General features: G+C 39.6%; 1 protein-coding gene and 2 pseudogenes across 3 annotated transcripts; 1 reads left to right on the top strand and 2 right to left on the bottom strand.

The window, feature by feature from the left end:
• Positions 1 to 55,864: 55,864 nt before the first annotated feature.
• On the bottom strand, positions 55,865 to 228,894 carry BRWD3 (bromodomain and WD repeat domain containing 3). Its single transcript, XM_080653837.1, has 41 exons — positions 228,670 to 228,894; positions 228,485 to 228,543; positions 228,264 to 228,293; positions 227,787 to 227,846; positions 196,496 to 196,646; positions 194,340 to 194,438; positions 165,423 to 165,583; positions 163,208 to 163,429; positions 153,958 to 154,058; positions 153,372 to 153,442; positions 151,904 to 152,004; positions 150,531 to 150,571; positions 136,915 to 137,019; positions 135,664 to 135,817; positions 131,177 to 131,311; positions 129,016 to 129,144; positions 127,909 to 128,134; positions 123,751 to 123,918; positions 122,045 to 122,225; positions 118,464 to 118,557; positions 115,064 to 115,213; positions 113,723 to 113,799; positions 112,974 to 113,142; positions 111,038 to 111,151; positions 108,986 to 109,093; positions 98,643 to 98,767; positions 97,580 to 97,662; positions 95,911 to 96,022; positions 94,897 to 94,958; positions 94,639 to 94,794; positions 93,869 to 93,989; positions 92,544 to 92,669; positions 92,379 to 92,457; positions 71,982 to 72,038; positions 70,422 to 70,562; positions 68,279 to 68,353; positions 66,955 to 67,107; positions 64,308 to 64,471; positions 63,845 to 63,942; positions 63,076 to 63,234; positions 55,865 to 57,490 (listed from the first exon to the last, which is right to left on the bottom strand). Exons 1-41 carry the CDS (start codon positions 228,698 to 228,700, stop codon positions 56,736 to 56,738), a joined length of 5,403 nt encoding a protein of 1,800 aa, XP_080509963.1. The 5' UTR covers positions 228,701 to 228,894; the 3' UTR covers positions 55,865 to 56,735.
• Positions 209,115 to 209,839, top strand: LOC308239425 (large ribosomal subunit protein uL30-like; annotated as a pseudogene). The gene has a single exon. The product of its transcript is annotated as a large ribosomal subunit protein uL30-like (transcript).
• Positions 228,895 to 268,262: 39,368 nt separating the features above from the next.
• LOC308239860 (mitochondrial import receptor subunit TOM22 homolog) lies at positions 268,263 to 268,691 on the bottom strand (annotated as a pseudogene). Its single transcript has one exon. The product of its transcript is annotated as a mitochondrial import receptor subunit TOM22 homolog (transcript).
• Positions 268,692 to 288,358: the final 19,667 nt, after the last annotated feature.

Below are 288,358 nucleotides of genomic sequence, written 5' to 3'. Positions count from 1 at the left end.
ATTCCTCCTTTTCTTTTGTATGGGGGCTGTTTCTCTGTCTCCCCATTTTCACTCCTCTCAGGGTGTCTGGTTATGTGGCTCACTCTCTACCACTTTGACCAAAAGGCACAAAATGCAACTCAACAAGACACAACACAGAGGGAACAAAACACAAATGTATTCATGATACCAATAACCCCAAATAAAGGTGACCACCAGAGAAAAGAGTAGTAGGGTAGATAAAAGAGCACAAAAATGATATTGTGAAATGGAAAATCAGTAAGTTAGAAAAGAAAAAGAATAAAACAGAAGGTGAAAGAAAAAAATATATACATATACAGGGAGAAAACTCCACAAAACCAACAACTAAACCAAAAAAATGCAAATAACAAACCCCCAGAAAAAAAAGGAGGGGAGCTGAATCTGAAGAGTCAGAGCTTATTTCCAGAAGGTAAAATAAAGGAATTAAATCAATGGTGGAATGGCCATGATTCAGTATAAAGGAGGTAGGACAAGAATGAGTGTATAGGAAGGGAAATAAAAAACAAAATACTCAATTTAAGAAAATTATAATAAACAAATAATAGTAATTAAAATATATATATTCAAAAGCATATATATATACATATATATATATATATATATATATATATATATATGTATGTATAATTTCCCCTTTCTTTAATCTATCTATATATTCATCTATTTTTTGGAGAAGGAGAATAGAGTAAGCAGCAGATAGGCCTGAGTTTGGTGAGTGAAACTAATTAAGCTATTAGTAGAAGAAGAGAACAAGTGAGGAGAGGAAAAACAAAAACATAAAATAAAAAACAAAAACACAAACAATCAAACAACAAAAAAAAGAATTGGCTAGGGAAGAAAGAGAAAAGAGAAGGTTGCATGGACTTGGAGCAGGGGAGAGGAAATTAGATATATGAGTAAGCAAACAGAGACTACTATAATAATAATGCATCAATAAAGCAGATAAAAAAAGATCAATTTTTAGCATGTAATATACAGAAAAGAGAGAGTAAAACTAAATCAGGAACAGGAGAAGAGAAACAAGATGAAAAAGAGAGAACAGGAGAATAGAAACAGGATGAAAAAGTGGGGAAGAAAGCATTGTTATAAAGGAAAAAATGAGACAAAGTAATGATAAAAATTAAACCAAAAAAAGCAAGGTTAAACAAATAATAATAAATAAAAATAATGAAAATAAAATAAAGAAAAAAATTAGTTTCTTAAGTAAAAGATTTTTTAAAAAGTGAATTAGTGAAGTTCATTCGCTTCAGCTGAGTATTTAATGTATCATGGGTCTGATCTAAGGTGCCTCTCCACTGTTCTGTCTGCCACATCTCAGCTTCCTGCTAGATAGTCAGCACAGTGTTAAAGTTCCCAGCGATCCACTGCTCCTCTGTGTCAGATGCCATAGCCTTGGTGTCAGCCAGGCGGGACTACTCTCCCTGCTTTGTTTTTCTGTCTGTTTTCAGTCATATTTACACAAGTGTTTATTTCCGACACGGCCTCTAGGTGGTGGTGTTTCTGCATTAGTTTCCAGGACCAAATGGCCCCTCAACCCAGTCCTCGAGGGCTCCCTGGGGGTATTTCAAATATTTGTTTCCTTGCCAAGCTCAAGGCTGGGTGATGCTGCGCTGCTAGAAGGGGCCTGGTCTTCACGAGGAAAATGTCTGTCCAGGGTTGGAGGGAACTGACTGTCCCAGAGCTGGCTTCCTGATCGCCTCTCCCTATTTTGTTCTCCAGATTCCCCTGCAACACAGCCACAGTGAGTGTTTGTAATGGAAAGATCCTGGGTTTAGCAAGTAAAAGCAAGGAAATTATAAAGACAGAGCAATGGCACCGCTGCATGCTTCTCTCCCCCAGGCACTGCACAGCTGGTGCAGAACTTCAGGCTGCCTTTCTAGGTGCAGCCTTCACAGCTGTGGGCTTAGATCTAGAGTCCCCTGCTGCCAGCAGCCCTGTAGACCCCCTTCCACAGTGGAGTGCTCCACCCAAGGGATGCAGTGTTGGTTCAGTGCAGTCCCAGCTGCATGCATTTCTTCCTCCAGCCCAGATCCCAGATCCCACTGGTTTCCCGGCTACCTCTGACCTCTCTGGCCATGGATTGTCTCTCCAGCTGTGTTTAATTCGCCAATTCCAGGTGGATGTTATTCGATTCAGCTGTTTCTTCTATCTGCTCTATGAGAAGGTGCCTGACCCATCTGCCTATTCAACCGCCATTTTGTCTCCCCTGGACAAACTCCTTAGGTGCCCATGGCTGGGGAGGCTGGATTCTTGGTGTTTGTGGGTTCACAGCCGAGGCAGCTGGTCCCTGACCGGTGTGGCTGTAGGGTCCCGTGTGGTGTCTGAAGTCTCCCCGGGTGGAGGTGAGAGTAGGCTTCCAGTCACAGCCGCTCTCCCCTTCAAGATGGTGTGGTCTGTGTGGCAGAGCCAGCCACCCTGGGAGAGATTTCAGTGGTAGTAGGGGCTGCCCAGCTAGGGGAGACTGGTCTGCCAGGCCCCAACAATTCTGCATAATATAGCTGTCCCTCACTCACACACACCCCACACATCCATGCACTCCCCTTTCGCTCTCTCACTCACTCACTTACATTCTCTTCCTCACTGCTGTCCTATTGGCCACCATGTTGGATCTCTGTAAGTTGTTTTTTAAAGTTATTGATGGAATTATTTGAGGCACAAAAGATTTAAATTTTTCTGATATCCAATTGATTTATTTTGTTTTTATTGTTTGTTTTTTGCTGTCAAATCTAAAACACACACACACACACACACACACACACACACACACACACACACACACAGAAAGAAACATTGCCTAATCCAAGGTCTTGAAGATTTATACCTAGGTTTTTTTCTAAGAATTTACTAGTTTATCTCTTATATTTAGGTTGTTGTTCCATTTTGAGTTAATTTTTGTGTATAGTGTCAGGTAGTTGTTTAAATTTATTCTTTTGCATGTGTGTATCCATTTTGCCCAGCACTAATTTTTTAAAAACCCACACACAAACCTATTTTTTTCTCCACTCAATTGCCTTGGAATCCTTGTTGAAAATCAATTGGTTATAAATGCAAGGATTTATTTCTAGATTCTGAGTTTTATATAATTGATCTATATGCTTACTTTTATGAGAATACTCCATTGTCTTGGTTAATGATTTTTGTATTGAATTTTGAACTTTTAATCTGTGAGTATCCCAACTTTCTTATTCACTTTCAAGATCATTTTGGCTATTCTGAGTCTGTATAAATTTTAGGAGCAGCTTTGCAATTTCTTAGAAGCTAGCAAATATTTTTGATAGTGATTTTGATTAATCTGTTATCAATTTGAGGAGTATTGCCATCTAATCAACCTTATGTCTTCTAATACTTTAACATGCCATGCCTTTCTAATTATTTAGTCCTTCTATAATTATTTAGACAATGTTTTGTAGTTTGAATAGTATCAGTTTGCATTTCTTTTGTTAAACTTATTCTAAGTAGTCTTTTTTAATGATATTGTTAGTAACATTGTTTCCTTTTCTTTTTTTGGTTTGTTCATTACTACCATATAGAAACACAAGTGATTTTTGCATATTGATCTTGTGTCCTGCAACATTGTTGTTATCATTTATTAGTCTAATACTTTTTAGTGGATTCTATAGCATTTTCTACATAGTAGATTATGTCATCTGTGTTTCCATTCAGATTCATTTTATTTCATTCCCTTGCCTAATTGCCCTGGCTAAAATGTTCAGCATATAGTTAAATAGAAATTATCTGAGTTGACGTCCTTATTTTGTTCTTAAACTAAGGCAGAAATCATTCATTGTTTTATCATTAAGTATAATTTAAACTAGATTTTTCACAGAGGTCCTTAATCATATTGAGGAAATTTCCTTTATTCTATTGTTTTTATCATGATGGGGTATTGAATTGGCAAATGCTTTTTCTATAGCGATTGATATTATAATGTAGTTTTGTCATTTATGTATTGATATGGTGTATTACATTATGTGGTTTATTACATATACAGATGTATAACCAAACTTGCTTCCTGAATTAGGTTTGCTAGTATTTTGTTGAGGTTATTGGCAAGTATATTTATAAGATATATTGGTTTGTAGTTTTAGTTTTTGTAACATCCTTTGTCTGGGTATCAGGGTAAAACTGGCTTCACAAAATGAGTTGAAATGTATTTCCTCCTTTCTATTTTTGAAAGAATTTGGGTAATATTAATATTAATTATTCTTTAAACATTTTTTAGAATTTACCAGTGAAGCATCTGGGCCAATGATTTACTTTGTTTGTAGGTTTTATATTTCTTATAAAATCTCCTTACTTCTTATAGATTTATTTACACTTTCTATGTGTCTTTGTAGATACCATTCACCTCATCTAAAGTATCTAAATTTTTGGCATAAAATTATTCATAATGGTTCCTTATAATCCTTTTTATTTCTGTAAGCTTAGTAATAATTTCCTCTCTTTTATACCTGATTTTATTAATTAGTGTCTTATCTTTTTTATTCTGGTAAGTCTAGCAAAATGTTTTGTCAATTTTGTTGACCTTCATAAGAATCACATCTTCATTTTGTCAATTTTATTTTTTATAATATCTACTAGAGGCCCGGTGCATGAAATTCATGCACTGGGGGAGAGGGGATCTCTCAGCCTGGCTTTCGCCCTCTAGCAGTCCAAGAGCCCTTGGGTGATGTCCACCTGCCGGCTTAGGCCCGCCCTCCGCGGGGATAGGGCCTAAGCCGGCATTTGGACATTCCTCTCGCAGTCTGGGACCCCTCCCTCCTTAACGCCCACCTGCTAGCTGCTCTTTACTGCTTGGCTCACTTCTCCTTACTGCTGCCGTGGAGGTGGGAGAGGCTCCCACCACCACCACTGCGCTCAACAGCTGTGAGCCTGGCTTCTGGCTGACCAGCGCTCCCCCTGTGGGAGCGCACTGACCACCAGGGGGCAGCTCTTACACTGAGCATCTGCCCCCTGGTGGTCAGTGTGCATCACAGCAACTGGTCATTCCACCATTCAGTCAATTTGCCTATTAGGCTTTTTTTATATAGGATTTTATTAATTTCCTCTCTAATCCTTATTATTTCCTCCTTACTTCTTGCTTTGAACTTAGTTTGCTCTTCTTTTAACAGTGTTTTAAGGTGGAACATTAGATTATGTCTTTGATATCTTCTTTTTATGGCATTGAAATTCATATAACATAAAACTCACAAGTTAAAATATTTTAAAGTTTAAAATTCAGAGACTTCCAGACCTACACAATCATCTCCATTAATTCCAGAACAATTTTATCACTCAAAAAAAAACAACCCTGTATGGATCACTCTACACACATTTTCTCTCCCCTCAGTGTTGACTACTTGCTTTCTGTCTCTATGAATTTTACTACTAGTATTCTGGACACTTTATATAAATGGAATCATATTTGGCTTTTTTGGGTTGGGCTGCTTTTACTTAGTATAATGTTTTCAGAGTTCATCCATTTTATGTACACATCCATATACAATACTTCAATTATTTTTATTGCCAAATGATATACATTGTGTGTATATAATTACATTTTGCTTATCCATTCTTTAGCTGATGGATATTTGTGTTGTTTTGACATTTTAGCTATTGTGAATAATGCTATTTGTCAAAGTACCTACTCCTGAATCCTCCATACTCTCCCAGACCCTGCTGCACCAATTGTGGGAGTCCTTACTCTTTGATCCTGCTTGACTATGCCAACTGTCAGATGCACAGTTCCTCTGTCAGGAACTGGACCTTTATGGACGCTGGATAGTAGATGGAGAAGATATGAACAGTCGTAGGCATAGAGGAAATTCTTTATTGCAGACCATGTAGACATTGCTAACAAGGAGCCATCAGACAAAGAAGTTCTTCAAAGTAGCTTACAAAGTAGTCCAGCAAACATAGAAGCCATTGCACACACAGTACCCCAACCAAGCAGCTGTGCACAAGCAGGTCAACAACACATCTTTATACCAACTTAGACAAAAGAGGCTCCTTGACAAATAGTGACAAAAATATTTGGGTTACAGAAAGGCACACCTGCACATTGTGTACAGTACAACCGCTGTGTCCTTGCTTTTGCACCTGCATATGATAAATTGGCCTTGAACATCCAGCATAATCTGGACAGGGCCCCCACACTCAGATTGGCCTTGAACATCTAGTGTACTTTGATTAGGGTTCCCTCACTATTAAAAATCACTTCCAAGTTTTTTATTGAACACCCGTTTTTACTTCTTGGTATATATGTAGAAGTTGAATTGCTGGGTTACATGGTAATATGTATAAATTTCTTAGGAAACATTGAAATATTTTTTACATATGTCACCCTTTTTCCCATGACCACCTCTAGCCCACCCCACCCCACCAACAATAAAGATTTAAAATAAATAAATAAAATTGTAAAAAAATAGTTTTTGCAGTGGCTGCAACATTTTACATTTTAAATAACAATATAGGAATGTTTCAATTTCTTCACATCCTTGTACACCCTTGTTTTCTTTCATTTTAATTTAATTTTCCAGGTTTATTGACACATAACATTTTGTAATCTTAAAGTGTAAAATGTGATGATTTCATATTCATATAAATTGCAAAATGATCACCACAAGAAGGTTAGTTAATACCCATAACCTCATATAAAAACCTTTCTTTCATGTGAGGTGAGAACTTTTAAGATCTACACTCTTGGCAATTTTAAGTATGCCATCAGTATTGTTACCTATAGTCACCGTATTGTATATTAGGTCTTATAACTGGAAGTTTGTGCCCTTTGACTACCTTTACATATTTCGTCCACATCCCCACCCTGCCCCTGGCAACCATCAATCTACTCTCTGTTTCTATGAGTTCTATTTTTCTTTTAAGATTCCACATGTAAGTGAGATCATATAGTATTGTCTTCCTCTGACTTATTTCACTTAGCATAACCCTCCTACCCCAGTTTTATATATTTTGTCACAAATGGCAGGGTTTCTTTCACTTTTATTAAAGAAATTTGTGCATAGGTAGAGTCCCTAGGCCTGACCAATGATTAGGGCCGATCGGTGCCTTCCGGCTGCCAGCCAGGGCCTTCCGTCCCCAACTGCCAGCTGCTGGACGGGGCCTTCCTTTGTTCCACGCCACCCCCTGGTGGTCAGCACATGTCATAGCAAGCAATCAAACTCCAGGCTCCCAGTCAAACTCCCGAGGGGACACTTTGCATATTAGCCTTTTATATATATAGGTAATATTTCCTTATATAGCACATTTATATATATCTTTATCCATTCATCTGATGATGGGCACTTAGGTTGATTTTATATCTTGTCTATTGTGTAAAATGCTGCAATAGACATGGGAGTGTAGATATCTTTTTCATATCTTGATTTCAATTTTTGGATATATACCCAATAGTGGGATAACCTGAAAAGATGACAGGGGCGGGGCTGCTGCCATCTTTTCAGGTTAATTTGCATACTCACTCCTGATTGGCTGGTGGGTGTAGCAAAGGTACAGTCAATTTGCATCTTTCTCTTTTATTAGTGTAGATGGTTTGCAAATATTTTCTCTTGTTCTGTAGGTTACCTTTTTATTTTGTTGATAACTTCTTTTGCTGTGCAGAAGCTACTTAGTATGATATGGTCCAATTTGTTTACTTTTTGCTTTTGTTGCCTGTGCTTTAGCTTTCTGGTCCAAAAATCACTGACCAGACCAATATCAAGGAGCTTTTTCCCTATGTTTTTTTAAAGAAGGTTTAATGTTTCAGGTCTTACATTGAAGTGTTTAATAGATTTTCAGTTAATTGTGAATGATGTAAGTTAGGGGAACAGTTTCATTCTTTTGTGTGTGAATGCAGTTTTCCAAAGACCATTAATTGAACACAATGCCCTTTCTTCATTGAGTTTTATTGCTTCCCTTGGCAATTACTGGTTGCATATATATTCGTGGATTTATTTATTGGTTCTCAGTATGTTCCATTGATCTATGTGCCTGTTTTTATGTCAGTACCATACAGTTTTGAGTATCATAGTTTTGTAGTATACTTGGAAACCAGAAAGTGTGATGCCTCCAGCTTTCCTCTTTTCTCTCAAGATTGCTTTGGCTATTTGAGGTCTTTTGTGCTTCAACACAAATTTTATGGATGTTTTTTGTATTTCTGTAAAAAATGTCAGTGGCATTTTTATAGGGATTGCAATGAATCTATAGATGGATTTGGGGAGTATGGACATTATAACAATACTAGAGGCCTGGTGCATGAAATTTGTGCACTGGGGGGTGTCCCTCAGCCCAGCCTGAACCCTCTTCAATCTGGGACCCCTCAGGGGATGTCCCTGTGGGATCAGGCCTAAACTGGCAGTTGAACATCCCTCTCACAAGCTGGGACTGTTGACTCCTAACCACTCACCTGCCTGCCAGCCTGATTGCCCCCTAACAGCTCCCCTGCCAGCCTTATTAATGCCTAACTGCTCCCCTGCCAGCCTGATCACCCCCAACTGCCCACCCCTGCTGGCCTGATCACCCCCAACTACCCTCCCCTGCTGGCCCAATGGCCCCCAACTGCCCACCCCTGACAGCCCAATGGCCCCCAACTGCCCTCCTCTGCCAGCCTGGTCACCCCCAGCTGTCCTCCCCTGCAGGCCTGGTCCTCCCCAATTCCCCTCCCCTGCCTGTCTGGTCTTCCCCAATTGCTCTCCCCTGCTGGCCTGTTCGCCCCCAACTGCCCTCCCCTCATGGCCTGATTGCCCACAACTGCCCTCCCCTGCTCGCCATCTTGTGGTGGCCATCTTGTGATGACATGGGTGCAGCCATCTTGTGGTAGCCATCTTGTGATGGTGTGGAGGCGGCCATCTTGTGATGACATGAGGGCACGAGGGCACGAGGGCCACCTAGGCTTTTATTAATGTAGATTAATTCTTCCAATTCTTAAACATAAGATATCTTTCTATCTGTGTCTCCTTTAATTTCATTTATCAAAGTCTTGTAAAAAATTATTATTTTATTGTTCTATTACTGTTGCATTCAATACATATTCATTTTAGGTGCATAGAATAGTGATTAGATATTTATATAACTTATGGAGTGAACCTCTAATAAGCCTAGTACCCACCTGTCACTATAAATATTTGTTATAATATTACTGACTATATTTCCTATGCTGTCCTTACATCCTAGTGACTATTTTGTAACTAACAATTTGTACTTCTTAATTCCTTCACTTTTTTCACCCAGCCCCCCAATCCCCATCTCATCTGGCAACCAACAAACAATTTGTTCTCTGTATTTATGAGTCAGTTTCTGTTTTGTTTGTTTATATTGTTTTTCAGATTCTATATATAAATGAAATTATATTGTATTTGTCTTTGTCTGACATATTTTACTTAGTTGATAGCATCTAGGTAGATCCATGCTGTCTCAAATGGTACGATTTTATTCATTTTATGGCTGAGTATATTACACTGTATATATGTACTGACTCTTCTTTTTTTTAAGTTTTATTACTGAAAGTATTTCATAGATCCCCTTTTCCCCCATTGACCACTTCCACCCCACTCGCACACCCTCCCCAGATCTTCCCCTCACTATTGTTTGTACATGGGCTTTGCAAATATGTATATAAGTTCTTTGGTTAATGTTTACCTGCCTTCCCTTTGAAAAATGACAATCTGTTGCATGTTTCAATGTCTCAGGATCTGATTTGTTCATCAGCTTATTTTCTTCATTAAATTCCATATAAAAGTGAGATCATGTGATACACTTTCTCCAACTGGCTTATACTCTCCAGGCCCTCCATGCTTTCTCAAATGGTAACATACCTTTCTTTTTTAGAGTTGCATAATATTCCATTGTGTAAATGTATCGTAGTCTTTTTTATCCATTCATCTACTGATGGTCACTTGGGCTGTTTCCAGATCTTCACTATTGTAAATAATGCTGCTATAAACATAGGGGTACATATATTCTTTCTGACTGGTGTTTCAGGCCTCTCAGGATATATTCCTAGAAGTGGGATCATTGCATCAAATGGCAGTTCCATTTTTAATTTTTTGAGGAAACTCTACACTGTTCCATAGTGGTTGTACCAGTCTGCATTCCCACCAGCTCCTTTTTCTCTACAGCATTGCCAGCACTTGTTGATTTCTTTATGGTAGTCATTCTGGCAGGTGAGTGGTGGTACCTCATTGTCCTTTCAATTTTCATTTCTCTGATAATTGGTGATGTTGAACAGTTTTTCATGTCACTTGGCCTTCTGTATGTCTTCTGAAAAGTATCTATTTGGGTTCTCTGTCCATTTTTTAATTGGGTTGTTTGTCTTCTTTTCATTGAGTTGTATGAGTACTTCATAAATTTTGGATATTAACCCCTTATCAGATGTATAATTGGCAACAATGTTCTCCCATGCAGAAGGTTCCCTTTTCAATTTGATGCTGGTTTCTTTTGCTGTGCAGAAGTGTTTTAGTTTGAAGTAGCCCATTTGCTTATTTTGTCCTTTGTTTCTCTTGCCCCATGAGATGTATCTGTGAAAATTCTGCTACATGAGATGGATGATATTTTGCTCCCTATGATTTCTTCTAGAATGTTTATGGTTTCATGATTTACATTTAAGTCCTTTACCATTTTGAGTTTATTCTTGTGTATGGTGTAAGTTGGTTGTCTGGTTTCATTTTTTTTTTTGCATGCATCTGTCCAATTTTCCCACCACCATTTATTGAAGAGACTGTCTTCACTCCATTGAATGCTCTTGCCTCAATATTAATTGAGCATAAGTACTTGTGTCCATTTCTGGGTTCTCTGTTTTGTTCCATTGATCTATCTATATATTCTTGTATCAGTACCAGCTTCTTTTGATTACAGTGGCTTTGTAGTATAACTTGATATCCAGTGTTGTGCTCTCTCCCATTTTTTAATTCTTTCTCAAGATTGCTGCAGCTATTCGAGGTCTTTTTTGTTTCCCTATGAATTTTGGGAGCATTTGCTCTAGATCTGTGAAATAAGCCTTCACTGTTTTAACAGGGATTTCATGGAATCTATACATTGCTTTGGGTAGTATGGACATTTGAATGATGTTAATTCTATCAATCCATAAACATGGTATATTCTTCCACTTGTTTATATCTTCTCTCATCTCTTTTCTCAACATCCTGTAGTTTTCCAAGTACAAGTCTTTTACCTCCTCCGTTTAGTTATTTTAATTTTTTGTTGCAATGGTAAGTGGGATTGATTTTTTAGTTTCTCTTTCTGAGAGATCATTATTGGTGTATAAAAATGTCATCAATTTCTGGGTGTTAATTTCATATCCTGCTACATTGGCAAATTTGTTTATTAACTGTAGTAGTTTTTTTGGAGACTTTAGGGTTTTCTATGTAAAATATCATGTAATCTGTGAATAATGTCAGCTTTACTTCCTTCTTTCCAATTTGGATGCCTTTTATGTTTTCTTCTTGTCTGACCTCTATGGCTAGCACTTCCAGTACTGTGTTGAATAAGAGTGGTGAAAGTGGACATCACTGCCTTGTTCCTGTTCTTAGAGGGAATGCTTTTAGTTTCTGCCCATTAGTCTGATATTGGCTATAGGTTTTCCATATATGGCCTTTATTGTGTTAAGATATGATCCCTTTATTTCCATTTTGCTGAGAGTTTTTATCAAAAATAGGTGTAACATTTTATTGAATGCTTTTTCTGGTATATTGATATGATCATGTGGTTTTTGTATTTCAATTTCTTTATGTGATGTATCACATTGATTTACAAATAGTGTACCAGCCTTGCATCCCTGGAATAAATCCCACTTGGTCCTGGTGTATGATCTTTTAATATATTGCTGGATCTGATTTGCTAATATTTTGTTGAGGATTTTAGCCTCTATGTTCATCAGGGACATTAAACTATAATTCTCTTTCTTTGTATTTTCTTTATCTGATGTTGGGAGTAGGATAATGCTGACCTCATAAAAAGACCTTAGAATGGATCATCCCTCTTGGATTTCTCAGAGTATCTTATGGAGAATAGGTATTAGTTTGTCCTTGAATGTTTGGTCAAACTCCCCTGTGAAGCTGCCTGGACCTGTGATTTTGTTATTGGGAGATTTTGATTACTGCTTCTATTTTATCAGTTGTTATTGGCCTATTTAGGTTTTCTGGCTGTTCCTAATTGAGTTTTAGAAGATTGCATTTTTCTAGGAATTTGTCCATTTTGTTCAGATTGTTCAGCTTGCTGGCCTAAACTTGTTCATAGTATTTTCTTTCTTATCATCCACTGTATGTCTGCAGTGTCAGTTGTTACTTCAACTCCTGTGTTTCTGATTTTATTTATTTGGGTCCTCTCTCATTGTTTCTTGATAAGTCTGGAGAATGGTTCATCAATCTTGTTTATGTTTTCAAAGAACCAGCTCTTGGATTTATTGATCCCTTGTATCTTTTTTTTTTTCATTTACATGTCATTTATTTTGACTCTGATCTTTATTATTTCATTCCTTCTACTTACTCTGGATTTTTTTGTTGTTCTCTTTCTAATTCTTTTATTATAGTGTTAAGATGGTTTATTAGAACATTTTCATATTTCTTGAGTTAAGCCTGTAATGCTATGAACTTCCCTCTCAGAACTCCTTTTGCTGTGTCTCATCGATTTTGATTTGTTATATGTTGAGTTTTGTTTGTTTGCAGGAAGTTTTTTATTTGTTTTTATTTTATATGTATACTATTCATTCTTGGTGTATAAAAATGTCATCAATTTCTGGGTGTTAATTTCATATAATAGTATGTTAATAACATACTATTTTGTGTACAAGTGTTTTAATGCTTTTGAGTGTTTTTATTGCAGTTGATTTCTATTTTCATGCAATTGTGATCTGAGAAGGTGATTGATATGATTTCAATCCTCTTGACATTGTAGAGACTTACTTTGGATCATAATATGTGGTCTCTCTTTATTTTTTTATTTTTTTAATTAATTTCTTTATTGATTAAGGTATCACATATTTGTCCTCATCCCCCCATTCCCATCCCAAACCCCTCCCCACGCATGCCCCCACCCCCCTGTTGTCCATGACCGCTTATACGCATGCATACAAGTCCTTTGGTTGATCTCTCCCCCTTACCCCCACCCTCCCGTACCTTCCCTCTGAGGTTTGACAGTCTCATCGAAGCTTCCTTGTCTCCAGGTCTGTTTTTGTTCATCAGTTTATGTTGTTCATTATTTCCCCTAGATGAGAGAGATCATATGATACTAGAAATACACTTATAAGAACCGAAAATGAGACAAGCAATAATGGTTATGCTGGGAGGCAAATGAATCAGTCTGTAGTGAGTTTCTTTCTGGGCCAACAGTTCTTTTGAGTCCCAATTTCAATGTCAAACAGTTCCTTATGTGTACATGTCAGCGATGATATTTCAGTTCTGGATGGTGGACAAATGGTGGTAATGCAGGTCCGACCCTCTCTGGTTTGGTCCTGGGCAACCTGCTGTGACGCACAGCTGCTGACTGCTAGTATGGCGAGGTGTTGTCAGTGTCTTCCATCTCTGGACTGTTTCTCTTCTGTCTTCATGGCTGGAGCAGTCCTGTCAATTCCTCTCTGTTGCAGGAATCCACATGGTCTTGGAGGTGTTTTCTGAAAATATACAAACATATTCTCGACCAAAAGTTAATAAAGGAATCTTTTCTATAAATTTGACTTGGGATCTTTTTTCATTTTTTGCCCAAACAATTTTTCTTTGGCTTGTTTAGACACCATGTGTGTTTTTCATGGGTGTCTTGCTGTTAGCATTACAAATGAAAGTTAATTTTCTAAAGTAAAAATTTTCTAGATGTAATTTACTTACGGGATATTTTTCCTTACATGATATTCTTCTACTATCCCTACTTTTTTGATTTAAATATTAGGAGGCTTTTGTAAATTTTATAATGTAGTCTTGATAGCTCTTGAATTTTAATTTTTTGCACTAAAATATGACTGCTTTAGGTTCATTACATGTTATGCAATTTTACCATAAGATGAACTACCAATAAAAAATTTAGTTAACACTTTAGGAACAGCTTTTTGTCCAGTACCATTAATTTTTCTAGAATATTCTCTTATTTCACTTAGCCAATTTAAATTAGTCTGAGAACTTGATTACTATTTTACTGTCAAATTTAATACTCTAACAACAATCTTATTTTACCCTGTAAATATTAGTGGAAAGGATTATTTACCTTCTTGAGTAGGCCCTGAGCATTCCTGGTGCTAGGTTGGATTTAGATATCAAAAACCCACTTCCCCACACTCTGGGTACAAGACAACTCAAACAAGTCTTATTGCAGTGAGAGGGCAGCTGCTGTCGGCCATCTCTGTCTGTTACCTGGGTCCCGATTTGTGCTGGGCATGGGAAGTGAAGCAGCCATGGGGGCAGGATACCTCCTTCAGAAGGGGTGAGGGTTCAGGCCCCTGCAAAGTTGGGGGGGTGAGGGTCTGTGCCCCACCGCTGTTGACCCCCAAGTTCTCTCCTGATGGCCCATCTGTGACTGTGCCTGTCTTAGGTTGTTCCTTCCCTGAGGAATCTTACCCGTCTCTGGCTAACCAGCCATCCTCTGGGGCCAAGCAGGGTGATGTGAAGTTCAGTTCTGTCTCCTTGGTAGCCTATGCCCCCGTGGCCTCCACACCCAGCACCTGCCTTGGGATCCCCTCGCCTGCTGGCAGGGCCCCGGCACTAGTAACATATCTTGGGGAACCCAGGTTTCTTCTCCAGGGAGGACCCAGCTCACCCCACTGGGCGAGAGACAGATCCGTGGTACCAGCCAACACGAGGCTTCAATCTCAGCATGAACAGAAAGCACAGGCAACAGCTGTGGGCAATTGGATTGTGAGAAGAGGGTCCCTCTTGGCCAAAAGGGCAAGAGGGGCCAATATAGAATGCTCAGGTGCCTTCCCAGGGGGCCCTCTACACAGTGGAAGGGATTAAATCCTTCCATGTCCTTTTTAAATTGCTGCAAGACATTCAAAGAATTAGTTTGTAAGTTTGTTTAGGATAATTGTACATTATGCTGTTGTAATTCTAAAATATCAAGAGATGTGTTACCTTTGTCTCCAAGCACCAAAAAGATGATTTTTTATTGATTTCCAAGGGTGCGAGGTACTATTATAGGTAATGGGGTTAGTACAAATCTGGGAAAAATTATAATGACATTGTAGAATAATATCATTTAAGGATATTCTTTGCTTTAGGCCATGGCAATTCCATTTCAAACTGGTTGTCAATTTCTTTTTGTATAGACAAGGTCTTAGTTACATTTTCTGCACCTCTCCCAGGAGCAAGTAGTGATAGTCCCTTCCTTTGGTGTCCACGCAAGCCAGAAGCCTCTCCTTAATTTTACACACAAAGGAGCAGTGGTTTGATTTTGTGTCATACAAAAGGGAAGCTGGGTGGCGACCCCTGTGTAATTATTCATCCTTGCCCCACACATGGTCCTCCTGTATGACCAAGGTGTTTGGAATAATTGGTGACTACATTAGGCGGGGGATCAGCCCATGTAAGTGCTCTTATCCATGAAGGTTCAGGAACATAAGTCCAAAATACTTCCCCATTATCCCCAGGTAATATTACCGTACAGCTGATGACTGCTAGCATGGCAAGAAAGACGTTCTCAGACGTTCTTGGGGTTCAGATTACCTAACAATTTCTTTTCTATTTTTTTTAATTTTTTTATTATTTTTATTATTTTTTTTTACATATGTGTCCTGATCCCCCCATTACCCCCCACCCTCCACTCATGCCCCACCCCCCTGTTGTCTACGTCCATTGATTAGGCTCATATGCATGTACACAAGTCCCTTGGTTGATCTCTCCCCCTTACTCCCACCGACCCCCTCCTTCCCTGAGGTTTGAGGTTCTGATCAACGTTTCTCAGTCTCTGGATCTGTTCTTGTTCATCAGTCTATGCCGTTGATTATATTCCACAAATGAGTGAGATCATGTGATATTTATCTTTCTCTGCCTGGCTTATTTCCCTTAGCATAATGCTCTCCATCTCCATCCATGTTGTTGCAAGTGGTAGGAACTCTTTCTTTTTTATTGCAGCGTAGTATTCCATTGTGTAGATGTACCACAGTTTTTTAATCCACTCATCTGCTGATGGGCACTTAGGCTGTTTCCAAACCTTAGCTATGGTGAATTGTGCTGCTATGAACATAGGGGTGCATATATCCTTTCTGATTAGTGTTTCTAGTTTCTTGGGATATATTCCTAGAAGTGGGATCACTAGCTCAAATGGGAGTTCCATTTTTAGTTTTTTGAGGAAACTCCATACTGTTCTCCACAGTGGCTGCCCCAGTCTGTATTCCCACCAGCAGTGCAAAAGAGTTCCTTTTTCTCGGCATCCTCGCCAACACTTGTCGTTTATTGATTTGTTGATGATAGCCATTCTGAGAGGTGTAAGATGATACCGCATTGTTGTTTTGATTTGCATCTCTCTGATGATTAGTGAGTTTGAGCAGGTTTTCATATGTCTCTTGGCCTTCCTTCTGTCTTCTTTCAAAAGTGTCTATTTAGATCAGTTGCCCATTTTTTGATTGGGTTGTTTATCTTCTTTTTGTTAAGTTGTATGAGTTCTCTGTAAATGTTGGAGATGAAACCCTTATCATTCATATCATTGGCAAATATGTTCTCCAATGCAGTGGGCTTTCTTCTTGTTTTATTGATGGTTTCCTTTGCTGTGCAAAAGATTTTTATTTTGATGTAGTCCCATTTGTTTATTTTCTCTTTAGTTTCCATTTCCCTGGGAGCAGTATCAGTAAAGAAGTTCCTTCAGCATATGTCTGAGATTTTGCTGCCTGTGGATTCCTCTAGTATTTTTATGGTTTCCCGTCTTATATTTAAGTCCTTTATCCATTTTGAGTTTATTTTTGTGTATGGCGTAAATTGGTGATCTCATTTCATTTTTTTGCATGTATCTGTCCAATTTTCCCAACACCATTTGTTGAAGAGACTGTCTTGACTCCATTGTATGTTCATGCCTCCTTTGTCAAATATTAATTGGGCATAGTGGTTTGGGTCGATTTCTGGGTTCCCTATTCTATTCCATTGATCTATATGTCTGTTCTTGTGCCAGTACCAGGCTGTTTTAAGAACAGTGGCTTTGTAATACAGCTTGATATCCGGTATTGAGATCCCCACTACTTTGTTCTTCTTTCTCAGGATTGCTGTGGCTATTCGGGCTCTTTTTTTTATTCCAGATGAATTTTTTTAAGGTTTGTTCTAGGTCTGTGAAATATCCCGTTGGTATTTTAATGGGAAGTGCATTGAATCTATAGATTGCTTTGGTAGTATGGACATTTTAATGATGTTGTTTCTACCAATCCATGAACATGGTATGTTCTTCCATCTGTTTATGTCTTCCTCTATCTTTTTTTTTTTCAGTGTCGTGTAGTTTTCTGCATATAGGTCTTTTATCTCCTTAGTTAAGTTTATTCCTAGGTATCTTACTTTTTTTGGTGTGATGGTAAATGGGATTGCTTTTTTAGTCTCTCTTTCTGTAAGTTCATTATTGGTGTATAGAAATGCCATAGATTTCTTGGCGTTAACTTTGTATCCTGCTACATTGCCGAATTCATTTATTAAGTCTGTTAGTTTTTTGATGGGTCTTTAGGGTTTTCTATGTACAGTATCATGTCATCTGTGAATAAGGACAGTTTTACTTCTTCTTTTCCAATTTGGATGCCTTTTATTTCTTCTTCTTGTCTGATAGCAATGGTTACTACTTCCAGCACTATGTCGAACAGGAGTGGTGAGAGTGGGTATCCCTGTCTTGTTCCTGTTCTTAGCAGAAACGGTTTTAGCTTTTGGCCATTGAGTATGATGTTGGCTGTGGGTTTGTCATATATGGCTTTTATTATGTTGAGGTATGATCCTTCTAGTCCCACCTTGCTGAGAGTTTTTATCAAGAAAGGGTGTTGGATTTTGTCAAATGCTTTTTCTGCATCAATTGATATGACTATGTGATTTTTATCTCTCAATTTGTTTATGTGATGTATCATGTTTATTGATTTGTGAATATTGTACCATCCTTGCATCCCTGGGATAAATCCTTCTTGGTCATGGTGTATGATCTTTCTGATGTACTGCTGGATTCGATTTACTAGAATTTTGTTGAGGATTTTGGCATCTATGTTCATGAGGGATATTGGCCTGTAATTCTCTTTCATTGAGTTATCTTTATCTGGTTTTGGTATTAGGGTGATGCTGGCTTCATAGAAGGAGCTTGAAAGTGTTTCTTCCTCTTGAATTTTCTGTAATAGTCTGAGGAGGATAGGTTTTAGTTCTTCCTTGAATGTTTGGTAAAACTCCCCCTGGTAAGCTGTCTGGCCACGGGATTTTGTTTGCTGGAAGCTTTTTGATGACTGCTTCAATTTCTTCCATACTTATCAGCCTATTGAGATTTTTAGAATCTTCGTGAGTGTGTTTTGGAAGCTTGTATTTTTCTAGGAATGTGTCCATTTCCTCCAGGTCGTGTAGTTTGTTAGAATAGAGTTGTTCATAGTATTTTTTAACAATCCTTTGTATTTCTGTGGGGTCTGTTGTTATTTCACCTCTTTTATTTCTGATTTTGTTTATTTGGGTCCTCTCTCTTTGCCTCTTGGTGAGCCTGGCTAGAGGTTCATCAATCTTGTTTATCCTTTCAAAGAACCAGCTCTTGTTTTCCTTGATCTTTTGTATTGTTTTTTTGGTCTCTAAGTCATTCATTTCTTCTCTGATCTTTAATATTTCCTTCCTTCTGCTCACTGTGGGCTTTTCTTGTTGCTCTCTTTCTAATTCTTTGAGTTGTTGAGTTAGATGATTTATTACCATTTTTTCTTGTTTTTTGAGGTAGGCCTGTAGAGCTATGGACTTCCCTCTCAGGACTGCTTTCATTGTGTCCCATTGGATTTGCAATGTTGTATTTTTATTGTCATTAGTCTCCATGATGTTTTTAATTCCTTCTTTGATCTCATTGATAACCCAATCATTGTTTAGTAGCATGCTATTCAGCTTCCAAGTGTTTGAATTTTTTGGAATATTTTTATTGTAGTTTATTTCTAATATTATACCATTGTGGTCTTAGAAAACGCTTCATATGATTTCAATCTTTTTTAAATTGGGGAGACTTTGCTTGTGACCCAATATGTGGTCTATTTTTGAAAATGTCCCATGTGCACTTGAGAAAAACATATATTCCATGGCTTTGGGGTGAAATGCTCTGAAGATGTCAATTAGGTCCATCTGATCTAGTGTGTCATTTAGAATTGCTGCTTCTTTGCTGATTTTTTGTCTAGAGGATTTATCCATTGATGTCAGTGGTGTATTAAAGTCTCCTACTATGATGGTATCTTTGTCGATCTCTCCCTTGATATCTTCCAGGAGATTTTTTTATGTTTTTGGGTGCTCCTGCATTGGTTGCATATATGTTTACCGGAGTTATATCTTCTTGTTGAATTGTTCCCTTTAGTATTATGTAGTGGCCTTCCTTATCTCTTATTATGGCCTTTACTTTGAGGTCTATTTTATCAGATATAAGTATCGCAACCCCAGCTTTTTTCTCATTTCCATTTGCCTGAAAAATGTTTTTCCATTCCTTCACTCTCAGTCTGTGTGAATCCTTTGTTCTGAGGTGGGTCTCTTGCAGACAGCAAATATATGGGCCATGTTTTCTTATCCATTCAGCTACCTTATGTCTTTTGATTGGTGCATTTAATCCATCTACATTTAATGTTATTATTGACAAGTACATGTTTGTTGTCATATTTTTCCTTAGTGTTTTTGTTTCTTTTTGCCTTTCTCTTTCTTCTTTTTACAGCAGTCCCTTTAGCATTTCTTGCATTGCTAGCTTGGTAGTGATAAACTCTCTTAGCCATTTTTTATCTGTGAAGCTCCTGATTCCACCTTCAATTTTGAATGATAGCCTTGCCGGGTATAGTAATCTTGGATTCAGTCCCTTGCTTTGCATCACTTTGTATATTTCATTCCATTCCCTTCTGGCCTGGTGTGTTTCTGTTGAAAAATCAGTTGATATTCTGATAGGAGACCCCTGTAAGTAACTTTCTGTCTCTCTCTGGCAGCCTTTAGGATTCTTACTTTGTCGTACATGTTCGCCCATCTAATTATGATGTGTCTTGGTGTCAGTCTTTTGGGGTTCAACTTGTTTGGGACTCTATGCACTTCTTGGACTTGCATAGTTTTTTTCTTGCCAATATCAGGGAAGTTTTCTGTCATTATTTCTTCAAACAGGTTTTCTATTCCTTGCTTCTCTTCCTCTCCTTCTGGTATCCCTATTAAGCAAATGTTGTTTCATTTTGTGTTGTCCCAAAGCTCCCTTAGGCTCTCCTCTTGCTTTTTAAGTCTCCTTTCCAGTTGCTGCTGTGTTTGTGTGTTTTTTCCTACCTTGTCTTCTAATTTGCTGATGCGGTCCTCAGTCTCTTCTAGTCTACTGTTTAGGCCTTCCATTGTGTTCTGTATTGCAGCTATGTCATTTTTCATCTCCGCTTGGTTTCTTTTCATGTTGGTGACATTCTCATTCAGCTCCTTATAGTTCTCATTGTGTTGTGTGTATTTGTCTTTGAGTTGTGTGTATTTGTCATCTATCCATTTAAACATCTTTATAACCATTACTCTGAATTCTATCTCTGATAAGTTGCTAGCCTCGAATTCATTTAACTCCCTTTCTGGTGGTTCCTCTTTTTCTTTCCATTGGGGATTGCTTTTTTGTCTTCCCATGTTTTCCTGTAATGTTTTAATTGTAGATCCAATTGCTTTTCTACCCAGGTTCTTTTGGGGATGGTGCTACTGGCATAATCAATCAGTTCTCCTGGGCTTGTTAATCTAGTGTAGCTCCCTACTGGAGCTATTTGGGTTCCCTTGATGTAGGCCTGCGAGCTTGAGAGGCACAACTGTGGTGTCTAGAAGTCAGCCGTGTGGAGGGGAGTGTCCCAATTTTTGCTGTCTTGCACCCTTAATTGAAATCACACGTGCCCAGCAGGGACTCACAGTGGCACCCAGGAACCGTCTATTGGGGTAATGGGGCTCAGAGGGCCTGCTCTCTGGAAAGGCGTGACTGTGTTGCCCAGAGTTCTGCAGTATTGGGGTGGGCAGACCCAGCTTTTGTTCTTCCACTTGTGGTGCATAGGCACTTACTCCCAGTGGCGGCTTACAGGAGCACTGGCGGTATGTTTGCCAGCGAGGCACACTGAAGGACTCTGAAGGTCCCTGGTAGTGTAGCTGCAAAATTGAGGCGCCTGTGGGCTGGTATCCAGGATGAGTGAATTCAAAACTTCTACTGCTGGGGGGGAATGTGCCCCTGCTTGTTCAAGATTGCACCCAGGGAGAGCTCACAGTGGCTTCCACTAGCACCCTGTGGGTAGACGGGCTCAAGGTGCCTGCCTGTTGGAACTTCACCTCTGTGGAGGTGCGCTTGCCGGGCGCAGAGTTCTGATGCACTCTGTGGGGTCCTGGCACCTTGGTTGAGCCGCTGCGGTGAATGTGGGCAGTTATCCAGGAAGAGGGAATTCAGAATTTCTACTGAGGGGTTGTTCACCCTTGTCTGTGCAGAATCACACACTTAGCGGCTCTCAGCGGCTCCCAAGCACTGCCTAAGGAGTGGAGTTCCCTGTGCGGCTGGAAACACGCAAATCTGGCTGGAAATGCGTGAATCCGGATACTCGCAAATCTGGAGTTCTGCCACTGGGGAGGGGGAGGCTGCACTTATTGCTGCAGAGCAGTGCTCTTTTAGAGGTGGAGGTGCCAGGGTCCGCGGGTCTGCAGCTGGGGTAGCAGGATTTTGGCTGGAGTGGCTGCTGGGTCGCGGGGCAGTTCCGAGGCCTGTCTGGTTGGTGGAGCTGATGAGTTCCTAAAAAAGGCCGTTCTCCCCTTCAAGATGGCATGGCCTCCGTGCTGGATTCCCGCTGTCCGGGGAGTGCCCGCAACAGTGGTAGTCTCTCCTTGTCAAGGATAGCCTGTCTGCCAGCCCCTGCTGCTCCTGCAAGATTTAACTTTCCCTCACTCACTCACACACACCCCACGCACATCCACACACTCTCCTTTCATACCCTCACTCACTCACTTCCTCTCCCTCGCCTCCATCCTGCCAGCCGCCATCTTTTTTCTCATGAAGGAAATTTTTCCATTTGCAATAACATAGATGAGTCTGGGGGACATTATGGTAAGTGAAATATAAGTCAGAGAGAGAAAGACAACTATTGTATGACCTCACTTATATGTGAAATCTTAAAAAGTTGAACTCCTAGAAACAAAGAATAGAATGGTGGTTGCCAGGGGCAGAAGAGTACTAGAAATGAGGAGATGCTGAGCAAAAAGTATAAGCCTTCAGTTATAAGATGAATAAGTTCTAAAGATTTAATGTACAGCATGGTGACTACAGTTAAGGATGCTGCATAACATACTTGAAATTTGCTAAGAGAGTAGATCTTAAGCGTTCTCAACACACACACACACACACACACACACACACATATATATATCCTGCCATCCTGGGGGTGCCCGCAGTGGTGGTAGTCTCTCTTTGTCAAGGAGAGCCTGTCTGCCCTGTGGTCTCTCTTTAAGTCTGTCCCATGTGCACTTTAGAAGAATGTATAGAGGATATAGAAGATGGCTGCTGACGGGAAGGCAGACTGCAAGATATCGTGTGAGTGAGAGAATGAAAGGAGAGTTTGTGGTCACACGGGGAGTGTATATTTGTGGGTGAGGGACAGCTATACTCCAAGGGACTGTTGGGGATTGCCGGACCAGGTTTCCCTGACCAGGCAGCCTCCACTGCTGCTGAAATCTCTCCTGGAGCAACCACCTCTGACACGGAGACCGCACCATCTTGAAGGGGAGAGTGGCTATTATCAACACCCAGGGAACAGCTGCGAACCCAGGAACACTGGAGCTCAAGCAGCATGAATACACGGACTCAGATGAGCTCTGCACCATCTCACGGAAGGGTCAGATTTCGCCTAGGAAAAGGTGAGGTCTGTGATCCAGGCAGGAGAGAGAAGCGTGCACAATGGGAGCTAGAGGTGCCAGGAAAATCTGCGCCCCACAAAATCCATGGCTGTTGGGGCTAGCGTGATCCGCGAATGTGGAACGGGATTTGCAGGGCTACTAACAGAAGGGAACTCTAAAATGCAACCCATAGCTGGATTGGGTGCAAAAAGGCAGCCTAAAAAATTTAACAGTGTGCCGGCTGCTTAGTGCCAGGGGAAAAAAAAAAGACTGCTCAGACTTGCGCGCAGCGCCAGAGGGTAAAAGTCGTGAGTTTGCTCACTTACTCTGGCTCTTTTTTCTCTTTAAATCCTTGCTTTTTATGACTAAGCCCAGTACATAGGATCACCCAATTGGGGACATTCTCAGAGACTGCAGGAGAAAGTTGTTTTCATGGAAACTGAGGATCAGAGCCAGGAGTAATGATGAAACAACCAGCTCTGGGGCAGTCCATACTCCCAAACCAGTATTAAGTGCAACAGGGAAAACAAAATCTAAATACTGGCTAGAGAGGACTTATAGTCCCAAAGGTCAATCCAGAAACACTGCCAGCCAGGGGTTGAATCACAAATTGACTCTTGTGTAAACAAAAATAAAGGCATCTAAGAAACAAAGAAATATTGCCTGCTGGAAAATCAGGACAGTGGTTTACAACACTGGGGAGCAGCGGAACTCGGGGAACTACAATACTGTCTGACTGCCGGACAGGAAACAGTCATACCAAACAGAACAGTAGAGGAAGTGAATGACCTTCACTACTGCACATTTTTATTTTTTCAACTTTTACTTAAGACACTAAATTTTTTATCTTTTTCCTCACTTGATTTTACCTTTTTAATTATTATATTTTTATTTTTTAATCAGTATTATTAGTACTACTATTTTACCTTTTTTTAAAGAGTCATTTTATTTTTTATTTATTTTATTTTGGGATTAATGTTCTGCCTTTTATTTTAATTTTTCCCTTAGCATCATTTTACTCTATCTCAGCTTTACCTTCATGCCAACACTGTCTTCCTCACTTTTCCCCTTTTGTTGTCTTGTTTCTCTTACCCTATTCCTGCTTTATATTTTCCCTATTCCTTCTTTTTATGCCCTGTTAAAAATTAATTCTATTTATATATATAATTCCTGATCCCCTGCTCTAAGTCCATACACACATCTCTCTTCTCTTTCTTCACTATCCAATTTTTTTTCTCTCTACTCTTTTTTGTCTATCTGTTTTTTGTTGTTTTTATTGTTTTTTTGTTCTAGGTTTTTTTGTTTTATTTTGTTTTGTTTTGTCTTGCTTTCTCTCTGTCATACTGTTGTTTGCTTGATAGTTGATTAGATTGGTAATTGTGCTTATTGGTGAGATTGTTACCCTTTTTTGTTTTTGTTTGTTTTTGGCTTCTGTTTTTCCTCTTCTTGCTTGTTATTAGTTGTTGTTTGTAATTTGCGTTCATCTCTGGGTGTTTGTTGTTTGCATTTTTGGGATTAGTGGTTGTTCTGTTGGAGTTTTCTCCCCATATAAATAGTTTACCCCCACTCTTTTTTATTCTCTTTCTTTTCTCTCTTACTTTCTTTCCTTTCACAATATCATTTTTGCACTCCTTTTTTTCTTATCTCCTAATTCTCTTTTCTCTAGTGGACACGTTTATTTGGAATTATTAGCATTGTGAATACATTGGTGTTCAGTGCCTTGTGCATTGTGTTTTGTTGTGTTGTATTTTGTGCCTTTAAATCAACACAGGAGAGAGAGAACTACATAACCAGATTACTGGAGAAGACAGATCATGAGGAGACAAAGAAACAGCCTGTATATGAAAGAAAAGGAGGCATCACCAGAAAAGGAAGGAAACGAAATGGAGGCAAGCAATATGTCAGAGAAAGAATTCAGAGAAATGGTCATAAGGTTGCAGAAAAGAATGGAAAACAAATACAACAATATGTGTAAGAACCAAGAGGAAATGAAGAACAATAAAGAAGAAATGAAAAATGACATCGCTGCTATAAAGAACTCAATAGAAAGCATCAACAGTAGAATAGAGGGAGCAGAGGACCACATCAGTGAACTAGAGGACAAGGTAGAAAAAAAATACCCAAGCAGAGCAATATCTAGTAAAAAGACTTAAAAAACAAGAGGAGAGCCTAAGGGAACACCAGGACAACATGAAATGAAACAACATCTGCATAATAGGGGTGCCAGAAGGAGAGGAAACTGAGCAAGGAATAGAAAACATGTTTGAAGAAATAATGACAGAAAACTTCCCTGATATAGGGAAGAAAAAACCCACACAAATCCAAGAAGCTCACAGAGTCCTAAATAAAATGAACCCCAAAAGACCGACACCAAGGCACATTATAATTAAATTGGCAAACACCAACAACAAAGTAAGAATCTTAAAAGCAGCCAGAGAGAGACAGAAAGTTACCTACAATGGATCCCCCATCAGACTAACGACTGATTTCACAACAGAAACACGTCAGGCCAGAAGGGAATGGAATGAAATATACAAAGTCATACAAAGGAAGGGTCTGAATCCAAGAATACTGTACCCAGCAAAGCTATCAATCAAAATTGAGGGTGAAATCAGGAGCTTCACAGACAAAAAAGGACTAAGGGATTTTATTACCATCAAACCAGCAATGCAAGAAATGCTAAAGGGTCTGCTGTAAAAAGAAGAAATAGGAAGCAAAGAAGGAACACAGGAGTGAAGAATAAAAATGGTGAAAAACAAGTACCAATCAATAATAACATTAAATGTAAATGGATTAAATTTCCCAATTAAAAGACATAGGGTAGCTCAGTAGATAAGAAAACATGAACCATATATCTGCTTTCTACAGTAAACCCACCTCAGAAAAAAAGACGCACACAGACTGATTTTGAACGGATGGAAAAAGGTTTGACAGGCGAATGGAAATGAAAAAAAAAAGCTGGGGTAGCAATACTTATATCTGACAAATTATATCTCAAAGTGAAGGACATAACAAGAGACAAGGAAGGCCACTTCATAATACTGAAAGGAGAAATCCAACAAGAAGAAATAACACTGATAATCATATATGTACCCAATACAGGAGCACCCAAATACATCAAAAAACTTCAGGAGGATATCAAAAGAGAGATTGACAGCAATAGAGTCATAATAGGGGACTTTAATACCCTACTATCACCATTGGACAAATCCTCTAAAGAAAAAATCAGCAAAGAAATATCAATCCTAAATGACTCACTAGGTCAGATGGAATTAATTGACATCTTCAGAACATTTCACCCCAAAGCCACAGAATACACATTCTTCTCAAGTGCACATGGGTCATTTTCAAAGATAGGCCATATATTGGGTCACAGGCAAAGTCTCTTCAAATTCAAGAAGATAGAAATCATATTAAGGATGCCTGACCCTGGGACACAAGCCACTTTGCACCGCCATGCGTGAAAGTGGCCACAGGGCAGGAACATGCAGTGGATGTTTCCACCCTTCCCCCGGCAGCTCAGTCATTCCAGGACCCTGGCTGCTCCAGGCCTATGCACAGGCCTACAGGCTCAGAGTGGCCTGGCTCCTGAGGACGCCTGTCCCTGGGACCCAGGCCACTTGGTGCTGGTGTGCATGCAAGTGGCCATCCCACCCGTGGCTGCTTGGCGCCTGTGTATGCAAATTAACCCACCATCTTTGTTGGTTTAATTTGCATACTCACTCCTGATTGGCTGGTGGGTGTCACGAAGTGATGGTCAATTTGTATCTTTCTCTTTTATTAGATAGTAAAAATGATGATGATGATGATGGTGGTGATGACAAAAATAAGCTACTTGGATATAAAAGGGGCAGAGAAATTTTCTGGAAGGAAAAAAGGGGAGAATGAAAAATAAGATTAGAGAGTAGTAATAGAAAAATAGTAAAGAAAAAAAGGCAAGAAGAGAGGAAAGAAAGAAAAAGTGCAATGATATCAAGAAAAGAGATAAAGGTAGAGCCAGTGAAAGAATGAAAAAGCAAAAGTGGAAAAAAGAGAAAATATATAGAATGCAGAAGGAGGCTAGTAAGTGAAATGGAATAAAACAAGAAATGTAAGGAATAAACAATAATTTTAATAATAATATCATACAGTAAAGCAAAGAATATCAAGAAAATATTGAAAATAGAACAAAAAATAGCTATCAGAGCAAAAATAAAACCTAAGAAAGAACAAAAACAAAACAACAACAACAACCAAACACACACACACACACTCCAGCCAATGGAAGTTCATCCTGGCAGCGTATGATGTCTGAGGCTCATTGTTTTTTATGGTGATTTCAGGGCTCCTTTGAGGTACTTTTGTGTCAGCCAATGTCAGGAGCTGTCCACTTTTGGCTCTTAGTTTCCTTTTGTAGCTGGCTAGTCTTAGTTATTATGCAGATCCCCTCCACCTATCACCTAGTTCATCTCCCTGTGGATGCCTGGATTTTCTCCAGTGTCTTCTGAAAAGAGTCTTTGTTAATGCATATTTTTATTGTTAATTGTGTTACATATGTCTTCTGTTCCCTGCCCCTTTTACCCCTCTCCTCCCAGTCCCTAAGCATCCCAAGTCTTCACCACCCTATTGCCCATGTCTATGAGCTATGCATATAGGCATATAAGTTTTTTGGTTTATCTCTTCTCACCCCTCACCCCCTTATCACGGTATATCAGTCTGTTCCATAACTCCATGCTTTGGGTCTTATTTTATTGTTCAATTCACTTTGTATTAGATTCCACAACTAAGTGAAATCATGTGATATTTGTCTTTCTCATATTTGGCTTATTTCAGTTCACATAATATTCTCCAGGTCCATCCATGAAGAGAGTCTTTAGGGGCAGATGCAGGCTAGTGTAGTTTGGATATTTTGCCAACTGACAGTCACTAAGGGGAAATTAATCTCTGCTTCAAAGCCAACTTCTCAGTCTCTACCATATCCACCAACTCTAATTCTCCCTAAAATGTCCTGATGCAGGTTCATATTGGATGCAACCTAAAGCCCTTTCTGTATGGGCAGTTTCAGCTGGCCTGTGCTCAATGGGATTGATCAAAAGAGACTCCTGGAAAGATTAAAAATAGTGGCAGAAGAGTTGGATGCTGCATGGACATGCTCCTAGGATCAAGCTGAAATTACAACTGAAATATGGAAAAGATTCCTGCACAATTAATGGAAAACTGACACAAGAGAACCCTGATACCCAAGGACAGAAAGTGGAGACCACATAGAGACTGGTAGGAGGGGCAGAAGCGTGAAAGGGCTGGCCGGGCACCCACAGATGGCAACTGAAGTCCTGGAGAGATATCTCAGCTGTGGGGAAGGGTGCCATTGAGAACTCTAGGATCTAATCTCCAAGCAGGGCTCCCCAGAAGAGAGCACCAAACCGAGGAGGGTACCCACATAACATCTAGCTGTGAAAAGCAGTGGGGTGCTGTCTGCCAGGGAGTGGCAGCTGAAAGTTGAGGCAACCTCTTGAAGAGCCAATGCACAAAAATTCCCTGTGGAGCCACCCAACTTGTGCTCTGGCAGAGGGAGGGTGAAGTGGACTAGAGCTGTGAGAACAGAACCCAGGACTGGGGACTCAGGGGATAGAGCTCTGAAGGCAAACACCCCCAACTTACCTGGGCTGAATCACTCCTCATGCAGTAGAGGACATCTTTCCCACATAGACATCTGCCTTGCCTGGGGGAAAGACAGTCGACACACCCCATTGGAAAACACCTTGCCCTGAGGCCACTTAAGAGATTAAAAAATAACAATTAGCCTCCAGGCAGAAACAACTGCCCCGCCCTGATGAAAAAATACACTCCCACACCTCAGGATGATTGGGGGCAATTCAAGTTGGAATCATATTAGTCTGTAGAAAGAGGCGGTCACTGGAGGCTTTGAGTCTTTGCCTGATCCAATTTGTCAGAAACAGCCTTTAACACTGTCCTGCATTAGAGATTGAAAGGTGTAGAGGATCTACCTAACACATAGTCACAAAAATGAACAGACAACCAAAATGAGGAAACAAAGAAACAACCCCCAAATGAAAGAACTAGAGAATTATCCAGAAGAAGAGATAAATGTAGCAGCTGTAAGAAATATATCTGAAACAGAGTTCAGAGTAATGATGGTAAAAATGCTCAACAGTATGAAAATAGATATAGTAACTATGAAAAAATAACAGTCTGAGATAAAGAATGACATAACACAAATAAAGAATACATTGGAAGGAATACACAGCAGTTTAGGGGAAACTAAGGATCGAATCAGTGAATTAGAAGACAGAGTTGAAAATATCACTCAGAGAACCAAAAAGAAAAAAACAATTAAAAAACAGGAGGACAGCTTAAGGGAACTGTGGGACAATGTGAAACATAACAATATTAGAATAGTAGGTGTGCCAGAAGAGCCAGAAAAGGAGAAAAGAATAGAGAAGGTGTTTGAAGAAATAATGGTAGAAAACTTACCTAACCTGCTAAAGAAAAAAGGCACACCAGTTCAGGAGGCACAGAGAACCCCAAACAAGAATAACCCAAACAGACCCATGCCCAGAAACATCATATTTAAAATGCCAAAAATTAAAGACATAGAGAATCTGAAAGGCAGCAAGAGAAAAGAAAACTGTTTCCTACAAAGGAGTTGCCACAAGATTGACACCTGATTTCTCAACAGAAACTCTAAAGGCCAGAAAGGAATGGCATGAAGTACTCAAGGTAATGGAATGCAAGGATCTGAGACCAAGATGACCTATCCAGCAAGGCTATCATTCAAAATAGACATTCAAATAAAGAGCTTCACAGACAAAAAAAAAAAATGGCTAAAGGAGTTCATCACCACCAAGCCAGCATTACAAGAAATGCTAAAGAGATTGCTGTAAGGGATTTCTGAGAAGAAGAAACACAGAGAGAAACCTAGCCATACAGAATTAAAATAGCTATAAATAAGTACCTCTTAATAATTAGCCTAAACGTAAATGAATTAAATGGTCCAATCAAAAGGCAGAAGATAGCTGAATGGATACGAAAATATGAAAATATGACCCAACTATATGCTTTCTACAAGAGACCCACCTCAGAACAAAAGACACACACAGAATGAAAGTAAAGGGATGGAAAAAATTTTTCTGTGAAAATGGAAAAGAAAAAAAAAAAGCTGGAGTAGCCATACTCATATCCAACAAAATAGACTTCAAAATGAAGGCCATCAAAAGAGAAAACAAAGGTCACTACATGATACTGAAGGGATCAAATCAACAAGAATATATAACCTTAGTAAACATGTATGCATCCATTAAAGGGGCAACTAAGTATATAAAAACACTTCTAGAGGACATTAACAGAGAGATCGACAACAATACAGTCACAGTAGAGGACTTTAACACCTCTCTGACTTCACTGGACAGAACTTCTAGACAAAAACGTAACAAGGAAACAGTGACACTAAAGGACACACTGGATCAGATGGATTTAATTGACATTTATAGAACATTTCACTGCTAAGCAACAGAATAAACATTCTTCTCAGGTGCACCTGGATAATCCAAAAAGATAGACCACATGTTAGGACAAAAAACAAGTCTCTACAAGTTCAAGAAGATTGAAATCATATTAAGCATCTTCTCAGATCAATGTGGAATGAAATTAGAAATCAACTACAGTAGAAACACCCCAAAACATTCAAATACATGGAGGCTAAATAGCATGTTATTAAACAACGAATGGGTTACCAACAAGATCAAGAAAGAAATAAAAAAACTTCCTAAAGACAAATGAAAATGAACACACAACAACCCAAAAAATCTAGGACACAGTAAATGCAGTCCTGAGAGGGATATTCATAGCACTGAAGTCATACCTAAAAAAAAAAAAAAAACAAGAAAAATAAGCAATAAACTATTTAACCCTACAACTTAAAGAACTAGAAAGAGAACAACAATAGAAGCCCAGAGTAAGTAAAAGGAAGGAGATAATAGATTAGAGCAGAAATAAATAACATAGAGACTAAAAAAAAAATACAAAAAAAATCAATGAAACCAAGAGCTGGTTCTTTGAAAGGATAAACAAAATTGATAAACCATTAGCCAGACTCATCAAGACAGAGAGAGAGAGGGGACTCAAATAATTAAAAGCAGAAACAAAAGTGGAGAAGTAACCACAGACACCACAGAAATACAAAAGATTGTAAGAAAATACTATGAAAAACTATATGTTAACAAGCTGAACAATGTGGATGAAATAGACAAATTCCTAGAAAAATACAATCTCCCAAAACTGAATCAGGAATAATTTAAAAAACTGAATAGGCCAATAACAACCAATGAAATAGAAGTAGTAATCAAAAACCTCCCTCCAAACAAAAGCCCAGGTCTGGAGGAGAAACTAAGATGGCGGCACAGGTAAACACCTGAACTGCTACCTCGCACAACAACTTCAAAACTACAACTAAAAGACAAAACGGACATCATCCAGAACCACAGGAAAGCTGACTGAGTGGAAATTCTACAACAAGAAGGGAAGAGAAAAGCACACTGAGACTCAGAGGAGGTGTGGAAGTAAAGGCAAAGGTACAGAGGCATGTGTGCAGAGAGGGCTGGCAACCAAGTATGCGGCTGTCTTTTTCAAGCAGGAGGGAGACACAAGCTCCAAAGTGCTGGGAACTCCAGTTCCAGGAGAGACTCTGGGGACCCAGAATCATATGGAGAGAAACTGGACTGTCTAGCAGCGGATGGAACTTGAGGGTGACTTTCTCTCAGAGGTGCTTGCAGTGACTACCAAGAGACACTGAGAACTGGGGGTCTCTTAGGGCAGGGCTGACGGGAAGCCATTGCTGTTTGCTCCGCCCAGAGACTCCACCCCACCCCAGCTGTTCACAGAGGCATTTGCATATGAATGGCCTGGTCCTTTGAAATATAAACTTACCTAACAAACTGCAGCTGAGTCAGTGAGACCCAGAACATCCAAAAGAAGGCCCAAGGCCCCACAGCAGCTGGCATTGCTTCACATCTAGGACTCATCTGGGCACCTCCACAACCCAAACAAAGAAGAGGAATCTGCACATCTCTCCATAGCTCCTGCTGGGTGGCCTCAGGCAGAGGCTAAATTAGCACCTCCTTGGAGATCCAAGAGCCAGTGTACCCAGTGGTCAGAATAGAACCATCCAGATTACAACTCCTCAGATCCATAAGGGACACACTCAGGGGGCAGACTCAGTGAGCACCAAAGCCCCACTGAAGCAAGTCTTGCCTCATAAGGGTGTTTCCAGCACAGAAGTTCTTCCATCATAGACACAGCTGATCCTCACAGCCAATTGGCCTGGAGGTCAATTCTTCCCAGTGATACCAACAATAATCAAGGCTTAACTACAACAAGACTGTGCACACAGCCCATAAAGAGGTGCACCAAGAGTGTCCACCTCAGGTAACTGGGGAGGCTGAGCCACTGGGCCCTATAGGACACCTAGCACACAAAGCCACTCTATCAACTCAGGGAAGCAGCCAAAATGTGGAGACAAAGAAACAAATCACAAATAAAAGAATGGGAGGAAAGCAAACTACTGGATATAGAGTTCAAAACAATGGTTATACGGTTTTTCAAGAATTTTCTAGAAACCGCTGATAAATTTAGTGAGAGACTCAAGGATATGAATAAGGACCAACTAGAAATTAAGCATACACTGACTGAACTTAAAAATAACATACAGAGATCCAACAGCAGACTAGAGGATCACAAGAATCAAGACAAAGATTTGAAATACAAAGAAGCAAAAAAAACCCAACTGGAAAAGCAAAAGAAAAAAGAATCCAAAAATATGAGGACAGTGTAAGGAGCCTCTGGGACAACTTCAAGTGTACCAACATCAGAATTATGGGGGTATCAGAAGAAGAGAGACAGAGAGCAAGATACTGAAAACCTATTTGAAAAAATAATGACAGAAAACTTCCCCCACCTGGTGAAAGAAATAGATTTACAAGTCCAGGAAGCACAGAGAACCCTAAACAAAAGGAATCCAAAGAGGAACACACCAAGACACATCATAATTAAAATGCCAAGAGCAAAAGACAAAGAGAGAATATTAAAAGCAGCAAGAGAAAAACAGTTAGTTACCTACAAGGGAACACCCATACGATTGTCAGCTGTTTTCTCAACAGAAACTATGCAGGCCAGAAGGGAGTGGCAAGAAATATTCAAAGTGATGAAAAGCAAGAACCTACAACCAAGATTACTCTACCCAGCAAAGCTATCATTCAGAACTGAAGGGCAGATAAAGAGCTTCACAGATAAGAAAAAGCTAAAGGAGTTCATCACCACCAAACCAGTATTATATGAAATGCTGAAAGGTATTCTTTAAGAAGAGGAAGAAGAAGAAAAAGGTAAAGATAAAAATTATGAACAACAAATACATATCTATCAACAAGTGAATCTAAAAATCAAGTGAATAAAAAATCTGATGCACAGAATAATCTGGTGAATATAATAGAATCAGGGGCATAGAAAGGGAGTGTACTGACAATCCTTCGGGGGAAAGGGGTGTGGGGGGTGCGGGAAGAGACTGGACAAAAATCGTACACCTATGGATGAGGACAGTTGGGCGGGTAAGGGCAGAGGGTTGGGTGGGAACCAGGTGGAGGGGAGCTATGGGGGAAAAAGAGGAACAATTGTAATAATCTGAACAATAAAGATTTATTTAAACAAACAAACAAATAAATAAATAAAATAAAGTAGGAAAAAAAATAGCCCAGACCTGGATGGCTTCACAGGGGAGTTTTTCCAAACATTAAAAGAAGAACTAATATCTATACTCCTCAAACTATTTCAGAAAATTCAAGAAGAAGGAACAATTCCAAACTCCTTTTATGAGGCCTGCATTATCCTAATTCCAAAGCAGATAAAGACAATACAAAGAAAGATAATTACATGCCAATATCCCTGATGAACATAGATGCTAAAATCCTCAACAAAATATTAGCAAATCAGATCCATAAATATATTAAAAAGATCATACACAATTATCAAGTGAGATTTATTCCAGGGATGCAAGGCTGGTACAATATTCACAAATGAATAAATGTGATACATCACATAAAGAAATTGAAAGATAAAAATCACATGATCATATCAATAGACACAGAAAAAGCATTCGACTAAGTCCAACACCCATGTTTGATAAAAACTCTCAGCAAAGTTAGAATAGAGGGAGCATATCACAACATGATAAAGGCCATATATGACAAACCTACAGCCAACATCATACTCAATGGGCAAACACTAAAACCATTTCCCCAAATAACAGGAGCAATACAGAGATGCCCACTTTCACCACTACTGTTTGACATAGTACTGGAAATGCTAGCCATAGCAATCAGACAAGAAGAAGAAATAAAAGGCATCCAAATTGGAAAAGAAGACCAAAAATTGTAATTATTCGCAGATGACATAATGTACATAGAAAAACCCAACGACTCCATCAAAAAACTACTAGATTTAATAAATGAATTTGGCAATTTAGCAGGATACAAAATTAACACCCAGAAATCTATGGTTTGTTTATACACCAATAATGAACTCACAGAAAGAGAAACTGAAAAAAACAATCCCATTTACCATTGTACCAAAAAAAAAAAAAATAAGATACCTAGGAATAAATTTAACTAAGGAGGTAAAAGACCTGTACTTAGAAAACTATAGGATGTTGAAAAAAGAGATAGAGGAAGACAAACAAATGGAAGAATATACTGTGTACATGGATTGGAATAATCAACATCATTAAAATGGCCATACTACCCAAAGCAATCTATAGATTCAATGCAATCCCCATTCAGATACCAAAAAAATATTTCACAGACCTAGAACAAAAATCTCCAAAAATTCATATTTAATAAAAAAAAATACTCCAAATAGCTGCAGCAATCCTTAGAAAGAAGAATAAAGTAGGAGGGATCTCAATACCAGATTTCAAGCTGTATTACAAAGCCACTGTTCTCAAAATTGCCTGGTACTGGCACAAGAATAGACATATAGACCAATGGAACAAAAGAACCCAGAAATCAACCCAAGCGATTATGTTCAATATTTGACAAAAGAGGCAAGAGCATACAATGGAGTCAAGATAGTCTTTTCAATAAATGGTCTTCATAAAATTGGACAGATACGTGCAAAAAAAATGAAACTAGATCACCAACTTACACCATACACAAAAATAAACTCAAAATGGATAAAGGACTTAAACTTAAGACAGAGAACCATAAAAATCTTAGAAGAATTCATAGGCAGCAAAATTGAAGACATATGTTGTAGCAATATCTTTACTGATACAGCTCCTAGGGCAATGTAAACTAAAGGCAAAATAAACAAATGGGAGTGCATCAAAATAAAAAGCTGCTGCACAGCAAAAGAAACCATCAACAAAACAACAAGAAAGCCCACTGCATGGGAGAACATATTTGCCAATGTTATCTCTGATAAGTGTTAATCTCCAAAATTTACAGGGAACTCTTACTACTTAACAAAAGGAAGATAAGCAATCCAATAAAAAAAAATGGGCAAGGAACCTAAATAGACAGTTTTCTAAAGAGAACATACAGAAGGCCAAGAGATATATGAACAAATGCTCAAAGTCGCTAATCATCCAAGAGATGCAAATCAAAACAGCAATGAGGTACCATCTCACACCTGTCAGAATGGCTACCATCAACAAATCAATGAACAGCAAGTGCTGGAGAGGATGCAGAGAAAAAGGAACCCTCTTGCACTGCTGGTGGGAATGCAGACTGGTGCAGCCACTATCTAAAACAGTATGAAGTTTCCTCAAAAAATTAAAAATGGAACTTCCACTTGACCCAGTATTCCTACTTCTTGGAATATATCCAAGGGAAACAGAAACAGCAATCAGAAAGGATATAGGCACCCCTATGTTCATAGCAGCACAATTTACAATATCTAAGATTTGGAAACAGCCTAACTGCCCATCAGCAGATGAGTGGATTAAAAAACAGTGGTACTATACAATGGAATACTACACTGCTGTAAAAAAGAAGGAACTTTTACCATTTACAACAGCATAGATAGACCTGGAGAGCATTATGCTAAGCAAAATAAGCCAGTTGGAGATAGATAAATATCACATGATCTCACTCATTTGTGGAATATAAACTGATGAACAAAAATAGAGCCAGAGAGGGAAAATTCTAGAATATAATAGAAGCAATCTTGTTATTTGCAGATTTTTAGTATTTCCTGCAACTTTTGTGATATCATACTATGTTAGTACAGTTTTGGTAATAGTATTATACTTAAAATTCTTTTATTCTTGACATATTAATGTTCATTGCATGTAATATTATATGTAAGATAATTTTTATTGAATAATTGGTATTTATTGCATGTAACATTATTATATTTAATTTGTTTTTCTTGAAATAAAAAAAAACCTGAAAAAACAATAAAATGTTTACTTAAAAAAAAAAAAAAGACATTCCTGTGAGCACATTGCCTGGTCCCAAACAACAATTCCTGGGAGTCTTACTCTTGGAATATTCTCTTCTGAGCCATTCTACTTTCCCACACAGAACTGCCCAGCATGTCTATCTGGGGCTTCAGAGAGCTGATCCAACCCCTTTCCTGTTGGGGGAGGTGTTCCTAGCCTGCAGGACAGTTACATGTGTTCCACCTCTCCTTTCCCATTTCTGGTTTGTTGAACTCACAGGGTACTCACTTCAGCCTCTCCACAACACAGAAACAAAGCCCAGCTCTCACTGGTCTGACTCCCTAATATATGCCTTCCCAGTGGATAACTTGGGGTGCTGTCCAAAAATTTAAAAAGACATAGAGAACCAAACCAGCAGAAAACTTGCTTTGTAAGGATCCAGAGTCCTTGTGCCTCCAGTCCAAACAGGAGGGATTACAAAATCAGTCCCACACAGATATCCTGCATATCTTATTTCAGTAAAGCTGGGGCTGAGGTTCCAGAACATAGGCAGCAAACTCTCTTCAGTGCAGATCAGAAATCCTGCCCCCTCTCTGCCCTTCCAACAGCTCCAGTCTCTCTCAGTGCAGATCAGAACCCCTCACCCCTCTGCCCTTCCAACAACTCTAGTCTCTCTCTGGTGGCAAGAGGACCCTCTTTCCCTTCCTGGTGCCACACAATTTAGATGCTCTCTGTGGCTCTTTACAGTGCCTTACAGGAAAGCAGAGGGTCCCTTTCTATTCTGGAACCACACATCGAGGCACAGCCTTTCTAGCCATCAGCTCTCAGAGTGAATCTCTCCTGCCAGGGCTGCTGCCATTAGGTTCGTTCTTTCACCACCTCAAAGGCAGACTGTTCCCCTGGATCCCTCTGACTGACATTGTATGGGCTTTCCTTTCTTTCTCCACTGCTCAGGGTTTGAGATCCTTGGGTTTGGATGCCAATCCACACTCCCAAGTGTTAGGGTTGCCAATGGAAGAATGCACGAGGCCAAAGTGGTATGGGGTTAAAAATTTAATAGATTATCTGGTACACAGGGAGCACATGCAGGGGTGCTCACTCATCGGTACTCTTCTTCTGGGATGCGAGTAAGGCGGAGTCTGGTGGGTCCAATCTGGTGGCTGTAATACTTAGGGGACTCCAGTTCACACGATGGTGATGTTCTGGGGACGGGTTTTAATCTGGAAAGGTGGAACCAAGGGGTATGCCCCGATGGTTTAGCTGCAGGTGGGATAGTTAGGAATATCTGATAGGGCCTTACCATTGGGGCTGTAAATTATTTAATGGATGGATTTCCTTTGGGAGGACCCAGTCCTCACCTGTAGAGGAGTACATGGGATGTCTCCTGTAAAAGGTCGAGGTAGGGAAGACCTGATCAGCATATTCTCTCAGTAATTGTTAGATGAGATTTAAATTGGGGACATAGTATCCTTGAGAGATCTCTGTGGAAGAAAAGTTTCCTAATAAGAAGGGTCTTTCATACATGAGTTCAAAGGGACTAAGGAAGAAGGGTGCATGGGGTGTTGCCTTGATGTGCATAAGGAGTAGAGGTAGGAGAGTAGTTTAAGGTTCTTTAGTTTTGAAAGTTAATTTAGTTAGGTGAGATTTAATTAAGGAATTTGTCTTTTCTACCTTGTGAAGGTTGGGGCTGAGGGGGGGAGTTTAAGTTCCACTGGATGTTCAGAATGGAGGAGATCTCTTGAATCATTTGAGATATGAAAGCAGGTCCATTATCTGATTGTAATGAGGTGGGTCAGATGTAGTTGGGAATGGCTTCTACACAGTCTGAGAAGGTATCTACGAGGGTTAAGAGATATTTGATTCTTTTAATAGGGGCATGTGAGTGAATTCAATTTGCCAGTCTTGTCCAGGGATTTGTCCCCTAGCCTGATGAGTGGGGAAAGAAGGAGGTCTAACCTGTTCTTCTGTAGATACTGAGCAAGTAACAAGTAGAACAGGTTTTGGTGATATCTTGCAGTAGGAAGGCTAGGCTAGGACATGTGATGAGGGGTTTTAGGAGTTGTAAATGTATCCTATATGTAGGGAATTGTGAATAGCCCATTAGATATCACAGGCCTGTCCCTGGGGAAGGATATATTTTCCCTGCAATTTTAACCATGGATCTTCCTGAGTGGCCCCAAGAGATAATAAGTACTGAAGTTCCTCTGGAGTGTATTATGGTGTATAGCTAAGAGTTGGGGAGATGGAGGCTTCTTCTGAGCTGCTGTCTTGGCCTCTTGGTCTGCTTTGTTATTTTCCTGTCTTACGGGATCATTCCTGACTCGGTGTCTTTTGCAGTGTATGACTTTTAAGAAGGCTAGAAAAGGGGAGAGAGGTTCCTAAACAACAAGCAGGAAGACCTGTTAAAGCATTCAATGATGTGTCAAGGACTGTGAATGAGCAGTGGAAGCAAAGTCCAGGCTCAGATATAAGGACATAAGCAACAGGAGAGAGCCTGTGTGGGGCTGATTTAGCTTACTAGGAAAGAAGGGGTCCCTTCATACATCAGGAGTGATCAGGTCCTGACTCACTGGAGAACACAAACCTTCTACCCATTCACAAATAACCAGCTTTGGTCAAAAATTAAACAACCAGCATTTCTTAGATTGACATTTATCAACAGACTTTAAACACATTCTTACTTTCAAGAAAATATACATTCAACAAAGTACAAGAGAACTTTTGTAATAAAAACTAAGAGCAGAAGAATTAAAACTTGTCTAGCAGTCAACTTTACAGAGTTTTATGCTATTTGAAAACATTTAGATGTTTACCATTTAACCCAGCAATGCTCCAAAGCTTTTACGTTACTAATTAAGTATATGAGTCTGGGGAAAAGGTGAGGGAGAGGGTAGGAGGGCGTAGGCTCAGCAGCCTGTTTTAGGACTGCAGTTTCCAGGCCTCTAGCCATCTGGATTTAAAACTGCCACATTTTGGAGACAGAGGATGGCTGCCGATGGGAAGGCAGACTGCAAGATAGTGTGTGAGTGAGAAAACAAAGGGAGAGTGTGTGGTCGCACGGGGAGTGTGTGTTGGAGAGAGAGAACTACATAACCAGACACCCAGAGAAGAGAGATGATGGGGAGAAAAAGAAACAGCCCACATAAGAAAGAAAACCAGGCATCACCAGAAAAGGAAGTAAACGAAATGGAGGCAAGCAACCTGTCAGAGAAAGAATTCAGAGAAATGGTCATAAGGTGGATGAAAAGAGTGGAAGACAAATTCGACAATATGTGTAAGAATCAAGAGGAAATGAAGAAGAACCAAGAAGAAATGAAAATGGCATCGCTGCTGTAAAGAACTCAATGGAAAGCATCAAGAGTAGACTAGAAGAAGAAGAGGACCACATCAGAGAGCTAGAAGACAAGGTAGGAAAAAATACCCAAGTAGAGCAGCTTCTGGAAAAAAAAATTAAAAGTAAGAGAGCCTAAGGGAACTTTGGGACAACACAAAACAAAAAAAATCCACATAAGAAGGATGCCAGAAGGAGAGGAAGCTGAGCAAGGAATAGAAAACCTCTTTGAAGAAATAATTACAGAAAACTTCCCTGATATAGGGAAGAAAAAACCCACACAAATCCAAGAAGCTCACAGAGTCCCAAGCAAAATGAACCCCAAAAGACTGACACCAAGGCACATTATAATTAAATTGGCAAACACCAACGATAAAGTAAGAATCTTAAAAGCGGCCAGAGAGAGACAGAAAGTTACATACAAAGGAACCCCCATCAGACTAGCAACTGATTTCTCAACAGAAACTCATCAGGCCAGAAGGGAATGGAATGAAATATACAAAGTCATGCAAAGGAAGGGTCTGAATCCAAGAATACTGTACCCAGCAAGGCTGTCAATCAAAATTGAAGGTGAAATCAGGAGCTTCACAGACAAAAAAGGACTAAGGGAATTTATTACCACAAAACCAGTAATGCAAGAAATGCTAAAGTGTCTGCTGTAAAAAAAAAAAAAAAGAAAGAAATAGGAAGCGAAGAAGGAACACAGGTGTAAAGAATAGGAATGGCGACAAATAAGTACCTATCAATAATAACTTTAAATGTAAACGGATTAAATGCCCCAATCAAAAGACATAGGGTAATGGATTGGAAAAGAAAACATGACCCATATATCTGCTGTCTACAAGAAACCCACCTCAGAAAAAAAGACTCGCACAGACTGATTTTGAATGGATGGAAAGGTTTTGCAGGCGAATGGAAATGAAAAAAAAAGCTGGGGTAGCAATACTTATATCTGACAAATTAGATCTCAGTGAAGGACATAACAAGAGATAAGGAGGGCCACTTCGTAATACTAAAGGGAGCAATCCAACAAGAAGAAATAACTGGTAACCATATATGCACCCAATACAGGAGCACCCAAATACATAAAAAAACTCCTGGAGAATACCAAGGGAGAGATCGAAAGCAATACAATCATAGTAGGAGACTTCAATACCCCACTATCACCATTGGACAAATCCTCTAAACAAAATATCAGCAAAGAAACATCAATCCTAAATAACTCATTAGACCACATGGAATCAATTGACATTTTCAGAACATTTCACCCCAAAGCCACAGAATACACATTCTTCTCAAGTGCACATGGGACATTTTCAAAGATAGGCCATATATTGGGTCACAGGCAAAGTGTCTTCAAATTCAAGAAGATAGAAATCATATCAAGCATCTTCTCAGATCACAATGGCATAAAACTGGAAATCAACTACAATAAAAACAATCCAAAAAAATCAAACACATGGAAACTAAATAGCATGCTACTAAAGAATGACTGGGTTACCAGAGCCATCAAAGAAGAAATACAAAGCATCATGGCAACAAACGACAATGAAAACACAACAATCCAAAATCTATGGGACACAATGAAAGCAGTCTTGAGAGGGAAGTCCATAGCTCTACAAGCTTACTGCAAAAAACAAGAAACAACGTTAATAAATTACCTAACCCTACAACTCAAAGAGTTAGAAAGAGAGCAACAAGAAAAGCCCAGCGTAAGCAGAAGGAAGGAAATAATAAAGATCAGAGTGGAGATAAAAGACATGGAGACAAAAAAAAAAAAATACAAAAGATCAACAAAACCAAGGGCTGGTTCTTTGAAAGGATAAACAAGATTGATGAACCTCTAGCCAAGCTCACCAAGAAGCAAAGAGAGAGGACCCAAATAAACAAAATCAGAAATGAAAGAGGAGAAATAACAACAGACCCCACAGAAATATAAAGGATTGTAAAAAAATACTATGAACTACTCTGTTCCAACAAACTGGACAACCTGGAGGAAATGGACATATTCCTAGAAAAATACAACCTTCCAAAACTCAATCAGGAAGAATCTAAATTTCTCAATAGGCCAATAACTATGAAAGAAATTGAAGCAGTCATCAAAAAGCTTCCAGCAAACAAAAGCCCGAGGCCAGATGGTTTCACAGTGGAGTTTTACCAAACATTTAAGGAAGAACAAAAACATATCCTCCTCAGATTATTCCAAAGAATTCAAGAGGAACGAACACTTCCAAACTCATTCTATGAAGCCAGCATCACCCTCATACGAAAACCAGATAAATACAACACAATGAAAGAGAATTACAGGCCAATATCCCTCATGAACATAGATGCCAAAATCCTCAACAAAATTCTAGCAAATCAGATCTAGCTGTACATCAGAAAGATCATAAACCATGACCAAGTAGGATGTATCCCAGGGATGCAAGGATGGTACAATATCCACAAATCAATAAACTTGATACATCACATAAACAAATTGAGAGCTAAAAACCACAGTCATATCAACCGATGCAGAAAAAGCATTTGACAAAATCCAACACTCATTTTTGATAAAAACTCTCAGCAAGGTGGGAATAGAAGGATCATACCTCAACATAATAAAAGCCATATATGACAAACCCATAGCCAACATCATACTCAATGGGCAAAAACCAAAATCATTTCCCCTAAGAACAGGAACAAGACAGGGATGCCCACTCTCACCACTCCTGTTCGACATAGTACTGGAAGTATTAGCCATTGTGATTAGACAAGAAGAAGAAATAAAAGGCATTTAAATTGGAAAAAAAGAAGTAAAACTGTCCCTATTCGCAGATGACATGATAATGTACATAAAAAACCCTAAAGATTCCATCAAAAAACTAACAGACTTAATAAACGAATTTGGCAATGTAGCAGGATACAAAATTAACGCCAAGAAATCTATGGCATTTCTGTACACCAATAGTGAAATTATAGAGAGACTAAAAAAGCAATCCCATTTACCATCGCACCAAAAAAAGTAAGATAGCTAGGAATAAATCTAACCAAGGAGGTAAAAGACCTATACGCAGAAAACTACAGGACACTGAAAAAAGAGGTAGAGGAAAACATAAATAGATGGAAGAACATACCATGTTCATGGATTGGTAGAATTAACATCATCAAATTGTCCATACTACCCAAAGCAATCTATGGATTCAAGGTACTCCCCATTAAAATACCAACGGCATATTTCACAGATCTACAAAAAACTCTCCAAAAATTCATCTGGAATAAAAATGACCCTGAATAGCCACAGCAATCTGAGAAAGGAGAACAAAGTAGGTAGGATCTCAATACCAGATTTCAAGCTGTATTACAAGGGCACTGTTCTCAAAACAGCCTTGTACTGGCACAAGAACAGACATATAGACCAATGGGATAGAATAGAGAACCCAGATATTGACCCAAAGCACTATGCTCAATTAATATTGTACAAAGGAGGCATGAACGTACAATGGAGTCAAGACAGTCTCTTCAATAAATGGTGTTGGGAAAATTGGACAGATCCATTTTAAAAAATGAAACTAGCTGAAACCGGTTTGGCTCAGTGGATAGAGCGTCGGCCTGCGGACTGAAAGGTCCCGGGTTCGATTCCGGTCAAGGGCATGTACCTTGGTTGCGGGCACATCCTCAGTGGGAGGTGTGCAGGAGGCAGCTGATCGGTGTTACTCTCCCATCGATGTTTCTAGCTCTCTATCCCTCTCCCTTCCTCTCTGTAAAATATCAATAAAATATATTTTAAAAAAAATGAAACTAGACCACCAACTTACACCATACATAAAAATAAACTCAAAATGGATAAAGGACTTAAACATAAGACAGGAAACCATAAAAATACTAGAGGAATCTACAGGCAGCGAAATCTCAGACATATGCTGAAGCAATTTCTTCACCAATACCACTCCTGGGGCAATAGAAACTAAAGGAAAAAATAAACAAATGGGACTACATCAAAATAAAAAGCTTTTGCACAGCAAAAGAAACCATCAACAAAACAACAAGAAAGCCCACTGTATGGGAGAACATATTTGCAGATGTTACCACTGATAAAGTTTTAATCTCCAACATTTACAGGGAACTCACACAACTCAATAAAAGGAAGATAAATGATCCAATAAAAAAACAGGCAACTGACCTAAATAGATACTTTTTGAAGGAAGACAGAAGGAAGACCAAGAGACATATGAAAACATGCTCAAAGTCACTAATTATCCAAGAGATGCAAATCAAAATGACAATGCAGTACCATCTTACACCTGTCAGAATGGCAATCATCAACAAATCAACAAATGACAAGTGCTGGCGAGGATGCGGAGAAAAAGGAACCCTCGTGCACTGCTGGTGGGAATGCAGATTGGTGTAGCCACTGTGGAGAACAGTATGGAGTTTCCTCAAAAAACTAAAAATGGAATTCCTATTTGACCCAGTAATCCCACTTCTAGGAATATATCCCAAGAACCTAGAAACACTAATCAGAAAGGATATGTGCACCCCTATGTTCATAGCAGCACAATTAACCATAGCTAAGATTTGGAAACAGCCTAAATGCCCATCAGCAGCTGAGTGGATTAGAAAACTATGGTACATCTACACAATGGAATACTACACTGCTATAAAAAAGAAGGAATTCTTACCATTTGCAGCAGCATGGATGGAACTGGAGAACATTATGCTAAGTGAAATAAGCCAGGCCACGAAAGAAAAATACCACATGGTCTCACTCATTTATGGAAAATAAAGAACATTATAACTTGATGAACAAAAAGATAGATACAGAGGTGTAGGGAGTGGTTATAGGGTTAAGCCTCGAACTGACCTGCTGGCAAAGCCACAAACAAGTACTAGCTTAGAGGGCACAGCCCTCTTAGCACAATTAAGCTTGACCTCATGATGCTCCCTAGATCTTTCCTGGGTAGCTAATGGGCTGTGAGAGGTGTAGCAAGTGCTGCCAATACAAGTGAAACTCACAAGAACATTGTAACTATGGTGACCACTACCTTGTTTACCTCTGACTATAAAATAAATCATCAGCTTGCAGTCTGGATCTGTTCTGTGGCCTCAGCCAGGCACAGAAGATCCACCTAGACCCAGCGTATTCTCTTTGTCTGTCTTTTCTTCATCCTTCGCTGGCCCTCCCTCAGGCTCGCCGAACCCGTGGCTGTGCTGGTGCGGCACACAGAGGCAGTAAAGCACCGAACAGACTGTCAAATTACAGCGGGAAGGCTGGGGAGTGTTGGGGAGGGGAGTAAGAGATCAACCGAAGGACTTGTATACATGCATATAAGCACAACCAATGGACACAAGACACAGGGGGGTGGGATGAGGGCATGCGACAAGGGGTAGGGGAGGCTGGGGGAAAGTCAATGGGGAAAAATAGTAAATATATGTAGCACTATGTGTAATACTTTAAACAATAAAATAAAATATTAAAAAAGATAGAGGGTAGATGAATGGATAATAAATCATGACATATATATATATATATATATATATATATATATATATATATATGCTGTCTACAAGAAACTCACATCACAACAAAATACACAGAATGAAAGTGAAGGGATGAAAAATGAAAATAAAGAAAGATGGGGTATCAATACTAATATCTGAAACAGTAGACTTCAAATAGAAGGCCATAACAAGAGACAATGAAGGCCAGTTCATAATACTAAAGGGATCAGTACAACAAGAGGATATAACTCTGGTAAACATATATGCACCCAAAATAAGAGCACACAAATATATATATATATATATATATATATATATATATATATATATATATATACACACACACACACACACACCATGTTTCCCAGAAAATAAAACATCTTCCGAAAATAAGACCTACTTACAGGTTTCCTTCTGAGTGAAATATAAGGCATCCCCTGAAAATAAGTCCCCAAGGCTCTGTCTCAGAATGAAAATTAATTTACCATAAACTGGTCGCTAGGGCCGCCCCGACTGGCATCTAGCAACCAGTGACGTTATGCGGAGTCCTGACGTCACTGCTGTGTGGAGGCGGAGCAGAGGTCGGAGTGAGCGGTGAGCGCGGGGCGGGAGAGAGGAGGAGACTTTTGCAGATGCGTGTAGAAGAACAGGAGGATTAGAGCAGACGGGACGCGGCGAAGGTGGTGAGTGCTGGTCTGTCTCTGGTGACACTACCTGATGCTCGCGGCCGCCTTCATGATGACTGAAGGTTCTCAGTCAGTGGCAGACCCTGCTCCAGCCCAGATCCAGGCCCCAGCAAGCCCAGTGACAGTCCCCAGGTAGGCCCCAGGGGGTAAATGTCTGATAAAGGGGTAGGGGGGATGTCTGGTGAAGGTGTTCAGTGGCACAGGGGTGGGGGGAGGGGGATCACTTAAAATGACACAGGAGGATCAGAGGGGCAATCAAAATGACACAGGAGGATCAGAGGGGACAATCAAAATGACACAGGAGGATCAGAGGGGACAATCAAAATGACACAGGAGAATCAAAAGGGGTTACTAAAATGGTAATCCCCCCTCTGATTCTCCTGTGCCATTTTGACTCCCCCCTCTGATCCCCCCTGTGTCATTTTGAGTGAGCCCCCTCCCCCCACCTTGATACCCCAATTCCTTTTTTTTTACCCCTAGAAATGAGCACAAAAAGAAAAAGCTACTCCGTGGAGTACAGAAAGGAATCATGGAAGACTCTTGGGGCCAAAATCTTACTGCTTTCTGCAAAGAGAAGATGTTGAGTATCCGATTGGTCCGAAAATGGCAAGCAGAGTATGGTAACCTCATTGAACAAGTGGACAAGGGAAATGCTAAAAAGCACAAGTGTGGATCAGGTCGGCAACCATTATTTTCCGAGCTGGAAGACCTGATCTGTGAATGGGTTGTTGACAGGAGAGCAAAGGCTTTGGTTGTGAATAGGGCTCAGATTCAAGAATTTGCCCTTGCAATGGCACCACAGTTTGACATAGCCCCCGAAGACTTCAAAGCATCACAACACTGGCTGGATAATTTCCTTCAGCGAAGTGAACTGTCTTTAAGAAGATCTACAACATTGTTTAGGTTGGAAGATACTCAAGTTATTAAGCGAGCACTTGCATTCAAGTCCTTTATTGATGATGCTGACTTCTCTAAATACAATCTTTCCAACATGATTGCTATGGATGAAACTGCAGTGTTTATGGGCCAATCATCTCAAACAACAATTGAACAGCGGGGTGCCTCCTTAGTGTACATTCCCTCCACTGCTTACGAAAGTGCACATGTTTCCTGTATTTTGGCAATTCGTCTGGATGGCATTAAAATCCCACCTTTAATCATTTCTAAGGGCAAGAAGGAAAAGATTGAACGTGTTTTGGGCATTTTTTTTCTTGAAACTGAAAAAGCCTGGGCCACACAAGCAGTTATAAGGAAGTGGGTCGATTTAATGCTGCCGCTTGTTATGCGAGGGAGCCAAAGAGGTCTGCTAGTCTGGGATGCAGCCAGCACTCACCGCGCTAAAGACATGAAGACATTTCTTCACGAAAGAAAAATAGATCAGATAATGATTTCTGCAGGAATGACGGCCTATCTCCAGACTCTTGATATTGCAATAAACAAGCCATTCAAAGACAATTTGCGCATGGAAATTAATGACTACATTGAAAATAGAATGGAGAGAAATCAGCGTGGAAACTTTGTGAAACCTAAACTGCAAGAAGTTGTGACTTGGGTGAAGAATTCATGGGAGAAAATCACTGACAGTTGCATTGCAAATGCACTGCGAGCAGGCTACCTTGACAAGAAGTACTCATTTAAAGACAGTGCTATTGCTAAACATGAGAGATTTGGTCCACTGATTCTGAAAGAAATGGAGTCACAAGAAATTCACCAGGAAATTCAGGAATTGGATTGTTATGATGATGTTCCAGAAGATGATGACATGATTGTCATTGAATAAATGAGTAAATTCTTGATACTGTAGGATTCACAGTTTGTCTGGTTTGTGTTGACAACTACCGTACTACCATACCGTATACAGGTAATAAATTTCCTTGATTTTCATTTAACAATAAATGTGCACCGTATTCTTCTTCATGGAAAAATAAGACATCCCCTGAAAATAAGACCTAGCGTTTTTTGGGGGCAAAAATTAATATAAGACACTGTCTTATTTTCGGGGAAACATGGTATTAGAGCAGTGTTCAGAAGAGCCTTTTTTATATATATATACAGTAGGTCCTCGGGTTACGTCAAAGATCCATTCCTACTGTGTGACATAACACCATAAGTCGGAAACCACCGACATAAGCACCTACGTCACTCACATGGAGCACATACACAGCAGTAATGAAGTGAAACAGTAAAAAAAATTTAAAAGATAACAATTCCTGACCTTTACTTGTGGTTGGATGGAGGCCCAGTGCTCGAATTTGTGCATGGCTGGGGTCCCTCAGCCTGGCCAGTGATTGGGACCAATTGGGACTGTCTCCCACCCCAATCGGGGCTCAGGGCCGATTGGGGCAGGCTGGACGGGGGGGAGGGACCATGGAAGATTGGCTGGCCAGCCCTCCCCCATTGGCCCTGACTGGGGCAGCCAGTTGGGGGGAGGTGCCGCCCCATCAGGGATGATTGGGGTGGGCAGACCAGGGAAGGGCCTGAGGGAGGTTGACCAGCCAGCCCACCCCGGTCGGGGCCAATGGGGGCAGGCCTGGGGGGAGGGGCCACGCAAGGTTGGCGGGTTGGCCAGGGGGAGGGGCTGCAGGCCAGCCAGGGGGAGGTGCCGTGGGAGGTTCCTGGCTCAAAAGTTACCTCTCACCTTACTTCTTTCCCTCTTCACTTACATTGACTTAAAGCAACATTTATAATGTAACTAAGCCTCTGTGGGCAATCTATATACAGTAGGCCCTCGGGTTATGTCGGAGATCCATTCCTACTGCGTGACATAACACCGTAAGTCAGAACCCACCGACATAAGCACCTACATCACTCACATGGAGCACATACACAGCAATAATGAAGTGAAACAGTAAAAAAAATTTAAAAGATAACAATTCCTGACCTTTACTTGTGGTAAATAAATAATAAAAAACATAAAGCACATATGTACATACGTCGAAATGATGAAACCTTTTTTTTAATTATAAATAAATGTGAGATGTTGATGTAACCACATGCCTGGGTTGCAGACTCCATCCCCCGTGGGGGCTGTGCAGGAAGCAGCTGATTGGTGTTTCTCTCTCATCCATGCTTCTTTCTTTCTCTCCCTCTCCCTTCCTCTCTTTCTAAAATCAATTTTTTAAAAATTTACGAAATAATGAACGGGTATTAGCTTCAAAAAGTTGCTTTTTAAAAGTCTCCAATATCAAATTTAATGGTTAATAATTAATAACTTAGTTAAAATTATCTATTAAATATTTGTAATCTGCTATCCAGAGGTAACTTTATTAAGGGAATTGCCACAGCTGGCAAAGGAAAAACATACTAAAGTTACAAAGAAAGAAAAGAAAAAGAAAAAAATTTTCCTTAAAACTTTGGGAGGACATTAACATCATAAAAAGTTCATTTTATTTTAATATTATATTTGGTTTTCCAGTAATATGTAACATAAAAAATCTTTTAAGTATTTATATAAAGGTCCTAAGATAGCAACTATAAGTTTATGGTATTAAATATTCCAAGAAAACCAACTCAAAGGCTCAATATATTCGTTTCAATTTATTTTGTTTATGCTTGGAAAGTAGCTGTAAATTGTCAGGGATGTGTAATTGACAGAGTATTTGTTCTTGCCATTCTCAGCTAGGAAAAAAAAAAGGTTCTTCTGAACACTGCTCTAATATCTGTTACAAAATTTATTTACTTATTCTATTCAAAAATCTTAGCAAATGAAGTCAGAAAACATCAAAGCCTGCCAAGAAAGAATTTTAATGTACATTTTTATATCTTTAAAGAGGGCTATGTTTAATCAATCATACAACTAAATGCACATACCAAACAACAGATCCCCACTTCAACATCCAAATATTGTGAAAATGTGGGCTACTTTCACTGCCAGAGGATATGTCAGAAGACAAAGGTAATTTTTTTTCTAAATACCTTATTTTTTGGTCCTAAATATACAAAACAGACAATGTATATATAAAACATGCTGGGAGTCCAGTCTTTGGCCAACTTACTTACCTTCAACTGAGTGAAGTTCTTGCCATTGGAAGAAAATTCTGGGTAATTTACAGGTGCATAAAATAGGATGAATGTTCCTATTAGGGCTTTCAGTTCCTGGCTCAAAAGTTACCTCTCACCTTACTTCTTTCCCTCCTCACTTACATTGATTTAAAGCAACATTTATAATGTAACTAAGCCTCTGTGGGCAATCTATATACAGTAGGTCCTCGGGTTATGTTGGAGATCCGTTCCTACGGCGTGACATAACACTGTAAGTCGGAACCCACCGACATAAGCACCTACGTCACTCACATGGAGCACATACACAGCAGTAATGAAGTGAAACAGTAAAAAAAATTTAAAAGATAACAATTCCTGACCTTTACTTGTGGTAAATAAATAATAAAAAACATAAAGCACATATGTACATACATCGAAATGATGGAACCTTTTTTTTTAAATTATAAATAAATGTGAGATGTTGATGTAACCATGAAACGACGTAGGTTGAGTCCAACGTAACCTGAGGACTGCCTGTATATGAAAGCCTAAGCGACCATCTGACTGGTAGCTATGATGCACACTGACCACCAGGGCGCAGAAACTCAACACAGGAGCTGCCGAGCTGCAGTGACTTGGCAGCTGCGGTTCTCTGGTGACGCACCTAGAACCAGAGAGGAGGGAGCCTGATTCCGGGGTGCATCACCTGAGAACTGCCCTCTCACAATCTGGGACCCCTCGGGGGATGTCAGAGATCCCCGCAGGCCAGGCTGAGGGACCCCACTGGGCCTCTAGCCCATTGCAGAGGTCATGGGTCTGGCCTTTACAGAACCTTTTCGGCTCAATTAGCTAAATGATGAGATGTGCAGGACCTACTGGCTGCGGCCCCGACATCCCTGGCCCATCCACTTAATATCAATTTCCAGTGGAGGCAGAGAATTTTCCTGCTACCACTCTCGGCTGGGAAACCGGCCACGTCTTCTGGCTTCCCTTCTTCCCGGTGGACAATAGCACCAGCGGGCAACCTCTGGGGAGGGAAGAAGGCGAAGGAGCAGCTCAGGTGGGAAGAAGGAGGTTCCCACCACCACAGGACTCCGCCTGGACGGAAGGGCCTGGGCGGGAGCCTGACATTGAGCAGGGTCCTGCCCTAGGCCGACTAGATTCCAGGCTAAGTAAATCCTGTTTGCTAAATAATTGCATTTTGCAGCTAAATGCCCACAAGTCGCCAAACTTAGGGTAAAGTGAGATGAAAGAAGTGAGATAGATAAAGTGACATAATATTGGGAGAAGAGAGGAGGGAGCCTGATTCCAGGGTGCAACACCTGAGAACCACCATCTCACAATCCGAAACCCCTCAGGGGATGATGGAGAGCCAGTTTTGGCCCGATTCCCACAGGCCAGGCCAAGGGACCCGTGCACCGGGCCTCTAGTTATACTATAAATAAAAATGCGAGGGATACATAGCTCAGCTATTAAAACTTATAAGCTGTAAAGACATTATAAATCTATTCATTTCAAAAAGCTCTACAAAATGTTGATTCAAGCTTTAATGCACCAAGCAACCCACATTTAAAAAATGTTAATATATTTATTACCTAAAAGTGACCCAGAATATCTGTAATGACAAAAGCAAAAAAAGACTAATTTTTCTTTGATAGTAGGAAGTACCTAGTTCCTCAGATTAAAAATAATAAAATACTACATGACAAAGAAACAAGAAAGGACCCAAGAGCTACATGTTATAATCTCTGAAGCTGGAAAATGAAAAGGTAACTCCATATTTCTTTCTTCTTGTTAATTTATCTCTAGTACCTAAGGCACAAAGCAGCAAGACTGCAACTGATTCCAAACAACTTGGAATTTTATTGTAAACATCCCATAAAGAATGGCAACAAATTAGTTCAGTATTTTTTGTCTTTGAAGATAATTGCTTATAATGACTTACAACTGCCAAACAAAACATCTCTTATAAACCAAGCCAGGCTAGTTTACCTTTCTTTACTGAATTTCATTTAATGGACATTTTGCCCACATACATCACATCAACTATTAACTGAGTGATTTTCCATCTTAAAACTTATGTATACTAAGAACAAACATAAGGTACAGCTTTGTTAATACTTTGTAAAGGATTACAAAAGACAAGGATGATAAGTTACAGGGCAAAGAAATAAATTACTGATTGCCATCACCACAGTATTGTTTAAAGAACTAACATTTGTAGTACTGCCTAATGTGCATCTGGTGACATATGTAAAAAACACATTTCCCAACTGGGTTTCTGAATATTTTTTGTATGTGAACTTAAAAATTACCAATGGCGACTTTAATATGTATCAATAGTTTTATTTTTTAGAAAATACTTATCATGCTTTTATATGTCAAAGTCTGATACTCTAGACTTAATTAAGATAAGAATAATAAATGGGTATACATATAAATAAACAAACACACCGTAAGTCTAAACTGTAGGGCCTTTCTACTGTACTTCTCCCACCAATGAATCATAAATTACCAGTCTTTTTGAAGTGTGCTAAATTAGGTAAAATCTTCATTGCAGAAAGAGAAATGAGGATAAAAGTAAGCAAGAGAGGAATGGTGAAAAAGGAAATAATAAAGGGTAAGGCTACAAGAAATTGAGGGCAATCCGCATTCCACAAAATAAAGCACATTGAAAAAAATTAAAATTTATATTAGAATTTAATCATAACTTGGTAAACTTGGTAATTAAAATTTGGTAAAGAAACTTCACTAAGAGGTGAAAAGCAAAAAAGCATGAAAATATTTTCATACTAATTTTTAAAACAAGCCTTAAAAGTGATCTTAGAATATTCTATTTTCAACAGAAGATTCACATAGCCTCATGTACAACAAAAATGTTGGGGATAGGGATAATATTTAAAACAATGAACTTTAAAATGTCAAAAGTTTTGTTCCTTTCCCCCTGAACTAAAAGGCTGGACATCAAAATATACTAAAAAGTACACAGGATTTAAGTCTCCTTTTTGTGAATGTGAAAATTCGAACTTTAAAGATAAGTACCAGTTGGTAAATGTGCATAAAATAATTTCCAAGATATATGTGCATTTAATATAAGATGTTTAATTTATTACTATCATAAACATACAAATTTTTAAAAATGCTCAAAAAAGTTTTTATCAGAAAGTGAGAAGTGGCATTCACATCTTTCTCTTTAAATCACTGTTATTGTCTGATGACAACCTATAGGATAACAAAAAACAAACAAAAAAAAACAGCAAAAAAGATTAATCACTCAAATTTATTTCAAATTATTGGGAAGCTGAGTTAACTATCTGAGCACACAGTTGTATGAATGAGATTTATGAATTTTACTATGGGAGAAACAATGTGCTATATGGAATAATTCTAGTACAAGCCTGATCTCTGGTAAGGGAAACCAACAAACAAGAAACAAATGAAAGGGCAAATTAAAAGAAAATATAGGACACGTGTATAGAACAAAACCTAGATTGTTTATCTAGAAGGTATAACGAAATGAGTGATTATGTAGTATATATATATATATATATACATATATATATATACACATATATATGTATATATATATATATATATATATATATATGTGTATACACACACACACACAAGCTAACTGCTTTACAACAGGCAAAGAATTGGTAGACAGTGATATTATTTTTTATGTCTGAGATAAATTGTGCCAAGTTGGACAAAATCTACATACATATGCACATGCATGCGCACGCGCGCGTACACACACATACACACACACATGAACAATTTTAGTCACTAGGCTAACAGGCTAGTGAATATTTTAGAGAGCATCCGAATCTGGAAGAGATACACACAGCAAGCCATAGAAAGCACACACAATTCGGTTTTCATAAACATATACTATGCTAAGATCTTAAAGCTGAGAATTAACATTATTAGCATTCATGAGAAATATTACAGTTCACTGACTACTAATACCTAGCATAAGATTAGGCTTATACATCTATCTGAATATTCTCATGAACCTAAATATAACAGTGGTTTTTTTTCTTAGCAATGCATTTAAGATTTAGGCTTTTCTTCAACCTTCTTAGCTCATTTCCTACTTGCTTTGCTATGACTGAACACAGATCTTTATTTAGGTTTAAAGGGCCTCTAAAAAATTAAAGCGATAATATAGTCAATGTGATACAAATTACATCACATTCAGGGAGGCAGTGCTACAAAATCAGCAAAGTATAAATTGGGGGGGGGGGGAAAGTCCAGATATAAAAGTAAAAATACATCTTCCAAACTTTTATTTTCACAATTATTAAAATAATTTACATGCAAACAGAAATTATCTGTTTGTTTTGTAATAAATGATTATGCTCGTCTAACACACCCTGGTGACTAACTCTTTAAATCTTAATAACTGAAACCAACATTACAGCAAAATGCTGTCACTAGTATTTTCACAGTATTTCACTACATATAAAATATGCTTAAAATGTCTTTAGCCTTGTTTTTCTAAATACCTAAACCTAGAAAATCTTGACTTTGGGGGATTAATGTGGCATTTTTATTTTTCAAATAAATTATAAATAAAGCTTCAGAGAGCTAAAATCATAGATGGCATTCTTCTACATTTCAAGAGGTCAGCTCTTCATAGAAGAATGTCAACAAAGGATTTCACACTAAAACGATACACATGATATTCATTTGGGTATATCCATGAATTTAAGTAACTGTTACTTTGATTAGGGTAGGCCAAAGTATTATTGATTCCAGGAAAACACAGGCACAAATTTAGCCTAAATGCCCAAGAGATGAAAAACTAAAAAAACATATCTTAGCAAAAATCAAATGTAGAGTTTCAAATGTGAACATTTTTTAATCTATACTATAGTTAAAAGTGTCAGTTGAGTTACAACCAGAAGTAGTTTTGGTTTAGTGAAAAAATGACTACAAAAAAAAAATAAGCTTGATCTGCTCTCCAGTAACAGAATTTAATGCCATTAACAATTCACAAGAATACTTTCTTAAAGCCTGAACAATTCTACTGCAAGTGAAAGTTGCTTAAATATGTTAGTCCAAGAATAACCCCCACCTGACCCAACCAAAAAAGCAAAGTTATGTGTGTACTCCCTTCCTCTGCACTTAAGGATTTTTCAGATGCATGAAATGATTGAAAGCATGAAACAAACACATTAGCTTAAATATCCTGGGATTACTAGGTGTACATTATGAAGTTTCTTTTATCCCACAAATCTGTTCTAAGTGCAACAAATCTGCTGTTACAAAAAAAGAGATCAATATATTCCCTTCCACCTCAAAAATCTAAGTATCTAACAAATTTGCAAACTCTCAAATTTACGGAATAAAAATGACCTTGGAACTCAAGCTCACTTACGGAACTATGTGCACTCTGTTGCTGTAAACAAGACCATAAGGGTTGAAATAATTTTTTCACCTCTAAAATAACGCAGAATATCAGTATGCAGTGCAATGAGGTTCTTTTCTGAAAGATTATAACAAAAGAACCTTTTGGAATGGTATGAGCAGAACCTATGTATATTGATTCAAAATATTAGTTAGCCAAAACATTCCAACTCAAACTAGGTGTTTTCTTATATTTTGAAATTCAAATGAAAACCATTCTCTCACAGCTGTTAAATAGTAAGTGGCAGCAAATATATATATATATATATATATATATATATATATATGTATATATATATATATATATATATATATATATATAAAATCAGTCGCCCAAGTCTACTTACATAAATATGTTCTAAGAAAAGTCTAATATAGAGCATACTATACTTATACAAGTTTGTTAATTACAACCATTAATTTGAGAGCCGATATGATTAACAACCTCTCAGCTTATAACTTATATTTATTTTCACCAAGCTTGTTCTATTTCTCCTTAGTCAATGAATAACTGTATCTATTTTTCCTTAATGTTTCCAGTAGTTGTAGTTAATAGAGGTAGCTGAGCTACTATTCAAAGAAGTTATTTTCTTTTGTGGATGAGGATTGTTCAAATGTTTAAGGTATCCTTTAAGCTACACAAGTTCTATTAATGCAACAAAATATAATAGGAAAAAGAAAATGGATGCAAGAAACTTTTGCATTTGGCACCTTGTCTAGATTGATACCTCAAGTATTCTTTTTTAATAAAGTTAATGCACACATCAGAACACACCACAAAGATTTGCTACATATTTACAAGGCACCAACCCTTTCTCACCTTTAACACGAATTAAGCAAATCAATGAAAAGCATATCAAGATCCCCCCACCCCCCAAAAAAAACTGTAGTATAAATATATACTTCAGTTCAGTACAATTATTGAAAGTTTGGCCTGGGAAGAGTAAAATAATCCAGATCGTTCTTACAATATAGAAACTGTAAACATTTAATAGCTGCCTTTAGGATTGGTGTATTGTGCAAAAGGTATTATTACTGGGTACAGGAATCAAAATGGCAAAAACAAACTATATAAAACTCTGTAAGAAGCTGCTATACTTCTGTGATACAAAAGCAAAAGAGGGATATTCTACTGAGATAAAAATGTCATGCTACTCTTAAGAAGCTGAACGCTCCTTTAATGTAGTAAATCTGTAGTGTGTCTGTGGTGTGTGTGTGTGTGTGTGTGTGTGTGTGTGTGTGTGTGTGTGTGCAGAATTTTTTAAAATTTAAGGCCTAATGAATAAGGCTTGTTTGAACAAATTAAGTGTGGAGATCAAAAGTCTTGAAACAAATGTGTACTGGCATAATGGAAAAGCACCAATGTGAAAGGAAGCATAAGTCCCCACACAACTTGCTTTGTAGATATCCTGGTAAATTCCCTGCAGTAGAAGGCCATTGATTTTTTTAAATTATTCTAAATTTCTTAACTGTTAATAATTCCATCCCATGAGATGGCTAACCCTGGCTTTTTCTGTCATTTTACGCACTCTGCCTGATCTGGATGTACCAAGATTCAGAGGATCTTCAGTGGACACAAAATTGTCATTATCAGAATCATCATTATATAAAACAGTCCTCCTGCCTTGGTTTCTTGTTTTAATTCGAGGCAGTCTACTGAAACGTCCTGAAAACATGGTATCGAATTCGTCATCAGCAATACGTGCACGTTTGGCTCTGGTGGCTCCTCTAGAAGCACCTCTTCCCCCTCTCCCTCTCCCTCTCCCTCTGGTACTACCTCCACCTCTTCCTCGACCCCCTCGTCCCCTGCCTCCTCTTCCTCTGCCTCCTCTACTCCATCTCCCCCATCTCCCCCATCTGCCCCTTCCTCCTGTGCCTCTTGTTTTCCAGTTTCTTTTTCCATTGGCATATTGCTTTCTGAGTTTTCTTTTAGGCCTGGTTTGTACAAACTTGCTATAGTCATGGTCTCCATCTACATAATCTTGATCTGTTCTGGAAGTTGATTCAGAATCAGAATCAGAACCGCAGGTACTTTCAGAACTTAAACTGGATCCTAACTCTCCACTCTCTGAGGAGGATAAATGTGATTTCTCTTTTGATTCTTTCTTCTCTTTGTCTTCTCTTCCCATGCTTTCATCTTCTTCCGATGCACTAAGTAGTTTTCTCTTGATTCCTGTCCGGGGCTCTCTGCCATCACCATTTGTAACGGGTCCATCAAGGGAGTGATCTAAATCAAGATGAATGATTATTTAAAGTTAAGCTTTGACATTAGTAAGATGGTTATTTAGGTTCAAAAGTAACATAAGCAATCTATAAAAAATATTTATACCAAAAGATGGATGAGGTAAAAGCATAGAGAGTGTTGGAGTATGAATTTAAATCTGTTAGAAATGAAGAAGATAATAAAGTTCTGATTTTGTCTGATTGCTTTTTTGAGGGGGGGAATGTGGAAGGATAAGGTAGCTAGGCAGAAATTTTAAGGGCTTGAACTCTAAAAAGAATTATCTGGAAACGTGTATCAGAATAATTTCATTCATTCACTGAATAAACAATTACTGATTATCTACTATGGTCCAGGCATTGCTTAGAGCTTGAAATGTGGAAATTATGACAAAGTCCTTGCTCTTTGAATTTATATTTTAGTAGGGAAAACTTGCTAGACAATGAAATGAACAATTAAATAACAAAATTTTAATTAATAATACATGTTATAAATAAAAGAAGGTAAAAATAGACTGTGAATGTAATGTTTGAGGGATATTTTATATAGGAAAGACTTTTCTGCAGAGGTAATATCTATGAAAAGAACTGAATGAAGTTAGATCTGGGGAAAGAACATTCCATCAGAGGATACAGAAACTCAGTATAACTAGAGTGGAAGAGAAAAAAAAAAAGATTAGTAGGAGATGACTGCCAGTGAAGAGTTTTATAGTTGAAAAATGACAGGATCTGATTTATACTTTTAAAAGAGTGCCGTGGGCCCTGACCAGTATGACTCAGTTGGTTGGAGCATCATCATGTACACTGAAAGGTGGCAAGTTTGATTCCTGGTCAGGCACGTACCCAGGTTGTGGATTCATTCCCCGGTCAGGGTGCATGCAGGAGGCAATGAATATCTCTCTCTCCTCTCTCTCTCTCTCTCTCTCTTCCTCTCTCTGAATCAATAAAAAGATATCCTCAGATGAGGATTTAAAAAATAAATAAAAGAGTACTATGGTTGCTGTATAGAGAACGGATTATAGAAGGGGATGATTGGAAGCAGAAATCAGCTGGTAGTCCATTTCAATAGTGAAGGAAACACATGATGAGGGATGTAATAATAGAGGTGCTGAAAAATGATTGGATTTGGAATATTTCCTTCTAGCGGTGCCACGAGAACAAACCTTTATTTTTATTTATTTATTTTTTTAAAAATGTGTTTTATTGATTTTTTACAGAGTGGAAGGGAGAGGGAGAGAGAGTTAGAAACATTGATGAGAGAGAAACATCAATCAGCTTCCTCCTGTACATGCCCTTAACCAGAATTGAACCTGGGACCCTTGAGTCCGCAGGTGGACGCTCTATCCACTGAGCCAAACCGGTTAGGGCAAACCTTTATTTTTAAATTTCCAACTGAGGAGAATACATGATGGTTTGGATGTCAGGTGTTAAGCAAAGAATGAAGGTCAACTACTAGGTTTTATAGCCTGCAAGTGGGTAAATGTTAGAGATGTTTTGCTAAGTTGGGGAACACTAAAGGAGGAATAGGTTTAGGCAAACTAGTGAAGAAATAAAGATTCCAGTTTTAAATACTACCAGAGGCCCAAGTAAATACGTTAAAAAAGAAAAAAAGCAGGTGGATATACCAGTCTAGAGGCTCAGGGGAGACTCAGAGCTAGAAATATAATTTTGGAAATTTTCAGTAAAGATGACATTTACTGTCAAGAGAACTGAGAGAGCTCATTAAGAAAGCAAGTAAAGCAAGATGGTGGAAGACTAAGACGGGATATTTCAACATATAAAGATAAAGAATAGGCAAAGATAATTGGGAATAACCAGTAAAGTAGGAAGAAAACAGAAGAGTATACTGGAAACAGTGGAAAAAGAAAAGCCTAGAGTTGGATGGCAACCAAAGTTACAAGATTATTCTAATTGTCTTGGTGTTATGGACTAAATTACATTACCCCCCCCCAAATTACGTATATTGAAGCCCTAACCCCCAATGTGACTTTATTTGGAGATAGAGCCTTTAAGGAAGTTTTAATTAAAGTGAAATCAGAAGGGTGGACCCTAATGAATTAGGACTAGTGTCCTTATAAAAAGAACAGACACCAATGTTCATTCTCTCTCCCCCTGTCTGTGGATGCACAGAGAAAAAGCCACATAAGGACACAGCAAGAAGGTGGCCATTAGCAAGCCAGGAAGAGACCCCATACCAGACACCAACCCTGCTGGCATCTTGATCTTGGACTTTGAGGCCTCAGAACTGTGAGAAATAAATGTCTCTTTTAAGTATTTGAAAAGGTACTTAACATTGCCAATCGTCAGGAAAACGCAAATCAAAACCATAAAGAGATATCACCTCACATCTGTTACAGTGGCTAGTATCAAAAAAATGAAAGAAAACAAGTGTTGGCAAGGATGTGGCAAAAAGGGAACCCTTGCACATACTTGGTGAGAATGTCAATTAGTACGGCCATTATGAAAATCAGTATGGAGGTCCCTCAAAAAATTAAGAAGAGAACTACCATATAACCCAGCAATTCCGCTTCTTTGTATGTATCAAAAGAAACTTAAATCAGGATCTTGAAGAAATCTGTACCTCCTTGTTCATTGCAGAATTATTCATAAAAGCCAAGATATGGAAATTATATATATAATGAGTTATTCAGCCTTAAAAAAAAGAAGAAAATCCTGGCATTTGTGATAAGGATGAAGTTGGAAGAGATTATGCTAACTAAGCAAAATAAGCAAGACACAAAGAAAGAATTATTGTATGATATTATTATATGGTAATCTAAAAATACAGTCATGTGCTCTATAACAATGTTTTGATCAATGACAGACAGCATATATGATGGTGGTGGTCCCATAAGATTGTAATGGAGCTGAAAAATTGCCTATTGATGTCATAGCCATGGTAATGACATCATGCAACACATTTGTGGTTATGCTGGTGTAAAGAAACCTGCTGCACTGCCAGTCATATCAAAGTATACAATTATATACAGTACATAATACTTGATAATGACAATAAATGACTATGTCACTGGTTTATGTATTTACTATACTATGATTTTTATTGTTATTTTATAGTGTACTCTTTTTACTTAAAAAAGTTTGCTGTAAAGCATATGCCATATTAACCCAGCAGTAAGCAGCCTCATATATCTCATGTTCACTGTGTCTCTAGATTGCATCATTATCTTGTGTTTGATTTAATCTTGTGTTGTTTTATACAATAGCATGCTGTACAGGCTTGTAGCCTATGCCATATAGCCTAGATGTGTAGTAGGCTATACTATCTAGGTTTGTAAACTCTATGATGTGCACATGACAAGATCAGCTAAAGATGTGTTCTCATAACATATCCCTGCAGTTAAGTTCATAGAAACTGAGAGTAAGATGGTAGTTGCCATGGGCTGGAGGAGGGGTAATGGGAGGTGTTGGTCAAAGGGAACTAACATTCAGTTATTCAGGATGAATAAGTTCTAGATATGTACAGTATGGTGACTATAGTGAACAATACTGTACTGCATATTTGAAATCTAGGAGGATAGGTCTTAAATTTTCTCAACAAACAGACACAATAATCATGTAGAGGTGAGATGTTAATTAGTTTGATTGTGGTAACCATTTCACAGTGTATGCGTATATTAAAACATCAAGTTGTACACTTTGAATATGTACTTTTTTATGTCAATGATAGCTCAATGAAGCGGCTAAAAATAAATAACTGTTGTTTAAGACATCTAGTCTGTGGTGTCTTGTGTGACAGCCCAAGCTGACTAAAATACTAGGTGATAGCAATAGAAACTATAGATAAGAGATTTAAATGGTATTAAAGAATTGTAGAATTCACAAAACTCAGCAACTGACTGTATATGAGGAGTAAAAGAGTCAAAGAAAACTGTAAAATTTTAAATTGGATGACTAGGAAGATGGTGGTACCATCAACTAAAATAGTGAGTATAGAAATACAAGCAAGCTTGAGAATGATGAATGATAAGCACCCGATGGAAATTTTTTAGGATGCACTTGGAAACGAGACTGGTAGAATAGAGATGTTAGAGTTAGATATTAATTTGGAGAGTCATCAGCATAAAGATAATTGATGTAGCAATTAGATTCCTTTATTTGTAGAAGACAAAAAAGAAAGAAAAACAAACAAAAAGAAATAGAGACTATATTAATACAGGAGAAACAGGGATATAAGAGAAGCAGTACTATAGAAGCCAGGCAGTAGAGTTACTAGAGGGTAGTCAACAGCATGCAATGATATAGATAGATCAAGGAGATAGGACTATGAAAAGGATACTGGTCAGTGAAGACAACTTTTATAGAGTGGTGGGGGCAGAAGCCAGACTATAAAGGGTAAATAAATATTTAGATGGAAAGAAAATAGAGGCAGGAAGTATAAGCTACACTTTCCAAAAGTCTGAAAATGAAGAAAAGGGCACAATGTGAGGTGGCATAAGTATGCAGCTGGAACAAAAGAGAAAGTAAAGATAAAAACTGGGGAAAATAAATGCAATAACTATCTTCAAATAATCAGATATATAACAATATTTCTCATGCAACTAATATAAAATATATCTTTAGAAAGTATTTTTGAGTCATTTGATACTTCAATAACAATGGATAAGTTACTTGATCTTTCAATAAAATGTATATAAAATAAAAATATAGACTCATAAAGATATTTCTAAAAACATAGCAAATATTCTTCACAAACTTCAAATAGATGAACACATTAGAAGTTTCACTGAACATGTTCAAGGTCCATAACATAGGGCTAAGTATAAGAAGAAAGTCTATATAACAACAACATTCAGCTATTTATAAATGATGTCCCCTGACATGGTGCAAAAAAAAATTGCACATGATAATGAATTATTGGGTCAGTGATTTCTTTTTAATTAGTAAAATTTTTTCTACAAATAAAAGTTATATGGAAGCTCATTACATGAATAATAATAAGTTGCTCTGGTTGAATGGAGAAGGCTATTCTGAAAATTCCTGAAGTAGCTCTATGGATTACTGAAAAAAATAGGCAGAACAGAGTCTGAAAACCACTGAATTATTGAGACAACAGGTTCTGAGGGAAGAGAATATCTTAGTTATATGTAACTAGAAAACCAGAATAAGGTGGTAGATATAGATGTTGACTAAAAGAAGGCTCATTGGTCAACAAAACCCTTTTTAAAAAACTGGGATAGGCTTTTAAAAAATGAGCCTTATTTTAAGGTGATTTTGGACTATTTTTGCCATTTTTATTAATATGGTTTAATATACAAATAATCCTAAATGTGTCTAACATTCTGGTTTTTATGTGCTTGGAAAAGGAGCTCTTCATTCAGTTGTTCCTCCCTATTCATTTTATATTTTATTTTAAAAGACTAAAACATGTTTGGAAGTTTTGGAAATCCGCTAAGAGGCTTTTCCTAATTGTGAATATGAAACCCTGTCTGAGTCAAATTCGACAATATTAAAATACTCACTAACTATAAGGACATGCTAATTTTTACAACCTAAATACACCAGCTTTTAAACAATTCATCTGTTATTATAAAGGAACAAAGAATAAATACCATGTCCATATTTATTTCCTACCTTGTTTAATTGGCAAAACTCGATTACGAAATGATTTGGCTTTCCCTGGATCATGGCTATTTCCACTTCGGCTATATCCACTGAAGCTTGACGAAGAAAATGGTCCATCCACCTCATCATCAAGTAAATATAGTGAAAGCCCTTCAGCAGCATCTGAAACTTACATTTAAAAAGACTGTAATGTTAACATAATTACCATGTTTTCAAAAAAGGCTGTTTTTAAAACTTTATTTCACTCACTCTAATAACTTGTGCATTGTTTGGAAAAAATATGAATATTTTGAGAAAAAATGTTTTATCACATCATTAAGCTTTCAAGGATGGAATAACAGAAAAACTTGTCCAAGGAAAAAATATCAGAGAATTGCACACACAAAATATTTAGTTCAAGTTGTTAAAGATGTTGTCTAAGGAAAACACTTCCTCACATAATGAATCCTTAATTCTTACATTGGCAAATATATTGTAGACAGTACTCTGAGATATAATAGATGTTAAAAATCATAAAATTACAGACTTTTAAAGCTAAGAAACTTAAAAATTCATCTAGTCTTAACACCTTCATTTAAAATATGAAGACACTTAATCTTATGGCCTAATGTCTAACCTAAGATTACACAGCTAGAGAAAGAATTGGAAATAAAACACAATTTTTCCATACCGAAATTCATTGCTCTTTGTACTACTAGTATAAATCATGCTGCCTTTTTTATATCATTAATATCAGTATTAAACTGAAATATATAACACCAACACTAAAGGCATTTACCAGGAGACGAGAAAGGAGAGCTGGTCCTTGCATAAGACACTGAGGTATTCTGGTCATTTTTAGGCTGCAACTTCATTTGTTTCTGTTTCCCTTTTGGACTACAAGTAAAAATATGTAACAGTGAAAAAAATTTCTATTAGCATCATATTACGATAAGACAGTATAATACAAAATGCTTAGGTGACCAAAAAAGAAATGACCAATAATTTAAGTTAAATGCTTCAAACTGGTAATATAACGAAGTTAAATTTAAAGCATTAAAAAAATAAAAAGGTTTTGGTATAACAAAATCCACATGAACATAGCTTTGGGTTACCAACTCCATGTTTACACAGGTTCAAGATTTCTTTAAAAAATCTCTTGGATCTTGGGATCCCTACAAACTATTCAATAAACTTTAAGAAATGAGGTAATAGACACAAAATGCTTTGAAAATGTAAAATACTACATCACTGCAATATACCTAGGAGCTCTGCTACTTGATAATGAACTGCTGCTGCTTCTCAGACGTTTTCTGTACCGTGGCCTTCTCCTCTTCTGACTCTGGATTGTTGACTTATATTCAGAGATGATATTTTTAATATGACTTTCAAATAAGGCAGATAACCTCAGTGTCATGCTATAGATCTGAAAAAGTAGAAATTAGTCTTGTTTTAGCAACTACTTCAATTATATAAAAAATAAAATGTATAAACATGCCTGAGCCATTATCAGCATCATCCTTTCATATAAAATATATGTGTTATTCCATACACTTGAAAAATTCTTCCTGAAGAATTAAAACAAGATACCATTTTTAACCAAAAATTAATAAAGGTTTTTAAAAGATAACAACCAATGTTGGGAAGGGTAGAAAAAAAGATTCCTATACATTGCCAATGGGTTTTTATTAACAGGAACAATTCTGAAGGACAATTTGTAATAGGTATAAAAAATCTTTAAAAATATACATATTCTTTGGCTAATAACTTCACTTCTGGGAATTTATTCTAATAAAATATAAGAGAATTACACACACAAAATAATTATGTTAAAGTATGTTAAATATGTTAGCCACAACTTTATTCATGTAAAGTGAAAAACTAGAAACAACCTAAATCTCTAGCACTAGGATGCTTGTGAAATAACATAAAACCACCATATAATAAAATACCATGGAGACATTAAAACTTCTGTTTTCAAAGAGTAATAATGACATGGGAAAAGGTTCATAATATATGTTTAAAAAAGTTTCAAAATATAAAATCTGTTTTAAAGGATATATAAACATATGCGACTATAATAAGTGTAGGAAATAAAATCAAATGTGAAAAAATTATGCCTGCAGAAATTGGTGAAAATTCATTTTATATGAGGTGAAAGTAGGCAAGTTATATACCTATTGTGGAACTTATTTAAAACTTAATAATATACCAGTGATTACAAAACACAAAAATTATTATTAGTACTGTTTTGTTCTCAAGATATTTAATTTCTGACAAAACATAGAAGTACTAAATGTGAGTATGGCCAAAACCGGTTTGGCTCAGTGGATAGAGCGTCAGCCTGTGGACTGAAAGGTCCCAGGTTCGATTCCGGTCAAGGGCATGTAACTTGGTTGCGGGCACATCCCCAGTAGGAGGTGTGCAAGAGGCAGCTGATCGATGTTTCTCTCTCATCGATGTTTCTGACTATCTATCCCTCTTCCTTCCTCTCTGTAAAAAATCAATAAAATATATTTAAAAAATAAATAAATAAATAAATAAATAAATGTGAGTATGAATACACAGTTGTAACTTCCCAATTTGGTTCACTATCCTACCTAATAAAAGAGTTATTGGCAAATTGACCATCACTCCAACACACAAGATGGCTGCCCCCATGTGGACACAAGATGGCCAGCAGGGGAGGGCAGTTGGGGGTGATCAAGCCTGCAGGGGAGGGCAGTTAGGGGTGACCAGGCCAGCAGAGGAGGTAAGTTGGGGACAACAAGGCCTGCAGGGAAGGGCAGTTGTGGGGGGACCCAGGCCTGCAGGGGAGGGCAGTTAGGGGTGACCAGGCCTGCAGGGGAGGGCAGTTGGGTGGTACCAGGCCTGCAGGGAAGGGAAGTTGGGGGGGACCCAGGCCTGCAGGGGAGGGCAGTTAGGGGTGACCAGGCCTGCAGGGGAGGGCAGTTAGGGGCAAACAAGCTGGCAGGGGAGCAGTTAGGCATCAATCAGGCTGGCAGGGGAGTGGTTAGGGGGTGATCAGGCTGGCAGGCAGAAGTGGTTAGGGGCAATCAGGAAGGCAGGCAGGCGAGCAGTTGGGAGCCAGCAGTCCTGGATTGTGAGAGGGATGTCTGACTGCCCGTTTAGGTAGGATCGGGCCTAAACGGGCAGTCGGACATCCCTCGAGGGGTCCCAGATTGGAGAGGGTGCAGGCTGGGCTGAGGGACAACCCCCACCTCGTGCATGAATTTCGTGCACCGGGCCTCTAGTTTGTTATAATAAAGAGAATATAAATATTCGGAGCTAATCCAAATATATAAATTAATACTGTTAACTGCTCTTATTTATAAAGTTATTTATTGGACATATTAAAGGGTACTTAATTACTAGCTCTCCTTGACCTCTCTCTGGCAGATATAAAATATTAATAAAAAACAAAGATGAGCCGAAACCAGTTTGGCTCAGTGGATAGAGCGTCAGCCTGCAGTATGAAAGGTCCCAGGTTCGATTCCAGTCAAGAGCATGTACCTTGGTTGCGGGCACGTCCCCAGTAGGGGGTGTGCAGGAGGCAGCTGATCGATGTTTCTCTCTCATCAATGTTTCTAACTCTCTATCCCTCTCCCTTCCTCTCTGTAAAAAATCAATAAAATATTTTTAAAAACAAAAACAAAACAAAACAAAAACAACAAAGATGAGGCAGGTAGGAGAAAGAAAGAGGTGCTTAATTCCAGAATGACTGCTAAATGTGTCTTTATGCATGCCTAATAAACTGTCAGGAAACACTGAGAATCAAACTTTAGTAGGGATGTCAGAATTGTGGTATATACTTTTTTAGCAACTTTAAAACTGGTGAAAGAAAAAGCTGCATGCTATATATAATTTGATGCTTAGAGGATCAATCCACCTAATATAGGTTTTACATACCCTTGATTTTTTATTAGAGGTATAAGTTTTGGAGTTGCTGAATATTTGGCGAACATCCTTATAAAATTCCAGAGGACTACCATAGTTTCCTGCTTCCAGAGTTTCTTTCACAGTGCTGAAGTCCATAGGATTGTCTATAACACCTTGATAATCCTACAAAGAAAGTGTTATTAAATACATAGGCAGAGTAACAATGGGACTAAGATTTGCATCACCAAGTCACCATGAAATAAACAGACTGTTTTTCAATCTGCTGCCACCCCTCAACCAGGATACATTTAACTGAACTCTTTTGTTGGCTCAGAAAAACAGCAGGGGGGTATGGGAGGGTCTTAGCACTCCCTCTGCAATCCATAACCATATGACTCTCTCTAGAACCAGAAAAGAAAATCCATAGCCACTGGTTTCATCCCTACAGAGTCCACAATATAAAATTTTATTTCTTCCTTAAAGGCTGAAATAACCCCAATTCCCTGGCAAACTGCTCAATGAAAGTAGAAGATGGGATAATTCTCATATAATTAAACAGTTCCATGTCACAAATTAGCTACATATTTCCAAGACATTCCCAGCTATGAGGACATTCTAAGATGTCATTAGTTGAAAGTCAAAGTCAAATTGGCCTCTCTCTCCTATCATTCTGATTTCAATAAATGTGATGATTCTGCTTCATCTAAGGCAGTGGTTCTCAACCTTTCTAATGCCGCGACCCTTTAATACAGTTCCTCATGTTGTGGTGACCCCCAACCATAAAATTATTTTTGTTGTTACTTCATAACTGTAATTTTGCTACTGTTATGAATCGTAATGTAAATATCTGTGTTTTCCGATGGTCTTAGGCGACCCTGCTAGCGGTTCTCAACACAATTGCTCTTAATATGTCTTTTTAAAAATGTTTGCTTAAATCATAAAAATCAAAAGTACTACAACACAGCATGGCTTATGGATATAAAGATTTTAACAGAATAAAAACTTTGGAACTTTGTGTAGTATGATGAATTCCAGTGGGAATAATCAGCTGCAATACAGACATAATTATATTGTGCAGTTGATTTCTACTATGTTACAGTAGCTTTAGATCTATAGAAACAAGTAAACATCTACCACCTATACAGATGGTATACAAAGATCCCTCCTGAGAACATGTGCTGATTTAAAAGAAAAATAAACTACTAAAAAAGAAATCAAGGATAAAAAGGGAGTGAGCAGAGTTGGAAAATAACTTTGCAAATTATAAAAGTTTTATTTACAGTATGGAGATTTTAAAAAGTAAAACTACATAAAAATAACCAGTATGTATCTTTTAAGAGATTACTAGGCCTACCTCAGAAAGAGATGGATCTTGCTGTCTTTCCAGAACTATTGACCCTGAGGGTTCTCCCTCTTGCTCTTGATGGCCCTATTAGGGTAAAGAACATATATTGTGTTTCTAGACCACCACAACAAAATATCAAGAATTGGAATACAATTATTATTTAAAGTTCAAAGATCCATAAATAGGAAGAATGTTTTTACTGATTGTACTTTAAGATGAAGGAAGTTTACATTCATCACTCTCCTCTACTATGAAAACACAATACTAATTTATTCTACCCAAACTCCCTACAAAAGAACAAACAAGCTTTATGAAACATAGTCTTGTTTATTATTGGAATAATTTTTCCCAATTTAAACCTGTGTAAGTAGAGACTACTGATGTTTACTAATTTCAGAGGATGGTCTGATGTATTTCTGAAATACTGCTATACCTTTTCTCTGAATATGTTAAAATAAGATTTACTATTAATACTAAAAGGTTATTCAATATATAGATAACACTATTAGAAAAGAAATCCTACAATTGAAGTTCTCATGCTTATATCTTTGATGAAAAGTAATACAGTATGTTGCTTACCTAAGTGAAATACTGGATAACATATTTAAATTATTAACATAAATTAAGCATAAATTTACATTATTAACATTTAAGGCTGACACATGTAACCAAGGGTCTGCAGTGTGTAGAGTGTATTATAAGTTAGTAAAACATATTAAACAAATATCCAAAATAAAAGCAGGATATTGAAAAGATATTTTTTTATTTTTTTAATTAAATTTATTGAGGTGACATTGGTTAATTATATGTGTCAAGTGTAAAATTCTATAATACATCACTGGCAAAGATATTTAGATTAAAATTGGGTTTACGAATGTGTAATCTATATATATAAAACCTTAATATGCAAACAGACCAAATGGCGGAACAACGAAACAACAGAACAACTGGTCGTTATGACATGCGCTGACCACCAGGAGGTGCGCGTGACACATGGCAGGCATCATCAGCAGGCAACAGAGCACAGAACATGGCGGGCGTCGGCCACAGCAGGATAGTAGAACAGGTGAGCAGGGGCGCCAGACCAAGGTGGGGAACTGGTTGCTGTCATCAGGGTGAGCCTCTGGTGGTTACCAAAAATTGTTTGCTCCCGCGCACCGTGGTCCCACCCTGCGCTTGCACCTGCTGCTGGCACTGGCCCCAATTGCTCAGCACTGTCAGCAGATGTGAGCAGCGGCTGCCAGCCCCAATTGCCCCTCAGGGCATCTCCACCTCCCCCTGCTCCTGAGGGGTGATCGGGGCTGGCAGCTGCCTCTTGCACCTGCTGCCGGCGCCAGCCCCACTCACACCCACTGCCAGCTCTGGCCCCACTAGCACCCACTGCTGGCCCCACTAGCACCTGCAGCCAATGCTGGAGCCACCGCTCGCACCCACTGCCAGCACCTGGCACCAGTCCTGACTGCCCCTGTGGGCTTCTCCACCTACCCCTGCTCCTGAGGGGTGATCGGGGCATCAGCCGCCACTCACACCTGCTGATGGCACCAAGCAATTGGAGCCAGCCCCGCTCATACCCACTGCTGGCGCTGGCCCCAATTGCTCCGTACAGTCAGCAGGTACAAGCAGGGCTAGCGCCGTTGGCAGAGAGGGGACCAGGGGCTGCGGTGGGAGGAGCTGGGTGGGGGAGTGGAGGATTTGCCAAGACCTACCCCTGTGCCCACTGTAGCCTCATGCCCCACAGTTCCTTTCAAGGTGTATGAATTCGTGCACTGGGCCCCTAGTTTACATATAAAGTACATGACAGATATTTTAACAAGTCATGACTAATCACACCACCCACATTCACAATTCAAAGATATACAAAGAAGGAAGAGGAAGGAAGGAAGGAAGGAAGGAAGGAAGGAAGGAAGGAAGGAAGGAAGGAAGGAAGGAAGGAAAGAAGGAAGGAAGGAAGGAAAGAAGGAAGGAAGGAAGGAAGGGAGGGAAGGAAGGGAGAGAGGGAGGGAGAAAGGGAGGAAGGAAGGAAGGAAAAAAGGAAGGGAAGCAAGCAAGGAGGGAGAAAGAAGGTAGGAAGGTGAAAAGTGGCTCTTAACTAGATCTTAGCAGACATTTATGGGAAATTACATATTGGCAACTATTTAAACTGCACACTTACTGGGTAAGAAAGATGATCAGCTGGCTGTCGAAATGGCTCTGAGTCTTCACGTTCATAAATGAGGCTCAACAGTTCTTTGCACTGTTTTCTCCAAGCATCAGGATTACACTTTAAGTACTGTTTTCTGCCTCGGCATTTGACCTGTAGATTTTAATAGAATTATATCTAAAAGCTCGTTTCTTCACTCTTCATTGATTTTCTCCTGTTTTTTTTTTAAATGTTAATATGTCAATGTAAGATAGAACAGCTAAACTACTTAAAATTAATTGAAGTTCTTGTGCTTATATCTTTGATAACAAGTAAGTCTAAGTTTAGATTAGACATAATTTTCCCTGGAAAAATATAAACAAATAAAAAGTAGATATTATATTCATTAAAATAGCAAGAATTCTATTATTGTGAATTTTCATTTTAAGAAAATCTGTACCTCAAATAAACACAGGGGAAAACATTATTTTTCTTCCACAAGGCCAAAAAAATTTAATACTTGCTATTAGTTAAGTGTACCTGACTATGGCATCATAATCCCATAATCTCAAAATAACACTTCTCAATATATATATATATATATATATATATAATTTATGGTCATGATAAATGCTGGCCTTTACCAATTGATGCCTTCTTTATATTATCTTTTTAGCATTTCAAAGAAAATTTCCCCCTCATGTAGAACAAATATTGAATTACTGTAGAGGAAAAGTATGCAGTACAGAGTTAACATAACAGACCTGAAGCTGCTTTCATTAGTATGACTTGCTTACAAGTTTGGCCCATGACTGGCATCTGGGAACTTGGCACTTGAACTGTTTTCAAAATAATAAATGTGGTCTGCTCTATCTACATTATACAAACAATGTGATCTGTGTTGAACACCTGGTTTCTGAGACTTTTCCTGGTTTCTGGGATTCTGGAATCTTGGCATATACTAGTCAGATGGTGCCTATACAACCAGCTCTCAATAAATTATTTAGGGACTGATTCTTTAATCAGACACACACTGCTACATTTCCATTGCTGGGGAAAAGAGTATGCTCTGTGTGGCCCCTTAAATGAGGGAGAGAGCACAAAAAACCCTGAACATGGGTTTTTCTAGACTTTGCCTATGTCTTTTCCACTGTGATCCAGCTATCTATCCTTAATGAGTCACTGCAATAAAACTCAGCAATGAGTAACAACTATACACTGAGTGGCCAGATTATTATGATCTCTGAATGCATAATAATCTGGCCACTCAGTGTATATCCTATAATAAAAGGCTAATATGCAAATTGTCCCCTCAGCCAGGAGTTCAACCAGCAGGAATGCTGGCCAACCTCCCATGTCCCTTCCCCCTGGCCAGGCTGGCCGTACCCCACCCATGCACGAATTCATGCACCGGGCCTCTAATATATACTGAGTGGCCAGATTATTATGCATTCATAGACCATAATAATCTGGCCACTCAGTGTATATACTGAGTACTTTGAGTGTTTCTAGAAAGTTTTCAAACACATGGAGTTGGCCTTAGGGATCCCTCACACAAGAAACATGAAAATTTCTTATCATTTATTCACTCACCCTTCTGCCAGATGAAGTACCAGGGCCATCTGAATCTAAATCAACCATTTCTGTATCCTAAAATTAAAAAGGGAAGAGAGAGAGAGATGTTAAGTTACATTCAAAATATTATAAATTAGATGAACACTTAGAAAGAAATAAATATAATCATAATTAACTCCCTCATTGAAGCAGGAAGCAGAACAAAGGCTGGAGGAACATAGACTCCAAATACTGACTATGTGCTGTATATAAGCTGAAAAATACACTAGAAGAGTAAGCAGGGTTTTTCTTTAAATCAGAATATGAAATAAGGAAAAAATATAGTGATTGGTATCTGAACTTGTACCTAAATGTTAGTATCTAAACAAAACTTACTCTATATGATATGCTAAATTAATATACTATAACCATGAATTACTCATGATTAGTCTTTTGATATTTCAAGAAATATATTTGCTACCTACAGGGAAAATATGAATGTGCATTAAAACCTAAGATTCAGTTCAGTATCCTTCTGAGGGGTAATTTATTAGTACACAGAGGCAAGGCCCACACACCACCGGTGATGTTAAACTACATAGGTAATGCCTAGGAGGAAAAAAATAGCTAATGAGCTACTGGTACTCTCATCCTATATAATAAAGAGGTAATATGCAAATTGACCATCAATCGAACACACAAGATGGCGCACCCATGTGGCCAGATGGCCGCTCCCATGTGGACACAAGATGGCTGCCACAAGATGGCCGGCAGGGGAGGGCAGTTTTGGGCGATCATGCCAGCAGGGGAGGGCAGTTGGGAGGGACCAGGCCTGCAGGGGAGGGCAGTTGCGGGGGAACAGGTCTGCAGGGGAGGGCAGTTAGGGGCAACCAGGCCTACAGGGGAGGGCAGTCAGGGAAGACTGGGCCTGCAGAGGAGGGCAGTTTGGGGCAACCAGGCCTGCAAGGCAGGACAGTTGGGGGGAACCAGGCCTGCAGGGCAGGACAGTTGGGGGCGACCAGGCCTGCAGGGGAGGGAAGTTGGGGGTGACCAGGCCTGCAGGGGAGGGCAGTTGGGGGGGACCAGGTCAGCAGGGGAGGGCAATTAAGGGCAACCAGGCTGGCAAGGGAGGGAAGTTAGGGGTGATTGAGCCAGCAGGGGACGGCAGTTGTGGGGAACCAGGCCTGCAGGGGAGGGCAGTTGGGGGGGACCAGGCCTGCAGGGGAAGGTAGTTGGGGGCGACCAGGCTGGCAAGGGAGGGAAGTTGGGGGGGATCAGGCCTGCAAGATAGGGCAGTTGGCGGGGACCAGGCCTGCAGGGGAGGGCAGTTGAGGGGGACCAGGCCAGCTGGGGAGGACAGTTAGGGGTGACCAGGCTGGCAAGGGAGGGAAGTTGGGGGGGACCAGGCTGCAGGGGAGGGCAGTTAGGGGCAATCGGGCCGGCAGGGGAGCAGTTAGGCATTGATCAGGCTGGCAGGGGATTGGTTAAGGGGTGATCAGGCTGGCAGGCAGAAGTGGTTAGGGGCAATCAGGCAGGCAGGCAGGCGAGCGGTTTGGAGCCAGCAGTCCTGGATTGTGAGAGGGATCCCAGAGGGTACAGACTAGGCAAGGGGTGGGCAAACTTTTTGACTCGAGGGCCACAATGGGTTCTTAAACTGGACCGGAGGGCCGGAACAAAAGCATGGATGGAGTGTTTGTGTGAACTAATATAAATTCAAAGTAAAGGAGGGAGGGGAGAGCAAGAGAACTGGATAGAACAGCTGGATCCGGCCTGCAGGCCGCAGTTTGCCCACGGCTGGACTAGGCTGAGGGACACACACACACCCGTGTATGAATTTCATGCACCGAGCCTCTAGTCTAATAAATAAAGTTGCTGAATTACATGTTACCTTTAATTTTCTATCATAACCCAAGGAGTGTCACTCTGAGAGCAATATTCATTCATGAAAAAAGAAAGCACCCTCTCAAAAAAATAGGTATAGAGGAAATGAGCCTCAATATAGTAAAGGCCATATATGACAAACCCTTAGCTAACATCATGGTCAACAGTGAAAAGCTAAAAGCTTTTCCTCTAAGATCAGAAACATGATAAAGATGCCCACTCTAGCCGCTTTTATTTAACACTAGAGGTCCGGTGCATGAATTTGTGCACGATCAGGGCCGGCCGGCTGTGGGAGATTGCCTGTGGGAGCACACTGACCACCAGGGGGCAGCTCCTGCATTGAGTGTCTGCCCCTGGTGGTCAGTGTGTGTCATAGCAACTGGTCGTTCGGTCGTTTGTTCGCTTAGGCTTTTACTGGTATATATAAAGATAGTACTGGAAGTCCTAGCTAGAGCGAGTAGGCCAAAAAAGCAAAGGCATCCAAATCAGAAAGAAAAAAGTAAAACTGTCTCTATTAGCAGATGATATATCCTATATAATAAAGAGCTAATATGCTAATTAGACCGAATAGCAGAACGACCTTCCGGACAAAGCGGGGCTATGAGGGCCGAGGCAGCTGGGGCTGCAAGGCCCGAGCCCCTTGCACAAATTTTGTGCATTGGGCCTCTAGTTACATATATAAGCCCTAAAGACTATACCAAGAAATTATTAGAACTAATAAAATTAGTTAAGTTGAAGGATTCAAAATAATACAAAGTTGTGTTTCTAGACAATAACAGTGAAATTAAGAAAAAAATCCCATCTAAAATTTCATGAAAAACAATAAAATACCTAAAAACGTTGAAACAAAGATTGTATACTAAAATGTATAAAATACTGATAAAAGAAATTGAAAAAGATGCAAGTAAATGGAAAGGTACTTTGCTCATAGATTATATGTAATAATACTGTTAAAATGTCCATACTACCCAAAAGAATCTATAGATCCAATGCAGCCCCTATCGAATTATAATGGCATTTTTCACAGAAATAGGAAAAAGAAACCACTTCTAAAATATATATGGAATCACCATAAAAGACTCCTAATAGCTAAAGGAATCTTGAGACAAACAAAGGTGTAGGCATCATACTTCCTGATTTCAAAGTATATTGCAAATCTATAGTAATCAAAACAGTATGGTACTGGCAAAAGAAAAATAGATACACAGAAGAGAGTGCACAGAAATAAGCCCATGCATATATAGTGAATTAACTTACAACAAAGGGAGAAAGAATGTACAATGGGGAAAGAATAGTTTTTTCAATAAATTATGCTGAGAAAATGAGATATCCATATGCAAAAAAAAAATAAAAAATGAAACTAGACCCCTCTCTTACAACATACATAAAACTCAGCTCAAAATAAAATAAAAACTTTAATGTAAGACATAAAACTCCCAAAAGCACAGGTGGTAAGCTCCTTGACAAAGGTCTTGGAAATTATTTTTAGTATTTGACAAAAATCAAAAGGCAACCATGGCAAAGTAAGGAAAAGGCAACCAAAGCAAAAATAAGTGGGGCAACATCAAACTAAAAAGCTTTTCTACACAGCAAAGGAAACCATCAACAAAATAAAGAGTTTCCAACATGGCTGCAGAGTAGGTGGAAGATACACTCACCTGCTCCTAGTGTCAAACTGGATTTACAGCTAAATAGAGCAATCAACCTGAATGACCCAACCTGAATGACCAACTGAAGACCGGTTGAACTGAAATATAATAACCAAGGATTTACAAAAGAAGCCATCTAGAGGCTGGTAAGGGTGGAGATGCTGAAATGGTTGGCCCCTGCACTCAGGTGCGGTGTCTAAGAAGCTGGAGGGATATCTCAGGCTGCAAAACTCTCTCTCTCCAGGAGCATGGGTTCTGAACCCAATGCAGAGATCCCCAAACCAGAGCAACAGAGAAGGGAAGAGGAGCCCAAACAGCATCTGGTGTTGAAAATCACGGGAGATTCAGACTATCTGGGAGAGAAGGGAGTCTGCTAGAGACCCAGGAGCTGTTTTCCCAGGGTGGAACACTCCTATTGTTATAGCACCAGCCTGGGAGTGCACTGCCTGGTCCTTCAACTGCTGGTGATGCCACTCGGGTCCTGCAGAGAGGTCTATTGGTAGCACCCAGCAAGGACACTTAGTGTGCTCTTTTTCTATGGAAACTCTTGGCAGAGACTCAGTGATTAAACTGTGTAGCTTTGTAAAGGGAACCGCCATTCTTCCCCACCTCAAGGACACAACCAGCCACGCCTCACCCGCTGAATCACTTGGCCTGCCCTGCTCTGTTGAGTTCAATTGCATAGGGGGATCAGCGTGCCACACAGAGTTGGGACATTCAAGCACATCTCCCAGGGAAGCTTTTGTCCAGGAATCAGACGGGTGGGTGCTGGGTTGTGGGGCTACATCATAAAGGGGCACCTAATAATCCCTACGAGCTTAGCCTGAGCTACCCCTGGAAGAGGAAGAAGTGCCAGTACCCCTTCTAAACACTATTTGGATCTGATCTTCCAAGTATTGCTGGCACACCCCTGATGAGTTCCCATGGCGGCGGCAGGGGGGGTGGTGGTAGGAAGGGCTACTTGCACCTGGGACATTTGAAGTATGTCTCCTTCAGAGGCTACTGCCTGGGACCAGGATGGATTGCTTGGCCACATCCTGCAGACTCAGCGAGCACCAGCCTCAAAGGGAAACACTTTTGATCTGCCCTGCAGCACCAGTGGCTCTGACTGACTGAGCTTGCTCCTCAAGGGGGGATGGCTGGATGCACCAAACCTGAACCTGCAGTGTGCTCCTCCTGTGGGAGCTAGAATTGGAGACTCTGGCAGAGACTCAGTGGTATGGCCCCAGAGTAGGTGCCACTTTCCCCTCATTGAATGCCTAACTGCACAGCCCCAAGTAGGGGACCCACTAGTTCCTTCTTCTGGACCCAGGGAGCCTGGCCTTACTGAACTCACGAGCTGTGGCAGTATATGTGGGTTGCGGCCAGCCTTGGTCCAGTCTACAGTCTATAGGCTCTGGAGAAATACCAGGTAACCTTAGGGGGAGGCAGAGGAGCTGACAGGTGAAGGCTGACATCAAGGAGTCATGTACATGTTATAGATCTGCCCCCAGTTTTAAACTGGAGGAATCAGACCCTTTTACACAGATTACCCCCTCCTAGGCACACTCAGTCTCAACAGATGCAGTCACAAACAATGAATACTGTTGTAGCTCCAGACAGATAGCATAAACCAGTTACACACAATGACTGACATTGACCTCTACCTGAACCCTGCCCAAGTGGACCCAGAATCAATAAGTGGTGGGCTTCAGACAACATTTGAGTTCGATCCAACTAGCTAAGCAAGCAACACACCCAAAAGGGGATTCCAATGGACACCAGACAATGCTGAGAACAACTCTGCCATAAGGAATAGCCCTTGCACAGTGCATCATACACAGTTATTGTGGAGTTAACCCTGCCTGAAGGGTTAACTCCACCCACAAAAAGGCCAATGGAATTGAAAAGTCAACAAGAACAGGAGGGTGCATATAACCCAAAAGAAATATTCCTGGAGCAAAGAGAAAATAAAGTTATAGAAGATTGTACAATTCAGTTCAAGTCAACTATATCCTAAAGCCATCATAACAAGTTTGGGAGTCATAGCAGATCTACCTAATACACAGAGACAAAATGGAAAAGACAAAGAAAAATCCCCCAAATGAAAGAACAAGAGAAATCCCCAGAAAAAAATTAAATGAAATGGGAGCAACCAAGATACCAGATGCAGAGATTAAACTAATGATTATAAAGATGCTCAAGGATCTTAGGGGAAGAATAGGAGATAATCTAAGTGAGAAATTGAACAAAGAAATTGTAAGCATTAAAAAGGACATAGAAGCCATAAAAAAAAAAAAACAGTCAGAAAAAAGGAATAAAATATCTGAAATAAAGAATATATACATACACACAAAAAAAAATAAACAAAAAAGAGTCAACAGCAGGTTAGATGAAGCAAAAAATTAAATCAGCAATTTGAAAGTCAAGGGAACAGAAAACACAAGCAGAGAAAAAAGGAGAGAGAGAGAGAGAGAGAGAGAGAGAGAGAGAGAGAGAGAGAGAGAGAGAGAGAGAAAGAAAAAATGATTTAAAAAATGAGAAAAGTCTAAGAGACCTTTGGGACATCAAGCGTCTCTGGGACATCAAGTATAACAACTTTCACATGATAGGAGTACCAGGAGAAGAGAGAGAACAAGAAATCGAGAAGTTGTTTGAGGAAATAAAAAGGGAAAACTTTCCTAGTCTGGTGAAGGAAAAAGACACACAAGCCCAGAAAACACACAGAGTCACAAAAAGATGAACAAAAAGAGGTCCACATGAACACATCATAATTAAAATGGCAAAGGTTAAAGACAAAGCAAGAGAATTTTAAAAGCAGCAAGACAAAAACATTTACCCACAAAGAAAATCCCATAATACTGCCAGTTGATTTTTCAACAAAAACATTTCAAGCAAGAAGATATTGGCATAATATATTCAAAGTGATGAAAAGCAAGGTCTTACAATCAAGATTACTTCATATAGCAAGGGTGTCATTTAAAATTGAAGGAGAAATAAAGAGCTTCCCAGATAAGAAAAATCTAAAGGAGTTCAATACTACCAAACCAGCTCTACCAAAAATATTAAAGGGTTTTCTTTAAAAGGAAAGTAAAAAAAAAAAAAAAGAGAGAAACATGTATAAAGAATAAAATGGCAATAAATAAGTATCTAATAATGTAACTTTAAATGTAAATGGATTAAATGCTCCAATCAAAAGACATAGTGTAGCTGAATAAATAAGAAAATATGACCCATACATTTGCTTTCTATAAGAGACTCACCTCAGAACAAAAGATACACAGACTGAAAGTGAAGGGATGGAGGAAAATATTCCACGTAAATGAAAATGAAAAAAAGGCTAGGGTAGCAGTACTTATACAAGTCAAAATAGACTTAAAAACAAAAGCCATAACAAGAAACAAAGAAAGTGATGACATAACACTATTGGGATTGATCAAACAAGAGGATATAACCCTTGTAAACATATAAGTACCCAAAATAGGAGTTAAATATAAAGAAAATCTTGGTAGGCCAACCTCCTGTGGTCCCTCCCCCGGGATGGCCGGCCTTGATTTTCCCAATAGGTACTGGGTGAGCCAGCCCCGATTGGCCCCAATTGCTGGCCAGGCCGAGGGACCCCACCCATGCACAAATTCATGCACTGGGCCTCTAGTCAATTATATAAATACTGAAATACATTCAAACACAAGAAGGCTGAATAACATGATATTAACAATGAATGAATTAACAATGAGATCAAGGAAGACATCAAAAGTCACCTGGAAACAAATAATGATAAACACACAGCAAACCAAAATCTATGAAACACAGCAAAAGCAGAATGGAGAGGAAACTTCATGGCATTACAGGCCTTCCCCAGAAGCAAGAAAAATCTCAAACTATCTAAACTTTACCTAAAAAAACTAGGAAAAAACAACAACAAACAAAGCACAGAGAAAGTGGAAATAAGGAAATAATAAAAGTTACAGAGTGGAAATAAATGACAGAGACTAAAAGAAAAAACAACAAGATAAAAACTGAATAAAACCAGGAGGTGTTGTTTTAAAAATATAAAAAAGATTGACAAATCTTTAATGAGATTTATCAAGAAGAAAAGAAGAGGATTAAAAATGAGGGCAGGCATTAATAATAAATGAGAAGAGATTAAAAATGACAGCAGAGTAAGTGGATGCTGCATGGACATGCTACCAGGAACAAACTGGAATTACAACTGAAATACAGAAAAACTTCCTGAATAATGAACCAAAGGGCTGGCCCAGCACCCACAGACAGCAACTGAAGTACCAGAAACATATCTCAGGTGTGGGGGTTGCCACTGAGCAATCTGGTACCTAATCCCCAAGTTGGTCCCCTGAGCAGAGAGAACCACATAACATCTGGCTGGGGTGCAGTCAGCCACACTCTTAAAGGGCCAATGCACAAAATTCCCTGTGGAGCCACCTACCTTGTGTTCCGGCAGAGGGAGGGTGAAATGGACTGGAACTGTGAGGGCAGAAGCCAGGACAGAGGACTCAGGGAATAGAGCTCAGAAGGCAGACACCTCAAGTTTCCTGGGCTGAGTCATTACCTCATGCAGCAGAGGACATCTTTCCCATATACACAACTACATTGCCTGGGGGGAAGACAGTTGACACACCCTGTTTGAAAACACCTTGCCCTGAGGCCACTTAAGAGATTAAAAATAACAATTAGCCTCTAGGAAGTAGTGACTGCCCAACCCTGTTGGAAAAAAATATCTCCCCACACCTGAGTACAATTGCCTGGGGGGGAGGGGCAATTCAAGTCGGAATCCTATTAGTCTTGTAGGCAGAGGCGGTCTCTGGAGGCTTTGAGTCTTTGCCTGATCTAATTAGTCAGAAAAAGCCTTTAACTCTATTCAGCACTAGAGATTAAAAGGTGTAGAGGATCTACCCAATAGTCACAAACCCAAACAGAAAGCCAAAATGAGGAGACAAAGACGCAACCGCCAAATGAAAGAACTAGAGAATTCTCTAGAAGAGGAGGTAAATGAAGCAGAGATAAGAAATTTATCTGAAACAGAGTTCAGAGTAATGAGGGTAAAGATGCTCAACAGCATGAAAAAATATATAGTAACTATGAAAAAATAACAGTCTGAAATAAAGAGTGACATAACACAAATAAAGAACACATTGGAAGGAACACACAGCAGATTAGGGGAAGCTGAGGATCGAATCAGCGAATTAGAAGACAAGAGTTGAAAATATTACTCAATCAGAAGACCAAAAAAAAAAAAAATTAAAAAACATGAGGACAGCTTAAGGGAGCTGTGGGACAATGTGAAATGTAACAATATTAGAATAGCAGGTGTGCCAGAAGAGGGAGAAATGGAGAAAGGCATAGAGAAGTTACTTGAAGAAATAATGGCAGAAAACTTCCCTAACCTGGTAAAGGAAAAAGTCACACAAGTTCAGGAGGCACAGAGAACCTCAAACAAGAAGAATCCAAACAGGCCCACACCCAGACACACCATAATTAAAATATCCAAAATTAAAAACAAAGAATATTAAAGGCAGCATGAAAAAAGAAAACTGTTACCTACAAAAGAGCTCCCATAAGGCTGACACCTGATTTCTCATCAGAACCTCTACAGGCCAGAGGGAATGGCATGAAGTACTCAAGGTAATGGAAAGCAAGGATCTGAGACCAAGATTACTATATCCAGCAAGGCTATCATTCAAAATAGACAGTCAAATAAAGAGCTTCCCAGACCAAAAAAAAAAAGTCTAAAGGAGTATATCACCACCAAGCCAGCATTACAAGAAATGCTAAAGGGATTGCTGTAATGAGAAGAAACAGAGAGAGAAAACTAGCCATATAGAATTATAATGGCTATAAATAAGTACCTATCAGTAATAAGCCTAAATGTAAATGGACTAAATGTTGCAAATAAAAGCCGTAGGGTAGCTGAATGGGTACAAAAACATGACCCAACTATATGCTGTCTACAACAGACCCACCTCAAAACAACAGACACACACAGAATAAGAGTGAAGGGATGGAAAAAAATTTTTCACGCAAATGGAAAACAAAAAAAAAGCTGGAGTAGCAATACTAATATCTGACAAAATAGACTTTACAATGAAGGTCATCACAAGAGACAACACAAGTCACTACATGATGCTAAAGGGATCAATTCAACAAGAGGATATAACCATGGTAAACATATATGAACCCAAAATAGAAGCACCTAAATATATACAAAAACTTCTAGAGGACTTTAATGAAGAGATAGTCAATAATACAGTCATAGAAGGGGACTCTAGCACTCCTCTGACTTCGCGGGATAGATCTTCCAGACAAAAACTTAACAAGGAAACAGAGATTCTAAAGGACACACTGGATCAGATGGATTTAATTGACATTTATAGGACATTTCACCCCAATGCAGCAGAAGATACATTATTCTCAAGTACACATGGATCATTCACAAAAATAGACCACATGTTAGGACACAAATCAAGTTCAAGAAGACTGAAATCATATCAAGTATATTCTCAGATGACTGTGGAATGAAACTAGCAATCAACTACAGTAAAAACACCAAAAAACATGGAGGCTAAATAGCATGTTATCTACACTAATAAAAGAGAAAGATGCAAATTGCAAATTCACCATAACCCCGTGACTCCCACCAACCAATCAGGAGTGAGTATGCAAATTAACCCAACAAAGATGGCGGGTTAAGTTGCATACAAAGGTGCAAAGTGAAGACTGAAGGCTCCAGCCTGAGCGAAGACTGAAGACTGAAGAGGCTTGGCTTCTCCACTGTGGCTGGAGTGAAGGCCTGGGTCCTGGGTGCCAGAGGAAAACCAGTGCCGCCAGCCAGGGGAAGGAAGGCCTATTGCATGAATCTTCGTGCAACGTGCCTCTAGTTAAACAATAAGGGTTACCAATGAGATCAAGAAAGAAATCAAAAAATTCCCGGAAACAAATGAAAATAAACACACAACAACCCCAAATCTCTGGAACACAGCAAAAGCAGTCCTGAGAGGGAAGTTCATAGCATTATAGGCATACCTCAAAAAACAAGAAAAATCAGCACTAAACTGTTTAACCCTACAACTTAAAGAATGAGAAAGAGAACAACAATAGAAGCCCAGGGTAGGTAGAAAGAAGGAAACAATAAAGATTAGAGCAGAAATAAATACTATAACCTAATATATATATATATATATATATATATATATATATATATATATATATATATATATAAAACATCAATGAAACCAAGAGCTGGTTCTTTGAAAAGATAAACAAAATTGATAAAACATTAGCCAGACTCATCAAGAAACAAAGAGAGAGGACCCAAATAAAATCAGAAACGAAAGTGGAAAAGTAACCATGGACACCACAGAAATACAAAGGATTGTAAGAAAATACTATGAACAACTATATGCCAACAAGCTAGACAATGTGGATGAAATAGACAAATTCCTAGAAAAATACTATCTCCCAAATCTGAATCAGGAAGAATCAAAAACCTGAATAGGCCAATAACAACTGATGAAATAGAAGCAGTAAACTCCCACCAAACAAAAGCCCAGGTCTGGACAGCTTCAGAGGAAGTTTTACCACAAATTCAAAGAAAAACTAACAACTATACTCCTCAAAGTATTTCAGAAAATCCCAGAGGAAGGAACACTTCCAAACTCTTTTTATGAGGCCAGCATTATCCTAATTCTAAAAACCTATAAATAAGGAGAATTACAGTCCAATATCACTGATGAACATAGATGCTAAAATCCTTAACAAGCCCTGACCAGTTTGGCTCAGTGGATAGAGCATCGGTCTGTGGACTGAAAGGTCCCAGGTTCGATTCTGGTCAAGGGCATGTACCTGGGTTGCAGGCACTTCCCCAGTAGGAGGTGTGAAGGAGGCAGCTGATCGATGTTTCTCTCTCATCAATGTTTCTAACTCTCTATCCCTCTCCCTTCCTCTCTGTAAAAAAATCAATAAAAAAAAAATATTAAAATAAATAAATAAATAAATAAAATCCTCAACAAAATATTAGCAAATCGAATCCGGTAATATATTAAAAAGATCATATACCATGATCAAGTGGGATTTTTTCCAGTGATGCAAGGCTGGTACAATATTCACAAATCAATAAACATGATACATCACATAAACAAATTGAAAGACAAAAATCACATGATCATATCAATAGACACTGAAAAAGCATTCAACAAAACACAACACCCATTTTTGATAAAAACTCTCAGCAAAGTGGGAAAAGAGGGAACATATCTCAACATGATAAAGGCCATATATAACAACCTACAGCCAACATTATACTCAACAGGCAAAAACTAAAACCATTTCCCCTAAGAACAGGAATAAGAAAGGAATGCCCATGTTCATCATTCCTGTTCGATATAGAACTGGAAGTGCTGGCCATAGCGATCAGACAAGAAGAAGAAATAAAAGGCATCCAAACTGGAAAAGAAGAAGTAAAACTGTCATTATTTGCAGATGACATGGTATTGTACATAGAAAACCCCAAAGACTCCATCAAAAAACTACTACACTTAATAAATGAATTTGGCAATGTTGCAGGACACAAAATTAACACCCAGAAATCTATGGTTTTTATATACATCAATAATGAACTCACAGAAAGAGAAACTAAAAAAAACCCCAAAAACCAACAATCCCCATTTACCATTGGAACAAAAAAAAATAAGATACCTAGGAAAAAACTTAATTAACTAAGGAGGCAAAAGACCTATACTTGGAAAACTACAGGATGTTGAAAAGAGATAGAGGAAGACATAAACAAATGGAAGAATATACTGTGTTCATGGATTGGTAAATCAACATCATTAAAATGTCCATACTACCCAAAGCAATCTATAGATTCAATGCAATCCCCATTCAGATACCAAAAAAATATTTCACAGACCTAGAACAAACTCTCCAAAAATTCATCTGGAATGAAAAAATACTCTGAATAGCCACAGCAATCCTGAGGAAGAAGAACAATGTTGGAGGGATCACAATACCAGATATCAAGCTATATTATAAAGCCACTGTTCTCAAAACTGCCAGGTACTGGCACAAGAACAGACATATAGACCAATGGAACAGAACAGAAAACCCAGAAGTCGACCCAAGCCATTATGCTCAATTAATATTTGAAAAAGGAGGCAAGAGCATACAATGGTGTCAAAATAGTCTCTTCAATAAATGGTGCTGGGAAAATTGGACGGATACATGTCAAAAAATGAAGCTAGACAACCTACTTACACCATACACAAGAATAAACTTAAACACATAAAAGACTTGAATGTAAGACCAAAAACTATAAAAATCCTTGAAGGAAGCATAGGCAGTGAAATCTCAGACATCTCTCATACCAATATCTTTGCCAATATATCTCCTTGGGCAAGGGAAACAAAGGAAAAACACAACAACAAATGGGACTACATCAAAATGAAAAGCTTTCACAAAGCAAAAGAAACCACCAACAAAATGAAAAAGGAACCCACCGAATGGGAAAGCATATTGACAATGATACATCTGATAAGGGGTCAATCTCCAAAATATATATAGAACTTATACAATTCAACACCAGGAAAACAAAAAATCCAATCTAAAATGGGCAAAGGACCTAAATAGACACTTCTCCTAAGAGGACACACCGATAGCCAAGAGACGTTATGAAAAAATGTTCAACTTTACTAATCATCAGAGAGATGCAAATTAAGACCACAATGAGATATCACCTCACCGCTGTAGAGTGGCTATCATCAATAAATCAAGAAGCAACAAGTGCTGACAAGGATGTACAGAAAAGGGAACCCTCATGCACTGTTGGTGGGAATGCAGACTGGTGCAGCCACTATGGAAACAGTATGGAGTTTCCTCAAAAAATTAAACACCAAACTGCATTTTGGCTCAGAGATCCTAATCCTGGGAATATATCTGGAAAAATATGCAGCACCAACTCGAAAGAATATATGCACCCCTATAATTCACAGCATCATTATTTGGAATTAGCAAAGATCTGGAAACAGCCCAAGTGTCTATCAGTAGAAGAGTGGATAAAAAAGCAGTGATACATTTATTTACACAATGGAATACTACTCAGCTGTAAGAAAGAAGAAATATTTAACCTTTGCAACACCATGGAGGGACCTAGAGAGCATTATGCTAAGTGAAATAAGCCAGTCAGAAAAAGACAGGTACATATGATCTCACTTATACGTGGAATCTAAATGAACACAATACACTGATGAACAAAATAGAAACAGGCATGTATATGTGGAACAGACTAACTGCTGTCAGAGGCAAGGGGTGTTGGGGGGCTGTGTGGAAGAAGGTGAAGGGATTAAGCAAAAAAAACATATATAACACATAGATGCAGATGACAGTGTGATGACAGAGGGAAAGGAGAGGGGGATACAAATGGGGGGAGAAGGGGTGACAAAGAAACTTTGTGGCAATGGGCGCATGATGTAGTGTGCAGATGATGTGTTATAGAATTGTACACTTGGATACTGTATGATTTTGTTAACCAATGTCACCCCAATCAATTCAATTAAAAATAATTTATTTTTAAAAATTAAAAGGCAATCTATTTGAAAGGGACAAAATATTTGCAAATCATGTATCTGATAAATTGTTAATATCCAAAAATGTACTTTAAAAACTCAATAGCCCAAAAAAATACCCAAAACAATACAATTAAATTTTTCCAAAGAAGACATGCAAATTGTCACCAGGTCCATGAAAAGATGGTAAGCCTCACTAATCACCAGGGAAATGCAAATCAAAACCACAATGAGGTATCACATCATGCCTCTTAGAACCGTGGTCGGCAAACTGTGGTTCGCGAGCCACATGCGGCTCTTTGGCCCCTTGAGTGTGGCTCTTCCACAAAATACCACGGCCTGGGCAAGTCTATTTTGAAGAAGTGGTGTTAGAAGAAGTTTAAGTTTAAAAAATTTGGCTCTCAAAAGAAATTTCAATCGTTGTACTGTTGATATTTGGCTCTGTTGTCTAATGAGTTTGCCGACCACTGTCTTAGAACATCTAGCATCAAAAATTAAGAGATAACAAGTGTTCCAGAGCATGTGGAGAGGAGAAAAACCTTATGCCATGTTGGCACAGCTGTTACGGAAAACAGTATGGAGGTGCCTCAAAAAATTAAAGAAACAACTACCATATGATCTAGTAACCTCACTTTTGAGTAAATATCTAGAAAGGAAATGAACACAAAATATCCAAGAGATAAAACTGCACTCCCATATTCACTTCAGCATTATTCACAATAGCCAACATATGAAAACAATCCAAGTATTTGTAAACAGATAAATGAATAAAGAAAGTGCGATAGCAAAAGGATTGATACATCAACAGGATATAACTGGGGGGGATGAGCACAAATATGTGATACCTTAATCAATAAAGAAATTTTTAAAAAAAAGAGGATATAACTGGGTAAACATATATGCACCCAATACAGGATCATACAAATCTATAAAAAAACTTCTGGAGGATTTTAAGAAGCAGATCGACAGCAATACAATCATAGTAGGGACTTTAACACCCATTTGACATCACTGGATAGATCTAGTAAAAAACTAAACAAGAAAACAGTGACCCTAAATGATACAGTCGATCAAATGGATTTAATTGACATTTACAGAACATTCCACCCGAAAGCTACAGAATATACATTCGTCTCAAGTGCACATGGATCATTCTCAGATAGATAACAGGATAGGACATAAAACAAGTCTCTATAAATTCAAGACGATTAAAATCATACCAAGCATCTTTTCAGATCACAATGGCATGAAACTAGAAATCAAGTACAATAAAAACAACCCAAAACATTCAAACACATGGAGAGTAAATAGCATTAAAAAATGAATGGGTTACCAATGAGATCAAGAAAGAAATAAAAAACTTCCTGGAAACAAATGAAAATGAACACACAACAACCCCAAATCACAGTGAAAGCAGTCTTGAGAGGGAAATGCATAGCACCACAGGCCTACCTCAGGAAATAAGAAAAACTTCTAATATATTATCTAACCCTATAACATAAAGAGTTAGATAGAGAACAAGAGAAGTCTAGAGTAAATAGGACAGAAATTAAAGATCAGAGTAAAAATAAATAGTCTAGAGAGCTGCACAGGGGAGTTTTATCAAATATTCAAAGAATTAATACCTATCCTCCTTGCATTATTCCAAAAAAATCAAGAGGACAGAACACTACCAAGTTCTTTCCACAAGGCCAGCATTATCCTAATTCTCAAACCACTTAAAGACACCACAAAGAAAGAGAATTACAGGCCAATATTCCTGATGAACATAGATGCCAAAATTGTAAACAAAATATTAGCAAATCAGATCCAGCAATATATTTAAAAGATCTTACACCATGACCAAGTGGGATCTATTCTGGGGATACAAGGCTGGTACAATATTTGCAAATCAATAAATGTTATACATCACATAAACAAATTGAAAGACAAAAATCACATCACCATATCAATAGATGCAGAAAAAGCATTTGACAAAATCCAACACGCATTTTTAATGAAAACTCTCAGCAAAGTAGGAATAGAAGAGTCTGACCTTAACATAATAAAGGCCATATATGACAAACCTACAGCCAACATCATTTCCCCTAAGAACAGGCGCAAGACAGGGATGCCCTCTTTCACCACTTTTATTCAACATAGTGCTGGAAGTGCTAGCCACAATAATCAAAGGAGAAAAAAAAAAGTAAAAGGCATCCAAATTGGAAAGGAGGATGTAAAATAGTCATTATTTGCAGATGACATGATATAGAACATAGAAAACCCTAATGATTCCACCAAAAAACTACTAGAGTTAATAAATGAATTTGGCAATGTAGCAGGATACAAAATTAACACAGAGAAATTGATGGCAATTTTATACACCAATAATGAACTCTCAGAAAGAGAAACAAACAAAAAATCCCATTTACCATTGCAACAACAAAAAAATTAAGATACTTAGGAATAAACTTAACTAAGGAGGTAAAAGACCTGTACTAGGAAATCTACAGGATGTTGAAAAAAGAAATAGATGAAGATATAAACAAATGGAAGAATATACTGTGTTCATGGATTGGTAGAATTAATATCATTAAAATGTCCATACTACCCAAAGACATATATAGATTCAATGCAATTTCTATCAAGATGCCAAGAGCATATTTCACAGATCTGGAAGAAACACTCCAAAAATTTATATGGAAACAAAAAAGACCCCAAATAGCTGCAGCAATCTTGAGAAAGAACCAAGTTGGAGGGATCATAATAATGGATATCAAGCTACACTACAAAGCCACTGTAATAAAAACAGCCTGGTACTGGCACAAGAACAGGCATATAGATCATTGGAACAGAACAGAGAACCCAGAAATCAACTCAAGACATTAACTCCAATTAATATTTGACATAGGAGGCAAGAGCATACAATGGAGTAAAGATAGTCTCTTCAATAAATGGTATTGAGGTAATAGGACAAGTTATGAAAAAAAAACAAACACAAAACTGGATCACCAACTTACACCATACACAAGAATAAACTCAAAATGGATAAAAGACTTAAATGTAACTTGTGAAATCATAACAATCCTAGAAGAAAACATAGGAAGCAAAATATCAGACATCTCAGGGAGAATTTTCACACTTTGCCTATGGTAAGAAAAACAAACAAACAAAATAAGAAAATGGGATTACATAAAAATAAAAAACTTCTGCACAGCAAAAGAAATCAGAATCAAAATGAAAAGGGAACCAACTGTAGAGGAGAACATATTTGCCAATGATACATTTGATAAGGGGCTAATTTCCAAAATACATAAAGAACTCATACTAAACAAAAGGAAGACAAATAATCCAATTAGAAAATGGGCAAAGGATCTAAATAGACACTTCTCCAAAGGGGACACACAGATGGCCAAGAGACATATGAAAAAATGTTCAAAGTCACTAATCATCAGAGAGATGCAAATTAAAACTACAATGAGTTATCACCTCACACCTGTCACACCATCAATGAATCAACAAGCAAGAAGAACTGTTGAGGATGTGGAGAAAATGGAACCCTAGTGCATTGCTGGTGGGAATGGAGATTGGTGCAGCCACAGTGGAAAAGATTATGGAGTTTCCTCAAACACTTAAAAGTGGAACTGCCATATGACCCAGTGATCCCACTTCTAGGAATATATCCTAAGAAATCCAAAACACCAATCATAAAGATTATATGCACCCCTATGTTCATAGCAGCACAATTTGCAATAGCTAAGATCTGGAAACAGCCCAAGTGCTTATCACTAGAAGAGTGGATAAAAAAGAAGTGGTACATTTACACCATGGAATACTATGCAGAGATAAAAAGAAAGGGTCTTTTATTCTTTGTGACAGCAAAGAAGGCCCTTGAGAGTATTATGCTAAGTGTAATAAGCCAGTCAGAGAAAGACAAGTATCACATGATCTCACTTATATGTGGAATCTAATGAGCAAAATAAATTGATGAACAAAAAAGATCCAGATATTGAAGCATGCAACAAACTGTTGTATTTCAGAGGGAAGGACAAGGTTTGGGAAGAGATTAACCAATGAACTTATATGCTATCCCATGGACAGACAATAGTGTGGGGAATGCCTGGAGAGGGGACGGAAGCAGGGTGGATGGGGTCAATGTGGGGGAAACAAAGGGACAGCCACAATACTTTCACAATAAAGATAAATTAAAATAAATAAAGATAAAACAATAATAAAAGCATCACTGTGGTCTGTGTTCTATTGTTTATGACAGAAAAATAAAAGAAATGCAAACTTAAAAAAAGAAAGTGTGATTGATATGTGTTATGCACACACACCAAATGGAATATAATTCAGCTTTGAGAAAAAAGGTAATCTTGCCATTGTGACAACATGAATGGACCTCGAGGGCATTATGCTAAGTAAAGTAAGCATGACAGAGAAAGACAAATAGTGCCAAGGGTTGGGTAGCAGGGGAAACAGGGAGAGGTTGGTAAAAGGGTACAAACTTACAGCTATAAGATGAATAAGGTCTAAGGATCTAAAAAAAAACATGGTGACTATATTAATAACACTGCATTGTATAATTAAAATTTGCTAAGAAAGTAGAACTTAAATGTTCTCATCAAAAAAGATAAAGTTGTTGACTTATATTCTACTTTTATTTTCTATTTTAACCAAGTAGTGGTTACTCTGTGGAGAAATTCTTGCTACATGAAACCCTGAGTCAAAATGCACTTATATATAATGTGAAGTCAGGTAGCATGCTACCTCCACCTTAATTCTTTTTCTCAGGATTGCTTTGATTATTCGAGGTCTTTTGTGGTTCCAAACAAATTTGATAATTTCTCGCTCTATTTCTTTAAAAAATGACAATGGGATTCTGATGAGGATTGAATTAAATCTGTATATTGCTTTGGATAATATGGCCATTTTAATTATGTTAATTCTGCTAATCCATGAACACGGGATATTTTTCTTATCTTTTTCAATCTCTTTTAATAATGCTTTGTAATTTTCAGTTTGCAGGTCTTTTACATTCTTCATTAAAAGTTCATTCCTAGGTATTTTTTCTTTTGGTTGCAATTGCAAATAATTTTTCATTTCTTTTCCTGAGGTTTTCCTGTTAATATACAGGAAGGCAATGGATTTTTGTACATTAATTTTATATGCTGCAACTTTACTGTATTTGTATATTGTTTCTAATAGTTTTTGGTGGAGTCTTTAGGGTTTACATATTTAGACTCGTGGTGCCTGCAAAAAGGGGGTCCTAATATATGGTGACAGAAGATTGGACTTCGGGTGGAGGGCACAGGGTACAATATACAAATCTTATAACATAGAAACCCATACCTGAAACCTATTTGTTCATGTTGACCAATGTCACCCCAATACATTTAATAAAAAATAATAATAGTAATAAAAATGCACTTATGTGAAAGGCCAGAGAAAATATCAGGAATCAGAATGATAAATTTTTCATTAGTTTTAGGAGGATAACACCTAATTCACATATTCAAGTTTCTATTCTGTAAATAACATTTAACTCTAATAATACAATATTTTATAGTCAGATACATTTTCATTAAAGATTAAAAAACAATGCCAATTTACCATTGTGAAGATTAAGAGTAGAGACACTATAAATAGGTGACATATCTCTGTACAATAGCCACTCAACAGAATTTAGAAAATTTGAGTCACTCATTCATGGGATGAATTGTCTTCCACTAAAGATTTTTGAATTATCACTCTCCATTATTGTTTCAGCCTTTTATCTTAGTTTTTGTTTCTATCATAGTGTCCAGTCACAAATGTCTTTATGTACATTAGGGATACAGCTGGCTGGGGAAATCAGAAGTGAGGGTTTGCTGGCAATACTAATTTTATTTAATTAAGAAAAACTGGTTTGTTTGCAAATTTCTATAAAAGAAATCAACTAGCAATTTCATGAAACTACTAAAAATGTAGATTTTTGACAACTAAAATTTTAAAATATGTTAATATTTTACATATCTGTGTAGAAAATGAATCCCTATTAAAATTTCCCTCAATTAATCATTCATTTAAAATATTTAGTGCTTTGTCCTGTTTTAAAAGGCTCTAATATGAAGTCTTGATTTCTCATACTGAAACCCACTGAGTCAATAGGATGACTGGACACCTACTTGTCTCCTACTGAATACTGTAATAGTACTACATTTTTGGTATATGCCATCTAAATACAGGTTAAATAGTTTAATATAAAAAGATATAAGTGTTTAGCCAACTTGTAGAAATTAGCTTCATTGCTTATAATACCTACTTGTAATACTTACTGTACTTCAAATAACAGAAAAGGAATACATGCCCACTATTGCTGCAATTCTTACCTCCTCTGCATCAGTACTGTTTAGTTCTTCTGCTTTAATTTTATTATAAGTATCCAGTATATCAGTACAGCTCTGGTCCCTAAGAAATATGATAAGTCAAAATATATTTCAATAAATTTTACAAAATAAGAAGTCAGTTCCTATGGAAATAAAGCTACTTCTTACCCAATAAATCGAAGTAAGACATCAGTTACAATTTTGGCTGCTTTTACTATAGGACTGTCTGGCTCATTGAAAGTCCTGGCATTATGTTCAATGTAGCGAACCTCCCACATTAATGCTGATATTCTCCTATGAAATAAAAAATACCTTCTGTGACACCTGAAACTAATATAAAATAATACTGAATGAAAACTGTAATTGAAATTTTTTTTAATTTAAAAAATACCTTTAGTTATTCTAGGAATATACAGCATAGAACAACTAGGTAACTAATCATTATATGTCAAAGGTGTTACAATATATAGGGTGTTCCAAAAAATGTATACACACACTTTGAAGAGTTATAAAGGCAGTGTTTACTAAAAAACATTTCATTTCTAAAAGTGAGCTATTAGCTGTTAAAGTATGTATACATTTTTGGGGATAGTAACTCATATGTGTGATAGATGTGCACTAGTAAATGTATACAGTTACAGTATTTGAAGCACAAGCAATAATTTAGAACTACTGGACTGCATATTAAAACTTGGAAAAGAACTGACCCAGGGCATAATTGATAAATAGTGATTTGACCAAATACAAATAAATAAAAACAAACTGTTGAGATAAAGTTAAAAGGATGTTTAGTTTTCAAGGGAAGAGAAGAGAAAGGAAAAAGCAGGTTATAGAAAAGAATAGATTTTTATCTAGTTATTTTTATAATATATATTATTGAATGAAATTATATGTAATGTTATAAAATACACCCAACTGGTTATAACCAGTTCATGGAATAATGGTGGTTAAGACACAGTGGAGTCTCAGGTAAGAGCTGTACCAAAAGTGGCCCTCACCTTGCTTTCCCATAATCACTCCACTCCGAACTAAAACCAAAGGAGAGAAAAAAAAAAAACACCTGGCTCTTTTTCTGTACACATTTCAGGCATAATAATTAAACCTAATTAACTGCTGTTTAATTCCTCAACAGGGGATTTACACACATGCTCAAAGTCTCTGTAGCACCTTAACAATGATAATTCTACAAACCACTTAATCTGCCTTAAATAAACTAAAGTTAACTAGTTTTTATTTCACATGTGATTTGTATTACTCATAATTTTCTCCCTGTACTTATTCCCTTCAAACCCCTTTTTACACTGGAAGACTGAGAATCTACGGAATAAAGGAAAATTAGTACTCTAAATTTTTAGAAGAAATTTTGCACTGGCTCTTTTGAATAATTATTTATACAACAAAAACACAGATCTTCGTGCATCATTATACAAAAAGAAAAGCAAAAGACATAAAGCTATGACATTTATAGTAAATGATGATAAAACTAAACAGACCTGTAAAAGCGATTTTCAAGTCTTCGCCTGATGGTGTTGAGGTCAGTTGGATATGCAACTACAGTACAATACAAGGGATAGGCACTGAGATCCACTGGAACAGCAAAAGGGCTGGCAAAATCTACAATATTATCCAAATCAAGAAAGGTAGTTATAAAGAACATTAACATTTCATGTTAACAAACAAAACCCACATAAATAAGAAGGGAGACAATACACCACATAATAAAATGTTGATGATTCAATTATGCAAATATTAGACAAATACTGTTATGATGTTATTATTTTTATTTGGGCATAGTATCTAAAACTCATGCATAATAGAGCAGTTCAAATCAGTTGAAATGAGACAAAATTAAAGGAGGACTGTGTTTAATTTCACATTTTTCTGGAAAAATGCCAAATGTCTCAAGTGATATGTTTTAGAAAATATAACTAGTTATGCCAGTAAAATATATTACTCACACATTATCTTTATCAAAGAACCCAAAGTCAGGCTCATGAAATAGCTAGAGAGCCAAATGACTCTTGAAAATACTAGTAAAAGACACCTTTTACCTGCCTTCACTATTATAAGCCACCAGAGAACTGAAAAAGTTTGTCATTACTTGGGCCAAACATATAAAAATGTTATTAAAACTAGAATCACTGTGCCTCTTGAGTTAAAATTGTCTAGTGAAAAAAATGCATGTCCTTGAGCAAAAGTTAAAATTCTGCTGGTTTTCCTTGTTCCTTCCCATCCTCCTAATATTCTTTCACATTCATCATACCGAGAGAAAGAAGGTGGTTGATGCCCTGAATAACCCGTTCACATTCCTCATCTCTGGAATGAGCTCCCCACTCTCCTTCCTGTGGTTTGTATAGCAAAGCAGTCAGTTCCTCCTGGGACACAGGAACACCAGCACCAACTTCATCTGGAAAGGCAGCTATGTATAAAAGGAAAAACCAGAAATGATTAGTTTCCAATATAATGATATTGTCATTTTTCTTTTAGAAGAATTATAATTCATTTTTAAAAGCATATTTACTTCCTTCTGGAATTGGCTCCATATCCCAGGGGCTCATCTTTTCTCTTTCATTATTGTCCCAGCTATTAAAAAATAACAAGACACAATTCAATTTTACATGATTCTTTTATATACTAGCATAATTTATATATTGGGGATGAAATTTGGAAAAGGGCAATACAATTTTCCTTAAAGTACAACTTTGCTTACATATAGATAATAATAAACCTCTAATAGAGAAAACATGATCTACCAATATGAAACTTAGAAAGCAGTAAGTTTATTCTTAGTTTTACTTAGCTTTCTTTTTTATTCCAATCAAGGACATATTCAATGTTAAGCCAGCATACAGAATAAAAAGTTATCTTTGGAAAATTCCTTTCAGGTTAAAAAGGTGATTCAATAAATCACTAATTTCTGTGAGATAATCTACATTATCCTAACAGCTTAAGTATTATAACATCTCCAAAATTTTATTATTCCCCTTTGATATGCAATATGGAGACAAAGATTAATATTCACAGAATAAACATTTTCTATCATATTTGACAAAAAACTTTATTAGGAATATTATAATTAGGAATATATCATGAAGAACTAAAGTAAATGTTGTAGACAAAAACCACATCCAAACATAATACAGTCATTTCTGTCTAGAATTCACACTATCAAATAAAAGTCTAGGTACTAATATTCATTGCTATATTCCAGCTGCAACAATTATTTTAAACACTGAATTAATTTCAGTATTCTTCATAAAATAATAAAAAATCCTGTCTAAAATACAATTACTTACAAGAAAATCTGGACATAAGGGAGATAGAAGTAAGCTTTCAGTTTCTGCTCTGTTTTAGCAGTAACATTCACCTGTTTTATTATCAGATTCTATAGGCATTATGATTATTTTCTTACAGTTATAGGTCTTGTAAGATTAGTTAAGTCAGGTAAAATGACATTATTCCTGGTAAGGTTTATACAAAGTCCATATAGCACTTCAGTATTATATAGGGCATAAAAGACCATAACTGTACTTACTGAACACTGTAACACTGGAAAGAACTATCAGGATACTCTGGTTGAAAAGGCTGCTGACTCTCCACAGTCCCAAACCACCAGGCATCATCTATTATACTGCGGAATCTATCACCTGCAATGTTTTTAGAAATTCTTACAATGGTGCTCTTGAGAATAAAGCTCTGTTCCCACTCTAAATTTATATTTTTAAGGTTTTTTTATTAAAACCCTCACCCAAAAATTTTTAAAATTGATTTTAGAAGTCGGGCGAGAGGGAGAGGGAGAGGGAGAGGGAGAGGGAGAGGGAGAGGGAGAGGAGAGAGAGAGAGAGAGAGAGAGAGAGAGAGAGAGAGAGAGAGAGAGAGAGAGATGAAAGAGAAACATCAATTGGTTGCCTCCTGTAAGCGCCCTGATCAGGGATCAAACCCACAACGTGGGTATGTACCCTAATGGGGAATCAAACCTGCCACCTTTTGTGCACAGGATGACACTCTAACCAACTGGGCCACACTGGCTAAATTGTGATATTTTGTTGAACCCAGAAATAGCATCGTAACTACCGTTGTTAAAGGTTTCAATCTGAGTTTTGCAAATAAGTGAATTTTACATTTTACCTTCTTCAAGGATTTTGATTTCCAGATACTAGCTATCTTTTTAAAATAAATCACATATTTCCATGTTGTCTCAAATAAATGCCACCATATATAATTTAACTTTTATCAATCACCTGAAATCATCATTAGGCACTCTACTTCTTGCATTGTACCTATGTTACACCATTTGTTTCTTCTCTTTTTTGCTTTTTGCCTTTAAAATCACTTGATACTAGTCTTCTGTTCTAAATGGCTAAGGATTACAAAACCATATCATTGTAGAAAAAAAGTTCCTTCCAAATAAAAGATAACTTAAACGTACTAACAGCAAACATTTGCATAGTTGTTTACTTTGCGTCTGGTACCATTTTAAGTGCTTTCTATATATTAACTAATTTACTGCTCACATCAATCTCATAGGTGTGGTGTCATGTGATTCCTATTTTAAAGATAATGGAATTGAGGCACAGAGAGATTAAAAACTTGCCCAAGATCAAAAGCTAATGAGGGGGAGGGAAGGAAGTAGAAGGCAAGAGAGGGAGAAAAGGGAGGGGTTGAAAGAGAGATAGAAGGAGCAAGCTGTGGTGGGAGGAAGAGAGAAAGAAAGAAAACCACAATCAGTAATGTTCTGTTTAAGAGCCCAAATATTAAGTACTCTATTTTAGGACAACTAACATTTGATAATTTTCTTTTTAATTCAGATTTGTATTCTAACAGATTAGAAAACTGCAGAAGGCTTAGAGGTTATATGATACTAGAGGCCCGATGCACAAAATTCGTCCAAGAGTAGGCCTTCCTTCCCCCAGTTGCTGGCACTGGCTTCCCTCTGGCACTCAGGACCCAGGCTTCCCTCACAGCCCTGGCTTCATCCGGAAGGTCATCTGGTCTAATTAGCATATTACGCTTTTATTATTATAGATATGCAATGTGCATAAAATCACTAAACATAATTGAGAAAATATCTTTAATTTAATTTTCCTAATTTGGCTAACAGGTTTTTCCAGCTTACATGTTAAACTAGTTTCTTTCTGTTAAATTGGAATTAAAGTTACTTTACCTCAAACTTAATAGTCATTAAGTGAGAATTCTATACTTACCGATCTGCCAGTTCCTTTCTTTGGCTTCATTATAAAACTGATGTAGCACAAGGAAGTCAATGACATCTGGCATATCATGATACCTGTACAAAAATTAAATCACCTATGAACCAATATACAGATATAATAGTATATGTTACTTACTAACTATCCACGGATATATGTTTAAAGTGTAGCCATTAAGCAAAATGTTGTAAACCTCAAGGTCCCTACAAAAGTCTTGACTTAAACTCCATCTGCTTTGCTTTGTTTGCAAGCACCCTGCCTATTGCTGTATCACTTCAATGATATAAAGATGTCAAAGAAGGTTATTAAAGTTTCATATAAGTTATTTTCACTAAGGACTTTTTAAGAAAAGTATGGCCATGGCCAGGGTGGCTCTGCAGAATGTCAGCCTGCACACTAAAGGGTCTCGGGTTCGGTGGGAGGCAACTAATCAATGTGTCTCTCTCATATTGATATTTCTCTCTCCCCCGCCCTCCCTTCCACTCTCTCTAAAAATCAATGGAAAAAATATACTTGAGTGAGGGTTAACACACACAAAATATAAATTGATGTTATTTTGTCTCCTTAGATTTCAAAATTAACTTTAAGAAATGTGCCATTGACTAATTATTCCTATTTTTAACAGAAATAAAAGCAACTAGGGTGTTTCAAGTATACTGCTAGGTACTTATAAAAGGTTTTTCTTTTATTCCTCACAAATATCCTGAGGAAGATATTAACATTTCCATTTTATAAATAAAGGCATGAATTGAGAGAAGTAACTTACTCATGAAAATATATACATTATGTTAAAATATACATTTGCTATATATATATATATATATATATATATATATACACACACACACATATATATACACTCTTTAATAGCCATTATATATATAGCTGTTTAAGTAAAAACATAAACCAAGAATTAAACATTAAACCTTGTTCTTTAAAACTCCAAGCCTATAGTGCTGTAGTGTTTTCTCTCATATCAAGTCTTGTACTCTGCAGAATACAAAATAGGGATCAACAAACACACAACACACACACACAAATACACAGAGCTACTCACTTAATGGAAAAAGACTCTCCAGTCATTTTGCCTGAAATGGGGTCCAGAAATGCAAGCTTCAAGCAGCATAGTGTAGGTGGTCCAACCTCATACTTGATTCCTACAATCTTAACAAACTCTTGTTCCTATTTATGAGAATACCAATAAACTATTACTTTAAATATAAATACCTTTCTAACATTTACATATTATTTGATCATTATTGGAACAATTTAAAAATTATCTGAATAACCAACAAATACTCTTGACCCTTATTAACAGGTTATAGTTTAGTGCACGGCTCTAAACCAAGGATAAGCAGCAGAATTCCCTTGGGAAACTTTAAAATTCATGTTCCTAAATCCTAGCCCTATAGAATAGAAGAATTCAGTAGGTCTAGGGTACAACTCAGTCATACATATTTAAAGAAAAGAACTTCTCAGGGAACTATGATACTCTGCCTAGTTAAGAATAACACATCTGGCAGAAATACAGTATGTAAATAATGCAGGTGGACATGTACGTGTATGTCTGGGGAAATGAGATACATTTCTTAACACCTACAATATCATTTTACAGTACCACTCTTATAGATTGGTTATCAGTCACTCTTAAAAGATGACAAAACTGAGCCTCATGGGTACAGTGATTTGCTTGCCAGTTCTACATTATTAAACAGCAGAGCTAGGACTGAAATTCAGGTCTTATTCCAAAGCCTAGGCTTTTGCACCACACATATGCTAACTCCTATAATTTCCTAGAACCACAGGGTTAGAATCTAAAATAAGAAATCAGTTTTATTCATGCCCCTGATTCTAAAACAACCAACCAAACAAAAATTCAACTTTCATCTGATTCAGAATAGATGGTAGCATCCCTATCTCCCAAGAGATGATTATGTAAAGCTTACTTGATAAGATACTTTAGCATCTCACAAACTTAATGCAATTTTTACAAGTATTTAAATCTTTACTTCAGTAAATGTACACATTTGTATCCTTCCTGCTAAGCATCCTCACACATAAATCCTTCACTTACCTGGAAAAACATTGTAAAATTGCTCTTTTAACTCCTTTTTCAAGTAAAAAAAAAAAAAAAAAACCCAAAATAACAAAACACATGTATATAAACCTATGCAGAAATGATGGTGTATATATCCCTATGCCTGTTTGTGTGTATGTATGTATGTATAAATAAATGAACATGTACTTATAGGTAGAAAACACTTCTCTAAAAAGATACATACCTATTTTACTCAATACAATGAAGCTACATAGGTACTATATGAAGAGAAACAATCCATAAAGCACCACAAAGTTCTGAGCTTCTTGGGATTTGTGATATTTACTATATCCTAAAGCCGCCAGAACTTCCAGGGTGTTTATAGTCCACACACGTAGTCAGTTTATAGAGCCTCTAGAATGTACAAAATTTTGAGGAAAATATCCATACGAGGGAACTACTACTTTGCTCCTATTATAGAATGGTATATACTGAAGGACCTAAAGCTTGAAGGAAATAAGGTGAAATAATCAAGATAATAGGTGGCATACAAATTTTGGGAAACAAAATCTAAACCATAACACTCAGCTTTATAAGAGTACTAGAGGCCCAGTGAAGAAAATCCATGCACTGGGGAGGGGGGGGGGGTTGAGCGGGGGGCCTCAGCCCGGGCTGCACCCTCTCGCAGTCCAGGAGACCTCAGGGGATGTCTGACGGACGGCTTAGGCCCACTCCCCATGGGCCACTGTGCTTGCCAGCTGTGAGCCCGGCTTCTGTCTGAGCGGTGCTCCCCCTGTGTGAGCACACTGACCAACAGAGGACAGCTCCTGGGTGGCCAGTGCGTGTCACAGTGAGCAGTCGTTCCGCCATCAGGCGGAAACCGGCTGTCCAACATCCCCCAAGGGGTCCTGGATTGCGAGAGGGTGCAGGCCAGGCTGAGGGACCCCACTGGTGCACAATTGGGGCCAGGGAGGGACACGGGAGGTTGGCCAGCCGAGAAGGGACTGCGGGAGGGCTCCATGGCATGTCTGGCCCGTCTCGCTCAGTTCCAATTGGCCAGACCCCAACAGCAAACTAACATACCGGTCGAAGTGTCTACCCCGTGGTGGTCAGTGCACATCATAGTGAGCAATTGAGCAGCCTCAGCATATCATTAGCATATTATGCTTTGATTGGTTGAATGGCTGACCGGACGACTGGACACTTAGCATATTAGATTTTTTTTAATTTATTAAGGTTATTACATGTGTATATATCTTCCAATTGCCCGCCCCACCCCACTCCCATACATGCTATCACCCCCCAGTGTCTTGCGTCCATTGGTTATTCTTATATGCATGCATACAAGTCCTTCGGTTGATCTCTTATCTCCCCCAACCCTCCCCAACCTTCCTGCTGTAATTTGACAGTCTGTTTGATGCTTTACTGCCTCTGTATCTATCTTTTTGTTCATCAGTTTATAATGTTCTTTATTATCCATAAATGAGTGAGATCATGTGGTATTTTTCTTTCATTGACTGGCTTATTTCACTTAGCATAAAGCTCTCCATTTCCATCCAGGCTGCTGCAAATGGTAAGAATTCCTTCTTTTTTATAGCAGCATAGAATTCCATTGTGTAGATGTACCATAGTTTTCTGATCCAGTCATCTGCTGACGGGCACCAAGGCTGTTTCCAAATCTTAGCTATTGTAAATTGAGCTGCTATGAACATAGGGGTGCATATATCCTTTCTGATTGGTGTTTCTAGTTTCTTAGGATATATTCCTAGAAGTGGGATTACTGGGTCAAATGGAAGATCCATTTTTAGTTTTTTGAGGAAACTCCATACTGTTCTCCACAGTGGCTGCATGAGTCTGCATTCCCACCAGCAGTGCACAAGTGTTCCTTTTTCTCCGCATCCTCACCAGCACTTGTCGTTTGTTTATTTGTTGAAGACTGCCATTCTGACAGGTGTGAAGTGGTACCGCATTATCATTTTGATTTGCATCTCTCAGAAAATTAGTGACTTTGAGCATGTTTTCATATGGCTCTTGGTCTTCCTTCTGCCTTCTTTAGAAAAGTATCGATGTAGGTCCGTTGCCCATTTTTTATAAGGTCGTTTATATTCCTTTTATTGAGCTGTATGAGTTCCCTGTAAATATTGAAGATTAAACATTTATCAGTGATAACATTTGCAAATATGCTCTCCCATACAGTGGGCTTTCTTGTTTTGTTGATGGTTTCTTTTGCTATGCAAAAGCTTTTTGTTTTGATGTAGTCCCATTTGTTTATTTTCTCTTTAGTTTCCATTGCCCTAGGAGTGATATCAGTGAAGAAATTGCTTTGGCATATATCTGAGATTTCTCTGCCTGGGGATTCTTCTAGTATTTTTATGGTTTCCTGTCTTATGTTTAAGTCCTATATCCATTTTGAGTTTATTTTTGTATATGGTGTAAGTTGCTGGTCTAGTTTCATTTTTTGCATGTATCTGTCCAATTTTCCCAAAACCATTTATTGAAGAGACTGTCTTGACTCCATTGTATGTTCATGCCTCCTTTGTCAAATATTAATTTAGCATAGTGGTTTGGGTCAATATCTGGGTTCTCTATTCTATTCCATTGGTATATATGCCTGTTCTTGTGCCAGTACCAGGCTGTTTTGAGAACAGTGGCTTTGTAATACAGCTTGATATCGGGAATTGAGATCCCCCCTACTTTGTTGTTCTTTCTCAGGATTGCTGCAGCTATTCGGGTCCTTTTTTTATTCCAGGTGAATTTTTGGAGAGTTCTTTCGAGGTCTGTGAAATATGCTGTTGGTATTTAAATGGGGAGTGCACTGAATCTATAAATTGCTTTGGGTAGTATGGAATTTTAATGATGTTGATTCTCCCAATCCATGAACACAATATGCTCTTCCATCTATTTATGTCTTCCACTATCTCTTTTTTCAAAGTTCTGTAGTTTTCTGTGTAGACGTCTTTTACCTCCTTAGTTAAGTTTATTCCTAGGTATCTTAATTTTTTTGGTGCGATGGTAAATGGGATTGCTTTCTTAGTCCCTTTTTCTGTAAGTTCATTATTGGTGTATAGAAATGCCATAGATTTCTTGGCATTGATTTTGTATCCTGCTACATTGCCGAATTCATTTATGAAGTCTAATAATTTTTTGATGGAGTCTTTAGGGTTTTCTATGTAAAGTATCATGTCATCTGCGAATAAGGACAGTTTTACTTCTTCTTTTCCAATTTGGATGCCTTTTACTTCTTGTTCTTGTCTAATCGCAATGGCTAGTACTTCCAGTACTATGTTGAACAGGAGTGGTGAAAGCGGGCATCCCTGTCTTGTTCCTGTTCTTAGGGGGAATGGTTTTAGCTTTTGCCCATTGAGTATGATGTTGGCTGTGGGTTTGTCATATATGGCTTTTATTATGTTGAGGTATGATCCTTCTATTCCCACCTTGCTGAAAATTTTTATCAAAAATGGGTGTTGGATTTTGTCAAATGCTTTTTCTTCATCAATTGATATGACTATGTGGTTTTTATCTCTCAATAGGTTTATGTGATGTATCACGTATATTGATTTGTGGATACTGTACCATCCTTGCATTCCTGGGATAAATCCTACTTGGTCATGGTGTATGATCTTTCTGATGTACTGCTGGATCTGATTTGCTAGAATTTTGTTGAGGATTTTGGCATCTATGTTCATGAGGGATATTGGCCTGTAATTCTCTTTCACTGTTTTGTCTTTATCTGGTTTTGGTATGAGGGTGATGCTGGCTTCATAGAATGAGCTTGGAAGTGTTCCTTTTCTTGAATTTTTTGGAATAGTCTGAGGAGGATATGTTTTAGTTCTTCCTTGAATGTTTGGTAAAACTACCCTGTGAAGCCGTCTGGCCCCGGGCTTTTGTTTGCTGGAAGCTTTTTGATGAGTGCTTCAATTTCTTCCATAGTTATTGCCCTATTGACATGTTTAGATTCTTCCTGATTGAGTTTTGGAAGGTTGTATTTTTCTTTTTTTTATTTATTTTTATTTTTTTAAAAAAAATATACTTTATTGATTTTTTTACAGAGAGGAAGGAAGAGGGATAGATAGTCAGAAACATCGATGAGAGAGAAACATCGATCAGCTGCCTCCTGCACACCTCCTACTGGGGATGTGCCCGCAACCAAGTTACATGCCCTTGACCGGAATCGAACCTGGGACCTTTCAGTCCGCAGGCCGATGCTCTATCCACTGAGCCAAACCGGTTTTGGCAGGAAGGTTGTATTTTTCTAGGAATATGTCCATTTCATCCAGGTTGTCCAGTTTGTTGGAATAGAGTTGTTCAAAATATTTTTCAACAATCCTTTGTATTTCTGTGGGGTCTGTTGTTATTTCTACTATTTCATTTCTGATGTTGTTTATTTGGGTCCTCTCTCTTTGCTTCTTGGTAAGCCTGGCGAGAGATTCTTCAATCTTGTTTATCCTTTCAAAGAACCAACTCTTGGTTTTGTTGATCTTTTGTATTGTTTCTTTGGTCTCTATGTTGTTTATCTTCCCTCTGATCTTTATTATTTCCTTCCTTCTGCTTTCACTGCGCTTTTCCTATTGCTCTCATTCTCTTTGAGTTGTAGAGTTAGATAATTTATTACCATTGTTTCTTGTTTTTTACAGTAGGCTTGTAGAGCTAAGAACTTCCCTCTCAAGACTGCTTTCGCTGTGTCCCATAGATTTTGGATTGTTGTGTTTTCATTGTCATTTGTTGCCATGATGTTTTTTATTTCTTTTTTGATCTCTCTGGTAACCCAGTCATTATTTAATAGCATGCTATTTAGTCTCCAAGTGTTTGATTTTTTGGATTATTTTATTGTAGTTGATTTCCAGTTTTATGCCATTGTCATCTGAGAAGATGCTTGATATTTCTATCTTCTTGAATTTGAAGAGACTTTGCCTGTGTCCTAATACGTGGTCTATCTTTGAAAATGTTCCATGTGCACTGGAGAAGAATGTATATTCTGTAGCTTTGGGGTGAAATGTTCCAAAGATGTCAATTAAGTCCATCTGATCTAGTGTGTCATTTAGGATTGCTGTTTCTTTGCTGATTTTTTGTTTAGTTGATTTGTCCAGTGGTGTCAGTGGGGTATTAAAGTCCCCTACTATGACTGTATTACTATCAATCTTTCCCTTGATATCTTCCAGAAGTTGTTTTATGTATTTGGTTGCTCCTGTATTAGGTGCACACATGTTTACCAGAGTTATATCTTCTTGATGAATTGCTCCCTTTAGTATTATGTAGTGGCCTTCCTTATCTCTTGTTATGGCCTTTACTTTGAGGTCTATTTTATCAGATATAAGTATCGCAACCCCAGTTTTTTTCTCATTTCCATTTGCCTGAAAAATGTTTTTCCATCCCTTCACTCTCAGTCTGTGTGAATCCTTTGTTTTGAGGTGGGTCTCTTGCAGACAACAAATATATGGGTCCTATTTTCTTATCCACTCAGCTACCCTATGTCTTTTGATTGGTGCATTTAATCCATTTACGTTTAATGTTATTATTGACAAGTACATGTTTGTTGTCATATTTTTCCTTAATGTTTGTGTTTCTTCTTGCCTTTCACTTTCTTCTTTTTACAGCAGTCCCTTCAGCATTTCTTGCATTGCTGGCTTGGTAGTGATAAAATCTCTTAGTCCTTTTTTGTCTGTGAAGCTCCTGATTCCACTTTCAATTTTGAATGATAGCCTTGCTGGGTATTGTATTCTTGGGTTCAGTTCCTTGCTTTGCATTACTTTGTAAATTTCATTCCATTCCCTTCTGGCCTGGTGTGTTTCTGTTGAGAAATCTGTTGATATTCTAATAGGAGAACCCTTGTAGACAACTTTCTGTCTCTCTCTGGCAGCCTTTAAGATTCTTACTTTGTCATTGGTGTTCACCAATCTAATTATGATGTGTGTTAGTGTCGATCTTTTAGGGTTCATCTTATTTGGGACTCTATGTGCTTCTTGGACTTGCATGGTTTTTTTCTTGCCAATATCAGGGAAGTTTTCTGTCATTATTTCTTCAAACACGTTTTCTATTCCTTGCTTCTCTTCCTCTCCTTCTGGTACCCCTATTATGTGAATATTGTTTCATTTTGCGTTGTCCCAAAGCTCCCTTGGGCTCTCCTCTTGCTTTTTAAGTCTTCTTTCCAGTTGCTGCTGTGTTTGTGTGTTTTTTCCTACCTTGTCTCCTAATTCACTGATGCGGTCCTCAGCCTCTTCTAGTCTACTGTTTAAGCCTTCCATTGTGTTCTTTATTCCAGCTATGTCATTCTTCATCTCCTCTTGGTTCCTTTTCATGTTGGCGACATTCTCATTCAGCTCCTTATAATTCTCATTGAGTTGTGTGTATTTGTCATCCAGCTGTTTAAACATCCTTATAACCATTACTCTGAATTCTTTCTCTGATAAGCTGCTAGCCTCAATTTCATTTAACTCCCTTTCTGGTGATTCCTCTTTTTCTTTCCTTTGGGGATTGCTTTTTTGTCTTTCTATGTTTTCCTGTAATGTTTTATTTGTAGATCCAATTGGTTTGCTACCCAGGTTCTTTTGGGGATGATGCTACTGGTGTAATCTCTCAGTTCTCCTGAGCTTGGTAATCTAGTGTAGCTCTCTACTTGAGCTATTTGGGTTCGCTTGATGTAGGACTGTGAGCTTGTGAGCTACAACTGTGGTGTCTAGAAGTCAGCAGCCGTGGAGTGGAGTGTCTCAATTTTTGCTGTCTTGTACCCTTAATTGAAATCATGCGTGCCCAGTGGGGACTCACAGTGGCACCCAGGAATCATCTGTTGGGGTGATGGGGCTCAAGGGGCCTGCACTCTGGAAAGGCGTGACTGTGGTGTCCAGAGTTCTGTAGTTGTGGGGTGGGCAGACTCAGCTTTTGCTGTTGCACCTGTGGTGGATAGACGCTCACTCCCAGTGGCGGCTCACAGGGGCACCCGTGGTGGTACGTTTGTCTGTGAGACACTAAAGCACTCTCAAGGGCCCTGGCAGTGCAGCCGCGTAATTGAGACGCCTGTGGGCAGGTATCCAGAATTATTGAATTCAGAATTTCTACTGCCGGGGGGGAGTGCGCCCCTGTTTGTCCAAGATCACACCCATGGAGAGCTCACAGTGGCTCCCACGAGCACCCTTTGGTTAGATGGGTTCAGGGTGCCTGCCTGTTGGAAATTTGCATCTGTGGAGGTGCGTTTGCTGGCTGAGCTCAGACGCACTCTGAGGGGTCCTGGCACTGAAGTTGAGCAGCTGGGGTGAATGTGGGCAGTTATTCAGGAAGAGGGAATTCAGATTTTCTACTGTGGGGCAGTGCGCCCTTGGCTGTGCAGAATCACACCCAGCAGAGTCTCACAGCTGCTCCCCCAGTGCACTGTGGGTAGATGGGCTCAGGGGTTCTGCTCCTTGGAAATGCGCGCGAATTGAGGTGCCTTTGCCTGCACAGAGCTCTGGCGCACTCTGAGGCGCCCTGGCACTGGACTTGCACAGCTGGGGTGTCCATGGGCAGTTATTCAGGAAGAGGGAATTCAGGATTTCTACTGCGGGGCAGCGCGCCCTTGTCTGTGCAGAATCACACCCAGCAGAGTCTCACAGCTGCTCCTCCGAGCACGCTGTGGATAGATGGGCTCAGGGGGCCTGCCTGTTGGAAATGCGCGCCTGTGGAGGTGCCTTTGCCGGCACAGAGCTCTGATGCATTCTGAGGGGCCCTAGCAATGAAATTGCACAGCTGGGGTATCCGTGGGTAGTTATTCAGGAAGAGGGAGTTCAGAATTTCTACTGTAGGGCTGCGCGCCCTTGTCTGTACAAAATCACACCAGCGGGGGCTCCAAGTGACTCCCAGGCAATGCCTATGGAGTGGTGTGCCCTGGATGTCTGCGCGCGCTGGAAACGCATGAATATTTTGTCCGGAGTTCTGCTGCTGGGGAGGAGGAGGTTGCACTTACTGCTGCAGAGCGATGCACCTTTGGAGGTGGAGGTCCCAGGGTCCGTGGGTCTGCGGGTGGGGCAGCAGGATTTTGGCTGGAGTGGTTGCTGGTTTGCAGGGCAGTTCCAAGGCCTGTCTCGTTGGTGGAGCTGATGAGTTCCTTAAAAAGGTCATTCTCCCCTTCAAGATGGCGTGGGCTCCGTGCCGAAGTCCCATAGTCCGGGGAGTGCCCACAGCGGTGGTAGTCTCTCCTTGTCTAAGAGAGCCTGGTCTGCCAGCCCTGCTGCTCCTACGGGGCTTTAACTGTCCCTTACTCACTCACACACACACACCACACATCCACACACTCTCCTTTCATACTCTCACTCACTCACTTCCTCTCCCTCACTTCAATCCTGCCAGCCACCATCTTCTCAACCAGCATATTAGACTTTTATTGTATAGGAATAGAGGCCCAGTGCACGAAATTCGTGCACTGGGAGGGGGGTGTCTCTCAGCCCAGCCTGCACCCTCTCCAATCTGGGACCCCTGGGAGGATGTCTGGCTGCCAGTTTAGGCCCAATCCCACAGGCAGTCGAACATCCCTCTCACAATCCGGGACTGTTGGCTCCCAACCGCTCGCCTGCCTGCCTGCCTGATTGCCCCTTACAGCTTCTGGCTGCCAACCTGATCACCCCCTAACCACTCTCTTGCAGGTCTGGTCGCCCCCAACTGCCCTCCCCTGCAGGCCTGGTCGTCCCCAAATGCCCTCCCCTGTAGCCTGGTCGCCCCCAACTGCCCTCCCCTGCAGTCCTGGTCCCCCCCAACTGCCCTCCCCTGCAGTCCTGGTCCCCCCTAACTGCCCTCCCCTGCCGGCCTGGTTGCCCCCAACTGCCCTCCCCTGCTGGCCTGATCTCCCACAACTGCCCTCCCCTGCCAGCCTTCTTGTGGCGGCCATCTTTTGATCACATGGGGGCAGCCATCTTGTGTGAGGGTGTGATGGTCAATTTCCATATTACCTCTTTATTACATAGGATGGTAATTATCTCAGACACACAATCAACAGTAAGATATGCATAAAATTGAGAAAAAGCCTACAGGCAAGTAAGGCAGTCCTTGGGTTATGTCGGACTCGATGTACATCAGTTTTGTGGTTATGTTGCCATCTCCCATTTATTTGTAAAAAAAAAAAAAAGTTCCGTCATTTCGACATATGTACTTTATGTTTTTTATTATTTATTTACCACAAGTAAAGGTCAGGAATTGTTATCTTTCCTTTAAATTTTTTTTACTGTTTCACTTCATTACTGCTGTATATGTGCTCCATGTGACTGATGTAGGTGCTTATGTAGGTGGATTCCGACTTATAGCGAACCATAGGAACGGATGTCCTATGTAACCCAAGGATCTACTGTACTTTAATTCCAAAGCTACTTCAATTTCATAGCTAATGAATTTGGCAAACTTACCCTGAGATCCATTTTATTCCATGGTTGTTTTTGTAAATTAACGCTGTATATTTTTGATTTCCTTACAGCTCGCACATAAGCTTCATGTCCTTGCCTAAAATAGATAAGCTAAAACAAAGAACATGACATATTAAACAGCAGTGTCCTATTTAACAACTCTATACATTATAACATATATTCCTAAAAATGTCCTCTTCTGTTTACACAAACATAATTATAATTTTGAAAAATATGTACAATAAATGTACCTGTCACCATCAAATAATGTTCAGAGTACTCATGCCCATGTAGCCCAAGTACTGCATAATAAAAACTGCACACTCAGTCCCTTTCTCCCAGCAGCTTCATAAATTTCTGAAGAAACAGACTTGACAAATGTACATAAAACCCCTATCTTATTTTTAAATATTTAATATATATTCATATTTTATTTAAAATTTTAAAGTATTATACTGTACTTCAAATTGTAACAATCTAAGTTTTAACATTTTAATAGTCAGCCTACGTTTGAGAGAGAGAGAGAGCTGTGCTACTAAATAGCAATTTCCAGAATTTTTTTCATTTTTCTTTTACAAGAATCAACATCAGAACTGGCATTTTATGGAAGGAAAATGAATCCAAGTGCTTGGTAAGACCCTTCACATCCTAAGATAGCATTCACTATGATATTCTGATTCATTAAATAAGTTTCTTTCCCATAATAATTTTAAGGAGGTGGTAAAATAGAACATAAAACAATCATACTATGATTTTTCTAAACTACACTGACACACTCTACCAATCAAAAATGTTTAAGTCAGAATTTCTAACAGCTAAAAATGTAAGTAGAAAACTAAAATGATTTAAATATTAATACATAAAGATAACTATAGGGGTTATAAAAGGGGTAAAAAGTCAATATTAAGTACATTTTCCAGATATCCTTTATTATGTATTTATTTTTATACTCAACAAATAGCAGTAGTCTCATAAGATTATAGTGTGTACAGATCCTTATCTTGTTCTATAAAGTCCTCTAAATTATCCCTCTTAAGCCTCCATAAGGCAGGCAATAAATATAAGAAATCATGACTTTGGAAATGCCCCCCCAAAAGCTCTTTAGGTTTTTTTGTGTTGTTTTTTTTTTTTAATGCAGCATTCAACAAAGTACATTATACTAAAATAACCACACAAGCAAGCATTGCTCAAAAATCTAAGTTACAAGATACACTTATGAAAAATACATTTCAATAATATCAAGATAATCAGCAAGCAATTGTTTATTCATAAAACTATTTGATAGCTATCTCTGGTACACATATCAATAATAGGCAATCATAGGAAGATTTAGTGAAATTTTTATTGATCGCAAGACTTTTAGAAACATATGTAAGGTTTTGCTCCTTCTTTTATTACAATGAAAACATTACATTCCTAATATTAGTCTTAAATTGAAAACTGTGTGTAAGCATTTAATCACTCAAAAATGATTAGTCAATATCAGACTATACAAACCAGCTAGAGCTCATATATTACAATGTTACCATAATTTTCATAAGAAAATGAAAAAACCATTTTCATCATATAGAATTTAACTCAATTTTTGATGACCAAACCATAACTATGGCTATATTATTCAATCATAGGCTTGGCAAGAAGGCCTTGTTTGTGAAGTGACATCCCCCTAATCATCAAAATGGAGTTAATTATTCTCTAGTATAATTTCTATCAGTTAGAGCATGGGCTTCTTTAAAAAAGAAAAACAATACTAGAATTTGAATTAGGACTAAAAATTCCACTATAATTATGCTAAGTGGCAATTAAGATAAAAATAAAGATAATTATTTTCATGATGTCAGAAGTCAATCAATTTATCTTAATGTTCACATGTCCTACAAAGGATACAAAGATTAAGATTCAGTCACTGTCCACAAGAAATGTATAATTGAACAGAGCAACTAAGACAGTGTATACATAACTATAATAGAATTGAAAATATAAATGCCCTAAGACTGATTACAGTGAGTGTTCTAGAGGTCGTAAAATAAAAGGGTTATAACAGGTAACAATTACCTCATCTCCCATTTGTGGGACAAATGGAGATCTTCGTGGAATAGTATCCAAGATCCACTGAGGGGCAAACCATTCTTCATTGGGCTCCCCTGCCATAGAAACCAGCCCTCCTTTCTAAAATATAGTTCACAAATATATAAGCAATAAATGTAGAACAGCAGTACAAAAAGTACAAGTAGAGAATGTTAAAAACATTAGTTGATAACAAAAACTAAAATATACAAATTTTAAACATTTTCCTTTACTAATTAATCATGCATAACTTATATGCCTATAAAATAATTGAGTTCTTAATATGTTGCTAAATTTTGTCTGAAAAAAAAATGAGACACTATATAGCAGTGGTTGGCAAACTGTGGCTCGTGAGCTGCAGTTTGCCGCTCCGTTGACTAATGAGTTTGCCGACCACTGGGATAGGGGCTTAATTACAAGAACAACAACAGCCTGTAATTATTGGAATCGAGAATCTAGGTTAGTGTTCGGCAAACCGCGGCTCGCGAGCTGCATGTGGCTCGCAAGCCACAGTTTGCCAACCACTGCTATATAGTATCTAAAAACCAAATTTTACAAGTCTCTAGAATACCACATGAATTCAAATATAAGTCACAATAACATTTTACCAATAAAATGGTTATAATAAAAAAGCTAATTCTATCTACTAAAGGAACAGGCTATAAAATGTGTACATTTTAAATTAATGTTAAAAGAACTACATGGATTAAGTTTATATATCATTCAAATGAAATTATAATGGGAAAGAGAAACCATCATTGAGGTAAAATCCTTCCTATATAATAAAAAGCTAATATGCAAATTGACTGAACAGCAGAATAACTGATCACTATGATGCACACTGACCACCAGGGGTCAGATGTTCAATGCAGGAGCTTCCCCCTGGTGGTCAGTGCGCTCCCACAGGGGTAGCGCTGCTCAGCCAGAAGCCGGGCTCACAGCTGGTGAGTGCAGTGGCGGTGGAAGGATCCTCCCCCGCCTCCACGGCAGTTGGACATCACCCAAGGGCTTCCCAGACTGTGAGAGAGCACAGGCCCAGCTGAGGGACCCTCCCCCGCCCCCCACAGTGCACAAATTTTGTGTACCAGGCCTCAAGTAAAACTATATAAAAAAATTGAAGAGCCCTGGCCACTGTAGCTCAGTTGGTTGGGTATCTTCCTGTGCCAGTTAGATTCCTGGTAAGGGCACATGTCTGGGTTGCAGCTTCAATCCCTTGTAGAGAATATAGGAGGCAGCCGATGGATGTTTCTTTCTCTCTCTCTCCTTTTCCCTTCCTCTCTCTCTAAGAATCAATTAAAAGTCTTTAAAATATTGAAGAGCCTTCTAAAACGTATGACACCTTTTCATTTCACAAGTCAAAAATGTATAGAAAAAACAATGACTGGTGCCATGGCAAGAATAACACCTTTAGCCTGGCCAGTGTGGCTCAGTGATTGAGTGTCGACCTGTGAGCCAGGAAGTCATGGTTTGATTCCCGATCAGGGCACATGCTAGGGTTGTGGGTCAATACCCAGTGTGGGGTGTGCAGGAGGCAGCAGATCAATGATTCTCTCTCATCATGATGCTTCTATCTCTCTTTCCCTCTCCCTTCCTCTCTGAAATCAATAAAAATATATTTAAAAAAAGAATAACACCTTTACACTATAGTGGCTTATTATTTAAAACTTTATTACATTTTAACAAACAATTGTGTATGTTTTAATTTAATAACAATTAAAATAATAATGAGGATATTTTAGGCCTCTACTATTGATAACAGAAAAATTTCAAAAATTCTTTCTATTTTAAACTCATTTAAAATCATTTTTCTTAGTTAGTTTCTCAGGTGGAATATTTTCTTTAGAGAAAAGTCAGGTGTTAATGTTAAATAGTCCAATACTAAAGGTAAAAAAACCACACAATAAAACCCTGTAAACTTACAAACCTTCTTTCTAGTCTGTTTAGGTTTCTTTTGCCTCTCTTCTAGTGACTTCAAATTCTCCTCTTCAGAGCTGCTGCATATTTTCCGTGTTGCTTGTCTAGTTTGTCTTTTTGGAGGTTGCAAATTTATTCCAGCATCTGCTGTCCAGTCAGAATATTCACTTGATGAATCACTGTAAGTAAATCAAAATTATGAATAAGCCTAGGGAAAAACAGGTTTGCCTCAGAATTGAAAGATAATCATTTTATAATCATACAGCATTATAAATGGCATAGTTTGATTCTATTCTAACCGTAGAGGGGGAAAAAAGCATATTAGTATAGAATTTTGATTGTAGTACCCAAGTGATTTTAGTGAAATGCTTCTTGTATAAAGTATAATGCTTAGTTTCCCATAACAGAATTGAAAATTAAAGTCCAAATCACAAAAACTGCTTTAAATAAAGATGCTTCTTTTTGCTAGAAATAGTTAAAAATAGTTGTTTTAAAACTGAAATAAATACATAGAGCCTGCCATGATGTAGAATCTTGGATTTACAAAGGACCTTATTTTTCAGATGAGGGACCCAAAGCTCAAAAAGATATTGGCAGAGCCAGAATAAAACTGCAGATCTCTGGCCTTCCAGGCCAGTACTGTACTCTTTCTACTATAAAATGATATTTTAACTCTAATCTTACCAAATTCCTATAAGAATATAATTACACGTTGAAATCACCAAATAATTTTGACCAAATCAAAACCATTAAAACTACCTGGAAGAACTTTCACTTTGCCATTCAATGACAGGATCTTCTACAGAAGCATCACTTGTGCCAACTGTTTCATCCTCCTGAAACAAAGAGCCAGCAATTGAGATATATGATTTTTACATAGCATATTGTTAATTAGCACACACTATTTGTTTTATAACAATTTCTGTATCCCCCAAAATGTTCTAGTTAAAATGTACATAACCAAAGTAGAGGGAATAGATAACCCATGTGTACACAATCTCCAGTTTAGATAACTCACTGCCTATCTTGTTTTATCTATATCCTCAACAACTGCCTCATATCCCAGAAATTATTTTAAACTGAATCTGGACAAAAAAGCATTTTAACTATAAATATTTATTAAGCTAGGGATTCTTTGCCCTAACCGGTTTGGCTCAGTGGATAGAGCATCGGCCTGTGGACTGAAAGGTCCCAGGTTCGATTCCGGTCAAGGGCATGTACCTTGGTTGTGGGCACATCCCCAGTGGGAGGTGTGCAGGAGGCAGCTGATTGATGTTTCTCTCTCATCGATGTTTCTAGCTTTCTGTCCCTCTCCCTTCCTCTCTGTAAAAAAATCAATAAAATATATATTTTTTAAAATAGAGGGATTCTTTTTAAAAACACAAGCACAATACTATTATAGCATTAAAAGGTAACATCAATTACTTTATATGGTCATCTTTTCAGATCACGATTTTCATGGGTGGGAACGAGAGGGACATCATTGATAACAGTGAAAAAGTTATAAGTGAGAGAAGAATGAGGTACCATACATTGCCAATTCATAATTAAACCTTCATTATTTCCTTAATAACTACAGTTAAGAGCATAAAAAGGGAAGGACTGGAGAAGAGAACAGTATGAAGACAAGAATTACTATACTCTATTCCATGAATAAGGTAGGTTTGAGAAAAATCATCACTCACTAATGTTCATAATCAGTGAAGTCAACAATAAGAGGATATGTGTACATTCAGCTGATTATAGAGTCAACCAGTTCTGGGACTGTATAACTAGTATTCACTGTTTATATTCCACTTCTTTCCATTTCTAGGCAGATTTCATGTCACCTTTTTCTCATTTTCCCAAAGCCAAACTTTTACTTGCATGTTTGATACCCTCAACCAAGACAGTATCTTAGGTATAAGTCAGAAGAGATAGCTAAAAGAATTTAATATAATCTTCAAATTCACTATTAAATGCCTTATTAATAATTCTCTTATAAGAAAATCATTAAAATAATTTTGTGTTAAAGAAGTGACCCTTCAAAGTAAACCCAAAGTGATGATACTAACTAGAAAACAAAAAATTACATTGAGTAAGTAATATCAGATATCTAACCTCTGAGGAGCTGTCTGAATCTTCCTGTACACCTGAACTTTGACACAGTGCTTGCGAATTATGCTCAATGTTGGACCGTGTTTGGTAAGTATGCTGACGCTTACGTTGTGTCCTTCGTAGAGACCTTCCACAACTAGGCTGGTAGTCATTCTGTAAAACAGAAGTAAAACACACTTTTTAAAAATGGAAGTCTCAGTGAACATACATTAGCAGACATATAAAATTCAAAAAAATTGGGTGGGGGTGGTGTGAGAATAAAGGTAAGGGATAGAAATAAATCCCCTAAAAGAAAATCTAAGACCTAACTATATATATAATCCATCTCCATTAATATTAATTGCTTTCCTATTTTGAAAACTTTGTGAACAAACTAAAAACAGTGCTTAAAGTCTCGGCTGCAAAAATTTACCCAATCAGAATTTACATTTCATTATATTATTCACAATTTATTACAGGATTACACAAGGTATCTATGCCATAGCTAACCTATCTAAGAAAAGAGAAACATGCAAATTGACCATCACTCCGCTATGCCCCCCAGCCAATCAGAGCGAGTATGCAAATTAACCCAACTAAGATGGCGGCGGCCATGGAGCTGGAGCAAGCAGGAGGCTTGGGTTGCCCCCGGAGATGGAGGAAGCCAAGCTTCCCGCCCGCCCTGGCCTCCGCTCAAGGCTACAAAGTTTCAATTACAGAAGATAAATAGATCCCAACAAAGATGGCGACGGACACAGAGCTGGAGCGAGCAGGAGGCTTGGGTTCCCCCCGGCAATGGAGGAAGCCAAGCTTCCTGCCTGCCCTGGCCTGCCTTGGCCTCCACTCAAGGTGGGGCTGGGAGCTTGGGTTGTCTGGGGCAACCCAGGCTACCAGCCGGCCCTGGCCTCTGCTCAAGGCTACAAAGTTTCAATTATAGAAGACAAATAAATTCCAGATACCTGCTTTCAGCCCGCCCTAGCCTCCACTTGGGTTGCCGGGGGGCATGGCCGGCCTGCAAACCACCACAGGTCCCTCACCCAGGCCGCCCCACACCCCAAGGGAACCCCCACCCTGATCCGGGACATCCTTCAGGGCAAACCAGCTGGCCCCCACCCCTGCACCAGGCCTCTATCCTATCTAATAAAAGAGTAATACACAAATTGACTGTCACTCCAACACACAAGATGGCTGCCCCCATGTAGACACAAGATGACCGCCACAAGATGGCCAGCAGGGGAGTGCAGCTGGGAGGGACCAGGCTTGCAAGGGAGGGCAGTTGGGGGTGATCAAGCCTGCAGGGGAGGGCAGTTTGGGGGGACCCAGGCCTGCAGGGGAGGGCAGTTGGGGGGAACACTAGGCCTGCAGGGGAGGGCAGTTGGGGGGGACCAGGCCTGCAGGGGAGGGCAGTTGGGGGGGACCAGGCTGGCAGGGGAGGGCAGTTAGGGGTGACCAGGCCAGCAGGGGAGGGCAGTTAGGGGCAATTGGGCTGGCAGGGGAGCAGTTAGGCATTAATCCTACCGGGATCGGGCCTTAACGGGCAGTCGGACATCCTTCAAAGGGTCCCAGATTGGAGATGGTGCAGGCTGGGCTGAGGGACACACACCCCCATGCATGAATTTCGTGCACGGGGCCTCTAGTGTATATATAGTTTTAATATAATATGTACTGCTTTATTTCTATAAAAACTACATTTAGTAAACAGTTCAAAATAAAGAATTAATTTTTAACAGCCAAAATGTAAAGTGAAAACTATTTTATTCTAACCTTTACAAATATAAAATACTAGAGGCCCGTTGCATGAATATTCATGCAATAGGCCTTCCATCCCCTGGCTGCCAGCACCGGTTTTCCTCTGGCACCCAGGACTCAGGCCTTCGCTCCGGCTGCAGCAGAGAAGCCAAGCCTCTTCAGTCTTCAGTTGTCTTCAGTCTTTGCTCAGGCAGGAGCCTTCAGTCTTTGCTCCATGCCTGCATATGCAAATTAACCCGCCATCATTGTTGGGTTAATTTGCATACTCACTCCTGATTGACTGATGGGTGTTGTGGAGGTATGGTCAATTTGCATATTTCTCTTTTATTAGTGTAGATTACTGATATACCATGTCAAAGCTACAACCCTACTGTCATCCGGAGTAAATAAGTTTAAAAGTCTTATCGGTATAAAAGAGCCAGTTTCTTACATTTAAGTATTTCTCATTTTCTATAAATAAAAATGTTTTTTAGTCCCAACTACACTATCTATTAGTATCAGACAAGTCTGATGTTTGACAAATCAGCTTAGTAAGAAAAAAGAATATAAATCATAGATATGAGTCCTTCCAAATCTCTAAGAAAATAATCTTATCAGAGAACATTAAATAAGCTAACAAAATCTCAAGAGAAATGAAGAAATTGTGCAGCAAAATGATCTAAGACTATTTAGAGATATTCTTTTAAAAAATGTTTTTATTGATTTTAGATTGAGAGAAGAAGGGAGAGGGAGAGAGAAACATCAATTGGCTACCTCCTGCATGCCCCCTATTGGAGATCAAGCCCCAACCAGGAATCAAACCGGTGACCTCCAGGTGCATGGGATGATGCTCAACCAACTAAGCCAGAGCTAGAGATAACCTTATAATAGTTAAATAAAACCATGTTTATCAATACGGAAAAAATAACACATTTAAAATTCACTGTCCATTGATTAGATTTCTTTAATAAAATTAGAATCATCCTAGACTTCCAGAAGCTACAATACTCTTTAGGAGTTATGGTTACATCCAGGAAGAAAACTGTTCTTCCTTATGTCACTAGTTTGTTAGCCTCAGAGTTCTAGTAAGGAGCTTACCATATACCTAATAGAGTTCAGGAATCCTACCCCCTGTTTTGCAGTTTTTACTGAGAATATGAATATTCCCAATGCATAGATCATATTTTACTACTGTGTGATTAGGTAGCCCAAGAGTATGCGTAGGGCAGGAGTTAGCAAACTTTTCTGTAAAGGCCCAGAGTGTAAATTTTTTTGGCTTTGCAGGTCATATGATTTCTGTTGCAACTACTCGAATTTGTATAGTGTGAAAACAGCTATAGACAATATACAGTGTAAAAGAATAAGTGTGGCTGGGTTCCAATAAAACTTTAACAAGAATAGGCAGTAGAGCAGATTTAGCCCATGGACTAAATACCATACAAAAATGGTATTTTAATACAAATAGCCTATACCTACAATGATTATATGTCCTAGATTTTGGGGCATAGTCTTGACTTTGTGTAACTTTATCCTTATTAATAACCATATATCTCAATTTGGGGTTCAAAAATTGGGTTCCCTATATACAGACACCTATCAAAACAGTCCCTTAATACATAACTGAATCTTTCAAAAACCTGGTATCTGCAAATATATGCAAATAGTGTGTCCCAAAGTATTGTCAAACTAAACTCACACTTTGGGTAGCATAAGATGGTTTTTTCTTCTTTTCAACTGTATAGAGACTGATTTCTATGTCACCTTTCGCAGTTCTACATTCTTCCTGAACCCTGATAAAAAAAAAAAAAATCAAAGGTCAAAGTAACAGAAAATCATCAAAAAGCAAACCGATGGTTTAAAAGTCAGATAAAAATACTTCAAAATGTTAATTTTGCTATTTTAACCATTTTTACATGTACAATTCAGTAGTATTAACAAAATTTACAATGTTCTGTAATCATCACCACTATTTCCAAATCTTTTTCATCACTCCAAATCTAAACTTTGTAACCATTAAGTAATAACTCTCTATTTTTCCTTTCAACTGCCTGTTAAACTCTAATGTACTTTATGTATATACAAATTTGCCTATTCTAGGTATTTCATATAAGTTGAATAATATTATATTTGTCCTGTTATGTCTGGCTTATTTCACTTAGCTTAATGTCTTCAATGTTGTAGCAGGATATCAGAACTCCATTCCTTTTTTATGGCTGAATAATATTCCACTGTGTGTATGTATTATATTTTGCTTATCCATTCATCTGTTAATAGACACTTTAGTTATTTCTACCGTTCAGTTATTGGGAATAAATGCTGCTAAGAACACTGGCATATGGTATCTATTTCAGGCCCTGCTTTCAATTCTTATTTTAACATTTTGAGCAAAGAATATTTCAAACTGCTCTATTGCCAGAGGGTGGCATTCAGTTCATAAATTAGCTATGTCTCCTTTTTTTCTTATTACTACTGAAGAAAGAAAAGGCAGTATCAATTTAATTTTCCCACTTTTTGGCTGAGCTGCTGAAAGGCTTGGTTAGGAAGCTAACATGATTAAAATAAATTTTATATGTTCTCTATCACTGTCCTTTCTCTTTTATAAATCTATTTCCAGTTGCTGTGGATTATTTGGAGTTGATATTATAGCAAATGTTAGGGTTCACATAAAGCAGGGGTGGGGTACGTCTGGCCCCCGAAATCATTTGGTCTGGCTCTGCCAAGGCATTTGGGGTGAGTTAACTAAATGTTCGACCAAATATAGTAGACTAATTTTTAAGTAGATAATTTTGTATGGCCCTTGAATGATGTTATAAATATCCAAATGACTGTTGGCAAAAAAAGGGTTCTCCATCCCTGACATAAAGGATAGAGATACTTTTTTGAAAAATTTTTATGCAGCCCAGCCGGTATGGCTCAGAGGTTGAGCCACCAGGAGGTCATGGTTTGATTCCCAGTCGGGGCACATGCCCTTGTTGCAGGTTCGATCCCCAGTAGGGGGCATGCAGGAGGCAGCCAATCCATGATTCTCATCATTGATGTTTCTCTCTTCCTCACCCTTCCTCTCTGAAATCAATAAAAATATATTTAAAAAAAATTCTTTTGCAAATCGGTGAAGCCACTGGAGAAAACAGTTTGAAGTTTCCTCAAACAAACAAACAAATAAACAAACAAACAAACAAACAAACAAACAAATAAATAAATAAATGGAACTGCCTTTGACCCAGGGTTTCTACTTCTAGGAATATACCCTAAGAAGCCTGAAACACCAATCAGAAAGAATATATGCACCCCTATGTTCATAGCAGCCTTATTTACAATAGCTAAGATTTGGAAACAGCCCAAGTGCCCATCAGTAGATGAGTGGATAAAAAAAGCTGTGGTACGTTTACACAATGGGATGTTACTCAGCTGTAAAAAAGAAGGAAATCTTACCTTTGGCGATAATATGGATAGACTTGGAAAGTATTATGCTAAGTGAAATAAGCCAGTCAGAGAAAGACAAGTACCATAGGATTTCACTTGCATGTGGAATTCTAATGAATATAAAGGATAGAGATTCTAAGTTTAAAATTTATCCTAACAAAATCCTTTCATACTCCAAGTACGTTCACTTAAACATTTCAATAGCACTGGAATCTACTATTTATCTATATTGCACTCCCAAACTGCTCCATTTGATAGCCTTCTAAGAACCACTGTTGAAGTTTAGATTCATATATCAGTGACATACTAGGTGTACCAATTAGTAATGCGGATTTTGTAATAAAAGAAAACACGATAATTTTAAGAGAAACATTGAAAGTGCTTTATTCAAAGTAATGTCCATCGCTAGCTACACATTTCCCCCATCTTTCAGGTAATTTGTGGATACCATCCCAATAGAACTTTTCTTGTTTTGAGGCAAACCATTCAGAGACCCAATTTTCCACTTCTTCCTATGTTTTGAAGTGCTGCTCAGAAAGTGCGTGTGCCATAGATCGGAACAAGTGGTAACCTGGAGGAGCAAGGTCTGGTGAATAAGGCAGGTGGGTTAATACTTCCCAGGCAAGATCTTTTAATGTGTCTCTAATTGGTTTTGAAGTGTGTGATGGTGCATCATCATGAAGCAAAATTACTTTGCCTTGTCTTCTGGCCCATTCTGGTCGTTTTAGGATCAAAGCGTGGTTCAAATTGATTACTTGTTGTCTGTAGTGATCAGTATTAACGGTTTCACCTGGTTTTAGAAGTTCATAATACACTACACCTTCCTGATCCCACCAAATGCAGAGCAGTGTCTTCTTTCCAAAGCGATTTGACCTTGCAGTTGATGATGGGATTCTCAAAATAAATCCACTTTTCATCACCAGTCACAAATTTGATGCAAAAAAGACTTTCTTTCGTGCCACTGAAGCAACATTTTACTGATGACTTTTTGGTTTTTCATTTGTCTTTCATTCAGTTGATGTGGCACCCATTTTCCTTCCTTTAAAATCTTTTCCATTGCTTGTAAACGATCGGAAATTGTTTGCTGAGCAATTTAATCTTTCTGCAAGTTGTTTTTGAGTTTGACATGCATCTTCATCCAATAATGCTTGTAATGGTTGGTCTTCAAACTTTTTCAGTTAACCTGGACGTTCTTTGTCTTTCACATTGAAATCATCACTTTTAAAGCATTTAAACCAGTGTTCAAGAGTATCTTGAGATGGAGCATGTTCATCATAAGCTTCTCGAAGCTTTCAGCAGCACTTTTCTTCAAAAAAAGTAATGAATTAAAACTTCCCGCAAATGCTCTTTTTTGGCACAAAATTCGACATTTTTAAGCGTAAAAATATCTATGATTTTAACATCTTCAATAAATTTGACATATGAAGTTTTGAAGCTTGCTGTCAATACAACAAAACAGCATACATATCAAATCACATATATATCAACATATGGGTAAACTCCATCTATTGAAAAAAATCCGCATTATTAACCACCACACCTAGTATTTATCCACATAGCCTCATGTTTTTTACTTTATATTATCTGTATTCTTATCTTCTAATCTACACTAAAAACATACGGAAGACAAAGATCTTAATTTTCATTTTTCAATATTTAACACAAAGCTAAGAAAATTGAAGATAATCATTAAATTGTTATGGAATGAACTAACTGAAATAAAGTGAAAAAACTAATGCACAACTTAGTGGATTTAAAAAATACTTTAGTTATTAGACTAACAGAGAATATTTTGATTTACTTACAAAAAACAAATCTCTCAATTTTCTTATGAATGTTACCTTATTGACTCACCTACTAACCCCATGATTTAGTTCATTTACCACCACTCTTCTGCTCCATGCCATGAGATCTCGTTCAGTGGCCATCTGGCTACGAAGAGCATTATTATGCATTTGTCGGACACCTTCAATTTGACCATTACGTCGGAGCCCAATATTTGGAGAAGATATGTCCATATTTGGACTTCTCAGAGCTAAAACAAAAACAAAGAAAGATACCCCTTTCTGAGCAAAGGCACCAAACTTTTCCAGATCAGAGTTCTAAATAAAATAGGAAATTCAAAGTAATAGTATTGGACAACATTAAATTCCCTTGGTTCTACATTTTCTATACATCCCCTTGATGGCTTTTATTAGCATTATGAATGAAACCAGCACTAAATAAATGTTAAAGTTTCCATAGCCCTTTCAATTTTTTTCAAAATACTTTTATATCTCTCATCTACTAACTGCTCAGTAAATACAAAAAAAAGTATATTTATAGCATGACTCAGTAGATTCACAAATGTCTATTAGTGCTAGCTCAGAAAGCAGCTTTTTAAATTTAAATTCTATCTTTATTTAGACCATCAAGAGGACTCGGAATAAAGCTTCAACAAGGCTTTCAAAATTAGTAAGAGAAAAAGTATAAATTGGAAAATAATTTAATATTCAAAATTTCATTTTCAAAATTGATAAGCAATAAAAAAGGGAAAAAGTAGTGAAAATTATATTTTTCTTTTTAATCCTCTAGAAAGGTCCCTATTAATTTATTTTTGTTGTATTTGCAAATAAACCAAAAAATGGAAACTGAAAGTCAATTTAGAATAAGCACCAGAGAACACTCAAAACAAAGGAATATTGCAAATAGAACTAGACAGGATCCCTTTGACTAATGGCATTTTAAATCTGTTCAAAGAAACCTAATACACTTTCCCTCTTATTAGCAGTTTCAGTTACCCAGGGTTAACTGAGGCCTGAAAATACTAAATAGAAAATTCCACAAATAAATAACTCATAAGTTTTGAATTGCACTCCATTCTGCATAGTGTGGTGAAATCTTGAACTGTCCCACTCTGTCCCCATGGGAGAGGAATCATCACTTTGTCCACAGTATCCATATTGTATATGGTCCCTACCAGTCACTTAGTTTTCAGTTATGAGGGAGCTTAGTTATCAGAGAGAGAGAGAGAGAGAGAGAGAGAGAGAGATATCACAATCATGTTACTTTTATTATGCTATATTGTTATAATTATTCTATTTTATTATTAGCTATTGTTATTAATATCTTACTGTGCCTAATTTATGAATTAAAATTTATCATAGGTAGTACATATAGGGTTTGGTACTATCTGCAGTTTCAGGCATCCACTGGGGATCCTGAAACCTATCCTATGCAGATAAAGGGGGGGAGGGAAATGAGGTCACATACCCAGGTAGCAGGTTTGATACCTGGTAGGGGCGTATACAGGAGGCAACCGATCAATATTTGTCAATCACATCTCTCTCTCTCTCTCTCATTCCTTTCTCTCTAAAAAGATCAATAATAAAAGCACATTTTAAAAAATTAAAAATAAGTATCTGGTACAAAAAAATAAAAAAAACACAACCACCCCTCTCCCAAATGTTGTTTTTATTTATAAACCTAAAATGTTTCTCACATGCAATTACTGTATATAAGTAAAATAATTAAAACACATTTAGCGTACCTTTTACACACACACACACACACACACTTACCACCATTAGCAGAATATGATCTATTAACTGGAAAATGTGGAGCATCTCCTTCGTTAATTAGTCTCAGATCTTGTTCTCTCTGTAGCTCCCTGATTATTCCATCAAGAATGCTCTCATCTTGGTCATTGGTTTGTTGCCCAATTACCTGTTCTACCACCTCACCATCACCTTAATGAGACCAAAGATAAAAGGCCACTAAGTTACTTATGTTTTAGTATACCCTAAAGAGAGTAAAAAAAAAAACTTTAATATATAAATTTCTAGATTAAGAAAAAGAATGAAAATGAAAACAAAGCATATATCAAACAAAATACTTTTAAAAGAACTTTAAAAAAAATTTTTGGCATGTCAGCTTGACTTAACCAATATCCCAAAATTAGACATTATGAGGGCTTTCTTATCTTAAAAATAATTATTAAATTTATTAATTTAAAGATGAATTCTTTCTTGTTTGCCCTAAAAGTTGTAAGTAGAGGTTTGAGTAAGGTTTTAAAAAGTTCAAACACAGATAACGAAAACATTTTGCATCTTACTTTCATGAGAATTTCCTTTCTAAAAGAAACCAAATGATGCTTGCCACTTTCAAATGTTCTCTTTTGATAATATCTCAATATATTGATGATTAGAAAAAATATTCTTATGATACACTGAAATTCAATGATTACTTCTGAATAAAAACTTTATTTCTATGATCTTTTTCTTTCTCAAGTACATCTTAGACCAGTTTTTCATCTTATCCTCTAGTCAGATTAAATGGTATCTAATAGAGTAGCCAAGTGATCAGGTCTTACAGGAAATCATGTGTGATGAATTACAAATTTTTTATTCAGATGTTTTAATTTTATCTCCTACTTAATATTCATGTTTTTCCAACCCTTGTTTAAAAATTGCATATAATCAAAGTAATCATCAATACATGGTAACACCTTTTCATTGCTTTATAAATTTTTACAATAAAGATCATTAAAAATGTGCAACATTTCACTCTATAAAGGTCAAGTCTAAATTTCCTAGTAAAAAGTCATTTGCAAGTCAATAATTCACTAGGTCATACCTACATATAACAAAGATATGAAGGCATTCAGGTGTGGGGGTGGTGTGGAAGAGGCAGTATACACAAGGGAAATATGCTAACCAGAAGAGCTGCTTTGATAGAGAAAAGTTTATTTCAATGTCTTATTCTACTATCCTCCCATTATGCATCACCACTGTTTCAATATCCCCCAAAATTGTTTATTATGTAAGCACTTACAATCCCCTCTTCCCAACACAATATTTTTTTGCTTTTCAAACATGAGGATAGGTAAATAGCTACTTCCCAGCTTTTGGTTTTGAAATTTACTCTTCCTAGATCCATTAACTATGGACTCTCAAATTAAAATACCAATACTATGAGCAGTGGAATTTCACCTATCATAAAAGCTTGACACATTAAAGTTAGCACAGGCAATCATTACTAGAAGTTAATGATATAAACAACATGATCACACATATGTTCAGGACATTAAGAAAGCAGGTCATTCTCTGCTTGAGCATATTCTTGTTTGCCCTAATCCATTTATCCGAGTTCAGGTGAAATAAGCAATGTTAAAGTACTTTCGAGCAAGGTAAAAGTACTATGCAACTGAAACTCAATAAAGCTAAAATCCTATATAATAAAGAGCTAATATGCAAATGGTTGTCATGTCATCACACAGTAACTGCTCAGACACTCAACACTGGGGAGAGAGGAATGGCGACCAGCCAGGCACAAATGAGCTCGTGAGAGAGGCATAGGGACAACCACGCTGTGGCCCAGGAGAGGGACAAACCACACGTCCCATGGTCCTGGGCGCCAGTAGCTGGGGCTGCAGCCTGGGAGAGGGACAAGCCTCCCGCCCTGCAGTCCTGGGTGCAAGCAGCTGGGGCTGCAGCCCAGGAGAGGGACAAGCTGCCCGCCCCACGGTCCTGGGCGCCAGCGGCTGTGCCTGTGCCTGCAGCCTGGGCACCAGTGGCTGGGGCTGAGGCCCGGGAGAGGGACAAGCCGCCTGCCCCGCGGTCCTGGGCGCCAGCGCCTATGGCTCAGGAGAGGGACAAGCCACTCACCCTGCAGTCCCAGGCGCCAGTGGCTGCGCCTATGGCCCGGGAGAGGGACAAGCTGCCCACCCCGTGGTCCCAGGCGCCAGCACCTGTGGCCTAGGAGATGGACAAGCTGCCCGCCCTGCAGTCCCAGGTGCCAACGGCCGCAGCTGGGGCTGCAGCCCAGTAGAGGGACAAGCCTCCCACCCCATGGTCCTGGGTGCGAGCGGCTGCGCCTGTGCCTGCGGCCCGGGAGAGGGATAAGCCGCATGCCCCGTGGTCCCCATAGTCCTGGGCACCAGCAGCCTGGGAGAGGGACAAGCCACCCGCCCCACGGTCCTGGGAGCCAATGGCTGCACCTGCACCTGCGACCCAGGAGAGGGACAGAGGGACACGCCGCCTGCCCCACGGTACCGAACACCCGCTCTGCGGTCCCGGGTGCCAGCACCTGCGGCTGTGGCCTGGAAAATGGACAAGCCACCTGCCCCACAGTACCAGGCGCCAGTGCCTGCGGCTGTAGCCCGGTCGAAGCTGCCTGCCCACGGTCCCCTGCAGCTGCATCCGGCCCAGGTAAAGCGGGCCCAGGTCCTGGATGCCTGCAACCGGCCAGAGGAGGGAATCCTGGGTCCTGGGTGCGGGGCGAGACAGAGGCAGTTGGCGGTGATCAGGCCAGCAGGGAAGCAGTTAGAGGCGATCAGGCCAGTAGGGGAGCAGTTAGAGGCGATCAGGCAGGCAGAGGTGGTTAGGGGCGATCAGACAGGCAGAGGTGGTTAAGGGTGATCAGGCAGGCAGGCAGAAGGGTTAGGGGTTATCAGGGAGGCGAGCAGTTAGGAGCCAGTGGTCCCGGATTGTGAGAGGCAGTGATTGTGAGAGGCAGTTGGACATCCCCCGAGGGGTCCTGGATTGGAGAGGGTACAGGCTGGGCTGAGGGACACCCCCCATGCATAAATTTCATGCACCGGGCCTCTAGTCCTATCTAATAAAGAGGGAATATGCTAACTGACCCTCACAAAGATGGCGGCGCCCACTGCCAAAAGATGGTGGTGCTAGTTCCCTCAGCCCCACTGGGGTGGCAGGTGCACGACAAGGCCTCCAGAGTCCCCCAGTCCCCTCAGTCCCCCAAGCCGCTCAGGGCCAGCCTGAGGCGCAGGCAAGCCTCAGATGGCAGCTACCCAGCCGCCCAGGGCCGCCCGAGGTTCAGGTAACCAGGGCCAGCTGAGGCTTGCGCTGTCAGCAGTGGCAGCAACATAAGTGTGATGGGGACTTTGCCTTCCCCTGATCGCTGGGTCGCCTCTTATCCCTGAGGGCTCCCAGACTGTGAGAGGGGGCAGGCCAGGCTGAGGGACCCCCCTCCAGTGCATGAATTCTCATGCATCAGGCCTCTAGTCCTATCTAATAGAAGAGTAATATGCAAATTGACCATCACTCCAACACACAAGATGGTCGCCCCCATGTGGACACAAGATGGCCAGCAGGGGAGGGCAGTTGGGAGGGACCAGGCCTGCAAGGGAGGGCAGTTGGGGGGGACCAGGCCTGCAGGGTAGGGTGGTTGGGGGGACCAGGTGTGCAGGGTAGGGCAGTTGGGGGGAACCAGGTCTGCAGAGGTGGGCAGTTGGGGGGGACCAGGCCTGCAGGGGAGGGCAGTTGGGGAGGACCAGACCTGCAGGGGAGGGCAGTTAGGGACAATCGCGCTGGCAGGGGAGCAGCTGGGCGTCAATCAAGCTGGCAGGAGAGTGGTTAGGGGGTGATCAGGCCTGCAGGCAGAAGCAGTTAGGGGCAATCAGGAAGGCAGGCAGGCGAGTGGTTGGGAGACAACAGTCTTTGATTGTGAGGGGGATGTCCGACTGCCCGTTTAGGCCCAATCCCACCAGGATTCGGCCTAAACGGGTAGTCGGACATCCCTCAAGGGGTACCAGATTGGAGAGGGTGCAGGCTTGGCTGAGGGACACACACACCCTCTTTGCACAAATTTCGTGCACCGGGCCTCTAGTATATTATAATCTGCCACAGAGTTTCATAGGAGGCATATATCATAGAGAGAACAGCAGCAAGTATAACATTTTGCAAAATGTTTTAAATTTAATTTTAGAGATAACATACCATTAGCCACATATCCCAGCTGTGGTATAAGTTGTTCGTCTTTACAATTTTCCCGTCCTGGTACCAGCCTTTGGAATTTTGTAGGATGAGGATTTCCATCAACATCCACCAAGAATGGGGGAGGCATGAGGTGAGGAGCTTGCTGGGTTTGTTCATCTAATACATAGTTGTTGGCATCACGGATAAGAGGTCGATAATCCGTGTGGAAGAACATCTGGTCTGGAATCTTTATAACAGATGCTTAGTATTTATGTGCACAGGAAATTTACAGATATAAGCACTTATTTTCACTCCTAGAGCACATGCATTTTTCAAATCAGACAATTTTTGCATTCTCTTACTTGTATATTCCTTTATTGCCATATGTTTCCTATAGTTCGTAGAAGTGATTCACCTAGATTGTAATCCCATATTTTCTCCACAAAATCCTGCAATCTGTATTACTTTCTGGGCCTATATCATATTTCTCTTATTAGTATAAGAAGAAGTAAAGCAAAAACACAGTATATAAAATTAGGTATTTTTATTTAAGTTGTAAAAAACATGTAAACCTTTATGACTATTTTTCTTACTTATTTTTATTCAAATAAGGATGGAGGGCAATATAAACAGTGAGGCAGGTAGATATCAATTTCCTAAAGACACTAAAATGTGATACAAGTATTGAGCTGAACTCAGTGATTCTGAATTATCTTCCAACTCCAAGATTCTAAAGTCTATTTCAAATTCACAGCTAATAAAATATAAGGAACAAGATCAATAATAAAGTAGCTAAGCAAGAAAATAAATGTTTAATCACCAGATGTTTATCCCCAATTTATGAGAAGTACAGGATGCAATCTTATACAGTTGTCCTCACCTATTATACCCAAAAGGTAGTACAGAGAATATGTTCTAAGTAACAGGATTTTCTAATTAATTTTTATATCTACATCACCCTGTATATATCTTAATCACTATTAAGTCTTATGTTTTACCAAGAAAGGTAACTTAGTTATTTTATATCTATTAACACACAATGACGCTTATTAACTGAAGACTTCATAGAAAATTTATAAATGATACAATACAAAGCTGAAGTCTTCAACAAAAATCAAATATACTAACCTTTTCGTAGTATTTACTGCATCCAAAACCAAAAAGCAGCAAATGCCCATGAGAATCTGTGCAGGCAAAATGGTTTCCATCTGGTGAAAATTTACAATCAAACACTGCACCATGGCCTTGGCCTTCAATCTGAAATTTAGAGGAGTAATTTTAAATCATCTTAAGAGGTAATTTTCAAATAATAAGTAGGAAATAGCTTCTGCTTGCTAATACTGAATTCTGTGATGCATCAACATTCCAATGTACTCTCTGGCTTCTGTAGCTAGAATCCTAAAGGAAACAGTAAGCTCTAAAAGAAATTAGGGAGAATAAAAATACAATGTGTGGTATCAAATATGATTAGCAATGCCATATTTCAAACAGTACTAAGTGAGTGACTGAGGGGACTAAAAACATCTAAACATAACCAAATTGACAAAGGTGATATCTCAGCAAAGTTAAAATATTACCTTTACCTCTTAAATTGTAATGCAAGTAAGTCTTAAAATAACCATCCTAAAATTAAAGCACACAAATCAACCTACACTATTAAAAGAGAAACATGCAAATTAACCATCACTCTGCTACACCCATAAGCCACACCTACCAGCCAATCAGGAGCAAGTATGCAAATTAACCCAACCAAGATGGCGGCCAGCCACGGAGCTGGAGCAAGCAGGAGGCTTGGGTTGCCTTGGCAGTGGAGGAAGCCAAGCTTCCCGCCTGCACTGGCAGGCCCTGGCCTCTGCTCAAGGCTACAAAGTTTCAATTATAGAAGATAAATAAATCCCAACAAAAATGGCAGTGGCCACGGAGCTGGAGCTGAGCAGGAGGCTTGGGTTGCCCCCGGTGAGGGAGGAAGCCAAGCTTCCTGCCTGCCCTGGCCTCCGCTCAAGGCTAAAAAGTTTCAATTATAGAAGATAAATAAATCCTAGATACTTGCTTCCAGCTGATCCTGGCCTTCGCTCAAGGAGGTGCTAAAAAAAAAAAAAGAACAAGAAAAAAAGGAGGGGCTGGTCGCTGGGGGTGATCAGGCCAGGAAGGGATGGCAGGGGCCATTGGGGGTAAGCAGAACAGCAGGGGGGCCAGTTGGGGGTGAGCAGGCCACCAGTGGGGGTCAGTTGGAGGTGATCAGGACAGAGGAGGGGGGGCAGTTTGGAGTGAGCAGGCCAGCAGGGGGGCAGTTGGGGGGTGAGCAGACCAGTGGGGAGGAATGGTGGGGGAAGCAGGCCAGCGGGGGGGGGGGGCAGTTGGGGGTGAGCAGGCTGGCGGGCGGGCATTTGGGGCAAGCAGGCCGGCAGCAGGGGGCAGTTGTGGGAGAGCAGGCCGGCAGGCAGAGTGGTTAGGGGCAATCAGGCAGGCAGACAGGTGAGCAGCTGGAGCCAGCAGTCCCGGATTGTGAGAGGGATGTCTGACTGCTGGTTTAGGCCCTACCCCTGTAAACCTGCAGTAGGACATCCTTCGAGGGGTCCCAGATTGGAGAGGGTGCAGGCCGGGCTGAGGAACACCCCCCCAACCCGTGCACGAATTTCATGCACTGGGCCACTAGTTTTATTAATAAAAGACAGATGCTATTATCAATGCCCTGGGTTTGTTTAAAGCCTATAAAAGGGAGCTCAAAGGGTAACAATTCAGAAATGTTTAGGTACAATACTTCTTCAGAGAAGGGCACTGAATATGTAGGATATGAGAACACCACAGGAAGGTGTTCGTTCTACTGGGAGAAGAGACAGCTCACCAGCTTTTCACATGATTTGTGCAAAATATATATATTAAGAGAATTCATATCTCCAATGCTACATTTGCCAAACAACTCCCTGAATACTAACTAAGCCATATGCATATAAAATATAGTCAACTGTTGTGATTAATAAATTAGGATTATAGCTTAAGCATTAACCTTTTTGTGAGTTTGGTTAGTGTCAGCTCCAAAAAATCATTATATCTGAGTTTCGAGAGTTTAGGGCTGGGGACCAGAATTTGGTAAATGCAAACAGCATGAAAACAGAGTCACCCTGAAAGGTATAATTCTCTACTGGCCTTACACTTAGGTCTTGAATGATTCTCTGTGAATTTAAACACAGGTCACATGAGGTTCTTTGGCACTAAATATACTTTAATTACCAAGTTGTCATAAAAGAGAAAACTGTTGTAATATGAAATAAGCACAATTTTTTCTTACCATGTTAAAATAATTCCGAATTTTGGTCCCCCGGTCAAGGTCCCAAATGAAAATGTTCCCATCATGGCCCGCTGAAAGTATGATCCTTTGATCAAATGGATGTGCTTCTAAAACAAATACTTCATCATCATGTCCCTGTGATAAAATCAATATTAAATATGAACAGCAACCCTAAGCATCTGGTTTATTTGGTCAAAAGATCTCCAGAGTATGCTATCAATCTGATTCAGATTAATTCATCCCCATCAATTTAGCAGCATTTACTACATGGACACAACAATGAATACTTAGGTAGAGATTTCCTTGTATGTTTTAGTGCTGATTTCATAAAGTATTCAATAGACAGAAGACCTGAAAAATTATTTAATACATAGTTCAAAAACAGTTACAGCTCATTAACCAGGGCCTTGAAGTGGAATTAGTATTTCTAGGACTCTGCTATTTAAAAGGCCATAGAAAATGTAACAAACAGAATCATTCATTAATACTCAGTTATGCCACAGTGATAACACACAAACCTTCATTGTTCTTCATTGACTCCTACAGTATACCCAAAGTCATTTTTATCTCCAATCCAATCTATTCTGTCGCCAGACTTCTATGGTATTTTTCAAAAGCAATAATTCACATTAGTATCTTTGCTTTTAAACCCTTTAATGATTCCCAAATAGTCTTTGGGGAGATCTCACAAGACCTTGAATGGTCTGGCCTCTATCCATTTCTTCATTTCTGTCTAGTGACACTCTATTTCTGCTTTCTGTGCTCCAGCCAAAAATTGGCTTTCTTTCAACTCCCTTCTACCTCAGGACGTTTGTACATGCTTTTCCCTACTGCTGTAAGGACCTTCGAACCACTTCACATATGTAATTTATCAAGTATTTATTGATCTCCTACCATGTTGAGAAAGGAAGTACACAAGAAAAATATCAGGAAGTGGTAAACACTATGATTAAAATAAAGCAAGAGGAGGCCAATGCAGATTGTTTGTTCAGGGAAGGCCTTGTCAAGGAGGTGACATTTAGGCTAAGACCTGGGTAATTTCTATCTACCTTTTAAATCTTAACTCAAACTTCACTTCCTCAGGAAACTTGCTCTGAACCTCCCAGATCAGGTTTTGTCAACTTATTAGAAACTTGAATTTTATTTTGCACTTCTCTTTCTTAGCATTTATTTGATTTTTTCTCCTAATAGGCTATAAACTCATTTATTACTAACACCTAACTCAGTGGTTGGCACATAGGAGATGCTCAGTAAGTATTTGCTGAATGGAAGAACTTTATACTCCACTAAGACCCTGATTAAAAATTGTTAACACAGAAAATATAAGCTCTTTACAAAAACTAAGTAAATTTGACTGTTATAAGGAATGAAAGTAATCTGTTCTAAAATTTCTTCAGTAAAATTCACAGAAAACAGATAACCTGAGTCAGCCCATGGTAAGAGTACAACTAAACAGAACTCTAAATTAAGGTACTTATCAAGACAGAATTTTACATGGATGTATAAAATCAATGGCTATAACATGGCCTTTGAAATTTAAAGATAAAGACTTGTGCTGTCTAATAATGTAGTTTTAGCCACATGTGGCTATTAAGCATTTGCAATGTGGCTAGTCTGAACTGAGATATTCTCTAAGTGTAAAACACACAGTTAATTCAAAGATTTAGTGTGGAAAAAAAAATGCAAATGTCGGAAGCCGCCCATTGTCCTCTGATTGAGACACTGGTAGCTGAAGCAACTTCCACCTGTCAATCTTATGTATATCCTTGCTGATTGGCTATTACTGGCTATGGGTGGATCCCAAACCTTAATAAAAGGGATTGCAAGGCCAGAGCAAGGAGTAGTCATCCCCCTAGAGATGGGCTGCTGCCTGGCCCCCAATATCGCCAAATTAATATTTTTCTAGTCCCTTTCATTTGTGTGCGGCCTCCTCCAGAACCCGAACCCTGAACCTGAACCCTGAACCATGCGGGACATGAAAGGGGTTCCCGCATGCAAAATATTTCATTAAGCCCAGCTGGCGTTGTTCTATGGTTAGTGCTGACCTATGAACCAGGGAGGTCATGGTTCGATTCCTGGTTTGGGGCATGTGCCCAGGTTGCGGACTTGATCCCCAATGTGGGGTGTGCAGGAGGCAGCTAATCAATGATTCTCTCTCATCATTGATGTTTCTATCTCTCTCTCCCTCTCCCTTCCTCTCTGAAACCAATAAAAATATATTAAAAAATACACATTTCATTAATAATTTTATATTACTTATATGTTGCAATGCTACTAGTTTGGATATACTAGGTTAAATAAAATCCTATATAATAAAAGGCTAATATGCAAATCGACCTAACAGTGGAATGACCAGTCGCTATGATGTGCACTGACCACCAGGGGACAGATGGGACAGATGCTCAACACAGGAACTGCCTGCTGGTGGTCAGTGCGTTCCCACAGGGGGAGCACTGCTCAGCCACAAGCCCTGAGCCAGGCTCACTGCCAGTGAGCCCAGTGGCAGTGGTGGGAGACTCTCCCACCTCTGCGGCAGCGCTAAAGCCATCAGTCGGACATCCCCCGAGGACTCCTGGACTGTGAGAGGGCGCAGGTCAGGCTGAGGGATTCCCCCACCACCACCCCGACTACACGAATTTTGTGCACTGGGCCTCTAGTATATTATTAAAATTAATTTCACCTGCTGCACTTTACCTTTTTATTGTGTGCTGCTAGAAAAATTAATATTACATGTGTGGCTCATTACATTTCTATTAGAGTGTGCCAACAGAGACAAACATTTCCTAATAAAGAATCAAGCAAGCAGCCTGGCTAATGTGGCTCAGTGGTTGAGCATCAACCCATGAACCAGGAGGTCACAGTTCAATTCCTGTACAGGACATGTGCCTGGGTTGCCGGCTTGATCCCTGGCATGCAGGAGGCAGCTGATCAATGGTTCTCTCTTATCACTGATTTTTCTATCCCTCTCTCCCTCTCTGTTCCTCTCTCTGAAATCAACAAAAAACATATTTAAAAAATAATCAAGCAAACAGTAAAAGATTTTCCATACATATTAATAGAAACTTATATTAGGGAACAGAGAAAGCCAGAATGAGATAAGCATTGACTTATAGATACAAGGAAGAAATTCCACTAAACAGTGTTAAGGTTTTATTTAGGAAAGAGAACTTAGGTGGTATATGAAAGATAAACTGGAAATCCACCCCAAATTAAACAAATCTTTAGAAAGCTAATAGGCATTAGATAAGATTATCTCAAAAAGGATTCAATAAGGATTGAACCATGGTATGCTGTAAAGTCAACATTCATGAGAATTGGTTTCTAGTCTCTATCACTTACTACTTTATTTACCAGCAATTTTAAACCTTTTTCATCTCATAAAAAACTAATTACTAAAATTTGGTGGGACACTAAAAAAGACATTATATTTTTTGCTGATCTGACAAAAAAAATAGATATAATTTCGATTCATTCACACTGTATGGCTATTGTTGTGTTGTCATTTTTTAATTTGACAATCTAAGGGAAAAGAGGTCAGTGACCCGGACTAAATAATCAGGTTTTGAAAATTCTTGTGGCACAACCGCGTGCTGCAGCACACAGGTTGAAAATCACCAGTATAAACCATAGGGCAAACACTTGGCCCTTCCCCTTAAAATACTTACGAATCAATAATTGATTTAACTTGATGTCAACTTGAACTATCATAAACTGTCAAGCATCAAGCACACCCATGTAATTTCAGTTATTAATCCTATCAACTTTCAAAATACTAGTATTACAGCCTTTTACTATGACAAATACTTTTTTTTTTTTTTTTTAAAGAAAAAGGAGCCCTAGCCAATTGGCTCAGTTGGCCTGTGGGTTTGATTCCAGTCAAGAGCACATACTTTGGTTGCAGGTTCAATCCCAGCCAAGGTCAGGGCCCCGTGAAGGAGGCAACCAATTAAAGTGTCTGTCTAAAATCGATGTTTCTCTCTCTGTGTGTCTCCCTCTCCCTTCCACTCTCTAAAATTCAATGGGAAAAAATATCTTTGGACGAGGATTAACAAAGAAAAAAGAAAGAGGAAAAGACACCTTTTTCTCCAACTTCCTCTTACTTCCATTTCTTACATAAACTAATCCATGAAGGTAGAATATATAAGATATCCTTGTCAAAATAAAGTTAGTTCTACCCCTAAAATAGTAACAACAAAAAGTCCCAACACATGCAAGAAACAAAATAACTTATATATCCTTGGCTGCATACAATAACATAACAGATAAATAAATACCAGACCTGGAAAGGATCTTGAAAATTTTCATAACTGCTTTGAGCAGGTATACCATATGTCATCACTATTTTGCAGATATGTAAACATAGGTACCTCACATAATTACTTCTCTAAGGGATAGTAAGTCATAGAAAGTAAACTGGAACATAAATTTCCTGTCTTCTAGAATGCCCTTTTTGACCATTTTAATTATTCTAAAAATAGAATACTTACGGATAATGTATGAAGAAGTTGCCCTGTAACTGAATTCCATACTTTCAAAAGGAAATTGTTCACTGCAGTAATAATTGTGGTGTCATAGCGATCCCAGGCTACCATAGTCACCTTAAGTTTAGTGACCTTGTCTTCCCCAGAAGGCAAGTTATTCCTAAACAAAATAATTTGCAGTATTCATACATTGTAAATTTTCTAAAAAAGTGCAACTAACATAGTAAATTATATCAAAAAATATCTCCAGGAGTATGCAAATTTTTGGATATAAATTATAAAACATACATTTAAGTACTGATGAAATAAAATAAAAATACCTACATAGGCCAATATCAGTAACTTATTTTAGGGAGGAAAAAAAGGACACAAGTGGCAAAAATTTTGCATGTAGTTACACAAGAACAACAACAAAAAAAGCAAAATTAAAAAGAAATCTACAAACACCTTAAAAAATAAAATACTTGATACTAGAAAATATAAAGAAAACATATATGAACACTTTATTCTCTTAAATATTAAATTTTGTGAAATTAATAGATCATAAACAAGAGCAGTAAGAGATTTTGTAACTTTTGGTTTAATTGAATATGACCTTATCAGTAGCTGGCTATGACTACAAATTCAGTTCTATACTGTTATAAATGGAAATATAAATAATTTCAGTCATACACTACAGAGGTAAATATATATCTTTCAATCAATAGTGAATATAAGGAAAAAGATTCTGATTAAGTATACTTATAATGTTGCGTAGGAATGCTAACAATAAGAAAAATTCTAAAGGTATCCTTAGTAAGTTAAGGAAATAAATATATGATGACATACAATAGGGATAATCTCAAATTGTATACATACTTTAACAGCTGATAGATGTAGATTCACTTACATTTAGAAAATGAAATGTATTTTTATAAACACTGTCCTAAACACACATTTTTGGGGGGATACCCTGTATATGACCTATAGAAAACTAAGGCAAAGAATGATTCCATGGGCATTAGTAGAGCACAGTGATCACAAGAGTCCAGGATTTTAAATGAGTCAGTAATATTTCTATCATCCAATATGTCAATCAAAAGCAAAAGGCAATTTATTTAGAAACAAAGTACAGATGCAAATTTCACACCTACCAAATAACTCTAAACTACTTACTAATCTAAAAAGATATTTTACTTTCATTATTTAAGTATAATTCAATAATGTAAGATACTATGCCTTCTGAAAACTAATGTAATATCTCACATCCAAACTTACCCAGTCATTTTAGTAGCCATATCTAGCACTATACTCTTCCATTCTTGTTGCTGATATTGCCAAATTCTTGCTGTTCCATCTCTGCTACCACTAACAAATCTTAAACTGCAAAGAAACAGTAAAAATACCCTTATTACTTTCCTCCAAAAAGGAAATCACTTTTTTGCTAATCATAAAATACTTTCATCCACATATACTACTGGGGAGAACAAAAATGGTGTACTTTAGAAAATAAGTTGGTAGTTCCTCAAAAGGATAAAGAAGTTACTGCATGAACTAGCAAGTCTACCACCAGGTATATATCCAAAGGAAATGAAAACAGCCCAAATATTTATGGCATTATTCATAACAGGCCAAGAAGTGGCACCAACCCAAATGTCCATCAACTGATAAATGGATAAATTGCGGTATATCCATACATTCAAATAATCCTATCCAATAAAAGAGTAATATGCAAATTAACCATCACTCCGCTACACCCACAAGCCATGCCCACAAGCCACACACACAAGCCACACACACAAGCCACGCCCACAAGCCAATCAGGAGCGAATATGCAAATAAACCAAACCAAGATGACTACGGCCACAGAGAGCAGGAGGGAGGCTTGGGTTTCCCCGGCAATGGAGGAAGCCAAGCTTTCCGCCTGCCCTTGCCGGCCTAGGCCTCCACTCAAGGCTACAAAGTTTCAATGATAGAAGACACATAAATCCAAACAGAAATGGTGGCAGCCACAGAGCTGGAAAGAGCAGGAGGCTAGGGTTGCCCCCAGCGATGGAGGAAGCCAAGCTTTCCGCACACCCTGGCCAACCTAGGCCTCCACTTAAGGATACAAAGTTTCAATTATAGAAGATATATAAATCCCAAAAGAAATGGCTGCTGCCACGGAGCAAGCAGAAAGCTTGGCTCCGCTCCAGGCTACAAAGTTTCAATTGTACAAGATAAATAAACGCCAGATACCAGGGCCTCCGCTTGGGTAACTGGGGGGTGTGTCCAGCCTGCAAACCACCACAGGACCCTTGCCCAGGCCGCCCCATGCCTCAAGGGAACCCCCACCCTGATCCGGGACACCCTTCAAGGCAAACCAGCTGGCCCCCACCCATGCAGCAGGCCTCTATCCTATCTAATAAAAGAGTAATATGCAGATTGACCATCACTCCAACACACAAGATGGCTGCCCCCATGTGGTCAAAGATCATGCCCCCTTGTGGACACAAGATGGCCACAACAAGATGGCCAGCAGGGGAGGGCAGTTGGGAGGGACCAGGCCTGCAAGGGAGGGCAGTTGTGGGTGATCAGGCCAGCAGGGGAGGGCAGTTAGGAGGGACCAGGCCTGCAAGGGAGGGCAGTTGGGGGTGATCAAGCCTGCAGGGGAGAGCAGTTAGGGGTGACCAAGCCGGCAGAGGAGGGAAGTTGGGGGCGACCAGGCCTGCAGGGAAAGGCAGTTGGGAGGGACCCAGGCCTGCAGGGGAGAGCAGTTGGGGGGACCAGGCCTGCAAGGGAGGGCACTTAGGGGTGACCAGGCCTGCAGGGGAGGGCAGTTAGGGGAAAACAGGCTGGCAAGGGAGCAGTTAGGTATCAATCAGGCTAGCATGGGAGTGGTTAGGGGGCGATCAGTCTGGCAGGCAGAAGCGGTTAGGGGCAATCAGGAAGGCAGGCAGGTGAGCAGTTGGGAGCCAGCAGTCCTGGATAGTGAGAGGGATGTCCGACTGCCCATTTCAGGGCAGTCGGACATCCCTCAAGGGGTCCCAGATTGGAGAGGGTGCAGGCTGGGCTGAGGGACACCTCCCCCTCATGCACGAATTTCGTGCACCGGGCCTCTAGTATTCATCAATAAAAAGGAAAGAAATAATGATAAATGCTGCAACATGGATGAATATTGAAAACATTATGCTAAGTGAAAGAAGTCAGTCACAAAAGATTCCACTTATGAAATGTCCAGAATGGGCAAATCTAGAGACAAAAAGTAAATAATGGTTGACGAGAGCTGAGAGTGGGGGTGTAAAAGGATTGTAGATTGAGAGCTAAAATGTATATTTCTTTTTGAGGCGATTAAAATGTTCTAAACTTGATTGTGTTGAATGTTGCACAATTCTATGAATATACTAAAAACCATTGAATTTTATGTTATGTGGATTATATCTCAATATAACTGTTATAAAAATACACTCATTCAGCAATAATTCCATCACTGTTCATACGTTTCTATTCTTTAAGTACTTTATAAAAGACATACATATGTACTTATATATCCCACCCAAAGGAAATAGAATTACACTATATATAATGTTTTATAATGGTTTTTCCTAACATAAGTATACTTTATAGAAATACTTCTACATGTACAAATATAAAACGGACAAATTTTTAAAAATATTTTTTTATTGATTTTAGAGAGGAAGGGAGAGGAAGATAGAAACATCAATAATGAGAGAGAGCCCTAACTGGTTTGGCTCAGTGGATAGAGCATTGGCCTGCGGACTGAAGGGTCCCGGGTTCGATTCCGGTCAAGGGCATGTACCTTGGTTGTGGGCACATACCCAGTGGGGAGTGTTGCAGGAGGCAGCTGATCGATGTTTCTCTCTCATTGATGTTTCTAACTCTCTATCCCTCTCCCTTCCTCTCTGTAAAAAATCAATAAAATATGTTTAAAAAAAAATAATGAGAGAATCACTGATCTGCTGCCTTCTGAACGTCCCTTACTGGGGATCAAACCCACAGCCTGGGCATGCCCCAATGAGGAATCAAACCATGACCTCCTCGTTCATAGGTCAACACTCAACCACTGAGCCACGCCAGCTAGGCAAAACTAACATCATTTTTAAGGTGTTCATCTATAAGGATGTATCAAAATGTATTTAATCAATCCCCTAATGATGAATATTTATACTACTTCCAGCCTTCACGATCATAAATAATGTGATGAATCTCAATATACATCTTTGTACAACCACAGATTATATATATATATATATATATATATATATATATATATATATATATATATATATCTTTGCAGGGTCAAAGGATAGACACATTTTTTAAGCTTTTGAAACATACTGGCAAATTACTTCCAAAGTTTTTAATAATTTATAATCTCATGAGAAATTATGGGAGAGTAGACATTTTCTCGAAACCCTTGGCTATTTTGGGTGTTATCATTCTTCATTATCTTGTCATTCTTAAAGAAAAATATTGTTAATATTTTTCTAAATTGCATTTCTTTGATCATTAGTAAAATTGTACATCTTTTTATGTATTTATTGATCATGTAACTAATTAAGAGAGTTTCTCCTAAAGACTATAAGATTAGATTCCCGGAAATATTCTTTGAAAGTTTTGAGGAGGGGGCACTTTTTTTTCAGATGGAATTGCTGAGGGGATAGTCTATAAATCTAGAATTGTTAGCAGACTTCTAGCCACCCTAACCAGAGAACTTATCAGCAATGGAAATAACAGAGAGAAATAGAACTAAGAGGTGAAAGATTACTAAGGAGGTCCAAGGACAGAAGATAAGCCTTACAGCCATATAGGACTAAGCTTTTCAGAGACATATACAAAGAGATAGTGCTAAGGAGGACAAAATGGCGGTGAAATAGTCGGACATGTACTGAGCCTTTTCCCGGAGCACATGGAATGAGCAGCTGAAATGGATAACATCCACCCCGAATTGGAGACTCTGCCGGTGAGACAATGTGCAGCCAGGAAGGGTAGAGGACCCGTGGAGAAAGCCAGGGCACTGCGACCACATGAGCAACAGACACGTGAGCAGCCTGCTCCTGTCCAAGGAACAGCAGCCCTGCGAGCAGCCCACCCCAGGCTAAAGAGCAGCAGCTTCACGTGGCCCGCCCCTGTCCAAGGAGCAGCAGCTGTGTGAGGGGCCGATCACTGTCTGAGAAGCAGGAGCTGCAGGAGGAGCCTGCATACGACTGAGGAGCGCATTCCGCCCCCATCCAAGGAGCAGCAGCTGTGTGAGCAGCCCGCCCCCGTCCAAGGAGCAGCAGCTCTGCAAGCAGCTTGCCCCCATCTGAGAAGCAGCAGCTGTGTGAGCAGCCTGCCCACATTCAAGGAGAGAAGCTACCCTAGCAGCCCTCCCCAGTTCGAGTAGCAGCAGCCACATGGGAAGACTGCCCACATCCAAAGAGCGGCAGCCCATCACAGCCCACACCGGTCCAAGGAGAACCAGCCACACGCAGCCAGCACACATCTGATGAGCAGCAGCCAGATGTGCATCCCGCCCCGTCCGAGGAGCAACAGCCACACATGCAGTTCACTCCTGCCCGAGGAGGAGCAGCCGCGCAAGCAACCTGCCCCTATCCAAGAAGCAGCAGCCTCATGAGCAGCTGGCCCCATCTGAAGAGCAGCAGCTGCATGTAGCCAGCCTCCATCCAAGGAGCAGCGGCCATGTGAACAGTCCACCCCCGTCCCAGGAGCAGCAAACAAGACAGCAGACTGTCCCTGTCCAAGGAACAGCATCCACGCCCAGTCTTCCCACATCTGAGGAGCAGCAGCTTCACGATCAGCCCATCGCTCTTCGAGGAGCAGCAGCTCTGGGAGCCGCATTCCCCCACCAGCCAGAGGAACCACCACCGCTGCGAACAGCACCCACTAGAGAAGCCATTGCCAACTGAGTAGCCGCTGTTGCCGCGACTACCCAAGGAGCAACTGCAGCACAAGGAACCACTGCCACCCAAGGAGCAGCCCCTGCACAACTGGACATCTATATCAGTCGATGAAATAAAAAATGGGTAGACAAAGAAACTCCCAAAGGAAAGAAAAGAAGGAATGGTCAGGGAAGCAGCTAAGTGAAATAGAGGCATGCAATATGTCAGAAAAATAATTCAGAATAAGAGCCATACAGTTCATAAACCAGATGGAGGAAAAAATCAACAACTTATGTACAAATCAAAAAGAAATGAAGAGCGATATAGCTGCATTAAAAGAAAACATGGAAAGTTTCAACAGTAGACTATAAGAAGCAGAGGACTGAATTAGCAAATTATAAGACAGGGAAGCAAAACACACCCAAACTGAACTCCAATTGGAGAAAACAATTAAAAGATGGGAGGAGAGCCTAACTAAGTTATGGGACAACATGAAACGAAGCAACATACGAATAATAGGGGTGCCAGAAAAACAGGAAGAGGAACAAGGGTTAGAAAACCTATTTTAAGAAATAATGTCAGAAAACTTCCCTAATGTGGGGAATAAAAAAGTCACCCAAACATAGAGAGTCCCAAACAAGATGAACCCAAAAAAGACCCACACCAAGATAATCATAATTATGATGGAAATGTTAAGGACAAAGAGAGAATCTTAAGGGCAGCAAAAGAGAGACACAAAGTTACATACAAGGGATCTCCCATTAGATTATCAAATGAATTCTGAACAGAAACACATCAGGCCAGAAAAGAATAGAAGAAAATTTACAAAGTGATGCAAAGCAAGGGACTGGATCCAAGAATACTCTATTCAGCAAAGGCTATCATTCAAAATTGAAGGGGAAATAAGGAGCTTCACAGACAAAAAAAGGCTAAGGGAGTTTATCACTACCAAGCCAGCAATGCAAGAAACGCTAAAGGGACTTCTGAAAAAATAAGAAATAAAAAGGTAAGAAGGAACACAGGCACAAAAAAAATAAAAAAGGCTACAAACAAGTACCTTTCATTAATAACTTTAAACATAAATGGACTAAATGCTCCAATCAAAAGACATCAAGTGGCTGAATGGATAAAAAAACATAACCCAGATATATGCTGTCTACAAGACCCTTACCTCAGAACAAGGGACTCACACAGACTGAAAGTGAAGGGATGGAAAAATATCTTTCAGCAAATGGGAATGAAAAAAAAAAAAAGCTGGGGTGGCAATACTTATATCTGACAAAATAGACCTCAAAGTGAAGGCCATAACAAGAGATAAGAAAGGCCACTTCAAAATACTAAAAGGGATCGAGACAAGAGGATATAACCCTGATAAACATATATGCGCCCAATATAGGAGCACCCAAATACATAAAAGAAATCCTGGAAGATATCAAGGGAGATATCAACAACAACACAATCATAGTAGGGGACTTTAATACACGACTTACATCACTGGATAAATCCTCTAGAACAGTGGTCAACAAACTGCGGCTCGCGAACCACAGCGCGCGAGCCACAGTTTACTGCTCTGTTGACTAATGAGTTTGCCAACCACTGCTCTAAACAAAAAATCAGCAAAGAAAAAGCAATCCTAAATGACTCACTAAAGCAGAGGGACATAATTGACATCTTCAGGACATTTCACCCCAAAGCCACGGAATACACGTTTTTCACAAGTGCACATGGGACATTTGCAAAAATATACCACATATTGGGTCACAGGCCAAGTCTACCCAAATTCAAGAAGATTTAAATTATATCAAGCATCTTCTCAGACCACAATGGCAAATATTAAAAATAAACTACAATAAAAACAATCCAAAAAATTCAAACATTAGTAGCCGAATAGCATGCTATTAAACAATAATTGGGTTACCAAAGAGATCAAAGAAGACATTAAAAACACCCTGGAAACTAATGACAATAAAAACACAAAAATCCAAAATCTATGGGACACAATGAAAGCATTCCTGAGAGGGAAGTTTATAGCTCTACAGGCTTACCTCACAAAAACGAGAAAAAATGGTAGTAAATCAACTAACTCTACAACTCAAAGAATTAGAAAGAGAGCAACAAGAAAAGCCTAGAGTGAGCAGAAAGCAGGAGATAATAAAGATCAGAGCAGAAATGAATGACATAGAGCCCCCCCCCCCAAAAAAAAACAATACAAAACCAAGAGCTGGTTCTTTGAAAGTATAAACAAGATTGATGAACCTCTAGCCAGGCTCACCAAGAAGCAAAGAAATAGGACCCAAATAAACGAAATCATAAATGAAAGAGGCAAAATAACAACAGACCCCACAGAAATACAAAGGATTGTTAAAAAATACTATGAAAAAATTTATTCCAACAAACTGGACAACATGGAGTAAATGGACTTATTCCTAGAAAAATATAACCTTCCAAAACTAAATCAGGAATATTGTAAAAATCTCAATAGGCCAATAACTATGGAAGAAAATAAAGTAGTCATAAAAAGCTTCCAGCAAACAAAAGCCAGGGGCCAGACGGCTTCACAGGGGACTTTTACCAAATATTCAAGAAAGAACTAAACCCTATCCTCCTCAGACTATTCCAAAAAATTCAAGAAAAGGGACACTTCCAAGATCATTCTATGAAGTCAGCATCACCCTAATACCAAAACCAGATAAAGATAACACAATGAAAGAGAATTAGAGGCCAGTATCCCTCATGAACACAGATGCCAAAATCCTCAACAAAATTCTAGCAAATCGAGTCCAGCATTACATTAGAAAGATCATACACAATGACCAAATGGGATTTATTCTGGGGATGCAAGGATGGTACAATATCCGCAAATCAATAAATGTGATACATCACATAAACAAATTGAGAGATAAAAATCACATAGTCATATCAATTGATGCAGAAAAAAACATTAGACAAAAATCTAACACCCTTTCTTGATAAAAACTCTCAGCAAGGTGGGAATAGAAGGATCATACCTCAACATAATAAAAGCCATATATGACAAACCCACAACCAACATCATACTCAATAGGCAAAAACTAAAACCATTTAACCTAAGAACAGGAACAAGACAGGGATGCCCACTCTCACCACTCCTATTAGACATAGTACTGGAAGTACTAGCAATTGCAATTAGACAAGAAGAAGAAATAAAAGGCATCCAAATTGAAAAAGAAGAAGTAAAACTGTCCTTATTTGCAGATGACATGATACTGTACATAAAAAAACCCGAAAGACTCCATCAAAAAACTAACAGACTTAATAAATGAATTCGGCAATGTAGCAGGATACAAAATTAATGCCAAGAAATCTATGGCATTTCTATATACCAATAGTGAACTTACAGAAAGAGAGACTAAAAAAGCAATCCCATTTACAATCGCACCAAAAAAATGAAGATACCTAGGAATAGGGGGGCTGTAAGAGATCAACTGAAGGACTTGTACGCATGCATATAAGCATAACCAATGGATAAAAGACACTGTGGGGGGGCAGGTAAAGGCATGTATTGGGGGGAAGGGGAGGCTGGGGGGAGGTCAATGGGGGAAAAAAAAGAGACATATGTACTACTATTTGTAATACTTCAAACAATTAAAAAAAAAAGAGGAAAAAAAAAAAGATACCTAGGAATAAACTTAACCAAGGAGGTAAAAGACCTATATGCGGAAAACTACAGGACACTAAAAAAGAGATAGAGGAAGACGTAAACAGATGGAAGAACATACCAGGTTCATGGATTGGTAGAATCAACATCATTAAAATGTCCATACTACCCAAAGCAATCTAGAGATTCAATGCACTCCCCATTAAAATACCAATGGCATATTTCACAGACCTTGAAAGGACTCTCCAAAAATTCATCTGGAAAAAAAAAAGACCCTGAATAGCCATAGCAATCCTGAGAAACAAGTACAGAGTAGGTGAGATCTCAATACCAGATTTCAAGCTGTATTACAAAGGCACTGTTCTCAAAACAGCCTGGTACTGGCACAAGAATAGACATATAGACCAATGGAATAGAATAGAGAATCCAGATATTGACCCAAACCACTATACGCAATTAATATTTGACAAAGGAGGCATGAACATACAATGGAATCAAGACAGTCTATTCAATAAATGGTGTTGGGAAAATTGGACAGATATATGCAAAAAAAAATGAAACTAGACCACCAACTTACACCATACACAAAAATAAACTCAAAATGGATACAGGACTTAAACATAAGATGGGAAACCATAAAAATACTAGAGGAATCCACAGGCAGGGAAATCTCAGACATATGCCGAGAGAACTTCTTCACTGATACTGAATTCGGTAATGTAGCAGGATACAAAATTAACGCCAAGAAATCTATGGCATTTCTATACACCAATAGTGAACTTACAGAAAGAGAGACTAAAAAAGCAATCCCATTTACCATCGCACCAAAAAAATGAAGATACCTAGGAATAGGGGTATACTATGCTGCCATAAAAAAAGAAGGAATTATTACCATTTGTAGGCACCTGGATGGAATTTGAGAACATTATGCTAAGTGAAATAAGCCAGTCAATGAAAGAAAAATACCACATGATCTCACTCATTTGTGGATAATAAAAAACATTATAAACTGATGAACAAAAAGATAGATACAGAGGCAGTAAAGCATCAAACAGACTGTCAAATTACAGCGGGACGGTTAGGGAGAGGTGGGGGAAATAAGAGATCAACCGAAGGACTTATATGCATGCATAAAAGAGTAACCAATGGATGCAAAACATTGGGGGGTGAGGGTATGTATGGGAGTGGGGTGGGGGTGGGGGCAATGGTAAGATATGTACACATATAATACCTTAATAAAAATATATATAAAAGAAAAAAATGGACTTAATAAATGAATTTGGCAATATAATAAGATACAAAATTAACGCCAAGAAATCTACGGCATTTCTATACACCAATAGTGAACTTACAGAAAGAAAGACTGAAAACGCAATCCCATTTACCATCGCACCAAAAAAATTAAGATACCTAGGAATAAACTTAACTAAGGAGGTAAAAGACCTATATGCGGAAAACTACAGGACAATGAAAAAAGAGATAGAGGAAGATGTAAACAGATGGAAGAACCTACCATGTTCATGGATTGGGAGAATCAACATAACTAAAATGTACATACTACACATAGCAATCTATAGATTCAATGCGCTCTGCATTAAAATACCAATGGGATATTTCACAGACCTAAAACGACCTCTCCAAAAATTCATCTGGAATAAAAAAACACCCTGAATAGCTGCAGCAATCCTGAGAAAGAACAACAAAGTAGATGGAATCTCAATACCATATATCAGGCTGTATTACAAAGCCACTGTTCTCAAAACAACCTGGTACTGGCACAAGAACAGACTTATAGATCAATAAAATAGAATAGAGAACCCAGAAATCGACCTAAACTACTATGGTCAATTAATATTTGACAAAGGAGGCATGAACATACAATGGAGTCAAGACAGTGTCTTCAATAAATGGTGTTGGGAAAATAGGACAGATACATGCAAAAAAAATAAAACAAGACCACCAACTTAAACCATACAAAATAAAATTTCAAAATGGATAAAGGACTTAAACAGAAGACGGGAAACCATAAAAATATTAGAGGAATCCACAGGCAGCAAAATCTCAGACATATGCCAAAGCAATTTCTTCATTGATTCCGCTCCTAGGGCAATGGAAACTAAAGAAGAAATAAACAAATGGGACTACATCAAAATAAAAAGCTTTTGCTCAGCAAAAGAAACCACCAACAAAACAACAAGAAAGCCCACTGCATAGGAGAATATATTTGCCAATGTTATCTCCAATAAGGGTTTAATCTCCAACATTTACAGGGAACTCATACAACTTAACAAAAGGAAGATATACAACCCAATCAAAAATGGGCAATGGACCTAAATAGATACTTTTCGAAAGAAGATAGAAGGAAGGCCAAGTGGCATATGAAAACATGCTCAAAGTCACCAATTATCTGAGAGATGCAAATCAAAATGACAATGTGGTACCATCTCACACCTGTCAGAATGGCTATCATCAACAAATCAACAACGCCAAGTGCTGGCGTGGACGCAGAGAAAAAGGAACCCTTGTGCACTGCTGGTGGGAATGCAGACTCATGCAGCCACTGTGGAGAACAGTATGGAGTTTCCTCAAAAAACTAATATTGGAACTCCCATTTGACCCAGTGATCCCACTTCTAGGAATATATCCCAAGAATCCAGAAACACCAATCAGAAAGGATATGCACCCCTATGTTCATAGCAGCACAATTCACCATAGCTAAGATTTGGAAACAGCCTAAGTGTCCATCAGCAGATGAGTGGATTAAAAAACCGTGGTGCATCTACACAATGGAATACTATGCTGCGGTAAAATGGTAAGAATTCCTTCTTTTTAACCGCAGCATAGTAATCCATTGTGTAGTTGTACCACAGTTTTTTAATCCACTCATGTGCTGTTGGGCACTTAGGCTGTTTCCAAATCTTACCTATGGTGAATTGTGCTGCTATGAACATAGGAATACTATGCTGCAGCAGCCTGGATGGAACTGGAGAGCATTATGCTAAGTGAAATAAGCCAATCAGAGAAATATAAATAGCACATGATCTCGCTCATTTATGGAGTATTATGAACAACATAAACCGATAAACAAAAACAGATCTAGATTCAGAGAAGCATTGATCAGATGCTCAAATCGCAGAGGGAAGGTATGGGAGGGTAGGGGTATGGGGGAGAGATCAACCAAAGGACTTGTATGCATGCATATAATGCTAACCAATGGACACAGACAACAGGGGGGTGAGGGCATGAGTGGGGAGGTGGGGGGAGGCAATGGGAGGATAAGGACACATATGTAATACCACCTTAATCAATAAAGAAATTTTTTAAAAAAAGTTTCTCCTTTAAGAAAAAGGGCAAGGAATTTAAAAATTCAGATTCTTTTAGCATAAAAAAGTCATAATAAAACAATTCTTCAAGTTTTTAACTAAATATAGTGCACTAAACCAACCTTAAAAATCATTTGAATGTTTTTTTCATTGCTAATACTGTATAGGTGTCATTATTTGTAGACCATCATTATTTACTCTTGCATTTAACAATGATCAAGATAATAATAATCACCTACTGTCCAAAAACAGTTAAAAATAAAACCTGGTAATCCACAAAATGTCCTTAGAGAAATATAGGGATACAGGTTATGTTAAGTGGTTACATTTTTTAATCTATTGTCAGTCAATTTTTAGTCCAGGGAAGGTTATCATCTTTTCAGGATCAGACATTTGAGAGGGTACACGAATACATGTACAAAATTTCTGATTTTTAAGACATAGAAAATATGTATCATATGCATAATAAATACAATTAGTGATACAGATATTCGGCAGGACACAAGGGAGTTAAAATCTGGAGAAGACAGGAAAGGTTTCAGGTAGGGCATGAATCTTAAAAGAAAAACAAAACTTAAAGAAGAAGAAACAGGAGAGAGAGGGAAAAAAGAGGTAAGGAAAGTGGAAGGGAGATGATGGAGGTAGGAGGGAAAGAAAAGTGAAGTGGATATAAATGATATTTCTGGGTAAGAATGGTGTGAGGTAAAGTATAAAGAAACAATGGATGATAAAATATATGTGGGATATAATAAGAACAATGATTAAATCAATTAGGTGGATTTAAGAATTTATATGGGAATTAGAGGTCCGGTGCATGGAAATTCATGCACTGGAGGGGGATTCCCTCAGCCCGGCCTACCCTCTCTCACAGTCCGGGAGCCCTCAGGGGCGGGAGGCAACCCAGCGATCAGGAGAAAGCAATACCCCATCACACCTCTGCTGCTGCCACTGTCAGCAGCGTAAGCCTCGGGTGGCCCTGGTTACCTGAGCCTTGGGCGGCCCTGCGCAGCTGGGCAGCCACCATTTTAGGCTTGCCTGCGCTTCGGGCCGGCCCTGGGCAGCTGGGTAGCCGCCATCTGAGGCTTGCCTACTCCTCGGGCGTCGGCTGGGTAGCCACCACCCAAGGCTTGCCTGCACCTCGGGCTGGCCCTGGCGGCTGGGGGACTCTGGAGGCTTGCCAGGCACCTGCTGCCCCAGCAGGGCTGAGGGGACTGGGCGCCACCATCTTGTGGCTGTGGGTGCCGCCATATTTGAGGGCGTGACAATCAATTAGCACATTCCCTCCTTATTGGCTGTGGGCGCCGCCATCTTCGCGACAGCGTGAGGGTCAATTAGTATATTCCCTCTTTACTAGATAGGATAGGACAGTGGTCGGCAAACTGTGGCTCGAGAGCACCCTGGTTTGCCACTCTGTTGACTAATGAGTTTGCCGACCACTGGGATAGGGGCTTAATCACAAGGAACAACAGCCTGTAATTATTGGAATTGAGAGTCTAGGTCAGTGGTCGGCAAACTCATTAGTCAATAGAGCGACGAGCCGCATGTGGCTTGTGAGCCACAGTTTGCGGACCACTGGGATAGGAGATGAATTAAGAATGTAGGTCTAAGTGCCATTGTAGAGAGTTCTGAATGACAGGCTAAGACACTGAACTCTATTTTATAGACCAAGAAGTAACACTAAAATTTTCTGAGAACAGCAATGCTGATCTGGCAGAAATGGACAGGATGTATTTAGAAGGGAGAAGAAAACCGATGGTAAAAGGTCAAATAATGAAATCCTGACTAAGGCAGGGGAAAACAGAAGTGGAAAAAGAGAAATAAACAAAAAGAGATAATTCAGAAAGAAAGCACTGATAGCCTATGATGACTACTTGAATAGGAGTTTAGAAGAGATGGGATAAGGATATCATCAGAGATAGACAAAGGCTTTCAGCCTAAGTGACTGGTCAGAAATAAAGTACAGAAATAAGGAGTTGAAGTAGCTAATTCTGAGTGAATGGAGACAAAATATATCAAACATCTGTTTACAAAGATAGTTACTACAGTAGTTACCTGTCTCCATTGTTACAGAATTGAACAGCAACAACTTTGTCCTAAGACATAAAAAAAACAAATTTCTATTAGAACTAATTTATTTATAACATGCATAAAACACTCTTCCCTCCTTCAAATTCACAATCAAAAGCATCATGGAGTAGATTTTTTAATACTATAATTTTCTTAAGGAACTCAAATTTTATTTAAAAGGCTGAAACAATGCATTAACTACAGAGTAGTAATTTGAGACAAACCAGACATATGCAAACATGTTTCTAAATAATAATCTCAAGAGACAGATAGTTCTGACTAGGTATTAAGTTTATTATGCCCCCATAATAAAACAGCACACTAATTGAAAATACCATCTTAAAATAACTAATATAATAGTTGAATTAAATTTCCCACTTAATTCTTTCTTAAGTTTCAGAAAACATATCAGTCATTTCCTGTTTCTCACACAGTTTATTCAATTATTTTACAATGAAGTCGCCTGACAGTCTTTAGGTATTATAGTTTAGATATTGCTATTTGAATCTTTTTTGAATAGAATGTGTATTGAGATGAGAAGATTAAAGTATAAACCAAACCATTTGTTTTCAGTCTCTTTATTCCTTGATGATAAAGCTAAAATGTACCCTCAAATATTGTACACATTTTCAAAAACCATTCATTCGAACTTAATTGTATTTCATTATTTTTAATTTTTAAAAATTATTAAATTGTCTTTCTATGTTCAGAGGTATCTGTGATTCACACTGTTCCATGACTTCACTGTAGTATTTATCTGACAGATTCTGGATTATCACTACCAGCTGCAATAATTAATCTTAGATGTTTTGAAAAGACATCTTTTTTTTTCCCAATGACCAACAGCCACCACTAATTTCAACAGGGAATGTTTTACGTTTTCTAACTTTTTTTTCTGAGCTGGGTCCCTGCAAAAATAATTTTTCTTCTTCTTTCCCCCGCACCCTGATTTATTTACTACCTCCTTCTAGCAATTGGAAAACAATCAAGAAGCTAAAATCACTAAAAAGTGTTTTTTTCTAAGTAATATTTAATGTCTTTTAGTAAGTATGTAGACATTAAAGTAACAAACAGCTTATAGTTAATAAAATACAGCAGGTGAAATGAGGGTTTTCATAAATTATCACTGCAATATATATTTTTTCTTTTTTCATATAGTCAAATAGAAATTATATTAAATATTATAACCATACTAAATCCAAATTTTCACATTGATCTTCATTACTGAAGGGACATCTTACCATATAGATTTAAGCACCAATCTATATTAAATTAGATTACAGACCAGAAAAGAAATAAAACCAACTTTCTAGGGTTGCTAAAAAAGAAAGCAACATAGTTTTTCATTGTTTTCTTACCGTATGTGACTCTAACTCAGCAATTTTCTCAGGAATCTCAGAACCCAAATAATATATTCTGATCACATGGTCAGTACTACCTGTTGTAATGAACATACCACCTGGAGGATTAAAAAACAAACATTGTACCAAAGAACTTAAAAAACCCTCTGAATGCTTTCTTAGTTATATGCTAAATTACATTAATGAAATGGCTTCAAGAAACATAAGGTTATCTCCTAATGGTTACAGATATAGTAACATTTCAAAGAAAAATAAGTAAAATTCAAAAAACAGAGAAATATTTAAAATACAACTATACCATTAACTCAATAAAAAATCTACCAACTTGCCCAGCCGGTGTGGCTCAGCAGTTGAGCATCGACCTATGAACCAGGAGGTCACGGTTTGATTCCTGCTCGTGGCACATGCATGGGTTGCAAGCTCAAACCCCACTACGCGGTGTGCAGGAGGTAGGCTATCAATTATTCTGATCATTGATGTTTCTATCTCTCCCTCTCCCTTCCTCTCTCTGAAATCAATAAGAACATATATTTTTTAAATATATTTTTATTAATTTCAGAGAGGAAGGGGGAGAGAGAGATGGAAACATCAATGATGAGAGAGAATCATTGATCGGTTGCCCCCTACTGGGGATAGAGCCGGAAACCCGGGCATGTGCAATTGACCGGAATCAAACTAGGAACCGTTCCTTCAGTCCCTAGGCCAATGCTCTATCCACTGAACCAAACCAGCTAGGGCAGAACATATTTTTTAAAAATCCACCAACTTTACACTAAATAAAGGACTTTGGGTCATAAACATAAAAGGTCACAGCCTCAAGGAATTCTTTATATTTAACGTAAACATAACATTATTCATTAAATAACCTATAGTATCTACAATTCTCTTTATAGTATACTGGCCACAGTGGTGTTAAGTGCAAAAACTCAAACAATTTTCAGATGATGAAAAAATTCTGGAGATAGATGATGGTGGTCATGTATACAATATAACGTTAGTATATTTAATGCCATAGAACTGTACAATAGTTATTAAATTGGTAAATTTTACATTATATTTTATCACAATGAGAAAAAGGTTAACTAGCTTGCAATTCTTAGCAGTAGATAAGCACTGTCTATAGACTGTAAAAGTGTCTTTTACATGGAGCTACAGTATATGTTTTCTGAAAAGTCTGGGCAGGATTTTAGTGTGGAATTAGGGGTAGAAAGGGTTTGTTTTTACCAACTAAGTTCTGCATTATATAAAAACATATCACTTACAAATAAGAAAAAAAACTCCAAAGGTATCACATGTTAAGAGTCCATAAGGGTCCACCTATTAAAAAATATGGTTCACATTTTTGGCGTGATTATATTAACACTCAAACATATGCATTTTTTCTGAACAAAATTGAAAAATATATCTTTCATAACTGAATCATTTAATATTTTGGGTACTTAACACATTCAATTTTCATGCATACCAGAACTGAAAGATGAACAAGATATCTGAACTCCAGGTCTGGATCTCTCAGTAAATTTAACTGGGCGATCTCTAAGAGAAAAGAAACATGTTTCTTTTTATTTTTCATCATGTTCATTTAATGTGCAAGAATCATAGCACATTGGATACTGACAGATTTAGCATTAATATTATTGAAACCATAAAACAGAAGTAGTCAATAAGTACTAGTCTAGTTATTCAGGTTAAAAATGCATTTAACTTTATAAATACACTTTATGATACCAGTATTACTATTATAGCTTTACAAATATATTACCGTATTACTTACGATTACCATTACAATTTCAAACTCTTCTTACCAGAATAAGAAATGAAATAGTCATTACCAAAATTTTATGTATAAATTAGTGTCCTCAAGATTGAATTCATAAAAATTTTATTCTAAAATCTCTAACATCCACCTGAAGTAAGTATGAATGTGTATACACACACATGCACGCATATATTTATATACTTAAATACATGGACTACTAAGAATCTTTCAAGGTAATAAAAATGAAAGCACTTGACTTTTTACCAAATTTGTAACCCAAATGTAAACTTACCTAAATTTCATTGTTTTTACATGCCATTGCCAGAAACAGATTGTTCCATCAGCACCAGTAGAAGTGAGGTATCTAGTTGTGCCTTTAGTTGATGGACAAAACTAAAAAAAAAATTCTAATTCAATTAAAAAACTTTCATGTTCAAACTTTTTTTTAAACATAGTATGTTTAAAATTATAACCACTTTAACAAATTACTTTAAATAAATTTACAAGAATTTCAGTTTCAATAAATTATTTAAATATCATACATGAATGAATACCTTACAAAAATGCAAAAAAAAAAAACTGAAGAAAAAAATCAGTCATTGAATTTAGGATAAATAATTTTAGATCTAAAAATAATTATTTAAAAATTATTCAACATCACTCTTTAAGTTTATTACTTCAATACTTTTTTTAAATTCTCACCCGAAGATATATTTTTTGTTAAACTGATTTTAGAGAAGAAGGGGGAAAGAGAGGGAGAGAGGGGGAGGGAGAGGGAGAGGGAGGGGCGGGAAAGGGATAGACAAGGTTGGGGGGAGAGAGAGAAAGAGAGAGAGAGAAACATTGATGTGAGAGAGAAACATTGATCAGTTGCCTCCCACCCGTTCCTCAATCTGGAATCGAAACTGCAACCTTGGTATGTGCCCTGACAAGGAATCGAAACAGCAACCTTATGGTGTATGGGATGATGCTCCAACAAACTGAGCCACCCAGTCAGGGCTACTTCAATACTTTCATTGGAGAAAAAAAACTCAAAGTCATTACTAGTTAAACCATTACAAATCTGCTAAATATATGCTTATAGAGCAATAATTATGAAACTTTTAGTTCCATATGGATAGGGCATCAGAAGTAAATCTATAATCAATGATTAGGTAGCTAACATCCAAGTATTTGAGTTTTAATGGTTTGTTTAAACATTTACTTTAATGAAGTACAATGTCAATTTAGTTCTTTTTAAATTTAAATCATTTCTATTTGTTTTTATGGATAATGTAAACTAGATGAAATTTGTGTTCATATCACTGTGGGAAAAATAGATTAAACAATATATTTAAATTGCCTATTTAAAGTATGACTTCTACCCTAGGTGGACCATTTATCATGTAGAATTCTCAAGCTCTAATTCTCAGTATTTTACATGTACTCAAAAAAAAAATCACAAAGAGAAGAGCCACTGGTTTCATGATGCCTGGAACACAGGAAAAAAGTTAAAAATCAAACCACAGTCTCTAGAATGCCTGTGAGTTTTTAAAATCCCAAACAGTGATAAATATACACCTTTCACTGAAATGACGACTAAGGATCAAGATACATAGTTTAAATAAATCCTGAATTCAAATAAAAAGAAAATGATTATTATAGATATCAGAAATCATTTCTTTAGTTTTCTTTTTTGGAAGCATAGAACTTCAAATGACTAGAGTTTAAACCAAATAAAAATTATCAATTAATATTATCCATTAACAGTTGATGCACAGTAAAAGAAACCAATACTGAAGTAGCATGTTTATACCTTCACTTCTGAGATAGAGGAGCTTCTATTAGAAAGCTTAATCCACAGTGTTTAACAGGGGTCTACAAATTACATCCCACACACCAAATCAAAATTGATATCTGTTTCTGTAAATAAAGTTTTATTGGAATACATCAACTTACAGTGTCTATGGCTGCTTTTGCACCCCAACAACAGTTTAGTTGGAACAGAGATAATATGCCCTGCAAAGCCTAAAATATTTATTAACTGCCAATAAATTTGCTGATCTCTGATATATAGGAAAGAGACAATTAAGTATGAAATAGTATAATTTTATTAAGTTTCAAGAAACACTAAAAACTTTATTGTTCCCATTATGTTTAAACTGCTTCATCAAACACAAAGGGTGATATAGCCCATCAATGTACCTTAACTGGATTGTTTTTTAAGTGAGAAATCATGTTGGAGATTATACAAATAAAAGACTTATATGTGTGTTTCTGAATACAAATACATAGTAATAGATGAAAATTTAGGAAATATAGAAAAACAGAATAAAAGCTAAATATAATCCCATCACCTAGAAACAACCACTACTAACATAATACCATTTTAGGTATTTAAATTTTTTAGAAAAAGAAACTGGAAGGATAATACAGCATAATGTTAATAGAGACAATTAGGAAAGAATATATAAATCATATAGAATGCATGCTAAATGTTGATCCTTAGTATGGACAAAAATGAAACTATGGGGAGATACACAATGTTGGTGGGGGGAACAACAACTTAAAATTTCAGAGTAGTAAGGTGGTCAGAGAGGATCTCCCTGACAAAATGACATTTGCACAAAGAGCTTACATATTGAAGGAACAAGCCATGTGAATATTCATTCAAGACTATTCCAGAGCCATGAAAGAGTAAAAGCAAAGGCAGGAGTGTAGCTAGAGAAGTCTAAAAAGCAGAGAGGAGCCCTAGCTGGTTTGACTCAGTGGATAAAGCATTGGCCTAAGGACAAAGGGTCCCAGGTTTGATTCCGGTCAAGGGTACTTACCTCGGGTGCAGTCTCCTCTCCGGCCCAGGCCCTGGTCCGGGCACATGCAGGGGGCAGCCAAATCGATGTGAACACATCGATATTTCTCTGTCTTTCCCTCCCTCTTCTACTCTCTCTAAAAATCAATGGAAAAATATCCTCAGGTGAGGAAAAAAAACAGAGGGTAGCAGATAAAGGAGAATGAGAAGAGGAAACAAGCAGAAAGAGGTGAAGTAGGTCAAACAGCAAGGAGCTGAGAATGTAAATAAGGTGTTGTGGGTCACTATAAAGACTTTGGCTTTGCCCAGCTGGCATGGCTCAGTGATTGAGCATCGACCTATAAACCAGAAGGTCACGGTTCGATTCCTGGTTTCAGGCTCGATCCCCAGTAGAGGGCCTGTAGGAGGCAGCCAATCAGTGATACTCTGTCATCATTGATGTTTCTCTTTCTCTCCCTCCCCCACCCCTCTCTCTCTCCCTCTCCCTACTCTGAAATCAATCAATCATACACACACACACACACACACACACACACACACACACACACACACTCACACTCTTTGGCTTTGTGCTTCTGGTCAAGATGGCAGCATAGTTAAATACAATACTCGCATTCTCACACAACCACATCAAAATTAATTACAAGTAAACTACAGAACAACTATCATTTAGAACTGCCAGAAATCTATCTGAAAGGAAGTCCTACAACTAAAGAAGCCATATCTAAACTGGTAGGAGGGGTAGAGATGAAGATAGGGATGGTCCCACACCATATGTGGCAGATAAAAATCAAGAGGGATGTCTTGGCTGCAGAGGTCTCCCTGAGGAGGAAGTATTCCAGCCACACACCAGGTACCCAAGTTCAGAGTTCCAGTGCCAGGGAGAGAAGTCCCCATAACTTCTAGCTGAAAAATAAACTCATAGACAAAGACAACAGTACTGCGCTTACCAGAGGGAAAGGGGAGTGGGGGAGGTAGAAGAGGGTAAAGGGGGGATAAATGGTGATGAAAAGAAACTGGACTTGGGGTGGTGAACACACAATGTAATATACAGATGATGTATTATAGAATTGTATACCTGAAACCTATAATTTAATTAACCAACTAGAGGCCCAATGCATGAAATTCGTGCAAGGGACTCAGCCCTCACAGCCCCGGCTTCATCCGGAAGGTCATCCAGAAGGTCGTCCGGATGGTCATTCTGCTGTTCAGTCTAATTAGCATATTAGCTCTTTATTATATAGGATAACAACCCATTAATTCAATAAAAATAAATTAAAACAAACAATGAAACCACAAGGATTGTGGCTGAGTGCAATGGAAGGCTGCTGGGGGCACAAGCAGCAGCTTAAAAGGCACCAGGGACATACAAGGAGGAACTGAAATGTCTGGCATCAGGACCAGAGCTACGGAATGAGGACAGTTTTCTCCCTGGCAACTTTCTCCCAGACAGAAGTGCTGGCAGAGGCCATTGTTCCTTTTCTGAGCCCCCCACAGAGCCTGCAGATGGGCACCATTTCTGAGTCTCCATCAACCTGGCTATCACTATTTGTTCCACCCTGGTGATTCCCTGATATCCCGTCCCACCCAACTTGTGGGCCCACCCAAGATGTTTCTAGTTTTCCATAAGAATGGACTGTCTTGGTTCAAAATTCAGACTTTCCAAAATTCTCTCAAACTAGTAGCATTTGGCCTTGGCATGCCCCATACCTCTCCCTACATAACCCCAAACCCTCAACAAGCAATAGCCAGCCCTAGTTCGCAGCTTGGCCTCACCTGGGTACCACCAAACCCAGCACAGTAGCAGCCATCTATAGCTCATGTTGAGAAGCCCTGAATAGAGCACAGTTGGCAGCTGACCTCGGCCTGTACCTGCCAGGATCCCGAGAGCCAGTGTACCAAGATAGACAGTTTTAGAGCACATCGAAGCACCACCCGACCTCCTCCATAAGAGACAACCTCAAGAAGCAGACTAGTGGGCACAAGAACACTGCTGATGTAAGTCCTACTCCATGGGGTGGGACCCTGGACAATTAATCTTTCAAATTGGTTGTGGCCAGTCCTTGTAGCCAATCGCCCTCATGGTAGATCCCTCCCATTGACATGCCAACAGCAATCAAGGCTCAACTACAACAGGAGCGTATATACAGCCCACACAGCAAGTGTGTGTGTGTGGGGGGGGGGGGAGTTGTACCTGGCGTTCCCAGCTCGGGTGAATGGGGAGGCTGTGCCACTATACCCTATAAGACCTACTATATAAAGCCACTTTACCAAGCTGGGGAGACATAGCAGCTCTACCTAATATATGGAAACAAACACAGGAAGGCTGCCCAAATGAGAAGGTAAAGAAACATGTCCCAAATAAAAGAACAGAACAAAACTCTGGAAAAAGAACAAGACAAGCAATCTACTAGATGCAGAGTTCAAAACACTGGTTCAAGGATGCTCAATGAACTTAGTAGAAGAGTAGATGAACTTAATGAGAATTTCAACAGCATAAAAATAGGACATGGAAACCATGAAAAAGAACCAACCAGAAATAAAGGATGAACTAATTGTAATGAAGAAAAATTTACAGGGAATCAACAGTAGAGAAGATGAAGCTGAGGATCAAATTAGCAATTTGTAATATAAGAAAGCAAAAAACAATCAGAACAGAAAAAAAAATGCAATTAGCCCAGCTGGCATGGCTCAGTGGTTGAGCATCAACCTATGAACCAGGTCACCGTTTGATTCCCAGTCAGAGCACATGCCCAGGTTGCGGGCTGGATCCCCAATAGGGGGCGTGCAGGAGGCAGCCAATCAATGATTCTGGCAGAGGCCATTTAAAAATAAATTTAAAAAAAAATAAAAATGAATTTTAAAAAATGAGGATACTATAAGGGGCCTGTGGTACAACTTCAGGCGTACCAACATTCACATCATGGGGCTTCCTGAAGAAGAAAGAAAGCAATGAAATGAAAACTTATTTGAAAGAATAATGACAGAAAACTTCCCTAACCTGTTGAAGCAAATAGACATACAAGTCCAGGAAGCTCAGAGAGTCCCAAACAAGATAAACCCAAAAAGGCCCACACCAAGACACATCATAATTAAAATGCAAAAGTTTATAGACAGGGAGAGAATCTTAGACACAGCACAAGAAAAGATTGGCAAGAGATATTCAAAGCAGTGAAAAGCAAAGACCTACAACCAAATTATTCTACTCAACAAAGCTATCATTTTAGAATTGAAGGACATATCAAGAGCTCCCCAGGTAATAAATAGCTAAAGAAGCTCATCACCACCAAATAAGTATTACATGAAATGTTAAAGGGTCTTTGTTTAAGAGGGGAAAAAAAGATAAAAAATATGAACAATAGTCCTAGCCAATAATAGTCCTAGCTGGTTTGGCTCGGTGGATAAGAGCACTGGCCCTCAGACTGAAGGGTCCCAGGTTCCAGTCAAGGGCATGTACCTCGGTTTCAGGCTTGATCCCTGGCCCCAGTTGGGGTGTGTACAGGAGGCAACCAATTGATGTGTCTCTCTCACATTGATGTTTCTCTCTCTGTGTGTCCCCCCCGCTCCTTTTCACTCTCTCTAAAAAGCAACGGAATAAATATCCTCAGTTGAGGATTTTTTTTAAAGCATTTAAAAAAATATGAACAATAAAACGGCAGTAAATACATATCTATCTACTAGAGGCCCAGTGCATGAAATTCGGCCTGCATTCTCTCGTAATCTGGGATCCCTTGGGGGATGTCGGGCCTAAACTGGCAGTTGGACACCCTCTCTCAATCCAGGATGCTGCATGCACCAGTGGCCATACTTTTCATAGAGGTGAAAAGCATCTTGCGGTTGTATGGGCAGCTCATTTTTTTGCCCTGATTATAAAAAGTAGTACATAACATTATCCTTCTGAGGCAGTAGTATCATTTTCCCCATCCTATGGGTGGAAAAACTGAAGCAGAGAGAAGTGAAGTAATTGGCTTTGTCACACAGTTATTAGTGTCAGAATCAGGGCTGACCACAAAATGTGCAAGCCAGAGTCCATGCATGTCATCGCTGCATCATCCTGTTTTCTTTTCAGTGTTAGAGTAGCCTTGCCAGATTTTAATTTTTAAATCTAAGAGACAGTTCCCAATATATAGGAAAGGGTCCCTAGGCCTAGCCAGCGATCAGGGCCAATCTGTGGGGCAACCAGCAAGCGGGGTGATCAGGGGGCCCCTGCTGGCACCTGCCTTGGCTGGCGGTCTGGCGCCACCCACTGTCTGCCCCCCCCACCACCGGTCACCTCCCTCTGCAGGGCAGCTGGCAGGCGGGGCGATTGGGGAGCCCCCACTGGCACACGTCTTGGCTGGTGGCCTGGTGCTGCCTGCTGGCCAGCCCTGCGCCCCGATCACCACCACCGGTCGCCTCCCTCTTGGGGGCAGCTCCTGTATTGAGCATCTGCCCCTGGTGGTCAGTGCGTGTCATAGTGACCGGTCATTCTGTAGTTTGGTCTATTTGCATATTAGGTTTTTATTATATAGGATAATTGCATCTAAAAAACAAAATAAACAAGCAGAACAGAAAGAGACTCATAGATACAGAGAACATTTTGACAGTTGCCAGATGGGAGGGGATTGAAGGGATGGGTAAAAAAGGTGAAGGGATTAAGCAGTATAAATTGGTATTACAGAATAGTCAGGGGGATATAAAGTACAACATAAGGAATATAGTCAATAATATTTTAATAACTATGTATGGTGTCAGGTGAGTATGACATATATCGGCATGATCACTTAGTAAGTTATATAATGTCTAATCACTGGAGGGTATACCTAAAACTAATATAATATTGTATATAAACTATAATTGAAAAATGATTTTAAAAACAGACTTTCTTTGGCTTTAACTCTGAGTCTGGAAACTATTTAAGGTTCTGAGTAGCAGTTACATGATTTAACTTCCATTTTAAAATCACTTAGTCTGTTATGCAGAGGCTAGACTGGGGTAAGAGAGAGGGAGGAGAAGAAGTAAAAAGATCAGTTAGAAGTCTATTTCAATCTCATCAGAGATAATTGAAATAGGGTAGCATGATGGAGGTCATGAGAATTTGTCAGATTCTAGACACATTCTGAGGGTAGAGCCAACATAATTTGCTAACAAGTTAGACATGGGATATAAGATAAAGAAAAGGTCTGGGATGACTACTCTGAGCAATTGGAAGGATTAAACTACCATTTGTTTAGATGTGGAAAGCTTTGTGAGGATCAGATCTAAGGAAGGAAGACAGGAGTTCAATTTAAATATGTTGACTTTGAGATGTATAGGAGACATTCATAAGTGAGTAGTTGAATATACAAGTATGGAGCTAAATGATAGGTCCCAAGATGGAAATATAAATTTGAGAGTCATCAACCTAAAGATGAAATTCAAAGCCATGAGACTTGATGCAATCAATAAGGAAAAAAATGTGATAGAGAAGAGGATCCATGGATCTCTAGGGAACTCCCACATGTAAACCAAATGGGATAGAAACTAGCAAATGAAATTATGAAGGAATCAAGCAGTATCATAAACATTTTTTTAAAATGTTTATTTATAATGACTTATAAATAAAGTCATTTTTATGTTATAGAAGAGTACCTCCAAATTCCAGAAATAATACTGTCAGATAGAATGGTGGGAACAAAAGTACCTGAAAATCTCTCAAAACAAAACCCATGGAATAATTCCAACTGATCAAAAATTTGACATGGAAGTTTTTCAAATTCAATATGCTACATTGAACCCAATCATTGCTAGCTCCTCATAAACAGATAATACATTATTTAAATAACACACACAAAATGACTGGCATACTAATTAGCAACTAAAGAATAAGTAAATCGGAGTAATTATCTCATCCACAAAAGTGATCTCCTTGACCAAAGTATAAAAGACCTTTTCAGAAGGAGTACTCTATTTTGCTCTTAACACAAAGAGGACAAAAGCTCAGCTTAGTTTGGTTAAATAAAAGTTCTTGCCCTTACTGGTTTGGCTCAGTGCATAGAGCGTCGGCCTGTGGACTGAATGGTTCCAGGTTCGATTCCAGTCAAGGGCATGTACCTTGGTTGCAGGCACATCCCCAGTGGGGGGTATGCAGGAGGCAGCTGATCGATGTTTCTCTCTCATCGATGTTTCTAACTCTCTATCCCTCTCCCTTCCTCTCTGTAAAAAAAATCAATAAAATATATATTTTTAAAAAAGTTCTTTAGGGGGTATCCAGAACTTCCACTACTAACATCTATCTGGTAAAAACATTATATGATCAAGTATTTAAAAGAAGCGAATGTACTGTATGTGAAATATCAAGCTGAAACTAAGAATAAAATGAAGCTTCTCTTTCTAAATCTGACTGAAAAGCATCTTGGATTAAATGTTAACACAAAGTGTGCCAATATTCAAGTTAGAACCTGTTTATATCCTGACTAACAGGTATTATTAGTATTACTTCTCAAAGCATTTACAAGCTTCTCCCTTCTTCATAAATATGAGCAAGGCAAATAAGATGCCTCACACTATATTTATAAAACCTTTCAGCTCCCTTTTTACTGATTTCTAAAGGGACTGGATTTATATGAAATAAGAACTTTAAAAAATACATGTCTACAGGGTGGGAACAAAGCCCTTAAGAGGTTAACATTTTTCTGTTGGCCATTCTTTATAATATTATCAACACAATATAACAAAAACAAAAGAATTCTCATCCTTATTACATATGTCAGAGGTCATCTTTTCATTTTCTCACCTGTATGGAAGTAATAGAAGCTGAATGCCCCTGAAGGACTGCTACTGGTGCACAAGTACGAAGACACCACACTCTTACAACCTTATCACAGCTGCCTGCAGCAATAAGCGTGTTTTCATAGTTTACAGCCATGTCAGATATTTCAGCAGAGTGTCCTCGAAGTGTAGCAAGGAGGCGTCCATCATCTGTTGCCCAAATTTTCACCAAACAGTCATCTGAACCCTATGATGACAAGAAAGGACAGAAGATTTACAATGAAACAGGTATTTCCCCTTCCCCAAAAAGCCGGAGAAACAAAGGGAAGATTTTATTAAGTCACTTCTAAGCCTTTACATTTTAGTCTCTTCTTTCCAGATAATATGGATCCAGTAGCAAATATAAATGATGTTCAAATGATAGCACTGACAAAGCATTGGCCAAACTGACAATGGTATTTGTGAGAGCTCCTCAAAACTACTATCAATCCCTGACAACTCAAAAAAATCTTAGGATTAAGTATCTCTGCCATTCTTTCTTTCCTTAGGCCAAACAGCCTTTTTTTCCTTAATTGCTTGAATATTTATTCTACAAATACTTAAAAATTTAACCCAAAGTCTACATGCATTTCTCAGTAAACATGAGGCTTTTTCTTGATAATCTCTGGTGAAAATATTTTTAACTTCTTATTGATAATTTCTAAAGAGCTTTAAAAATAGTAAAAAGCAATTCTACCCCATTATGGAAAATAGAGGCCGGATGCATGAAATTCATGCAAGTGTAGGCCTTCCTTCCCCTGGCTGCCGGCACTGGCTTCCCTCTGGCACCCAGGACCCAGGCTTCTCTCCAGCTGCCAGCAGGCACCTGGGACCTGGGCTTCGCTTGCAGTCCCGGCTTTGTCCGGAAGGACATCCGGTCAAATTAGCATATTATGCTTTTATTATTATAAACAAGTTATTTAATAATTATCTATTTATAGCAAGATGGCAATCATCATCCTCATTGTGATCATTAATAAACAAATACTTATATGATGCACTTGGAGTCATGCAAATATCCATGAAAGACTTTATAATGAACTCCAAGGAATTACACCTTCTCAAAATACAAACCACTTCCTTAGCTGTCGCATAGAAATTTAAAAAGAAAATTAGGCCAACCCTCACTGGTATGGCTCACTGGTTAGAGTCCAGCTGTGGGCAAACTACGGCCCGTGGGCCGGATCCGGCCCGTTCGGCTGTTCTATCTGGCCTGCGGAGCCGAAAGAGCGGAGGGTTCTCTTGCTCTCCCCTCCGCTCCTTTACTTTGAATTTATATTAGTTCACACAAACACTCCATCCATGCTTTTGTTCTGGCCCTCCAGTCCAGTTTAAGAACCCATTGTGGCTCTCGAGTCAAAAAGTTTGCCCACCCCTGGGTTAGACCATCACCTGCATACCAAATGGTGATGGTTTCAATTCCCGGTCAAGGGTGCATACCTGGGTTGCAGGTTGGATCCCTGACCCCTATTGGGGTGTGTGGGGGAGGCAACCAATTAATATTTCTCTCTCTCCCCCCTTCTCTCTCCTTCCTCCCTCCCTTCCACTCTCTAAAAATCAATGGGGAGGGGGGAAATATCCTCAGGTAAAAATTAACAAAACAAAAAATAAATAAATAAAATTAGGCGATTACCTACAGTTTTGTGTTAACTTAGTACTAAAGTAATGAGGCTAATAAACCTTTTCTTGGAAATATTAGTGTGCTACAATGTTGTGCTCAAAATCACGCAGTATACTCTGGTTAATGAAAACCCAACTTTAAATATAACCGATACTAAAATCAAAGAAAGATATGCACAATAACTGTAATCTTCATTACTAACTGTGTAGTATAGTTCAACCATAAGGATGATGTAATCATTAATTAAGCAGAACTGGCAACAGTTACACTAAGTGACAAATGTAAAATGCATATTAATAAATATTTGCTAAAATATAAATGAAATTGAGTAGATAAACCTTGTTTCATATAAATTAACCACCTCTAGACTATAAGGCTTCTGAAAGATAGGGGACGTTATAGTTCGCATTCATTTACTTATATAGAATGAGAAAAAGATTTTCAATTTCCATTCATCTTTCCTTACATTCATGTATCTAAAAAGAATAAACTGCAAAAAAAACGTAATTCAATGCCGTAAGCCTAGCTTCAATTGTTCTTAATCTCTAATATGGTATAGTATTACAAATTTTAAACTCACTGTAAAAATTCTTCTCCCACTTCGGTCAAATGCTACACAGTAGACAGATGACAAGTGCCCCAGAATTCTCTTATGCATCTTAATATGCTGGTAAGCAGATGAAGGGAAAATATGGCTGAAGCGACTGCATCCTGTTAATTGCCTGGCAGAGGTGATATTCACTGGAAAAGATAAAATAAGAGATTCACTTCTTAAAACCTAAAAGTGAAACCTACTTCAGGAAGTTAAATCATTAATATTAAGATGAGATAAAACAGGGTACACATACCACAGCAATTCTACCCTGTGAGAAGTCTAAATTTAACTATACATTTCATGATTTTATTAACTCAAGTTCACTACTGCAAAGCATTAAGAACACTCATTCTTTTAAATCCCAGAAGTCTGACTTTTTGTTTGCCTTACATGGTTTCTCAAGTACATTCCCATTTTGCCTTTCCTGGTACACAATAGTCAAGGAGACTGTTACTTTAAATATATATGTAAATCTTACTATGAAATGAAGGAATCTATAATAATAAAGGTATAATATGCTAATTAGACAGGATAGCCGAACGACCTTCCAGACGTCATTCTGGACAAAGCCACAGCAGTGGGGGCCGAGGCAGAGATGGTTAGGGGCAATGCGGCAGACAGACAGAGGCGGTTAGAGGCAATCAGGCAGGCAGGTGAGTGGTTAGGGGTGATCAGGCAGGCAGGCAGGTGAGCAGTTAGGAGCCAGGGGTACCAGATTGCAAGAGGGTGCAGGCCAGGCTGAGGGACCACCCCATACACGGATTTCGTGCACCAGGCCTCTAGTTTTTGAATAAAAGTATTTTTTTTGTTAAATATGATACATCTTAAAAATTATATAATTTTTCCTGTCCTCACACCCATCCACCCCATCTATAGCTGTCCCTAAATATTCAACAGTAATATAAGAGGATTTATATAGTGAAAAGATAAAGGAAGCCATGACACCACATAGGTTCTCAGTAACAATTCTTTCTAGGCTTGTTTATCTTGCCTTTTTGGTTTCTGAAACTATAGGGTCTCTATTTACCAATGAACTTTGAGGCTTCCTCTCCTATGAGGTCATCTTAGATCCTGTCTCCATTTTGTTTGTTTGTTTATTTGGTTTTTGCCTTGTAGTTAATTTTATTTAAAAGGAGCCAGAATGAAACACATGTCTACACAATTCTCTTTCAAATACTGCCTGTATTCTTTTCACTTCCCTCAAATGTCTTGATCCCCATATAAGGATTTACAAGCACTCACTTGCTCTGATTCCTCAAGTCTTCCATTATAGACTGAAAATATTTAAAATACCACACATTATATTTTAATCAAAATATAAGATCCCTATAAGCTCAAAGTCACCTTGAAGCAAGGTGACATTTTGCCATAGTGTATAAATAATATAGGACAAATGATAATAGCTTTATGTTAAAGCAAGACAAAAGGCAAGAACTGAGTTGTAGCAGGATTAGTATAATCAGAACATGCCACAATAAAAAACATGAAACCTTTCAATGTCTCAATCTTAAGAGCAAAGAAGTCTTTTTTCAGGCAAAGGTAGATCCATTGGCCATTTTAAACTGACGAAATGACCAAAAAAAAAAATGAATGATGAACAGCAAAATAAACAAAACTTTGCATGTATATAATAAGAAATAGAGAACTGAGTATTTATGTAACACTAAGAGATGCTGAATAAATAATGGTAGAAAATCCATAAGCATTAGTAACAGGTAAGAGAATTTCTTTTTGGCATCTCTAAAGAATTGCTTTTTCACAGCTCCCAAGCTCTAAACATTTCCACAATTCTACATTGGGAAGAGCATGCACCATAACTTTGGGACTCTGGTAAACTTCCTTCTTTAATCAAACAAACATTCCTTACTGCTTGGAATTCCTTGAAACAATCAAGCATTAATTACTTCTGCTTTGCTTTTTTCTATACATACTTTGCAAGTAGATAGAGGAAAAGACATGTTACTTTAAAGCAGGGTTTCTCAACCTCAGAACTACTGACACCTTGGGCGTATGATTTTTCATGATCGAAGACTATCTCTATATTTTAGAGTGTTCAGCAGCATCGCTGGATTCTACCCACTAGTTGCTAGTAACACCCCACCACCACCAAGTTGTGACAAAGCAAATATATCTCCAGACATCGCCAAATGACTCCTAGGGAGGAGAGGAAACTGTCTCTGGTTGAAAACCACTGCTTGAAGCATAAAAATAAAAACAACTTCAACAGAAAGAAAAAATAAATTTAAAAAAAAACTTTGAGAAGAGGAGCAGAGATAGAAAGAAAACCAGTGGAAGAGAGGAGAGATAAATACCTATCAGAAATGCAGTCATTCATCCAGCAAATACTGAGTTTCTAAATAGCCAAAGGAACACAATCATATGAACAAAATATACTGTACCCCAAAAGAGTTAATATCTCAGGCCCAAACTGTTAATTCAGAAAGTTACTAAAATTTTTATGTATCTTTATAGTATACAAAAATTAGATTTCAGTTTATTCATAAAATTCCACATGTGTGTGAAATCATATTAGTTGTCTTTCTCTAACTAGCTTATTTCACTTAGAAGAGGCTAAAGGGGATAAATGATAATGGAAAAAATAAAGAGAAAAAACAGATTTCACTTTTTAAGACTCCTTTACAGAGAAAACTAATAATTACTTTAAAACAAAAAAAACTGAAAACATTTACAACAAATATGACAAAGTCTTAATTTTTTAAAACACATAAAACTAACTACCCATAAGAACACCATCAAGCTCTAATAGATTAGTGGGTTAAGGAAATTAACCAATAAGTCATAATATAGGAAATACAAATAATAATCTAAGTCACTGAAATAAAATAAGATCTAAAGTATGGAGGCATGGAACAGACTGACATACCTTGATGTGGGGTTGAATGGACAAGAAGAGATAAGCCAAAGATATTATATAAAATGTAAATGAGACTATATGATTTATATAAATACATACATGCATTCACCAAAAAAAGAGAAAGTGTTGGAAGTTTTAAAAAAAACTGCCAACTAGGAATACTTTATTCACCAAATACAAAGGAAAAATAAGGTTTTCCCAGACAAACAAAAGCGGCCTTGTAAAAAATACTGTAAGTTCTTGAAGCTGAATTCAAAAAACACCAATAAGCTACAGGAAAACATAAGAAAGCACACAACAGTGTGGTAAAGGTGAAAACAGACAAAATTAGAAAATTATAATTCAATATTAGAATGGTATTTTTACCAATAGTCTATACATTCAACACAATCCCTATTAAAATTCCAATGGCATAATTCACAGAAATAGAAAAAGCACTAAATAAGAAAACACACTAAATAAGCAAAACAATCCTGAGAAAGAACAAAACCTGACGTTATCACACTTCCTGATTTTAAGCTATAAAGCTATAATAATAAAAACAGTCTGGTACTGTATAGAAAGAGACACATACTGTAGACCAAATAAAAGATATTGATGGGTCTAAAACTGTGAACTTTCCCCCTTGTTTTTGTGGGTACCAAGTTGTTATTCAATACAAAAGGGTAAACCATGGGGACATGTGTTTTGGTGGGGGGAGTGGGGACAAAAGACATAATACATAGTAATCCTGTGGGAAAATCAAAGAGCCAGGCAAGAAGCTCAACAGGTACTAGAAGAGTTAGCTCTGGCTTTACCAATCCCCCCTAGTTTCACAAAATGACAGTAAAAGGCAATATAACATGAGAAAAAAATGGCCTAGCTTCTTCTTCATCTATAAAATCCATAACATAGGCATAATACCACCTATCTTGACAATTAAGTGAGATGAATTTTGTAGAACTTACTATAGCACAGTAGGCTTAGTTCCTGTGAAACTTAGTCCTATTCCTCTTCCCTTTCCTCTCCTCTCTGGGTTCTCAGTGTTCTCACATTCCAAAATAGATGGGATGGGGGGAAAAGGGGGAAAGTTTCATATTAAATTGGACTCTGATGGATAGTGATCTCTATATTAAAGAAAACGATTAAGCATAAATGAATATTACATACTTTGCTGACTAGAGTTGACAAAAAATCCGTTATATAATAAACACTTTTTTTGTGCCAGGCACTGTGCTAATCACTTCATGTTTAATTTATTTAACCCTATGAAGTCAATACTATTAATACCCTCCTTTTAGAGACATGGGAACTGAGGCATAGAGGGGTTAAACAATTTATACAAGACCCCAAGCTACTAAGTGGCAGAGCCAGTATTCAAGCCAAGCAATCTGGCTTCAGAGACTGATCTCTTAACCAATATTCCATAATAGCATTTCTCAAAATGAGAGAAAAATAAAAATTATAGAGCACTGTCCCAATACACCAAGGCTGTGGGAGATCAAGGATCAAGGCACATACAAGAAGCAATCCATGAATACATAAATAAGTGGAACAACAAATCAATGTTTCTTTCTCTTTCTCCCTCACCCTCTCTCTATAAAATCAATAAATAAAAAATAAAACAAAATTATAATTTGTCTTAATATGTAAATTATGCTCTAGTCACTACAACAGGTTTCACCCCAATCTTTGAATCTAGCCCAAACCAACCCAGAACATAATTAAAGCTGCCAAATCATCCAATTCCAAAACTATAATATAAAGAAAAACAGGATGGGATTTAAAAACTCCTAGAAATTATAGGTGGGCTTGACAAGGTAAGAGGAAATAACATCAACACACATAAATTAATTGCATCTATACACAATAACAATGAACATGCGAGACCAATAGTAAAAACACAATATTTAAAAAAAAACAAACAGAAAAAAACAGTATCATTTACAATCATTCAAAAAAACTGGCCCTAGCCAGTTTGGCTCAGTAGATATAGCATCGGCCTCCAGACTGAAGGGTCCCTGGTTCGATTCCAGTCAAGGGCACATGCCTGGGTTGCAGGCTCAATCTCCAGTAGTGGGCATGCAGGAGGCAGCCGATCAATGATCCTCTCTCATCATTGATGTTTCTATCTCTCTCTCCCTCTCCCTCTCCCTTCCTCCCTGAAATCAATAAAAATATATTAAAAAAAATACAAAAACTGAATTCTTACATATACACTTAACACATACAATATTAATCACAAAATGCTGATGAAAGAAATCAAATACCTCAATAAATGTTAACATACCATGTTCATGGATTAGAAGGCTTGACAGTAAACATGTCAATTCTCCCAAATTGATTTATAGGCTCAATGAAATTCCTTTCAAAAAGCTTTTGCAAACACTGACAAGCTTATTCTAAACCTAATGGCCAAGTGCATGGATTCATGCACATTGAAAGGAAATTGATTAGAAGAAATATTTTAATATCGCTATTTGCCCTTTTTCTATAATAGAAGTGCCAACCAAATTCATGATCAACAATGACAGATCAAAACACATGCATGCGATTGGCGCCAGCGAGAGCTTTATATGTATCGTGCATATGTGAGTCAACGTTTATTTTTAAATTGCCAGTGTGCATCATATGTACCGACTGGTAAGTCAGTCAGACTGTCAGATGGATGTACGGTTGGTCACTTAGCCTTTTATATATATATAGAATATGAAAAGGAACTGGCCCTAGAATATTGAAAAAATCTTGACAAAGAATAGAGTGGGAGGGATTGCTCTTTCCAATGTTAAGGCTTACTATGTAGCTACAGTAATCAAAACAATGTGCTACTGGTAAGGAGATAAAACACATAGATCAATTGAACAGAAGAGAGGACCAAGAAACAGATCCACATAAATATTTTAAAATATATTTTTATTGATTTCAGAGGGGAAGGAAGAGAGATAGAAACATCAATAATGAGAGAGATTCACTGGTAGGCCGACTCTTGCACGCCCCCCCCCCCCGCCCCCCACTGGGAACTGAGCCCACAACTCAGGCATGTGCCCTGACTTGGAATCGAACCATGACTTCCTGGTTCATAGGTCCATACTCAACCATCGAGCCACACCAGCCAGACTATCCACATAAACATTTTAAACTAATGTTTGAAAAAAACTACAAATCAAATTCCATAGAGGAAGGATAGTCATTTCAACAAATGGTGCTGAAGCAATGAGACATCCATAGGTAAATAATGAACATCAAAAAAATAATAATGAACTTCCACCTAAACTTAATATACTATACAATTTAACTCAATATAGATCATAGAATTAAATGTAAACACAAAACTAACAAGCTTTCAGAAAAAAAGACAGAAGGAAATCTCCAGTATCTGGGGCTAGGCAAAGAATTCTTAGGCATATGAAAAAAAGGATGATCCATAAAAAAGGGGAAACTGATATATTGGATGCTATCAAAATGAAAAACTTTTGGTCTATGAAAGCCTCTATAAAGAGGATGAAAAGTTAAGTCTCAGATGGGGTGAAAATATTTGCAAATTATATACCCCACAAAGGACTGGTATCTAAAATATAAAAAGAACTTTTTTTTTCCTATGAATACTCACCATTTTAATGGTACTTATCTCTATAGAGTAAAATTAAGAATTTTAATTTTTAATATTTTTATATATCTCAAATTGTGCATAGTATTCTTGTAATCAAATAAAAGTCATTTCTAAATCAGTAAAATTAAGATAAACACAAAAGATAATTCATAAAAGGAGAAATACAAGACCAATCAATATGACATCTCTAATCAAAAACACAAACTAAAATGGTATGCTATTTTTGTTTTTTAAATTGTCAAAATTTAAAAAAAAATTAATGCTACTATCCAATGTTGGCAAGAATTCAATGAAACAGATACTCTCATATACACTTGGTATCCTATGTAATGAAAGGCTAATATGCAATTCGACTGAATGGCGGAATGACCAGTTGCTATGACGCACACTGACCACCAGGGGGCAGGTGCTCAATGCAAGACTGCCCCCTGGTGGTCAGTGCACTCAGCCAAAAGCCCTGAGCTGGATTAATTTCCAGCTCAATGTGCATGAAAGCTGCCAAATCATCCAATTCCAAAACTATAATATAAAGTTTTATACTTCATATAAACTATAGAGAGAGCAGCGGTAGTGGCAGGAGCGGGCCTAAGCTGTCAGTGAGACATCCCCCGAGAGCTCCTGGACTGTGAGAGGGCACAGGCCGGGCTAAGGGAACTCCCTCCAAGTGCACGAATTTTGTGCACCAGTCCTCTGGTCTATTATAATAAAAGCGTAATATGATAATTAGACCGGATGTCCTTCTGGACGAAGCCAGGGCTGCGAGGGAAGCCCAGGTCCTGGATGCTGGAGGGAAGCCAGTGCTGGCAGCTAGGGGAAGGAAGGCTTACTCTTGCACAAATTTCATGCATCGGGCCCCTAGTAGGAACATAAATCTGTATAATCTTCCTGAAGAAAGTGGCAATATGTGCCATAAATATTAAAAATACACAGACTTATAATTTACACAAAGCTCAACAAAATAATTTAATTACAAATGGGTGAAAGATGTGAACAGACATTTCATCAAAAAGGATATACATAGCTATCCTATCTAATAAAAGAGTAATATGCAAATTAACCATCACTCCGCTACACCCACCAGCTACGCCCACCAGCCATGCCCACCAGCCACGCCCACCAGCCAATCAGGAGCGAATATGCAAATAAACCTAACCAAGATGACTACGGCCACAGAGAGCAGGAGGGAGGCTTGGGTTTCCCCGACAATGGAGGAAGCCAAGCTTTCCGCCTGCCCTTGTCGGCCTAGGCCTCCACTCAAGGCTACAAAGTTTCAATGATAGAAGATACATAAATACAAACAGAAATGGCGGCAGCCACGGAGCTGGAAAGAGCAGGAAGCTAGGGTTGCCCGTGCCGATGGAGGAAGCCAAGCTTTCCGCACACCCTGGCTGGCCCAGGCCTCTGCTTAAGGCTACAAAGTTTCAATTATAGAAGATACATAAATCCCAACAGAAATGGCTGCCACCACGAAGCAAGCAGAAGGCTTGGCTCCGCTCCAGGCTACAAAGTTTCAATTGTAGAAGATAAATAAACCCCAGATACCAGGGCCTCCGCTTGGGTCGCCAGGGCGTGTGGCCGGCCTGCAAACCACCACAGGCCCCTCACCCACGCCGCCCCACTCCCCAAGGGAACCCCCACCCTGATTCGGGACACCCTTCAGGGCAAACCAGCTGGCCCCCACCTGTGTACCAGGCCTCTAGCCTATCTAATAAAAGAGTAATATGCAGATTGACCATCACTCCAACACACAAGATGGCTGCCCCCATGTGGTCAAAGATCCTGCCCCCATGTGGACACAAGATGGCCACCACAAGATGGCCAGCAGGGGAGGGCAGTTGGGAGGGACCCAGGCCTGCAGGGGAGAGCAGTTGGGGGGTACCAGGCCTCCAGGAGAGGGCAGTTGGGGGGGACCCAGGCCTGCAGGGGAGAGCAGTTGGGGGGGACAAGGCCTGCAGGGGAGGGCAGTTAGGGGTGACCAGGCCTGCAGGGGGGGCAGTTAGGGGCAAACAGGCTGGCAGGGGAGCAGTTAGGCATCAATCAGGCTGGCAGGGGAGTGGTTAGGGGGTGATCAGGCTGGCAGGCAGAAGCGGTTAGGGGCAATCAGGAAGGCAGGCAGGCGAGCAGTTGAGAGCCAGCAGTCCTGGATTGTGAGAGGGATGTCCGACTGCCCGTTTAGGCCTTGAGGGGTCCCAGATTGGAGAGGGTGCAGGCTGGGCTGAGGGACACACACCCCCGTGCACGAATTTCGTGCACCAAGCCTCTAGTATATATATAAAAGCCTAAGTGACCGAACGACCGGTCGCTATGACTTGCACTGACCACCAAGGGGAAGATGATCAATGCAGGAGCTGCCCCCTCGTGGTCAGTGTGCTACCACAGTGGGAGTGCTGCTCAGCTAACTGACCTGTCCCAGTGGCCCACCAGCCCAGCGGCAGCCACTCACTCCCTCAGTAGTACTACAGGTCCAATGTCTGGAGAACGGGTCAGGCACTGATGGACCAGCGCCACCGGCATGATCCCAACAGTGCCGCTGGCCTCCTGGAAGTTGGCCTTGGGCACCGCGGCTGCTTCCCCACCCTAATGCTCTGCAAGGAAGAAACGATATAAAAAAAACGATATAAAAGTGGCTGCCAGGTGGCTCCCAACAACTGGCACGAACATCAGCAGGATGGTTCCGGATTCCAGGCAGGCAAGGGCGTCCCACCACTCGCACAGAGGGCCAATCACGTCCCGGCCCCCCGCAACCTCCCTTGGGATGGGTGCCAGACTCAGGGCTCATGGATGGTAAGCACCGCTGTGGCGGCACAAGCCTCTCCTGATCAGGACTGACTGGGTGCAAGCCTGCAGCAGGCACGGCGGGGCCAGGATGAGTGGGAGCGGCAGGTGGCACTGGACTGCCAGTTTCGACCCAATCTCCGCAGGTCACACCAAGGGACCCCACCCGTGCACGAATTCGTGCACCAGGCCTCTAGTAGTAAATAAGCACACAGAAAAGATGATCAACTTAAGTAGCCATCAGGGAAATGCAAGTTGAAACCATAATGATATATCACTACACACATACATAAACAGCTTAAATAAAACACCATGACAATATCAAATGCTGGTGAATATATGGAAAAACTGGATCACTTATATACGTTCCTGCTGGGAATGTAAATTACTACAGCCATTCTAGAAAATAGTTTGGCAGTCTCTTAAAATAAACAAAACACTAAACATACAATTACCACACAACCTACCATTGTACTCTTGAGCTTTTATCCACAAGAAATGAAAGCTTTGGTTCACACACATTAAAAAAAAAAAAAAAAAAAAGGAAAGAGAAAAGAAGAGAGGAGAAGAAAAAGAAATAAAAAAACCACACAAACTTATCCACAAATGTTCACTGCAGCTTTATTCGTAATGGTCAAAATCTACAATTAACACACATCCTCCAACTGGTGAAAGGTCAAACTAAGGGTTGTATAATCCACACTATGGAATACCACTCAGCAATAAAAGGGAATGAATATTGATATATGCAACAACTTAGATGAATTTCAGTGAATTATGCTAAGTGAAATAAAGTTATATATTGTATGATTCCGTTTATATAACACTAGAGGCCCGGTACATGAAATTCGTGCATGGGGGGGTATGTCCCTCAGCCCAGCCTGCACCCTCTCCAATCTGGGACCCCTAGAGGGGTCAGCCTAAGCGGGCAGTTGGACATCTCTCTCACAATCCAGGACTGCTGGCTCCCAACTGCTCGCCTGCCTGCCTGCCTGATGGCCCCTAACCACTTCTGCCTACCAGCCTGATCACCCCCTAACCACTCCCCTGCCAGCCTGATTGCCCCTAACTGCCCTCCCCTGTAGGCCTGGTCACCCCTAACTGCCTTCCCCTGCAGGTCTGGTCCCCCCCAACTCCTCTCCCTTGCAGGCCTGGGTCCCCCCCAACTTCCCTTCCCTGCAGGCCTAGTCACCCCCAACTTCCCTTCTCTGTCGGCCTGGTCCCTCCCAAATGCCCTCCCCTGCTGGCCTGATCGCCCACAACTGCCCTCCCTTGGAGGCCTGATCCCTCCCAACTGCCCACCATTGCTGGCCATCTTGTGGTGGCCATCTTGTGTCCACATGGGGGCAGGATCTTTGACCACATGGGGGCAGCCATCTTATGTGTTGGAGTGAAGGTCAATCTGCATATTACTCTTTTATTAGATAGGATTCTTGACTACAGATTTGTAGCTGACAAGACTGTGCTGGTAGGTCAGGCAGGAGATAGGTGGGTGTGGTTATAAAAGGGCAACATAAAGGATCCTGGTGATAAAACTCTCTTTTATCTTAAATGTGGAGGTGGATACACAAGTGATAAAATTGTATAGAATCCCATAACCACATATTCACACTCAAGTGAATATAAGTAAAACTGAGAACATCTGATAAAAATGAGTCTTACACTTAAACAAAACTTCTCTCAGTTTACCACACTGGAACCTTTGCTTACTGTATTCTTTTGGCTTTATACCTACCTCTGCCATTTCAGCCTCACAATATCCTTCTTATCTTTCAACTGATAGCCTAAAACCACCTCCTTTTCCATGAAATATTTCTCAATCACTTCAGCCAAAAATGAACTCTCCTGATTGTCAAGGTCCTTTTATTAGTTCTACACATCTCTGATCTAGGAATATAAGCACTTTAAGGCTAGAGATTAATGTCATGCACTGACCTCGCTTAGTCCCTTGGAAGCAAAAAACATTCAAGTATTTGTTTAATCAAGCTGGCCACACCATGCCCAAAATATCCAACCATAATTCTTACTCCTCCAGGACATAAATTTTCCACTTGAAATCAGACAAGCCTTCTTTTCTGTCGTAGATATCCTCTCACCTGGAATGTTCTACCCTTCAACTTATAATCAATCCTTAAAAGTTCACCTCAAAGGTTATTTATTCCTTAAAAGCTTCACTTGTTTCTTTTAATCAGTTTCCTCTCTCCTTTATGAATGGTCGTTAAACTTTGTATTTCACTTAAATAACTTAATTTATATCTGCTATAGATTGAATGTTTATGCCCACCCCTAATTCATATGTTGAAAACTAAATGCCCAATAAAATGATATTAAAGATGGGGCTTTTAGGAAGTGATTAGATTATGAGGGCAGAACACTCATGAATGGAATTAGTACCCTTATAAAAGAGGCCTGAGGAAACTCCCTTGCCCCTTCCTCCATGTGAGGTTACAGAGAGGAGACACTATAAACCAGAAAGCAGGCCCACATCAACATCAAATTTGCCAGGGCCTTGGACTGCTCAAGAACCCAGAACTGTGAGAAATAAATGTTTGTTGTTTATAATCTACCCAGTCTATGGTATTTTGTTATAGTAGCCCAAAAGGACTGAGAAAATTCACTATCCTATATAATAAAGGGGGAATATGCAAATTGACCCTTATGCCCTCACACAAGATGGCCACCCCCATGTGGTCAAAGATGGCCGCCACAAGATGGCCGGCAGGTGAGGGCAGTTAGGGGTGACCAGGCCGGCAGGAGAGGGCAGTTAGGGGTGGACCAGGCCTGCAGGGGAGGGCAGTTGGGGGGGAACCAGGCCTGCAAGGGAGGACAGTTGGGGGCGATCGGGCCAGCAGGAAAAGGCAGTTGGGGGCAATCGGGCTGGCAGGGGAGGGCAGTTGGGGGCGATCGGGCCAGCAGAGGAGGGCAGTTGGGGGTGAGCAAGCCAGCAGGGGAGCAGTTAAGTGTCGATCAGGCTGGCAGGGGAGTGGTTAGGGGGTGATCAGGCTGGTAGGCAGGTGAGCAGTTGGGAGCCAGCAGTCCCGGATTGTGAGAGGAATGTCCGACTGCCGGTTTAGGCCCGGTCCCTGTGGACATCCCCCTAGGGGTCCCAGATTGGAGAGGGTGCAGGCTGGGCTGAGGGACACCCCCCCAGTGCACAAATTTTGTGCACCGGGCCTCTAGTCCTATATAATAAAAGCCTAATATGCAAATTGTCCCCTCGACCAAGAGTTCGACCGCTCACTATGACATATGCTGACCATCAGGGGGCAGTGCGGAACACGGCGGGCATCAGCGACGCGACGGTAGTGGGCAGCAGTGGAGGCGCTGCTGGCCCCGATGGGCCCTGACAAGAGCAGGACCATGGTGGGATGGTGGAGCAGGTGAGTGGGCGGTGCCAGGCCAAGGTGGGTATGAGTAGGGGAATGATCGCCCTGCAGATAGTGACCAGCGGCAGCTCTGACACTTCCATTACAGAGAAAGGGCAAATAGCAATATTAAAATATTTCTTCTAATTATTTTCCTTTCACTGTGCACAAATCTGTGCACTGGGCCACTAGTACTATAATAATATTCCATCTATCTAAATATCCCCAGTAGAAGAGTAAAATCTTCGACAGCAAGAATCCCTGAAGACTTGGGAAAGGCTTTATATATATTTGGTGTTCAAGTATTTGCCAAATTAAATAAAAATTATTTCTAGAAAGTTAAGTAATTTGGCCCTACCCAGTTTAGCTCAGTAAAGAGAGTGTAGATAGGTCCTTGGACTAAAGGATCCTGGGTTGAATTCCAGTCAAGGGCACATACCTCAATTGCAGGCTCAATACACGGTCAGGGTGTATGCAGAAGGCAACCAATCGATGTGTCTCTCACATAGATGTTTCTCTCTCTCTGTCTCTCCACCTCCCTTCTAGTCTCTCTAAATATCAATTGAAAAATATCCTTGTGTGTGGATTAAACAAAAAAAATTAAAAAAGAGAAAAAGAAAAAAAGGAAGTTAAGTAATTTGGATTAGTATTCAACCTTTCAAAACCATGGAGAATATCTCTATATGTAAAACCCTAATATGCAAATAGACCAAACAGCAGAACAACCAGTCACTCTGTTGTGTGTTGACCACCAGGGGCTGTGCGCAGAACATGGCTGGCATCGGCAGCAGGTGATGGAGTGCGAAACATAGTGGGGCCCTAACCGGTTTGGCTCAGTGGATAGAGCGTCGGCCTTGGGACTGAAAGGTCCCAAGTTCGATTCCGGTCAAGGGCATGTACCAGGCAGCTGATCGATGTTTCTCTCTCATCGATATTTCTAACTCTCTATCCCTCTCCCTTCCTCTCTGTAAAAAATCAATAAAATATTTAAAAAACAAAAAACAAAAAAAGAAACATAGTGGGCATCGGCCGCGGCGGGATGGTGGACCAGGTGAACAGGGGTGCCAGACCAAGGTGTGGCTCCGGTCGCTGTCATCAGGGCGAGCCTCTGGTGGTTACTGAAAATTCTTTGCTTCTGCACCCTGCGGTCCCACCCAGCACTCACACCCACTGCCGGCGTCAGAGCTGCCGCTCACACCCACTGCCAGTGCTCAGTGCCGACCCCAATCGCTAGGCACTATCAACAGGTGTGAGCGGCAGCTGCTGGCCCCGATCACCCCCGCTGACAGTGCCAGCCCTGCTCACACCTGCTGCTGGCGCCGGCCCCAATCGCTCCGTGCAGTCAGTAGGTGCGATTGGGGCTGGCACCGTCAGCATGTGGGAGCGGCGGAAGCGGGGCTGCCGGCAGAAAGGGGACTGGGGGCCACAGCAGGAAGTTCCGGGCAGGGGCGTGGAGGATGGGCTGAGAACCGCCCCTGTGCCCACCGCAGCCTTGTGGCCCACAGATCCTTTCAAGGTGCACCAATTTGTTCACTGGGCCCCTAGTCTATACTAATAAGAGAAAGATGCAAATTGACTGTACCTTCGTGATGTCCACTAGCCAATCAGGAGTGAGTATGAAAATTCATCCAATCAAAGATGGCAGTTTAATTTTCATACACAGGCGCTGAGTGGCCAGAGGCGGGGCAGGATGCTTGCATTGTTGCCATGGCGATGATGCAGGCATTCTGCACCGCCCCAGCACTCCGGGCCTCTGGGCAGCGTGGGAAGGCGGAAAGGCGGCTCTGGGCAAGAGCAAAGGCAGAACGGCAGCTCCAGGCCGGAGCAAAGGCAGAAAGGTGGCTCTGTCCAGAGCGAAGGTGGTGTCGGCAGCCAGGGGAAAGAAGGCCCATTCTTGCACGAATCTTCATGCATCGAACCTCTAGTAATTCTATAAAACCAGTAGGTTTTATTGTGAATATTGATCAAGTCTGAAAAACTGATCAAATTTTCTTATGATTTACAAGGTATTATTTCTGATTCGTTTCCTGAAATTTTTTCAGTTATTTAATAAACTTTATTTTTTGCAACAGTTTTAGGTTCACAGCAAAATCTGGCAGAAAGTCGAGTTCCCGTATGTCCTCTGCTCCCCATAAACAGAGCCTCCCCACTATCAGCATCCATAGTGCATTTGTTATAGTCGATGACATAAAATGACATGTCATCATCATCTAAATGCTACTCATGTTGTTGTATATTCTATGGGTTTCCATAATAGTATCATATACTAGTAGTGTAGTTTCATTCTCCTAAACATCCTCTGTGCTCCTCCCTGCCTTTCTAAACCTTGATGTCTTGCATTTTTACCAGTATATTGTTTTTTCTACTCTGATTTACCCTTGAAGAAATGCTGATAATTCATTCAAATTCTATCTAGGGCTCTCTTGTTTGTCTTCACCCTATCACTGCAATCTTACCTACCCACATATGAAATATTGCCAATCTTTATCTCTAATCTTTTACCTTTCCCTTACACTCTTCATCTCCTGTCTACATCTACAGTAATAGCCTTCCCTCTGATTTCTCTGTATCTCTTCCAGTCTTTCTTCTCTCCAATTTATTTATCCTACACTTTGCAACATGAGTTATCTTTTCAAAATAAAAATTTGATTATATAATTTTTCTATTCAAAAGTATACAACAGCCCTGAAAGGCATGGCTCAGTGGTTAGAGCACCGGCCCATGAACCGAAGGGTCCCAAGTTCGATTCTGGTCAAGGACATGTACCTGGGTTGCAGGTCCCCTGCTTCCGTTGGGGTGCATGCGGGAGGCAACTGATTGATGTGGCTCTCTCACATCGATGTTTCTTTCTCTCTCTCCTCTCTCCCCCTCCCCCTTCCTTCTACCCTCTCTAAAACATCCTCCAGTGAGGATTAACAAAACAAAAAGAGTATCCATTGGTTTATACTACACTCATTAGTATGGTACCGAACAGGGATTTGCAAAATGAAGTCCATGGGCCAAATTCAGCCCATCACATATTTTTCTAAATACATTTTTACTGGAAAACAGCATGCTCATTTATATATTTACTAGAGGCCCGGTGCACATTTGTGCACTCGGGGGGAGGGGGGTACCTCAGCCTGGCCTGTGCCCTCTTGCAGTCAGGGAGCCCTTGTGGGATGTCCAACTGACGGCTTGCAGGCCTAAGCCATCAGTCGGACGTGGGGGCAGCCATCTTGTGGTGGCCATCTTGTGATGACATGGGGGCGGCCATCTGTGGCAGCCATCTTGTGATGATGTGGGGACGGCCATCTTGTGACAACATGGGAGTGGCCATCTTGTGACAATGTGGGGGCGGCCATCTTGTGGCACGAGGGCATGAGGGTCAATTTGCATATTACCTCTTTATTATATAGGGTTATATAGGATAACCTGTGGCTGCTTTTTTTTTAATTGAGTTTATTGGGGTAACATTGGTTCATAAAAACATATAGGTTTAAGTGTACAATTTAACAAAATATCATCTGCACACTGCATCATGCACCCATCACTGGCTGCTTTCATACTACCACAGAGATGAGTAGTTGCAACAGAGACCAAATGACCCAGAAAGCCAAAAACTTTTACTATCTAACCCTTTATCCAAAAAATCCATACTCTTAGCATGGAGGGTTCAAAATAATTGGTCCATATCTTTTTTTTTTCCAGTCTCATCTCCCAACACAAACTCTAGGCTTTTATTATATAGCAAACAGACAATTATCTTCTGAATGAAGCCACTATTCATTTTTCAAGAGGCTGTACTTGATACAGTTGGACCTCAAAGTATATTGAATAAAATTATAGTATTTACCAATTCCCACTTATTATCCCATGTCTTATTTAAAACACACACAACAAATGTGAAAACTATAATTCTAAACATAAATCAGAGGCTGGAAACTATTTTGGAAAGTAATAGCAAATGAGCCTTAAAAATATCTCAGAGCACCTAGAATGTCAACTAGACGTTCTATTATGGCGAGTAGGAAATACATATTATTCAGTTTGCTAGGAATTTTGTGGGAGGAGCACTGGATTTGAAGCCAAACGACAGGTCTGAGACTTAAGTTCAGATATGCAACTACAAGGGTTGCATGTGAGTTATATAATCTTTTCATGAAGATAACTCAAATACTAGATCTCTAATCTATGAGTCATTATTATCTGTATCAGTGACCCAATGTCAATTATAAATTACATTTATGTAACATTTTAAAGCTTATAAAGTAATTCTGCAGACTTCTCATATGAGTTCACAGAAATCCTGTGAGATCTGAAGGCAAGTATTTACTTCAATTTGTAAATGAGGAAATTAAGGCCCAAAGAAACTACATGTCTTGCCTAACATTACAGAGCCAATAAATGGCAGAGCAGATTGAATCCAGGTCTCCTGATTATAGTTCAATAGTCTTCTCACTTTTCAATGCTATCTAATGACATTACAGAAAATCTGCTATAAGTCTGAAATAGTAAATAATTTTAAAAATAAAAAGCAACATATAGCCCTCAATCTTTCCTCTACCTACAAGTCACTGAACAAAGTCAGTTAGGGACTCTGGGTTCTACTAAATTGGGTTTTACTGCAAAGTTCACAAAGATTTAAAGAGTATTCTAAAATGGCCACATCTGAATTGTTAGACAACTAGTCTACTCCATTCATTCTCTATTTACAGTGGAAAAATATGTTTGTATTAAAAGTATTTTACTCTGTATGGAACTTTGAACTGGTGTCAGAAAATGTTTCTAAGCTAAAACAAAACAGACTAAGAACATCCAGAAAAGCCCTTAAGTACAATTAATAACAAATTGCTGTTAGCCACGTGCTTTTAAGAAATTTATAAGACCACTTTTTGAAAGAATCAAAATCTCTCCAGGATTGAAATAGTGAATACCAGCCAGGACTGAAAAAGAAAAAAAGCAGCCCTGCAATTAATCAAGCTGGGAGGACAGACAAGATAAAGCTGGTTCTAAAGTTAACAGGAAACATTGTTTTTCCCAAGGTCATTGAGCAGTTGTAAAATATCATAACTACACTGTCTTCCAATGATTACTGCTTTGTTACCAATAATACCCTCCAGCTTGCTTTACTATTTTCATTTATTACTGGAGAAAGATACCCAATTCCTAAACTGCCTTACTTAATGCTAGCACCCAATCTCTAGTTAATCCCCACTTCTCTCAATCTGCTTCAGAAGCAACCAATTCAGAACTAATCCAGGCTTCCTTCAAACCCTCCTCAGAATTCTTCATTGGGGAGCCAAATTTACATTGCTTTATCAAGAGGATGGGAATTTAAAAACTCTTCTACCTCTGCTGCATGAATATAATGCTCTAGAATTAGCAGAAAGTATAATTCAGAAATATGAATCAGTGAAACTTAATCATAATCATTTGTCATAAATTCTAACAATTATTTCTCTACTAGTGGCCCGATGCACAAAATTCGAGCACATTAAAAGGGGGACCCAGAGTCAAGTCCCCGACCACCCACATGTACCTCAAAATCGAGTGAGACCCAGACCCGGCTGCCCCCTCCCATTGGGCTAGATCCAGACCCGGCCAGTCCCACCCTTGTCAAGCCCTGCTGGGCAGGGGGCATAGCCTCAGGTCCCCTGGCCTGGCACCAGGACAGGGGGCGTGGCCTGAGGTCCCCCAGATGGGGCGGGGGGCGTGCCTTGATGTCCCCTGTCAAGCCCCGCCTGATGGGGGTGCACAATCTCAGATACCCTGTCAAGCCCCGCTGGGTGGGGGGCATGGCCTGAGGTCTCCCATCAAGCACCACCAGGCAGGGGTGCGCAGCCTCAGGTCCCTCAGCCTGGCACCGGGAGGGGGGCACAGCCTCAGGTCCCCCGTCAAGCCCCGCTAGGTGGGGGGCATGGCCTGAGTTCCCCCAACCCAGCACTGGGGGTGCACCTTGAGGTCCCCCGTCAAGCCCCGCTGGGTGGGGAGCATGGCCTAAGGTCCCTTGTCAAGCCCCACCAGGCGGGGGGGGGGATAGCCTCAGGTCCCCTCTCCAGGTGTTGGGGCGGGGGGAGCAGCCCAAGGTCCTCTAGCCCAGCACAAGGATGGGAAGCACACCTTGAAGTCTCCCGTCAAGCCCTGCTGGGCAGGGGCGGGGGTGGCCTCAGGTCCCCTGGCCTGGCACCGGGGCAGGGGGCGAGGCCTCAGGTCCCCATCAAGCCCCACTGGGTGGGGGCATGGCCTGAGGTCCCCCGGTCTGTTACCAAGGCAGGAGGTGTGGCCTGAGGTCCCCCAGCCTGGCACCAGGGCAGGGGGCATGGCCTGAGGTCCCCTGTCAAGACCTTCCGGGTGGAGGGCGTGACCTGAGGTCCCCTGTCAAGCCCCACGGGGGGGCGGGGGGGGGAGGGCGTAGCCTCAGGTCTCTGCGGATTGTTCGTTAAGGCTCCTTAAGGGAACTTGGCCTCAGCTGTGGGTGCAGCCATCTTTGTGACTGAGTGATGATCAATTAGCATATTCCCTCTTTATTAGATAGGATTTCTCAACTGGATGTCTTTCAATAAATAAGAAGTTATCATTTAAAAAAGAAGACACTTTCCTCCTTCCTCTATCCAGAGGCCTTCCAAGTTTCCTCAGGAGTATACTCCCTCACTATGAATCAATAAATCTGATTTTGTCAGACTACAGGCTTATTCCTGGTGGTCTCTGGTTGATGAAGCTTTAACAAGGAAACTAAGCCCTGACTGGTTTGGCTCAGTGGATAGAGCATTGGCCTGCAGACTCAAGGGTCCCAGGTTCGATTCCAGTCAATGGCATGTACCTTGGTTGCGGGTACATCCCCAGTAGGGGGTGTGCAGGAGGCAGCTGATTGATGTTTCTCTATCATCAATGTTTCTAACTCTCTATCCCTCTCCCTTCTCTCTGTAAAAAATCAATAAAATATATATTTAAAAAACAACAACAAGGAAACTAAATTACCCTACCGACCCAGCAATTTAAGACTGACAAATGCCCCTCTTGCCCCCCAAAAAGAAAAAAAAGAAACAACTTCTTAGCCTAAACTCGTGGTCGGCAAACTGCGGCTCGCGAGCCACATGCGGCTCTTTGGCCCCGTGAGTGTGGCTCTTCCACAAAATACCACGGCCTGGGTGAGTCTATTTTGAAGAAGTGGCGTTAGAAGAAGTTTAAGTTTAAAAAATTTGGCTCTCAAAAGAAATTTCAATCATTGTACTGTTGATATTTGGCTCTGTTGACTAATGAGTTTGCCGACCACTGGCCTAAACCATAAAATCACTAAACACAAGAGACTTTCACTGCTAAGAAACATGAATAACTCACAGAATTCTACTGAATATATCACAGGAAACATCTGATCAATGATACTAAAAGATATAGTATTTAACCAAAGCCAGATAACTACCAAATTTGCTGAGAGAAAGAGCATATCATCAACTTGGCATCAAGCTACAGATAAAACCCAAAGTGTACAAATTGGTGATATTATCTGATTTTTAATAAAAATGAGTCACATAACTCGAGTAATTTTATCTATCGCCCATATTCTAATAATATGCTATACATAGTGTTCACAAACCCTTGTGTGATTTTCTAACTTTTAATTTTTAAACTTTAATATAGATTATATAAAAGTAGAATAGCTCCAATTCTTCTGTAAATGGCATTGAAAGATAAAATGAATTGTTTTAACCATAGATCAAACTAACTTCATATTCATAGAGGCCATTAAGCAACCCAGAGAATTTAAATTACCAATAAGTTTTGTAAAATAGCATGTCTAGCTATTTTAAAGAATAACTCAACACAACTTTTCTAGACCTGCCTAATAAAGTTAATGAAAGACAAAAGACATTATTACTAAAATTATGTTCCAATATGATGCCTATCGGGCCAATATGAAATGTTATAAAATCCACCAAACAACTTCAAAACAATAAAGCAGCAAAGTTTTCAACTTCTAAGAACCAGTAGTTCAGTGGTTCTCAACCTTTCCAATGGTCTTAGGCGACCCCTGGTTGGCCGGCCTGCCTGCTCGTCAAACTCCTGGTCAAGGGCACAATTTGCATATTGCCTTTTATTATATAGGATCTACACTGAGTGGCCAGATTATTATGCATTCAGAGATCATAATAATCTGGCCACTCAGTGTACACATAAGGCAGAAAAGACCATTGTTCACAGATCAGGTTTCTTACACCACACCCATAATCATCAATATCATCTTCAAATACAAAGTTTTTCAGAAAAAAAAAGCTATATTTAAAGAGGCTAAAATAATGTTGGATTAGTCTTTTTTATAAAAAAGTCACTTCGTCAACATTTACAATTTTATTTTTTTTAATCAGAAAATAGAATAATAGCATATACTAGTATGCAACCTTCTGATCGGTTAAAATGCAGTTGTCCTATTAAGTAAAGGACAATAATAGACTAAGAAAATATTATGTCAACAATGGAATACTAAGTACTGTGAAAAAGAACTCTTACCATTTGCAACAGCATGGATGGATCTGGAGAGCATTATGCTAAGCAAAATAAGCCAGTTGGAGAAAGATAAATATCACATGATCTCACTCATTTGTGAAATTTAATGAACAACATAAACTGATGACCAAAAATAGAGCCAGAGACTAGAAGCATCGAACAGACCATCTAACTTCAGAGGGAAGGCAGGGGAAGGTGGGATGGGGGGTAAGAGATCAACCAAAGGATTTGTATGCATGCACATAAGCATAACCAATGGACACAGGCACTAGCGGGGTGAGGGCATGTGCTGGGGGTGGAGGTGTCCGGGGAGAAGTCAATGGGTGAAAAAGGAGGCATATGTAATATTATATGCAATACTTTAAACAATAAAGAATTTTTAAAAAGGAATAATGAGGAAAAGGGAAATAATGTTCATAATAGGGCTAAACAGAAATTCTTCATTATATTTCACAGTTCAGGAGTAGGGAACGTCCGGCCCATGGGCCATATACAGCCCGCGACATCATTTGGTCTGGCCCTGCCAAGGCATTAGGGGTGAGTTAATTGTTTGGCCAAATATAGCAGGCTAATTTTTAAGTTAATAATTTTGTATGGCCCATGAATGATGTTATAAATATCCAATGGCCCTTGCCAGAAAAAAGGTTCCCCAATGATACTAAGATTCATAATAAAATCTGTTTTATTTCAAATTGATAAACTAAAATTATTAATCCTAACTACAGGCCCGCTACATGAAATTTGTGCACGGGTGCAGTCCCTGGGCCTGGCCGGCGATCAAAGCGTGAGTGTCTGGTGTGGAAGGGCAGGACCCAGCTAACCTCTAGGCCCTGGGCAGCACCTGGGCCCCTGGACCCCTGCATGCCCCCCTCTGCCTGAGTCATGGCGCCTGAGTCCCCACACAGAGATGTGGTAAGCATGGCCAGATGCCGAGGGCCGGGGTTCAGTGTGGGCCTCTAGGCCACCCAGCAGCACTGCACAGAAGCCGGGCAGGCAACACACTCTCTCCCAGCAGCTTTCTGTGGTTCTGGCGGCTACGGCCAGGCTCACCCAGAAGAGGCCACGCAGGTGTGGGGCGCGCTCCTCATGGATGTCCAGCACCTGAGTGCAGGGGGCTTCCCCTGCGCGATAGCCCTGGCGTCCTGGGGGAGGGTAGCAGGGGGAGTGAGAGCAAGTTCAGTGGATACCCTGCATTCTCACCACACCTCTGTCCCTGTCATCCCCACCCCCAGGTAGCCGGCAAGAGGTCGCAGCACACTGCCGACGCCCACCATGTTCCACACCCGCCTCCCCCCATGGTCAGCGCATGTCATAGTGAGCAGTCAAACTCCTGGTCAAACGACCGCCTGAGGGGACAATTTGCATATTAGGCTTTTATTATATAGGATATTAATACAATACTGATTCCAGAAATGGATACAAGGGGCTAGAAATTCATGAGCTGTATAAAACCATAATAAATGCCTTTAAAATGGATGTGGCAGCAATTATAGCACTTACATTCATTTAATATTTAGTGAATTCTCATAATGTAGCACAGACAAAAGATTCAGTTTATATTCCAGTTTTAATTACTTGCAGGTTTGATAAGAATCCCTTGTTCCTCTACAAATACATAAAAGTAATGGCTTTAGATGCAGCTTGTTTCATGAACAATTATGTGAATACAAAAAGGAGGAAGGTGGTAAGTAAAGGAAGCAGGCAATACAAAGCAAACCCTGGGCAAAAGATAAGAACTATATAAAATAAAAGAGGGAGGATGACAAGTAATCCTGGCAAAAACCCAGTCACCTCAACCAAATAAAAAGTTTAAATTAAATTACTTTATTTCAATTTTTATTTGCATACCATCAAGAGGCAAGTTTCCCACCTCCATGTGAATTCTGGATTTAAGTGTGACATATAACCATACAATGGACAATAAATCAAGAGCCAATCAATGCTAAATAGAATTTTATGGCAACAGAAAAATATTAATTTGGCTACAGAGGTAATGCAAGCCTCCTGAGCTGTATGCAGTGTCAATTATAGACCTAAAATGTAAACTACAGGACGTTGCTATATGTCAAATATCCTAAAGATAAAGGGAAAAAAACTTTAAAAACAGTCTTATTACATTAGGCCTTTGACTCAGCTTAGAAAAATAAGAATGGATATTTCTTCTTTGGGTATAATGTCAGTCCCAAACTAAAATGAATAAGCCATTGTGATGCCATTCCTTTGGATAATTTCATGAAAAGTATTTAGAATTAGGATACTTCTATCATGATGGATAAGAACTATTATACTAGTTCTTGCAAATATTCATTTCAAACAAATATGAAACAGTTTTAAAATTACTTCTGCACTAACAAACTAGCTCAGGAGAAGAGCTGTGCCTGTGTGAAATTTTAGTAACTACTACAAAGTTTCCAAAACAAATACTAATATTTAAAGAGATTAACAAAATAACAGTAGTTAGTGATTGTAGTGCAAGATCTCAAACAATACTACAATTACTAATTACATATGCTCCAGGATTTCTTTTGAGTGGCATTACATATTAATATTGTTTTGAATGTGGTTCATTTTCTTCCTGATTTAATTTTGGCACAATGCAAAATCAATTTGATTAGTCAAGCAAACAGCTAATGAAATGGCATGACTGGAGCTTAGACCTGTAATAATGTTAATAGACATCTTTGCTCTTACCCTATAAGAACTTGGAAATTCAACCTTGGAAAACTTAAGTATGCATATATTTAAAGTATTATGGTAGTTAGTCTAGAGAATGGAATCTAGGAATTAACTCCCAAATTTCATCCCCATGCTCCCTCACCTCCATTTCATTTAATTACTAAAAAGCATTGCTGATTAACTGCATAAAGAATGGGAACATTTGAATAAATAGTCTAATATAGTGGAGAGTCCAGACAAGCTCAGAATTATATTGATTTTGACTGAAGACAACTGTAAAACTTTCAATGGAAGGAAGTGTCACAATGTGATCTTTAAAGTAAGTTACAAAATCAAAATAGAAAAATCTAAATGTAATATCTAAGTACAAAAATTGGAAACAGTCTAAATTAAATTTGTAAAATGAATCATTAGTCAATAGATTATTACCAAATTATACTCCTATCCAGAGAGCTGCTTACTGGTTCCTGTATTGTTCTGGATCTACACTATCCAATATAGTAACCATTAGCCATATGTGGTTATTGCATACTAAATTACTCAATCTTCCAAAAATTAAAAATTTAATTCCTCAGATACCATAGCCACATGTGGCTAGAGGCTACTGTTTTGGATACCATGTTATAGGACAGAACATCTCCATTATCACAAAGTTAGTGGGTAGCACTATTCTACATAAAATACAGTTAAAATGAGCAAGAAATAACGTATAATTCCAAATATACTGGATAAAATAAATGAGACATATCTATTTATGTTTTAAAATATCGAAGCTAAGTAGGAAGAAAAGGACACATCCTCAAACTGATAAAGAACATCTACGATCATAATGAATGGTGAAAGATTGTCTGCTTTACCCCAAAGATCAAGAACAAGGCAAGGATGTCCAGTCTCACCACTTCAAATCACCATTGTACTTGAGGCAGTAGCACTTCAATAGTACAACCTTATTATCCAATGTCACCCCAATAAATTTAATAAAAAGAAAAAAAAATTAGGCCCCACTCACTGGTCTGCCACTGAGGATCAGCAACCTCCCATAAGCCCCCCTAGCTTAACGTTCTGAGCCGCAGCCTTCTTTCTGCAGGCCGCTTCTGCCCAGGAAAAGGAATCCTATGTATGTCCACTATCCAGAACCTCCACTCTTTCAACCCCTTTGCTGATAACAGTAAGGGTGATGATCTACTTCCTGCTGGCACTGAGTATTACATATATCCATATAAGAATTCAACAGAAAAACAGCAGGAAGACCCTTACTACAGTAAGACTGTGTGTAAGGCAAGTTTATGCCAGTCACATACTTTTCTGAGCTTTGGGTTTTACTGCTGTAAATAAGGGTTTACAACCCAGCTTTCCAAATCTGTGCCCAGAAAATTTTCAGAATGTTTCACATCAGGTTTGGAAATGCTCCCCATAAGGTGATTCACAATGCCATATTAGCATATGAAAGGCTCTGAATAGACCTACACACATATTTTTTAAACTCAATGATTTATTTGATCAAGGAACTCTTTTATCAAGTAGTGTTGTTGCCGGGCCAGTGTGGATCAGCAGTTGAGCATGGACCCATGAACCTGGTGGCCACGGTTCAATTCATGGTCAGGGCCCCAGTTAGGGTTGCAGGCTCCATCCCCAGTAGGGGGCGTGCAGGAGGCAGCCAATCAATGATTCTCTCTTATTGATGTTTCTATCTGTCATTCTCCCTTTCTCTCTGGAATCAATAAAAATATTTTTAAAAGTAACTTCAAGATTGACTGATTTTAAAGTAACTGTGGAGAACTGTATCCCACAATGAGAAAACTGTCTCAAATAAAAATCTGAAATGACTGCATATTTATCTTGCTTATTTTCTTAGACAACTCCACTGAGTTTTCATCAAGGTCTGCTCTCTAAATATCCTAAACTTAAGTATCTTGGCTAATATACAGTAGTCCCCCCTTATCTGCAGTTTTGCTTTCTGCAGTTTTAGTTACCTGCAGTCACCCACCGTCTGAAAATATTGAATGGAAAATTCCAGAAATAAACAATTCAGAAGTTTAAAATTAAGTGATGTTTGAGTAGTGTGATAAAGTTTCTTGCCATCCTGCCCCATCCTGCCAGGGGCATGAATCATCACTTTGTCCAGTGTATCCACACTGTATACACTCCCCTGCTACTTAGTCATTTAGTAGCCGTCTAGGTTATCAGATGGACTGTCCTGGTATCACAGCGCCTGTTTTCAAGTAACCCTTATTTTACTTAATAATGCTCCCAAAGCACAAGAGTGGTGATGCTAGCAATTCAGATATGCCAAAGAGAAACCATAAAGTGCTTCCTTTAATTGAAAAGCTATGTATGTATAGGGAAAAAACACAGTGTGTGTGTGTGTGTGTGTGTGTGTGTGTGTGTGTGTGTGTGTGTGTGTGAGGTGCAATACTACCTGCAGTTTCAGGTATTTACTGGGGTCTTGGAACATATCCCCCATGGATGGGGCAGTGGGGGGGAGTGGGAGCATGGGGAACTACTATTCTACATGAAAATACATCTTGACTGACTTATACCTATTGTAATACCTCCTTCCCAAATAACATGGTAGATTTAAGACTGTGAAAGCATCAATGCCAGGGACACTAAAATTCCTTAACAATTACTGTAAGAGTAACAAAGTGATCAAAGTCAGAATGTAAAATGCTTACTCTACAAAACCAGCAAAAGTTTGAATGTATATGAGTAGTTAAAAGAATTCTTAACAATATGGATGAAGGACTTAAACATAAGACAGGAAACCATAAAAATACTAGGGGAATCCACAGGCAGAAAAATCTCAGACATATGCCGAAGGAATTTCTTCACCGATTCCACTCCTAGGGCAATGGAAACTAAAGAGAAAATAAGCAAATGGAACTACATCAAAATAAAAAGCTTTTGCACAGCAAAAGAAACCATCAACAAAACAACAAGAAAGCCCACTGCATGGGAGAACATATTTGCCAATGTTATCACCAATAAGGGTTTAATCTCCAACATTTACAGGGAACTCATACAACTTAACAAAAGGAAGATAAACAACCAATCAAAAAATGGGTAACAGACCTAAATAGACACTTTTCGAAAGAGGACATAAGAAAGGCCAAGAGACATATGAAAACATGCTCAAAGTCACTAATCATTGGAGAGATGCAAATCAAAAAGACAATGCGGTACCATCTCACACCTGTCAGAATGTCTGTCATCAACAAATCAACAAATGATAAGTGCTGGCCAGGATGCGAAGAAAAAGGAACCCTCATGCACTGCTGGTGGGAGTGTAGACTGGTGGAGCCACTGTGGAGAACAGTATGGAGTTTCCTCAAAAAACTAAAAATGGAACTCCCATTTGAACCAGTTCTCCCACTTCTAGGAATATATCCCAAGAAACTAGAAACAGCAATCAGAAAGGCTATATGTACCCCTATGTTCATAGAGGCATAATTTACCATAGCTAAGATTTGGAAACAGCCTAAGTGCCCATTAGTAGATGAGTAGATTAAAAAACTGTGGTACATCTACACAATGGAATACTACGCTGCGGTAAAAAAGAAGGAATTCTTACCATTTGCAACAGCATGGATGGAACTGGAGAGCATTATGCTAAGTGAAATAAGCCAGTCAGAGAAAGATAAACATCACATGATATCACTCATTTGTGGAATATAATGAACAACATAAAGTGATGAACAAAAACAGATCCAGAGACAGAGAAGCATGGATCAGACCATCAAACCTCAGAGGGAAGGTAGGGGAGGGTGGAGGTAAGGAGGAGAGATCAACCAAAGAACTTGTATGCATGCATATAAGCCTATCCAATGGACACAGACAACAGGGGGGTGAGGGCATGAGTGGGGAGGGGAGCAATGGGGCAATAAGGACACATATGTAACACCTTAATCAATAAAGAAAAAAAATTTTAAAAAGAATTCTTAAAAAGGGAAGGAAAGAAAGACGGTTACTCTTCAGTGCTTCACATGTGATGACTGAAAATGTTGATATTGTGGCTAAGAATATAACTTTTGAACAAAAATAAATGAATGAATAATAAAATATATTCCAATTAAATTTAATAACTTAATTATGAATAAAAGTGAATACTGGACAACACTGGAGGGTAAAAGCCTGCCCAGGAAAATAAAAAAAATGTTTAACACGCTAGGTCCAATTAGACCCAACCCAATTTTCTACTTTTCCCAGTAATATCCAGGCTATGAAAAATTGTTAGCAATATACATCAAAGTATCCAATTTACTTTAATAAACCTTAAGAATCTTTATCAATGATTTGTCTAAATATATTTTAAAATTATCTCTAGCCTAAATTTATTTAATCTCTTAGGGTAAATAAGTTCTAAAAGCTAGTATACCTTTTAAAAAGTATTCTTATTTTTCAACTTGAATTTAAGGACTATTCTCTAGGCACTGTATAAAATAAATTTTTAAAAGAGAGAAAATAGGGAAGAAGAGTGACAGTTACTCACCCAGCTGCTTTGTTTTACACATTCTTTAAAATTTAACTTTATTATAAATGGTTCTGTAGCTAGACCTCCTTGGGAACCACTACTAGTATTTCTTCATAGTAGTCACTAGAGAAAACTCAGAAATATTCTAAATAGGACATGTGACTTTCAGAAAATTTTTATTACCTTCTGAAAGCTATATTTACATAGATCCCTGTAAAATCGTTGAGTTCAACAGATAGATATGTAAATAGTCATCCATATGGTTAAAAACACCTGAAGATATAAAAATGCTTCTGCTAGGAAGGAAGGAGGAAATAAGGGAGGGGGAGGCGGGGGGGAGGGACGGAGAGAGGGAAGGGAGGAAGGAAGAAAAAAAGGAAGGGAGGAGAAAGAGAGAGAGAGAGATAGAGAGAGAGAGAGAGGGAAGGGAGGGAGGGAAGGAAGGCAAAAAAGAAAGGAAAACATGAGCTAACCTTTTACAAAAATATGATTAAATTTGCTTTAGGTAAAAATGATTTAAAAAATGTGGAACCACCATGAAATTCAAGAATGTAAACAGTTTGTTTATACCTCAAATTTAATTCTTGTACCTATTTATTGGCTTTATAATGAGTTCAGGAAGGAACAAATCAAAAATATGTTTATAACTCACATGGACATTACTCACCCACATTTGGAGGTTTCATATAATTTACAGGTAGTTCTGGAGGTCTGCCTCTATGTAGAGCTGCAAAAGCGGACCCATTCCATAGTGTACTCTTACAGTCTATACAAAAAGATTCAAAGATTAGTCAAGGAGTAGAACAGTGTTTTGGTTTTTTGGTTTTAACTGCACTTCTGAGGCAAATGTCTAATTTCAATTTAATTTGTTAAAATATATTTCTTCCTAAGGTGGAGGGGGTCAATGGGGAAAAAAGGGTACATCTGTAATACTTTCAACAATAAAGATAAATTTTGGAAAATAGATTTTGTAATTGCTAAAGCCAAAATAAAAATATAATGCATGTATTTAATTATGTTTTAAACCACATACATTATGACTAGTGAATACCAGTACCTTAATATATCATCAGGATATTTTATTTCTGTGCAGATCTAGAACCTAAGTTTTTATTACACATATATTTGAATCTCATGTAAATATCATGAGATTAATAAGGTTTTAAGTTTACATTGGTCCTTCTTGCCTTTAAGTTTATACATATCTACTTATACAAAACAATATAAGTAAGGACAAAACTACATACATGTATGCCAGATTAAATTCGGAAACATTTGTTTTCAGTGAATGCTCATGTTATGCAGTGTCTTCCAGTTGTGCCATAATAGGTAAATACATGTCACATGATAATTGACTATAAATAGTTGTGTTTTTTGTCTGCCTTTTATGCTTATATCAAAAGACTAAAGCACATAATAAATATTTCTAATTCAACTTTGAAACAAAATATTCTACTACTCTCTTAAAAGCCTCAAATTAACTTTATTGAAGAATTTCCTTAAATTATAAAATAAGATGTTTAAACACTGGTATCATTTATACAACTATTTATACTTGTATATTAGGATCTTAAACAACATTATGCTAATAATACAAAACAGAAATAAATTGGTTGCTAGACCTGAAGTATTTATCACACTAAGAGGTATCCTTAACATGTAATTTCATATGTCTATGTTCATAAAACACTATTTTATATATTTTATATATTAGGGTTCCATGTAAAAATTTAAGAAAAATATGTAAAAGACTGAAAAAAAAAAAAAAAAAACAGTGGGAGAGAAACTGTATTGAACAGGTACTGATGGGTTGATATGCTTAACTGTATTTTTTAAATATACAATATTGTCAATTTTTATACCTCAATAAAGCTGAGGAATAAAACCCCTTAAGCCCTCTAGCATGTTTTCGATCATTTAAACAATTAACAGCCTCTGGCCCTGTAGATCAGTTGGTTAGAGTGTTGTCCTGATATGCCAAGGTTGTGGGTTTGATCTGGGGTCCGAATCAACCAATGAATACGTAAATATTTGAAACAACAAATTTATTTATTTCTCTCTCTCTCCCCCCCACTTGCTCTCTTTCTAAAAAATCAATAATAGTAATGTATTTGAAGTATATATTTATCAACTCTCAGAAAATAAAAAGAGTTAATACAGGAAATAGGCAAATAATAAGAAAAAAAAATAAACAATTAATAAAACAATGGACCTACAGAAAGGAACTGCTAAAATTAAAAAGTAATTTTAAAAATTGCCCTGGCTGGTGTTGCTCAGATGGATGGGCACTGACCCATGCAGTGAAAGGTTACCAGTTCAACTTCCGGTCAGGGTACATGCCTGGGTTGCATACTCAATCCCCAGTAGGGGATGTGCAGGAAGGAGGCAGCAGATCGATGATCCCCTCTCATAGCAGTGTTTGTTTATTTTTTTTCTCTCAAAAAAATCAATTTTAAAAATACTTAATAATAATTTTAAAAAATAAATATTTTAATTATAATTTTACATAACATAATTTTCATTTACTTGTTTTAAAATATTCTATGTGATTAGGATGATATCAAGACTCCTAAATATTAAAAACATTGAAATGTAGTTTATACTATACTAATCAGAGCAGCAATCTTTTAAGATCTCTATTCCAGAGTATTACAAAGATTTTATATCCTTTACCTCTATTGTTTTACAAAAAAGGACTCCTTTTAGGTCTCTAAAAATTTATTTGTACTAGAAAAATTTGGTACTTAGAAAAGCTTGCAAACATTTACTTAACTTAAAAATATACTGTTCTCTACTCACAACTCAGAAAACAGAAAATCTTACCTTTGGCATCCCGTAACAGAGACTGCCGACCAACACCGAGCAATGTCTGTACCCCAGGAACACTCTGAGGGATCTCCTTATCTAGTATGGGACCAATCCGCTCACAAATTTTAAGGAGGTAGTCTGGAGGAATGTGTGCATTGGCTGCCACCTAAAAACCATAAATAAAATACAGGAAAACAAATTTGTTTTAAAAACATTAATCTATTCCATTACCAAACTGTTCTATCATGAAACAAAGTCCAATTTTAAGTACATTAAATTTTAAGAATAATATTTTGAATATGTAATATGTCAACAAAATATAAGAAACAGCTACAAAATTTTAAATAGTATAACTTAAATAATAATATATTTATAGGACACAGCACTCTAGTACTTGGTTTATCCAGTAGTAATGAACTGTTCAATAATCAGAGGATATAGATTCTATTTAAATGATAAGAATGAAAACAAAAGGTATTACTTGGTAGGAAAACCAACATGGCAGAAGGCAGAACCGGGGTGAGGGAAATTGCCACTGACCCAGCATACCCTGAATGACTGGTGCCTTGAGGTAATGCACCCAGTCCTGCCATTGGGACCCAACACCTCAAGATGCACAGACCTACCACCACTAAGCATTGTTCCTGGCCCAGTTCCTCTAGACAAATGGCACTGTCATCTGGCAACTGGCCAGTAGCCATGACTGGACCCTCCCCACCAGACACATGGGCCTGCCTTCTTGGTGACCAGGTATCCCACAAAAGGAACTAAATGAAATTGATGTAAGCAATTTGTGAGATAAAGAATTCAAAGTAATGGTTATTAGGATGCTCAAACAACTTAGTGAGAACTACAAGGAAATTAATGAGATCTATAAGGAATTAAAAAAAAACAGCATGAAAGATGAGGTTGAAACCCTGAATCACAATCAATTAGAAATAAAGAATGACAGAGCTGAAATAAAGAATACACTGGAAGGATTCAACAGTAGACTAGAAGAAGCTGAGAACCGAATCAACATATTAGAAGACAAGGTAAGAAAAAACACCCATTCAGAGCAGCAATTGGGAAAAAAAACAAAAAACACTTAACAAGCAGGAAAGTATAAGGGAGCCATGGTATTACATGAACCCTAATGACATCCACATCAAAAGGATCCCAGAAGGAGAAGAATCTGAGCAAGGAATAGAGAACTTGTTTGAAGAAATAATGACAGAAAACATAACCTGGTGGGGAAAAAAAGTCATACAAGCACAGGAAAAACAGAGTCCCAATCAAGATGAACCCCAAAAGACCCACCACAAGACACATCATAATTAAATGCAAACGTTAAAGAGAAAGAATCTTAAAGGCCGTAGAGGGATAGAAAGTAGTTCCCATTACACTGTCAACTGATTTCTCAATATAAACACGTCAGACAACCAGGAAGAGGCAGTACATATACAAAATAATGAGAAGCAAGGAACTGAGGGCAAGACTACTCTATTCAGCAAGTATATCATTCAAAATTAAAGGTGAAATAAGGAGGTTCACAGAAAAAAAAACAAAAATAAAAAACTAAATGACTTTATTAGACCAAACCAGCAGTGCAAGAAGTGCACAAAGGACTATTGTAAGAAGAAGAAATAGAGAGAGAGGGTGGAACACAGGCATACAGAATAAAAATAGCGAGAAACCAAGATGGCGGCATAGATAAACACCTAAACTGCTGCCTCGCACAACAATTTCAAAACTACAACTAAAAGACAAAACGGACATCATCCAGAACCACAGAAAAGCTGGCTGAGTAGAAATTATACAACTAGAAGGAAAGAGAAAAGCATATAGAGACTCAGAGGAGCTGCAAAAGGCTGAGGTAGAGAGACACGAGCACGGAGAAGACTGGCAGCTAAGTGCATGACTAGCTTTCTCAAGCGGGAGGGAGACAGAAGCCCCCAACTGCGCTGAATTCCAGTTCCGGGCGAGACACTGGGAACCCAGACTCATTCGGGGGGAATCTGTACGGACAGGAAAAGAGAAAAGCACACTGAGACTCAAGGGAGCTGCGGAAGGCAGAGGTCCAGAGGTGCGCACGCGTGCAGAGAGGACTGACTACTGAGAGCGCGGCTGGCTTTATCAAGCGGGAGGGAAACGGAAGCTCCCAACTGCGCTGAACTCCAGTTCCAGGGGAGACTCTGGGGACCCAGACTCATTCAGGGAGAAACTGGACTGTCTGGCAGCAGGCAAAACTCAAGGGCGGCTTTCTCTCAGAAGTGCTTGCAGTGATTACAGAGGGACACTGAGACCCAGGGGCCTCATAGGGCAGGGCTGACGGGAAGCCAAGGCTATCTGTTCCGCCCTGAGACTCCGCCCCATCCAAGTTGAGCACAGAGGCTTTTGCAATTTTGCAAGTCTTGTCTCATAAGGGTGTCTCCAGCACAGAAGTTCTCCCAGCATAGACACAACTGATCCTCACAGCCAATTGGCCTGGAGATCAATTCCTCCCAGTGACACAAACAACAATCAAGACTTAACTACAACAAGGCTGTGCACACAGTCCACAAAGGGGTGCACCAAGAGTGTCCACCTCAGGAACTGGGGAGGCTGAGCCACTGGGCCCTATAGGACACCTAGCAAACAAAGCTACTCTACCAACTCAGGGAAGCAGCGAAAATGCAGAGACAAAGAAAGAGATCACAAATGAAAGAAATGGAGGAAAACAAACACTTGGATATAGAGTTCAAAACCACAGTTATAAGGTTTTTCAAGAATTTCCTAGAAAAGGCCGATAAATTTAGTGAGACCCTCGAGGATATGAAAAAGGACCAACTAGAAGTTAAACATACACTGACTGAAATAAAAAATATTATACAGAGACCTAACAGCAGACTAGAGGACCACAAGAATCAAGTCAAAGATCTGAAATACAAAGAAGCAAAAAACACTCAAGTGGAAAAGCAAAAAGAAAAAAGAATCCAAAAACTTGAAGATAGTGTAAGGAGCCTCTGGGACAACCTCAAGTGTACCAACATCCGAATTATGGGGGTGCCAGAAGAAGAGAAAGAGCAAGATACTGAAAGCCTATTTGAAGAAATAAAGACAGAAAACTTCCCCCACCTGGTGAAAGAAATAGACTTACAAATCCAGGAAGCGCAGAGAACCCCAAACAAAAGGAATCCAAAGAGGACCACACCAAGACACATCATAATTAAAATGCCAAGAGCAAAAGACAAAGAGAGAATATTAAAAGCAGCAAGAGAAAAACAGTTAATTGCCTACAAGGGAGCACCCATACGACTGTCAGCTGATTTCTCAACAGAAACTATGCAGGCCAGACGGGAGTGGCAAGAAATTTTCAATGTGATGAATAGCAAGAACCTACAACCAAGATTACTCTACCCAGCAAAGCTATCATTCAGAATTGAAGGGCAGATAAAGAGCTTCACAGATAAGAAAAAGCTGAAGGAGTTCATCACCACCAAACCAGTATTATATGAAACGCTAAAAGGTATTCTTTAAGAAGAGGAAGAAGAAAAAGGTAAAGATAAAAATTATGAACAACAAATACATATCTATCAACAAGTGAATCTAAAAATCAAGTGAATAAAAAATTTGATGAACAGAATAAACTGGTAAATATAATAGAATCAGGGGCATAGAAAGGGAGTGGACTGACAATTCTCGGGGGGAAAGGGGTGTGGGGGTGCGGGAAGAGACTGGACAAAAATCGTACACCTATGGATGAGGACAGTGTGGGGGGTTTAAGGGCAGAGGGTGAGGTGGGAACCGGGTGGAGGGGAGCTATGGGGGGAAAAAGAGGAACAATTGTAATAATCTGAACAATAAAGATTTATTGAATTTTTTAAAAATAGCAACAAATAAATACCTGTCAAAAATAACCTTAGCCCTGACTGTTTGGCTCAGTGGATAGAGCGTCCGCCTGCAAACTGAAGGGTCCTAGGTTCGATTCCAGTCAAGGGCATGTACCTTGTTTGCGGGCACATCCCCAGTGGGGAGTGTGCAGGAGGCAGCTGATCGATGTTTCTCTCTCAGTGATGTTTCTAACTCTCTATCCCTCTCCTTTCCTCTCTGTAAAAAATCAGTAACATATATTTAAAAAAAATAACTTTAAATGCTCCAATCAAAAGACATCGGGTAGCTGAATGGATAACAAAACATGAACCATATATATGCTGTCTACAAGAGACCCATCTCAGTAAAAAAGACTCACAGAGAATGAAAGTGAAGGATGAAAAAAAAATTCTAGGCAAATGGAAATGAAAAAACAAAACAAAACAGGTAGCAATACTCAAATCTGACAAAGAAACTTCAAAACGAAGACCATAAAAGAGACAATGAAGGCCACTTCATAATACTAAAGGGATCAATACCAAAAGAGGATATAAGTCTGGTAAACATACCAGTATATGCACCCAATACAGGAGCAAATAAACATATAAAAAAAACTTCTGGAGGATTTTAAGGGAGAGATGGACAGCAATATAATCCTAATAGGGGACTTTATCACCCTAGTGATATTACTGGATAGATCTGAGAGACAAAAAAAAAAAAAAAATCAACAATGATCCTAAGTGACACACAAGACCAGATGGAAATAATTGACATTTACAAAACATTTCAACACAAAGCTACAGAATATATATTCTTCTCAAGTGCACATGGTTCATTCTATAAAACAGATCACATGTTAAGACACAAAATCTCTACAAGTTCAAGAAGATTGAAATCATATCAACCATCTTCTTGGATCACAATGGCATGAAACTACAGAACAATTACAATAAAAACACTCAGAAACATTCAAATACATTAAGGCTAAACAGCATGTTATTAAACAATGAATGAGTTACCAATGAGATCAATGAAGAAATCAAAAACTTCCTGGAAACAAATAAAAGTTAATACGCAACAAGCCAAAATCAATGGGACACAGCAAAAGCAGTCCTGAGAGGGAAGTTCATAGCACTAAAGGCCTACCTCAAAAAAAAGAAAAACTTCTAATAAACTATCTAACCCTACAACGTAAAGAATTAGAAAGAAAATGACAAGAAAAGCCCAGAGTAAGTAGAAGGACGGAAATAATAAAGATCAGAGAGGAAATAAATGACATAGAGACTAAAAAGCATACCAAAAAAATCAATGAAACGAAAAGCTGGTTCTTTGAAAAAACAAACAAGATTGATGAACCTTTAGACAGACTCATTAAGAAACAAATACAGAAGAGCAAAATAAACAAACTCAGGAATAAAAGAGGTGAAGTAACAACTGACTCCACAGAGATACAAAGGATTGTCAGAAAATACTATGAAAAACTATATGCCAACAAGCTGGACAACCTGGAAGGAATGGACAAATTACTAGAAAAATACAACCTTGCAAAACCGAAACAGGAAGAATCAGAAAACTTGACTAGGTTGATAAAAACTGGTGAAATTGAAGCAGTAATAAAAAACTCTTAGCAAACAATAGCCCTGGCCAAGACAGCTTAACAGGGGAGTTTTATCAGATATTCAAAAAGAATTATAACACCTATTCTCAACCTATTCCAAAAATAATCCAAGAGGAAGGAAAACTAAGTTTTTTTTCAGGAGGCCAGCATTATGGTAATTCCAAAAACAGATAAAGACTATAAAGAGAATTTCACTACCATATCCCTAATGAACATAGAGAATAAAATCCTCAACAAAATATTAGCAAATTGGATACAGCAATATATTAAAAAGATCATACAACATGACCAAGTTGTATTTATTCCAGAGATGCAAGGCTGGTGCAATATTCGCGAATCAGTAAATGTGATACATCACATAAACAAATTGGAAAACAAAAATCACATGATGATATCAATTGACGCAGAAAAAGAGATGAAATCCAAGACCCATTTTTTAAAATTTTTTAGTGATTTCAGAAAGGGAGAGGGAGATAGAAACATCAATGATGAGAGAGCCTCCTGCATGCCCCACAATGGGGATTGAGCTCGCAACCCGGGCATGAGCCCTGACCGGGAATTGAACCAAGACCTTCCTGTTTCATAGGTTGACATTCAATCACTTAAACATGTCGGCTGGGCACCAAAACCATTTTTTATAAAAACTATCAGCAAAGTGGAAATAGAGGGATCATACCTGAACATATTAAAAGCTACATGTGACAAATCTACAGCCAACATCATATTCAATGTGCAAAAACTAAAACCATTCCCCCTAATAACAGGAAAAATACAGGGATATCCCCTTTCACCACTTTTATTTAACATAGTACTGAAATCCATAGCCATAGAAATCAGACAAAAGAAGAAATAAAAGGCATCCAAATTGGAAAAGAAGTAAAACTATCATTTATTCACAGATGACATGATATTATACACAGAAGACATCTTAAAACCATTTCACAGACCTAGAACAAACTCTCCAAAAATTTAAATGGAATGAAAAGAGACACTAAATAGCTTCTGCAATCTTGAGAAACAAAAACAAAGTTGGAGGGATCACAATACCGGATACCCTATCTAATAAAAGAGTAATATGCAAATTGACCATACCTCCTCTACACCCACAAGCCACGCCTAGCATCCAATCAGGAGTGAATATGCAAATTAACCCAACCAAAAAGGCTGCGGCCACAGAGCTGGCAGGCTTGGGTTTCCCCAGCAATGGAGAAAGCCAAGCTTTCCGCACACCCTGGTGGACCCAAGCCTCCACTCATGGATACAAAGTTTCAATTATAGAAGATAAATAAATCACAACAAAAATGGCATCAGCCACGGAGCTGGAGAGAGCAGGAGGCTTGAGTTGCCCCTGGCGATGGAGGAAGCCAAGCTTTCCGCACACCCTGGCGGGCCCAGGCCTCCACTCAATGCTACAAAGTTTCAATTATCCTAACTAATAAAAGAGTAATATAAAAATTAAACATCACTCCGCTACACCCACAAGCCACGCCCACAAGCCAATCAGGAGCGAATATGCAAATAAACCCAACCAAGATGGCTATGGCCACAGAGAGCAGGAGGGAGGTTTGGGTTTCCCCGGCAATGGAGGAAGCCAAGCTTTCCATCTGCCCTTGCCGGCCTAGGCCTCCACTCAAGGCTACAAAGTTTCAATGATAAAAGATACATAAACCCAAACAGAAATGGCCGCAGCCATGGAGATGGAAAGAGCAGGAGGCTAGGGTTGCCCCGGCGATGGAGGAAGCCAAGATTTCCGCACACCCTGGGCGGCCCAGGCCTCCCTTATGCATACAAAGTTTCAATTATAGAAGATACATAAATTCCAAGAGAAATGGCTGCCGCCACAGAGCAAGCAGAAGGCTTGGCTCTGCTCCAGGCTACAAAGTATCAATTGTAGAAGATAAATAAACCCCAGATACCAGGGCCTCCGCTTGGGTCGCCAGAGGACGTGTCCGACTTGCAAACCACCACAGGCCCCTTGCCCAGGCCGCCCCATGCCCCAAGGGAACCCCCACCCTGATCCGGGACACCCTTCAGGGCAAACCAGCCGGCCCCCACCCATACATCAGGCCTCTATCCTATCTAATAAAAGAGTAATATGCAAATAGACCATCACTTCAACACACATGATGGCTGCCCCCATGTGGTTAAAGTTGGGGGCTATCAAGCCTACAGGGGAGGGCAGTTAGGGGTGACCAAGCCGGCAGAGGAGGGAAGTTGGTGGCAACCAGGCCTGCCAGGAAAGGCAGTTGGGAGGGAACCAGGCCTGCAGGAGAGAGCGGTTGGGGGGGACAAGGCCTGCAGGGGAGGGCAGTTAGGGGTGACCAGGCCTGCAGGGGAGGGCAGTTAGGGGAAAACAGGCTGGCAGGGGAACAGTTAGGCATCAATCAGGCTGGAAGGGGAGTGGTTAGGGGGTGATCAGGTTGGCAGGCAGAGCGGTTAGGGGCAATCAGGAAGGCAGGCAGGCGAGCAGTTGGGAGCCAGCAGTCCTGGATTGTGAGAGGGATGTCTGACTGCCCATTTAAGCCCGATCGCACCGGGATCAGGCTTAAACGGGCAGTCGGACATCCCTCGAGGGGTCCCAGATTGGAGAGGGTGCAGGCTGGGCTGAGGGACACACAACCCCGTGCACGAATTTCGTGCACCGGGCCTCTAGAAGAAGATAAATAAATCCCAACAAAACTGGCTACGGCCACAGAGCGAGCAGAAGGCTTGGCTCCACTCAAGGCTACAAAGCAGGGGAGGGCAGTTGTGAGGGACCAGCCCTGCAAGGGAGGGCAGTTGGGGGCGATCAAGCCTGCAGGGGAGGGCAGTTAGGGGTGACCAGGCTGGCAGAGGAAGGAAGGTGGGGGCGACCGGGTCTGCAGGGAAGGGCAGTTGAGGGGAGGCTTGCAGGGGAGGGCACTTAGGGGTGACCAGGCCTGTAGGGGAGGGAAGTTAGGGGTGACCAGGCCTACAGAGGAGGGCAGTTGGGGCAAACAGGCTGGCAGGGGAGCAGTTATGCATCAATCTGGCTGTCAGGGGAGTGGTTAGGGCAGCCGTGGGCAAGCCACGACCCAAGGACCAGATCTGGCCCGTTCGGCTGTTCTATCCGGCCCGCGGAGCCGAAAGAGCAGAGGGTTCTCTTACTCTCCCCTCCACTCCTTTACTTTGAATTTATATTAGTTCACACAAACATTCCATCCATGCTTTGGTTCCGGCCTTCCGGTCCAGTTTAAGAACCCATTGTGGCCCTCGAGTCAAAAAGTTTGCCCACCCCTGGGTTAGGGGTTGATCAGGCTGGCAGGCAGAAGCAGTTAGGCGCTATCAGGAAGGCAGGCAGGCGAGCAGTTGAGAGCCAGCAGTCCTGGATTGTGAGCGGGATGTCTCAGATTGGAGAGGGTGCAGGCTGCGCTGAGGGACACACCCCCCGTGCACGAATTTTGTGCACCAGGCCTCTAGTCAAGTTATAATACAAACCCAGTGTAATTAAAAGAGCCTGGTATTGGCACAATAACAGGCAAACAGATAAATAGAACAGAAAAGAAAAACAGATATCAAGGCAAGAGCATGCAGTGGAATAAAGACAGTCTCTTCAGTAAATGTGTTGGGATAATTAGACAAGTACATGTAAAAAAATGAAACTAAACCAACAACTTACACCAAACACAAGAATAAACTCAAAATGGATAAAATATTTAATAAAGCACTCATACAACTTAAGAAAAGGAAGACAAACAACCCAATTAAAAAATTGGCAGAGGGAGGATCCAAGATGGCGGCATAGGTAAACACCTAAACTGCTGCCTCGCACAACAATTTCAAAACTACAATTAAAAGACAAAACATCTATCACCAGAACAACGGGAAAGCTGGCTGAGTGGAAGTTCTACAACTAGAAGGAAAGAGAAAAGAGAATTGAGATGTGCACAAGCGCTGAAAAGCTGAGGGAAGCAGCAAAATGCGGAGACAAAGAAACATGTCACTAATGAAAGAAATGGAGGAAAGCAAACTACTGGACGACATAGAGTTCAGAACTACATTTATAAGGTTACTCAAGAATCTTCTAAAAACCGCTTGAGAAATTTGATGAGACCTCCGAGGAGCTTAGTGAGACCTTCAAGGACCTTAATGAGACTACCAAAAAAATTGAAAAGGACCAGTCAGAAATTAAGCATACACTGTCTGCAATAAAGAATATACAGAAAATCAACTGTAGATCAAAGGACCCCAAGAATCAAACCAAAGATCTGAAATATGAGGAAACAAAAAACACCCAACCAGAAAAACAAAAAGAAAAAAGAATCCAAAAATATGAAGATAGTGTAAGGAACCTCTGGGACAACTTTAAGCATACCAACATCTGAATTTTTGGGGTGCCAGAAGAAGACAGAGAGCAAAATATTGAAAACCTATTAGAAGAAATAATGACCAAAAACTTTCCCTACCTGGTGAAAGAAATAGACTTACAAATCCAGGAAGTGCAGAGAACCCCATACAAGAGGAATCCAAAGAGGACCACACCAAGACACATCGTAATTAAAATGCCAAGGGCAAAAGACAAGGAGAGAATATTAAAAGCAGCAAGAGAAAAACGGTTAGTTACCTACAAGGGAGTACCCATACAACTGTCAACTGATTTCTCAACAGAAACTATGTAGGCCAGAAGGGAGTGGCAAGGAATATTCAAAGTGATGAACAGCAAGAACCTACAACCAAGATTACTCTACCCAGCAAAGCTATCATTCAGAGTTGAAGGTCAGATAAAGAGCTTCACAGTCAAGAAAAAGCTAAAGGAGTTCATCACCACCAAACCAAGATTACATGAATTGCTAAAGGGTTTTCTTTAAGAAGAGGAAGAAGAAAAAGGTAACGATAAAAATTATGAACAACAAAATGACATCAAATACATACCTAGCAACAAGTGAATCTAAAAATGAAGTGAATAAAAAATCTGAAGAACAGAATGGACTGGTGAATATAATAAAATCAGGGACATAGAAAGGGAGTGGACTGACAATTCTCACTGGGAAGGGGGTGTGAGGGGTGCGGGAAGAGATTGGACAAAAATCTTACACCTATGGATGAAGACAGTGGCGGGGGGTAAGGGCATGGGGTGGGGTGGAGAATAAGGTGGAAGGGAGCTATGGGGGGAAAAAAGAGGAACACCTGTAATAATCTGAACAATAAAGATTTATTTTAAAAAAATAAATAAACAAATAAAAATAAAAATTTGGCAGAAAACCTGAATAGACACTTCTCCAGAGAGGACATACAAATGGCCAAGATATATATGAAAAGATGCTCTATGTGACTAATCATCAGAGCGATGCACATTAAAATGAAAATGAGGTATCAACTCATACCTGTCAGAATGGCTACCATCAACAAATAACAAGTACTGGCAAGGATATGGAGAAGAAGGAATTCTCGTACACTGCTGGTGGGAATGCAGACTGGTGCAGCAACTATGGCAAACAATGTGGAGTTTCCTCAAGAAAATTAAAAAATGGAACTACCATTTGACCCATTGATCCCACTTCTAGGAATATATCCTATGAAGCCTGAAACACCAATCAGAAAGAATATATGTACCCCTAGAACATGGGTGGGCAAACTTTTTGACTCAAGGGCCACAATGGATTCTTAAACTGGACTGGAGGGCCGGAACAAAAGCATGGATCGAGTGTTTGTGTGAACTAATATAAATTCAAAGTAAACATCATTACATAAAAGGGTACGGTCTTTTTTTTTTTATTTCAATAGTTTTATTCATTTCAAACATTTTAACAAGAAGAATGTAAACACTAATTATTATAATTTGAAACTTCAAAAAATGGAGGAATCATAGCACAATAACATACCTTATATTGAAGATGGCAAAGGCAAAATATAATTGCCTAACAAAGGAAAGGTACAAAAGCTTTTCAAATTAAACTTAAATATAATAAAATAATTTAAAACTAAAACAAATAGAAAAGAACAAAATGTGTAAACAGTAAATTAAACATTTTCTTTAGTGCAACTTCCAAATTATGCCCGGGATATAGATGTAGATGGCAATGTAGACTGGGTTGAAAGGTTTTTGGTCTTTAAAACATCAACTTCAGTGGGAACAGTGTTGTTGGTCTCCTTTTTAGCTAATGCTCTGATACTGTGCTCTCCAGGGGCGTGTCTCCCTACATCACCACGATAACATGTCTACGCATTCCCAGGGTGATGTCAGGGGACGCGTCTGCGGGCATTACAAGGAGCCTCTGGAAGATTGAGAAGTTGTTCCTTCTACTGAATGGGCGGATATAAATCCGCCCACTCAGAAGAAGGAGCTGCATGTTTCCCGACGCTGCCATGTTAACACTGCTGCTGGTGAAGGAGCGGAGGGGAGAGCAAGAGAACCCTCCGCTCTTTCGGCTTCGCGGGCCGGATAGAACAGCCGAACGGGCCGGATCCAGTCTGCGGGCCATAGTTTGCCCACGGCTGCCCTAGAAGCATTATTTACAACTAGAGGCCTGGTGCATGAAAATTCATGCACTAGACCAGGGGGGGGGGGTCCGGGAGCCCTCAGGGGTGGGAGGCAACCCGGTGATCAGGTGAAGGCAGCGCCCCATCACACCTCTGCTGCTGCCACTGCCGGCAGTGGAAGCCTCAGCCAGCCCTGGTTACCTGAGGCTTGGGCAGCCCTGGGTGGCTGGGCAGCCACCATCCAAGGCTTGCCTGTGCCTTGGGCCGGCCCTGGGTGGCTGGAGGGCTGAGGGGACTGGGGGACTCCAGAGGCAGGCACCCCAGCGGGGCTGAGGAGACTGGGCGCTGCCATCTTTGAGGGTGTGGCAGTCAATTAGCATATTCCCTCCTTATTGGCTGTGGGCACCGCCATCTTTGCGACGGTGTGAGGATCAATTAGCATATTCCCTCTTTATTAGATAGGATAGCTAAAATATGGAAACAGCCCAAGTGCGCATCAGTTGATGAGTGGATAAGAAAGCTGAGGTACACTTACTCCATGGAATACTATGCAGCTGTAAAAAAGAAGGACTTGTTAACCTTTGAAACAACATGGATGGACTAAACGAGTATTATGCTAAGAGAATTAAAGCAATCAGAAAAAAACGAATATCACATGATCTTACTTATATCAGGTATGTGGAATCTGATTAACAAAACAAACTGATGAACAAAAAAGATCCAGAGAGTTATTTTCTGGTTGGAACCATGGAGTCTTCAGAAGAGAAGAAGAAGAAGGTTCCTGCTGTGCCAGAAACCCTCCAGAAAAGCGAAGGAATTTCGCAGAGCTGAAGCTCAAGTGCCTGAGAAGGAAGTTTACCCAAAAGATGCTTCGAAAGGCAAGAAGGAAGCTCATCTATGAAAAAGCTAAGCACTATCACAAGGAATACAGATAGATGTACAGAACTGAGATTCTAATGGCTAGGATGGCAAGAAAAGCTGGCAACTTCTATGTAACTGCCAAATCCAAATTGGCATTTGTCATCAGGATCAGAGGTATTAATGGTGTGAGCCCAAAGGTCCAAAAGGTGCTGCAGCTTCTTCACCTTTGCCAGATCTTCAACAAGGCTTCAATTAACACGCTGAGCATTGTGGAATCATATATTGCATGGGGGTACCCAAACCTGAAGTCAATAAATGAATTGATCTACAAGCATAGTTATGGCAAAATCAACAAAAAACGAACTGCCCTGACAGATAACTCATTGATTGCTCAATCTCTTGGTAAATATGGTATCATCTGCATGGAAGATCTGATTCAGGAGATCTATACTGCTGGAAAGTGCTTCAAAGAAGTAAACAATTTCCTATGGCCCTTCAAGTTATCTTCTCCACGAGGTGGAATGAAGAAAAAGACCACCCATTCTGTAGAAGGTGGAGATGCTGGTAACAGGAAAGACCAGATCAATAGGCTTATTAGAAGAATGAGCTAAGGTATCTACCATGGTTATTCCCGTAATCTGGTCAGTTAATAAACGTCCTTTAAAATTAAAATAAAATAAAAAAAGATCCAGAGACATTGAAGCATGCTACCTAATGATGTATTGTGGGGAATCATGGGACTTGGTTGGAATGTCTGTAAGAAGGATTCTCCGAAAGGTTGGGAGCCTCTGAAGGGACCTTGCCAAAGGCCACAGCCCCTACCTTGACTTTTCCAAACAAGTCCGATCCTCCGGGGTGTTTGGCTAGAATCTTTAAACACCCGACCTTGTAGAAGCATATGCTTTCTCAAGTATATTTTACCCTGCTAATTGTATCTGGAGCTTAATTTTAGTTCAAGCTGTTATGACAATAATAGTCAAAGGAGACAGGCGAACTGGACTACTTGGTGGCGATAGCCAAGTAGTGCCTTAGCCCTCTCTTTCACAGAAAAGTGTGTTAGAGTAAACATTCATCCCTTGCTCAGGGTTTGCCAGTCATCCCCGGCAATATATTTCAGAGGGAAGGGAGGTGGGGCGGGAAGAGATTAACCAAGAACTTATATGCATACTAGTGGCCCAGTGCACAAATCCATGCACACTGAAAGGAAATTCATTAGAAGAAATATTTTAATATTGCTATTTTCCCTTTCTCTATAATAGAAGTGTCAACCAAATTCACGATCAACAATGATAGATCGAAACACACAGGTGCAATTGGCGCCAGCGAGAGCTTTATATGTATCGCGCATGCGCGAGTCTACTTACTTAGCCTTTTATAGATATAGAATAAGCTTGCTTAATTAGACCTGCTTTCTGATGTAGCTAAACTTTTTCCAGCCCATTGAAGCACCCCAACTTCTCTTTCAGGTAATTGTCAGCAACATAGCAGTAAATATCAACATGAAGAAGATTACTGTAGATCACACAGGGAGAACAAAGGGTAAAATATTTAACTGCAACAGTGTTTGACTATATTCCATGCAGTGAGAAAACCTGACATCATTTTCAAGGTCCACCATTTCTTACTTCTTTTCAGTCAGGTCAAGTTTCTAAGCTTTCTAAATCTCCGTTTTCCAGCTAATGAAAACAGGGTTCCACCGAGTCTCCTATCTACCTACTCCAGGACTTCTGTGAGGATCAAATGAGATGAGGCATGGGAAAATGCTTCACAGACATTTGGTTACAGTGTAAAATGTTTCTATATGGCTATAAAACGAGTCATGTTCCTGGGCTGAAGAAACTCCAAGGAGGCTAGTCACTAGGGAGAGGAAGTCGGGCATTGCTACATGATGTCATTACCCGGCGCCCACAGCCATTGTTTCCAGGCTGGGCTCAGCTGTGGGCCGCATTTTGCGCAATGGGGTCTCGGCAGTGTCTGCTGCGATTTGGTGGGCTGTCGCTCCAGGGTGGTGATGGGGCCTGTGTCCCACTTGGGGGAAGCCAAGTGTTGCTTTGTGGGCACCAGGTCCATAGTGCCATTTATTGTTAAATGGCCTGTCACTAGGGAGAGGAAGCCGGGCATTGCTACGTGACATCATTACCCACCCACAGCCACCATTTCCAGGCTAGCTTGTGTCCCACTTGGGGGAAGCCAAGTGTTGCTTTGTCAGCACCAGGTCTGCAGTGCCGTTTCTCTGTAAATGGCCAGTGCACATCATGGCAGCTCCTGCGTTGAGCATCTGCCCTGGTGGTCAGTGCATGTCATAGCAATTGGTCGGAGGGACACTTAGCATATTAGCCTTTTATATATATAGATATGCATAGCCCATGGACAGACAATAGTGTGGGGAAGGCCTGGGGAGGGGAAGGGAATGGGGTGGAAAAGGGTCACTGTGGGGGGATGCTTGTAATACTTTCAACCATAAAGATAAAATTTAAAAATAATAAAAAATTTTAAAAATAGATATTACTTGCACCAAACTATTACCTTAATCTCTTTTGAATTAACAGGTCACAGTCATTTAATAAAGCAGAACTGTTAAGCTAACTAGTTTACAAAAGAAGATCAAATTAATAATTTTATAAATACCATGCTCTAAATGACTAAGCTGTGAACTCAGAATTCACTGCAACATCAACATTTTTTAAAACACACAAGTAAATTTCTGAAGATGGTTAACATATGTAGATAGGGATGGGACAATAAAACACAACTGTTTTACATTTTTTATCTAAGCTAATGTTCAAGTCCCTGATGTGTTTCATAAACACCTAATTATTGTAAGACTAAACAGAGAAAACTAGGGTATTAAAAATCCTTAGATAAAACAAAAATCTATGTTCTCTTTTTTTTAATATATTTTTATTGATTTTTTACAGAGAGGAAGGGAAAGGGATAGAAAGTTAGAAACATCGATGAGAGAGAAACATCGATCAGCTGCCTCCTGCACACTCCCTACTGGGTATGTGCCCCCAACCAAGGTACATGCCCTTGACCAGAATCTAACCTGGGACCCTTGAGTCCACAGGCCAACGCTCTATCCACTGAGCCAAACCAGTTAGAACTATGTTCTCTTAATAGTCCTGAAATCTACTAGCCACAACACCAGTTTTTATAAGTGCTACAATTATAGATAGATAGATAGATAGATAGATAGATAGATAGATAGATAGATAGATAGATAGATAGATGATAGAGGGAGAGGAAGAAGAATATATATATATATATAAAGCCAGCGACCGTAACACTGTCACAACCCTAACAACCTAACAACCAGCCGCTATGACAGCCACCACAGCCAGTGAACCAGCCTGATCCAGGCCAATCACCCCCAACACCCCAATCAGAGCGGGACCAGCTGTCCAACTGCCTTGGCTGGCAGAAATTTGGGGTCCAAGGACGTTGGAGTTGCTCGGTCTCAGTCTCGGGCAGCTGCACAAGCAAAGCTCTCCTTTGGTGGAAGTGGACCCGTGATCAGGGCGCAGGCATCAGGGATGGGGTGGGAGGCTTTCCTGGTGGCCACAGCAGTCCCTGTGGGCCATGCACAGCACCTGGGTGTCTGGCCCTGGTCGGAACAGTGGCAGGAATAGGGGCCGCGGGACACAGGGGGCAGTAGCACACAGGAGCCAGTAGGTGCAAGGCCCGATGTGGGCTCTTACCCTGCCCGCTGGGCCCAGCAGCACCAGTAGGTGAGCCATGATGCGGCAGACAGGAGGGGAAGTGAGCCAAGAGGGCAAGGCCCCACGCCAGACAGAGCCCCGAGCGGCGTGGGCAGGGCCAGAGCTGGAAACCCTGGTGGGGTGGGCAGGGCTGCAGCCCTGCGCCTTTTCGGCCTTGGCCTCGGAATTCAGAGGTCAGCGCTACTTCAAGAGAAAGGAGTGGCAGAAATTGGCAAGGCCACAGGAGGGATACAAAATGTTGTGGCCATCTTCGGGTAACACAGCTGCCATGGTCTTCATTAACTATCCTATCTAATAAAGAGGGAATATGCTAATTGACCCAAATGCCAACAAAGATGGACGTGCCCACAGCCAATAAGGAGAGAATATGCTAATTGACTGTCACGCCCTCAAAGATGGCGGCGCCCACAGCCACAAGGTGGTGGCGCCCAGTCCCCTCAGCCCCACTGAGGCGGCAGGGGTGCAGCAAGGCCGGGCTCGCCCCGAGGTGAGTCCAGCCACTCTGCGTGCCTGCCTCCAGAGTCCCTCAGTCCCCTCAGCTCCCCAGCCGCCCAGGGCTGGCCCAAGGTGCAGGCAAGCCTCAGATGGCGGCTGCCCAGCTGCCCAGGGTCACCTGAGGCTCAGGCAACCAGGGCTGGCTGAGGCTTGCACTGCTGGCAGTGGCAGCAGCACAGGTGTAATGGGGGCGTCGCCTTCCCCTGATTGCCATGTCGCCTCCTGCCCCTGAGGTCTCCTGGACTGTGAGAGAGAGCAGGATGGGCTGAGAGACACCACCTCCAGTGCATGAATTTTCATGCACCGGGTCTCTAGTGAACAGATAATCTTTGGTCTCGGTTCTACAGAAGAGGAAGCTGAGACTCAAAAAAGGGAGCCTTCCGCAACCCCTCACCCACTTCTCAGACCTGACCCTGTGCAGCATTGTTTTCATTGAAAGTAGAGGATCCAAAATGTTTTTAGATCTTTGCTATTTTAGGCAGGAAAGAATTTAGCACTGGGAATTGGTGCTTGGGAAATCATCAGAAAGCTGGAGGAGTGGGTAATAGGCTGGGCCCCCAGGAAAGACTCCCTGCCCAGGGGAAGGAGTTGCCCCCTCAGCCACAACTGAATTCTAGGGACACTCTGGAACAGCTGTGACCCGGGATCATGAAACTGCTGCCCCCGCAAGTGCCCTCCAGATCCCATAAAACAGGTCACTGGGCACTGCCTCTGCCACAACTGTCTGTGCACAGCCTGGATTCCGCTGCAGAAAACCTCCACATCTCTGCAAACATGATCACCAGCAGCAAACATCCCAAACTGCAGGAAAATGCCTCTGCCCTACTTCTGCCTTCAAAATATTGTGCAAGCGCATCCGATTGGCAGAAACGAATTCATATCCAGAAACCTAGCTGCAAAGGAGTTTGGGAAATTTCAGACTTTCATCTAGGAGTGAGATCTTGCCAATGTACCTCATGTGCCTGGTATTGATAAAAATGGGGCCTGGCTGGTGGGGCTCAGTGATTGAGCATCAATCTATGAAACAGGAGGTCACAATATGATTCCTGGTCAAATTTCGGGCTTGATCCTCAGTAGGGGCATGCAGAAGGCAGCTGATCAATGATTCTCATCATTGATGTTTCTATCTATCTCTCCTTTTCCCTTCCTCTGAAATCAATAAATATTTTTTAAAAAATGGGGTCATGCTATATATATGTGTTATAACGAGTTTTTCACTTCATAGATCACTAATGTCTTTCCTGTTAAAACCATACTTAGAGAACATTATTTATTTATCATTCATTTTAATTGATCTCAAAGAAAAGAGGGAGAAACATTGTTCCATTGTTTCCTGCATTCACTGGACTGAGTATTGAATCTGCAACCTGGATATGGGCGCTGACTGGCAATCAATCCACCACTTTCTGGTGTATGGGACAATGCTATGCTGGTACCCTGACCCCAAATTCCAGCCTCCAGAACTGTGAGAAAAATATATTTCTGTTGTTTAAACCACACAAATTTATGATATTTTTGTTATGGCTGTCTGAGCTGACTAATCTATACTAATAAAAGTGTAATATGCTAATTATACTGGGTCAACAGAACATATTCCAGTCATCCTTCTGGACAAAGTCACGGTGGCAGAAGCCGAGGCAGAGGTGGTTAGGGGCGATCAGGCCGGCAGGGGAGCAGTTAGGGGTGATCAGGACGGCAGGAGAGAGCAGTTAGGGGCAAACAGGCAGGCAGGCAGCGGTTAGGAGCCAGCAGTCCCAGATTGCAAGAGGTATGTCCGACTGCTGGTTTAGGCCCAATCCCACAGGCAGAGGGGTTAGGAGTGACCAGGCAGGCAGGCAGAGTGGTTAGGGGCGATCAGGCAGGTAGGCAGGTGAGCAGTTAAGAGCCAGTGGTCCCGGATGGCGTGATCGGGCCTAAACCAGAAGTTGGACATCCCCCGAGGGGTCCCAGAATGAAGAGGGTGCAGGCTGGGCTGAGGGACCCCCCACCGCCATGCATGAATTTCATGCACCAGGCCTCTAGTATAAATATAAATAATAATATACATGTCTACTATTACATAGTACACACATTGACATATTACCACCACAAGATAAAAAAATAATTTTGTAAATCATCCCTAATGATCACCATGAGGCAAGAGATTATGTATGTTTGAGCAATATTTGCTCAGTGAATCAATAAATGAATAAAAACCAAAGTAATGTCTGCCAAAGTAAAGTATATCTATAAGCAATATCATATGAATTCATAAAAGAAAAACCTTAGGTTCTTATATCAGGGTGCCTTTTTCTTTTCTTAGGAAACAGCCAAAGATCTACAATCCAACATGTATTTAGAACTCTTGGAATAAATGATTCTGTTGTGATTTTTAAAAATTATTTCCTGACCATTATCTTTATAAGTACCTTCAAAAACCAATTTTAATCTACCAAAATAATTGGGGCTTGGGCAACTGTCATGATTCTTAGAAAAGAATGGCTACTTAACCTGATTATTTTAAACTAGAGGCCTGATGTACAAAATTCCTGCAAGAGTAGGCCTTCCTTCCCCCGGCTGCCACACCAGCTTCCCTCTGGCACCCGGGACCCCGGACTTCCCTCCAGCCATTGGTAGGCACCCAGGACTCTGGGCTTCCCTCGCAGTCCCGGCTTTGTCTGGAAGGTCAGAAAGATGTCTGGTCTAGTTAGCATATTACACTTTTATTATTATAGATAGATATGCATCTATAAGGTTTAGTTTCTGGATTGAGACAAAGTATCAAGCAAATTCTTTCATTAATTTCTCACATTACTGATAGTCCTATATAGTTTTTTTGTTTCCTAAGCAAAAACTATATAGGACTATCAGTAAAATATATAAGTAATAAGGTAAAGGCAGCTAAAAACAATTTCTTGTTATCTATAGACACAGATGTCCTAAAATACTAATTTGTAATTCATTCCCTCAATATTAGGGCATTTCCTAAATATGCATACATGCAAACATAGTTAGTACCCCTAAAAAAAATACACACACACACACACACACACACACACACACACACACATGCATACACACACACGCACACACACACACAAAATTTGTGCACTGGGGGGGGGGCCTCAGCCCGGCTTGCACCCTCTCGCAGTCCAGGAACACCCATGGGGAGCGGGCCTAAGCCGGCAGTTGGACATCCCTCTCACAGTCCGGGACCCTTCGCTCCTTACCACTCACCAGCTCACAGCTCCTTACTGCTCGGCTCACTGCTTCCCCTGTGGGAGCGCACTGACCACCAGGGGGAAGCTCCTGCGTTGAGCGTCTGTCCCCTGGTGGTCAGTGCACATTATAGTGACCAGTCATTCTGGTTGTTCCGCCTTAATGGTTGCTTAGGCTTTTATTACATAGATGCCTTAAAATACTGAATATTAACATCTATAATAGCTTATGCTTTTCCCCCGACCCAATACTGCCTTGAATAAACTGGGCTTCTGATATCAGAGATTACTTTTCCATCAAGTAACTGCTATAGAGTGTGGAGCAAAAGTAAGTTTACAATTGTGAGTACGTGAAACACAGTTAATTCTTATATTATTATTTATTAATTATTGTATTATTTTCCATATGAACAACTGTAAACCTACTTTTGCCCTACCCTGAATTAGGGCTTTACAATGGATGGTAGTTGATGTCTTTAATGGCATTTTATGTTTTACAAATTTTCTTTTCCTTATGCAATTACCATCTCAAGTTACTCAGGTTACAAAAATCTAACTAAGTACTCTAGAAATTACAATATATCTAGCAATATGTAATCCAGAAAATGGGAATTATCTAATAGGAATTTTTAGAATTACCTCTTATTAAATAAAAACCTGTCAGAATTATATCAAACTGACATCTTAAGGCCTGACTTCTTCACTTTACAGAAACAATGATGTTTGATTTACTGTTAATTATATAAAATTTTTATTAATTCCTCTGTAATAATTTAAAAACACATAAACATTAGTTAAGCAAAACAAGGTTTTTCTACAACGAAATTCTCACCCTTGAAGATTTGTATTATAAACCATTAAATAAATTTCACAAGTTTGATTTTTACCCTATACAACAGAAAACTGCTCAATTTCTAGGTGGTCCCATTGAAAAGTATATTCCTCTAAAATCAATAAAAATTTGACTATAAAACAGTACTATAGATATATAGATTCTATAATCAATGACAATAACAATACTTTTGATTTTGAACTTGCTTCTCCTTTAAAAAAATAATAGTAAGCTTCCAAACTATATCAACACAGTTCTTATAATAATAGTTTCTTCTAAATCAAACTTCAGGACTCATAAGTGGTAGTTAACGTTAACTTTAATTCATTTGTTTTAATTAAAACTGGAATGTTTTAAAGGTGATCTTTCAAGGCATAAGAACACTTAACTACCCTCATTAGAATTATATAGAGATATAATGTAATATAAAATAAAATATATTAAAATATGGACTAAAATATTCTATGAAATTTGTGGCTTAATATTATAAGCAACTCTTTTCTATTAAAGCTCAAATATTCCAATTTCAATATGTAACCACATTCCTCTCTGGAATATAATGGCCAACAAGTAACACAACAAGCACTTTGAGATCTGAAGAATTCTCTAAAAGCAAATTTCAAAAGTATAATACAAACTTCTGTATTATTCTATAAAGCAGCTCGAATGAGTTAAATTATAGAATCTTTGAACTGGACTTATCCTGATACATAATCAAACTAACTCCACATCTTACGGTAGGAAAAACAGATCTAGAGAAGTGAAGTCCAATGGTCACAATGAGTGAACAGAACTCTGGTCTCTCTGTCTACTGCTCTTTCTACTACTGTCCTATTAAGGCATTTGAAAAATTATGAACACGAAGGCTGTAAAAAAATAAAACTATAAATTTCAATAAACTGAAAATTAAATGAAGCCTAAATTATAAACCTTCTAAATAGGAAGATTGCCTGACCTAAAGAGCAAATCTAACAACTGAATCACCACCCTTCAAAATCATTATGACAACTGAGAGGATCAGAGAATGCACTGAGATGATCCTACTCATCATACTTAGTTAACAGGAATCCAACTGGGCACTGAATAAAATGCAAATGGTACCTACCTAATATCTGGGAGCCAGGCCTGCATCAAAAGCTGCATTTGAAATACTAATTTTCAGTTGCGAATGATATTTTACATTGGCTTTTAGAAATAATAGGATCAGACCAGCAACTCTAAAAAGCATATAAAACAACTGTTTGTGTGTTTTATTTTCTAACTAAGATCATGACTACACAAGTAAAATGAAAAATCAAATTTGGATCATATGCTGAGGAAATAAAATGCAACATATATCTGAGATTGTAATTTGGCTGTGGAGTGGGGGAGGGAATAGAAGATGTAACAAATTAGTCACATGCGCTTTTTTTCACATTTAGGGACAGAAAACAAAACAGATTTTGCAAAAATACAGCAATTTAAATATATCAATAAAAGTACACTAGCATGGTACTTTGAAGTCTGAGAACCTAGATTATTTAGGTTCTAAAATTTACTAGCTTTTATGCCTTCTAGTAGTGTGGTACAGTAGGAAGGACTTTGTGAATTATTACAGCAACCCCATTTCCTATATATGTGGTCTATAACATTATTCAGTCTCTGAGCCTAAGCTTCCTCATCTGTAAAACAGGGAGTAATGATAACCACCTCACATGATTTGATAAAAATGAAAACAGAATCATTTACTCAGGCACTCATTTATTCAGTCATTTAAAGTATAGGGATGCAATGGAAAGATTAAACTGCTGAACTAAGGGAACACACAGTCCCAGTGGGGGAAACAAACTAACAAATAGAAACAAACGAAAGCTACATGCCCAGAAGTTAGCACCCAGAGCTAAGGAAGCAAAGGAGCACAGTGCTAATTTGGGCCTGGAAGTAGGGGGTAGTTCATGTCTCATTTCACACTTGAAGGCTAAGAAAATGTCCACAAGACAGACAAAGGAAAGAGAGGGCATTCCAGGCAGAGAAATACACCCCCACCCAGTAAACTCACTGGATGGTGACTAGCACAAGTTATCTCAATGTTTTAGATGCTCCTCCACAAGATTAAGTTTAAAAAGAAAAAATGCAGGGCCCTGATCGGGTAGCTCAATTGGTTAGAGCGTTGTCCTGATATGCCAAGGCTGTAGGTTGGATCCCTGGTCAATGAAAAGAATTAATTTAGCCCAGCCAGCATAACTCTAGTGGTTGAGCATCAACCTATGAACCAAGAGGTCATGGTTAGATTCCTGGTCAGGACACATGTGGGTTGCAGGCTCAAACCCCAGTCAAGGGCATGTAGGAGGCAGCTGACCAATGATTCTCTCTCATTATTGACATTTCTCTCTTTCTTTCTCTCTCTCTCTCTCTCTCTCTCTCTCTCTCTCTCTCTCTCTCCCTTCCTCTCTGAAATCAATAAAACATATATTTTAAAAAAAACCTCTCTCCAGAGGATCATCTGATTTTTAATAATACATGTACAAAAAAAAAAAGAAAAGACTGGAAGAAAACATTAAAATTAATAATATTTTCTTCTTGATACTTTTCAGTAAAATAGAAATATCTGCAATAATCTGATATTATATCTTTATAATGTAAGTGTCGAGTTTTATTGTTTGCTGAATTTGAAGGAGGAGAGGGGGAAAATGGGTAAAAAGGGAAAGAAAGGCCTTTGGATTGTAGTGCTACCACTGGTTAGCAGGGTGGAATACAAAGTGTTACGATTTCCTATCACTTCCCTTTGAAAATGCTAACCATCACCCACAGCATTTCTTTTTATTAGTTTTAAGATAGCCTCAGGAATGAGACCGCCAGATCCATCCACCTAGGCTCAAGTATTCTCTGGGTGACACTGCCTCAAAAAAGCACTACAGGTACTATAACCTTGAAAGTATATAATATCAAGATAAAGATAAGGGATCAACCCACATTTTAGAAGTTTTTCAGTAAAGAAAGGTCCAATAAAAGAATTCAGAACCACCTAGCAGATTAGAAAAGCCTTAAAATACATATATACGTATATCCTAATGAAGCAGGAATATGCTAATTGACCATCACGCCTTCACAAAGATGGTGGTGTCCACAGCCAATAAGGAGGGAATATGCTAATTGACTGCCACGCCCTCAAAGATGGCAGCGCCTAGTCCCCTCAGCCCTGCCAGGGCAGCAGGCATGCGGCACAACCGGGCCCACCCCCAGGCGGGTCCGGCCGCTCCACACACCTACCTCCAGAGTCCCCCAGTCCCCTCAGCCCCCCAGCTGCCCAGGGCTAACCCAAGGCTCAGGCAAGCCTCAGATGTCGGCTGCCCAGCCTCCTAGGGCCAGCCCGAGGCACAGGCAAGCCTCCCAGGGCTGCCCGAGGCTCAGGTAACCAGGGCCAGCCGAGGCTTGCACTGCCGGCTGTGGCAGCAGCAGAGGTGTGATGGGGGCGTCGCCTTCCTCTGAACTCCAAGTCGCCTCCCACCCCTGAGGGCTCCCGGACTGTGAGAGGAGGCTGGCCGGGCTGAGGGACCCCCTACAGTGCATCAATTTTCATGCACCGGGCCTCTAGTATATATATATTAGTAGCCCTGCGCACAAATCCGTGTGCCAGTAGCTCACCAGTAGCTCGCTGCCGCCCTCCAGTAGCTCTCCGCCCACTGCTCCGCCCTCCTGTAGCTCCCCCTGCCCGCCCACCACCCTCCTCATAGCTTGCTGCCCTGCCACCCCCCATAGCTCTCTGACACCTGCTTGTAGCCAGTAGCTCACTGCCACTCTCCTGTAGCTCTCCGCCTGCTGCCCCGCCCTCCTGTAGCTCCCTCTGCCCCCCCGCCCCCCATAGCTTGCTGCCCTGCCCCCTCCTGTAGCTCTCCAGCGCCCGCTTGTAGCTCACTACCACACCTTCCTGCTGATCCATGATCTGATCGTTACGTGGTTGGTCGTTACGCTTCACGGTGTAATGACCATTTGCATATTGCATCTTTATTATACAGGATAATGAAATACTTCTTAAAACAGTAAAGAAAACTGATCAAATAATAACAGAGGGCCAGCGAATCATATAAAGCACCATGGTAGATACTAAAGGGCATGAAAAAAAATCTTCAACAATGTAATTTAAAATACAAGAAATTATCAATAATGTATAGAAAATAACAGGATAAAAAGATCAATCAGAAGGACTGAGAATCCCTACAAAAAGAGAATGAAAAGACATATTCTTAAAAGATTGAATACACCACCAATATCATACTGAATTAGTTTTCTGTAATTCATAAAAATACAAATAACACTAAGTATTTTGAACTAATGATTTCTTATTTAACACAGATGCACCTGCAAATACACATTTGGAGTTCAATTCTGACACTCATTTTTTAAATACTATTTTTAATAGCATGTTTTATATGCCCTTCACCTTATAAAAATAATTAGGGAAATTAGATGGTAATAATTACCTAGCTAAAAAATATAAATTTTGCAGTCACAGTTGTCCAGATTTCTACACTAGCAATTCAACCTCTCTGTCCTATTTTTAAAATGTAGTAACCAATTCATTTGCACAGTGTTTTCAATTAATAAAATACATTGTTTCATATTTAACTCTTTTGGTTCACACAACAACCATGTAAAACAGGTATTGGTTTTTATTTTATAAATAAGGAAACTGAATCCCTAAGAAGTTAAATAACTTTCCCAGGGTCACTCAGCAAGTAAAGCCTATCTTCCAGACTAAATCTTATGATCTTTTCATACTAAACACAAAATGTTATGTGAGAAATGTCAAACAAGGGAATCTCAAGAATATGAAACAAACAAGAAATAAAAATGACACAAACACTAAATTGCCTTTAAACTACTCTTTTGCTCTCTACCAAAAAAAATATGTATTAACCAATCAGTAATCAACATCAGTAAAACAAGAACAAAAACACACAAACTATATTAATTTCAAATTTTGCAAAAGTGATTTAAGGACAAAATTTTATAAGGGAACATTCACCCTAATAGCAATTCTCATCACTTTCTCAATACCATCTCATTTGTACTGAGGTACCAGTTTTCCTAGAACTAATGATAAATCTCCAAAAGGATTTAATCATCCAAAGTATATTACTAGAGCCCACATGTGAAAAAAAGCCAAAGATGAATCCAGACAAATAGCTAAAGCCAACATATTACAGAAAGCAAAAATGAACACATAGCTCAAGCAAATCAGTAGTGAAGTATACTAGTTTTCAGACATTCATTGCTCTCTGCCATAATACCTCTGAGTTAGCATTATATCCACTAGGGTTGAGCAGAACATGCTTTCTGGTTTCCCAAGATGTATTTTGTTCTTCCTAACTATGGCTGCATGTCTGTATCCACACAGCAGTTAATAAATTACACATGCTTATAAATTGCTTCCACACTGAGGGATGCTGCCAGCACTCAAAGATACTGTTCTAACAGACAATTTAAGCTATTACTAATAACTAGAGAAAAAGAGCTGGGTAAGGTAAGAAAAAAATACAGGTTTGTCTGGAATTCAAATACAGTCTTTTAAAGTAGTTGGTGAGAATCAAATGAGATGTGAAAACACTTTTAAACTTTAATATGTTATATGCAGGTGCAAGTTCTTATAATGACATATCATCATAGATACTGGTACATGTATTATTTTTAAAGACAGTGAACATGCAATCTTGATAAAAAATTTTTAAGAGCATAAAATTGCTGCAAGTCTTTTGTATATAAAATGAAGGTAATAGACCGCCTGGTGTGGCTCAGTGGTTGAGCGTCCACTCATGAACTAGGAGGTCAGGGGTTTGATTCCCAGTCAGGGCTGGATCCCCAGTTGGGGGAGTGCAGGAGGCAGCTAATCAATGATTCTCACTCATCATTGGTGTTTCTATATCTCTCCCTCTCCCTTCCTCTCTCTGAAATCAATAAAAACATATTAAAACATTTAAAAATAAAATAAAATGAAGGTAATAGAACCCTAGGTGAATAGTTCAGTTGGTTAGACCTTCGTTCCAATAAGCCAAAGTTGCGGGTTTGATCCTGGGTCAGGGCACATACAAGAATCAACCAATGAATGCATAAATAAGTGGAACAACAAATCAATGTTTCTCTTTCTAAAATCAGTAAATAAAAAAAGAAGGCAATACAATCAATATAACTCCAAATGTAAACATTAATTGGTGCTCTCAATTCTATGAATGAAAATACTGAATAAATGTAAAATATATACCACACCTAAAGATAATTGTGCCTTTGGTTCAGTATTATCATATGAGTCCCCTAAACATGATTCAAAATTCTTAAAATTGCCTTCGAAAAAGATTTTTAAGTCACCATATCAATATATAAATGTGAAGATTAACAAAAACTATTCATTTAAACACACATGCCCCCCTCATTACCTTGTTCCTCATCCTCAATAAAGCTCCATGGAGGAAGCAATAAAATAGCCAACAATTCAACAGGGTCACCACAAATGAAAGAACATCTGTAATTATTTAAATTACCTACCTTAAAATGTAATTTAAAATACAAGAAATTATCAATAATGTATAGAAAATAACAGGATAAAAAGATCAATCAGAAGGACTGAGAATCCCTACAAAAAGATAATGAAAAGACATATTCTTAAGAGTGAATACACCACCAATATCATACTGAATTAGTTTTCTGTAATTCATAAAAATACAAATAACACTAAGTATTTCGAACTAATGATTTCTTGTTTAACACAGATGCACCTGCAAATACACATTTGGAGTTCAATTCTGACACTCATTTTTTAAATACAATTTTTAATAGCATGTTTTATATGCCCTTCACCTTATAAAAATAATTAGGGAAATTAGATGGTAATAATTACCTAGCTAAAAAATATAAATGTTATGTGAGAAATGTCAAAAAATCACCATCACTTCAAAATTCTCCCTTATTACTTAACATTCTAAAAATTAATTTAGAATGTTTTATTTTGAATGCCATATTCAAAAACCATACAGTTCAACATAACCTGACAAACATTTCATGTACAGACATTTTTAAAGACATTTCAGATCTGGATATGTCAATACTTGCCTGCCAGCCGCTTTAAAAAAAAAAAAAGCACCTTCTCTTATATTCCAAATTTGAATTAAAACATTAAATCAGATTTAAAAAATAAAAAGGGGGAATTTCTAGAATATGTAATAGGAACAGTAGTAATCAACTTATTAATATTCTTCTGGATAAATCAAGTTAAGCAGTATAATTTAAGCAAAAGTATACATATGGACAGAAAGGCAGGATTTTTTTCTAATATATAGTATATACATGGATATGCAACCCCTGTTCAGTATTTTGATATCTTTGTTTGTATTTTACCTCTTCATTATGCATTTGTATTCTTTCCTTCCTATACCCCAGTACATCTTAATTTGAAGTGTTGTTATAGAATTAACGTATCAGATTATACTACTTATTAATAGTATAAGTACATAAGGTTTTACAACTAATTAATACTTTGCCCTAAATTCCAATCCAAAACATGTAGCAAAATCAAAGATCAAAATCCATTGTTCTAATAGTACTTTAAAAAATACCTATCCCAAGGAGCATATTGCTTCCCAGCATATGTCATCAGATTGGCTCAAATAAACTCATAAAAATTCTCCAAAAAAAAATCCCTACCCCAAGGAAAAAAAAAATCCATCTCTTCCACAATAAAGCTACTCAAAATCAGAGATCAAATGTGTAATAATTTTAATAAACAATACAACTGCTGAATCTAGAATCAGTCTAACACTGCCCACTCAGTTCTCAGCCACTATACTTCTTTTCCTCCTGTTCAGAGTCTCACTCAGCCTTGTCTCCTCTTCCCTTACAAAGAAATCTATAAGTAGAGAGCAGACATTTGACTTGAAATAAGACCATACTATCAAAATGTACTATCCCTAGAAAAACTGGATCCCAGTCTGGAAAAGTAAAAACCTAAGTGTAAAATATAAAAATTAAATTAAAAACAAAGAAGACAGACTATCAAAACGTTATATAATGTTCAAACAATAGAAATTCTGTTTATATAAAAATATATAGATATAAATGTAAAAACAAATTAAAATGATAAACGTGAAACTCAAGTATATGTAGGAATATACAAATGGATTAACAATTAAAAAATTAACTGGTTAAAGTTTAAGCTTCAGTAACAATGGAAAAAAGCTAGTTAATTCAACTAGGAAATACTTTCACCAATTAAATCCATCAAAAGATGTAAAAAAATATTTAAAAACTCACTCTAAGTACCTAAATAGTGACACTATAAATTAGTACAGTTTTCTGAAAAGCAATCTTACAATACATAAAAACTAATGAGATCCTCTGACCTGGTAAATCCACTTTAGGAATAGAGCCCAGGAAAAGAACTCAAAAAGAAAAAGAAAACAGCAAAAAGATTACTTAACTATGCAAAGATATCAGTGAAAAACTGGAAGTAACTGAAGTGCTTTACTGGAAGCTAAGTTCTAATCATAACAGATCAAATACAACTGAATCTTTTCTTGCCATTAAAATAATAATGAGTAGTCAAATACAGATAAGCATATGTGTAAGTTTTAAGTAAGAAAATATAAAGCATAAAATGGACATCAATTACAATTACTTAAAAATATGCCTTTACAATATAAGAAAAGGAAGTCTAGTGGGCTGTTTTGTGTGTGTGTGTGTGTGTGTGTGTGTGTGTGTGTGTGTGGTTAAGAGACCTGTATTTTTAATTATTTTGGTGTTCATTTACTTTGCATTACTGTCAAGTTAATGTTTAAACAGCTTTTTCCTTTTAAGTCTTTTCTACATAAAATGGTCCACTTAAAGACAAAAGTAAAAGAAAACATTTTAAATATGCCTCAGTAAAAAATATCTTCAAAAGCATATTAGTCATAAAGTGTTAAAATATATATTGGTAGGCATTGATATTTTGCCCTTCTTTTGGCAGGACTTAAGTTCAACAAAATGTCTGACTACTAATTAAATAAACTAATATATGCAGTTTTTTAAAAATAATTTTTATCCACCTGCTAATTCTTTACCATTAACAGTACAGATGGTGGTTATCCTTATCACAATCCTTAAGCCATTTTCTGTGATTTGCAAAAAAATAAGAAAAATAGTAGACTTAGTAATAATTAATGTGGCCTCATTGTAATTTAATACAAAGAGAAATATCAAATGAACATCAAAGCAATTTAAATATTGTCTTATTGCAAACAATTTTTAAATCATTTTATTTCTATTTAGAGTCTACCATACCCCTCCAACTTTTTTAAACTTTGTCCGATTTTTCTCCATTTGGATTTTATGTCAAAGATGGCTCAATTTAGATTTTAGTAACATCGCCCTTTCTTTTTTCATTTCCTTCCAATTCACTGTGCCCAGTGGCTAATGCAAGGGAGCAGCCTCCCCAAAATAAAAAGGGTCACCTTTTTGTGTGTATCAAAGCTAAACATAAGGTACATTTATACTTTGAATTATTTTTTAGGAGAAACGGCGGTCAATCTAATGCTTTGGTCCTTTACTAAAGTATATTCTATTTTAGAATATGGCCATTGTTGTCTACTTGTAAACCCAAAATCGTGTTTCAATTCTCAAAAAGGTCATAATCCATAGTTGTTATTTAGTAATGTGCACAAATTCAATTGAGTAATGATTTGATTAGCTATTTTCTAAAATCCGAGATATACAACGACTATGCTTTTATTCAGTACTCGAAATTTTGGAATTCGCTCGATGCTCCCTATTTTTAATTGTCGTTTTTCTCAATCCGGGTCCGTCAACTCCCCTCCAGAGCCCCCTCCCTCGTCCCCCACCCCCAAAAAAGACTGAGTCTGGCCTCAGTTCCCGTGTTTCAAGCCAGGACCAACCAGAAACCAGTTTTCTTCCACTAATCCGGAACTCCGAGCTGTTACCAAGACTGCCATTGGCCAGCGTCAGTCCACGGTACGTGCCCCAAGATAACCCTCTGGTTTCTCTCCCTTTTCCCCCTACAATGGGTCTTTCCCGATGTTTGTAACATATTCATAACCCACAACACTGCATCTCTGATAACCAACTCACATTCTTCAAAGTTTTCGGGTGGAAACAAGCGAGGCCAAGGGGAGGGCAGGGTACCCCTTCTCCGACTCGGGATGGGGAGGGGGGGGAAGGGGCAGTCCTACAGCTCAACACCGAGCTCAGGAACCTCGTAGGCTGAGGGGTCCCCCGGAGGCGGGCTGGGGGAACAAGGTGGGGAGGGAGCAGTGAAAGAGTTGGGGTAAGTTGAAATGAAAACTTTACTCACCAGATCCTCAAAGCTTCTTCGATGCTCCTTCCCCTCCCAGTCTAAGCGGCGCGGAATCAGCTACGGGCCAGAGAAAAGGAGGGGGAAGGAAAAACGATAAAGGCCAAGCCCCTGCTCCCCGTCAACCCGAACCAGCTTGGGTCCCGGTCCACAACCCTTTGGCATCTTTATTTCTCAAGGCCTTGTAGCTGTTGCCCCAGAGCTAGACTAGTGGGGGGGGGGGGATGTTGGAGGGGGGTGGCGGGAGGAGAGGAGGAGGCCGAAGGAGAGGAAATCCTGAAAAACCGCCTCCCTCAGGCATAAAGAGGGGGCGAGTTGAGACCCCAGCGCTATCCGCCCCTTTTGAGGGAAGAAGCCGGTTTACCCCTATGACAACAGCTATCAGTGCCCAGATCCAAGCCTCCCACAGGGCCCCAGCCCTTCGCCCTGGACTGGCCCTCCCTCTCTCCCAACCCTCTTCCCTAAGGGGCTCCGTACCTGATGCTCCTCAAGCTCCTGTACTAGCACCTGAGCAAAAGGGAAATACATATATGAGAAGCAGCTTGGGCCATCAACCCATTCCTCCCTCCCCTCAGCCGCTGACGGTAGGTAGGACTAGTCAAGGCCGGCCATTCCTTCAGCGGAACCGCGCACTCCGCTGCCTCGACTTCCCCTTTGGTACCATCCCCACGACTCCCAGACCTCCTTCTCCCTCTCACCTGAGCGGATTTGTTGCAGGGTCCGGACTGCAAGAATCTAGCGATCAGGTAATACAGTTCTAAGAAAGAGGTGAAAAAGAGGTTGAGAGGGAGGCAAAGAAGAGAAACAGAAGCCTTTTCCAAAGGAAACTGACATTGGTCGCGCTAAGCTCCCATCCCCTTGGCCCCCAGACTCAGCTACCCACCGGCTTCTATCTGGGTAGGTGCCGCCGCCATCCTTTTCACGAGGGGGCTTCGATCCAGAGGGGCTAGTGGCGGCGGGTGAGGGCGCTGCCTCTATTGTGGTGAAGCCCCCATGCCCTGGAGTCCCGCCGTTTCCGCCGCACTCCTCGTCCCAGTTTCGGTCTCTCTCGGATTCATCGCATCACGTTTCGACCCATAGATATTCTAGCCCTAGAGCTGAGGAGGCGGAGGAGGAAGGAGAGGGAGCGAGAGAAGAAGAGGGAGGAGTCGAAGTGGCCGACGGGTGGGCGGGTGCAAAGGGGGTGGAGTAATGGAAGGTAAAAACTGAGAGGAGCTTGCATTACAGGTTGTTCGCCGCCAGAGGCACTACGGCTGCAGCCAGGTCTCTGCTCTCCCAGAGAGCCCATGGTTGCCTAGCTACGGCTCCCGGAAAAGGGGGGAGGTGCTAAATGAGGCCGACGCTCTGGCAGCCTCTGTAGAACTCGATGGTGGCGTTCTCGTCCACAATCTCTATAGTCGGTTTCCCTTCCGGTGAAGGCTGTCGGACCCTTTCTGGTTGAGGAGCCAGCCCTCTGGCATGATCGTGAGAAACAAGTGAGGCGCTGACTTGACTCAGCTGCTTTTTTCGTTTTCTTCCCGGAACCGATGAGGCTTGTTTTTTGGGGTTTGTTTTTATTTGCTTGTTGTTTTGCCTTTTCCCCACTAAAAGGAAGCTAGCTACCCGCTAAACGATCTTGTAACTGAGGAAGGAAAAGGAGCCCCTATTTTTTCCTCGTCACTTGTTTCTCTTTAAAATGATTTTTGTACCAGATGAAAATGCTGTACTTACCAGTCCAGAGTGCAGGGCTCACATAGAGGAAGACCAGTTCTGAAAATGTCCCCCATTCTGAAAAATATTGCAGAAAGAATTAGTTGTCAGACACGAAGCATTTTATTTTATCCCCTAATGAAAGTTTCACATATGCCATATCTCTCCCATTCCTCTAGGGTAATTTTCAAATACTGCCAAAGCATTTTACATTAACCATGCATTTTAATATATGCAAGGTAGTTTTCTACAGTTTGGGGGCAATGTTAGTTAATATATAACCCCAAACTCTTAGTACAGTACCAACTTGCAATATTCGTTTTACTGAAATCGTAAGCGATCAAATGATTTGTACAGTAATTGACATACATAGTGAACTGGGTCTCCTTCCCCACTTTCCCTTAATATTCTGTTCCCACCTCAAGCTTTGTCCACAAGTAGTAATTAACAGAAGCTGAACCTGATGGGACCAGAAATACTGTTTAAGCTGCATGTACTATTTACATTGAAATATTCAAATTTCACCATAGTGAACCTAGAATTGCATTATGCTGACATAAACTTAACATAGGTTGGTTAATTGTCACTCTGGTCACTTTTTTGACCCTCAGAAAGAAGTAACCAACCACACGTAATTATGCTATAGTATTTGATTTAAAAAATGCCAATAACTGAAAAAATAGATCTTGAACAGATACAAAATCCTAGACACCTCATTACAAGCAGTTTAGCAAAACACCAGACTGAATATTTTTTACAGTTTAAGCATAATATATACACTGAGTGGCCAGATTATTATGACCACCCCATCGTACTTCATTGGGCCACCTTTTGCCTTCAATACTGCAGCGATTCTTCTTGGCATTGACTCCACCAGATATTGAAAGGTGATGCGAGGAATCTGACACCATGCCTGATGAATAGCACTGTCCAGTTCTGTGAGATTTGATGGTTGTGGAACCAGCTGCCTGATGGCTCTTTTAACTTCGTCCTACAAATGCTCAATTGGATTGAGATCTGGTGATTGTGGGGGCCACCTAAGCAAGATAGTCTCCCTCATGTTCTTGAAACCACTCCTGCACAATACAAGCACCGTGGCATGGCGCATTGTCTTGTTGGAAGAAGCCATCTCCATTGGGATACGCCATCAACATGATAGGATGAACTTGATCAGCAACAATACTTAGGTATGTTGTGCTATTCAGACGTTGTTCCACACGAATTAAAGGGTCCAAATCATGCCAGGAAAACATGCCCCAAACCATAACACTGCCCCCACCAGCTTGAAGGGTTGTACTCATGCATATGGGGTGCATGCTTTCATGCTGTTTCTGCAAAATTCTCACTCTGCCATCTGCATGATGCAAATGGAAACGTGATTCATCGGACCACATGACTTTTTTCCAATGCTCGACTGTCCAATCCTTGTGTTCGTGTACGAATTGGAGACGTTTTATCTTGGTAACTGCAGATAGCAAAGGTGTTAGAACAGGCCTTCAGCTTCCATATCCCATACGATGCAGTGTATGGCTAATTTGCCTACAAACGTCAGGTAGTCATAATAATGTGGCCACTCAGTGTATACTTAACATCAAGCCATTACCATGTACTAAGCACTTTATATACTTTACCTCATTCAGTCTTTGTAATGAACCTAGGAGGTAGGTTCTATTGTTATCCCCATTTTACAAATGATAAAAATGACAATATGACTTTGGAAAACTCACTTATATTATGTAAACCTTATTCCTCATCTATAAAATGTGAGTAATACTATGTGCCAGGGGTCCTCAAACTTTTCAAACAGGGGGCCAGTTCACTGTCCCTCAGACCGTTGGAGGGCCGGACTATAGTTTAAAAAAAAAAAACTATGAACAAATTCCTATGCGCACTGTGGGCCCGGGACGAGTCGGCTGCTAAGCAGGACAGGCAGCGCACCCAGCGGGCCAGATAAATGTCCTCGGCGGGCCGCATGTGGCCCGCGGGCCGTAGTTTGAGGACCCCTGCTATGTGCTATGCCCACTACACAGGAATTGCTGTAAAAGTCATGAATGTATTTGTGCCATATATCAAACTTTATAGATTATTGTTATTCCAGTGATCACTTCAGTATCAGTCTGGGTACAATCAAGAGAGAAAAGGCACACAGTATTTTGAATATATAAAGTTATAGATACGGAATGATTAATGATAACATTATATTGGAATAATGAGTGATTATCTAGTAAGGAGTAAAGAGAAGTCTAAAGATAATAGGAATAGCAGATATAATAGCCACTACCAGTAGAACTGAGATAGAGTATTGTCAACCCCTACTCCCCACCCATGGCTAAGATCCAGACCTGGTGGGAGAGGACAGAACCAGCTGAGATTCATTCAATGGTAGGAAAGATGCTGTGATACCTTTTTTTTTTTTTTTTTTTTTTTAATGCTGTGATATCTTGAAGACAAGAATACTGGACCTCTGCTCTCTGGAACTTCCCAGAAACCTGCCTTTTGGAATTAGCCCTCTAGGGTGCCTGGGAAATATGTTCACATTAAAGTTTCTCACCAGTTTACTAGAGGGAGGGTGCTAGGGGAAGCTGCTGGGTACTACCAGCATCAACCATGCACCACAGAAGCCAGGCACAGGAAAAAACTAAAAAATATTTGCACAAAAACTAAAAAATATTTTCAAAAAGATATTTGCACTCCCATGTTCATTGCAGCATTACTTAACAATAATCAACACATGAAAACAACTAAGTGTCCACCAATGGAAGAATGGATAAAGAAAATGTGTTGTATACTTTTACCATGGTATATTATTCATCTAGAAAATGTGAAATATTGCCCTAGCTGGTTTTCTCAGTGGATAGAGCATCAACCTATGGACTGAAGGGTCCCAGGTTCGATTCTGGTCAAGGGCACATGCTCGGGTTGTGAGCTCAGCCCCCAGTGAGGGGTGGTGTGCAGGAGGCAGCCGATCAATGATTCTCTCTCATCATTGATGTTTCTATCTCTCTCTCTCTCTCCCTCTCCCTTCCTCTCTGAAATCAATTAAAAAAATGAAATATTGTCATTTGTGACAAGACAGATGGACCTTAAGGACATAAAGCTAAGGAAAAGAAATCAGACAAAAATGATCTCACTTATATGTGGAATCTAAAAAATAATAAAACAAAAAAAAAAATGAGCTCATCAATGTGGAGAACAGATGGTTGGGTTGCCAGAAGTGGTGGCTAGAAAATGGGTAAAATGGGTGAAAAGGGTCAAAAGGTACAAATTTCCACTTACAAGATAAATAAGTCTTGGGAATGTGATGTACAGCAACTGTTACTATAGTTATTGTACTGTACTGCATATTTGCAAATTGGTAAGGAAGTAAATCTTAAAAGTTCTTAACAGAAGAAAAAAAATTGTAACCATATATGGTGAAGGATGTTCATGACAGTTTTTTTTCTTTAAATTTTCTCCATATTTTACATTGTACAATTTCCTTTGCTATGACTTTGAGGTCACTAGTCTTTTATTTTCAAAGCTGTAGTCAATTCCATATAGTGTAGTTCTTTTGTTTGTTTTTTTATAAATTTATCTTTATTATTGAAAGTATTACAGATGTAACCTTTTTTTCCCTATTAACCCCGTCTCCCCCACACCCACAGCCCCTCCCCCAGGCCTTCAACACACTATGGTCTGGGTCATAGTATAAATATAAAAGCCTAATATGCAAATTGTCCCCTTGGAAGTTTGACCAGGACACCAGAGTTCCATCACTCGCTATGACGTGTGCTGACCACCAGGGGGTTGCGCGGAACGAAATAAGGCCCTGGCCAGCAGCTGGCAATGGGGGAAGGGAGGCCCCGGTGGGCAGCCAGAAGGCTCTGATCGGCCCTGATTGTCGGCCAGGCCTAGGGACCCTACCCATGCACAGATTTCGTACACCAGGCCTCTAGTATGTGTATATACCAGGGGTCCTCAAACTTTACAAACAGGGGGCCAGTTCACTGTCCCTCAGACCGTTGGAGGGCCAGACTATAGTTTAAAAAAAAAAACTATGAACAAATTCCTATGTGCACTGCGAGCCCGGGACAAGTTGGCTGCTAAGCAGGACAGGCAGCGGCACCCGGTGGGCCGGATAAATGTCCTCGGCGGGCCGCATGTGGCCCGCGGGCCGTAGTTTGAGGACGCCTGGTATATGCACATAAGTTCTTTGGTTAATCTCTCCCCACTCACAAAACCACCCCTGCCTTCCCTCTGAAATTCATCACACTGATCAATACTTCTTTGTCTCTGGATCTATTTTGTTCTTCAGATTATTTTGTTCATTCGATTCCACATAATGAGTGAGATCATGTAATACATGTCTTTCTCTGACTGGCTTATTTTAGTTAGCATACATAATACTCTCCAGGTCCCTCCATACTGTCTCTAAGAATAAGAGATGCTTCTTTTTTTTACAGCTCCATAGAATTCCATGGTGTAGATATACCGCAGCTTTCTTATACACTCATTTACTGATAGGCACTTGGACTGTTGCCAGTTATTAGCTACTAGAAGCCCTGTGCACGAAATTCGTGCATGGGGGGTGTGTCCCTCAGCCCAGCCTGCACCCTCTCCAATCTGGGACCCCTCGAGGGATGTCCGACTGCCCGTTTAGGTCCGATCCCACCAGGATTGGACTTAAACAGGCAGTCGGACATCCCTCTCACAATCCAGGATTGCTGGCTCCCAACTGCTCGCCTGCCTGCCTTCCTGATTGCCCCTAACCACTTCTGCCTGCCAGCCTGATCACCCCCTGACCACTCCCCTGCCAGCCTGATTGATGCCTAACTGCTCCCCTGCCAGCCTGTTTTCCCCTAAGTGCCCTCCCCTGCAGGCCTTGTCCCCCCCAACTGCTCTCCCCTGCAGGCCTGGGTCCCCCCCACCTCCCTCCCCTGCAGGCCTGGTCAGCCCTAACTGCCCTCCGCTGCAGGCCTGGGTCCCTCCCAACTGCCTTTCCCTGCAGGCCTGGTTGCCCCCAACTTCCCTCCCCTGCAGGCTTGATCGCCCCAAACTGCCCTCCCTTGCAGGCCTGGTCCCTCCCAACTGCCCTCCCCTACTGGCCATCTTGTGGTGGCCATCTTGTGTCCACATGGGGGCAGGATCTTTGACCACATGGGGGCAGCCCTCTTGTGTGTTAGAGTGATGGTCAATCTGCATATTACTCTTTTATTAGATAGGATAGAGGCCTGGTGCATGGATGGGGGCCAGCTGGTTTTCCCTGAAGGGTGTCCCGGATCAGGGTGGGCGTTCCCTTGGGGCGTGGAGTGGCCTGGGCGAGGGGCCTGTGGTGGTTTGCAGGCTGGCCACGCCCCCCGGTGACCCAAGCGGAGGCCCTGGTATCTGGGGTTTATTTATCTTCTACAATTGAAACTTTGTAGCCTGGAGCTGAGCCAAGCCTTCTGCTTGCTCTGTGGAGGCAGACATTTTTTGGGGGATTTATGTATCTTCTATAATTGAAACTTTTTAGCCTTAAGCGAGGCTTGGGCCGGCCAGGGTATGCAGAAAGCTTGGCTTCCTCCATCTCCGGGGGCAACCCTAGCCTCCTGCTCTTTCCAGCTCTGTGGCTGCCACCATTTCTGTTTGGGTTTATGTATCTTCTGTCATTGAAACTTTGTAGCCTTGAGTGGAGGCCTAGGCCGGCAAGGGCAGGCGGAAAGCTTGTCTTCCTTCATCGCCGGGGAAACCCAAACCTCCCTCCTGCTCTCTGTGGCCGTAGCCATCTTGGTTGGGTTTATTTGCATATTCGCTCCTGATTGGCTGGTGGGCGTGGCTTGTGGGTGTAGCAGAGTGATGGTTAATTTGCATATTACTCTTTTATTAGATAAGAGGATTGTAAATTGTGCTGCTATCGACATAGGGCTACATATATTCTTTCTGATTCATGTTTGGGATTTCTTAAGATATATTCCTAGAGGGGGGGGGATCACTGGGTCAAATGGCAGATCCATATTTAATTTTTTGAGGAAACTTCATACTATTTTCCACAGTGGCTGCAGCAGTCCATATTCCCACCAGCAGAGTACTAGGGTTCCCTTTTCTCCACATCCTCGCCAGCATTGTCATTTCTTGAATTCTTGATGGTAGTCATTCTGGCTGGTGTGGGGTGATACCTCATTGTCATTTTAAGTTGCATATCTCTGATGATTAGTGACTTGAGCATTTTTTTCACATGTCTCTTTGCCATCTCTATGTCCACTTTGGAGAAATGTCTATTCGTTTTTGCCCATTTTTAAATTTGATTGTTTGTCTTCCTTTAGTTAAGTTGTATGAGTTCCTTATATATTTTGGATATTAACCCCTTATCAGATATATCATAGGCAAATATGTTCTCCCATACAGTGGGATCCCTTTTCATTTTGTCGATGGTTTCTATTGCTGTGCAGAAGCTTTTTATTTTGATGTAGTCCCATTTGTTTATTTTCTTCTTTGTTTCCCTTGCCCTAGGATATGTATCGGCAAATGTATTGCTACAAGAAATGTCTGAGATTTTGCTGCCTACATTTTATTCTATGATTTTTATGGTTTCATAACTTACATTTAAGTCTTTTATCCATTTTGAGTTTATCCTTGTGTATGGTGTAAGATGGTGGTCTAGTTTCATTTTTTTGCATGTACCTGTCCAATTTTCCCAACACCATTTATTGAAGTGACTGTCTTTACTCCATTGTGTACTATTGCCTCCTTTGTCAAATATTAATTGAGCATAGTGTCTTGGGTCAATATCTGGGTTCTGTATTTTGTTCCCTTGATCTACATGCTTATTCTTATGCCAGTACCAGGCTGTTTTGATTACAGTGGCTTTGCAGTATAACTTGATATTTGTTATTGTGATACCTCCAGCTTTGTTCTTCCTCAAGATTGCTGGGGGTATTCGGGCTTTCTTTTGGTTCCATCCAAATTTGTGGAGTATTTGTTCTAAATCTGTGAACTATGCCATTGGTATTTTAACAGGGATTGCATTGAATCTATAGATTGCCTTGGGTAGTATGGACATTTTAGTGATGTTATTTCTACCAATCCATGAACACAGTATATTTTTCCACTTGCTTATATCTTCCTCTATCTCTTTTTTCAACATGTAGTTTTCTCAGTACAGGTCTTTTATTTCCTGGGTTAAGTTTATTCCTAAGTATCTTAACATTTTTGTGGCAAGAATATATTGAATTGTTTTGTTTCTCTTTCTGAGAATTCATTATTGGTGTATAAAAATGTTATTAATTACTCAGTGTTAATTTTGAATCCTGCCAAATTAATTTATTAAATCTAATAGTTTTGTAGTGGAGTCCTTAGGGCTTTCTATGTTCAAAATCATGTCATCCACAAATAATGACAGTTTTACATCCTCCTTTCCAGTTTGGCGGCCTTTTATTTTTATTTATTTTTTATCTGATTGCTATGGCTAGGACTTCCAGTATTATGTCGAATAAGAGTGGTGAAAGTGGGCATCACTGTCTTGTTTCTGTTGTTATGGGAAATGGTTTTAATTTTTTCCACTGAGTATAATGTTAGCTGTAGATTTGTCATATATGACCTTTATTATGTTGAGGTATTATCCCTCTCTTCCCACTTTACTGAGAGATTTAATGAAAAATGGGTGTTGGATTTTGTTGAATGCTTTTTCTGTGTCTATTGATATGATCATGTGATTTTTGTCTTTCAATTTGTTTATGTGATGTATCACACTTATTTGATTTTTATTTATCTTTTAGTTGAAAGTATGACCAATGTCCCATTTTATCCTCCATTGATCTCCTCCACCCCACTCTGCCCCTCCCCAGGCCTTCACTGCACTATTGTCTGTGTCCACGGGCTATTCATTTATGAATTTAAGTTGTTTGGTTAATGTCTTCCAATCCCCCCTCCTTCCCCTCTGAAATATGTCAGTCTGTTGCATGCTTCAGTGTCTCTGGTTCTATTTTGTTCATCATATTCCACATATAAGTGAGATTAGGTGATACTTGTCTTTTTCTGTCTGGCTTATTTTACCTAGTATAATATTCTCCATGCTATCTCAAAGGGTAAGTGATCCTTCTTTTTTATAGCTGCATAGTATTCCATTGTGTATATGTACATTTTTAAAAATTATCTTTATCGTTGAAAGTATTACAGATGTCCCCTTTATTTGTTTGTTTGTTTGTTTGTTTGTTCGTTTTTCCCATTGATCCCCTGCACCATGCACCCGCCCCTCCCAGGCCTTCACCACTTTATTGTCTGTGTCCATGGCTGTGCATGTATGGATGTAAGTTCCCTGGTTAATCTTACCCCACCTCTGCACTTGGCCATGGTATATGATCTTTTTAATATATTGCTAGATCAGATTTGCTACAATTTGTTTAAGATTTCAGCATCTATTTTCATCAGGGTTATTGGCCTGTAATTCTATTCCTTTGTAATGTCTTTATCTGGTTTAGAATTAGGATAATGCTGACCTCATAAAAAGAACTTGGAAGTGTGAACTGCACTCAGCATCGCCACTGGTGAACCTGAGGGGCTGGGGTGGGGGATAAGGATTAAAGAAAATGGACAATGTAGCCGAAACCGGTTTGGCTCAGTGGATAGAGCGTCGGCCTGAGGACTGAAAGGTCCCGGGTTCGATTCCGGTCAAGGGCATGTACCTTGGTTGCGGGCACATCCTCAGTGGGAGGTGTGCAGGAGGCAGCTGATCGATGTTTCTCTCTCATCGATGTTTCTAGCTCTCTATCCCTCTCTCTTCCTCTCTGTGAAATATCAATAAAATATATTTAAAAAAAAAAAAAAGAAAATGGACAATGTAGTTGGGGCCAGGTGGGACACTGTTCTCAGATGGAGAGACAGTGCCACAGCCTGTAAGCCAAGTCTTTATTTTATAGTCATATTCCACAAAGCAAAGCAAGGGCATGGTCAAGATGTTTACAATGTCCTCATGAATTTGAAATCTACTTATTTACATGCACCTGAGAACTCTGTCAAGCTTTGTTTTGCCAGAACTTGCTGCACCTCTGAAGCCCACATCACTTAGCCACCTGGGACCACAGGTTCGGACCATAAGGTCAAGCTTACAACCATAGCCTTTGGCTATAATTGTGCTGGGAGGGCTTTACCCTTCAAGCTGGGACCTGCATGTGGCTTTACCACGAAAGAACCATGCCCTCTCATTAGTCCAAGGTTTGAACTTGTCCAAACACTGTAGCCACTCTCCAAGGAAGTGTTCCTTCCTCCTGGATTTTTTTGAATAGTTTCAGGAGGATAGGTGTTAATTCTTTTTTGAATGCTGGGTAAAGCTCCCCTGTGAAGCCAACCAGACCATTTAGCACTTTTTCTGGAGAATTCATTTGTTCTTTTATGTGGGACTTGTTTTTCTGTCTCCCCATTTTGGATGCCTTTTTGGATTTGTTTCTATCTATCAGGTAGATCTGCTATGACTCCCAGTCTTCTTGGAGGGTCATTGATGCAGGACAATATCAGACACTATTTGTAACTGTCCCTAAGTACCCTGTTTGGACCTATCAGCAATCCACAGCTTGTGGCTCCCACTGCTGGAGCTGGATACATTTGGAAAGAACCAAGATGTGAACCAAGGTCTGCCTTTCCTAGCCTAAGTCCAGAAGTAGATCAGGCAATAACTCAAAAGCACCCAGAAATTGGCCTTCTCAGTCTCTTAATGAGCCTTGGTCTATAGAACACAGTAAGGAGTAAACTCCACAGGGTGGAATGAGAGGTTTTCCAATAGGTTGGGGCAACTATTTCCCGCCCCCCCCCCCCCGAGACAAAAGATGTCTGTATGGTTAAGATCTGCCTGAGAAAGATGTTCTCTGCAGTATGGGGGAATGATTCAGCACAGGAATCCAGGTATCTGCCCTCAGAACTCTATTCCCAGCACCCACAACCATTAATTCTCCTCACAAAGCTCTAGTCCACTCTGATCCCCCTCTGAAGGAGCCCAAGATGAGTGGATACACATGAAATTTTTTTTCTATTTAAATCTCTTAGATTAATTTATTTATTTTTCTTAATTTCTTTATTGATTAAGGTATTACATATGTGTCCTCATCCCCCCATAACCCCCCCATACTCCCCCACTCATGCCCTCACCCCCCTGTTGTCTGCGTCCATTGGTTAGGCCAGTGGTTGGCAAACTGCGGCTCGCGAACCACATGCAGCTCTTTGGCCCCTTGAGTGTGGCTCTTCCACAAAAAACCATGGCCTGGGCGAGTCTATTTTGAAGAAGTTTAAGTTTTAAAAATTTGGCTCTCAAAAGAAATTTCAATCATTGTACTGTTGATATTTGGATCTGCTGACTAATGAGTTTGCTGACCACTGGGTTAGGCTTATATGCATGCATACAAGTCCTTTGGTTGATCTCTCCCCTTAAACCCACCCTCCCCTACCTTCCCTCTGAGGTTTGATGGTCTGATCCATGCTTCTCTGTCTCTGGATCTGATTTTGTTCATCAGTTTATGTTGTTGATTATATTCCATAAATGAGTGAGATCATGTGATATTTATCTTTCTCTGACTGGATTATTTCACTTAGAATAATGCTCTCCAGTTCGATCCATGTTGTTGAAAATGGTTAAGAACTCCTTTTTTACTGCAGCATAGTATTCCATTGTGTAGATGTACCACAGTTTTTTTTTCTTTTTTTATTTTTATTTTTATTTTTTATTTTATTTTTTTTACATTTTTTAAAATTGTTTGAAGTATTAGAAATAGTAGTACATATGTCTCTTTTTTTCCCCCATTGACCTCCCCCCACCCTCCCCTTCCCCACAGTACATGCCTTTACCTGCCCCACCCCCCCAGTGTCTTTTATCCATTGGTTATGCTTATATGCATGCGTACAAGTCCTTCGGTTGATCTCTTACAGCCCCCCTCCCCCCCAAAACCTCCTCTGCCTTCCCACTGTAGTTTGACAGTCTGTTCAGTGCTTCTTTGCTTCTGTATCTATTTTTCCCCCTTTTCTTTCCTTTAAAAAATCTTGCCTCTGCAGACTAGAAATAGACATATAATAACAAAAAATGTTTGAGTCCCAATTTCAATGTCCAACAGTTCTGATTCCCCGTTTCAATGTCAAACAGTTCCTTATGTGTACATGTCAGCAATGATATCTGGATGGTGGGCACATGGTGGCAATGCAGGTCCAACCCTCTCTGGTTTGGTCCTAGGCAAGTGCTGTGTCGCACAGCTTCTGACTGCTAGCGTGGCAAGGCGTTGTCAGCGTCTCCCATCTCTGGACTGTTTCTCCTCTTGTCTTCATGGTTGGAGCAGACCTGTCAATTCCTCTCTGTTGCAGGAATCCACATGGTCTTGGAGTTGTTTTCTGAAAATATACAAACATATTCTCGACCAAAAGTTAATAAAGGAATCTTTTCTATATAATTGATTTGGGATCCTTTTTATTTTTGCCCAAACGATTTTCCTTTGTCTTATTTAGACACCATGTGCGTTTTGCTGTTAGCATTACAAATAGAAATTAATTTTGTAAAGTAAAAATTTTCTAGATGTAATTTACTTATAGGATATTTTTCCTTACATGATATTACCCTACTATCCCCGCTTTTTTGATTAATGGAGGCTTTTGTAAATTTTATAATGCAGTCTTGATAACTTTAAATTTTAACTTTTTGCACAAAAATATGACTGCTTTAGTTTCATTGCATGTTCAGGAATTTTACCATGAGATGAACTACCAATAGAAATTTTATTTTTTTTAATTTTTTTAAAATAAATCTTTATTCAGATTATTACAATTATTTCTCCTTTTTCCCCCCATAGCTCCCCTCCACCCATTTCCCACCCCACCTTCTGCCCTTACCTCCCCACCACTGTCCTCATCCATAGGTGTATGATTTTTGTTCATTCTCTTCATGAACACCCCATACCCCTTTCCCCCTGAGAATTATCAGTCCACTCCCTTTCTATGCTCCTGATTCTATTATATTCACCAGATTATTCTGTTCCTCAGGTTTTTAATTCACTTGATTTTTAGGTTCGCTTGTTGATAGATATGGATTTGTTGTTCATAATTTTTCTCTTTACTTTTTTCTTCTTCCTCTTCTTTAAGAATACCTTTCAGCATTTCATATAATACTGGTTTGGTGGTGATGAACTCCTTCAGCTTTTTCTTATCTGTGAAGCTCTTTATCTGCCCTTCAATTCTGAATGATAGCTTTGCTGGGTAGAGTAATCTTGGTTGTAGGTTCTTGCTATTCATCACATTGAAAATTTCTTGCCACTCCCGTCTGGCCTGCATAGTTTCTGTTGAGAAGTCAGCTGACAGTCGTATGGGTGCTCCCTTGTAGGTAATTAACTGTTTTTCTCTTGCTGCTTTTAATATTCTCTCTTTGTCTTTTGCTCTTGGCATTTTAATTATGATGTGTCTTGGTGTGGTCCTCTTTGGATTCCTTTTGTTTGGGGTTCTGTGGGCTTCCTGGACTTGTAAGTCTATTTCTTTCACCAGGTGGGGGAAGTTTTCGGTCATTATTTCTTCAAATAGGTTTTCAGTATCTTGCTCTCTTCTTCTGGCACCCCCATAATTCTGATGTTGGTACGCTTGAAGTTGTCCCAGAGTCTTCTTACATTATCTTCAACTTTTTGGATTTTTTTTTTTTGCTTTTTGCTTTTTTGGTTGAGTGTTTTTTGCTTCTTTGTATTTCAATTCTTTGACTTGATTCTTGTGTTCCTTATTCTGTTTCTGGATCTCTGTATAATATTTTTTATTTCAGTCAGTGTATGTTTAATTTCTAGTTGGTCCTTTTTCATATCTTCGAGGGTCTCGTTATATTTATCGGCCTTTTCTAGGATATTCTTAAAAAGTCTTATAACCGTGGTTTTGAATTCTATATCCAGTTGTTTGTTTTCCTCCATTTCTTTCGTTTGTGATCTGATTCTTTGACCCCGCATTTTCACTGATTCCCTGAGTTGGTAAGGTAGATATTTGTGCTAGGTTTCCAATATGGCCCAGTGGGTCTGCTTCCCCAGTTAACCTGAGGTGGACACTCTTGGTGCACCCCTTTGTGGACTGTGTGTACAGCCTTGTTGTAATTAAGTCTTTATTGTTGTTGGTATCACTGGGAAGAATTGACCTCCGGGCCAGTTGGCTGTAAGGATCAGCTGTGTCTATGCTGGGAGAAGTTCGGTGCTGGAGACAGCCTTATAGGATTAGACTTGCCAAATTGCAATAGCCTCTGTGCTCAGCTTGGATGGGGTGGAGTCTCAGTCTTGGCTTCCTGTCAGCCTTGCCCTTGCGTGCATGTGCGCTTTCAGTCCTCCGCCTTCCCCAGCTCGAGTCTCCGCCTGAGAGTCCAGACTCCCCCCACAAGAGCGTGGGTCCCCAGGGGCTCGCCTGGAACTGGGGTTCACTGCAGTCAGAACTGGGGCTCAGTGCCGTCAGGAGCCTCTGACTCTCTTTCACTAGGGAAAGCCTGTGGCAACCTCCGCAGCCTTTGTGCGCACTGGCGTGCGCACACGCATGCGCACTTTCAGTCCTCCTTCTTCCCCGGCTCCCGAGTCTCTGCCCGAGAGTCCAGACTCCCCCCACAAGAGCGTGGGTCCCCAGGGGCTCGCCTGGAACTGGGGTTCACTGCAGTCAGAACTGGGGCTCAGTGCAGTCAGAATCCTCTGACTCCCTTCCACTAGGGAAAGCCTGTGGCAACTTCTGCAGCCTTTGTGCGCACTGGCGTGCGCGCGCGCGCGTGCGCACTTTCAGTCCTCCGCCTTCCCCGGCTCCCGAGTCTCCGCCCGAGAGTCCAGACTCCCCCCACAAGAGCGTGGGTCCCCAGGGGCTCGCCTGGAACTGGGGTTCACTGCAGTCAGAACTGGGGCTTAGTGCAGTCAGGCTCCTCTGACTCCCTTCCACTAGGGAAAGCCTGTGGCAACCTCCGCAGCCTTTGTGCGCACTGGCCCGCGTGCGCCTTCAGACTTCTGCCTTTCCCAGCTCGAGTCTCTGCCCGAGAGTCCAGACTCCCCCCGTAAGAGCGTGGGTCCCCAGGGGTTCGCCTGGAACTGGGGTTCAGTGCAGTCAGAACTGGGGTTCAGTGTGGTCGGAGGCTTCCTTCCCCCTTCCGCCAGAGAAAGTCAGCCAGGCTCTCAGCCGCCCTTCCTCTCTGCGTGCACAAAGCCCCTTTCTGTACCTCCAATTCTCTGTGAGCTTTCTCTTTCCTTCTAGTTGTAGAATTTTCACTCAGCCAGCTTTCCTGTGGTTCTGGATGGTGTCTGTTCTGTCTTTTAGTTGTAGTTTTGAATTGTTGTGCGAGGCAGCAGTTTAGGTGTTTACCTATGCCGCCATCTTGGTTTCTCTCTCTGTACCACAGTTTTTTAATCCACTCATCTGCTGATGGACACTTAGGCTGTTTCCAAATCTTAACTATGATGAATTGTGCTGCTATGAACATAGGGGTGCATACATTCTTTCTAATTGGTGTTTCTAGTTTCTTGGAATATATTCCTAGAAGTGGGATCACTGGGTCAAATGGGAGTTCCATTTTTAGTATATTGAGGAAACTCCATACTGTTTTCCACAGTGGCTGCACCAGTCTGCATTCCCACCAGCAGTGCACAAGGGTTCCTTTTTCTCTGCATCCTCGCCAGCACTTGTCGTTTGCTGATTGGTTGATGATTGCCATTCTGACAGGTGTGAGATGGTACTGCACTGTCGTTTTAACTTGCATCTCTCAGGTGATTAGTGACTTTGAGCATGTTTTCATATGTCTCTTGTCCTTCCTTCTGTCTTCTTTCGAAAAGTATCTATTGAGGTCTGTTACCCATTTTTTGATTGGGTTGTTTATCTTCCTTTTGTTAAGTTGTATGAGTTCCCTGTAAATGTTGGCGATTTAACCTTTATCAGTGATAACATTGGCAAATATGTTCTCCCATGCAGTGGGCTTTCTTGTTATTTTGTTGATGGTTTTTTTGCTGTGCAAAAGCTTTTTATTTTGATGTAGTCCCATTTGTTTATTTTCTCTTTAGTTTCCATTGCCCTAGGAGCAGTATCGGTGAAGAAATTCCTTCAGCATATGTCTGAGATTTTGCTGCCTGTGGATTCCTCTAGTATTTTTATGGTTTCCCGTCTTATGTTTAAGTCCTTTATCCATTTTGTGTTTATTTTTGTGTATGGTGTCAGTTGGTGGTCTAGTTTCATTTTTCTTTTGCATGTACCTGTCCAATTTTACCAACACCATTTATTGAAGAGACTGTCTTGACTCCGTTGTATGTTCATCCCTCCTTTGTTGAATATTAATTGGGCATAGTGGTTTGGGTTGGTATCTGGGTTCTCTATTCTATTCCATTGGTCTATATGTCTGTTCTTGTGCCAGTATCAGGCTGTTTTGAGAACAGTGGCTTTGTAATACAGCTTGAAATCTGGTATAGAGATCCCACCTACTTTTTTCTTCCTTCTCAGGATTGCTGCATCTATTCAGGGTCTTTTTTTATTCCAGATGAATTTTTGGAAGTTCATTCTAGGTCTGTGAAATATGCCATTGGTATTTTAATGGGGAGTGCATTGAATCTATAGATTGCTTTGAGTAGTATGGACATTTTAATGATGTTGATTCTACCAATCCATGAACACAGTATGTTCTTCCATCTGTTTATTTCTTCCTCTATCTCATTTATCAGTGTCCTGTAGTTTTTCGCATATAGGTCTTTTACCTCCTTAGTTAAGTTTATTCCTAGGTATCTTACTTTTTTTGGTGCGATGGTAAATGGGATTGCTTATTTAGTCTTTCTTTCTGTAAATTCACTATTGGTGTACAGAAATTCCATAGATTTCTTGGTGTTAATTTTGTATCCTACTATATTGCCGAATTCATTTATTAAGTCTAATCATTTTTTATGGAGTCCCTAGGGTTTTCTAAGTACAGTATCATGTCATCTGCAAATAAGGACAGTTTTACTTCTTCTTTTCCAATTTGGATGCCTTTTATTTCTTTTTCCTGTCTGATAGCAATGGCTAGTAATTCCAGTACTATGTTGAACAGGAGTGGTGAGAGAGGGCATCCCTGTCTTATTCCTGTTCTTAGGGGAAATGGTTTTAGATTTGTCCATTGAGTGTGATGTTGGCTGTGGGTTTGTCATATATGGCTTTTATTATGTTGAGGTATGATCCTTCTATTCTCACCTTGCTGCGAGTTTTAATCAAGAAAGGGTGTTGGATTTTTTCAAATGCTTTTTTCTGTGTCAATTGATGTGACTATGTGGTTTTTATCCCTCAATTTGTTTATGTGATGTATCATGTTTATTGATTTACGGATATTGTACCATACTTGCATCCCCGGGATAAATCCTGCTTGATCATGGTGTATGATCTTTCAGATGTACTGCTGGATCCAATTTGCTAGAATTTTGTTGAGGATTTTGGCATCTATGTTCATGAGCGATATTGGCCTGTAATTCTCTTTCATTGTGTTGTCTTTATCTCGTTTTGGTACTAGGGTGATGCTGGCTTCATAGAATGAGCTTGGAAGTGTTCTTTCCTCTTGAATTTTTTTTGAATAATCTGAGGAGGATAGGTTTTAGTTGTTCCTTGAATGTATGGTATAACTCCCCTGTGGAGCTGTCTGGCCCTGGGCTTTTGTTTCCTGGAAGCTTTTAGAATCTTCCTGATTGAGTTTTGGAAGTTTGTATTTTTCTTGGAATATGTCCATTTCCTCCAGGTTGTCTAGTTTGTTGGAATAGAGTTGTTCATAGTATTTTTTAATAATCCTTTGTATTTCTGTGGGGTCTGTTGTTATTTCGCCTCTTTCATTTCTGATTTTATTTATTTGATTCCTCTCTCTTTGCTTCTTGGTGAGCCTGGCTAGAGGTTCATCAATCTTGTTTATCCTTTCAAAAACCATATCTAGTTTCGTTGATCTTTTGTATTTTTTTTCCTTGGTCTCTATGTCATTTATTTCTGCTCTGATCTTTATTATGTCCTTCCTTCTGCTCACTCTGGGATTTTCTTGTTGCTCTCTTTCTAATTATTTGAGTTGTACAGTTAGATGATTTACTACCATTTTTCTTGTTTTTAGAGGTAGGGCTGTAGCGCTATAAACTTCCCTCTCAGGACTGCTTCCATCATGTCCCATAGATTTCGGATTGTTGTGTTTTTATTGTCATTAGTTTCCAGGATGTTTTTAATTTCTCCTTTAATCTCATTGGTAACCCAATCATTATTTAATAGCATGCTATTCAGCTTCCAAGTGTTTGAATTTTTTGGATTGTTTTTATTATAGTTTATTTCTAATATTATGCCATTGGGGTCTGAGAAGATGCTTGGTATGATTTCAATCTTCTTGAATTGGGGAGACTTTGCTTTGACCCAATATGTGGCCTGTTTTTGAAAATGTGCCATGTACACTTGAGAAGAATGTATATTCCGTGGCTTTGGGGTAAAATGTTCTGAAGATGTTAATTAAGTCCATCTGATGTAGTGAGTCATTTAGTATTGCTGTTTCTTTGCTGATTTTTTGTCTAGCGGATTTATCCAGTGATGTCAGTGGTGTATTAAAGTCCCCTACTATGATTGTATTGTCAATCTCTCCCTTGATATCTTCCAGTTGTTGTTGTTTGTTTGTTTGTTTGTTTGTTTATTTGGGTGCTCCTGCATTGGGTGCATATATCTTTATCAGGGTTATATCCTTTTGTTGTATCGGTCCCTTTAGTATTATGAAGTGGCCTTCCTTATCTCTTGTTATGGCCTTCTCTTTGAGATCTGTTTTGCCAGATATAAGTATTGCTACCCCAGCTTTTTTTTTATTATATCCATTTTCCTGAAAGATATTTTTCCATCCCTTCACTTTCAGTCTGTGTGAGTCCCTTGTTCTGAGCTAGGGGTCTTATAGACAGCATATATCTGGGTCATTTTTTTTTTTTTTTATCCATTCAGCCACTTGATGTTTTTTGATTGGAGCATTTCGTCCGTTTTTGTTTAAAGTTATTTTTGAAAGGTACTTGTTTGTAGCCATATCTATTTTTTGTGCCTGTGTTCCTTCTTACCTTTTTATTTCTTCTTTTTACAACATTCCCTTTAGTATTTCTTGCATTGCTGGCTTGGTAGTGATAAATTCCTTTAGCCTTTTTTTTGTTTGCGAAGCTCCTGATGTCCCCTTAAATTTTGATTGATAGTCTTGCTGAATAGAGTATTCTTGGATTCAGTCCCTTGCTTTGCATCACTTGGTATACCTCCTTCCATTCCCTTCTAGCTTAATGTGTGTTCTGTTGAGAAATCATTTGATAATCTGATGGGGGCTCCTTTGTAGGTAACTCTCTGTCTCTCTCTTGCAGCCTTTAAGATTCTCTCTTTGTTGTTAATATTTGCCATTGTAATTATGACGTGTCTTGGTGTGGGTCTTTTGGGATTCATCTTTCTTGGGACACTCTGTACTTGTGTAACTTTTTTCTTCCCCATATCAGGGAAGTTTTCTGTCAGTATTTCTTCAAATAAATTTTCTAATCCTTGCTGCTCTTCTTGTCCTTCTGGCAGTTCTCTTATACGTATGTTACTTCATTTTTTATTGTCCCACAGCTCCCTTAGGCTCTCCTCCTGCTTTTTAATTTTTTTCTCTAGTTGCTGTTCAGATTGGGCTTGTTTCTGTACTTTTATCTTCTAACTCACTAATTTGGTCCTCTGCTTCTTATAGTCTAGTGTTGAAACCTTCCATGGGGTTTTTGATTGTAGCTATATAACTTTTCATTTCTTCCTGACTTTTGCATAGGTTGTTGATTTTATTGTCCATCCAGTATATTTACTGTACGACCATTACTCTGAATTCTTTTTCTGCCATTTTGCATGCTTATTTTCTTTTTGCCGATTCCTCCTTTCCTTTCCTCTGGGGATTGTTTCATTGTCTCCCCATTCTAACTATCACCAGAAGGTTCAAATGTCGAGTTGTGGGAGCCTGGGCTGTGTGCAGTGGGAGCTTTGCACCCCCCGAGTGTCACTGAAGAGCTCTGACACCAAGATGTGTGGCTGCTATGGGTTGGTGGGAGCCACGCTCGCGTTGGATCAGAGTCACAGGCGCTTAGTGTGGCCTCGTGTGCACACCTAGAACCAGGGACCCTGCCTGTGCCATGCTGAAACAGAGACCCTGCTGGTGTGTGCCAAAAATCAGAGTCCCCTAGTACATGTCAGGATTCAGAGACCCCCTGTGTCTGTGCCGAAAATTGGGTATCAGATTCTCTGTTGCTTGGTGAGGTCTCGCGCCGAGAATCAGGATCCCTGTGTAAACATGCACCAAGAATTGGAGTCACTGGCTCTTAGAGTGAATGCACTGGGATTCAGGGATCCCAGGAACACGCGATGAGAAACAGAGTCTAGTCACTGGTACTCCGTACTGCCTCTTGTGTGGAGATTCAGGGTTCCTGATCTGCTTGAGAGACCGGGTTTCACAGTCGCACTGTGTTGGCTGGAGGTCCACTCCTGCCTTGTGGAAAACAGCCTTCCATGTGTGCTTTCCCTGAATCAAAGTCAGGTGGCATTGCTGTCCAGTGTCGGCGTGGGGTCTGGTCATGTGGGTGTGCACTGCGGGAAACAAACTCCCCGTGTCCATGCACCCAGGCTTGAATTCAGTTGTGCTCCCCTGTGTGGGCACAGGGTCTGGTCGTGGGAAACAAACTCCCCGAGTTCGCACATCCAGGGTCAAATTCAGTGCAACCTCCCTGCGTGGGCGCGGGATCTGGTCGTGGAAAACAATCTCCCCAAGGTCACGCACTTAGGCTCAAATTCAGTACAGCCTCCCTGCCTGGGCACAGAGTCTGGTCATGGAAAACACACTGTCCAAGTTCGCATGTCCAGGTTCAAATTCAGCGCAGCCTCCCTGCTTGGGTGCAGGGTCTGGTAGTGGGAAACAAACTACCCGGGTTCACGCCCCCAGGCGCAAATTCAGTGCTGTCTCCCTGGGTGGGTGCGGGATCTGGTTGTGGAAAACAGTCTCCCCAAGGTTGCGCACCTAGGCTCAAATTCAGCACAGCCTCCCTGCCTGGGCGCGAGGTCTGGTCACAGGAAACAAACTTCCCATGTCCGTACACCAAGGCTCAAATTCAGATCAAGCTGCAGCTGCTGTGTGTGGGCAGAAAGCCTGTTTGTGTGGAGAGGGTCTGACAGTTCCTATGTCACTGCCGCGGGGCCAGGGGATTGGCTCTGTGACTCACAGAAATCTGCGGCCAGGGTGCCTGGAGTCTTTGTGTCCCTGGGTCTGCAGCTGTGGTCGCAGGGCTTTTACCCGAGTGGCTGTAGGGTCTCGGTTTGTGACTGAGACCAGATTGGGTAGTGGCGAGGCTAGGATCCTAGTCTCAAGCAATTCTGTTCTTCAAATGGCGTGGTCTCTGTATCGGCGGTGTCCTCCCTGGAGTGTTTGTGGTGGCAGTGGGGTTTTGCCATCTAAGACTGCCGGGTTTGGCAGCCCCTTGAAAGACCTGCAGGATCTAACTGTCCCTATTTCACTCACATACACACCCATGCACGTCCACAAACTTCTATCGCTCCCTCACTCTCTCACACACTCTCTCTCCCTACCTTCTTGCCAGTTGCCATCTTTTTTCTCTACACACAAAATTTTGTGTGTTGGCTGTTTAAGAGTATGCCTGCGTTTCCAGCCATGTCTCCCTGTCAGATATAAATCCTGCTGCTTTTCACAGCCAGATGTTTTGTGGTGAACTTTCTCAGTAGTCTTACTCTGGGCTCAGTGGCCAAGCTTGGGGTTTAGACCCCAGAGTTCTCAGGGGGAACCCCCCACAGCTGATATATCCATCCTGAAGTTAAGCTGCTGTTTGTGGGAGCCTGTCCAGCCCTCTAGCGCCTCCACACTTCCTACCAGTCCCTATGAAGTCTCCACTTTCCATCCTTGTTTATCAAGGTCCTCTCCAGCTCTTCTTCAGTGATTATTCGGGGTGGTTCTTCTGTATTTTAGTTGTAATTCCAGTTTGGTAGTGGGAGAGTGTTAGTGTAGCTTGCACTTAATCTGCCACTATCTTGAAATCTAGATCTTTGTGTTTTTTTTGTGTGTGTGCTTCATTATATCTTCTACTTCTTGATGGAGATATTCTATATCTCCATTCCTTTCAAGAAGGTTCCTTTATTTCTTTCACTGAGACAGGTTAGTAAGCCAGGATAAGTGGAATAAGGAAACTGAGACAGTTGACCAAGCAGTTTACAGCCATCTAGTAAATCACCGTTTATTACATTGTTGAGGTGATCATTTCACAATATACACAAATACAGAATCATTGCATAGTACACATTTAAAAAATATAATATTACTAGAGGCCCGATGCACAAAATTCATGCAAGAGTAGGCCTTCCTTTCCCCAGCTGCTGGTACCGGTTTCCCTCTGGCACCCGGGACCTAGGCTTCTCTCTGGCACCCAGGACCCGGGCTTCCCTCACAGCCCCGGCTTCATTCCAGAAGGACATCCAGTCTAATTAGCATATTATGCTTTTATTATTATAGATATGTCAATTGTACCTCAATTAAAAAAATTAACAAACTTGAACAAATTATGAGCAATTATGAACTCTGAAGAACAGAGAGAAAAAGAATGAAGAGAAATGAGTAAAACCTCATAGAAATGTGAGACAATATTAAGAGTAACAATATATATATATATATATTATTAGAAGAAAAGAAGAGTGAGAAAGGAGAGCAGGAAAAAATGTTAGAAGAAATGATGGGTGCAAATTTCAAAAACGTATTGAAAAACATTAAATATACAGGAAGCTCAGTAAACTGAAAATAGGAAAAATGCAAAGAGATACACAAGTAGTCATATTATAGTAATACTTTTGAAAGCCAATGACAAAGAGAAAATCTTGAAAACAGAAAAAAAAAAAAAAGCATTTCTACCTTACAAAGGAGAATGAAAGGTGATTTCTAAGCAGAAACAATTGAGGCCAGAAGACAACAGGATAACATATACAATGTGCTCAAAGAAAAAAAAAACACAAATGAGAATTCTATATCCAAGAAAGCTATCTTTTTAAATGGTGGTGAAATAAAGACATTGCTAGATAAACGAGACAATTTGTAACTAGCAGACCCACATTACAAGAAATATTAAAGGAAGTTATTTAAGCTGAAAGCAACTAAATGCAGATATTAATTCAAACACACACAACAAACAAAAAGCAATGGTAAAGATAATTATGTAATTATAAAAGACAGTAAAAATACATATTTTCCTCCTCTCTTAATTTTTAATTGTACAAAACAATGTATATGTAATATATTATTTGGCCTCTAACATATAAAAGAATCTGCCAATAAAAGCAAAAATAAGGTGAATGGGAACAAAGCTGTATTGGGCTAAGAATGTGATACTATATGGTAACTTAAATCTACAGGGAAAAAGCAGAGAACAAGATATGAAAAATAATCAGGTTAATATAACAAAATCTACTAATATATACTAGCTCTTATTCCTCCTCTTAGCTTCTTAGAAACATTTAATTAGAAAACATAATATATTGTTTGGATTGAAACATTTATAGACCATTTGCGTAGATAATATATTTAATATACCACAAAAGGGGAAGTGGAGTATAATTATATAGGAGTAACATTTCTATATCTCAGCAGAATTAACTTAGTATAAATATTAAGCTGATTCTGATGAGTTACAGTGTACATTGTAAGCTCCAGAACAACCAATAAAGAAACAACTCACAAAATGGCTGGTAGCTCAGTTGGTTAGAGCATCGTTCCAATACACTAAGGTTGTAGGTTCAATCCCCAATCAGGGCATATACAAGAATAAACCAATGGATGCATAAATAAGTGGAACAACCAATCTCTCTCTCTCTCTCTCTCTCTCTCTCTCTCTCTCTCTCTCTCATGCCATTCCACTCTCTCTTTAAAATCAATCAATAAATATTTTAATAAGAAGCAACTCACAAAATATAGCAAAAAATCACTAATGAGGAGATTCCAAAATGGCAGCAGAGTAAGTAGGAGCTACACTGACACTCTCCCAGGACCAAACTGGAAAGACAACTATTATACAGAATAATCACCCTGAAAAATCAACTGAGGACTAGTTGGAGGAAACCCTGATAACCAAGGATGTAAAGTGGAGATTGCATAGAGACTAGTAGGAAGTGGGGTGGTGTGCAAAGGTTGGCTGGGCTCCCACAGACAGCAGCTAAAGTCCCAGAGGGATATCTCAGCTGTGGGGGGTTCCTACTGAGAACTCTGGGTTCTAAACCCCAAGCTGGGCCCTCCAACCCAGATTACCAGAACTGAGAAAGGTGCTTATATAACATCTGTCTGTAAAAAGCATCAAGGTTGCTGTCTGCCAGTGTGAGAAGGCTAAAAATTCCAGCACCCTCTTAAAGGTCCAATGCACAAAATTTCATGTGCAGCCACTCGCCTGGGGCTCCAACAGAGGGAGGGCAGAGTAGACTAGAGCTGTGTAACGAGAATACAGGGTTGGGGGCTCTGAGGTTGGAGCTCAGAGGGCAGCCACCTCAGTTTCCTGTGTTGAGTCATTCCCTCACAATGCAGAGATCTTTCTCCTGTGTCTTTGCTATACAGGCAGTTTTTGCCGAGGGTGAAAACAGTTGCCCCACCCTGTTGGAAGACCTCTTGTCCCACACTGTAGTTGATAGCCTGAGGCTAATCAAGTCTGATAACAATCAGACTGCAGGCAGAGGAGGATCTCTTGGGGCTTTGAGTCTTTTCCTGATCTACTTCTGGGCCCAGAGTTAGGAAAAGCAAATCCTGGTGCAAATCTTGGTCCTTTATAAAGGTACCCAGCCACAGCAAAGGGAGCCACAAGCTGTAGGTTGCTGATAGCTCCAAATGGTACTCAGGGCCTATCACAAACAGCATCTAGAGATTGGAAGCAGATCTTAATACACAGACACAGACCCAAACAGGCAGCCAAAATGGGGAGATAAGAAAACAAGACCAAAATGAAAGAACAAGAGAATTCTCCAGAAGAAGAGCTAAATGAAATGGAGATAAGAAATTTATAAGACATAAGAGTTCATAATAATGCTGTAAAAGAAAAGATGAATTAAAGAAAAAACAATTTAAAAAATCAGGTGGACAGCTTAAGGGAGCTGTGGACAACATGAAAAATAACAATATTTATATAATAGATGTACCAGAAGGAGAAGAAAGTGAGCAAGGGATAGAGAACCAGTTTGAAGAAATAATGGCAGAAAACTCCCCTAATCTGGTGAAGGAAAAAGTCACACAAGTTCAGGAGAGACAGAGAATCCCAAGCAAGAAGATACCAAACAGACCCACACCAAGACACATCAAAATTTAATTAAAGCCAAAAACAGAATTGTTAGCAAATATGATCCAGCAATACATTAAAAAATAACACACCATGACCAAATGTGATTTATTCTGGAGATGCAATGATGATTCAATATTTGAAAATCAATAAACATGATACACAACATAAACAAAATGAAGGATAAACTGGAGGGCAGTCTACTCTGCCCTCCCTCTGTTGGAACCTACAGCCAGCATCATACTAAAACCATTTCCCCTAAGAACAGGAACAAGACAGGGCTGCCCACTTTCACCACTCTTATTCAACATAGTACTGGAAGTCCAAGCCACAGCAATAGAAAAGAAGAAGAAATAAAGGCATCCAAATTAGGAAGGAGAAAATAAAACTAATTATTCACAGATGACATGATATTGTATATAGAAAACCCTAGAGACTACACCAAAAAAATGCTTGATTTAATAAATTCAACAATGTAGTAAGATAAAAATTAACACCAGTAAATACATGGCATTTTTATACACCAATAATGAACACACAAGCAGAGAAATTTAAAAAAAACAAAAACAATCCCATTTATCATTTTACCATTTCAACAACAAAAAATAAGATACCTGGGAATAAACTTAACCAAGGTGGTAAAAGACCTGTACTCAGAAAACTACAGGACATTAGAAAAAGGAAATAGGAAGGGCAGAGGATCCCTGGAGAAAGGTAAAATCAAGGATCTGGGCAGGAGAGTCAGCCAGACCTCTGATCCCAGAGGGTCAGAGGGAGTCCACACAGCACCAAGCCATGTCTCTGAGGACAGGCACAGTGTGTGACTGGGAAAAAGGGCCACAGGACTACTGGACTGCAGGGGATTCGAGATCTGGGTCCACAGTCACAAAAGGGCTGGCCAGACTGCACAGCACTGGTAGGAGAGGAGCATGCAGAGGTACAGACTTGCCCCTCTCTGTGGCCTAAGCCTTTCTTCACTGAACCTAGTTCATAGGACCTTTCAGAAATAGACACTTACCCTGAGGTGCAGGAGAAGGTGCAGACTCTTGGAGTCTAGGGAAAGGATGGGGTCGAGGAGAAGTGGCAGCGAATCTGGTGCTGAGTCATACCTGAGCCTGGGACCTGGGCAGCCATTTTGTCCTGAAGAGATAGCCCCTCCCTCCAGTTTCCAGGCAACCAATACAGCCACACCCAGATTCCACCCTGAATGGTACAAAGGATTAAAAGAAAAATCTAAATAGTCCCCGAGAGTCCAAAGTGACTGGCCTAAAGAGAGACTTTCAGTCCCAGCAACAGAAATCTGAGAAACAGTACAGGACAGAAGACTGGGATCTTAAGCCAGCCAAAGGAACGACACTTCACTTTTTCATTTTTATTTTTATTTATTTTTATTATTATTTTATCTCTTTTTTCTTTGTTTCCCTGTTTTTATTTGTTGCTTTATTTCTATTTCATTTTGCATTATTTTTCCATCACTCTATTTTATTTTATTTTTATTTGCTATTTTTTGTTTTTATACCATTTTTGAAATCAATTTTCTGTAAATTTATTATTATTATTATTTTCTTCTCATTCTCTTTCTTCTTACCCACCCATCCCCATTCTACTTCCTCTACACTGAACTGAGGACCTCCCCATATTCATCCAATTCTTAACCTTATTTTCTGTATATAAGCTCAGTCTCTACAGATTCCACCCCCATCCTCTTTGCTGGGTGTTTAGTGTTTGTATTTTTTTGGTTTATCTATTGGTTCTGTGGTGTTTTCCATATATATATATATGTGTATATATATATATATATATATATATATATATATATATATTCTCCTTTTTCTTCCTTTTTCTTTTCTCTCTTATCTTCTGCTCTCTCTTAAATATCATTTGTGCTCTCTTTTCCTTTCCTAATTCTCTTTTCTCAGGTGGTTGCTTATAGTGGGGTTATTGGTGTTGTGAGTATATTCATGCTCTGTTCTTTTTGTGTTGTGTCTTGTCGAGGTGAATTTTATCCTGTCTGCCCAAGAGCTAGAGAGCGAACCACATAACCAGACACCTGGAGAGGAAACTCCATCCATGAATGGGTCAAAAACACCCCAGACACAACTACAGAGGCAGGAAGAAGGCGGCAGTGAGGGAGAGTGCGTGAGTGAGGGAGGGAGCAAAAGAGGAGTGTGTGGTCATGTGGGGTGTGTGTGTATGTGAGTAAGGCACAGTTAGATCCCACAGGACCTTTGGGGGCAGGCTAATCAGGCTCGCCTAACTAGGCAGCCTCTGCTACCATTGCAAACAGTTCTAGGAGGCCGGCTTGTCCTCAGAGGCCTAGCCTTTTTGAAGAAGAGAGTTGCTGTAACTGGGAGCCCAGCCTCATCTCCACCCAGGGTGCCCTCAGGGAACACCTGGGACTCTACAGCCACCCCTGCCAGGGTCCTGCTATCTCGACTGTGGTCCCATGGTCAACGAGTCTCCAGCTACCCCAGGCGCAGACTCCTATGAGTTCTGAAGTATGCTCCCCTCTGACCGGCCCGATGCTTTAGCCCAGGGCACTGCAACCATGCAAGCAGCAGACATGTGAGCAGCCCGCTCCAATCCAAGGAGCAGCAGCCCCACAAGCAGCCCGCCCCAGGCCTAAGAGCAGCAGCCTCACGTGGCCTGCCCCTGTCCATGGAGCAGCAGCTATATAAGCGTCCCGCTCCCCTGTCCGAGGAGCAGCAACCATGCAAGCAGCCCGCCACATCCGAGGAGCAGCAGCCACAAGAGCAGCCCACCAACAATTGAGGAGCAGCAGCCCTGCGCAGCCTGCCCCCATCCCAGGAGAAGCAGCTGAGCGTAGCCAGCACCCTGCACCTGTCCGGGGAGCAGCAGTCAGGCGAGCAACCTGCCCCCATGTGAGAAGCAGCAGCCACACGAGCAGCAGCCACACAAGCAGCCACACAAGCAGCCTGCCCCCGTCCTAGGAACAGCAGCACCGTGAGCAGCCCACCCCGGACCAAGGAGCAGCAGCCACATGAGCAGACCACCCACGTCCGAGGAGCAGCAGCCCTGCGCAGCCCGCAATGGTCTGAGGAGCAGCAGCCACACATAGCCTCCACCTGTCCGATGAGCAGTAGCTAAGTGAGCGGCCCGCCCCCGTCCGAGGAGCAGCAGCCACACGTGCAGCTCACTCCCGCCCAAGGAGCAGCAGCTCTGCAAGCAGCCCATCCCCCAACAAGGGAACAGCAGCTGTGTGAGCAGCCCACCCCTGTACAAGGAACAGCAGCGCTGCAAGCAGCCTGCCCCCATTCGAGGAGCAGTAGCCACCCCGGCAGACTGCTCTGGACCGAGGAGCAGCAGCCACACAAGCAGACCACCCACATCCGAGGAGTGGCAGCCCTGTGCAGCCCACACTGATCAAGGAGTAACAGCCACACACAGTCTGCACCTATCCAACGAGCAGCCGTTAGGTAAGGGGCATGCCCCTATCCAAGGAGAAGTAGCTGCACATGCAGCTCACTCTCGCCCAAGGAGCAGCAGCCACACAAGCAGCCCATCCCCCGTCCAAGGAGCAGCAGCAGCAGCATGAGCAGACCACCCCATATGAGCAGCAGCAGCCGCACATGCTGCTCACTCCCACCCGAGGAATAGCAGCTACCTGAGAAGCCCTCCCCGGTCCTAGGAGCATCAACCACACGAGCAGACTGCCCACATCTGAGGAGTGGCAGTCCTGTGCATCCTGCCCTGGCCCAAGAAGCAGCAGCCACATGAAGCCTGCACCTATCTGATGAGCATCAGCTGGGTGAGCAGCCCACCCCTGTCCGAGGAGCAGCAGCCACTCATGCAGCTCACTCCAGCCTGAGGAGCAGCATCCAGGCAAGCAGCCCGTGCCCTGTCTGAGGAGCAGCAGCTGTGAGAGGAGCCCACACCCATACAAGGAGCACCAGCCCTGCAAGCAACTTGCACCTGTCCAAGAAGCGGCAGCCTCATGAGCAGCCTGCCCCATCTGAGGAACAGCAGCAGCATACAGCCAGCCCAAATCCAAGGAACAGCAGCCACATGAGCAGTCTGCCCCATCTGAGGAGCATCAGCCAAGTGAGCAGCCCACCCCTGACCAATGAGCAGCAGCTGCTCACAGCCCAACCCCATCTGAGGAGCAGCAGCCTCGTGATCAACCCACCCTTATCCAAGGAACATCAGCTGTGCAAACAGCCTCCCCCACCAACCAGAGGAGACAGCACGCACCACCAGAAGAGTTGCTGCCAACTGAGGAGCAGCCGCTTCCGCGACCGGCTGAGGAACAACCGTAGCCTGAAGAGCCACTGCCCCTGCATGACTCGACATCTAGATCAGTCAGTGAGATCAAAAATGGGTAGGCAAAGAAACCCCCAAAGGAGAGAACAGGAGGAATCGCCAGAAAATCAGCTAAGTGAAACAGAGGCATGCAATATGTAAGAAAAAGAATTCAGAATGAGGGTCATACCATTCATAAATGGGATGGAGGAAAAAATCACCAACTTATGTAAGAATCAAGAAGAAATGGATGAAAAAATCAATAACGTATCTAAGAATCAAGATGAAATGAAGAGTGATATAGCTGCCTTAAAAAACACCATGGAAAGTTTCAACAGTAGACTAGGAGAAGCGGAGGACTGAAATATCGAATTAGAAGACAAGGAAGCAAAACACACCCAAACTGAACTGCAATTGGAGAAAAAAAAAATTAAAAGACAGGAGGAGAGCCTAAGCTAGCTATGGGGAAACTTGAAACGAAGCAACATATGAAAAATAGAGGTGCCAGACCAACAGGAAGAGGAACTAGGGTTAGAAAACCTATTTGAAGAAATGTCAGAAAACTTCCCTGATGTGGGGAAGAAAAAAATCACAGAAGCACAGTGTCCCAAACAAGATGAACCCAAAAAGACCCACACCAAGAAACATCATAATTACAATGGCAAATGTTCAGGACAAAGAGAGAATCTTAAAGACTGCAAGAGAGAGACAGAAAGTTACATACAAGGGAGCTCCTGTTAGATTATCAAATGATTTCTCAACAGAAACATATCAGGCCAGAAAAGAATGGAAGTAAATTTACAAAGTGATGCAAAGCAAGGGGCTGGATCCAAGAATACTCTATCCAGCAAGGCTCTCATTCAAAACTGAAGGGGAAAAAAGGAGCTTCACTGACAAAAAAAAAGGCTAAGGGAGTTTATCACTACCAAGCCAGCAATGCAAGAAATACTAAAGGGACTGATGTAAAAAGAAGAAATAAAAAGGTAAGAAGGAACACAGGCACAAAAAATAGATATGGCTACAAACAAGTACCTTTCAATAATAACTTTAAGCATAAACAGACTAAATGCTCCAATCAAAAAACATCGAGTGGCTAAATGGATAAAAAAACATGACCCATATATATGCTGTCTACAAGACCCCTACTTCAGAACAAGGGACTAACACAGACTGAAAGTGAAGGGATGGAAAAATATCTTTCAGGAAAATGGAAATGGAAAAAAAGCTGGGGTAGCAATACTTATATCTGACAAAATAGATCTCAAAGTGAAGGCCATAACAAGAGATAAGGAAGGCCACTTCATAATACTAAAGGGACCGATACAACAAGAGGATATAACCGTGATAAACATATATGCACCAAAGCAGGAGCACCCAAATACATAAAAAATCTCCTTGGAGAGATCAACAACAATACAATCATAGTAGGGGACTTTAATACACCACTGACATCACTGGATAAATCCTCTAGACAAAAAATCAGCAAAGAAACAGCAATACTAAATGACTGACTAGATCAGATGGACCTAATTAACATTGCCAGAGCATTTCACCCCAAAGCCACGGAATATATGTTCTTCTCAAGTGCACATGGGACATTTTCAAAAATAGACCACATATTGGGTCACAAACAAAGTCTCCCCAAATTCAAAAAGATTGAAATCATATCAAGCATTTTCTCAGACCACAATGGCATAATATTAGAAATAAAATATAATTAAAAAATTACAAAGAATTCAAACACTTGGAAGCTGAATAGCATGCTATTAAACAATGATTGGGTTATCAATGAGATCAAAGAAGAAATTAAAAACATCCTGGGGACTAATGACAATAAAAACACAACAATGCAAACACTATGGGACACAATGAAAGCAGTCCTGAGAGGGAAGTTTATAGCTCTACAGGCCTATCTCACAAAAAACATGAAAAAATGGTAATAAATCATCTAACTGTCCAACTCAAAGAATTAGAAAGAGAGCAACAAGAAAAGCCCACAGTGAGCAGAAGGAAGAAAATATTAAAGATCAGGGCAGAAATGAATGACATAGAGATAAAAAAAAAACAATACAAAAAATCAATTAAACCAAGAGCTTGTTCTTTGAAATGATAAACAAGATTGATGAACCTCTAGCCAGGCTCACCAAGATGCAAAGAGAAAGGACAGAAATAAACAAAATCAGAAAAGAAAGAGGTGAAATAACAACAGACCCCACAGAAATACAAAGGATTGTTAAAAAATACTATGAAGAACTCTATTCCAACAAACTAGACAACCTGGAGGAAATGCACATATTCCTAGAAAAATACAAACTTCCAAAACTCAATCAGGAAGATTATAAAAATATCAATAGGCAGATCACTAAGGAAGAAATTAAAACAGTCATGAAAGAGTTTCCGGGAAACAAAAGCCCAGGGCTAGACGGCTTGACAGGGGAGTTTTACCAAACATTCAAGGAAGAACTAAAACCTATCCTCCTGAGACTATTCCAAAAAATTCATGAGGAAAGAACACTTCCAAGCTCATTCTATGAAGCCAGCATCACCCTAATATGAAAACAACATAAAGACAACACAATGAAAGAGAATTACAGGCCAATATCCCTCATGAACATAGATGCCAAAATCATAGCAAATCGGATTCAGCAGTACATCTGAAAGATCATACACCATGACCAAGTAGGATTTATCCTGGGGATGCAAGGATCATACAATATCCACAAATCAATAAACATGATACATCACATAAACAAATTGAGGGATAAAAATCACATAGTCATATCAATTGACGCAGAAAAAGCATTTGACAAAATCCAACACCCTTTCTTGATAAAAACTGTCAGCAAGAATGGAATAGAAGGATCATACCTCAACATAATAAAAGCCATATATGACAAACCCACAGCCAACATCATACTCAATGGCCAAAAGCTAAAACCGTTTCTTCTAAGAACAGGAACAAGACAGGGATGCCCACTCTCACCACTCCTGTTCTACATAGTACTGGAAGTACTAGCCATTGTGATCATACAAGAAGAAGAAATAAAAGGCATCCAAATTGGAAAAGAAGAAGTAAAACTGTCCTTATTCGCAGATAACTTGATAATGTACATAGAAAATCCCGAAGACTCCATCAAAAAGCTACTAGACTTAATAAATGAATTCGGCAATGTAGCAGTATACAAAATTAATTCCAAGAAATCTATGGCATTTCTATACACCAATAGTGAACTTACAGAAAGAGAGAATAAAAAAAGCAATCCCATTTACCATTGCACCAAAAAAATTAAGATACCTAGGAATAAACTTAACTAAGGAGGTAAAAGACCTATACACGGAAAACCACAGGACACTGAAAAAAGAGAGGAAGAAATAAACAGATGGAAGAACATACCAAGTTCATGGATTGGTAAAATCAACATCATCAAAATGTCCATACTACCCAAAGCAATCTATAGATTCAATGTACTCCCCATTAAAATACCAATGGCATATTTCAAAGACCTAGAATGAACTTTCCAAAAATTCATCTGGAATAATAAAAGACCCTGAATAGATGCAGCAATCCTGAGAAAGAAGAACAAAGTAGGTGGGATCTCAATACCAGATTTCAAGCTGTATTACAAAGCCACTGTTCTCAAAACAGACTGGTACTGGCACAAGAATAGACATATAGACCAATGGAATAGAATAGAGAACCCAGATATCGACCCAAGCCACTATGCTCAATTAATATTTGACAAAGGAAGCATGAACATACAATAGAGTTAAGACAGTCTCTTTAATAAATGCTGTTGGGAAAATTGGACAGATACATGCAAAAAAATGAAACTAGACCACAAACTTACACAATACACAAAAATAAACTCAAGATGGATAAAGGACTTAAACATAAGACGGGAAACCATAAAAATACTAGAGGAATCCACAGGCAGAGAAATCTCTGACATATGCTGAAGGAATTTCTTCACTGATACTGCTCCTAGGGCAATGGAAACTAAAGAGAAAATAAACAAATGGGACTACATCAAAATAAAAAGCTTTTGCACAGCAAAAGAAACCATCATCAAAACAACAAGAAAGCCCACTGCATGGGAGAACATATTTGCCAATGTTATCACCAATAAGGGTTTAATTTCCAACAATTACAGGGAACTCATACAACTTAACAAAAGGAACATAACAACCCAATCAAAAAATGGGCAACGGACCTCAATAGATACTTTTCGAAAGAAGACAGAAGGAAGGACAAGAGACATATGAAAACATTCTCAAAGTCACTAATCATCCTAGAGATGCAAATTAAAATGACAATGTGGTACCATCTCACACCTGTCAGAATGGATATCGTCAACCAATCAACAAATGACAAGTGCTGGGGAGGATGCAGAGAAAAAGGAACCCTTGTGCACTGCTGGTGGGTATGCAGAATGGTGCAGTCACTGTGGAGAACAGTATGGAGTTTCCTCAAAAAACTAAAAATGGAACTCCCATTTGACCCAGTGATCCCACTTCTAGGAATATATTCCAAGAAACTAGAAACACCAATCAGAAAGGATATATGCACCCCTATGTTCATAGCAGCACAATTCACCAAGGCTAAGATTTGGAAACAGCCTAAGTGTCCATCAGCAGATGAGTGGATTAAAAAACTGTGGTACATCTACACAATGGAGTACTATGCTGCAGTAAAATAGGAGTTCTTACCATTTGCAACAGCATGGATGGAACTGGAGAGTATTATGCTAAGTGAAGTAAGCCAGTCAGAGAAAGATAAATATCACATGATCTCAGTCATTTATGGAATATAATGAACAACATATACTGATGAACATATACATATCCAGAGACAGAAAAACATCGATCAGACCATAAAACCTCAGAGGGAAGTTAGGGGAGGGTGGGTGTAAGGGGAGAGATCAACCAAAGGACTTGTATGCATGCATATAAGCCTAATCAATGGACACAGACAACAGGGGGGTGAGGGCACGAGTGTGGGAATCAGGGCGTAATGGGGAAATAAGGACACTATGTAACACCTTAATCAATAAAGCAATTTTTAAAAAATGGAAATAGAGGAAGCCACAAAAAACTGGGATCATGTACTGTGTTTGTTCATGAATTGTAAGAATTAATATCATTAAAATGTCCATGCTACTTAGAGCATTATGCAGATTCAACACAATCCCTACTAAAGTACCAATGGCATATTTCACAGATCTAGAAAAACAGCTCCAAAAATTTATATGGAACTCAAATAGATCCCAAATAGCAATAGCAATGTTGATAAAGAAGAATAAAGTTGGGGGGATCACAATACCAGATATAAAGTTATACTACAAAGCCACTATAATCAAAACAGCCTGGTAATGGCACAAGAACAGGCATATAGGCCTATTGAACAGAACAGAGACCCCAGAAAACCCACACCAACACGGCCAATAAATGTTTGACAAAGGTGGTAAGAGTATACAATGGAGTCAAGACATTCTCTTCAATAAATGGTGTTGTTAAAATTGGACAGGTACATGCAAAAAAATGAAACTAGACCACCAACTTACACCATACACAAGATAAACTTAAATGTAAGTCAAGAAAACATAAAAATCCTAGAAGAAAGCATAGACAGTAAAATCTGAGACATCTCACCGATAGCAATATCTTCACCAATACATCACCTAGAGCAAGGAAAACAAAGCAAAAATAAACAAATGGGACTACATCAAAGTAAAAAGCTTCTGCACAGCAAAAGAAAACAACAAAATGAAAAGGGAGTCCATTGTATGGGAGAACATATTTTCTGATACATCTGATAAGGCTTTAATTTCTAATATATAAAAATAACTCATGGACTTCAACAGCAGGGAGACAAATAATTCAATTTAAAAAATGGGCATGCCCTAACCGGTTTGGCTCAGTGGATAGAGCGTCGGCCTGTGGACTCAAGGGTCCCAGGTTCGATTCCGGTCAAGGGCATGTACCTTGGTTGCAGGCACATACCGGGTGGGGAGTGTGCAGGAGGCAGCTATCGATGTTTCTCTCTCATCGATGTTTCTAACTCTCTATCCCTCTCCATTCCTCTCTGTAAAAAATCAATAAAATATATTTAAAAAAAATGGGCAAAGGACCTTTATAGACACTTCTCCAAAGAAGACATACAGATCGCCAAGAGACATCTGAAAAAATGCTCAAAGTCACTAATCATCAGATTCAGATTAACAGACCTGCCAGAATGGCTACCATCCTATATAATAAAAGCCTAACATGCTAAGTGTCCCAACGTTCGACTGACCAGTAGCTATGACACGCACTGACCACCAGGGGGCAGATGCTCCAACCAGTAGGTTAGCTTGCTGCTGGGGTCCAGCCAGTAGGGACTGGGCCAGCTAGGCCGGACAGGCCCTGGAGCGTTCCTGCCTTCCCTCCCCAGCCCTGATCGTGCACCAGTGGGGTCCCTCAGCCTGGTCTGCACCCTTTCACAATCTGGGACCCCTTGGGGAAGGTTGGAGCACTGGTTTCAGCCTGATTCCCACAGGCCAGGCCAAGGGACCCCACTGGTGCAAGAATCTGTGCAGCAGGCCACTAGTCAGTAAATCAAGAAACAAGGGCTGGCAAGGATATGAAGAAAAGAGAACCCTAGTACACTGCTAGTGGGAATGCAGGGGTTGGGTGGAGGGGGGCAAAATGGGAGACAATAGGAGACATCTGTAATACTGTCAACAATAAAAAAAAAATAACTTTTTTTACAAGAGGTTTTTTTTAAAATCAGAAGTGAATTTTTTTTAAAAATATATTTTATTGATTTTTTACAGAGAGGAAAAGAGAGTTAGAAACATCGATCAGCTGCCTCTTGCACACCTCCAACTGGGGATGTGCCTGTACATGTCCTTGACCGGAATCGAACCTGGGACTTTTCAGTCTGCAGGCTGACGCTCTATCCACTGAGCCAAACCGGTTAGGGCCATAAGTGAATTTTTTAAATTAAATACCTTTTTAGTACTTATTAAAATAATTATGTTGGTTCCATTTTATATTTCTGGTTTTACTCTTTTTACTACTCACTCTTTGTATATTATCAGCTGTATTTTATGTATTCTTTTGAGCCACATTAAAGACTTTCTGGAATGTGATACTGTATGAATGATATAGATATCGTGTATTATATTAATAGATTTCCTAATACAAAACAATCCTTCCATTTTTGTATTAAACCTCATCTGTAGATGTCATATTAGTATTTTAATGTATTGTTGAATTGGTATTTTTGTGCCTATATTTGTGAGTAAGGTTTGTCTGTCGTAAGGGTTCTAAACTCAAACGATTATAAAAAGCATGGAGGTTTTAACTCCAAATAAAGTGCTGGGGTCTGTGACAAATGAAATAGTTCAGTGCCAGCTGATAGTTGTAAAGTGGGACTATAGAACCAGTGTGGCCAGATCTAATTTTTTGAAAAGCCATAAATTTATGCTAAATCCCTCAGGTTTTAAATGCTGCCATCTAATTATATATATTCCTTATTCGAGGATATATTTTTATTTATTTATCTATTTATTTTTGAGATGGGGAGAGAGAGAAACATAGATGTGAGAGAGAAATGTCTATTGTTTGCCTCCCGTATGCACCCTGACCGGGAATTGAACCAAAAACCTTGGTATGGGTACCCTGACTGGAAATAGAACCTGCAACCAGCAAGGGCTAATTCTAATTGTTTTTAAAAACTGATATGGACAGCCCTGGCTGGTGTGGGTCAGCGGTTAGAGCGTTGCCTGCACACAAGGCTTATGGTTTCAACCCCTAGTCAAGGGCAGGTACCTGAGTTGCAGGTGTGATCTCTAGCCCTGGGGCACTTGCAGGCAACCAACCAATCTAAACCAATCTATGTGTCTCTCTCACATCTCTCTCTCTCTTTCTCTCTCTCTCTCTCTCTCTCTCTCTCTCTCTCTCTCTCTCTCTCCCCTTCCCCTTCCTTTCCACTCTCTAAATATCAATGGAAAAAATACCCTTGGTGTGGACTAACAAAAAAACAAACCCCATATGGGCAACTCAACTCAAATAAACACAAAGTCCCACAGCATCTGAGAGCTGGATCTGGTCTATGACTGCCAGTTTTCCATCTCTGGAGTAGATGTTTTCTTTTTTGAATTTTGACTATTTTTTTCTTTACTTTAGAAAAAATTATATAGCATCATTCACAAATTTAATAGTCACAATTTAAGGATGTCCCTCTTAAGTTAAAATTTAAAATTGTGTAACTATTACTTGATGTCTACAAATACAAACAGAACAAGATATACTAAAGTCTCATTCCTAGCCAACTAATTGAGAACCTTCATTATAAAAAAATATATTTATATCACCATTTACGCAGCAAAAATGTTAAAGAAAAATTTTGTTTTACATTTTAAAGAATATCTGAGGGTCAGGACATATACAGTCCAATCTCTGTATATGTTATGAGTCTGTAGAATGATATTCCACTAAACACAGGAATAATCCAAGAGCCCACTACAGAATATTTAGTCTTCAAGGAAATATTGTTGATTTTAGCATTCTTATTTGCTAATGTAAGAAATATTTTCCACAGTAAATTTTGGGGATTAATCAGGTACTATAAACCATAATTCCTCATTCCCTCAGCTCACTGATTAAAATAAAAATTTTACTATAACTAAGTTTTAGATGTATTAAAGTCCCTATTGCTCATTCAGTATATTGTTTCACATTTTTAAATAGTACATCTGAAGTTAAATCACCTAGTCCTAAAATATCCACTTTTCCTTAAAGTCTACTACAAACAAAAACTCCTTACAAAAATGTCTGATGTGAATTTCTTAGTCTGAGTACACTGGCTTTTCACCTGAGCTAACATCAACATACATTTTTTTAATCATTTTAAATATTTAATTACAAAAGTGAGCATTAATTTTTTTTTTCTCTTTTAGACACACACACAGGTCTAATGGCTAAAATGTGCAGAGGAAGTGAGCTCCTGCTCTGCCCTCCACAGTACCCATCCTGTGGTTAAAACTGCTGCCGGCCCTCTTTCTTTTCCAACATACATAGATATTCACAGTGGCTGCTTTTACACTACAGCTGTAATGCATTTTGTATTTCATATAGTGTGCATGTCAAAACAAAACAGTCGTTAATGGTCAGGGGTACAACCTTCCCCAGCAGCCATGGGCAAACTACAGCCCGCGGGCCGGATCCGGCCCGTTCGGCTGTTCTATCCGGCCCGCGGAGCCTAAAGAGCAGAGGGTTCTCTTGCTCTCCCTTCCGCTCCTTTACTTTGAATTTATATTAGTTCACACAAACACTCCATCCATGCTTTTGTTCCGGCCCTCCAGTCCAGTTTAAGAACCCATTGTGGCCCTCGAGTCAAAAAGTTTGCCCACCCCTGCCCAATGGCATCAGTTCCTAATCCACAATCAGACACTGAAGAGATCTTCTGGTTAGGAGTAATTTAGTGAGAGGCGGGATGGCCGGAGTTGGAATGACCATCTGCATGGATGCACTCTGGTGTCAGAGTGAGGAGAGAAATCAGTCAGGAAAGCTTGGAGGGCACAGTTGCAAGTTGGGAATCTCTCCAAGAGACAATGAAGGGGAAATTTTCCCAACCAGGTTTTTTTTGGTGCCAAAAAGAAAAAGAGTCCAGAGATGGAAGACGCTGACGACACCTTGCCATACTAGCAGTCAGCAGCTGTGCGTCACTGCAGGTTGCCCAGGACCAAACCAGAGAGGGTCGGACCTGCATTACCACCATTTGTCCAACATCCAGAACTGAAATATCATTGCTGACATGTACACATAAGGAACTGTTTGACATTGAAACTGGGACTCAAAAGAACTGTTGGCCCAGAAAGAAACTCACTACAGACTGATTCATTTGCCTCTCAGCATAACCATTATTGCTTGTCTCATTTTCGGTTCTTATAAGTGTATTTCTAGTATCACATGATCTCACTCATCTGGGGGAAATAATGAACAACATAAACTGATTAACAAAAACAGACCCGGAGACACGGAAGCATCGATCAGACTGTCAAACCTCAGAGGGAAGGTAGGAGAGGGGGGGGAGAGATCAACCAAAGGACTTGTATGCATGCATGTAAGCCTAACCAGTGGTCACCGACAACAGGGAGGTGGGGGCATGCGTGGGAGGGGTTTGGGATGGGAATGGGGGGATGAGGACAAATATGTGATACCTTAATCAATAAAGAAATTTTAAAAAAATCAGCAGTTCAAATAGTATTGAATTTTCAAACTTCTTCCACCAAGACAGGTCAAATATAGCAGTGACGATCTAGATCTTTCCAGGAAGTGAAGGTAGAGCCCCTGGCATTCCTCCTTACAGCCCTGTGTTAGACCCTAAGAGTATCTGCCCCTGCTACAGTTGCTGCTGTTGCTCCATTTGCAACTTCTCAGTCGCAAAGACAACAGGAAGAACCAGGATCATGAAGGAAGTTGTCCCAACCTACAAGGCTGCCCTGGAAAACGTGTACATTTTTTTGAGTCATAAAGAGGGAGAGATCAAAAGTGGCTCCGGCCGTGGACCCGATCCTCTCCGGAAACTTCTCCGTCAGACCCCAGAGTCTCTCAGAGAGGGTCTCATCTGGCTCGTTGTAGTCATCCTCTCCAGCTCATCCTCAGTCTTCTCCGCATAGCCTTTCTGAAGCAATTTGTCCGGGGGCAGGGGAGCACCTGGACCGAGGGCAGCAACGATGGCGGCCATGGCTGTAGGGGTGGGGGGAGGGAGGAAGGTCAACATGCATTTTAATGTGTGTCCTTTGAAATTCAGACTAATTTGCTAGTAGTTTTACTTCTCTCAAAATAGCTCTTTCCAGCATGATGCAGTAGAAAAAAGAATGAATGGTGTGAGCATCAGCAAAATTTTGCTCTAATTCCAGATCCTTCATTAACTGTGTGATCTTAGGCATATCATATATATTATTTAGGTCTTAAAAAATAAACCACATGATCTCACTCATTTGTGGAATATAATGAACAACATAAACCGATGAACAAAAACAGATCCAGAGACAGAGAAGCATCGATCAGAGTGTCAAACCACAGAGGGAAGGCAGGGGAGGATAGGGGGAGGGGGAGAGATCAACCAAAGGAGTTGTATGCATGCATATAAGCATAACCAATGGACACGGACAACAGGGGGATGAGGGCACAAGGGGGGGCAATGAGGGGATAAAGACGCATATGTTATACCTTAATCAATAAAGAATAAAATAATAATAAAAAAAATAAAAAAACAAGCCCTAGCCGGTTTGGCTCAGTGGATAGAGTGTTGGCCTGAAGATTGAAAGTTCCCGGGTTCGATTCTAATCAAGGGCACATGCCTGGGTTGCGGCTCGATCCCCAGTATGGGGCATGCAGGAGGCAGCCAATCAATGATTCTCTTTCATTATTAATGTTTCTATCTCTTTTCCTTCTCCCTTCCTCTCTGAAATTAACAAAAATATATATTAAATAAATAAACCTATATAATGAATGTACTCCTTCTAGTTCTAAAATGTTTTTACTGTAATCTACTTCAATCCCCTTTCTCAGTTTCAGTTTTCAATATCCATTCAGTTGAAGATGCAAGCCTCTCATTTCTGTTACCTCCTTTATTTATTTTATTTTGGTCAATGGGAGGAAAAAGAGACATATGTAATACTTTCTACAATAAAGAATTTAAATAAAAACATTTTTAGAGAGGAAGGAAGAGAGAGGTAGAGAGAGAATCATCAACAATCGGCTGTCTCCTGCATGCCCCAAATGGGGAATGGAACCCATAACCTGGTTATGTGCCCTGACTGGAGTTCAAACCCGCAAGCTCTCGGTGCACAGGATGATGCCCAACAAAGCTGAACCACATTGGCCAGGGCTGTTACCTCCTTTAAAACATGAGCATTCATCCAACATTTCCTTACCCGCCCTACTACATTTTCCTCTCAATTCTCCTTCATTTTCCTCATTTTCTAGCTGCTAGGGTACTTTGTGGAGCCCCTGATCCTTGTAGGCAAGTTCCACTTTATTTTAAAACCTGTTTATCAGCTCCAAAAATTCTGGTATCACATGAGAGCATAAGTTTCTCTCCTGTCCTCCTCACTGGAGCTTTTACTTATGGACTCATTCAGTGCATGTGGTTTCCTCAGTGCCCAGCTGCTGCACCACGGAGAGCTTCTCCAGAGTTTGGCTGCACAGGCTGTCTCCCAAGTATCTAGTTCCTGCAGCAAGGATGGCTTCTCCAATGTTCAGCTCCAACAACTTCCCTTGACTTCTTCCCCCTTGGGCATTTTTCTAGCGGATACTTCCACATGATTAGCTTTTCTAGATACACTAGAGCAGTGGTCGGCAAACTCATTAGTCAACAGAGCCAAATATCAACAGTACAATGATTGAAATTTCTTTTGAGAGCCAAATTTTTTAAACTTAAACTTCTTCTAATGCCACTTCTTCAAAATAGACTCGCCCAGGCCATGGTATTTTGTGGAAGAGCCACACTCACGGGGCCAAAGAGCCGCATGTGGCTCGTGAGCCGCAGTTTGCTGACCACGGCACTAGAGGATATTTTTTTTCTGTTGATCCCTTGTGGGCAAATTCCTACCAAGTTCCACCAGCACGACAACCACAGTGACTTCTCTTTCATAATAGTGCCTACTCAAAGAAGGTCTGGATCTTTCCCCTGGGCAGAGTGTGAGGTGGGAACTCTCTTCTTTGAGTGCTCTCTCAGCCCTAGGAGTAGTAGCTATTATTTACTTATACTATTCTTATGTTATTTAAAAGTTTTATTTTTCTCCACATCTCACAAGCACTTGTTGTTTGTTGATTTATTAATGGTAGCCATTCTGACAGGTGTGAGGTGGTACCTCAATGTCATTTTTATTTTCATCTCTCTGATAAATTAGTGACCTTGAGCATTTTTTCATGTCTCTTGGCCATTTGTATGTCCTATTTGGAGAAGTATCTATTCAGTTTCTCTACCCATTTTTTAATTGGATCATGTGTGTTCCTTTTGTTGACTTGTATATGAGTTCCTTATATATTTTGGAGATTAACACCTTATCAGATGTACCATTGGCAAATATGTTCACGTTTCATTTTGATGCTTCTTTTGCTGTGCAGAAGCTTTTTATTTTGATGTAGTCCAATTTGTTTATTTTTTTGTTTGTCTCTCTTGCCCTAGGCATTGTTAGCAGTAAAAATTCTGCTACGTGAGATGTCTGATATTTTGCAGCCTATATTTTCTTCTAGTATTTTTATGGTTTCCCAACTTACACTGACTTATATCCATATATGCATAGCCCATGGACAGACAATAGTGCAGGGTGGGTCGGGGGAGGGGAGGAGAGCTGGTAAAGGGGGTCAGTGGGACATCTGTAATATGTTCAACTATAAATATGAATTTTTAAAAAGCCTTCTGATTTCTTATTAGCTAATACCTTGTTATTCTTATTCACTATTATGGTCAATAACTCTGTCTCAAACTTTTCCTATTCAAGTTACTGTGTGGTTTCTTTCTCCTAATTGGGCCCAGACTGATACAGATGATTCTATTTTTTTTATAGCTTAATTCACTTCTTAATTATTTGCAACCAGACTTCTATTACTACTGATACAAAAATGTTGTAAAATCCAACCACATTTCTCCATATTGCCTTTTTGCTTCTTGATGTAGAAAATTCTTGAAACTTATACCCAGGCTTCCGTGATATTATATTATTCAAGGTGTCTCCCTAAATATCTTATTGTTCCTATGCATTGCCTTTATTAACTCTAATTTCTCTTCATACTTAACTGGACTACCAAAGTCTGAGTATTTAGACTTTACCTACTTTATGTTTATTTTTCTTCTTTAGATAACTCATATTCTTATAACTTCAGTTATCAACTCTTATCAAATTACTTCCAATCTATATATGTAGTCTTCTGATTTCTATGAACTTTATTTTTTCCTTTTTAATTAAATTTATTGGGGTGACATTGGTTACTATGTTCTTATATGCTTCAGATATTGGTTTCTATGTTACAAGATCTGAATATTGCACTGTGTGCCCACCAACCAAAGTCAAATATTCTCCTGTCACCATATATTAGGACCCCCTATACTTCCCATACCCAACCCTCTGGCAACCACCACACTGCTATTTGTGCTGCTATGAACATAGGGGTGCATATACCTTTTCTGATTGGTGTTTCTAGTTTCTTGGGATATATTACTAGAAGTGGGATTACTGGGTCAAATGGGAGTTCCATTTTTAATTTATTGAGGAAACTCCATACTGTTTTCCACAGTGGCTGAACCAGTCTGCATTCCCACCAACAGTGCATGAGGGTTCCTTTTTATACACAAGCTAGCCAGCACTTATTGTTTGTTGATTTGATGATGATAGCTATTCTGACAGTGTGAGATGGTATCTTATTGTTCTTTTGATTTGCATCTCTCAGATGATTAGTGACTTGGAGCATGTTTTCATATGTCTCTTGGCCTTCTGTATGTCCTCTTTCCAAAAGTGTCTATTTAGTTCCTTTGTTTATTTTTTTGGATTGGATTGTTTATCTTCCTTTTGTTAAGTTGTATGAGTTCCCTGCAAATTTTGGAGATTAAACTCTTATCAGGGATAACATTGGCAAATATGTTCTCCCATGTAGTGATCTTTTTTACTGTTTTGTTGATGGTTTCTTTTGCTGTGCAGAAGCCTTTTATTTTGATGAAGTCCCATTTGTTTATTTTCTCTTTAGTTTCCATTGCCCTAGGAGCTGTATCAGTAAAGATATTGTTAAGACAAATGTCTGGTATTTTGGTGCCTATGGCTTCTTCTAAGATTTTTATTTTTTCCCACGTTACGTTTAAGTCCTTTATCCATTTTGAGTTTATTTTTGTGTATGGTTTAAGTTGGTGGTATAGTTTCTTTTTTGTTTTTTGCATGTATCTGTCTAATTTTCCCAAAACCATTTATTGAAGAGACTGTTTCAACTCCATTGTATGCTCTTGACTCCTTTGTCAGATATTGAGCATAATGGCTTGTGTCAATTTCTGGGTTCTCTGTTTTGGTCCCACTGGTCTATATGTCTGTTTTTGCGACAGTACCAGGCAGTTTTGAGAACACTGGCTTTGTAGTATAGCTTGATATCTGGTATTGTGATTCCTCCCACATTGTTCTTTTTTCTCAAGATTGCTGAAGCTATTCAGGGTCTTCTTCTTTTTTCATTCCAGATGAATTTTGGGGGAGTTTGTTCTAGGTCTGTGAAATATTCAGTTGGTATCTTAATGGGGATTGCATTGAATCTATAGATTGCTTGGGTAGTATGGACATTTTAATGATGTAAATTCTCCAAAACATGAACACTGTATATTCTTCCATTTATGTCTTCCTCTATCTCTTTTTTCAATGTCCTATAGTTTTCTGAGTATAGGTCTTTTACCTCCATAGTTAAGTTTATTCCTAGGTATCTTAATTTTTTTGGTGCAATGGTAAATGGGATTTTTTTTTTCTGTTTTAGTTTCTCTTTCTGTGAGTTTATTATTGGTGTATAAGAAAGCCATAGATTTCTGGGTGTTAATTTTGTATCATGCTACATTGACAAATTCATTTATTAATTCTAATAGTTTTTTGATGGAGTCTTTGGGGTTTTCTATGTACAGTATCATGTCATCTGCAAATAATGACAATTTTATTTCTTCTTTTTCCAATTTGGATGCCTTTTATTTCTTCTTGTTGTCTGATCGCTATGGCTAGCATTTCCAGTACTATGTTGAACAGGGGTGGTAAAGGTGGGCATCCCTGTCTTGTTCCTGTTCTTATGGGAAATGGTTTTAGTTTTTGCCCATTAAGTATGATGTTGGCTGTGGGTTTGTTATACATGGCCTTTATCATGTTGAGATATGCTCCCTCTATTCCCACTGCATGAGAGATTTTATCAAAAATGGGTGTTGAATTTTGTCAAATGCTTTTTCTGTGTCTATTGATATGTGATTTTTGTCTTCCAATTTGTTTATGTGATATATCATGTTTATTGATTTGTGAATATTGTACCAGCCTTGCATCCCTGTAATAAATCCCACTTAATCATGGTGTATGATCTTTTTAATATATTGCTGGGTGTGATTTGCAAATATTTTGTTTAGGTTTTTAGCATCTATGTTCATCAGGGATATTGGCCAGTAATTCTCTTTCTTTGTAGTGTCTTTATCTGGTTTTGGAATTAGGATAATGCTGGTCTCATAAAAAGAGTTTGGAAGTGTTCCTTCCTCTTGGATTTTCTGAAATAGTTTGAGTATAGTTGTTAGTTTTTCTTTGAATGTGTGGTAAAACTTCCAGTGAAGGTGTCCGGACCTGGGCTTTTGTTTGGTGGGAGTTTTTTGATTATTGATTCTACTTCATCAGTTGTTATTGTCCTATTCAAGTTTTTTTATTCTTCTTGATTCAGTTTTGGGAGATTGTATTTTTCTAGAAATTTGTCTATTTCATCCTCATTGTCCAGCTTGTTGGCATATAGTTGTTCATAGTATTTTCTTACAATCCTTTGTATTTCTGTGGTGTCAGTGGTTACTTTTCCACTTTCATTTCTGACTTTATTTATTTGGGTCCTCTCTCTTTGTTTCTTGATGAGTCTGGCTAATGGTTTATCAAGTTTGTTTATCCTTTCTAAGAACCAGCTCTTGGTTTCATGGATTTTTTTTTTTTTTAGTCTCTATGTTATTTATTTCTGCTGTAATTGTTATTATTTCCTTGCTTCTGCTTACCTATGCTTTTCTTGTTTTTCTCTTTCTAGGTCTTTAAGTTGTAGGATTAAATAGTTTATTGCTGATTTTTCTCGTTTTTTGTTTGTTTTTGTTTTTGTTTTTGTTTTTGAGGTATGCCTGTAGTACTATCAACTTACCTCTCCAGACTGTTTTTGCTGTGTCCCAGAGATTTTGGGTTGTTGTATGTTCATTTGGCTTGTTTCTAGGAAGTATTTGATTTCTTTCTTGATCTCATTGGTAACCCATTCATTGTTTAATAACATGCTATTTAGCCTCCATGTATTTGAATGTTTTTGGGTGTTTCTACTGTAGTTGATTACTAATTTCATTCCACTGTGATCTGAGAAGATGCTTAATATGATTTCAATCTTCTTGAACTTGTAGAGACTTGTTTTGTGTCATAACATGTGGTCTATCTTTGCAAATGATCCATGTGAACTTGAGAAGAAAGTATATTCTGCTTTGTTGGGGTGAAATGTTCTATAAGTGTCAATTAAATACATCTGATCCATTGTGTCCTTTAGAGTCTCTGTTTCCTTGTTAAGTTTTAGCCTGGAAGATCCATCCAGTGAAGTCAGCAGGCTGTTAAAATTCCCCGCTAGACTGTATTGTTGTCAATCTCTTCATTAAAGTCCTCTAGAAGTTTTTGTATATATTTAGGTGCTTCTATATTGGATGCATATATGTTTTCCATGGTTATATTCTCTTATTGGATCAATCCCTTTAGTATTATGTAGTGATCTTTGTTGTCTCTTGTGATGGCCTTCATTTTAAAGTCTCTATTGTCAGATATGAATATTGCTACTCCAGCTTTTTTTTCTTTCCATTTGTATGGAAAAATTTTTCCCATCCATTCACTCTCATCCTGTGTGTCTTTTGTTTTAAGATGGGTCTCTTGTAGACAGCGTATAGTTGGATCATGTTTTTGTATACATTCAGCTACCCTATGCCTTTTGATTGGAGCATTTAAATTTAATTTTATTATTTATAGGTACTTATTTATTGCCATTTTAATTCTGTATGCCTAGGTTTCTTTCTGTGTTTCTTCTTCTCATATCAGCAAACCCTTTAGCATTTCTTGTAATGCCAGTTTGGTGGTGATATACTCCTTTAGACTTTTTTTTTTTGGTCTGGGAAGCTCTTTATTTGACTGTCTATTTTGAATGATAGCCTTGCTGGATATAGTAATCTTGGTCTCAGACTCTTGCTTTCCATTACCTTGAGTACTTCATGCCATTCCCTTCTGGCCTGTAGAGTTTCTGATGAGAAATCTGGTGTCAACCTTATGGGAGCTCTTTTGTAGGTAACAGTTTTCTTTTTTCTTGCTGCCTTTAAGATTCCCTCTTTGTCTTTATTTTTTGGCATTTTAATTATGATGTGTCTGGGTATGGGCCTGCTTGGGTTCTTCTTGTTTGGGGTTCTCTGTGCCTTCTGAACTTGTGTGACTTTCTCCTTTATCAGGTTAGGGAAGTTTTCTACCGTTATTTCTTCGAACACCTTCTCTATGCCTTTCTCCCTTTCTGTCTCCTCTGGCACACCTGATATTCTAATATTGTTACATTTCACATTGGCCTACAGCTCCCTTAAGCTGTCCTTCTGTTTTTCAATTGTTTTTTCTTTTGGTTCTCTGATTGAGTAATATTTTCAACTCTGCCTTCTAATTCACTGATTCGACCCTCAGATTCCCCTAATCTGCTCTGTATTGTGTATTCCTTCCAATGTGTTCTTTATTTGTGTTATATCATTCTTCATCTCACACTGTCCTTTTTTCATAGTTACTATATCTTTTTTTATGCTGTTGAACATCTTTACCATCATTACTCTGAACTCTGTTACAGATGAAATTCTTATCCCTGCTTCATTTATCTCTTCTTCTAGAGAATTCTCTAGTTCTTTCATTTGGGGGTTGTTTCTTTGTCTCCTCATTTGGGCTTTCTCTTTGGGTTTGTGACTATGTATTAGGTAGATCCTCTACAACTCTGAATATCTAGTGCAGGACAGTGTTAAAGGCTGTTTCTGACAAATTAGATCAGGCAGAGACTCAAAGCCTACAGAGACTGCCTCTGCTTACAGACTGATAAGATTCAGACTTGAATTGCTCCCCAGGCAATTGTCCTCGGGTGTGGTGAGAGTTATTTTCTACAGGGTGGGGCAGTTGCTTCTGCCTGAAGCTAATTGTTATTTTTAATCTCTTAAGTGGCCGCAGGGCAAGGTGTTTTCCAATAGGGTGTGTCAACTGTCTTCCCCCCAGGCAAGGTAAATGTCTATGTGGGAAAGATGTCCTCCTGTTTGAGGGAATGACTCAGCCCAGGGAACTTGGGGTGTCTGCCTTCTGAGCTCTTTCCCCTGAGTCCCAGTCCTGGCTTCTGCCCTCACAGCTCCAGTCCATTTCACCCTCCCTCTGCCAGAGCACAAGGTGGATGGCTCCACAGGGAATTTTGTGCATTGTCCCTTTAAGAGGGTGCCTGAATTTTCAGCTGTTACTACCTGGCAGACAGCACCCCGCTGCTTTTCACAGCCAGATGCTATGTGGGTACCCTCCTCAATTTTGGTGCTCTCTGCTGGGGGGCCCAGCTTGGGGATTAGATCCCAGATTTCTCAGTGGCACCCCCAACAGTTGAGATATCTCTCCTGGACTTCAGTTGCTGTCTGTGAGCACCCAGCCAGCCTTTTCTTGCCTCCGCCCTTCCTACTTTTCTCTATGCAGTCCCCAGTTTTGGTCTTCAAGTATTAGGGTTCTCTCCTGGGAGTTTTCCTTGATTATTCAGGAAGTTCTCCTGTATTTTAGTTGTAATACCTGTTTGTTCCTGGGAGCATGTTTGTGCAGCATCCACTTACTCTGCTGCTATTTTTAATCCTTTCTTGTCAGTTTCTTTTGCTGTGCAGAAGATTTTTAGTTTTATATAGCCCCATTCATTTATTTTTGCATTTATTTCCCTTGCTTTTGGGGTCAAGTTCATAAAATGTACTCTATGACCAAGGTCCATACGTTTTGGTACCTATATTTTCTTCTATGTAACTTATTATTTCAGGTCTTATATTTAGGTCTTTGATCCATTTTGAATTAATTTTTGTATGTGGGGACAAACTGTAATCCAGTTTCATTTGTTTGCATGTGGCTTTCCAGTTTTCCCAGCACCATTCATTGAAGAGACTATTTTTACTCCACTGTGTGTTTCTGGCTCCTTTGTTAAAAATTATCTGTCCATATATGTGTAGTTTTATAGCTGGGCTCTCTATTCTGTTGCATTGAAGTGTGTGTCTGTTACTCTGCCAATACCATGTTGTTTTGATTATTGTAGCTCTGTGGTATAATTTGAACTCAGATAGCTGATACCTCCAATTTCTTTCATTTTTTTCCCCTCAGGATTTCTTTGGCAGTTTGTGGTCTTTTGTGGTTCCATACCAATCTGATGATTTCTTGTTCTATTTCTTTAAAAAATGACATTGAAGTTTTGATGGGGATTGCATTAAATCTGTATATTGCTTTGGGTAATATGGCCATTTTACCTATCTTGATTCTTCCAATCCATGATCAGGGGATATTTTTTTCATTCTGTTATGTCTTTTTCAATCTCTTTTCATAATCCCTTGAAGTTTTCAGTATATAGGTCTTACATGTTCTTTCTTAAGTTTATTCCTAGGTATTTTGTTCTTTTGGTTGCAATTGCAAAAGGAATTGTGTGGGGTTTTTTTTCCATTTCTTTTTCTGAAGTTCTGTTGTTAGTATACTGAAAGGCAATGGATTTTGCACATTGATTTTGTATCCTGTAACTTCACTGTATTTGTTTATTGTTACTAATAGTTTTTTTGTGGAGTCTTTAGGGTTTTTCTATATACAGAATACGTTGTTTACAAAAAGTGATAATATTACTTCTTCCTTCCCTATTTGAATGCCTTTTATTTATTTTTCTTGCCTTACTGCTATGGCTAGGACTTCCATCACTATGTTGAATACAACTGGTGAGAGTGGACATCCTTGTCTTGTTCCTGATCATAGAAGAAAAGCTTTCAGTTTTTCACCATTGAGTATGATATTAGCTGAGCATTTATCATAGGTGGCCTTTGTTATGTTGAGGTACTTTCCTTATATTCCTATTTTATTGAGTGTTTTAATCATAAATGAATGTTGTATCTTATCAAATGCTTTTTCTGCAGGTATAGGTAAGATCATATGGTTTTTATCCTTTCTTTTGTTAATGTAATTTGTGCTGTATTACATTGATTGATTGCATACTTTGAACCATCCTTGTGCTCCTGGAATGAACTCCACTTGATCGTGATGTATTAGTTTTTGGATGTACTGTTGTAATTGAGTTGCTAGTATTTTGTTTAGGATATTTGCATATGTATTCATCAGAGATATTGGTCTGTAGTTTTCTTTTTTGTGTTATTCTTGCTAGGTTTTAATATCAGGATTATATTGGCCTCATAAAATGTAGAAAGTATTGCCTCTTATTCAGTTTTTTGGCAAGAGTTCGAGAAGGATAGGGTTTAAATCTTCTTTGAACATTTGGCAGAATTCACTGGTGAGCTATCTGGTCCTGAGCTTTTATTATTCTGGAGATTTTTGATGGCTGTTTCAATTTCTTCACTGCATATCATTCTGTTTAGATCTTCCAGTTCTTCATGCTTTAGTCTCAGAAAGTTATATATTTCTAGGAACTTATCCATTTCTTCTAGGTTATTGAATTTCGTGGCATATACTCCCTCATAACAATCTAGTGTGATTCTTTGTATTCCTGTGATTTCTGTAGTGACTTTTCCTCTCTCATTTCTGATTTTATTTATATGGGAATTTTCTTCTTCTTCTTTTTTTAAAAGAATTAAAGTTTTATTTTGAGGAAAAAATAAGACTAATATGTAATCAAAGAGTAGTAGATCAAAAGAACTTAGAAACTTTTAATTTAGTTAATTCAAGTAAATAGTTTTTAGACCTATAATTGTCATATACTCTATTAGGAATGACTGATAATATCCATTGTAATTATTGCAAAATGATTTTTCAAAAACTATCAAATTGGTTAATAACCACTAATACATCCATTAAAATATCCATACCTTTAAAATTTTCAGAATATCCCATATAATAAAAGCCTAATATGCAAATTGTCCCCTCAGGCGGTCGTTTGACCAAGAGTTTGACCTGGAGACCAGGAATTCGACTGTTTGCTATGATGTGCACTGACCACCAGGGGGTGGCACGGAACATGTTGGGCGTTGGCGGTGCTGGCAGCAGGCAGCAGTGGAGTCACTGCCGGCCCGGATGGGCCCTGATGAGAGCAGGACCACAGTGGGATGGTGGAGCAGGTGAGCAGGTGGTGCCAGGCCAAGGTGGGGTACCAGCCAGGACAGTGGGGCTGCGAGGCTGGGGGCGCCAGCTAGGGCTGCAAGGCTCTGGGAGTGAGCTGGGGCCCGCTCTCCACAGGCCACCCTGAGGGACCCCACCCGTGCATGAATTCGTATACTGGACTCTAGTAAAACAATATTTGTGAGTATAAATTATGAAAAACATATTTTAACTGATGCACATTTTAATAAAAATGTTGAAATGTTCTTATGAAAAAGAAAGCATTAAGATAATGATTATGGTTAAATTCATACTGTAAATATTTCAAAATCAGAAAACTTTGAACTTAATTTTATTAAATACTATTTTACCCCAGTATCTAAGGGTACCTCTTGAGCTTGAAATTCAAGGATAGTCTATTCTTTAAAATGTGTGCAGTTTGCTATTAGAAGCTTCAATTACCATTGGTTGATTTACTTATCCACTAACTTGAAACTGAGTTAGGTGCTGATATGTCTTTAAAATTTCAGTGGATAAATTCTCTGTTTCCAATATAGAAATGTGATCCAGGAGGAATAGATCCATTTTTTCCAAGCTAACATGATTTTTGGAGAGTGTATCCTGTTTTGTCAAACAGCAAGACTTTCTTTAAAAAGCCAATGATAGTTGCTCTTTCTACTCACTTCAAATCTGCTCTATTCAAGTTTACATAGTTTATGCAGTGCTATTGTAATATCCAGCTGCCTTGTAAGTCCATATATTTCAGCAATATAAGGAAATTTTCAGAGTACTATAAATTATTAAACAGTCCTCCTATTTGGGTTACATTTGGAGTCAAGTAATATTCTTTTTTTATGTTCATAGGTTTTTATTTATTTTGTTTTAAAACATTTTTTATTAGCCCTGACAGGTTTGGCTCAGTGGATAGAGCATCGGCTTGTGGACTCAAGGGTCCCAGGTTCAATTCCGGTCAAGGGCATGTACCTTGGTTGTGGGCATATCCCCAGTAGGGGGCGTGCAGGAGACAGCTGATCGATGTTTCTCTCTCATCGATGTTTCTAACTCTCTCTCACTCTCTCTCCCTCTCCCCTCCTCTCTGTAAAAAAGTCAATAAAAATATATATAAAAACATTTTTTATTAAAACATAGTTGGCATACAATATTAGTTTTAGGTGTACAACGTAGTGATTCACCATTTATAAACCTTACAATGTGCATACCACACTAAGTCTAATAACCATCTGTCACCATGCAAAGTTATTACAATATATTTTTTTAATTTTTTCCTTATGCCCCTATTACCCTCTCCAACTCATGCCCTCACCCCGCTATTGTCTGTGTCCATTGGTTAGGCTTATATGCATGCATACAAGTCCTTTGGTTGATCTGTCCCCCTTACTCCCACCCTCCCCTACCTTCCCTCTGAAGTTTCACGTTCTGATCGATGTTTCTCTGTCTCTGGATCTGTTTTTGTTCATCAGTTTATTTGTTCATTATATTCCACAAATGAGTGAGATCATGTGATATTTATCTTTCCCTGACTGGCTTATTTCACTTAGCATAATGCTCTCCAGTTCCATCCATGCAGTTGCAAATGGTAAGAACTCCTTTTTTACTGCAGTGTAGTATTCCATTGTGTAGATGTACCACAGTTTTTTTAAAATTTATTTTTCAAATAAATCTTTATTGTTCAGATTATTACAGTTGTTCCTCTTTTTTCCCCCCATAGTTCCCCTCCACCTGGTTCCCACCCCACCCCATGCCCTTTACCCCCCCCCCCGCACTGTCCTGGTACATAGGTGTAAGATTTTTGTACAATCTCTTCCCAAACCCCCCACACCCTCTTTCCCCCAAGAATTGTCAGTCCACTCCCTTGCTATGCCCCTGATTCTATTATATTCACCAGTTTATTCTGTTCATCAGGTTTTTTATTCACTTCATTTTTAGATTTACTTGTTGGTAGATATGTATTTGTTGTCACTTTGTTGTTCATAATTTTTATCTTTACCTTTTTCTTCTTCTTCCTCTTCTTAAAGAACACCTTTCAGCATTTCATATAATCCTGGTTTGGTGGTGATGAACTCCTTTAGCTTTTTCTTATCTGTGAAGCTCTTTATCTGACCTTCAATTTTAAATGATACCTTTGCTGGGTAAAGTAATCTTGGTTGTAGGTTCTTGCTATTCTTCACTTCGAATATTTCTTGCCATTCCCTTCTGGCCAGCATAGTTTCTGTTGAGAAATCAGCTAACAATCGTATGAGTACTCCCTTGTAGGTAACTAACTGTTTTTCTCTTGCTGCTTTTAAGATTCTCTCTTTGTCCTTTGCCCTTGGCATTTTAATTATGATGTTTCTTGGTATGGTCCTCTTTGGATTCCTCTTGTTTGGGGTTTTCTGTGCTTCTTGGACTTGTAAATCTATTTTATTCACCAGGTGGGGGAAGTTTTCAAATAGGTTTTCAATATTTTGCTCTCTCTCTTCTTCTGGAACCCCCATTATTCAGATGTTGGTATGCTTGAAGTTGTCCCAGAAGCTCCTTACACTATCTTCATATTTTTGGATTCTTTTTCCTTTTTGCTTTTCCGGTTGGATGTTTTTTGCTTCTTCATATTTCAAATCTTTGACTTGATTCTTGGGATCCTCTAGTCCCATGGTCTGCAAACTGCGACTCGCAAGCCACATGTGGTTCTTTGGCCCTTTGAGTATGGCTCTTCCACAAAATACCATGGCCTGGGCGAGTCTATTATGAAGAAGTGGCATTAGAAGAAGTTTAAGTTTAAAAAATTTGTCTCTCAAAAGAAATTTTAATCATTGTACTGTTGATATTTGGCTCTGTTGACTAATGAGTTTGCCAACCACTACTCTAGTCTACTGTTGGATCTCTGTATATTATTCTTTATTTCAGTCAGTGTATGCTTAATTTCTGATTGGTACTTTTTCATATCCTTGAGGGTCTCACTAAATTTCTCAGAGGTTTCTAGGAGATTATTTTTAAAAAATATATATTTTATTGATTTTTTACAGAGAGGAAGGAAGAGGGATAGAGAGTTAGAAACATCGATGAGAGAGAAACATTGATCAGCTGCCTCCTGCTCACCTCCTACTGGGGATGTGCCCATAACCATGGTACATGCCCTTGACCAGAGTCAAACCTGGGATCTTCAGTCTGCAGGCTGATGCTCTATTCACTGAGCCAAACCAGTTAAGGTTCTAGAAGATTCTTGAGTAACCTTATAATTGTGATTTTGAACTCTATATCCAGTATTTTGCTTTCATCCATTTATTTCATTTTATACTTGTTTCTTTGTCTGCTCATTTTGGATGCTTCCCTGTGTTTGTTTCTATGCACTGGGTAGCTGCTAAGTGTCCTTGAGTTGATAGAGTGGCCTTGTGTGGTTGGTGTCCTATAGGGCCCAGTGGCTCAGCCTCCCCAGTTACCTGAGGTGGATGCTCTTGGTGCACCCCTTTGTGGGCTGTTTGCACAGTCTTGTTGTAGTTAAGCCTTGATTGCTGTTGGTATCACTGGGAGGAATTGACCTCTGGGCCAATTGGCTGTGATGACCACCTGTGTCTACACTGCAAGATCTGTTGTGCAGGAGACACCCTTATGGGGCAGGACTTGCTTCAGTGGGGCTTTGGTACTCACTGAGTCTGCCCCTTGAGTGTGTCTCTTATGGATTTGTAGAGTTGTAATCTGGTATGGTCTCACTCTGACCACTGGGTGCACTGGCTCTTCAATCTCCAAGGAGGTGCAAGGTCAGCCACTGTCTGGGGCCGCCCAGCAGGAGCTACAGAGAGACCTGCAGATTCCTCCTCTTTGTATGAGGCTTGGAAGTGCCCAGACGAGTCCCAACTGTGAAGCAAGGCCAGCGGGGCCTTAGGCCTTCTTTTGGAAGCTCTGGGGCTCTCTGACCCAGCTACAGTTTGACAGGTTTTAGGCGAAAGAACAGGCCATTCATTTGCAAAAGCCAATGCGCACAGCTTGGGTGGGGTTATAAATTGGGTGGGGCGGGGTCTCTGGGAATCACCAGAGCAGAGCAAACAGCAATGGCTGCTGTCAGCCCTGAAGCAGAGAAGTCCCCAGTTGTCTGTGTCCCGTGCCCATGTGCAGGAACAATGATCGCTGCGAGCCCTTTAAGAGACAGCCACCTTCGTGTTCCTGTCCGGATGCCAGACAGTCCAGTTTCTCCCTGTATGGGTCTGGGTCCCCCAGAGTCTTGCCCAGAACTGGAGTTCAGAGCAAGCTGGAGCTTGTATCTCCCTCTCTATTAAAGGAGCACCACATCCAGGTGACAACACTTTACATGCCTCCGCTCCTCCTACCAGTCTCAGTGTGCCTTCTTCACCTCTCTAGTTGTGGAACTTCCACTCAGCCAGCCTTCCCGCAGTTCTGGGTGGTAGTTGTTTTGCCATTTAGTTGTGGTATTGATGTGGTTGTCAGAGGCAGCAAGTACAGGCGCTTACCTATGCTACTATCTTGGTTGCTGTACCACAGTTTTTTAGTCCACTTATCTGCTGCTGGGCACTTAGGCTGTTTCCAAAGCTTAGCTATGGTGAATTGTGCTGCTATGAACATAGGGGTGCATATATCCTTTCTGATTGGTGTTTCTAGTTTCTTGGGATATATTCCTAGAAGTGGGAGAACTGGGTCAAATGGGAGTTTTAGTTTTTTGAGGGAACTCCATACTGTTCTCCACAGTGGCTGCACCAGTCTGCATACCCACCAGCAGTGCACGAGGGTTCCTTTTTCTCTGCATCCCCGCCAGCACTTGTAATTTGTTGATTTGTTGATGAGAGCCATTCTGACAGGTGTGAGATGGTACCACATTGTCATTTTGATTTGCATCTCTTGGATGATTAGTGACTTTGAGCATGTTTTCATGTGTCTCTTGGCCTTCATTCTGTCTTCTTTGCGAAAAGTATCTATTTAGGTCCATTGCCCATTTTTTGATAGGGCTGTTTATCTTCTATTTCTTAAGTTGTATGAGTTCCCTGTAAATGTTGGAGATTAAACCCTTATTGTTGATATCATTGGCAAATATGTTCTCCCATGCAGTGGGGTTTCTTATTGTTTTGTTGATGGTTTCTTTTGCTGTGCAAAAGCTTTTTATTTTGATGTAGTCCCATTTGTTTATTTTCTCTTTAGTTCCCATTGCCCTAGGAGCAGTATCAGTGAAGAAATTGCTTCGGCATATGTCTGAGATTTTTCTGCCTGTGGATTCTTCTAGTATTTTTATGGTTTCCCGTCTTATGTTTAAGTCCTTCATCCATCTTGAGTTTATTTTTGGATATGGTGTAAGTTGGTGGTGTAGTTTCATTTTTCTGCATGTATCTGTCCAATTTTACCAACACCATTTATTGAAGAGACTGTCTTGACTCCATTGTATGTTCATGCTTCCTTTGTCGAATATTAATTGAGCATAGTTGCTTGGGTCGATTTCTGGGTTCTCTATTCTATTCCATTGATCTATATGTTTGTTCTTGTGCAGTACCAGGCTGTTTTGAGAACAGTGCCTTTGTAATACAGCTTGAAATCTGGTATTGAGATCCCCCCTACTTTGTTCTTCTTTCTCAGGATTGCTGCAGCTATTCGGGGTCTTTTTTTATTCCAGATGAATTTCTGGAAAGTTCATTCATAATCTGTGAAATATGCCATTGGTATTTTAATGGGGATTGCATTGAATCTATAGATTGCTTTGGGAATTGTGGACATTTTGATGATGTTGATTCTACCAATCCATGAACACGGTATGTTCTTCCATCTGTTTATTTCTTCCTCTATCTCTTTTTTCAGTGTCATGTAGTTTTCCACGTATAGTTCTTTTACCTCCTTAGTTAAGTTTATTCCTAGGTATCTTAATTTTTTTGGTGCATATGGTAAATGGGATTGCTTTTTTAGTCTCTCTTTCTGTAAGTTCACTATTGGTGTATAGAAATGCCATAGATTTCTTGGAATTAATTTTGTATCCTGCTACATTGCCGAATTCATTTATTCAGTCTCAAAAAAATTTTGATGAAGTCTTTAGGGTTTTTTATGTACAGTATTTTGTCATCTGCAAATAAGGACAGTTTTACTTCTTCTTTTCCAATTTGGATGCCTTTTATTTCTTCTTCTTGTCTGATCACAATGGCTAGTAATTCCAGTACTATGTTGAACAGGAGTGGTGAGAGTGGGCATCCCTGTCTTGTTCCTATTCTTAGGGGAAATAGTTTTAGTTTTTGGCCATTGAGTATGATGTTGGCTGTGGGTTTGTCATATATGGCTTTTAGTATGTTGAGGTATGATCCTTCTATTCTCACCTTGCTGACAGTTTTTATCAAGAAATTGTGTTGGATTTTGTCAAATGCTTTTTCTGCATCAATTGATATGACTGTGTGATTTTTAATCTCTGAATTTGTTTATGTGATGTATCACGTTGATTGATTTGTGGATATTGTAGCATCCTTGCATCCCCGGAATAAATTGTACTTGGTCATGGTGTATGATCTTTCCGATGTACTGCTGGATCCGATTTGCTGTGATTTTGGCATTTATGTTCATGAGGAATATTGGCCTGTAATTCTCTTTCCTTGTGTTGTCTTTATGTTGTTTTCATATTAGGGTGATGCTGGCTTCATAGAATGAGCTTGGAAGTGTTCCCTCCTCTTGAATTTTTTGGAATATTCTGAAGAGGATAGGTTTTAGTTCTTCCTTGAATGTTTGGTATAACTCCCCTGTGAAGCCGTCTGGCCCTGAGCTTTTGTTTGCTGGAAGCTTTTTGATGACTGCTTCAATTTCTTCCATAGTCATCGGCCTATTGAGATATTTAGAATCTTCCTTATTGAGTACTGGAAGTTTGTATTTTTCTAGGAATATGTCCATTTCCTCCAGGTTGTCTAGTTTGTTAGAATAGAATTGTTCATAGTATTTTTCCACAATCCTTTGTATTTCTGTGGGGTCTGTTGGTATTTCGCCTCTTTCACTTCTTATTTTATTTATTTGGTTCCTCTCTCTTTGCTTCTTGGTGAGCCTGGCTAGAAGTTCATCAATCTTGTTTATCCTGTCAAAGAATCAGCTCTTGGATTCATTGATCTTTTATATTGTTTTATTGTTCTTTATGCCATTCATTTCTGCTCTGATGTTTATTATCTCCTTCCTTATGCTCACTCTGGGCTTTTCTTGTTGCTCTCCCTCTAATTCTTTGAGTTGTAGAGTTAGATTATTTATTGCCATTTTTTCTTGTTTGTTTTGAGGTAGGCCTGTAGAGTTATAAAAGTCCCTCTCAGGACTGCTTTCATTGTGTCCCATAGCATTTGGATTGTTTTGTTTTTATTGTCATTAGTTTCCAAGATGTTTTTAATTTCTTCTTTGATCTGTTTGGTAACCCAATTATTGTTTGATATCATGCTATTCAGCTTCAAAGTGTTTAAATTTTTGGATTTTTTATTGTAGTTTATTTCTAATATTATGCAATTTGCATCTGAGAAAATGCTTGATATGATTTCAATCTTCTTGAATTTGGGGAGACTTTGCTTTTACCCAATATGTGGTCTATTTTTGAAAATGTCCCATGTGCACTTGAGAAGAAAGTATATTCCGTGGCTTTGGGGTGAAATGCTCTGAAGATGTCAGTTAAGTCCATCTGATCTAGTGAGTCATTTAGGATTGCTGTTTCTTTACTGATTTTTTTGTCTAGAGGATTTATCCAGTGATGTTAGTGGTGTATTAAAGTACCCTACTATGATAGTATTTTTGTTGATCTCTCCCTTGATGTCTTCCAGGAGTTTTTATGTATTTGGATCCTCCTGCATTGGGCACATATATGTTTATCAGGGTTATATCCTCTTGTTGTATTGATCCCTTTAGTATTATGAAGTGGCCTTCCTTATCTCTTGTTATTGCCTTCACTTTGAGATCTATTTTGTCATATATAAGTATTGCTACCCTAGCATTTTTTCTCATTTCCATTTTCCTGAAAGATATTTTCCCATCCCTTTCTTTTCAGTCTGTGTGAGTCTCTTGTTCTGAGATGGGTCTCTTTTAGACAGCATATACACTGAGTATCTAGATTATTATCATCTCTGAATGCATAATAATCTGGCCACTCAGTGTATATCCTATATAATAAAAGGCTAATATGCAAATTGTCCCCTCGACCAGGAATTCGACCATCAGGCAGGCCATCCAACTGCCCATGTCCCCTCCCCCTGGCCAGGCATGTACACTGAGTGGTCAGATTATTATGCATTCAGGGATCATAATAATCTGGCCACTCAGTGTATATGGGTCATTTTTTTTATCCATTCACTCACTTGATGTCTTTTGATTGGACCATTTAGTCTGTTTATGTTTAAAGTTATTATTGAAAGGTACTTGTTTGTAGCCA

This window comes from Plecotus auritus, assembly GCF_963455305.1.
Source record: "Plecotus auritus genome assembly, chromosome: X".
NCBI lineage: Eukaryota > Metazoa > Chordata > Mammalia > Chiroptera > Vespertilionidae > Plecotus > Plecotus auritus.
This window is presented reverse-complemented; position numbering and strand designations above follow the sequence as displayed.

What these genes read in the sequence shown, in the direction of transcription:
- BRWD3 (XM_080653837.1), bottom strand. Translation starts at nt 228,700, where the DNA reads ATGGCGGCGGCACCTACCCAGATAGAAGCCG. An exon ending in TCTGTTACGGGATGCCAAAG is followed by an intron (nt 194,439 to 196,495) that starts GTAAGATTTTCT and finishes CTTTTTGTATAG; the next exon opens with ACTGTAAGAGTACACTATGG. An exon ending in TTCTGTAACAATGGAGACAG is followed by an intron (nt 137,020 to 150,530) that starts GTAACTACTGTA and finishes GTTTCTTTGCAG; the next exon opens with TTTAAGATTTGTTAGTGGTA.